At 43.3% G+C, this 243,793-nt stretch overlaps 5 protein-coding genes and 5 long non-coding RNA genes across 21 annotated transcripts; 6 read left to right on the forward strand and 4 right to left on the reverse strand.

Moving 5' to 3' along the window:
- Positions 1-27,195: 27,195 nt before the first annotated feature.
- FOXD1 (forkhead box D1) lies at positions 27,196-42,448 on the reverse strand. Of its 2 annotated transcripts, XM_083703279.1 has the most exons (4): positions 37,877-42,448; positions 35,295-35,596; positions 28,346-28,491; positions 27,196-27,621 (listed from the first exon to the last, which is right to left on the reverse strand). In XM_083703279.1, exon 1 carries the CDS (start codon positions 41,961-41,963, stop codon positions 40,605-40,607), a length of 1,359 nt encoding a protein of 452 aa, XP_083559405.1. In that variant the 5' UTR covers positions 41,964-42,448; the 3' UTR covers positions 27,196-27,621; positions 28,346-28,491; positions 35,295-35,596; positions 37,877-40,604. The 2 variants fall into 2 exon arrangements, with proteins under 2 accessions (XP_083559405.1, XP_083559404.1); XM_083703278.1 differs by having other exon boundaries at positions 27,196-28,491.
- Positions 42,449-50,705: 8,257 nt separating this feature from the next.
- Positions 50,706-58,043, forward strand: BTF3 (basic transcription factor 3). Its single transcript, XM_083703353.1, has 6 exons — positions 50,706-51,769; positions 52,228-52,296; positions 54,764-54,877; positions 55,040-55,241; positions 56,512-56,568; positions 57,749-58,043. The coding sequence occupies exons 2-6, from the start codon at positions 52,228-52,230 to the stop codon at positions 57,793-57,795; spliced, it is 489 nt and encodes a 162-aa protein (XP_083559479.1). The 5' UTR covers positions 50,706-51,769; the 3' UTR covers positions 57,796-58,043.
- Positions 58,044-60,592: 2,549 nt separating this feature from the next.
- ANKRA2 (ankyrin repeat family A member 2) lies at positions 60,593-69,440 on the reverse strand. The gene is made up of 9 exons (XM_083703337.1): positions 69,347-69,440; positions 67,693-68,081; positions 67,164-67,322; positions 66,312-66,377; positions 65,298-65,395; positions 64,320-64,445; positions 64,095-64,161; positions 63,936-64,016; positions 60,593-62,965 (listed from the first exon to the last, which is right to left on the reverse strand). Exons 2-9 carry the CDS (start codon positions 67,982-67,984, stop codon positions 62,910-62,912), a joined length of 945 nt encoding a protein of 314 aa, XP_083559463.1. The 5' UTR covers positions 67,985-68,081; positions 69,347-69,440; the 3' UTR covers positions 60,593-62,909.
- An 11-nt stretch (positions 69,441-69,451) lies between these two features.
- UTP15 (UTP15 small subunit processome component) lies at positions 69,452-84,327 on the forward strand. 3 transcript variants are annotated; one of them, XM_083703240.1, is made up of 14 exons: positions 69,452-69,562; positions 69,786-69,949; positions 71,779-71,957; positions 72,397-72,489; positions 73,470-73,654; positions 74,327-74,505; positions 75,652-75,777; positions 76,518-76,653; positions 77,258-77,342; positions 78,369-78,518; positions 79,095-79,196; positions 80,610-80,743; positions 81,922-81,980; positions 83,470-84,327. In XM_083703240.1, the coding sequence occupies exons 3-14, from the start codon at positions 71,868-71,870 to the stop codon at positions 83,661-83,663; spliced, it is 1,533 nt and encodes a 510-aa protein (XP_083559366.1). In that variant the 5' UTR covers positions 69,452-69,562; positions 69,786-69,949; positions 71,779-71,867; the 3' UTR covers positions 83,664-84,327. The 3 variants fall into 3 exon arrangements, with proteins under 3 accessions (XP_083559366.1, XP_083559367.1, XP_083559368.1); XM_083703241.1 differs by having other exon boundaries at positions 69,552-69,707; XM_083703242.1 differs by lacking the exons at positions 69,452-69,562; positions 69,786-69,949 and adding an exon at positions 70,108-70,162 and having other exon boundaries at positions 71,747-71,957.
- Positions 84,328-89,766: 5,439 nt separating this feature from the next.
- On the forward strand, positions 89,767-222,385 carry ARHGEF28 (Rho guanine nucleotide exchange factor 28). 9 transcript variants are annotated; one of them, XM_083703096.1, is made up of 37 exons: positions 89,767-89,917; positions 103,133-103,176; positions 117,274-117,415; positions 120,171-120,464; positions 132,862-133,045; positions 134,508-134,685; positions 137,924-137,996; positions 144,336-144,388; positions 145,876-145,924; positions 168,703-168,833; positions 169,721-169,944; positions 170,726-170,930; positions 171,328-171,439; positions 172,278-172,320; positions 172,646-172,769; positions 173,890-174,022; positions 175,794-175,849; positions 177,165-177,216; positions 178,612-178,759; positions 178,847-178,968; positions 180,152-180,292; positions 180,711-180,961; positions 182,272-182,394; positions 184,362-184,479; positions 185,142-185,396; positions 186,893-186,969; positions 187,843-188,021; positions 188,873-188,961; positions 189,596-189,778; positions 190,594-190,725; positions 191,669-191,754; positions 192,709-192,747; positions 192,846-192,893; positions 194,929-195,411; positions 196,776-197,076; positions 217,884-217,997; positions 221,104-222,385. In XM_083703096.1, exons 2-37 carry the CDS (start codon positions 103,144-103,146, stop codon positions 221,262-221,264), a joined length of 5,136 nt encoding a protein of 1,711 aa, XP_083559222.1. In that variant the 5' UTR covers positions 89,767-89,917; positions 103,133-103,143; the 3' UTR covers positions 221,265-222,385. The 9 variants fall into 9 exon arrangements, with proteins under 9 accessions (XP_083559222.1, XP_083559219.1, XP_083559220.1 ...); XM_083703093.1 differs by having other exon boundaries at positions 89,819-89,917; positions 177,165-177,228; XM_083703094.1 differs by lacking the exon at positions 89,767-89,917 and adding an exon at positions 97,928-98,008 and having other exon boundaries at positions 177,165-177,228.
- On the reverse strand, positions 94,595-97,267 carry LOC310827256. Its single transcript, XR_014556261.1, has 2 exons — positions 97,204-97,267; positions 94,595-94,728 (listed from the first exon to the last, which is right to left on the reverse strand). It is a non-coding gene; the product is annotated as an uncharacterized lncRNA (long non-coding RNA).
- LOC310827410 lies at positions 148,719-154,915 on the forward strand. The gene is made up of 3 exons (XR_014556358.1): positions 148,719-149,168; positions 149,233-153,967; positions 154,358-154,915. It is a non-coding gene; the product is annotated as an uncharacterized lncRNA (long non-coding RNA).
- Positions 200,703-206,626, forward strand: LOC310827404. Its single transcript, XR_014556351.1, has 2 exons — positions 200,703-204,155; positions 204,571-206,626. It is a non-coding gene; the product is annotated as an uncharacterized lncRNA (long non-coding RNA).
- A 2,568-nt stretch (positions 222,386-224,953) lies between the features above and the next one.
- Positions 224,954-238,625, reverse strand: LOC310827396. The gene is made up of 3 exons (XR_014556343.1): positions 238,541-238,625; positions 227,104-227,264; positions 224,954-225,170 (listed from the first exon to the last, which is right to left on the reverse strand). It is a non-coding gene; the product is annotated as an uncharacterized lncRNA (long non-coding RNA).
- On the forward strand, positions 238,077-243,119 carry LOC310827391. The gene is made up of 2 exons (XR_014556337.1): positions 238,077-238,736; positions 242,916-243,119. It is a non-coding gene; the product is annotated as an uncharacterized lncRNA (long non-coding RNA).
- Positions 243,120-243,793: the final 674 nt, after the last annotated feature.

Here is a 243,793-nt window from a genome sequence, read left to right on the forward strand (position 1 = left end):
CACAGTGCAGTTTTCTCAGGTCAGCCAATGAATTTTCCATTTTAGTAAACAGACTCTCCCCAGTCTTGGGAGAGAGGCGGGTGGAAACCTACTCTATATCTGTTGAAGAGAATGTGACAGATTTTGGTCTGATTCAACAATGCAGTGCCTGCGTTTTGTTCTTCTCCGAGGACGAGGAACTTATGGCCCCATAGAGTTATTGGACTCCAAGCCCATTAGCCTCAGCCAGCATGGTCAATGGTCAGGAATAATGGAAGTTGTAGTCCAATAACAGCTAGAGGGCCACAAGATTCCCCAGCCCTGTTCTGGTGCTCATGATCCAAAGAAATATGCTAAGTTTAGTCAAACTTGGGAATGACCTGTGGGATGATGGTGATGTACATATTTAAATCTTCGAACAGCAGCCTCTATCCCCATGCAAAAGCAGATTGTGAAATGGCAAGCAAGTCCTCCTAGGGCCAAACAAGACACAATGTTTTTCTCATCTTTCTTTTTTAATGGCTCTTGGTTTCTTATTCTATTTAGCAAATAGAAGCCAACACACACACCCCAATTCAGATTGGGAGTACGAAAGGGACATCATTAAAGCTGCACACACCATGGTCCCAATCCACCCCCAGCCGCACAAAGAGCTAAAAAGGTTGGCCTTCAGTTTCAAAAGTCAGCTTGCCATGTGGCAAGGCAGTGGCATCTGTTGTTCTAGAAAAATAATCCCCAAACCCCCTTGAGTGCTTTGGAACAATTTGTGCTGTTCTTAAGACTTTCGTCTGCTAGAGTGTCTATCTTTTATAGTTACTACCAAACAACCCAAAAAAACCACCTTCGAAACAAACGATCAAATCTTAAGAGGCTACAGATGGGAAATACTAATTGCACACATCTGAAATGGCCAGAATGAAACCATCAGTGGCTCTGGGACGACTTGTATCATAATAGGCCTATATTCTTTAGTACAATTCCATGGATGCTACATTGGCATCAACAATTAGAGGACTCCTGCTGTAATAGCTGGTCCCTTCCTCAGCCGCAATCCTATACTCATTGACCTGATGTAAACCCCATTGAAATCTTTAGGAATTACTTTTGAATAAACATCTATACTATAGCATTGAACTGAACACAGGACTCATACCTAACAGGAATCCAAATTTCCTTACTCTGGGTGAAATAATTTGTCCATCTTCCATCTACCTCACAATGTGGTTTGCGCTGACTGGCAGTGCCTTTCTATTGTTTCCTGTAAAAGTCATTCCCATCACCAAAGATAGTTCAGTCAGTAGAGCATGAGACTCTTAATCTCAGGGATACGGGTTCAAGCCCTATGCTGGGCAAAATATTCTTGCATTGTAGGGAGCTGGACTAGATGACTCTTGTGGTCTATGATTCTATTTTTTCCTGCTGTTTGGGGAAGTATTATGGCAGGGATTGAACCTGAAACCTTCTGCATGTGAAGCTGGTTCTCTACTAGTGTGCTATGGTCCCTTCCCTACTTCCCTACTTTCAAGTATGGAAAGCCTGCCTCCCACTTCTGGTGTGTAGGGATGGACTGAAATTACTCCACACTTGCTCATTGACACTCATTCATTTTGATATCTAGTGATATCCACTGGAAGGAAGCAAGTCCTGGGTCTGGTTTAAATTAAGACCAAGCTCAATTTAAGCTCCTCCTAGGCAGCAGTTTAATCCAAGCTCTGAACTGAGGCTGTGTACACACTACAGTATAGTCTTGTAACTCTGTGAGGGGTAAATGACTGTGCTCAGAATTATCTGAGGGAAACAATGTGCTTCAAATGTGTTTCAAAAGTATATACCGTTAAATTACATTTCAAACACATTATTCCCCTCAAAGACTTCTGGGTCCTGTAGTTCACTTCTTGCAGAATTGCAATTCCCAGAAACTGTGAAACAAACTACGGTGCCCATAATTCTTTGAGAGAAAGAATGTGCTTTAAAGGTATCAAGCATATAGTTAATGTTTAGCTAGGCTGCAGCGAATGAGAGATGTGAGGCTTGTGTAGGGAAGTTAATGGCACTTGACAGTCGCACTTGTATATACAAACTCTAATTGCTGTAAATTCCCATTGAGAGCCAGTGTGGTGTTCAGGGCTAAAGGACTGGACTTGAGCCAAAGAGAGCTTGGCTCAAATTCCTCCTCTGTCATCATGAAGCAAATGAGGTGGCCTTGGAGTGGGTGAGTTTGCACTTCCCTTCTCGGCCTAATCGACCTCACAGGGTAACTGGGAGGATAAAATGGCGTCCTCCTCCCCAAGCAGTTTGAGCTCTTTACAGGAAAGGCAGGATCAAGGGTGGTGAAGAAAGATCTGCTTCTCTCCTGGGACTCAAGTACAAAAGATGATGTTTTCTTCCCAGAATGGAATAAACATTATTGCCATCTGTAAAAGTATTACAATGCACTCGAAGTGGGAAACAAAGAAGATAAGCCATAAAACAGCAAGCGCAGTCATATAGGGCTGACAAGTGCCTATGATTCAATTTACCTTTTTTTTTAAAAGAAGATTCCTTCAGGAATTTGTTTGTTATGCACTCCTAGAGATAAGTTTGATTCATGAACTATTTTTAGGAGAGGGTTTTTCCCCTTCTCTTTTTTATGCCTTGACATTTCCAATATGTCAGTCACATTATATATTGCAGTGTGGCATGTGAATTTATAGCAGGTTATTAAAATGTCCATGTAGGATCTCCATCGCAGCTTGCTCCTACATCCTTTTTTTATTACAAGCTGCTTTTTTTAAAAAAAAGAGAGAGAATTTGAAAGATTGTGGCTGTACATTTGATGACCTGCGTATGTTGATCAAGGATGCTACAGGGAGAAGGCCCAGTGCAGGAAATCCCATCTGAACATTCGACTGCTGGTTGGCAGGAGTATGTTAACCTGTCAATCACGTCGCTGACTTTGAATGTGCTCCGTAGTAAAGCTTCTTCTCTGAGGAATCTGGCTTCATAAAAGTGTTGCTGGGCCTTGATGTTCTCAGCAGAGGATAGGAAGGAAAACATGGCTCTGAATAGCTCACATTGATTGCAGCAAATCGAGTGGAGGAGGGCAAGCTGTGTATCCCTGCTCTGAGCCGGTGTGTTACAGAACTGAACATCTATTCATAGCTACTGGACTGGCTCCAAGTCCGGAGCATAAATTTGCTTGTATCATCTTTTGCAGAGAGGAATTGTAGTCCCCAGTGTCTCCCGTTTGATTCGGGAAGACTGTTTATTTGTTTAGGCCTGTAATGATATTATCCACAGGGCTAGAGCCACACAGGGAGGATCAGGAATTCCTGGAGGAGAAACTGTGTGTTTTATTACCCTGACAGCCTTTCGTGACACAAGCCAACAGTGACTTTTGTTTGTTGTTACTCTTGACGGCTGTTGCTCCTTCTCCAGGCAAAATAGAGGGAGATCCTCTAACAGCAAGCAGGCAAAGCAAAATCTGGTCTGGCAGCTTGCAGTCAATAAGTCAGAGAGGACTTCTGCTTTCCCCACTTAACTGTATAGTTTGTTTTATAGCCCAGTGAAGCTGCACAGTGAGGACTTTATAGAGGGTGGATTTTGCCCCCCCCCCAAAAAAGGCCTGGACATTTCCAATGTGGCATGGCATCTCATGTATCCCATGCATGTTTACTCATAAATATGTCCCACACTGTTCAACTGGGATTCCTCTTTCATTAGGTGCATGTAACAAGGCTGGTAAGCTTTTTTCACCCTAAGGGCCGCAATCCGTTCTGGACAACCTTTCAAGGGCCACATGCCAGTGGTGGTTGGGCCAAAGGCAAAAATGTGCTTTGAAGGTGTTTTGTGTAGTACAAAGTTAGCAGCTGCAAACACATGCCAGGCTTTTAAAGCACATTCAAAGCACAGATATACATCATAGCATGATTTCCATTGTAACCGTAGGGACTTTGGGGCAGGGGTGAGGTGGGGAAGAGGCAGCTATTTAATGAAAATCAGACATTTTCTGCTGTGCAATTTATATCTAAACAGCCCTTCAAGGGTCTTTTAACAAGTCTATAAACAGTCCTGGAGTTCCCAAAAACCATTTACAAATAAAGCTTTTCAAGAGCCGTGTCCAATCTGAGCAAAGAATACGGTGCTTTTCTCTCTGCGCGTCTCTCTCTCCCTTTCTTTCTTTTAATAAATATTTAGCTTCAGGGAAGGGTGGGGGGAAAGGCCAAGGGTAACAGAGAGCATCGGTTGTTTAGATTGCCTGGCCCAGGCTGGAACTCCCTCTTCGCAGCTGACCAGTGCTACATATAGGTTAATTTCCACATGGAGCTGTAGAAATTCTATCCCTGGTTTGTGAAGTTTGGGTCAAGCCAAAGCATGTTAATCTGTTTAGCATGTGTGCTTCGTGGAGGAGCCAGACCACCACCAGGCAAGAGAAGCAGCAGCCGCCGCAGCCGCAGTCCTTGGGGGTAGTTAATAAAGAGCTGAAGGGGGAGAGACAGTTTGGAGAAGAAAAAGAGAGAGGCAGAGTTCAGCTTGCGAGGTGGGGTGGCGCAGGGCATGTGTTTAAAGTTTTCAGCCTCTCAGAAAACTGAGAACTCTATAGACTGCTTAGAGCAGCAGCCACATGGCCAAGTGCAGAGGGGATTGGGTTGGAGCAGCCAGAGGGAGAGACTGGAAGAAGGATAGTTGATGGAGCCAACCTGATTGAAGAAGTGTTAGAAACTACTGTTGCCGCAGGAGATGCCCCTGGTGAGTTTAGGCTGGCCTTCGCTAACCTAGCACCCTCCAGGCAACTGAACAGGCTTGGAACTGGTTTTACATGTGTAAAACACACCCTTTATATCCTTTGCCTGTTGGGACTTGCTTTCAGTTGGTGTTCTTGGATCAGGGATGGGGAAGCTGTAGCACTCTGATTTTTGCTGAATTGCAACTCCCATCATCCCTGACCGTGGCCATGCTGGCTGGGGCTGATGGAGTCCAACCACATCTGGTGGGCTACGGCTTCCCTGCTTAAGATTAACAGCCCCCCCCATCCTATGAACATTTCCCTGGAAGAAAGCCTTAAACAATATGGGATTTCATTCTTAGGAAATTTCCATAGGATGCAGCTGCATGTCCCACCAATTTCAGTGAAACTTAACCTTCAAGCAAGAGCATGTCTACAGTATAAACTTAAACCAGTTTCAAGTTTGTTTAAAAATTATCTTGGCTCCTGAACCTGGAAAACTGGGAACTGTAGGGTTTAGAGTTCTCTGATGAAGAATTTCCAGCATGTTCACAAAAAACTAAAATTCCCAGGGTACAGTTTTTCGGAGCAAGAGATGAGTTGTTTATGTGGTTGCCAAACTGGTTTAAAAGTTGAAGTTCAGATGTGCCCTAAATGAGCTGAACAGGGTAAGCTGGAAATCATTTGGTATTGGCTATAAACTTCCAGCTTTCTCCCTCTCCCTCTCCCTCTCCCTCTCCCTCAACCACCCTTTTACTGAGGTAGACACTTAAAGCATTTTAAGCTAATCAAAATATTTGCTGATGAGTATTTATTTTTACAAGGTCTTGCTTTTGGCTTTAGACTTCCCTTCAAACAACATATAGACTGCAGTATTAATTTGTTATAAAACCAAATGTGGTTGAGATTATTCTGCCCTGACTCTGGAGATCAATCACTGGTGAAAATATATCTATTAGGGTAAAATAAGCTGCAAGAAGCACATCTTTCGGCATTTGACAACGTAGCTTGCCATGCGCTGAACACATGTTCCCGAAAGATGTGTAGTCTTTTAAAAACTCTACTTTTCTGTTCCAGAAAAGGTCTGACATTAAATCACTAGAAGCACCAATCCTATATAATTTATTGATTTATAACACTTAGATACCATTGCATATAAGAGCAAATCTCTAAACACTTTATGAAGACTATAATACATAGGAAAATCACAACCAACCAACAGCATCAAATAAAATGGTTGTTTTACATTCCTGTGTACCCCAGAGAGGGCTTGAGGGTGTCTTCATCCGATCTGCATTACCCAATTTGTTTCTGCAAACCCTCCCCCCACCCCGGGCTCTTGTTCAATAAAACAGTTATCTGCACATGTGCAACAGCTGCCTCAAATGTACACACCTCAGCTTGACCACAGCTTGGTGGTAAATTCTGAAGTGCTCATCATGAGCCACCTCAGCTCCCAAGGAGAATCCAGAATACACACAGCTGTGTCCGTCCATCATTACTGTATGCCTGCACACATCTGTCAAAGAGCAGTAGCGCACAGTATACTGTATATCCTATTTATTAGAATTAGGGTGACTGCGATCCTCTGCATAATTTCCTGGGAGTAAACCCCTCTGAAGTGAGTAATGTTTCCTTCTGATTCAACCTACGAAATGTACCTTACCTGCTTCCAAAATATATCAGTAAGCAACAAATTTGCAAAAGAGGTCAATGCCGTATTTATAGCCTTCAGCTATTAGACTCTAAGGTTATCAATGGCCACTGTCAAAGGTACCTCGGGTTACATACGCTTCAGGTTACATATGCTTCAGGTTACAGACTCCGCTAAGCCAGAAATAGTACCTCAGGTCAAGAACTTTGCTTCAGGACGAGAACAGAAATTGTGCCCCATTAGCTAAAGTGGTGCTTCAGGTTAAGAACAGTTTCAGGTTAAGAACCGACCTCCGGAACAAATTAAGTACCATATTTTTTGCTCTATAAGACTTACTTTTTCCCTCCTAAAAAGTAAGTGGAAATGTGTGTGTGTCTTATGGAGCAAATGCAGGCTGCGCAGCTATCCCAGGAGCCAGAACAGCAAGAGGGATTGCTGCTTAACCCGAGTGGTACTTAACCCAAGGTACCACTGTATACCATTTTGTATACTAGTTGTTGGGACTCACAAGCTCCTGCTTGTGGGCTTCCCATAGGCCACTGTGAGAACATGATGCTGGTCTAGATGAACCCTTGGCCAGATACAGCCAGGCTGTATGTTTTTATCCTTTTCTCAGACAAAATATACTCTATATACTATTAATTGCCAAGCGCTCATGACTTAGAACATGTTTTCATCTATTTCCTTTCCCCTTTTGGTCTTGAATACATAAACAAAAAAGGAACTTCTCTGCAAATAGGAAGATCCTGTCTTGTGTTTTTAGCCAAGATAAAAGCCATGGGGGTCAAAAACTGAAGGAGGCAAAAAGAGAGAACAAAATGAATAGTCTGGTGCAAAAAGAAACTCAATAGAGGCATGCCTACTTTTCAGATATCGAAGGTGACAGAATTCTGACTAGTCTATTTCCACTTCAGTAGTTTAGCCCCAAGTGACACAAAACTATATTTTTTCTATATCAAAATGAAGTAGGTAGATGCATACTAAACATCAATGCACAGAAGACAAATATTGTATCAAAATCTGCAGTAACTTTACTGGTTCAGACCTTGTGGTTAAGTCTAAGTCTCATCCTCACTCCTGATTTTGATCAGTGTGGCTGACCACAGACTCCGGCCTTTCTCTCTAGTAGTTTTGTTTGCATAAGGGAAGTGATAGATTGTGCCTATCATGTGCACATCAGTTCTGCTCTGTCAGATCAGCTGGGAACAGACAAAATATCAAGATAGATCTCTATACTACGTATAATTAATGATTTATTTATTTATTAAGAAAACTGTTATGTAGAGGAAAAGGTACAATCTGCATTCCACTGAAATCTATGACAAATCTTTCACCTATTAAAATGGACAAGGTTACACTTTTAGGCCAAATTTCCAGTTATCACAAACATATGCTGACATATCACTTGCAAATAAGGCAACAAGTCTGAAGCATGCTTGTTTTAAATTCAGTGGAATTTACTTCTGATAAAACATATCTGTTTATTTAAAAGATTGATAACCTGCCCTTGATTGGTATCAACAACAAGATGAGGTACTACCAAAAAAACACCGTTTCTTTACTATTAAATTTGTATACCACTCTGTAGATCTCAGTGCAGTTCATAGCATAAAAATACAGGATAAAGACATAAAATATGTAATAAAAACAAGAACAAGACCAAAGCAAACCAATAATCCCCACGCCTGCACCTCCTCCAGTTATAAGAAAGCATCATCAACATCATTAACAACAACAGCAGCAAACATGCAGCTAAAACAGCAACATACATATAAACACAGCAAGGGCTTAAAAAGGTGCTTATTAAGAAACCTAAATGACTGAGCTCCAACATTTGTTTATTTTGAGGGAACTTTCTTTGTGGTCTTAGGAAAGAAACCTTGTAGTATTCACCAGCATTCTGCAACCTTGTACCCCCAGATGTTGTTGGACTCTATCTCCCATCATCCTTAGAGAGCTGGCTGGGGCTGATGGGCATTGTAGTCCAACAACATCTGGAGGGCACCAGAATGGTCAGAGCAATTTTTATGTATGCAACTACGGTGGCAAGGTTATTGATTGCCAAAAATTGGAAAAGCAGCAGCGTCCCAACTAAAAGACTGGTTATCTAAAATGATGGAATACTTCCATATTGCCGAACTAACAGGGAGGATAAGAGGAGATGTGGTACAAAAAGTGAATAAGGAGTGGGCTATCTTTAAGGAATACATCAGAATTTATGTGGGAAAAGTAGAATTTCTGACAGATATTGAGTGAATCCAGAAAATGATTAGAGTGAGAGTAAAGTCAAGATAGAAGAAGAGATTAAAGAAATAATGAAATGCATTTAAGCTAGTTGGAAAAATAAAGTAGTGTAACAAGTCACTTGGTGGGTGTCCGTGTGGGGTAGGAGTGTAGGTATGTTGATATGTATAGTATAGGTATTGTTGTTGTTTAGTCATTTAGTTGTGTCCGACTCTTCGTGACCCCATGGACCAGAGCACGCCAGGCACTCCTGTCTTCCACTGCCTCCCGCAGTTTGCTCAAACTCATGCTGGTAGCTTCAAGAACACTATCCAACTATCTTGTCCTCTGTCGTCCCCTTCTCCTTGTGCCCTCCATCTTTCCCAACATCAGGGTCTTTTCCTGGGAGTCTTCTCTTTTCACGAGGTGGCCAAAGTATCGGAGCCTCAGCTTCAGGATCTGTCCTTCCAGTGAGCACTCAGGTCTGATTTCCTTCAGAATGGAGAGGTTGGATCTTCTTACAGTCCATGGGACTCTCAAGAGTCTCCTCCAACACCATAATTCAAAAGCATCAATTCTTCGGCGATCAGCCTTCTTTATGGTCCAGCTCTCACTTCCATACATCACTACGGGGAAAACCATAGCTTTCACTATACGGACCTTTGTTGGCAAGGTGATGTCTCTGCTTTTTAATAGTATAGGTAGGTATTATATAGAGTAATGTAGGTATGTTTTATGTTATGAAAATAAGGTAGTGTGTTATGTATGTGTATTGTGTAAATGTATATGTATGTGTTTTATATGTTAATAAAAAAAATTAAGAGAAAGGGGAGAAAGGGGGGGGGACATCTGGAGGGCACCAGGTTGGGAAAGACTGCATTAAACCATCAGGCCTAAGATTGTGCTTTGCATAGTTCCATCACAAGACCACTGTGTACACAAAAGAAGAGTGGAAATTGAAACCTCTGTGGAACTTTCTTGGAGGTCCATGCTCAACCCAAAATGCACTTTTCTCATTACAGCTGAGCAAACAATACAGTTGGAAAGCTTGCTGTGGTGAGGCCTGTTCCCCTAACTTCAAAGAAAATATCACTGAAATGAAATATTAACAAGCTCTCATATTTGAGTTTTACAAACAAAGGAGGTCATGATTAGAAGTCCTTATAACTACTCCTGATCCCTCCTTGCAATCAGTGTGTTAAAACCTAGGGCTCAGTCTCCTGGAAGCTTCTCCAGCACAGATTTCCATTTAAATGGAAGGAAACTGATATCCAGAATCACCTCCATGAGCATCTCTTTGCAGAAGATGCCATTTTTGAAAGAGGAAGCTTTTTCTTGACCAGTGCTAGAGGGCATAGCGGCCTGCAAAGATTATATAATCTAAACTGAGGAACCTGGAATCCTCCAGATGAGGCAGCCTCCAGACACCTGTCAGCATGGACAGGGTAGAGGTTGTTATTCAGCAATATCTGGAAAGCTACAGGTTCTGCAAACTCTGGTATAAAAAACTCAAACCATCTTGACAACTTAGCCTTGTCGATGCCAAACCATTACCAATTCCTCTGTGATATCCACTCTCTGCTAAGTCAGCAGACTGATCTACGGACAGGACCATTTCAGGGGTGCCCTCATATTTGTGGAACTACCTCCCAAGGGATATGTGGTTCAGGGCCAGCCCTATTGTTAAGCAGAGTGAGGCAGCTGCCTCGGGTGGCAGAGGCTGTGGGACAGGGAGTAGTGCCCTCTAAACACCAATGCTCTATGTTGTGATGGAGAACAGCATCAGTGTTCAAGTAAAAGTCAGCTTCCATACATGGAATGGAGGGCTAGGAGCTTCTCCTTCCCCACAATCAGCAACATTTCTTGTGCCAGCCCTGGTTTGACTCCATTAGCGGAGCCTTTAAAGTGTGCAACTCTTGGGTCACTTTTAGCTGAAGCGAAGAGCTGGATATTTAACTACGGTATTTAATGGTCTATAGTGCTGTCGGTTTATATAGTTTCAATAGGCTTACATACGGAGTGTTCTGCTGGCTTGTGAAACCTTTTGAACTGCTATTTTAAATTACTGTATTTAATTAAAGCACTGTTTTTGTCATTTTATACATAAGCTGCTTTCTGATGACTTTACCCTTTAAAGGTGGCTTACGCAGCACTTGGAAAGCACTGTGCAAGGGACTCTGACAGGTAAGTAGGACAACCCAGCTGTCAAGCTTCTGACATCATAATGACATCGGCTTATTGACATCCACCATCAAAGTTGGTTCAATAAGGATCTGGCCAGAAAAATGTTCCTCATCCCTGAATGGAGTATCCTCAGCATAAATATTTCATGTTTCAGCATTTGTTGCAGGTCCCCCTTGTTTTGGTAGAAGTCCATTCATAAGTCTGAGCAGCTTCTTTTAGCCACCATTCAGAAGCCCTGGGAACTGAATCAAAGTCCATAGCTCATGAAGGAAATGGGGTAATATATTCCATTTTGAACTGAATACAGAGAGCATACATTTGTTATACAATCTCCCATGAACTTTTTTGACTTTGATTATGCCCAAGATTGATGGGGGAAGGTGACACTTTCCCTGTAAACTCTGGTCACAGAAATTCAAATCCATTTGATGAGCTTTCTCAATGACTTAGTCAAAATGTTTTATCATATGGCCAATAAAACCCCAAATATCCAACACCCACTAGATCACACATATTTTTACACTTAGAAATTGCCCATCCGTAGTGAAAACATTTTCTGATTGGTCTTTGGAATTCATGGGTACAGAGACAGACAATAAAAATTTACAAGCACAGGAGTAACAGAAGCCTGAAATATCCAGAACATGTTCCTTGAACAAATAACATAATCCTTGGCACATGGGAGCACATGGTTTGCTTCAAACATGTTTCACTTTGTCATCGCACTGAGTGCACAATCTCTCTCTTTGGGTGCAAGAGTGATTGATGTCCTTGGAAGAGTTGCTTGCAAGAACGAACGCGCAAGTTGCCAAAGCAAACACATTGGAGAGACGTGTTCAGGAAGGAGAGCCGCACTCTTTGGGCGCAGATCTTGGTTTGGGGAGTTCACACAGAGGTCAGACAGCGAGCTACAGAACAAATACAAACACTCTGCACACTTCATCTAAATAAATTATATGCAAAATTTGGCCTTCAGTAGATGTTAACAGAGCGTTTACCACCCTTCCCTTGTGCCCATGGAGAATGTGGGCAGAATGCCAGCTTTCCCCCAGCTAATGATTTATCACCACTCCTTTTCATGAATGGATTTATTGCGATTAAGAGCTCTTCCATTTTATTCCCCTCAAGCTGTTGCCATTCCAAAACAGATGATGTATCTTCTGATGGAGTTACCCTCTGTCCTCAGGGTTCAGCACTGGCTTGCTGGAGCACATTATCACACGTCCGTTTGACTTTGGCTAGGTTGAGCTGGCCAAAGGAAGCTTTCACCCAGTGTGTTGATCCAAATTCCTTTTTTGAACAAATCAAAGCACCTCTTAGAAGAAATAGGGATCTGAATACGCACCACATCTTTTCAGTGATGGTTTAGGATTGGGTCAACTTAAAAATCATGCCAAACAGAAAAACAGATGACAAGCAAGAAATCAACCTATAGTGATTATGTTGGGATACTTGGGAAATACAAATCATGTGATTTCTCCCACCAACAGATTGATGTAGCACAGAGAATTCAAGCAAAGTTTTACCACAGGTAGGGATTCTGTGGCCCTCCAGTTGGTGCAGGATTCCAGCTCCTATCAGCCCCAACCAGCATGGCCAGTGCTCAGGGATGGTAAGAGTTGTAATTCAACATCTGGAAGGAAACACCTCTGCTTTGCTCCTTCTTTCTTGCGTTCCCCAGAACTCTCCAGCTTGCTATAGAACAGCCGTCCCCAACCTGGTGCCCTTGAGATTCACACAGGATATTAGTGACAAAGCTATCTTAGAACGCTTCTCCCAGATATGGTTTTAGATGTGAGTGGTGTTTATGTTTTAATACTTAGGAAGGACAAAGCATGAAACTTTCCACACCAACAGATTGGCGTAGTGCAGACCATTTATTATTTGCAAGTTTTCCCACCTACTATGGGGAGGGGGACTTGTGGCTCTTCAGATGCTGCTGGACTCACAACATCCTCAGTCGTCATGGTCACTGATCATGGATTGTGTCAACTGGAATCCAGTAGTACCTGGATAGCACTGGTTCCACACACCTCAACTCTAACATTTCTGCCTTTGGAGAGGAAATTGTAAATTTTAGTATTATGAGATGTTGGGAGGCTGGATACCAGCTTAAGAATCTGGGAGACATCCCACACCAATATAGCCTATATGTTTTTTTAAAAAATTTGATCCTGTTTGGCTTTTTATTTTTTCCACATCAAACTGTATTGCAAATAAATATTGATTAAAGGATAAATATAAATTAACACCCTCTGATGGAGATGGATTAAGGATTGCATCTATAAATTAACATTTAAAACTCAGCTCCTGTCACACATGTGTGGGAGAAATATGAGCATAATAAACAGACTGTGAAGCCTTTTAAGCAGAGTCAAAACACTTATGCACTTTTGCAGGTTACTGGAAGCTAAGAGTTAGGTAATTACACATTTTATCCCGGTTTATTTGCAGTCTGTTGCCAACCCTTCTTTGTCCTCATTGCTAAGAATGAGTCACACATTTTAGTAAAAACGGAAAGGTTTACTTACATTTCAATGCAGGCAGCAAATACATCAAAGTTGTATGCAAGTTAGAAAGTACTTATTAGTTACAAAATACAAAATTGGTTTCCAAAATGGAGTCTGGGCTTTGAGAGGAGCCCAGCCATGTATGTCTGCTCACATTCCCGCCAAACATTAGGGAAGTGCCCTTATACATTTGCTTTTATATTGATTCAGGAACTCTATGAGTGTCAGTCCCACATGTGCCTGTCTGGCAATCATGCATTTGTGATTTTGATTGGAAATCCCACATCCTCCCCTGCCCTTGAGTAGTATTTCAGGATTCAGATTACATATATTTAAAGCACAATATATTCTATGAATAGAATGAATAATCTTCTATTTTATTCATTTAGTTATAACATTATATCTGATATACTATAATATATAATATAATATACAATACTAATGTTTCATTTACAGCCTTCTTTGTTTTATATAACCTGTAATCCAAACCAATACCTGAAGAAGAAGAAGCAGGGCTTTTGAGCATGCACAGAGTGCAAGTGCCTCACCACCAAGTCACTTCAGCCAACGCCCAGGCAGAACTGGGGTTAGAGAGGAGAGCTGCCCAGGGCCTGACCCTCCAGCAATTTTTTTAAGAAATCCAGCACAATCCGACAAAACTTCTGTGCCTTTGGAGCACCCCTGTCAGGCAGGTATCCGTCAGGTGCATCTTTACCCCGGCATGGAGTTGCTTTGATGGGGGACCCTTTACTTGCTCCCGTCCCTCTTCTTCCCCATACACCCACCCAGACCGGCAGCTGCTAAGCTTGGGGCAAAGTAACTGAGCCCCCCCCCTCCCTCTCTCTCCGGGAGCAAAGGGGTCAGCAAGAACTATCTGAGTGGAACTGGGCCAAAGGCAGCAACAAGCTGAAACTCTCTCTCTCTTTCGTGCGCCGATCTCCAAAGGCAGGCAGAAGCAAATTGCTCCCCAGCGACCGAAAAGCAGTTCGGCTCAACCCTTCTTCGGATTTTATTCCTCCCCGGGCGAGCTCGAAGAATCCGCCCTTTTATTTATTTTGGTTTGTTTTCAGTGTTTGCCTTGCAATTATTTGAAACAGCAGCGCGGAGGGGAAAGAGACAGGAGGTTATGAGGGTGCTTGGGAAGGGAATGTTCGGCTCGCGGCGCTCCCAGGCCCCGGCATTCTGGCCTGCGCGCCCGCCTCGCCAAACCCAGCAGCAGGAGATCCAGGGACGCGTCGTGCCGCAGAGCCAGAAAAAGGCGAAGCGGCCTTCAGTCCAGTTGAGTTCCTCGGGAGGAACGAGCCTGGAAATCGAAGCCCTGGGCTTTTCTATAGGGCGCGGCACTGGCTCAGTGGTAGGACAGCTGCTTGGCAGGCAGAAGGAGGTTCCGGAGTCAACCCACCTGCCCCAAATTCTGGAGAGCCGCTGACACCATGGAGATGTTGTTGTTTAGTCGTTTAGTCGTGTCCGACTCTTTGTGACCCCATGGACCAGAGCACGCCAGGCACTCCTGTCTTCCACTGCCTCCCGCAGTTTGGTCAAACTCATGCTGGTAGCATCGAGAACACTATCTAACCATCTCATCCTCTGTCGTCCCCTTCTCCTTGTGCCCTCCATCTTTCCCAACATCAGGGTCTTTTCCTGGGAGTCTTCTCTTCTCATGAAGTGGCCAAAGTATTGGAGTCTCAGCTTCAGGATCTGTCCTTCCAGTGAGCACTCAGGGCTGATTTCCTTCAGAATGGAGAGGTTTGATCTTCTTGAAGTCCATGGGACTCTCAACAGTCTCCTCCAGCACCATAATTCAAAAGCATCAATTCTTCGGCGATCAGCCTTCTTTATGGTCCAGCTCTCACTTCCATACATCACTAACCATGTAGATAGTGCTGAGCTAAAAGGATTCTGGATCGGTATTAGGCGGCTCTTTACGTTCCCTCCCTTTCCCCCACTCTCCATTTTTTCCTCGCAACAACCCTGTGAGATAGCTTAAGCCCCGAGGTCGCCCAGCGAACTTCCTGTGAAGATTCGCACCCAGCTCCCCCCCAACCCTTGCCTAGCACACTCTTGATTTGAAGGCGGTGCGTCATTCATTACTTTCCAACTGGTAAAAAATAAAGACTGTTCGTGCAATCCTAGACATCCTGTCAGGTCTATAGTGCGCGCACATTTGTTCGTTTGTTCAATATACCGCCTTTCTCCCAGCACAGGACCCAAGGCGGCTCAAAAAATAAAACGGATGCAACTAAAAACACACAGTGATACAAATATCAGAAAACTATTAAATGAGTAGCCCTAAAAACAGAACTGTTGTGCTCCGTTGAACTTAACAAAACTTATAACTGAGGAAAGACGTATAAAATAGAATTGTGGAATTAGAAGTCAGCTGCTAGGCATGTCTACTTGGAAGTAAATATCACTGACTCGCAGGCAGCGGCGGCCTTGGGTCTGCCAGGATAGATGATCGCGGTATGAGAGCGCGCTAAGTACGTTGTTATTTTACGCATTCCAGGGACAGTCTCCGACATTTGTTTTACTTTCCTTGCTTCATCCCTTGCCTTCCCTCCGAGGAGCTGAAAGTGGCTGCATGGTCCTCCTCCCGCTCCCTTTTTCATCTCACAACAGCCCGGTGAGGAAGGCTCGCCTGCAAGCTTGTGAATGATCCATCATCACGTAGGGAACTTCACAGCGGAGCAGGGATCTGAATCCGGTTCGGCCCCGTCTGACACGCTCACCACCACCCCACAAAGTTCTGGGGCATGTCATTTTATTAGGTGTAGTTGCTGCTCATTTTATTTATACCTTTATCAATCAGCGTTATACCCATTTGCTTTTAACTTTTGACTGTATGGGTATTTTTAACGACCACCTTATCTTGCTTCAGGTAAACCACTTACAGGTGCTTGTCGATTAAGCGGTATATAAATCTTATCAAATAAACCAAACTAAGATTAAGAGCTGCTTTTTTCAGTGCACTTCTATCCAAGCTGGGCAACGCGCAACTCAATCCTATGCCTCCTCGCCCCCCAAGAAACTCCCACTGTTCAACGGGACTTGCTCCCAATTAAACATGAATAGTTTTCAGTCTGTAAATGATGCAGCTTTTCAGCGCCTGATCACAAATATCCTAATAAACAGCTTCCAGCATAGAAGTCACAGGGCCGGTATTGTGTTGTTGTTGTTTTACTTTTGCAGGCTTAAAACGTTGCTTCCTTCTTCTTCGACGTCCAAATAATGTAAACGTGCTAAAACCGATGTTAAGTCATCCTCTACACAGATCCCCTCCTGAAAATCCGAATTTGGACATCCGTTTTATTTTGATGGATGCAGCTCCGCTTGCAAAACAGCACCGGGGGCTTCCTCTTTCCCGGGCCTCCTTACTATTTTTCTCCTTCCTTGGTTGCGATTATCTTTAATTGGCCTTACCTCATCTTCCCCTCCTGGAAGGCATAATAGCTCAGCTCCCTGGAGCTTGCGGAGGGCCTAAGGGCGAGAACTTGCAAGCATTGCTGTTCACGCCTCCCCAGCCCACCTTTGGAGCCCAGACGCGTCTCCCGATGTTATTTTGATGATTTGGATCCCTATTCATTGAAGCATAGAATTGTAGAGTTGGAATGGTTCCCCAAGGGTCATCTAGTCCAACCCCCTGAGATGCGGGAATCTTTTGCCCAACGTGGGGCTCGAACTCACGACGTTGAGATTAAGAGTCTCCTGCTCTGCCGACGGTGCAAGTTCCATCGAAGTCAGTGGGGTTACTTCTGACTTGATACTTAGGGTACTGCGCGGTTAGAGTGCTGTTCAGTAACTGCTAACCGTTTCCCCCTTTTATCCGCCTACATTCTAAATATACAGTGGTACCTCGGGTTAAGTACTTAATTCGTTCCGGAGGTCCGTTCTTAACCTGAAACTGTTCTTAACCTGAAGCACCACTTTAACTAATGGGGCCTCCTGCTGCTGCCGCGCCGCCGGAGCAGGATTTCTGTTCTCATCCTGAAGCAAAGTTCTTAACCTGAAGCACTATTTTTGAGTTAGAGGAGTCCGTAACCTGAAGCGTATGTAACCCGAGGTACCACTGTATAAGGAAAGCCGAGGGTCTCTCTCGTAGTCTTGGGGCCATTCTGTATTAACAGCCACCTCGGGGGCACGAAAACCTGTATTTGGCGGCCCAAACCGACCCCATAAGAAATGGCTATTATCAGCAGTATATCCTTCATACAACGGAGAACCTGTTCATTGAAGTTTTCTCGTTTGCATTTCACCTAACCAGGTATCTACAAAAGCGTCTCCATTTCGTCAAACTTTTTTTAATGCACCCTTTTCCCTAATCAGCGAAATTGCATCCCAAAACATAGAAACGTAGGCAGCTGCCTTATACCGAGTCAGATCAATGATCCATCTAGCTCAATATAGTCTACACGGACTGGCAACAGCTCTCTAGAGAGTCTTTAAACAGGAAGTTTCCCCCGGACTTAATAGAAGCTGTCGATTGATTTAATTTGGGGCCTTCTGCAGGCGGAGCTGGTACTCTGCCACAGAGCTAACGTCCTCCCCTTTGTAAAAAGAAAATGGTGTAGGGTCGCCGGTTACCAGGGGGAAAAACCCTATTCTTGCCTGGGCAGCCCTTAACCTTCCTGAATGGAGAGAGGGTCCATTGATTAAATGAATGGAGTTTAATGCGCACCTGACATTGCAAACTTCTACCCGCTTACTTTAGGGTAAGCCCTTACATTCAGGCGCCCCGAGCTCTTAACGGCGGACATTCGTTGCAATACTGGAGGAAAGAAAGCAGGCGAGCTCCTAGCTGTATTTAATCCTTTTGCTGTTGTGAAATTGAATCATGACCTTAATACAGGAAGATTGAAGTTCCTACTTCTTTACGCGTCCTGGCTGGGGTTGGTTTGTTTGAAGAAAAGCCCAGGGCAAGCTATCCGGGTACACCTTACAGGTGTGATTTAGGAAGAGAAAGTCGGATTTGAGAGACCCTGCGCTTATTCTGTCTGCAGGCATGGACTCTTTGTGTGGTCTAGTTCCCCTCTTGATTGCCTAATAATCAAGCAGCATCAAGAGGTGGTGATCTGCACGTGTGAATGAGCCATCACGGATCTCCAGATACTAAAGACAGCACTGTCATATCGTCTCAAAATCGTCTTCTCCTTTCGTTGGAGAAGACTCACAGATTTAGTTTCCAGCCAGCCAGCGCGCAGGAAGATACGCGTGCACGTGTGAACATTGCTGCGACCTGATTTATGATGAAAGGAGGGGGAACAGCATCACGACTATAAACAGGATACCAATTAAACGTGGCATATTGTTCAGAGAGAGAGAAATCAGCAGAAGTAGGTATTGACTAACAGATGCATTATGTACCAAGGAATAATATTGCATCCGTTCCAGAACCATTTTCCCCTTCCCCGCCCAGCGCAAAGGTAGTATCTGTCTAGTATCGCCGTCATCTGTGAAACTGACATAACCCCTGTCTAGGTTATGCGCCTCCCCTCTTGCGGCATGGAGTGGCTTTTTTAAAGAAAGAAAAAACACTTCCTTGCTAGGGCCTAAAACGGCTCTCCTCGTTAGCTAGACAGAAGTATTAAGAGCCGCGACTGTGAGATCATGTTACACCTACAGTAGTTACGTCTGATTTAAAAGGGGGGAAAAAATTAGAAGAGCTTATGGTTCAAGGAGTTTTGGAAACAGCATGGGCTGACATTTAGTTAATAACATCTTTTGCTTAGGTTCCCTTTTTCTAACCTAACAAGATTAAGAACATTGACCTGATGATATTTCTTTGTACATCTGGCTCTTTTCCACTAAGAGGGATTATAGGAGAACCATAGGAAAGCTTCCCTCCGCCTTGCAAGATGGGAAAGTCTTTGCTTGCTACATCTTTAGAAACAGCCCATGCACAACTAAGCTGAAGATGGGGAGGGCAGGCGGCTGCATCAGGTGCGCCCCCGCTCGCCTCTTCCGAGCGCTCTCTCTTTTTTCCTTCCTTCCTTCCTTCCTTCCTTCCTTCCTTCCTTCCTTCCTTCCTTCCTTCCAAAGGCATAGTCTGTTAGTACCTCTGCCCACGCAGCCCTTCTTTGGGACGGGAAAGAGCTCAAGCCAAGACCGTTTAAAACAGGAATATGCACTTCGTAGGCCGTGAAAACCCATCCTAGGTCCCCTGCAAAACCTCGCGGGTTCGATCGCTCGTATTTCCATAAAAAAGGATGCGGAATGGGAACGATAAATGGTTCGAACCTGGAATATAAGAGGACAACATTTCTTACCTGGGCTTGCTGTTAACCAAAAGGCCCCAAAGCAGTAAATTATTTGGCTTCAGCCCATTTGGCACAGTTCAGCCACTCTGAGATGAAAGTGTAATTGATTTCAATAGGACTGATTGCCAGCTTTTTGCTCAGGACTTGGAAATAACTTATTTGGGTGGAAGTAACTGATTTCTGAGGATGGCCGGATACCTTAATCCTTAACATGGGGCTTGATAGTTAAAAGTAAGAAGTTCCGGAACAGAGTTTGGATCCCCACTGGAATGGATTGGCTAGGCTTTCAGCTAGAGAGAGAGAGAGAGGGAGGGAGGGAGATGGGCAAATATTAGTTCCTTTAGGGGGAGGCCATCTAAACAGGGTTGGACTCGACGATTCGGATGAGGCTGGCTATGAACTGAGATGTTGAGGAAATGGCAGATTAAAAGCAGCTTTATAAACGATCTGGGGGTGGGGGCAGAGTTTCTGTACTTTTACCGCACCCGGCAACAATCTCAAGATTGCCTCCGAATCCCAAGATTGCCTCCGTAACCCAAACGCCGGCTTTGCCGCCTGGAGAAGTAGAACTCCCTCCTGCTCACCCCTCCAAATGTTCCTGGTTAATGTCGAAATAGTAAAGGCGTCGTGGGGGTCGGGCTAGATGATCCTTTGAGTCCCTTCTTCCAGCGCAACAACCCTGCGATTCTAAAAGGAGAAGAGCCCTCTCATCTACCCATAAATCGCTAACCCCGGCTGTGAAAGCTCTGTGACGCGCGAAACACACTTTGCACGTGCTCAGAGGCTCTTTCCTTTTCCACACGGGTTCCGGGGTTGAAGGTTCTTTTCAAAGGAGTGGTCAGAAAGGACCGAGGAGCGTTTCCAAGAGACGCATCTGCGAGCTGCCGAGATGAAAGGGATCCGGTCGCCGCCTCTCTTCCCCCTCGGGCGATGAAGGCCTGCATTCTCTGTCCGCCTTCAGATCTGCCCTGCGAAGGCAAGAAGGCAGGGAGGGGAGGTCCTTCTCTCCCCCCTTCGAGTGATCTCCCCGGGACCCCTAATTAGGGCGGGATCGGGGGCCGCGAAAGTTCCCAAACATTTTAATCGAGCTCTTTTTTCAATGGCGAAGGGATAAATGGTGGCAACTGTTACTCCCCCACTGAAAAGCCGCCCTCCCATGGCGAGTATTCAGGGGGTCCTTTCATAAACCAGAAGCACTTAGTCTGTGGGGCCCGCAGCAGGCCACAGATCTCCTAATTAGTCTAATTAGAAAGGTGGATTGATAGATGGCAAGAGAAGCTAGCGAGATACTCAGGCCTGCCAGCCCGCATTTGCGAGCTGCTTAGTCTCTGTTTAAAAAAGGTCGCGGAGCCTGACACGAAGGCAAAAGGGATTCACCGTGTGGCCGAGGCTGGAGAAGAATGGGTGGATCTGGTGGTGAAAAGCGACCTCCAGCTTTTCTTTGGGGCGAAGGGAAACTTCAAAGAGGCCACCCCTAGCGCGCTGGCTTCAAATTCCCTCCTCCTTCTGAGATGCTCACCGTGGCCTTAGAACCCAGAGGAGACGACCCGGGTCCAATCGCTTTTGCCATGGGACAAGTTAATAGAGAGATAAACCGAGGTCCCTCGTCGAATTCCAATTGCATTGTTTTGTTACTCTCTTATCTGCGCTCCTTTGGAGGAAGGGCTGGACAGAAACGCAATAAATTATCCTCCTCGTCATTTCTTTCTTTCTTTTACTTTAGTTCATCATTATCCGTTGTGATCACATCAGTGCGCTAGTGGAAATAAACTATCCGATTTGTTTAAATTGGGACTGGTTGCCAAAGGATCCTAACTACTTTTGCGGCGGGATCCTGTACATGTCTACTTAGCACTAAGGCTTAGCAGGTTCGGCAAGGCTTACTTCCGAGGAGACGTGAGTAGGATTGCGCTGTTGTTTAGAAACTCCGGGCTTCCATCGACTTTGCTAACAAGCCCAAATTCCGATCCTGTAGGATTCCCCTTTGTTTTGTGTTCAGTGATCCGTACTCCCCGCTAAGTGTGTACAGAAGGCATGTCCACAGTCCGTTTCAGGGGACTAATCCGGGCCGCCGGAAGCTCAACAACTTCAATCCTAAAAAAAAAAAAGGTTAACCACTTTGGTCGACCCTTTGGTCGGCCCTCACGGCCCTTCACTTCATCAAATCTGGCCCTCTTTGAAAAAAGTTTGGACACCACTAGTGTACAGGATTGTTCCACTGATTGATTGGTTGCATTTGTATTCCGCCTTTCTCTCCAAGGAGCTCTAGGTGGCGTACGTGGATCTTTCCTTCCCCATTTAAACTGAGTTTAGGCTGAGAGGCAGTGACTGGCCCAAGGCCACCCAGTGAGCTTCGTGGCAGAGTGGGGATCTGAACCCTGGTTCTCCCAGGTCCTAGTCCAACACTCTAACCACTACACCACACTGCCTTTGCCTGTAGGTGCTTAGTTTGAACGGGGTCATGCCCACAGAACAGAAACCATATTAAGTGGGACTGCATTCAGTGTAAACAGGTATATTGTAAGCGCCTGGAAGGAGGGACGTGTACTGCTGGTTGTGTTATTCCTTCCCTACGGTTAGTGCCATGTGCATGGATCTAGAATCAACAACTAAGATTTAACCGGTTACAGATAGGTAGCCGTGTTGGTCTGCCATAGTCAAAACTAAAAAAATTCCTTCCAGTAGCACCTGAAAGACCAACTAAGTTAGTTCTTGGTATGAGCTTTCGTGTGCATGCACACTTCTTCAGATACCTGAAGGAACTGGAAGGAATTTTTTTTGTTTAGATTTAACCGGTTGGCTTATCGTCCAGCGTGAATTGTTACAATGACCCGCCCTTGGTATTTAGGCGAGCATTATAGTCATATTGAATGCAAAGGGCTTTAATTTCCAAGCAAGGCTGATGTTCAGCAGTTGGTGTAAAATGCTGAAGGTGAAAAATTTAGAAGTATTTATTATATGAAGCAACATAAAGCATAAGCTACATAGCATAAAAATTCTCCCCATCCGCATTACAGGAGCCCTCAGCCCCCCCCCATTAATTAATGATATTAATGAATACATCTATTTGTTCGTTGACAGCAATGCCTCGCAAAATTCGGTTATACATTCGTTTAAACTAATCTTTACAACAGTTCCGTGGGCTATTATTTTATCTTCACTGAAGTGTGTTGCCGTCTGTCTAGCCCTGTGTAAATAGCACTAAGAATGTTTGCAAACTGTCCCACTATTCCGATTCCCCCCTCCTTCATCATATTTCGCGGGGTACCGCTGGACTCGCGCGCGCCTGGACCTTTGGGGGGGAGGTAATGTTGCTTCTTCTTCCATAGCCTCACAAAGCGCAGGAGAATTGCCACGCCCACCCGCCCGGATAAACGCTGCGCGCTGCCAGATGAGACGCCGGGGAGGTCTTGCGCATCCCGCTGGCTGGTGCGTTTCTAGCGGAGGGAGTTGCGGACGGGAGGAAGCGGCGCGGGTGATTTGCGGAATGCTGTGCCTGGGCTATAAATCAGCCAGGAAGGAGGGCGAAGCAGGTGTAAAAACAGAGCGAGAACTGTCTGCTTCCCAGCAAGACTGGCGAGGGAGGGGATCCCTCTTCTGCCTCACCAAATGCCACCCCGAATGTGCAGCAGCAGCAGCAGGCCGCGCCTGGATGGAGGCGGGGACCTCGAGGCGCTATAGGAGGAAGCTTCGCCTCCTTGCCCCTCCCGCGAACATGCCAATGCGCAAACAGAAACAGCATCAAACCCTCCTTCGGGCCCTTGGGGGTTGGCCTGCCAGTGCCTCCACCCAACTCTTCCATCTGCCTTCGCCACCACGCCTCCCACCCTTCACCCGGGGAGATTACGCAATCCGACCGGAGGGAAACCCCCAGCGACCGGCGTCCAATGCCGGCGCACCAGCCCAGCCACGACACACGCGACCTTTTCCTACCTTCTTCGCACGCAAGGCGCTCTCTCGCTCTCTCACTGGCTCTCCCTCCTCCATTTCTGTGGCCAGGATTCCTCCCCACCCCCCGCTTCCTTTTCCCAGGCATTGATCAAAGATTAGGCATAATTTTGCGCACCGCCTGCTTTTCCAACAGCAAGGGAGGAAGAGAAGATCCACAGTCCCGTTAAGTCGAAGGGGTTGGATTTAAGAGGATCATAGGCCGCAACGAGGACTCCATTGGCTTTGATCCTAATGCCTTGACTTACTTACTCTATTTCCCTTCGACTGTTACCGCTGTTTTCTTTACTGATGCCCAGGCCCTAACAGCAGCTGCTTTGAAGTAAACCTAGATAAGACCCTCCCCGCCGCCAGAAACATTCCCAATCAGCCCATTCCTAGTCATCGAAGTCATTCCTAAATACGCGCTGTCCCAACGACTTCCAAGGAAACTCCAAGCGAATGAGAAGCCCAGGATTGTGAGCTTAATTACATCCATAAGCACACGCGCGCCTTATTCCTTATTTATTTCTATTAGATCCATTCCGTTATTTAGAGATAAATAGAGGCTTCTGTTTAATTAAAAAGGTGGTCAAAGCGAGAGATTGGAATTGGGAACGTGCTGTGAGTTAGGCATATTTGGGGCCCTTGTATTCCGTGGAAATCAGCACATATGTTTAGGATGGAATCTAAGGCTCCAGGTGCTCATTTGTATCCAAAGTGCACCCAACAACAGTGTATGCCAGAGGACACCAACCGAAGGCTGCAAGAGCGTGAAGTCCCAGCAGTTCCTCAAAGCCTCCAGCAGGGCTTCAGACTAAGGTCGCTCCCAGCCCCGCCTGGAGATGCCAGAGCAATGCTCTGACCACTGAGCCCATCTTATGTCCTGGATGCCGCTGGCCTCGGCGTGACTTTCGCCCACGTGACAGTGCAAAGGACCCTGGCCTGACGGGGCTTAGGATCCAATCACTTCCAAATAAAAATATCTAGCACACGCTGCTGCAAAGGCACCTATTTGCCTGAGTGAACAGCTGCTTCCTTGCTGTTAGAGCTTACGGTACACCCTTTCCCCGGTGGCTAGCTACTGGGTTTTAAAATTTAGGAGCCAGATGTGCGTATGTCCGTGTTTCGCATTGAAAAATATACCGATTTGTGGTAGCTTATAAACTAAGAACAAGGCGGCCCTGTCTCTTCTGCGTCTGGCTTTCCAAAACCCTCCGCAGTCACCAGCCTCCAGGGTTTCCCTGCGCCGCTGTAGAAGAGAGCGCCGAGCTACAAGCGCCGACGCGAATGAACGGCGTCTGTCCCTTCACCCGAAGAGCGTCTGGGAACACGTGGGGTGGATCGCAGATCTGCCACGCGTCGCAAAAGACCCTCTTTCCTTCCCGCTATCTGTTCTGTAGGCGCCCGGTGTTAGGCAGCTCAAACCGTAATCAAGACTCCAAGAGAAATAGATAGCAGCGGGGGGAGCGAAAGGCGCGTAGCAGGAAACGCGCAAGAAAAACCAAGGAGGTGGAGGTCTGGCCTTATGCAGCCAACCCCTCCCGTGAGTCCTCGTTCCCTTGAGGGCGGCCCAGTTGGGGTTTGATTGCCCAAATTAGGAGCCCTAATCGGCGCAGGTCAGTAGCATGGGGATAATGGACCAAACTCTGCAGAGACTTCCTGTGGCTGGATCTAGTGTTGTATGTAGGTGAAGGTCTGGTGGTGGAGGAGATTGTTCCTTTGGAATTTTTCCTTTGGGGTTATTTATCGGTGTAATAGGGTTTATATTACTGTGTAAGAAAGTATACTGTCTGAGGGGTTGATTTTGTTGCTGTCTGAGGTTTACCTATTCTGTTCAAATAAATATAGTTCCCCTCATATATTGACTACCAAAGATCCTTTAAAGAACCTGCAGAGTTAATTGGCACAACAAAGCGAAGGCTTTAAAAAAATGCATTTCGAAAACAATCAAGGAGGTGGGAACCTGTCAAAAGTCCTCGTCAACTTTCTGGCAAAAGTACCCCACGGGAGACTCGCGGGCCAGAAAGGCAAGAAACGGAAAGCCCGGTTAGATCATTTTCTCAGGACATTGTTTATGGCCTTGGGAAGGATCAATCGTTTCGAAATGTTGCCAGGAGGAGAAAGAGAGAGAGAGAGAGAGAAATGATCCGGAGTGGAATGCGACTAATCCTCTGGATTCCTGTCAACGGTTTCCATAGAAGGAAGCCGATTTTTCAACCCAAAGATCCAGATTTTGTTTGGCCAGGGATTTGTGTGAGCTCCTGAGGCCATGAATTCGTCCTCCTCCGCCTCCGACCCCCACTCCTCAAATAGGAGAACCTGCTGCTCTCTCTGAATACCTGTCTTGGGTGTAAAGCACATGCGTGCCGAGACTGGGTTTGGCTGCAGTCTGTAAAAAGACTCACCCCAGAGCACTCCGGCTGAAGGCAATCGGATTGTTACCCGGGCGCAATGTACACACACACGCTCACAACACACTACCCCCTGCTCTAACACGACTACAAACACTAAATCAGCTTGGCATCTTAGAGCTGTAAGTTTTGGGAGAGACAACCCGGAAGTAATCTAGTCCAACCCCCCTGCTCAGGGCCAGGGAGTCTGTCTGCAACGCTAATCCCACTTACCTGGGAGCAAGCCCCGTTGAAGTCAATAGGAATTCATTCCGAGTAGGCATGGTTAAGATTGCACTGGAAAGCGAAGTTCTGCTGTGATTTACGGTTTTAGAAAATATGCATAGGATCCGACTGGGGTGAAGTTAGTCTGAAAGTAAGTTGGAATCAATGGCATAAGCAAATGTTTCCCCGATGGACTGCCCGCCTTGCTGCTTTTATGAACAGATTCATAAGTGAGGCATGGAGTCTACCCGTAGACATTCGAAGAACAACTGTTTGAAAGTTTACTCCGTGCTAAAAGCTGACTTTTTGGAAGCCAGCTAGGAACATAAAGGAAGCTATAACAAGCCAGCCCGTGCACACACGTTCATCCAGACTCTTTGGGTTTTAAACCGGATCATATATTTTCATCCCAACCCCGACTCGACAAAGAACACAATTTTGGGGCTCTGTCCATTGAAATGAATGCCAGTGGAGAAGAGGATGAAGCGAGTTGTTTCAAGGGAGTTTTACGTTAGAACATTTCCCACTGAATTGGGCTTCTAAAAACCCCTTTCTCCCAAAACTAGTTTTCTTTTACTGATTTTAAACCCTTTATAATTTACTCTAGCATGTTGATTTTTCTTGTAGAGTCTGCCCTATCACTGAAGGCTTAAAGCAACCTGACTTTTCCCCTCTTCCGGCAACCCTGTTGTTTGGTAGACTGAGAGCTCCTGCCCTGAGATGGTCAGAGGAGCATGTATTTTTTTTTTAATAAGATAAAATAAAATAGGGCCTTCTTTGTGGTGGTGCCCACATTTTGAATGTTACGCAGTTCCATTGTTCCTAAGCTGTATTTTTGTACACTGCTTAAATATTAATAGGTTTGGAGATGTGTTTAAATAAATAATACTCCTGGCACCAACCCTGTGTTCTTTAGAGTGCCAGGTTAAAACCATTTTATTTGCCAATATATTTTAGATGATGGTGTTTGTTGAATGTTTTATTATATTGCTGGTTTGTGTTGTGTTGTATAATGTTTTTTTTTTTTAATGTTTCTCCATACCACCCTGAAATTTATTTTTGAGTGGTTTTGCAGTTGTTGGTTTAAAACACTATTTGGTTTATCGTTTCTAAAATGAAGAAATAAAATAAAGGCAGGACCTTTGCATAAATGGGATTTACTTCCGAGTAAACACACATTGAGTTACACAGTTGCAGGTGATTTCCTCAAGTCAACCAAGTAACAATCTCAGAAACCAGACAACTAAAACAAACAAAAAGGTGGGGACACAAGAGAGCATTGCGCAAGAGAATGGATCTCACTGGATAATTCGCAGGAGAACTTCCCTGTGGTTTGTGCCCCTCTTCTGCACCATCCATATAATTTTCATAGAACAGCTTTCGGCAGCCTTTTGCCTTCCAGATGTTTGGGACCTCAACTCCCTTGGCTACCATCACCCGCCATCAGCACAGCTGCCTAAGGTCCAAAATGGACTGCTCAGTCTAGTATCTGCCAGTTCCAGAGTAACAGCGCGATGCCATTCAAATCCAGCCGAGTTCGATGGCGCTTACTCCCGGGTAAATGCATCTAGAATTAAGGGGCTTACTTTTGAACAGGCATGTATAAGATTGCCCTGATAATTCAACCGCGGTTTCCTAGTGTTGGTAAGTCCCACTAAACGCAGGATTTAATTTCTGTGTTCTTGGGTTGTTTCTATGGAAAGGTCTTTACGCCCCCGAAATGCATTATTCATCTCACTACTTTTATATCCTGCTTGACTGTCAGAAAACCTCAAAGCGGTTTACAAAAGATCTTAATCCATCCAGTTCCCGGATCAGATCTTCCATCCTTCCTGTCCTTTGGGAAGGGTTGGTTGGCTGAGCTGGCGCTGGAGAAAAAGCAGTTCAGGCCGTCGTGCTAAACCCAGCCCGGTGACTTAATGGGGGTTGCTGGGGGAGATTTGTTGCTGCGGGGCGAAGAGGAAACGAAGCCGGATGCTGCAGCCTAGAGGTAACAACACCCAGTGGGTTTGGGTCACCAATACCACCGATGCTTAGCTAGCAGACACTCGCCCAGGCAGGTTGGCAAGCAGAGATTCTGCCTCGGTGCGAGAGCTCAGCCGCTTTCCAGCTCCGAACGTTCTTCTGCCGCCAGAGTTCAAGAGCGGGCGATATTTCCCCCGGTTCCTCCGTTGCCATTGGTTAAAGGGGCTTCCTCTAAGAGAGGTGGACCCCACCTTAAGGCAGAAATCAAGGCCAGCTCGCACGTGCAATGCTGATTCTGCGGGTGAATTTAGGAGTCTGATACTTACATAAGTTCCATTTCGTGCAGCGGGAAAGTCGAGGCCCTTGAGTTTGCAGGCTTGGGTTGTGGATTAGTTTGGAAGCAATACTTATGGGATGTTCTTCCGACTTCAACAGGAACCTCGAATCCTAATGTTGATATTTCTTCCTTTGCCTAAATAATAGTTATTTTTTTTGAAAAGCAGAAAAAATAATTCAGTTGCTCGCTTTACTTGGTTTGGCTGATTCCAGAGATTTAAAGCGCTAGTTGTCAGCGTGCGCTTTAAACACTATCTAAGGCGAGTTGGGTATTTTACTAAACAGTTCCCTTAAGGTTGGGAAGCTCCAACAACTTACTCCGTGTGAATATTAATGTCTTTAAAAAACAACAACACACAGTACAATTTCTTGTACTTGTGGGGAGTTATTCCGCAACAACGCAGAGCAGTTAAATTTAAACCCACTGCCAAATCATGCATCGGATTAAGTGGACTGTAGTCCAGACTTCAGAGAACTTTATGCCATTATAAATGTGTGTCCTTAAAGTCCTTAAACACTAAGGATCCACAGGACTCTTCTTTGTTTCAGTTAAACCTGTTGACACAAGTGGAACATTCACCTCATGCATGTGTTTACTCAGAAGTAAATCCCACTCTCTTCCATGTGCACTGGATCGTCGCCTTAATTGGCTGGTGGCTTCACCAGATTAAGCCGGCCCAGCTCCAATATACACATCAACTGAGAAACTAGTGTGTATTTCTGATTTCAATTCAATGATGATGATGATGTATGGTTTTGCCTTAACTGGGTAAGACAAAATGTAATGCATTTATTGGTTACTACTTTGGGCAACTGATATATTGCCCTTCAGCCCTAAGGAATCCCTCTCGTTGAAATCAATGGGATTCTCAGCCCAAACCTATGCCGGGTTACTGGGAAATAAGACCCGCTCAGTTTAGTAGTGGTGCTTATCAACCTACCTACTGGACGCTGGAGTGAAGGACTGTTCCTTTCTGTTTTCATTGCTAAAGACAGAAGCCCCAGGCTTTTCTTTCCCTTCTCTTCTGCCTTGTGGGGGTGCTCGCCGACCTTAGTCATACTCAGAGTAGGGAGACTGGAACCAGTGGACTTTCCATGAGACTTCTTCTCCTGTCTATTCCTCTGGCTGACCTTGCTGGGTTTGTTACCGTTTCAGAGCAGGTTTGCCAAATAATAAAAGTCGGAGGTTTTTTCTTTCTTTTCTTTTTCCCCAAATGCAAACCTAACAGGTCATGGCAGAAGGCAAGACAAGGACTATATAAACAGAAGCAGTTGGCAAGGTACACAAAGCGACCTGGGAGGAAGCAGCTTCGAAGCACTCCATAAAATGAGATTGGCAGATGGCCGGCTTTATTTCTTACTGACTTCTCCTACATCGAGTATCATTCGAGTCCATTGATTTCAGTGGGCCTCCTCTGAGCAGGAGTAACGTCGGCAATCGCCCTGCGTCCGTGTATCAGCCAGATTCACACAACGCAGAAGGTGAACAGAAGGAAGTGAGCTGACGCTGCTTCGATTCTAGACGCCACAACTAAAAGCGGTCGAAGGCTGCCATCGAATGCACGTCGACTCGAGAGTCAAGTTCTGCTGAAGTCAATGGCACACCTCTGGACAAACACGTAAAGAGTTGCCCTGATTCAGAGCAAAGGATGCTTCTTTTTGAGGTTTTTTTAAAAAACCTGCATACAGTTCAATATTGAATGTACTTGACATTATATGCAGATCGCGGGCTACTGGGCGGGGCTTTTGTTTTCTTGTTTGGGTTTAATTATCTACTTGTGTTTCATCTTGTATTTTATTTTGTGAACCGCCCTGAGATTTTTTTTTTTTTTGAAGGGCGGTATATAAATTTTAAGAATAGGAATCCAACCTAATGGAGACGACACTCTTAATTATCCACTGATAATATTAAACCTTCTACTTGGATTTCAACACCTTACTTACGAAGTGGACGGGTGTCTGACTTACTTTACCAAGAAAGAACCCTTGTCACGTGCACATAAAGTCTTTATTTGCTCCCCAGTCTCGTATTAAAACAGAGGAACCGGATCGCACATTCCGATGGAAGACGTTTACTGGTAAGTTTATATACAGACCTTGGAAAGTTTTTCCAACGCACTTTTATCCAGAGGAATGACTGAACAGCGCCAAGGCCGTTCCCCATAGAAATAATTTCCTCTCTAATCATTTCTCTATATTGGGGATCTGAGAAATCTCTCGATCCGGCGAACGGGCCAGATTCAAACTGCACTCCTTGGCAATCTCTCACCTGGGAGCAAGCGAGCAAGGCTTGCTTCAGAGGGCAAGATGCCACCGAAGAACGGCCTGCTGGTTTTTCCAGAGCGGGAAAAAGGCGAGTCTCTCTCCTGAACCCAGACCCGTGTTCTGCGGACCCGTCACGGAGTTTGAATTAAGCGAGGGATGTTTTGATTTCGACTCCTGCCTCGTGGCAGGCTGATTACTCCCGGAGACCCCAAAACGTTTGGAAAGGCCTCGGAGGCAACTCGTGAGGTCTGGTCTTGAAGGCTCCTCCTTCTTCTCAGCCATGTCGTGCCCTTGCCTTTCCTGAAGACCAGAAGGTGCTGCTAAGCAGCCCGTTCATTGGGGCTTCCCTCGAGGCTCTTTCCCATCTGCTCCGCCTGCCCCCACAAAAAAAAATCCTCACAACTCCTGTCCCGGGAGAACCAGTCCCAGCTCCGAGTGGAGCAGCTGGAGCCACAGGAGCTTTTTCGCCAGGAGCCCCTTAACCGTCAGCCCCCGGAGTCCCGTTTAATCTGACTGAAGTAGATTGAACCACAGGGGAGGAATAGCGACACAGGAAGCGGGGGCAAAGTCTCGTTGGTGCCAGAGGAACTTGCGATCCATCATGGAAGCAAAAACAAAAAAACTCCCCTGAAATAAATGGGATGTGTCCTACTCAAAGTAGACCCATTGAACTCGGTGGATATGACCAACGGACCCATTAATACCAATGGGCCTCCTCGGCTGTTACTTGGTTGCATGCAACCCAATTATGCTGCTTTGGAAACTGATATTTCTTACTTATTTATTTGTCCCATTTATACTGCTATACAAATAATGCTTGGGTCGAGACTATCTGAATGACTGTATCTCCTTAAATAAACCTGCCCGGACTTTTGGGGAACCTTTCTTTCTATCCTGCCTCCATTATGGATGCACGTTTGATGAGGCCACGAGAGAGGGCCTTTGTATGGGAGAGGGCATTTTCCTTTCTCTTCTCTCAGACTGTGGAACTCCCTTCCACTGGAGGCTAGGCTGGTTCCTTTTATGCTCTCCCTTTTCCCAACAAATACTTTTTTGTTCAGACAGGCCTGCTAGCTGGGTGCTGTGGCAAGGTGCAGGGAGGGTGTTGTACCTTTTCCCCTTTTGCTGCTAAATGATTGTGTTTAAAAGTGCTTTATTATTATTTTAAAATCATATTGATTGTATGTTTCTAGCTGCAATTCATGCTGCAAGCCTCACCCTCTGATCCTATATTAGGAGAAAGGCAGTATATTAAATACACAAACAAACAAATAAACAAATATACTCCAGGGAGTTCAAGGGCTCACGTCAACCCTATTGCGTCGTTTAGTCTGAGATACTGGCCTAAGATCTAAACAAAAAAATTCCTTCCAGTAGCACCTTAAAGACCAACTAAGTTAGTTCTTGGTATGAGCTTTCGTATGCATGCACACTTCTTAAGCAGGAATTTGAATCGGGGTCTCTGTGTATTAAAATTACGCATAGGATCAGACTGCTTGTAGGTAAAGGATAATGAACCGTACACCTCAGGACATTGTAGGGGAAATATTTGTGACTGGGAACAAACAAGGCGCCCCTTTGAGGAAGGCTAACAACATTCATTTCCGACCCATAAATGATTCTTATTGGGAACAGTACTGTGTCTTTGTCTCATCTGAGGCCTAAAATTAAAAGCCATTAATTTTTAAAATAGTCTTAAAACGCACTGTTTTTTCTTTATGTAGAAATCTCAGATATGACCAATATGATCCGAACGTCATCTTGCCCTCTGCTGAAATCTCAGCGATGCACTGAATGGAGCCTGAATTTGGCTGGGACTATCCAGGGGGAGGAAAGGATCTCGAGGTCGTTTGTGGGCATCTCTCTCCATGTGAAGCAACATTAAAAACGGGGAGTGGTGGCGGTGGGAGACAGAGAGAGAGATTGTTAGGAACGATTCAGGGAGGGGGTTGGATAAAAATCTGCTCGTCTCTGAATGCCTTTTCCTAAGAAGAGAATTCTGAGTACCCCAGGGACACGGGTGGTCCGTAGGGCTAGGGTTCAAAAGGAAGAAGTACTGCAGAGTTATTGTATGGAATTTACTAAAACAAAATGTGGAGATAATCAGGCTTATAAAAAATGTTAGGGTACGTTAATGGCTGATTAGCTATTAACAGCAGTTAACCATAATAGCTAAAGTGTGGGTTAAATGACAGGCAAAATATTTCTGAATGCTGAGTGATCGTGACAACCTATAATAGGCAGGAGGTCTCGAAGACAGGTTACAGACCTGCCTACCAACAGGTAAGGGAAACACCAGTCCCTTACCATTCCACTTCTCCCAACGGGACTTACTCGCAGGTAAAGGGTTTAAGGTTGGGTACTATCCTGAAGCTGAGGCATGCAGTGTTGCGGATTTTACATTTGTGACATGGCTCCTATGCATTCAGAAGGAAATCCCCCTCCCCTTCCCCCTGATGTCATCCTAAAGTTGAAGTCACGAATTGAAAAGTGAGTCCTCTCTGCTTCAAAGGGGCCTGGCACCGCACTCGAAATGTATTTCCACTGGACCCTAAACATATGGTTTGTTTGCTAGAAATGCCTGCAAACTGAAATCTCTTCGGAGCCACAAGACTTGGAAATAAAGCTCGCTGGTTTCTGCCTAACTTCCCAAACGGTGCGATGGGAAGAGCGATGGCAGCCTGCTCTTGCCCCGTCCTTCTGCTCACTCACTATAAAGTTCACCCCCGTCCAAGAATCTTGGGAGCTACGATTTACGGAGCTTCGATTCCCAGAACCCTTAACAAACCACAGTTCCCAGGATTCTTGCGGGGCTGCTTTAAATGTATGGCGCCTATGCAGTCTTTACCCTGGCTTTTGACTCTTGAGATGCATATTTTTAAGGACACCACATTATTGTATTGTTAGTTGTTTGGAACGGTTTCTGCATTGTGTTTTAATTTTTGCAGAAAGGTGGGATGATGATGATGATGATGATGATGATGATGATGATGATTATGGCGGCAACGGGGTCTGTGTCACAGAAGGCAAGGCAAAGGCCTGCCTGGCTCAAAGTCCCGAGGCAAGCCCAGTAAGTTAAGACCCGTGATAGGTGCAAGGCCCGGCCGGTTCTCGGCTGAGGCCAGGGCGCATGTGGACAGTTTTCGACGTCAGAGGCGCTTGCGTGCGAGCCGCGGCTCATCCGCACGCAGGAGCAGCAGCCTGTTTCTGCAGGCGGGTTTTTGTCTTTTCTGAAAGCAGCCTCTGGCTCTGGATCTCCACTTTCACCCGCCCATCAAAATGCCTGCTGGACACTCATCGTCCTCTCCTGCAATTCCCATTCTTTCGAGAGCCTCTGTCTTTGTTTTAGAAGTCCCTTACCAGGAGCCAGGAATAAACGCCAGGCGCAGCTTTCTTAGTACATCTGGTGAATTTCCTCTGGAGGAGAAGCGGGGCGGGGGGAGTTGTTTCAGGGGCTCGCAGAGCTCCAGCAGGGGAAAATCCCAGAGGAAACAGACCCACAAGAAGAGCTGCAGGAGCATCTGTGCGAGAGGCGCATAAGCCGATGGCTGTGAACCACGACACGATTGCAACTGAAAGCCATATAAATAAACCATTTGCAAGTGTGCGGTTTTGCATGCCTTTCTCTGAGTCTCATCAACCGATTCCCCATCCGCTACACGCCGATCTTTACACTTATCGCTCTGCATCTGGCTCTTGTTTATTGCAGCGGTGCAGATCCAACATTAATAGCTATCAGGCCTTGTTTCATTGAGAATAAAACAAAGAGAAGAGACGTTCAGACAGATGTGGACGCATTTCCTCTTCCTTTCTCACGGGCCCGGGATGGGAGTGGGAAGATGCCACTAAAATCCAGGAGACTCGTGTTCAAAGTCAGGGGGAAGGAGCCAAGCCTGATTCGTCTCTACAGTCGCGCATCAGCAAGGAGAGGCTCTAACCACTCACCTTCGCTCATGCGCAGCTGGATTCTATCTAGGCTGCCAGGATGAAAAGCGCCCAGGACCTTGACAATCTCTGGTTCTGTGAGTGCCTCCCTCCTCCGCTCCAAGTCAAAGTGAGGGGAGGTTTAAAAGCAGCTGGCTGTTCCCAGAGAGTGGAGGGAGGGTCACTTTTTCTGCAGGTCAAGCTTCTCGCGAAAGCGCCAACGTGGAGCCCCATCGCACGCTTACTAGAAAAAAAAGCGAGTTTCCAGTTGGCCTTACTTTCGAGTAAATCTGCACAGCGACACTCGCTGCTGCACGGTGCTTTTGAGATCCTAGCGTTTTACACACCAAAGAAAGTCTGTGTTCTGACGGCTTAATACTTTTTTTAAAAAAAATAAAAATCGCAAGGGTGTGTATTTAGGAGATGGTGGAATTTTAGTCTGAGGCCGGCAGACGCAAACGAGGCAGGGAGCACAAACTGAAACCCACCTGCCTACGAAGAAATACTGTAAAAAGTCAAGCCTACGCGCGTTATTTATAGGCTCGCTCGCCGCCGCTTAGCCATATCATAAATACGCGTCTCCAAACTAGAGAGTCGACAGTCAAACTAAGCTAGGTAAAGTGGGATTGAGTTATGGGGACATAAATCCAAACTGGAAGGAACAGATGGTGGCCATGATTGCGTTTTACACCCACCCCACCCCGTTAAATAATGATAACGCCTTTCAGTGAAGGCGACAGGAATACTCACGGGGAACTGACGCAGGAAGGTGTTAACGGCTGGGAAGCGGAAACGGGGCCTCTTCTCTCTCTCTCTCACCGGCGGGGGCTGAAGGAGCCGGGCGCGCTTTCCTAGGCGATCCTCAGGTCGCGGTGGTGGAAGGAAGGAGATCTCCTAGTTCCGCGACGCAGTTTTCTTTTCGTCCCAAGACGGCGACCTTGCCGAGTCCGAGCGAGATCCGGATCCACAGGCGGAAGGCTCCCCTCCGACGTGGATGGAGGAGATAACTGAGAAGCTAGAAGGTGCAGGCCCTTTCCTCGTCCAGAAGGCACCTAAATCCTCATGAGAAGCGGCAAATTTATTAAGCACTAAGGACTCGCAGGCGTGGTGTCGGAAAGAAAGGACAAACCTATCTGTTTACGCCATATTCATAAGAAAGACCGTTTGTCGAAAAATCACCTGCTCGGTTAAGCGAATACACATATTGATAGGGAAAATCAGAACCACCCCGTTTAAGTTAACCAGAAACGTAGGGATTTACCCGTCCTCGGTGCCAAGCACCTGGAATGGACGTCAACTCTAAGGATTTTTGAGGAATTTTCCTTCCAAAACAAGAAGACCTCCCGAATCCACAGTAGGCCAAAGCCTTCCAAAAGAAGTGTGACTTTGATGGTAGCCAAAACTGCACACATCCCAGGCACTTTTAGTCATTCCCTTCTCTCTTCCCAACCCCCGCCATTCCACCTAATGTTTCTCGCTCGCCATAAACCCCGTTTCTGTGGGAGCTCATCTGGCGAATAACGCGGACCTTTTTTTTACAGAGATCCATGGATGTAACAAAAGGGAAGAAGAGCCCGGCACGTTGGGGAGAATTGCGTTTTTAAAAGGTAACTATGAACAATATTTGGGGGCGTCGAGGGAGAAACAGCAGCCTAACCGAACATGAATAAATCACAGATCTATTTAGAAAAAACACACACCCGCATCCATACAAGCGGAGAGAAGCTTTGCTGGTTCAGAGGCGCCGTGTGTGGCATTCGTAAAATGCTTGCCTGCCTACAGAAGGGCTTCATTACGCTCCCAATAGATAACATTTGGTAAAGTCCATCCCCAGATTAAAACGCTACATAATGGCACCGTAAACGAAGTCGTGGCTTTTTGTGTGGTCTTTGTGGGGGGGGGGGGAAGGAAACATTAGCCTTTCCCTAAGACCAGCCATTCCCTCCCAATTCAGCCCCAGTAATTCGCCTTCTCTCCGGCCCGCGGGGGATCTGATGAAGGGCCGGTGGGCGGCGAGAGGAAGGCGGGTGAATGAATCCGCACTTTGTACTTCGGGGAGAAAAAAAGAGGGGGAGGAAGGTGGGCTACAAGGGCGCTTTGACACCGTCCCACCAGCTTGCTTTTTAGGGCCCAAGCCTCTCCACCCGGCTTGATCTCTTTCGCTGCGCCTTCAAAGCGAAAGGGGACCCCGGGGTCCATTTGCATGCCAGTGGGGAGCCCCGTTCAAACGAGGTTGCTCGGAGTCCCATCAAAGGCTGCTCGGCCTTTGTTGCAGCAGCACCTGCTTGGGCAAACAGAGCCAGCCAGCCAGCAGCAGCCACAGCCTAGCTAGGCCCTTCTTGCTGGCTAAACTACCCACCCAGGGCCGCCAGCCAGTAAGCAAGGCAAAAGAGAACGGTGCTGAGAAGCCGAGCGCCCCCCCCCCCCCCGGAGAAAGCCCAGACATAACAAACACGACAATGTTGCGTCGGCCAGTTTGGAACCAGACTAAACACTCGCCTGCCCTCGTTTCCCCCGTACTAGCGATTGCAAAGCAATATTTCCAACTCCGAGCTGCTTGTCAGGTGGAGGCCGCTGTCCAGATTGCACAGCCAATTGCTGATATCAGAAATGCAAGCGAGCGAATTGGGGGGGGGGGGGGGAGAGAGAGCTCCCTCGCCACAAACATTGGAACACGATTTGCCTCTTAAGGAACCCCAGGGGGAAACGCCAGGCACGCACATCCTGAGCATCACTATGAAGTCTCACGCCCTGAACTCAGGAGCGTTTTCCTCCCTCCTCCGCCTCACCAGGGGCAAACTAGGCTTTATTTTACCCGGGTCAAAGACCCACGTGCATTTGCGTACACACACACACACACACACACACACACACACACACACAGAGGTTGGGAGCCTCAGTGGCTAGTCCCCCGTACCTATGGCTCTGGCCTCGCTGTTTTGCTGTTCCTGTTGTTGGTAAACAAAAAATAAATTAAAATAAAATAAAATCACAAGATAACGAACTGGCTTGTGGAAGCCTTTTTTCAGGATTGTGTGTATGTGTGTGGAATCAGATTATTACGGTACTCTGGCTCTTTAGGAAATAATAATATTTAGCCAAAGAAAGGGGTGCCGGGGCTTTTCAATACAGCATCCTAAACAGGAGTTACCCATGACTTGGGGGGGGGGGGGGATCGCATTGATTTCAGTTGGGGACATCCTTGCAGGGAAGCATCTTAAGACCAGAAACTTATTTAGAAGCAAGTGTCAAGGGAGAGGACGGGATGTTTTTACTTCCAAGTCAACGTGTGCAGGAGCGAGGTATTGAATTTTCAGAAATATCACTATCACCTTCTAACTCTGAATCCTCCCGGTGAGTCGTTACAGATGAGGCACCTATATCTGAAGTTTTGCGGGACAGCTCCTTCAGGAGGGTGGTGGAAGTCAGCCGCGTTGAAGTCTGTGCAATTTCACTTCCAGGCGAACGAGCTAAGGGCAGGCAGAAGGGTCCGCTTCCTGTTTTCGCTGGCTGAGCACCTGCCACTTCCGGTATGCCACCACGTTTTTACAGAGATGATATGGAAAGCTTCGTTGAAAATCTGTGGCTGCTGCAAGATTCCAGGCCCTGCGACCTTACCTAGCTGGGAGTATGTCTCAGTGGGTTCAGCGGGATTTACTTCAAAGTAGACATGCGCAGGATTTCTCCTAGCACACGCCTTGTCCAAGTGCCCTTTGCATTCTCCATTGGTTACAATATCCTCACAATGCAAAAAAGAACTTAAATCGCACCACCTATTTGTGCACTTAAAAAAGAAATAAACGTAGAGCGTAAACATTCTTAAAACGACTTCATAAATCACCTATAATGATGTGCAATACTTTCCCAAGTTTTTGTTCTGCAAGGAAATTAGTTGGAGAATGTTGTTTATTTGCTTTCCTGAAAGGAGCACTATATGCTGATCTTGAACAGGCCTCAAAAACTCACCGACTTTTAGCACATTTTTTAAAAAGTTGGATTTCGACAATTACTGCATTAATTCAAAATAATAATTCCAACTCTGCGCTCCTAGAAGGCTAATCCTGTCTTACAATCTTGTAAAATAATAATACTAATATATGCATTCGCAAAATCCTTAAAGGGAAGTACTCCCTTCACCTCAATAAAGTAGTCCTCTCCAGGTTTGGGAAAAGTAGTGTCAGAATCCAAAAAATACTTGCGGGGGGCTATTCTTATTTGCAATGGAACTAAAATGTAGAACCAGGGTATTGAAACCGATCATTATGAACTCCGATTTTTATATATAACGTTTTAATTGTTCAGCATTTTCATAAGTGACAAACCGCCTCATACTTGTCTACCATTCTTTCAAATATTTAAAAGCAAAATGTGTGATACTTATTGTCACCCTAAACTTTAGCATAACTTCTTTTCTCTTTAATGCAATACTTTAATGATGCCCACGTAGCGCGATGACTGCAGTTCTAGTGTGATTACCTTGCAAGGTGGGCACTTATTTGCGACACCGTCATAAAAACCTTAAAACCACAAACAATGACCCCCCCCCCAATTATCTATTGTATTACCCTGGAGCGGGAGGAAACCCATAGCAATTGTGATGCGGTTGCAATGTAAAATACACTTTAGAAGTTCTTAAAAGAATCTACATTTATTTGATTCAAATACAAAAAAGGTGTATTTATAGAAGATTATAGCCTGCAGAAGGCTGAAATTATCCATCACCAAAACAGTTACTTTGTTTTCTTTGGTTAGTCATTGCTCGGGTTTACCCATGTATTTTTAAAATTTATTTGTGAAGGCTTGAAAATCGTATTATCACTGTTTGGAATACCATAGCAGTTCCTAAACCAGGTTCCATGAGTGAGTGAAGTTTAATATGGTCCAGAATTTAAGCTGGTTGGCGTCATGTCTGACTAGCAAGCAAGTCCCCTTCATTCCAGCTGAACTTCCCCAGAGAGAATTTTCAAGATGGCGGCGATCCTGAGTACCTATTTAGAAGCCCAACTGAAAGCAAAGGAAAACTTTCTTCCTACTAAACCCGCATGTTTAGGGTACCAGTCCCACTGAGCAACATGGGGTCCAACGTTAAATGAAGGGGTGGGGTTTTTTTAAGTAAAAGGGGCGCCCTCCAGCATTGCTAGACTGTGGAGGATTCTTCTGAGTTAATTATTTGGTGGAACAACATTTTGCACTCTTTCTTTTCAACCACAGAATTATTAATCTACCCTGGATTTAATTTTTTTAAAAAATCGTATTCCAAGGATCATAATTATAGGTTAGAAGTTCAAAGGGCAAAGCACTAAATAGGTGAAGGTCTAAAGCCAATTGTGGAATTAATTTTGTTGAAAATTTATTGCTTTATTTTCAAAAATGTGTAAAAAAAAAGGTTTTGTTGTTGTTTTTGTTTTACAGTTAGAATGGTACAATAATACTTGGCAGTAATTTTAACAATTTTCCTGGCAAAGAATATGCACAAAGTATAAAAGAAAAGAAAAACTCCACAAGCCTATTATGATACAAAAAACAAACACAGGTTAAAATAAGAACTGATAATCTCGACTTTCTTCTGTGTAAACATGTTAATTTTTTTTTTCATATATAAAAGTACATAAGACAAGTGAACTACAATGAAAGAAGATGGGTAAAGCTTCCTTTTGTCGTCCCCCCCTGACTCCTATTCATCGTTATTTTTTGGGGGGGGGGGAATTGTTGTAGTTTAGCTGTAATTTAATTTAATCCTTGGACCCGGTAATCTCTGCCTTGGAATGATTTATTTAGAACGCGTGTGTTTGTTAAAGGAAAGAATTAAGGGCCACTTCTTTGACATTTAATCTTTCTGCCTATGCAGCATATAGAAATGGCTTTGCATAAATAGGAGGTACCGAAGAGGACCGAGCCAGGTGGGCCGAAAGACAGAACAAACAAACAAACAAAATGTGGCCTAAATAAAAAATAGAAACAAAAAGTTTCTTTGCCTTCTTTAGCCTGCAAAAAAAAAACAGCAAAAACAGCCCCATTGGGTCCTACCTTCGGCAAGACAGTTTTTTGTGTGTTTTGTTTTTAACAATTGGAAATCCTAGCAGTAAAGTTCTCGACGTTGGCCAAGGCTGCCCCTTGCTGCAGAGTCCCCAGCGAGGCGGCGACGGAAGAGGACGGAGGCGGCGGCGAGGCGAGCGCAGGCGACGAGGCCATCAGGGACCTGGCCAGGACCGGCAGGACGGCCGCCTGGGAGGCGCAGCTGCTGGCGGCCAGGGGACTCAAGCCGCCGCCGCCGGCGCCGCCGATGATGCTCTCGATGGAGAAAGGCGACCTGGCCAGCGCCGAGCTGCTCTTGGCGGCCGCCGCCTGCAAGGAGGCCGCGAGAGACGGGCTGAGCTGCGCCGGGTAGCCGAAGCTGGTAGTCCTGGCCAGGTCGGCCGCAGGAGACGCAGCAGCCGGAGGCAGCAGCGCGGGCGGCGCAGCCGGCAGGACGGGCCCGGCGGCCGGAGGAGGGGGAGGCGGCGGCCGCGCCTGGGGCTGGAAGGCGAAGAGAGCCGAGGGAGGCGGGTAAGGCGGCAGCTGCAGGCCGTAGGCGCAGCTATAGGGCCCGTAAGCGAAGGGAGCAGGCGGCGGCGGCGGAGGCGCGGGCGGCGGGTGCTGCTGCTGCCGCGGCGGCGGCGCCTGGTTGGGGTGTTGCTGCGCCGCTTGGAGGAAGGCGGCGGCGGCGGCGGCTGCGGGCTCGAGCCCCCTGAGGAGCAGGTCGGGCGGCTGCAGCAGCGGCTGCCTCTTGAAGCGCTTCCTGCGGCGCAGGAAGGAGCCGTTGTCGAACATGTCGGCCGACTCGGGGTCCAGCGTCCAGTAGTTGCCCTTGCCCGGGTTGCCCGGCTCGCGCGGGATCTTGACGAAGCAGTCGTTGAGCGACAGGTTGTGTCGGATGGAGTTCTGCCACGCGGGGAACTTCTCGCGGTAGTAGGGGAAGCGGGCGCTGATGAACTCGCAGATCTCGCTCAGCGTCAGGCGCTTCTTGGCGCTCTGCAGGATGGCCATGGTGATGAGGGCGATGTACGAGTAAGGCGGCTTCACCAGGCTGTTCTTGGCGCCCGCCGAGACGCCGGCGCCCCCTGAGGCGCCTCGGAAAGAGCCCTGAGGGGAAGAAGAAGAAGAGGAGGAAGACGACGAGGACGACGAGGAGGAAGGCGACCCGGAGCCGGGGGACTCTACTCCTGGCCCGCGCGCCCCGGGCGCCTCAGGCAGCGAGGCGGCCTCCTCGTCCTCCTCCTCCTCCTCGTAAGGCCGGCGGCGGAGGGGCTCGTCGTCGTCGTCCTCGTCGTCCTCGTCGTCCCCCTCCTCGTCGTCGTCGTCCCCCTCGCCCACCACGTCGATGTCTGTCTCCTCAGCCAAGGCAGACGCGGCCTCGGACATCTCCGCGCTCAGAGTCATCGCGGGGCGCAGCCGGGCATGGGAGGAGGGGGCTGCCTGGCACAAGGCTGACGGGGCGGCGAGGGGAGGGCGCCCCGGCTGGGCTCACACGCTTCGCCCCCCGCCGGCCCGCCCGCCCGCCTTCACGCCACGGCCGGAGAAGACAGCGGCGCGAGCGAGGCCGGCGGCGACCAGCCTCTCCAGCTGGGCACCTCCTCGGCGCAGCCCTCTTCCTCGTCGTCCTCCTGAGGAGAAGGCGCTCGCTTGCTGCTGCTGCCGCCGCCGCCGCCGCCGCCGCCTCCCTCAGACATGAATGGGTCCAGGGTGGGAAAGGGAGAGCGACTACTATTGGGGAGGGAGAGCGGCGGGCGAGGCGGGCGGGCGGGGACGGGGTGGGGGGAAGAGGAGGAGGAGGAGCGGGCGGCGCCCGCGAAGTCTTGAGCAAGATCTTGGCAGCGCCCGGGCTGAGGCCGAAAGGGGGCGGCCTTTCCTCTTGCCCGCCCGCCCGGGAGGGGGCCGTCACGTGGTTGGAAACGTCAGAGCCGCCGCTGAGAAAACATTCCAGGAATAAAAAAGAAAAGAGGCGTGCGGGGGGGGGGGGAGAGAGAGAGACTCGGAATTGCGAGCGGGAGAGGAGAGCAAATAAATAAATAAGCGCCCATCTCGCGCCTTGAATAGCCCCATTGTTGAGCTTTAGGGTGGCGGAGGGAGTCGGGAGAAGCAGCCCTTCCATCTCCAGCGGGCTACTGCTTTCCAGTCAGCCTTGATCCCCTCTTTCACCACCCAGCTCCACCTAGACGGACCTTTCTGGCTTGGAAAGGGGGGGTGTCTAATATACAGGTCCTGTATACCTGAAGGAGAGTCTCCACCCCCATTGTTCAGGCCGGACACTGAGATCCAGCGCCGAGGGTCTTCTGGCGGTTCCCTCATTGCGAGAAGTGAGGCTACAGGGAACCAGGCAGAGGGCCTTCTCGGTAGTGGCACCCGCCCTGTGGAACGCCCTCCCTTCAGATGTGAAGAAAAGAAACAGCTATCTTCTCTTTAGAAGACATCTGAAGGCGGCCCTGTTTAGGGAAGTTTTTAATATTTGATGCTGTATTGTTTTTAACAATAGGGACCCACCCAGATTGGCTGGGGAGACTCAGCCAAATGGGCGGGGTATAAATAAATTATTATTATTATTATTATTATTATTATTATTATTATTATTATTATTATTATTATTAAAGCCGCCTTTGGAACGCCAGGACTCCACCGACAATATCCGATCCCCCCCCCCCCAGAAAGAGAAAACGCTCGATCTGACCGAGGTGAGAGAGGTCTCCAGGCTCGCCCTGCGTTACGCAGCTGGCGAGAAGGAGGCAGGCAGGAGGCGGCCCCGCGGAGGTGCTCGTCGTCCCACCCCTGGACCAGACAAGCGGGTTTCCTGATCGTGGGAAGCTGGACGGAGTGCCGCGTTTCTCAGAAGCCTGACTTCCTCCTCCTGCCGAGCTGAGTTTACGCCGGGGAAGAGGGGACTGTCGTCCGCGTCTCCGGTGCGCTGTCAAGGGCTCCAACTACACGCTTGCTGTCGAGGAAAAGGAGGAAGGCGCACGCGAACACACCAGGGGGAAAAGGTTTTAGGTCCAGCAACTAATCGCCGCGGAACTGATTCCTGGGGGGACCACAGCATCCATTTGAAAGGTTGCTCCCAGTCGCCTTAAGTGATCGTGTGCAAATAATTCCAGTGAAATTCGTCAAGAACTTTTCCAAGCTGAGTCCTCCGCGTAGGCAGCCGAATGAGACGATTCTGCGGGGACTTCTGCGCAAGCAACGCTTCCCATTCATTTCTAGGAGGGGACGTGCGCGGGAGAACTTCCCGAGGGCTTGTTGTTCCGAAAGAAACCGCGCTTAAAGGATAACAAATTATTTCCCCGCAGAAACAGACGACGGGGATTCGAAGCTAGAAATGTTCCAAATTGAAGAAAAGAAAATTAAACGGAGAATGTGGGAGATGAATAAGATCCTATTTATGTGAAGCACATGAAAGTATTTGGTTTACACACACACATATTCTATTTTACACCATAGTGAAAGCAAAAGAACGCAATAGAAGGATATCAAAATAAGAGCTCGACACTCTGATCCTAAATGAATTTCCTCAGAAATTCCAATGGAATTAAAGAGAGTCCGCCAGAACAGGTTTGGGAGAGCAGAGAGCGCCTGATATTGTCATTCCTTTTATTCATTTGTTTCCGCGAATTTTTCCTGCCCGGTGAAGAAACCTGATCGTCACCGGTATCCTAAAGTTCAGGATCTAGAACAAACCTCTCGGAAAATCTTATTTATTTCCTTGCATCTTTTACTTCCGACCAGAAGTCTTCAGAAATTATAGCTGCTTCACTGTTCTTAACGCTGCGGTCCATTAAGGGTGATTTAAAATATGGTTTGTTTGGGGGATTTAATGAATAATTTATCACACGAGAGGTGTGTGTGTGTATGTATATATATATATATAGATATACATACATATATATACATATATATATATACACACACACACATACACACACAAAAACATATATATAATTATATATATATAATGGCCAAATGGCCACACGGGATTATTCAGGTTTTCTCAAAAAATAACTAACATATGTAACACGTTTCTTTTAAATCAGAACATTATTTACAATACACTGAATACAATACTACCCGCACAGCACAATCATTTGCCATATATTTTTTTTTGGGGGGGGGGTGATAGTTTCGCATATAAAGAGTTTATCCTGAATAAAAGATAATGATAGGAAACTTTCCCACAGATTCCTACCGCCCCTTATCGTATGACCAAAGGTTCCTGAAGTGAAATGCTGCCCTCGTACCGGGAAGCCTAACTACTTTCTGTAGGAAGAAGATGCACTGAAGCTATTTAGCAAATGAGTGAAAAGACAGAAGTCCCGCTTTTTCGTAAAAGTGTTCCAGGCGGTTTACAACACCATAATTTGGAGCCATCTAGGTGGTGGGATTCCCCCCCTCCCCAAAGTAATGGGCCTAGAAACATGGGACGTTCATGTCCCACTGATTTCACTGCAAATTATGCCTGTAGAACAGCCAGAACTCAGGCTGTCAAAATACAGTTAAGAATTAACAGATGTCACGAAAGTCGGTGGCGAAAGTCCCACATATCTTAACGGAGCGGGGCTTTAACATCAGGTCCTTCTACTCAGGCTTGTTTGACAACTAGTTTTATCACCAAATATTTTAGAATAAAACATCTACTCTCACAAGGAGGCGGGCATGGAGAAATGAACAATTTACTGTATAGCTATTTAGGATGATGAGTAAGAAAGCAAGACGTTTATTTCCCTCTTACACAGCTTTTAAAAAAATAAATCTACCAAGTTGAAAAGTCTTCTACAGTGATGATGATGATGATTTCACTTTTCCGAATGTTTGAGTGTTTAGGTTGGAATTAGGTGACCTGCGAGAAGGCAGACTTAGAAGCATTTAGTTGGAAATGTCTGATATTATGGGATGCTAAGTAATTGCAGAAGGAGATTATACCAAAGTCTTTAAATGCAACCGAAGAATGTACCTAAATTGGGATGCAAGCGGCTGCATATTTGCTTGGTAGTAAGTCGCATTGCACTCAATAGGGCTTACACCCAAACAAGCAAGCGGATCTCAGCTTTGCCTCCTGAGAGTGAAGCCTGAACTTATTCTCATTCACATCGCTGAAACTTTAAAAGGTTCATCTGGAAGTGGAAGATGTCTAAGAGAGCCAGGCAAGCGTAAGTCCCATCATCGTAGCCTCAACCTAAAAGCATTTAATTGGACACGAACCTCACCAATTTCAGCAAAACATCCCTCCAAGTAAGCGTGCTTAGGATCGCAGCCTAAACACCAAAGAAGACGAGCCAAGATTAAAATATTGAGTGATTAGGTGAAACCCACCAAAGGCCCTCAGTCAATCAGACACAGAAATTCAGCCCATTTCCTTTGGAGATCTTACTTTTAGGTCAAGCCTGATCTCACCCCGGGTCGTATTCTGGGGAGGAGAAGGTTGTGTTGCTTTAGCGAAGCTCTCGAGCTCTTAAATGCGGCTGGAGAGCCACTTTTGCCAACCAGGCGCCCGCCAGGAGTTTTGGACTATGGGAGTTGTAGTCCAAAGCATCCGGAGAGCTCCAGGAAAGCTGCTTTGGGGGCTCCCTGTTGTAGCTCATCGATCACATCTGTCTCTCACTCTTCCTCCAAAACCTCGGTGGGGGAGGCGAGGCAAGCACCCAAGGCCACCCCCCCAGGAGAGGGGCGAGCAGAGGGGGATGCGGGAGAGCGGAGAGACGGGGAAAGCCCCGGGGCCCAAAGGAGGGCACTGCCAGGCTCTTCAGAAACTCCCAGCGCAAGGAAGGGAGCAGCGCCGTCATGGCCTTTGGGCTAAATCTTTGCTTGTTTCAGACGGTACCTTGCGAGTGATCTTGCATCCTCCCTCTAGTGGTTGTCTTGCGCAATTACCCGCCTTCCCTCCTAGCGCAGCAAATCTCTTTTTCCCTTATTTTTTTCCGGAGGTCCGACCTAGCAGGTGAAGAGCGCCATCTAGAGGCCACGGGCCCGCAGGGAGCGACGGGCTGCTGCGTGAAACTTGACCGGTCTCTCCTGGGCCAATTGCAAGTCATACATTAAAAAGCGTTGCCATCAAAGGTCCTCACGGCAGATTGCTTTAGACGCCTGTTGAAAACCGTTTTGCTTCTGTCAGCCTATCCAGACGCACGATGGGAGTTAGTCCGGGAGTGTAACCCGAGGGTCTGCCTAGCATATTGGAGTCAGAGTGGCGTGGTGTTTAGAGCGTTGGAACAGGAGATGGTCAGTGCTGCCCTCGGCCAAACACTATAAAAAGGTAAAGGGACCCCTGACCATTAGGTCCAGTCGTGGCTGACTCTGGGGTTGTGGCGCTCATCTCGCTTTATTGGCTGAGCGAGCCGGCGTACAGCTTCCAGATCATGTGGCCAGCATGACTAAGCCGCTTCTGGTGAACCAGAGCAGCACATGGAAATGCCATTTACCTTCCCGCCGAAGCGGTACCTATTTATCTACTTGCACTTTGACGTGCTTTCGAACTGCTAGGTTGGCAGGAGCAGGGACCGAGCAATGGGAGCTCACCCCGTCGCAGGGATTCGAACCGCCGACCTTCTGATTGGCAAGCCCTAGGCTCTGTGGTTTAACCCACAGCACTATATTCATGCATAAACCAGGGGGTAAAACGAGGCTTTATTTCACATGGGTCAAAGACTCAGTTTGGCACCCTCCCACACGCAGGGGGAACCTCTGGAGGCTTCACCCAGGGCAAGAAACCTGGCTACCCCCCCCCAACTACCTTACAAGGTTGTTGTGAGTCCTTGTCTCTTCTTGCTTTTGACTTGCTTCCTACTCCTTCATCCTTAGGTATGTGAGCTACATATTTTATTATTAATAGAGATGCAGAAACAAAGTAGGACATTCCAGAGTTTTCACAAATTTTACAAGCAATTATTTCACAGGAGAGTTATCGAAGCAGAAAAGTTAACTTAATTTCTCTAATTTTTAACCTACTGCATATAAAAATGATACAAACTGACAAAAACAGTATAGCATATTGGGGTTCACTGCTTCTGCAATACTTCATTAAATGTGTTTCAACCCTGTTTTTCTTCTCAAGTATGTTAGGTTTGCCATGAGAGTGTAGTAGTCCCATAAATATCCAACCAGTCCTTCATAGTATGCTGACTCCATTCTTTTTGCATAAAGTATTGCTGTCCATGGGATGTGGGTGGCGCTGTGGTCTAAACCAGTGTTTCCCAACCTTGGGCCTCCAGCTGTTTTTGGACTACAATTCCCATCATCCCTTGCCACTGGTCTTGCTAGTCAGGGATGATGGGAGTTGTAGTTCAAAAACAGCTGGAGGCCCAAGGTTGGGAAACACTGGTCTAAACCACTGAGCCTAGGGCTTGCCAATTGGAAGGTCAGCGGTTCGAATCCCCACGACGGAGTGAGCTCCCATTGTTCGGTCCCAGCTCCTGCCAACCTAGCTGTTTGAAAGCACGTCAAAGTGCAAGTAGATAAATAGGTACCGCTCCGGTGGGAAGGTAAAATGGTGCTTCCGTGTGCTGCTCTGGTTTCGCCAGAAGCGGCTTAAGTCATGCTGGCCACATGACCTGGAAAAACTGTCTGCAGACAAACGTCGGCTTCCTCGGCCAGTAGAGCGAGATGAGCACAGCAACCCCAGAGTTGTTCGTGACTGGACTTAACTGTCAGGGGCCCTTTATCTTTACCTTTTATTGCTGTCCACACCCTAATCGCCTACCAGCAAGAGACTTCAGGAGTTCCAGGGTTTGGTTTCCTCGAACACAAGGTCAATAGAGACTGTGGTGTCTTAAGGATAAATGGTTTTATTTACACATATATACAACCTGAACATAGGGGGGAGGAGCCCCAGCCGATCTTGCTTCCCTATTAACTTTCCTGGGAACCCCCAAAGACAGCCAACCCCAACGATGAACACATGTACAAACTGACATACAATCAAGTTACAAAAACATGTAGAATTTCAAGCACTTCACGCACCCCACCCCATGGATCTACTCCTGAACAGACATGCATAGAATTATGTTGTGAGGCCATTTTATGCAGACCCTGATGGTCCTATGAAGTTTTACTCACAGTGTGGGAAGATGCTCATAGTAAGGAAAAGAAAACAAAGTTTTCAGGTCATAAGATAAAGATAGTCCAAGCAGTTTTAATTGCTTTGTAGGATTAGGGTCAAAGTTCCAACAATGTTTTTCAGATACTCCTAGGAAACCCAAAAGAGGAATAGGATGTAGATATGCACTCCCTTGTTTGCCATCAACATCTGGTAACCAAAGGTGTATTTGATTATCTGTATGGAACATTAATACATAGATGATTCATGTTTGATGCTTGTGTCTGGAAGTCATTCCAAGTCTGAGTGCATTTCACTGAAAGTACTATTTATTTTCCACAGAAATTAGCTTGCAAATAAGCATTTCAGAAACACTTGGTAGATATTGTTACTTGCATCTTATGTTTATATAAGGAAAACAGAAACTCAAATAGGAACTGAGAACTGTTGTACCAGTGTTGGATTGCGTCTCATTAGTACTGTACTTTTTGCATCTGGTGATTCTGGCTAATGTTTTTGTTTGTGAGTTTGTAACTCAGCCACATTCCTGTACATAGCTGTCAACTTACAGATTTGAAAATAAGGGACCAGCAGCCTCGAAAATAAGGGATCAGCAGCCAAAATAAGGGATTTTAGTCAACCAGCTGACATACGAAGTTAAAAGAGACCAGATAATTTTGGAGAGCAGCACTGGTTTTTAGCCCTTCATTTCCAGAGGTTGCTGCTCAAGACACCAGCTGATGAAACACTGCAATTAAATAACTACAAGCAGCAACCACTTATCGCGCAAAACGAAGTCCAAGCTACAAAGATGCTGCTGCAGTTCTGTATCTTTTCTCTCATGCTCCATCTGCAGCTCTCAGTTCCATCAAGCGGGGCGGGAGAAAGGGGGCGGGGAAATAGCACCCGAAGTAAACCCACAGATCAGACCATCTATGCTAGTCTACCACTACAAATCTATGGGAGAAGCGCTTGCGGTCCTTCCTCTGCTTTCCCCCTCTATGGTTAGCCCTTGGAACACCTGCCTGCGCCTCCGCCTCCTCTCTCTGAACTGCTTTCTCTATGGTTGCCCTTGCTCTCCTCTCAAGGCTCCTCAGCAATTCATAGGCCGCGCCAGGCTACCCATCTCATCTGGGTCCTTCAGCAGCGCAGCCGCAGCACAGCCTAGCGGGAGCGGTGGCGACAGGAAGAGGGGAGGCCCCAGGCAGAGACACTCAGTTCAGTGGCCGTGAGGAGGATGGCGGCGGAAGGGCCAGAGGCTCCCGCCAGTCCTGGTGGGGAGGGGCTCCCGGGGACCCAGGATGGTGAGAGGAAGCCAGATGGGGGCGGGCTGGGCAAGCAACACAGTTGTAGCCTCCCTCCTCCCTGGCTGGCAGGGAGGGAGGGAGGGAGGGAGAGGAGCTGCTTCCTTTGAAACCCGGGAAATTTAAGGGATATCATCAATAAGGGACAGCAGCGGGACACGGTGCTGGGATAAGGGAGTTTCCCGCCAAATAAGGGACGGTTGACAGCTATGTTCCTGTACCCTCAAGAGCTGTCACCAGCATGCACAAGAAAGGGGTGGCAGATCCTGGTATGATCTAGCAGACTGCACTACTTCTGGATGTAATGCTGGGGTGCCAGGTGTTACTGCCTCCCCAACTCTCCCTGCAAGGAAAAAAGTGAGTACCAGGGAAGAAGGTTCAGCTTGCTTATTGCTGTGCTTGTTTTCTTCTTGCAGAGAGCTCTTTTTCCATAGGGAAATATTTAAAAAGTGTGCCTATGGACTGAACTTTGATTTTAACTTTAGCTCTAAGAGTTCTGACACTTGCTCTTGATGATGATGCCAACAATCACTTTCATTTATTGCAACTTAGGTCTGTGTGGTGTGAATCAGTCTACCACAGGGATGGAATTCTAACTCAAGGTTGTGATATATGAGACACCAAAGACATTACAACTATCCAAGGCACCTCAGATGCCACAGGACTCAGGTTCAAATCCCCACTAGGCTATGAAGCTGAGTGAGCAATATGGGACCAGTCGTTCTCTCTCAGCCTAGCCTAGCCCACCCTCACAGGATTATTGTGAGGGTTAAATGGGCAGGGCAGGAACCATGTGCAATGCCAGGCCTATTTTTCAAGAAAAAGAGGTGCTGCCAGAACCCTTGTGCTCTTATAATGGGCAATGGTGCCCACCTGAGAGGTGCTGTAACTAAGTTCCAGTGAGTTCTGGCTGAAAAAAATGCCTGTGCAAATGTCTTTTGCTTCCTGGAGGATAAATGAATGTATTAATTCTGGAGCATTCTGAACCCTGCTGTAGTAAAGGCGTTAAATTGTATAGATATATAAAACAGAAAAGTAGACAAAGTTAATTTTGTAAATACTTCAATTGTGCTCTATTAACACAGAAACCTCTCAATAAGAACTAGATGGCCTTCACAATAAATAGGTAGGCAAGGCGACCAGTTTTCCTAATAGTAGTAGTAGTAATTTGTTTATTTATTAAATTTATATGCCACCCTATACCCACAGGTCTCAGGGCCGTTCACAGGATAAAATCACAAAATAAAATCACAAAATACATAATAAAAACCAACCAACCAAGAACAACTCAATCATGCCCCCTGCAAATAATCAGAGGGAAAACAGAATTTAAAACACACATACACAATATTTGTAATGAAACATATAAAAATAAGCACCCATCAGGTATCGTCAAGGAGTCTTTGAAAAGGTAAATTTAACTGTTTTTCAAATCCAAAGATTTTAGCCATTGCTTCCCCCCGCCGCACAATTTAACCATTCATTGAAGCTCTTTGATCCAATCTGTTAACACCACGATATGCCACGACCAGTCGTTGTTTTGCCCCCGGGAGCCACGCGCCACACCGCCCTGCCTGCCTGCTCCCTCCTGGAAGCGGGAGCAGAGAGCGCCAACTAAGCTCGCGCACGCGCGCTAAAGCTCAGACTCCGGAGGACGCGCATCGAACGCTGGGGTTGTTCGTGCGCGAGCGCGTAAGGACGTCTTGCTTTCGTCACGACGGCGCTCCGCCGCCGCCGCCGCCTCCTGTTTTCCCTTCCGGCGGCCATCTTCGTTCTTTTCCGCGTGCGCGCATCAGGCTCCGCGCTTTCCCGGCCGCAGCCCTTCAGCTCCTCGCCCTGCCCAGGTCGGGCCGCTTCCTTCTGAGAAGGTACAAAGGAGGGGACACCTGAAGGAGGTGGGGGAAGGGAGATGGACAGGCCTGGAGGTGGGAGCAGCGGCCCCAGGTGCGCCTGGAAGGAGCTCTCTGAGGCCTTCGAGCCGGGGAGAAGCCGCGGGCCCTGGGTTCTGCGTGCGCCCGTTTCTCTCCAGGCCTCCGGGGGGTGGTGTCTTGGGTCCCCTTTCGGCCTAGCGGCTCCTCTGGCTTGAAGGCCATTCCTCGCGGTGGCGCAGGCTGCCTGCCTCAGCTCAGAAAGTTCCTCACGGCCCGAGCTCGGCCGAGGGTGAGGCGAGGCCTCTCTTCCCTCGCCTGGGCCCAAGAGGGTGAGGAGGCTTCGGGGGCGCCGCCCGCCACGAGAACCGGGCTCATCGGGCCCTCTCCGCCCTCTCCAGCCTCTTTGCTTGGGTGTCGTCCGCCTGATCGCCTCACGTCTCTTCTTCTTCCCTTAGATGAAAGAAACTATCATGAATCAAGAAAAACTAGCTAAGCTGCAAGCTCAAGTGCGCATCGGTGGGAAGGTAAGGTGGCCTCGTTTCATCTTCCCTGCCTCTCCAAAATTCGTGTTTCCTTTCACCTTGGCTGCAGCTGCTGCATTTTACAGTACTTGTACAGGCCTTTTTTATTATTGTCTAGCAACGCTGCATTTATGTTTTTACAGCTTTTCTGTAGCCTGTATTTTGAAGAAGACGATTAGGATTTTGTTGTTGTTTGGAGGGGAAGAGGAGGTTATACCTGAATTTAGGCATATGCAATATATTTTTGCATCCCACCCCAGTCTCCTAGAGATTTCAGGGGTTCCAAGCACTTGCTGAGGGTCTGTGTTTCCTTTTGGAACTGGGGCGCATAGCGGAGACTGGCATCTTTATGATACATGTTTTTTTTTTACACATGTGTACAGACTGACCCTATGATGAAGAGGTTAACAGCATCAGCAACCCAAAGCAGTCATGTTTATCCCATAGCTGCACCTTGGAGTTAAAACAGTCATCAGACATTGCTCTCTGACTCTCTCTCTAGCTAGCTGCTTTTTCCTGTAGGTCACATCTCTGCAAACTCTCAACTCAAGCTTTGCCCTTCTAACTATCTGAGTTGACGGTGGGGCCCCACCCATTTGTTGTCTCACACGGAGCCCCATTTCCTTTGTTCTCTTAATGACACATCGCTCAGGCGCTCGCCTCCACACAGGAAGCTAACCTGGTTTATATTTCAACACTTGCCGTTTCTAGGGTTTAGAGAAGTATCTCACAGGAACTCAGCTACTTCCCTCCACCCCAAACTCATAATGCTGTTCATGAATTAATGTAGAGTAATGGTTAGCATGCAGGACTTGAGCCAGAGAGACATGTATTAAATTTTTACACAGCTATGAAGCTCACTGGGTGCATCTGGGCCACTTACCATTCCTTAGTCTAAACTGTATCGAAGGATGCTTGTAAGGATAACAAAAAGAGATGGAAGAAGCTGTTTTCCCTAGGGAGGGTGGTAATAAGAAATAACAAAATACCTAAATGTTTATTAGTTAGCTAACTTTAAACATAATAGCTCTTCTAATGTACACTTTTAACAATATTATTAATGCCTGAATGAGCACAAAGAATGTAACTGTGTTCAAATATCAATGTTGATAGTTTGGTAAAAGGCTGGCTGATGAAAATGCTTTTACTCATGGTGTAGGGTTGCCGTAGGATTTTGTGTAACAGCAAATTTCCTGTAATTTACAAGGCTGCAGTATGAAACACATGGCTTGAGAGCCAACTCAGACTTGGCTTTCGAGGAAACATGCTTAGGATTCTGCTGTAAAGGTTTAAACTACCTAATGTATATGCAGCCACCAGTTTTTTACCTAATACTTTTGTCAGCTTTTATTATGTACAACTTGCATCAGAAACCTATCTTTAATAAAGGTGGAGCCAGTGGAATTTCAGGTCTGAACATAAGTGCCTTACTGCTGGAACCTATAATTTTCATTATGCTAACTACTTTAAGGTGTCTGTCAATGTAATTGAAGTAAAACAAGCTTAGCCTTTAAAATATAGTACAAGTAATTACTGTTGTGAGGCTTAAAAATGCATCAACCTACAGATCTTGTTGGTTTTGTTCTATTTAAAGTAATTTCTATTTCCTTATGCTTGCACTAACATTTCCAAAATTTTTATTAGCTATAGCAAAGCCATAGTAGTTGAACTGCTAATAATTACTATTTTATTCTTAATAGTTAACCTGTATTTTTTTAGCTAGTAAACACTACAACCTGTCCTGGCAAATATTTATGGGCAACATAACTTTACCTCAGATGTAACTTCTTGAAAATTTCCCTAAAAGTTCCTGAAGATGACTTGTGCTGACATTTGTCTCTTTATCTTCTAATTCTGGACTGTGGTATACGAGATGTATTCTATTGTTAGTAAACAAACAAACCTATAGCGTGTGGCAACAGTTATGCTTAATTCTTTTTTTCTCTGGAGAATGTTTGTGTTCCCCCTCCAGCCAGACATCTGCTCAGATAAATTATTCAAATTAAAGTAAATGGCCAAAAATGCAAAACAAAACTCTAATCTTAATTTGGTGTTGCAGCAAAATCTGTAGAAACAATTCCCTGCTATCTAAGAATTTTTTTTTAAGGTATCTGCCTAGATATACTTGTGCTGCTCGTTTGTGGGATGTTGCTTGCTTGAGAAAATAGTAAGTGACTCTTGAGTGTTTGAAAGCTACTCTGCCTGCTTTCTGGGGGTAGATTCTTGCTTGCCAGAGGCCACCAGACAAATATCTACTTCAGGCCTTGCTTTCATAATTCCTGCGAACAGAAATTAGTTCGTTAGCGGTCACTCACTTCTCTTTAGTAGCCAGTTTGGTATTGTTACCTAGCTTCTGAAATAGACATTTTTATTAAGTTACAGCCAGGAATAGAATAGAGTTGCAGGCCATTTTGCTACTTGGAATTCGTACATTTTGAGAGGACTTAACATTTAGTCTCCTTATTCATAGGGTACTGCCCGTAGAAAGAAGAAGGTGGTTCACAGAACAGCAACAGCAGATGACAAGAAGCTTCAGTTTTCATTAAAGAAACTTGGAGTAAATAACATCTCTGGTATTGAGGAGGTAACTACTTTTTTTGTTTTTATGGTGCTTTTATAAATTCTTTTTTCTGAGAAGTACTGGTTTTAACTCATTTGAGAATATTATCACTGTAGTTTTCATATTAAAGTTCATTGTGATTGCAAAAGTTTGCTTGCTCAAAAAAAAAATTGTGTTGCTTTGCAGGTGAACATGTTTACCAACCAGGGCACTGTCATCCACTTCAACAACCCTAAAGTTCAAGCATCTTTAGCAGCTAACACTTTCACAATCACAGGCCATGCTGAGACAAAGCAGCTGACTGAAATGCTGCCTAGCATCTTAAACCAGCTTGGTGCTGACAGTCTGACCAGCTTGAGGAGACTAGCAGAGGCTCTGCCCAAACAACGTGAGTAGAACTTGGAAGACTCACTCTGAGAATTAAAATTTTTGCACCAACATGGGGCTTGCAGTGTTTGTTTGCTTGCTTTATAATATTCTTTTTGGCTTTGGGTGTCCACAGGAGTGACCTCTCTTAGAGAAGCCACTGAGACAATATCAGCCCATCTAATTTCATTTGATGTGTGTGTGCTGCTGTTGCTGGTGGTTGGGACAGCCAGTTGCTTTTCAGAAACAAGACATGATAACAAGAGTCATAGAATTATAGCCCTGAATTATACTAAGAAGGATATTATTGGTGTAAAAAAGTGTTTCCCAAATTTGGATCTTCAGCTGTTTTTGGACTACAACTCCCATCATCCCTAGCTAGCAGGTGGATAAGGATGACTGGAATTGCCATCCAAAACCAGCTGGAGACTCAAGTTTGGGAAATGCAGTTCTCACAGTGGCTATCTGAAGCTTATGAAATAGAGAACCTGTTCAGATGTTGTCCTTTATATAACCTTCCCCAGAGGATTGTACCATGGAGAGAGAGTGGATCCCTCCTCAACTGAAAGGGATTTATTTTCTAGCATTAGAGGAAATCCCACTTGCTTGGGGTGGGTAGGAAAAAACTGTTTTCTGCCAGTCCCATAGGGAAACACCTGAACAAGTACTGCTTAACCATGGCTAAATTGGCTAATTAGTACCTATATGTGCATGTAGCTAGGACAGGTCATGTTTAAGCAAAATATATTTTCAGCTGTTATATTTAGAAACAAATGGTGCATGGGGTACTCTTCATTCTGTGCTTCAAAGAATCTTAGATTGAAATTGCTATTCTTCAAAAACATTTGATTTGTTACTTCCCTGAATATGAGAATGTGTTCAGAAGCTCCTTCTCTCAAAGGGTTGGATATGGGACTTAATACCTTTTATTGCTTGAAGGAACCTCTTCATGACTGAAGTTTGACTGCTTGTTTCTGCTTTGTCAGACAGCGTTTTGGAGTCCTCTGCTTAGGCTGTATTCTAGCAAACAACACGCAGTTAAAGGCTGTGGACTACTGTGGAAGGGAGTGGTTGATGAGCACGATATTCTAGAGTGGGTACTTAGGGATAAAGCACATGCAGTAGAAGCCAAGATAATTAGAAATAAGTCATGCTGAGTTCAGTGGGACTTACTCCCAAGTAAGTGGGCACAGGGTTGTAATCAGTTACTGTGTTTTGCTGCAAATTTGGCTAGTTTTGGAAAAGACTGGCTTAGAAATGTCTCATTTGTGTCAATCTGCTTGTGATTACAGCTGTGGATGGAAAAGCACCTCTTGCTACTGGTGAGGAAGATGACGATGAAGTTCCAGGTAAAAACAAGTCTTCATTTCTTTTCTTACAAAAGTAATGAGTGTGAGGAATGAACAAGGTAACGAAGAGAAAGTGTTATGGCATTTAGATAGCAACAATAATGAAACAAAATACACCTGTGCAGGAAGAATAGTTAGTTCTCTGGTTCATGCTTAAATCTAGTGCTCTAGGTCTTGATGTGTTTGGTTATGTGTTTTCTTTGGTGCTTACCTTAATGGATTTGGGTAGTTGACTTTTTAGTTTCTGGTACCACACTGCATTTCGAGAGCAGAGCAGAGTTCTGGTCATGGAATGGGGTTTCCTTATTTTCTCATTCTTATTGCAGTGTCTGAAAATCAGAGGGTTGGAACTCCTGGTGCATAGGGGCTGTAGTAAGAAGGGATATTGCTAAAATTGTATGAGTAGAAGTGCCTTTTCACTCACACAGGACACATTTGACTTCTAGTCATTATGTTTGTTCCTAGGATATCTGATGACAGTGAGATACAATAGAAAAACTGAAATAGGCCTGTCTATGGGGCAATGACTTCCAGGTGCTGGCTGTTCAAAAGCAGATCCCAAGAACCTATTTTGTCTTTTAGGCCTGATGTCTGTCAGGTTGAGGAGGATGGCAAGAACATGGTGGTGGTTTACCTGTTGGAGTACATTTTGGCTAAATACAAAAGCACTGTTCCCTCATGCATAGAGAGGAGTGAGGATGAGTGTGCTAGATCTGTCTCATTCTTGCTGTTCCTGTTGGCCCACATGAGTTGAGGTATAACATCTGAAGTATGTAGGCTCCCTATGTGATTTTAGAGATCTGGAAAAATCAGGTTTAAATCACATAGGGAGTCTACATGCATAGAAAGGATCCTTACTACAGAATTGATTCCTATGGCTAATGGAGGTGATTGGGTAGGGGCAGAGTTAGGATCCTCATCTTAGCTCTCCCTCATCATCTGATAAAACACCTGAATAGAGCTTAAGTTTCACTTCTACTTGCTGGATTGCCGAAAATAACTGGAAGGTTACAGATGGGTATAGTTGGGTACTTGTCCAGTGGGCTTTAATGCTTAATGTTCTATGGTAGATAACTTGTTTATAATTCAGCAAACTGGATTTTAGGATGAAAGACTTGGAAATGGCAGTGCTGATTCTTTGCATGTTAAAAGCCTGACTGTTGTTAACTCTCCTTTTCAGATCTTGTGGAGAACTTTGATGAGGCATCAAAGAACGAAGCAAACTGAACTGTCACTTTGAGTAAAACTTGAACATTACATGGAGCTGCTATTTTATATTGTGACTTTTTATTTGTAACATTTTTGTACTGATCTTAAGAAGTCTAAGATCTCTAATTGGAAACTCCTTCAAATTGCAGCTCTCTTCAGTTATTGCTAGTGCACGGAGCATTTAATTATTCATGGCTGGGTTGAAAGTATACAAAATTGAAAAGTACCACATAAAAATGCTAATAAAGACTAAATGTTTAGGCAAATACTTTTAGTAGTATTTTGTACATAGATAAGAATGTATTTATTGAAATTTCTGATGTGAAATGGAACACCTTGGCTTAAACTTAATCAGAAAGTGTTATTAATTTACTGAATAACCATAATATTTCAAGTTCTTCTATCCCCATTCCTGTTTTGCTTTGTATAATTTTCAGTGATGGATACATATGCCAGCATACGTAGTACAAGCAGAGCTCAAAAGTGAAGTATGCTTAATGTCAGAAGGCGGCAAATAAAGGAGAATGGTCCAAATCTAGCCTAGATCAAATACAGGTCACTGGCAGAAACATAACCAGATTGTCAAAGGTAAAAACATTCATAGTTCTGACAGTAGGCTGGCAGATAGTATTCCATTAGTTACAGGCATGAAGACTGGCTTAGAATAGTTAATTGACACAGGACCCTACCTTTCTGATTTACTTTAGGAACTCTCTTATTCATATGACAAGAGTTCCCTGTTTAACCTCTATAATTTGTCCTTATCAGAAGCAACCATAATGTTCAGAGTGCACAAGAAGCTCTGTGTCACAACCAAATAATTCGTTCAGGAGGTTGACTTCTACAGTACACACATGCAGAGAACAATTGTGTAATCTTAGGAAACTTAATTGTGTCACTTTAAAAAACAGGCAACATATTGTTAATTCTCTTAGTGGGAGCCGCATTGCTTTGAGTGTGGAAATAAATAGTAAACTTTATTTGCAGTTTAATGCAAATGCAACTGCCAGTGTCAAATTATATGAACAATTGCCTATTCCATCTCCTCCCCCCCCTTGTTTAAACCGTAAAGGAAGCACCTGAGTGTCAAGTTTGAGCTAAATGTTATCAACAAGGTAGTAGCTGGAAATGAAGGGTGGCTAATCTCTGGCCTCTGGTGCTGTTGGACTCCAGCTTTCATCAGCCTTGGCCAGTGTAGCCAAGTGACTGCTCTTCTTGCAGCAGATGGCTTGTTAAAACAGAAATGGAGTTAGATTCATTGTGCTTTTACTGCAAGGTAGAACTGGAATCTGGTTTTGTGAGCCTCTGGAGAATACTCACTGCTCGTTATAGAAAAAAACATTTAATAATAACTTTTCTCTTGTGTCTGAACTGCAAATGCATACAGTAGGAGCTACTAGTGAGCACCTGTGCCATGCAAGTTAGGTTCCTGTACCTTAGAAATTGATCTTGATTTTTTTCAGCAGAACAAATAAGTTACTGTGGACTAGTAAGCCAGGCTGTGGCACTTGGACAAAAAACAACACCCTGATGCTAAAACCCCTTTATCAGATGGAGTACGGACATTTTGTTTATTCAGCTCCCTTCATTTGAAAGCAATTTACACAAAAGTTGGTATCCAGTTGTGTATAATAGGTAAGGGAGCTTTTTTTTTGGGGGGGGTGTCAATTTTCTCCAGATCCCTAAATCTGCCTCAGTGGATCTCCTAACTTTGGCAACAGATCTAGGCGCTGAGAGCTCTGGGTATAGGGTGGTATATAAATTCAATTAATCATAATGATAATAGGTAGTGATATGTCAAAATTGCTTCTCAACTCTGTTCTGATGGACTTGCACCATGAGATACCAGCCTATGATCCTATCTGTATATTGTCTTAAATAACAGTCATGCAGGGATAAATTGAATGACTTGCATACACCAAAAGGATGAACACATGATGAATATCCCATGGAAAAGCAGTACATGTCAATTATCTTCAACAAGCAAGAGCACATTAAAATGGAAAGGTGAAAATGGTATAACTGCCAGTTAAGTAATATTCTACAAAACCCACCCTGCTGATATTGGCCATGGTTATGCCCAGTATTAAGTGGTTAATTAGTCTGCCTGAGCTGTTTGCTGTCTAGTTCTTCTCAAACCCATACTCCTTGCTCCAGGAGAGAAACAAGCTGTTGCAGCCAAAGCAGTGCTTGTAGTTTTCTTTTCCTCCAAACAAGCCATGAGTTGAAGCTATAGTTTATTCTGACCTCCGCATCATGGCTGGTTGGGGAAAACCAGCATGAGCATGGATTATTCAGACAAGCCTAAACTGCCCCAGGATTTGTTTCCTACTGGAATAAACAAAGAACCCAGTGGGTGGTTCCACTTCAAAGGAATCAGATGTGCATGTTTAAGTGCACTCATATTTCTTCCTTAAAAATAAATTCAGTACTGACTGAGAGCTCCCAAGAACAGCCAGTTACGGCAGGGCTTGCATTTGCCACCAAATGCACTGAATGCAAGCCCTGCTTGCAAAGGAACAATTCAGAGTAAACTCTTAGGGGGATCCCAGTTGCTCCTTTGCAGTTGCAGCTTTACCTGCCCCACAGTTTAAGTCAGATGTAGAGGCAGGAGGATATGATGGGGGGGGGGGAAATGGCCATATAGGCCAAATTGTGACCCCTGGGGTGGTCTCATCTGACCTTTAAGCTATATAAAACATGCATGGGACACCTCCAGCCTAATGTTGCATAAAATGCAACCATTGACAGTTACAGAAGAAAAATCATGTGTTTTTTTCATTTAGCATGCTCAAGAAGAAATCAAGGTAAACAATTTCATTTGAAAACAGTTTATTTGCACTGTATGAAGAACTTGCAACTCTCAAAATAGGTAATAACACCTAAGACACAACTTTACAAGATCAAAACAATAGTTTAGCTGAGCAGCTTGAGCAAAAACTTGGCAGACACATCTAAGACATAGTGCATCTAAGACATCATTTATAGAGGGGTACACTTGCATAGGTCCATGGGGGGGGGGAATGGAGGAATTTAAATAGTCTGCTTTGGCTAATCATATTTTTGAGAATAGGGAACCTATTGCATGTTCAGTATTGCAAAATTACCCCTCAGAGAAAAATGTTTATTTTCATTACTGGAAACATGCATTTTAAACATATGCTAAATGCTTTTAACTTTATAATAAAACATTGTTACTTCTACAGGTTTTTGTTTTTTTTGTTGTTTAACTGAAAAATAATGGTTCCGTGTAATATGCGATAGAGATACGGCAACATGGTAGCAGGCTCGTTTTCATCGGTTGTAACCACAAAAGGATGCCCTGTTCACAATCTGCCTTATACTAAGTCTGAAACACTTTTACTTGGAAATAAATATTTGTTTTAATTATTATTCTAGCTCTTAGGCTTTGAGCACATTGCGCTACCTAACATTCGTTTAAATACATTTACAGTTCACTCTTACACATTTCAACCTTATTTAGGCAAGCGTAGGAGTGGAAAATAGTCCCATTGCTGTTTCAGACAGCTTTTAGGTACACTGGGTGAAATGGGAAGGGTTTATTTACATTTATACAGCATGTCATGGTAATCTGTGCAAAATTCTCAGTAATCACAAGTTCACAGTATTGACCATTTGAACGTCTTGGCTCTTTGGGTATGACAAAGTCCTAATGCAAGACAAGTACCATTTACTTGTCTACATTTTGAGTATAAGCCTTGACCTGTAGCAGAGGATCATGTCAAAGTTTGTGGTTCTCAGCCTTTCAGAAAGGCTGTTAAAAGGTTTATCTTGTTTGTGTGAAGGTACCAGACTACATTCTCCACTCATAGTTTTAAGATCTGCCCCATATGCTCAGAAAACACAGGTGTTTCATGGAATCTAACCATTTCAGAATTAAAGGGACATGATTCAAACCTCTCTCATGTCAAAAAAATATTGGTTCATAGAAACACAGCATATTGGAGAAAAGTACTGAAAATCATTTTTCGCTATTGGCTGATATTTATTTTTAAAATAAAATAAAAACAAAGCAAAACATCCAAACAGGAAATTTACTCACTTATATTCTGAAGTATAACCCCGAAAGAACTTCACTACTTACAGAACAACTTTCAGCTCCAAGTAAACTAGCTAATTGGGGGATTTATTTTCAGATGACTTGGGTGGCAAAGTCAGAAATACAGAGGTAGAGCAGCCTTGTATTTTAAGCATGAGCCAGCACAGAAAAGAAGCACGATACAAATGGGATGAAACTCTTGACCCCCCTCTGCCATTCACCAGCAAACAAGTAACGTATATTGAAGTCCAGTTACATCTGTGGGTTGATATACAAGCTGATTGTAGAGTACAATCAGGAAGAAAGCCTTTCTACCCTCACCTAAGAGTACCTAGCCAGTTCTTAACTGCAAATTTTAATAGATATGCTGCATTCCCTGGCACCAGCCTGACTCATTTCAGTAGCATATGCACTAATGTGCTCCAAGTAGGCTTTTAATAGATTATGAAGAATAAGGAGGTATGTTATTTTATACGATGTTAAATTCTCTCCAATTCTTTTGTCAAACAGAATATTCAATATTGCATGAAATATTTGCAAGTAGGATAGATGATGTTTGACAAAGGTCAGCCAAATACGTGAAATTGAATCATGGTAAATCTTACCAATGAGAGAAGTGTTGCCTGAGCAAAGCCTCAGAAAGTTTTCCTGAATCCAAATGTCAAGCACTCTGCCCAAAAATGTAGCTGAGGAAGTTTCTTACACAACAGTCCCCGTCATGTGATTTTGTACACTGTCATCTTCTGGTATGATAATGCAGCACTGCTGCAAGGGAAAGGCTTGCTGGTGGCAGGCCATGCTCAACACTGCAGCTCTGGTGCTGCTAACTTTTCCATCTGCACAACCAATAACTGCTTAAAACATGCAGGCCAACAGATACTGCCAAAATCCCTGGTTTGGGTGGCAAACTAGGACTGCCTAAAGTAATGAGAGTCTCCCCCACCTGCTGTCCTCCAACAATGGTGGGATCACGGTGCTGATTTTTTAAAAAATCAAGTCTTTTTCATGTTGATCAGTCCTAAAACCCAGTTTTTCTTCACATACAAAGTCTTGTCTCATGACGAAAATGTCATTATTCTTTGATGTTTTGAAGGAGTGTTAATAAGTGTGACTCAATAACCTGTTGAACTGAATCAGGGGGGAAAAAACATGATTAGTGTTCAGCTCTTAAGTGGTGATCTATCCTATTTTGGAGATGTAAATAGGAGAGCTGAAAAAGTGGAAATTGCATAGAGTTTGTAGTAATCCAGAATAGTAATCCGTGTGTGTGTGTGTGTGTGTGTGTGTGTGTGTGTTTGTGTGTGTGTATGAATATGTAAGATTCAAGTTACAGGCCACGTTACAGGGAACCAGGCAGAGGGCCTTCTCGGTAGTGGCGCCCTCCCTGTGGAACGCCCTCCCACCAGATGTCAAAGAGAACAACTACCAGACTTTTAGAAGACCTCTGAAGGCAGCCCTGTTTAGGGAAGCTTTTAATGTTTGATGTATTACAGTATTTTAAATTTTTTTTGGAAGCCACCCAGAGTGGCTGGGGAAGCCCAGCCAGATGGGCGGGGTATAAATAATAAATCATCATCATCATCATTATAAAATGCTTTTGGCCCCATTCACTATTGGTATATCTGATCACTGCCAAAAGCAGCAAATTAAGGAAAGGCAAAAACTTCCATTGGAATGTGGCCTGCAGAACGTTGGCCACATTTCAGTCTGGCCCCTCTGGTTCCTGTTGCTGTTCTGGCATGACCAAGAAGTGGAACTTGGCCCCTTCATACATAAATAGGGGCAAGCTCATTTGTTAGTCCTATCCTGCCCCCACCAAGTTCTAGGTAATAAAAGAAGCAGCTATCAATCTACAGCATAAAGGATAACAGTGAGATGATCAAAGGGGCGGGGGAAGGGAGTGCAATGCATGCACAGCACTAGGCTGTCTTCCCCCAGCTCTGCATCAACTACCACTGATGTAAATGGTGATAAAGAAGGCCTCTCCAGAAGCAACAGTAAAAGCCTGTGCATTTTGTAAACCACCAACAGGTAAAGCGGCTGATACAAAAAAAAGCACCAACCCTTAAAGTAAATTCTAAAGTGCTTGAATACTCACCACTACGATGGCCCAGGGCTACAGCCAGATCCATGGAATTATATCCGGAGTCTGTCTCTATAGTAGGATCAGCACCGTGCTCTAGTTAAAACAACAGGAAACAAATCATTGATTTTCTTACAGCCCTTATTGGCTAATAACTGCCTTCATAATACTTACCTAAGAGTATTTTGACACATTTAACATGGTTCCCATGCACAGCATAGAGCAAAGGTGTACCTCCATTCTGAAAAAGAAATGAAAAGAAACAATAATAATATCAGAATTCATTTGCACAGTTCAGTGACCCAAACAAGCTGTATATGAACAGGGGTCCATATATTCTGGCTTCTTTTAATACCCAAAAGTTAGTAATGTGAATAGTAGCTCCAGTAAAGGGCTTACCCAGTCATACTCATTTACATCAACTCCGCAGTCGAGCAACATCTTGACAATGTCTGTGTATCCTTTACTGCAGGCCAGTGATAGTGCACTCTCTCGCCCTTTTCCAAGGATCTGTGGGTCAGCACCCTGACAGAAAAAGCAGTGGTTTAAAATGTGTTATGGGTTAGATTAACAAAAACCCTGATGAGTAGAACCCCATGTGTCCAATTATATACTGTCCAGATTCTAGGTACTGAAATCACCCTGGACTCAGCTCAGCCATTTACTTCTTTACATGGAGAAGAGGAGATTCCAAAAGTTCCATGGACAATTTGTTCAAATGACCAACTGCCTACACTTCTTTTTCCCTTATGTACAGCCTAAGCATGATTTGTTGCGGCTCGAACTACTGCTTCTTTTCTCTGTACCTGGTAAACAGTTCCATTGCTTATGGACTTGTTCATTCATGCCTTTTGGAAAGAAAGACTGTTACAGTGCCCATGGGCAGGGGCGTAGCTCGCTGCTCCGGCACCCGGAGTGGCGGAGGCGCAGGGGGGCGGCGCGGTATGCACCCCCCTTCCTACGCCCCTGCTCATGGGGTATCAGAACCTAGGATTTGTAGAGGTAGAACAGTTAGCAACATATGTTCAGCCAGGAATTGTAAGTGGAAGAAATGGGTATCATCCTCAGTGGCTAGATAAGAATAAAAAATAGCCCTCAGATTGATTTTTCTTCAGATTTCGTGCATAAATCATGCATTGGTGTTTCTCCTCTGAATCTTTTGTAACATGGCTAAAACATGGTGTTGCCCAGGTCGAGACAGAAAATTACAACCTGGGATTTAAACGATAGCGCAGCATTGTTACCATCTATGTAAGGCTTCACAAGAGGTCTTCAGACAACCTTCAGAGGCTACAAGCGTTGTTCTTGATGGATTTAGAGCACCACAATTGTTGACTATCACTACAAATGCATGGGGGGAAACGTATTTTCACTCACATTTTGAAGCAGAAATTCTACCACTGCTATCTGCCCATGAGCTGCAGCCCACATCAGAGGGGTAAAGCCTTCTTCGTCCGTATGGTTGATTACGTTTTCTATTTAACAAAACATACAGATCAACCATCTCACTCCTGTTGTCTCCATGCAATGCTGGAATAAAGTTATTATGAATATTTTTTTTTGGGGGGGGGTTGGATCTCAACTCACTATGCTGGGATTAAGAGGGATGCAGAAAAGCAGTGAATACTGCCCTCTGCTCCTTTTCAAAGGTCAGTTTCAAGTGAGAGAGACCCTTTCCCAATCTTTTGAGTCTTGCAGGGGAGTGGAATTGGTTGCAAACAAAAATAACAGCTGACTACTAAGCCAAGACACAATTTGTGGATCCCTGCTATGGTGGAAATGCAAAGTAGGCAATGCCATGGAGTGAATACTGTCAGAAGTGGGTGAGAAGGAACAAATGAGTCAGCTTCACTCACTTTTGGAAGCAAATTCTGGATGCCATAGGCCCTAAAAATGAGGACAAGGCTTGCTACAATAAGGGGCCAGGGTAAACACCTCCTACTATCTGAAATATGTACTTTGCCCTGTTACGTAATTCAACGTTAGCCTGTTTGGCCAATGAGCAATAAACGTTGCATAATTCAAAGAACAAATATCACAGGATAGCTTGGATAAGAGTTATAACCAGAGCATCACAGCACTAAAAAAACCAGGTTTGCACTATGATTCTTTTTTTAAAGAAGAGTGACTAGAAAACATAAAACTAGATAGATAGATAGATAGATAGATAGATAGATAGATAGATGATAGATATATTCTGCAGTGCTGATATATAAGTTTTGACCTCATAATCTATGAGGCAAAAAACATTTCAGAACTATTTCCACAGTAAATTCAGAACAGAAATGTATGAAATAAAGCACAAATGTGAATAGGGCCAGTTGCAGGACCCATCCCAACCCAGCAGCTGATCATTTTTTGGCAGAAAAAAAGACCAAAATAAATTCTCACCTTGCTCTATGCGTGTAGCTAAATACAGCATTTCCCCTTGAGCTGCCAGCTGGTGAACGGAAAGAGCTGCAAAAACAGCAGAAATATATCAACTTCTGTGGTGCAATACTGCCATGATTTAGGACTACAATACTGACTGCATGTTGTTAGAGAAAAGTAACACATAGCTGATGATCACATAGCTGACACAACCAAGCAGCCTGCTACTATTTCTGGCACAGAAAGTTACTTTACAATTAATTTACCTTCACAGTCATCCAATAAGGAGGATTGTGTGTAGACCCTGATTTCAAAAGAGGCAAGAATGTGGGACCGGGGTTAGAAAAAAGCAGCTTGCTGAGAATTTCAGCTTTCAATGAGACAGACACAGCCCCTATGGCTACAAGGAGAAGTCTTGAAAGTATATGAGCAATGCCTTACTTGGAATTTCAGAAGTGTACATGAATAAAATTTTCATTGGGTGAGGATAAGGCTTACATGTCTTTCCCCCCAACATGATTAGCATGAAAAATAATGCAGGTTTGCTCAATGTACAAATGATGAACTGGCTTACAATTTCTTGACGTTCATTAGGCAACAGAATATCAAAGACATTATGTGTGGTGCCTTTTGCCTTTCTATTCCAGCATACTAACATGCCTAGCCCTTTTCTATTTTGAAAGAAAGCTTGGCATCCCAGAATGACAAAGTTACTGTTTTCAGTTAAAGAGATCTTACCCCTAATCAATTTAGAGATAAATAAATGACTGGGTGACTGGCTAAGTGAATGCAAATACCAGTTTCTTGTAGTAATCCCAATGGAGGATCCCAAAATGAAAACTTAAATTTACCATTCCACGAAGCATCACTTACAGTTTACAAGCAAAGGGGTTGTAGAAACTTCATTTCCCCTGTGCTTGTTAGTTAATGTGGTTGACTGCTTTATGGGAGAAAAGTGCTTCGTAGTTGATGGGGTGTAGACATGTCTTACTTGAATTCCAGGAGAAGGAGAAGTATGGATATTGCACTCAGCTACATGAAGAAAGCAAGAAAAAAGTAGTGTTCAGAATAGCTTCTTCGAATTTAATTTATTTATAAAAGGATTTATATACCACTATATCATAGAAAATCAAAGTGGTGTACAATAATATTTATATATAATAATAACAACATAAAATCAGAGGCCATCAATTAATCATTATGGAAAAATGTATTCTTATTAGGTGGCATAGAAAAGTTCTCAGCAGGCAGTTAAAGGCTGATCCAGGAGATGCCTGCTGAACAAGAAAAATGTTAGATATTCATATGTGCGTATGCATTCTTTTGCCAATATAGCATTTCCCTGTTTATCCAGCTATCCAACAATAATAGTTAAAGCTAAAGATAAGTTTTAAATCACAACCTTTAAATAATACAGATGCCACTTCAAGGTCAGAGTTCACTTGATCCTGAATGTTTTTGCTGTCTTCTTCATTCAATGATTTGACAAACCGAGAACACACATTCATATCAAACCTATTGGGCAAAATGAATTTCATTCCCATGGCGACACTCTGAGCTGGTCCTTCTTCAACACTGGAATCGAGGTGAGGCTCCACTTTAATATCTGGCATGTGAGACAGGCTATAGCTGCCAGAACAGTCTTCCACAATTAACTGGGCTCCAACATCTAGATTTGTAGATGATTCCATCATTCAAATCTCAGTTATATGATGTGTTTTCTTATGGCTTTTACTTCAGTTTTCTTGAGAATATTAAAATAAAATCTCAACAGCCGAGGGTTACGACCACCTGCAATTGAACATAAAACAGTAATATGCTATTGACTATAATGCCACAAACATATGAAAATGCAATAAAGTCCATCATTCTGAACAGATGTGATTATTTAGTCTGTGTTGAACAGGGGTGGTCCAAGATCCCAAGATCCACTAACCAGAACTTGGTGCAAAAAAATTACTCTTAGAATTAAAGAATTCAGAGTCTAGCAATTTGTTCTGAGTAGCAGAACAAAAGACAGTTTACAACCCTTCAGCAGAAAAGTGCTCTTAATTTTAGTAACATATATTTAAGTGGTGGTGAGTCATCTTGTTGCTGCTACTGTTAAACAACTATGAATCAGAGATCCATGCTGATCTATTGCAAATCACCTACAGATCTAGTAGTAGATGCAGATCTACTTACCACTACCTTCTGTACATAAGAAAATCCCCAAACAGCCACACAAATGTTGATATAAACATTTTTTTGTATTGCATATAAAACTTTAAATCACATTGCCTTCAATTTTTGATTAGGGGGCAATTTGCACCCCCAGTGCTATGCATACTTCTTTTTACCATTGCTACCAAACTGGTGTGGTCGTGCAGGGCCAGAAAAATTTGCTGTGTGGGGACGGGGAGGGCTTGATTAGATCCCCAAACTGGGAGTTCACCACCAACCACTGTTAAAGCTTCATCAACATTATTGTGCATAATTCAGTGATTTTAATGGAATGATTATGGATGCTCCTAGCCTTGGGACAGAAAACTGAAACAAATGCGTGATTGAGTTTGGCAGAGCGCACGCTTTGTATCCAATCCCTGGCAACTCCAGTTAAAAAAGATCTAGTAGCAGGTGCTGAAGAAGATCCCTGCACGGGACTGCGGAGAGAGGCTGCCAGCACGAATGGAACCGGACACGGCAAAAGGCAGCTTTTTATATTCGTGCTTCCTCAGACAGCACAGAGCTTACTTATAGAACATGCTGCTTCAAGGCGGGGCCATCAGTTTCAACTGCTTTCGAAAGAGGGATTGAATAAATCCATGGCTACAGTTACTACGATGCAGGGGCTAGCCTACGTGCAGTATGAGAGAGGCGCTTTTGCTCCTGCGGGCGAGGGCGCTTCAGTCTCGCTCGGATGCTGCCACTGGCCTGGGTGGGAGACGGGATGCTGGTGCAGAGGGGAAGGGCTTTGCGGCTAAGCGGGGATTTGAACCCAGGTCCCTCTAGCCCAAGACTGGCGCTCCAGTCTGCACAACCCCCAGTCTACCCGCTCCTCTTCTCCGCCCTTTTACCTTCCTAGTCTGGCGTCGTTCCTCACTGACATCTTCCACCGCGGCGCTGTTATTGTTGTGTTGGTGCGGCCCATGGCGTCACTTCCGCTTAGACCCGGAAGGAAAAAGTCAAGCAGTCTCGAGGAGTACGCTTTAAGTTCAGGGGGAGGAGGAGGAGACAGATGATTACGTCACCACAAAAAGCTCCTCCCTCCGCTTTCCCGACATAGAGATAAGGTAAGGTGGCAAGCCCTAGGCTCTGTGGTTAGACTGCAGCGCCTCCCGCGTCCCTAAGGGCGGGAAAAGGAAGGCCTAATAAAATTCCGGTTTCAGGATGAATTATAATGATGGCGAGATGATATGAGCTGAATAGGACAGAAATGCGGGCACCGTCAGGCGGCTCTCCTCTTTCCGATAGGAACCCGAAGTTTAGTTGGTGTTATTTTCTTCCTATCTCTAGGACGGGGATCGTGAGCAGCAAACAACGCGCCGTTGTTGGCGGCAGGGGCGGCGCGCTGCTCATGACGTAAGCACCCTATCCGGAAGCTTGAGCGCGGTGATGGCGGCCTCCATAGGCGGCAACGTGACTCTAAAGCGCTGAGGAAGAAATCTTCAAATTCTGAGGTAAGATTAGTCCCTTGGTTGAAAGGCTGGAGGTCTTGTCCCGGAGGAAACACGCGCGTGTGACTTTCCTCTCAGAGGAAAGCCTCTGTGCCATCGCTGCAGAGCGATCGCATTCATCAGACCCCCCCACTCGCCTCTTACGTCTCTCTCACATGTAGGAGAGGCAGGAAATCGGCTGGCGAAGCTGCCCCTCAGTTTCAGGTCCGGAGGTCCGTACTTAACCTGAAACTGTTCTTAACCTGAAGCACCACCTTAGCTAATAGGGCCTCCTGCTGCTGCTGCTGCGCCGCCGGAGCACAATTTCTGTTCTCATCCTGAAGCAAAGTTCTTAACCCGAGGTAATATTTCTGGGTTAGCAGAGTCTGTAACCTGAAGCGTATGTAACCCGAGATACCACTGTATCCTGATATTTAAGTGAATATTGCCTTTGAATGTGGACATTCTGTTGAGCTATTCTGGCTCATTGCTATTGATAGCTTTCTGAACTAGTAACCATCTCCAGCACATAAAGAAGTACAGTCATACCTCGGGGCGAATACGCTTCAGGTTAAGCATGTTCGGGTTGCACTCCGCGGCGACCTGGAAGTAACGGAACGCATTACTTCCGGGTTTCACTGCTCGCGCATGCACAGATGCTGAAAATGACATGTGCGGAAGCGGCGAAACTCGACCTGCAGTCGTGTGTTATGTTCACTTCAGGATGCGAACAGGGCTCCGGAACAGATCCCGTTTGCATCCAGAGGTACCACTGTACTTTTATTTGGTCTATTCTGAACCTCCAATCCAATTTCATCATGTGATAAGCTTCATCTGGTGATCCTAAGACCCTAATATTATGAAAGAGGCAGAAAATGTTCTATTTACTTTCTCCACGCTATGCATAACTTGTGTCATGTGTTTCTTTCTTTCTCTCTCTCTCTGCTCCACCTCACTTACCTTTTTTTCGGGGGGGGGGGAGGAGAAATAACTCCAAAAGCTTCTCTTTTGGCTATGCTGAATTGTAATTATTAAAACTGAAGTCCAGCAATACCTGGAGTATCCCAACACATTGACTATTCCTGGTTTGTGAAGTCAGGAATGTTGTTCTGTCTTGTACATCAAGTTCTTTGTAAGCTGCAGTCCTAAACATGCTTATTAACTATGGTGTTAATAGCTGACATTGACTGAGAGTTTTGTTTGGATTGAGCTAATATTGACTTTGCTTGCACACTTAAGAAACTCAAATGGCAGTGCTCTGAGTTTTTGCTTTTCTGTAGTTTTATCAAAGGGCTGTAGCTTAGTGGTAGAACATGGAAACATAAGGTTATTGATTCAACCTCTTGCATCTTCAGGTAGGGTCTGAAATTCTGAAGAGCTGATACCAGTTACTGTGGACAGTACTTGGCTAGATATGTCAGTGGTCTGACTAAGTATAAGGCAGCTTTCTATACTCCTATGATCATTTACTCCCTAGACTTCATGTCAGTTCAGTTTGTAATTGCTTTGCACAAGATCCTGTCATCCTGGAGAAACTTAAGACAGTTCAGAGTTATTTTGAAACCACTTGTTGCTTTACACGTTCAGGATATATAAGTTTTGTTTTTGAGGCAAAATACTGATATGTACTGAGTTCTGTTAGAAGGGTTTAGACAGCTATTCTAGTCTGTTTTAGATACAGAAAACTGCCAAATATTGAAGCTGTATAATGAGGAACAAAATACTTGTTTTAGATGAGGATTAAAATAGGGTAACAAATAGTATGTGAGTTGCTTTAAAATTTGCAGTACATGTTTGCTTAGTATTATAGATAGATTTCAGTGTTTTGTGTACTCTTGTTCTCCCCTCCTCAGAAGCCTGGTCTACTTTTGCCATATGAAATTTGCAACGCTGGAAGATTATATTTTGCTACTTGAAGAACTTTTACTGTACTTAAGATAAAATGGCTGAGTACAAACCTGTTAAAGTTCAGTCTTTTCCAAAGCTTGGTGAGAAAGTAACAAAGGATACTTCGTACTGGAAGAATTTCAAGGTAATAATACATTGTTTCAATCTCACTAATTTGACTTGGAGATTGAAAGAGAATGCATGGAAACTTTGCATTTGAGTTCTGTACTTCCTTATATTAGAATAATATGTTATATGGTTTTTTTAAATAGATGTTATGACACTAGAGTGCAAAGAAAAAATTAAAACCTTTATAAAACAGCTATAATGAAACAGAGAAACAACTATGCAAGAATCAAGAGTACATGAATTAAATAATCAGATGAAATCCTGTACATGCAATTCCATATGGGAGTTACAGCACTAAAACAAATAAAACCTAGTACATTTTTGTATGGTTTTTAAAAGTTTGTAATCTAATAAATATTTTAACATTTTGATGTTCTTCTCTCTCACTTTTGTAAATATTCTGTTAAAGGAACTGTCTTAAGAACAAAATGTTAATTATGCTAACTTTTTTTTAGGCTCCTATTCAGATAAAGGAGTTTGGTGCAGTGAACAAAATAGACTTTTCTCCAGTTCCTCCATATAACTATGCTGTCACAGCTTCATCAAGGGTAAGGTTTAAAATATAGTCCAGTTTTCACAGCCTCTTCTTGTACTTGTATTATATAGGGCTCTGCTAAGTTAGCTTGCACACTTATTTTGTCTGCTTGTGTTGCAGCTGCGAAAGTAACACCATAGGACTGTGCTGCCTTTATCTGCAAAGGGCCTTTAGTATCCTGTTTGCCTTCATAAAGCCCTGTTGAAATTTTTGTTGTATACAGATAATGATCACCTGATTGTTTGGGGCATCGGGATATGTGCAGTATTTAGAAAATAAACTGAAAATGGATGGAACATATGCTGGAAGGAAAAAAGCATGTCTGGCAAGGAAGAATGGGGGGAAACTTACTACTTAAGCTGCAAAAGTTTATTTATAGATTGTAATTCTTGATGATAATATCATCTCTGTCTGACCTGGTTTGGATATAATGGTAAATTGTGGCTTAGAGCAGGGGTGGAGGACTGGATTTGACTGGTAGACCAGCTTGTTATCTCTCCCCCATCCCTTGCAAGCCAAATTTGACAGGTAGGTGGGACCACATGTTTGTCAATCACCTGACATCACAATGATGATTGCATGATTTGAAATCAAATCAAATGTATAGCCTGGAAATGGTTCACAAGATCCAATAGTCCCCTGAGTGTTGCACTTTTACTTTCTCCCATGTAAGTAACTGGTTACCATTCAGACCAGTGGGGTGGGGGTGGAGAATGAATTTTTCAGGGCTGTCATTGCATTAATGGAAAACCCTGCCCCTTATCACCATCCATTTTTGACACTTCATGCTCAACTTCCATAGAGCCTCTGCGCACAGAGCCTAGAGGCGCCAAATCTCCCCCTCTCCATCCATGAAGGGCCTTGTGCTAACAATAGATGGAATGAATGGCTGAAGTCCAGCGACAATACTGCTATTGGGCAAAAGAGATAGCTTGGTATTTCAGTTGCATCTGTATGTCATGCTCTCCATGTACACATTGCATTTTGTTCTAGATCCACATTTACGGTCGATACTCTCAAGAACCAATCAAAACATTCTCTCGCTTCAAAGATGTAGCATACTGTGCTACGTATCGAGATGATGGGAAGTTGCTGGTTGCTGGCAGTGAAGAGGGCATCATTCGACTCTTTGATACCAGTGGGAGAGCAGCGTTGCGGCAGTTTGATGGCCATACTAAGTAAGAGAGCATATTTTACTTAAAACAGGTCCATTCTGCAAAGATTTGTTTTACACTCTGTAAGATCACTGGGTATTGAAAATGCATTTAATGAGTGCTTTTTGTGTAATCACGATGCATCAAGCTTGTAGCCTGTATTTTGCACTGAATTTTTCTTTGATGACCTTCCTGCCAACTTGAGCTTTGTGTGCCTTTGTCTTGAGAGCAAGGCTTTGTCAGTTATGGTCCTGCTGTTCTGGAATTCTAGTCACCTAAGGAAACTGGCTCATACCTCAGTCCATTCCAGGTGGCTCACTTTAATATGTCTACTTTTCTTTTTCACAAAAGCAGGAAATTTCATTTAGCTTTCTGGTGATTTCGTCACATCAAATCATACATCCAAGGTCATCTCAGCAGAATATTCTCAGGATTCCCAATTCCTGGATTTGCCTTGAAAGCTTTTGTGTCTAGGTCTTCTAGAGATTTGTCAGTAGTAAACTACCTCACAGGCTTGTTGTGAGGATAAAATGGGGAGCAGAGACCCATGTATGCCTCCTTGAACTTGGAGGAAAAGTGGGATATAAATGTAGCCGTCATCACCATAAATAATACTGGAGATTAATGGAAAATTCACGTATGTGACCAAACATTTGCAAAGGACTAATTTGGGGAACTTTGAATCTTTCTTTTTAGAGCAGTACATGTTGTGGGCTTTCTATCCGATAAATTCCGAATAGTATCTGGAGCAGATGATTACACATCAAAGGTGTGGGACATTTCATCCGCATCAGAAATCGTATCCTACAACGAGCACACAGACTATGTGAGATGTGGCTGTACTAGTAAGCTGAATGCTGATCTTTTTGTAACAGGTTGGTGGTTCACTTTCTACTTCTCTGTATCACTGCTGGGCACACTTTCTTTGCAGATATTGCAGCTTTACCATAAAAGAGAGCTGGAGAATCAGGTCTGGAGGCCAAATGCAACCCTTCATGTTGTTCTATTTGGCCCTTGGTTCTCTTTCCCTATGCCCCCCCCCTCCAGACATGATCTGGTTAGGCCACACCCCTCACCAGCCCCATTTCATGCCCTCCTTGAGTGCTTTTGCCTGGCTGGAATATGTCCTTGAACCTTGATAATGGCCATTTGGGAGGACAGAGAGGTGTATATGTGAGACAACTAGCCTGCTCTGCACAAAGGTACATTTATTGCTCTGCCCACTTTTGCCCCTGGCCCCACTGGCACTTGGCTCTTGGGAGGTTGCCCAGAAAAGAATGTGACCTTCATTCTGAAAGAGTTTCCCCATTCCTGCTATAGAAGGCTTGCTTTCCCTATTGCTCTGTAACTGCCATTTGCTTCTCTAATTTAATGCCTTCTTAATATTGTTTTGCTTGTAAATTTTTGTGGCTCTGTTCAGGCAGAATGATTTTCTGATTAAGCTGATTTTTAAATATTTTTTGTATTTGTGTTTCCTTTTCTTCATGCTTGATCTAAGTAGAAGTCATTGCATAAGAAGACATAATTGTAGTTGGCTCATTTAAAAATATTGCAGCCCAGACATGGGTGACGAGAGAGGAGTCACTAAATGGCTTCTTTGGATTAACATCACAAATCAAATAAAAACAACCCACAGGTGTTTGCTGCACTCTTTTTAGTGAGCGATTTATTTTAGACTCTAACAGTAATTTCCGGAATCATGCTTGGGTAAAGAGGTGTGTCCCTTCAGAACAGCTGCTTTCAGTGTGATTTGGTGTGGAGGGGCGAGATGTGAGTTGATCATTGATGTTTTATATTATGCCAGTGGCTCTTTCAATAATACACTGTGCTTTGGGTCTGGGCAGGGTGGAAGTTGCACCTAGAACAACATTCCAATATTCTGTGTATGTTAAAATCTCGGGGTTGCATCCAGCTAAGTCATATGCAGTACAGACTCATTGAAATAGTAGGCTTGTAGTCATGATGTCAGCTGTTACAGCCCTCAAACTCTTCTTTTTCCTTATTTCTGGGATGCCTTCTAGGTTCATATGATCATACTGTGAAAGTGTTTGATACACGGGCAGAAAAAAGCGTCATGACGATAGAACATGGGCAGCCTGTTGAGAGTGTTAATCTCTTTCCTTCCGGAGGTCTTCTTGTGACTGCAGGTATTTTATCAAACGGGCAGTTTCCCTCCCTCCCTCCTTCCAACCATACAGCTTGTTTCTAGTTCTATCTGCAATCTATCTTACTTAGTTCCCTCTTTGTAATTGATAGAGAGTGCAGACCCAGGTGACAAGAGTGTGCTGCTGCAAGGGTCTGTACCATTTGTGGCTGAAGCCCTGTGCTTGCTAGATAGTAGCTTCTAAGTCTTTTTTCAAGGGTATATTGAAATGCTGTTTTCAATCTTGGTTTCCCATCATCTTTTTAAGAAAAAAACATGCAAGGTTGACTTTGGATTGTCAGAGGGAGATATGTGTGTCTTTCCTTTTGCTGCTGTTCATGTAGGTCTCTGTGTGTAATGCAGTCTGTATGGGAGACAATTGCTTCCTACTGTAAAGGGATGTTTTATCTTCTATCAGATTATATGTTCTGGGTGGGCAATATGTGGTCCTCTAGAGATTGCTGTGCTACAGCTCCCACCATCCCTGATCAGTGGCCATGCTAGCTAGGGCTGATGGCAGTTGTAGTTCAGTATCATCTAGAGGGCCACAAGTTCCCCCACCCATCATCCCCAGCTACCAGGACCATTGGTCAGGGATGATGGGGATTGTAGTCCCCCAAACAGCTGGAGAGCCAAGTTTGGGAAACCCTGGCCTAGAGGGAAAATTGTGGCAGTACTCATGCATGCCTCTGAAATGCCTTGTTTATTATTTGTGTACAAATAATCCTTTCTTCTTAAAAAAAGGTGGTCGTTATGTTAAAGTCTGGGACTTCCTTAGAGGAGGACAGTTACTAGTGTCCTTGAGAAATCACCATAAGACTGTAACCTGTTTGTGTCTGAGTAGCTCTGGTCAGAGGCTGCTTTCCGGCTCACTAGACAGGTTTGTATTTTTCACAGTTTCTCTTACTGGCTTTTCTAGAGAGCTTTCTGTGTAGAGGTGTAATTCCATACACAGAGCTGTGTGTTTTCTGTTTTGTCTTGTGACTTGTTAAAGGTGCCTTTATCACCATTAGCTTTCAGAGGGAATTTCAGAAAAATTCCTTTTTACCCAGGAATTTGGTGGAATTCTACTCCTGGCAACCCGAAAATCACTGGATGGAATAATGTTGTTTTTTTTTTAACATGTAACTGTTTTCAGAAAGTTTGTGCTTTGTTTTTGTCTTTAAATTGTGGATCTGTTTGCTGTCCTGGGCTCCCTCGGGAGGAATGGTGAGTTATAAATTCAATAAACAAGCAGACTGCAGAATGTAGAGCTGGATATACAATTTAGTAGCGTTCCAAGATTATTGACTTGCATGCATTCTTACTCTATTTCTGGTTTCCCCCCCCCTTCACTAAAAGATACGACTTGAAAATATGCGTTTATCCACATATTTTTTAAATATGGGGTGTTTTTTTTGCAGCAACTGGATGCAAGTCACATTTTCATGAAATATTTAACCTGTTGAGTACTCTGAAATCTGTATTTTTCCCCCTCTTCGTAGGCATGTGAAGGTTTACAGTACAACTTCCTACAAAGTCGTCCACAGCTTTAACTATGCAGCATCCATTCTCAGTCTTGCCTTGGCAGTAAGTACTAAAATAAACCTTCTGGCAAGCAATGATTACCTGACAGTTTGAAAATTGAGCTTACACACACACTAAGTCACACACTGGCTTCTTCATAGAATTGTAGGATTGGTAGGTACCCCAAGAGGTTTCTTTCAGTTGTGCTTGCAATAATGGTATGGAAGCTATGTGGGATACCCCCCCCCCCGAAAGGGGTCCGTCTGGAATGTATTAAACCAGGTTTTCTTTCAAATAGATACTTTTTTCACCAGGCAGGTGATTACAGGTGAGGTGACAGTACTGCCCAAAGCCATCTTAGATCACCTTAATTGTAAATAGCTACATGAACCATCAAATTTGGCAAGTTAAAGGCTGTTGGCACCAATGCCGATCACTTCAATCCCTCAAGCAGTGGACATCACAATCCTATGCATGCTTATCTTTAAATAAACCCTGTGGAACTTGCTTTCAAATAAACATGCATAAGATTGCATTATTAGACTAGAAGACGTAGCTGGGGCTTAACTTTGCCTGGGTCACAGCTCCATCATACATTTAAAGCTCTCTTGCTCCTCTTAAAGTCGTTCCCACCCCCAAGAATGCTTGGAGCTATAGTTGTTGTTAAGGGAGCTGAGAGATGTTAGGAGGCCCTTAAACAGAGTATAGTACCCCGGATTTTTTGCAGGAGGGAAGCTATGACTTTTAAAATGGAATGAGAGCACCTTAAATATGTGCTGTGGATGTAGCCTAGGCCAGGTAATTAGGGACAGGCTTTAACTTGATTCCATTCTTCCAAGGATGTCTTTTCACAATTGCCCTCTGCTCAGAATGGAATATTAGAAGCCACTTTCCTTATTTTATATACTGCCCTGATACCTAACTGCTGAAGGGCAGCTAAAAAAAAACAATCTCTCAATAAAATAAGTATTACCCGAGGCAATTCTTCTTTGCTGTAAATGGGAAGCTTTAAACTAAAGACAGAGAACTAAAAATGTGTGTCTGGGTTACAGGTTCTGGGTAAGCAAGCCTGTTCCTCTTTCCTTTTAGCCTGAGGATGAATCTCTAGTTGTAGGCATGACAAATGGAATACTGAATGTTAAACACCGGAAGCATGAAGGTGCAAGAGAGCTTCTTCAGCAGAGGAGAAGGCCCGCGTATAGGACCTTTGTGAAAGGAAAGAACTACATGCCGAAGCAGGTATGGAACGAAAGGATGCACAGAGCAAGTCCTGTTTTCTACTAGCAAAAGAGGTGCATTAACAGATCATGTTTTTGAAACTGAGTAACAAAGACTTAAGGGAAAGTTAGTTAGGCTGCAACATTTCATTGACTGATCAGTTGGAGGAACTTAGGAAGCTGCCGTATATTGATTCAGAACGTTCCCTACTTTTAGTGTACAGTGGTACTTCGGGTTACATATGCTTCAGGTAACAGACTCTGCTAACCCAGAAATAGTGCTTCAGGTTAAGATCTTTGCTTCAGGATGAGAACAGAAATCGCGCAGTGGCAGCGGGAGGCCCCATTAGCTAAAGTGGTGCTTCAGGTTAAGAACAGTTTCAGGTTAAGAACGGATCTCCGGAACAAATTAAGTACTTAACCCGAGGTAACACTGTACTGGGTGTAGGGGAAAATAAACTTGACAAGAACAAAATGTATCTGGTTTTGCATTTCTATGGCAGGATAAACTATGCAAACAATACAAAGGTGATATTGAAGTAGGTGGGATGGTGGTTTGTGGGTTTTATCATGGATTGTCTCTCCCTTCGGTTTTTAGGAGGATTTCATTGTCAGTAGGCCTGTCAAAACCTATTTGAAGAAATATGATAAGCTCCTGAGAAGCTTCCAGGTTTCTAAGGCTCTTGATGCTGTACTTGAGGTAAGCTAGTAGGACTTGAGTCACCTTTTAGGTTGGATGATTCTGTTTGTTACACTATTGTACCGTAAAACTCTTTCCAGTGAATCTGCCATAAAATGATCCATAAACAAAGGCCTTCTATTGTTCATAAGGCTGTGTACAACTAAATAATTGTGCAGAATGACTCCCACAAGTACAACAGAACTTGTCCTTCCTCTGCTCTGGGGTCCCTCCAGCTCTGGATCAGATTTGGGGCTACGTGGAGGGAGGAGAGGGAGAGGCTGTTCCATTGTGTTTGCAGTAGTCATCCTGTACAGTCAATAATTTAGTGAGATACAGCCCATAGTTACAGCATGGATGTTACTGCCAACGGTGGGAAATCTCAAGAAAAGGTTGTGTATTTTTGTGGTTGTTGGCATCCGTCTGTCTCAAGAGACAGTGCAGTGTGCCTTCGGGGGTGAAGTCAAACTCTTGTGTCAGAAGCACCAAAGTGACCTCCCCAGGGTGTAAGCCTGTATGGAGGTCCTGGACTGCTCAGGCAAAAAGACGACCCTCTCAGTCTTGCTGGTGTGGTCTAAAGCACAGCGAAGCAATACATTTGGCACCAGCAGGAGTTGTCGGAAGGCGCCACCCAACTGTCTTAGGGACTCCACTCCATTTGTTTAGGGTTTACTCCTGAGCCTTAATGAACTAAAAAAAGACTCAGGTGCCTTTTTATATTTGATGAGCCATGCTTTCTTCTGTTTCATATACCTACTTATACCAGAAAGCAAAACTCACAAGCGCTAGTCTTGGAGTAACTGTAGAGTAGTAGAACTTTCTGTCTGGCCGATTATGGCCCTCTAGACCTCTCCATCTGTCCCTGGGACTCTTCCCAGGCCACATCCTTCACTGGGTCTGCTTTCCTGTGTCCTTGAGTGTATTTGCCTGCTAGAATGTGTCCTGGAACCCTGATTATGCCACACATGCCTGGACAGAGAGAGAAGAATGAGAGTATGTGTAAAACTAATCTATACATGTCAAACTTTTCATTGCTCACCCTACTTTTCTCTCTGGCCTCACCTAGTGCTCATATGTGGCCCTCAGAAAGTTGCCCAGAAAGAAATGCAGCCTCCTTGCTGAAAAACATTCCCCAGCTCTAGTCCAGCCAAAATCTACAGACTCTTATCACCACTGCTGGGCATGGGCTCTATTTGTAGAAATAACATCTTATTTTGGTTGGGAATAGAAGGCAGAGTTGTAGATGTTTCACTTGATAGTCCTTGAGCAGCTCCTTGCTATTAAAGGACTGACAGGAACTGGAGGCTTAGAAGCACAATGAGCTGTCCCGTTAATGAATTTTAGATACATTCTGAATGCATTCCCTTTTCTTTATGGACAAGGCATGATTCAAATTGCTTAAGTTCATGCAATCCCCTTGCTTTGTGCTTCTAGGATTCTGCGAGGAAAAAGCCACCTGAAGTTATAGTCACGGTCTTTCAGGAATTAAACCGCAGAGGAACCTTGAAAAACGCACTCGCAGGGAGAGATGAAAAACAGCTCAGTGTCCTCCTTTCTTTCTTGATAAGGTAATTGCTTTCGTAATTGTGTTTTCTGGGCCAAAAAATTGTGCTACAGATTGAGAGAAATGGCACTGGGCATTCTGCTTTCTAAAGCAAGGCTTTCAGACAGTTCTGCCATGTCAAAGTGGAACAAAGAAAGGTCAGCTTGTGAAGGTTTGGGTGGGATGATCACAGGAACCCAGTCCTGGCAAAGCACTGCTTAGCATCTATGTACACATCTGAACTAGATGCCTACAGCCAGAGAGCCAGCAAGTTAGGTCAGATCGGCACATGCAATTCAGCCCCCCCCCCCCCCCCCGCTTTTAGCTCTCACCTCTCCTCTTCGGATTGCTGCAGAAGGAGCTATGGAGACGTTACTGGGCAACAACTCCCTTTCTCCTTGGTCATTGGCCATCCTAGCCAGGGCTGATGGAAGTTTGAGTCTCTGCAGCATCTGCAGTTCATAGTGTTGGCTACGCCTGCTTTTTAGCAACTTTATAGCCCCATTACTTCCTTTCCCTGCCTGGCACATGGCATGTGTTCCTTCTTTTCAAAAGTCATTGCGTTTGCAAGCTTCTTAAAAAGAAATCCTTTGCCTGAAAGTTGTGGCTCTCTTCTCCTTTTCATGCATCACCTCTGGTTTCATGAAGCCCAACTATCTAGCTGTTTAGAGGTGGAAGTCCTCCATGTACATTAGTACCTCGGGTTAAGAACTTAATTCGTTCTGGAGGTCCGTTCTTAACCTGAAACTGTGCTTAACTTGAAGCACCACTTTAGCTAATGGGACCTCCCGCGCCGCTGCTGTGTGATTTCTGTTTTCATCCTGAAGCAAAGTTCTTAACCCGAAGTTCTATTTCTGGGTTAGCGGAGTCTGTAACCTGAAGCGTCTGTAACCCAAGGTACCACTGTATGTGATTCTTTAATATGGATGTTGGAATGGTATAATCCTTAATTCTTACTTATTCTGAATACCTAGCTCATAGAAGAGAGGTAAATATGATTGGTAGAAGTACCCTCACTTCCTCTCTCGTTAACAGAAATAGGATGGAAGGGAAGGAACTTTGGTAGCCAGCAGTTGTCCTCTATTTCTCACTTGCATCTCACCATCTCCATACAGCACCTTCTCCCTATGACAGAGAACATAGCCTTCAGTGTGTTTCTTCTACAATAGTGAAAATTGCTAACATCTGGCTATTAACTTGCAGACACGTGACTGATGCAAGATTTGCTCCTGTGCTGATAAACATTGCAGAAATGATTATAGGTAAGTACTAATATCTGACAATACTAATAGAATTGATTCATACCCAGGTAACCCAAGACACCCTTTTTCTGTTCACAAAGAAGGATGCCCATGCTATGTATTGGTATGGCCTTTGCTTTGTGTACAAGGCTTTCTTACACTACCATGATAACCAATTTAATAGAAGTTTGTGGTCTGAAGGCGCACGATGTGGGTCGGGATCTGGTTAGTGACTGGATGAGAGATCGTCTGATCGCTGCATGTGCCATCCTGAATTCTACTATAGATGAAAGGAGGAAAAGGCATGGGGTCAGGCAAGGGGCACTGCAGTAGGAAAGAGGAAATTGGCTGAAACTGAGCAGAGACACCTTGTGCAAAGGGCCTGATTTTTATTTCCTTGCTCCCACTGCAGCACCACTTTTCATCCCATGGCATTTCACAGGGGCCCCCGAATCCATAGTTTGTGCATCTTCAGAGGGCCGCAGTGGAGAGGAGGGGATGGCGAAATCCCCTTGCATGAATGTCCTTATGTTGTTGTGCCTCTGGATGCAAACCAATAATTAAACTTAAAGGCCTATGTATATTAAAAGATATTCACCTGGTATGTAAAAAGTGGTTGGCTCTGGGGTCTTCTTTGAGCAGAAGACCAAGGACAGGGTGCTTCAATTGAAAAGATGCTGAGTTCACTTGCCACCCGCCCGATCTCTGGGTGGCTGAGGCACCTTGATGGTCTGATGGAGATCATAGTTACTGGGCAGTTTGCTGTGTGAGAAGCTGACCCTTTTAAAGTCGACACATACAGTTTTGCTTGTGGCTGGATTTAAGCCCTTTCATAGAAAGCCTTCCATGCCACTCATGTCCTTTTTTTGCTTTCCACAGAGACTAGATAATTTATTACGGTCAAAAACCAGCTCACGTAACATAACAATAAAAACAGCATTCATAAAGATAAAAAATACAATTGGAGCAGATTGCAGCAATAGCTCATGAGTTAAAATTGAGATATATACATACACCCGTACAACTGAGATTTGGGCTACCATAAAAAAAATTGACCCTGAGACTAATTGAAAGCTGGTTGTGACTTATGTTGCCAGCTGCTTTGGAAGCTTGAGCAAAGCACTTTTATAAATATATTGATAATAATAAAAGGTTTCCTTCTAAAAAGCAAAATTAATAAAATATCTGCTTATAACAGTTATAAGGGTAACTGTTAATTGAACAATTTTGAAAGCACTTTTAGACCTCATTTTATTTTATTGAAAAGCACTTTCTTTTTTTATAAACAATGACCGTCAGGATGATCATAGCATTTGTATTGCATTTATTAAACTTCTCACTGCCTCTTTCATTTGATGCAAGATGCTAGCCTGCAAAACCTTGCTGTCTTCAATAAAACGATTTTAGACTTTTTAAAGGTGCGGCTGGAAACTCGTTTTAGGCTTATAAGATGTGATAAACCCCATTAAGCAGGGAAGTTCCATTTTAACTTGTATCTCTTCCTTCACAGAAATCTACATGCCTGTGGTTGGACAGTCCTCGGTTATTGACAGGCAATTTCTAAAACTTCAAAATCTCATTGAAAAAGAGATTGATCTCCAAGAAGAATTACTAGAAGTCTTGGGGATGATGGATGCACTGTTTGCTACCATGGCAAGAAAAAAGCCCATGGGACTGGACAAGGACAGTACTGATGGTTTATAGAGGGCACTGGAACAATGTCCATTGCTGGACAACTTCACTTGAGAGTTCATTGCATTTGATTCTTATTTTCACTATACCTTTCCTCCCAAAAAAGTATTGCTTTAAAGCAGGAGAAAAATGGCAGGGTATCTTTTTGAAGGGTACAAATTACTGGTGATTGAAGAACAAAGACCCTTTGGGATTTATCTTTTTTTGCCACAAGGTGTTTTTTTTTTAATCAGAAGCAATTTAACTGTTAAAATATTTCTGCCTATATTGTGTAAAGTTGGACTTTATTTATACAAACCCATTGGGCCCTCAATTATATGGTCACAGACAGATAATTCAGGTATCTTCAGCTTTTTCTCCTTGCTTTCTTGAAGAGACATTTATGGAATACCCAGCTATTCAAATAGAAAGAAATATGGCAGTTTCAGTGAAATTAGATGGCGTCGTTTCCGATTTTAAATTTCTCACATGGAACCATTGGTGGTCAGTAAGGCCTGATTTCACGTTGGAAAACTATATGCGTGTTCTCAGCTTTTCAACAGAATTCATGCTATGTGTGTTAAATATGAAAATGACATCATGTTTAAATAGCATCTGATGCTGCTTATGATGAATATATTTCCCTTTTTAAAAATAACTTAGGATTTTATCCTAAGGATAAAATTTTTAACATCAACACTGACTTTGGCTACATTATTTATTCCAACTGATTAAAACACGTTGAGTATTTGCTAAATACACGGTTGATTTCTCCTCCGCATCACATCATAGGAATAGGAGCAGTCTGTTTTGTACATTGATGCCAGGATTGCCCAATGGTGGCTATGTATGTTGATAATTGCCAAATATGTAAGAAGTTTACATTTGATCTGTACCATGATATTGTGCTTCAAATCAGCAAGTTATAAGTTAAGGTCTGAATATACTCGTTTTACCAAAATAGGAATATCATCGTTATCAGGAAAAAAATGTGTGCCTTTTTAAAGGTGAAAAAATGGGACCACCTCTTGTAACTTTCACACCAACAAGCAGCCTCTTCACTTTTAACATCTTTCAGTGCAAAGAATCCAGATGCTGGAAGCTTAGTAAACTGAAGAGGCTATTTCTGCTTCTGTTCTACGCTGGTGGAGGCACATGATCACTGAATAAGAAGCAGTTACTACCTAGCAAGTTAGTACCGTCATCTCTTTTAGCCAGGGTTCTGGTTTTAGTCTAGTATATTTATGTTAAAAAGGTAATTGTAAAGGACCCCTAGATGGTTAAGTCCAGTTGAATTCGACCATGGGGTTGCAGCACTCATCTCGCTTTCAGGCCGAGGGAGCCAGCGTTTCTCCGCAGACAGCTTTCCTGGTCATGTGGCCAGTGTGACTAAACCGCTTCTGGCGCAACAGAACACCATGATGAATGCCAGAGTGCACTTCCGGGTCATGTTGCCAGGATGACTAAGCTGCTTCTGGCGAACCAGAGCCGTTTATCTTCACTCTGGTATGCTTTCAAACTGCTAAGGACAAAGCCAAGGGAACTCACCCCGTCACATGGATTACAATTGGCTAGCCCAAGAGGCTCAGTGCTTTAGATCACAGTACCACCTGCTGTTAGCAAGTTATATGTTAGCAAACTAAAAGCAAAACATGCTTTTTATATATGGAAGATTTTTTTCATCTGTTGGATGCCTTGAAAAAGACCTTGCTCAAACTAGAACTGCAAGCCACAAGGAAAATCTTCATTTGTATCCTTAAACCGTTTCGGAAGTTCGTTCTTAAACCAAAGCCATTCTTAAACTGAGGCACGCTTTCCCTAATGAGGCCTCCCATCACCAGTGCCCTTCGACCATTCGGATTCCGTTCTTAGACCGAGGTAAAGTTCTCAAACTGGGACACTACTTCTTGTTTTGCAGAGTTCGTAAACTGAATAGTTCGTAAACAGGACTGTTCTTTAACTGAGCTACCACTGTATCTGGATTTTCTCCCTAGAAGGCAGGGCTGATGAGAACTAAATGTGAACCTATACAGCTGTTTAGAAAATCTATGTGATTAGAGCTTCTGGAAGTAGCTCTTGCTGTCCATTGTGCTGTGGTCTATTGCTTATCTGTAGTTTTACTGAAGGGCTGTAACTCAGTGGTATTTTCTTTGCTAATGAAGCTTGTATGTGTTTGCTACCATCCTTGCTTGTGCTGAAGCTACTTCTGCAGAAACAGAACGCTCACAGGTAAGTCTGAAACCTTGCCTTCTGGTGCTAGTAACCTGATATAGTTAACACATAGCCTAATTGCCTGTTTCAAGGTGAGTTATTCTTAGCACAACTATGAGTTGAGGTGGCCTCCAGATGAATCTCGAGTCCTGGGTCACAACAACGTTATATTCTTGTCATAGGAAACCTTCAAACTTCTTCTAAAAATTATGACTTTGCAGTGAAACATGGAGAAAGATCAGGTGACTGGTTTCGTTAGGGGTGGTGTAGTCTCTTCTCTCCCCCCCCCCACTCCATTGTGCAGTAACGCAGAGAGATGGTTGTGAAATACAACCCAAGCAGTTTCAGTGAGAGAAGGAAATCCAAGATGCTTCCAGGGTCACTGGGAAAGCTTGTGTATGGACTCAGCATGCTGGTTGTGAATGCACCAGGACTAGCTGTTCCAGTACTACAGCTTAATGACAGTTACAAAACACACAATCTTAAAGCTTAATATGAGGTTTTCTTGCAGAGAAACGTGTTTAAAAACATGATGTTTTATTTTGCGAAAGTATCATTTTTTTTCTGGAGGCCTGTAAGCTTTCATTGGTGCAATCGTCAGATGTATCCACCACCAAAACTGTAGCTGCTTTCTCAATGGGGGCCAATTTTAGTTGGTGGAATGGAGAGTTAAGAGCGCAATTGCAAGCAGGCCATTTTGGTGAAATGCTGAAACCAGATGGGCGGTGGGTGGGAGCAATGTGATGATAACCTTACTTTCCAACAATCACTAGGGGTCCTTGTTAAAGTCATACATTTATCTCATACTGCTTTCACTGTCTGAAAAGATACCTGTCATGAAGATCCACAATTTGCATAAAGATAATAAACTATAGTGGCCTGGTTTTTTTTTGAACCACAACCGTTACTAATTTTATCTACTACATACGTTTTTAGAGAAAAGTGTAGCCTTTTAAAAATAAAAAAGTTGCATTACTTCAAGAGGCATGTCTGTTTCCAGTAATTTATATAGAGATGCATGATGTCGGTTTCACTACTTTGATTTTCAAAGTCCCAGCTTAGGAATGGGGAAACTTGGACCCTCCAAATATTTTGGGGCCACAGCTCCCAACATTCCTGATCCTTGGCTATGCTAGCTGGGGCTGATGGGAGTTGGAGTTCAGTAACCTCAGAGGGCCACAGGTTCCCCATCCCTGTCCTAACCACACTAATAAGTTGCTTGATTGACCCCCTAAGATACCTAATTGAATAGCCTGCTGGTTGAAAGGGATGCTTATATATCTGATAGGATTCTTTATTAGAGTGCTAAGTCTTTTGTGATAGAAATTCAGTCTTATCCAAATGGCTTCAGAAATGTTTCATAGAAATCAGAAGTATAGATAAACAGGAGTGAGATTTAATAAAGATAAACTGAGATGGAGTAGGAATGAGAAAAGTAAATTAATTGTAAATGGAATGACTAAGAATCATACACTTACTGCTAGTTAAGTTGCTCAAGGCAGGAGATACGCCTATTGAGATTGATGTTTCCCATGCATCACCATCTATGTGACCAGGAATATTTTTATAACTTGCTTCCAGATGAAAAGTTTGACATGGAGTAATACTAATTTATGGTGCAGAACTTCAGTATACAGTGGTACCTCAGGTTAAGAACTTAATTTGTTCTGGAGGTTCATTAACCTGAAACTGTTCTTAACCTCAGTACCACTTTTGCTAATGGGGTCTCCCGCTGCAGCCACACAATTTCTGTTCTCATCCTGAAGCAAAGTTCTTAACCCGAGGTTCTATTTCTGGGTTAGTGGAGTCTGTAACTTGAAGCATCTGTAACCTGAGGTACCACTGTATATTTAAGAATGCTGAACTCTTAACAGTAGACAACATACTGTTTTTGTTTATTTGTAAAGCAAACAGAGTGATATGATAGAGCTATTGTTGCTTCATGTAGTCATTTGTTTGTTAAACCATCATTTGATTAAATGCTATTCACTACTTATTTTTTTGGTAATGCTTCCTAAACTGGCCCAACCTGTTTGATTAGCTGTAACAGTGGCCAAAAGAAATACGGTAAGTGGTTACTTTCAACTGTGGAAAGGGCCTTTGAACACACAAATGGGTATGGGTGGTTCTTTTGTGCTTTAAATAATGTGTGAATACTGGTCATTGACCATAATAAAGAAACTGGTTGATTGGGTCATAATGTGAGAATCCATGTCCATATCAATTATTTGATCATAAATTAAGGGATGTGGGTGGCGCTGTGGGTTAAACCACAGAGCCTAGGACTTGCCGATCAGAAGGTCAGTGGTTTGAATTCCCGCGACGGGGTGAGCTCCCGTTGCTCGGTCCCTGCTCCTGCCAAACTAGCAGTTCGAAAGCACCTCAAAGTGCAAGTAGATAAATAGGTACCACTCCAGAGGGAAGGTAAACGGCATTTCCGTGTGCTGCTCTGGTTCGCCAGAAGTGGCTTAGTCATGCTGGCCACATGACCCAGAAGCTGTACGTTGGCTCCCTCGGCCAATAAAGCGAGATGAGCGCAGCAACCCCAGAGTCGGCCATGACCGGACCTAATGGTCAGGGGTCCCTTTACCTTTACCTTAACTTTGAGTACATAGTGCAGGGAAATTCTCTTTTCTCCATAAATGCTTCCACAGCTGCATCAGTGTCCCTTGTGCATCTTTGTGGCACTGCTCCAGGGCTGCAATTACGTGCTAGCAGCAATGCTATGCAATCCAGTGGAACAATCCTAATATTTTCCAAGTCGTTAGTCCCATGGATGTCTGTAATCAAACCAGGGAAGCCAACTTTATTATGGGATGTCTTACACTTGTATCCCCACTCCCTCTTCCTCCCTGTGCGCATGAACACAGTGGTCTCCCCTTCCCCAGTCATTTAACCTCTACCCTCAATGGTGCGCAAATATTCTTCACAAATAATAGGAACAATCGGGCGACTGCAATAGAATCCTCCAGATTCTCTTTGGACTATTCTTGATCCTCATGAAGTCCAGCCTGGGCTGGCCTTAAGCTAATGCCCTGTATCTCATAAACCATCTGCTGCCCCCAAGGGCGATTCAATGCAAGAATTGGAAGCAAGTTTAAACTGGCAGCAACAAATTTAATCACATTTATATCTCTAGGTGGTGTACACGGTTCCCTTCCCCCCTTGCATCCTCACAACAACCCTGTGAGGGAAGATTAGGCTGAGAGGCAGTGAGCAGCCCAAGATCACCCAGGGTGGATTTGAACTCCGGACTCCCAGTCTGTGGTTAGTCTGACATGCTAACCACTACACTGCCTCTTTCTTGAGCCAAGCCAGCCCTGCTTCCAGAAAATGGCCACAGACTTGCATCTTTCTTATCTAGGTAGGGCTGGATTCCCAGACAGGGAAGAAGGGCTGTGCATGCGGAAGGACCCAGGTTCGAGTCCCAGCATCGCCAGACAGGGCTGGGAGTGGGGGGAAAACACGCCTGTCTGATAATCCTGGCGAGCCACTGCCAGTCGGAGCCGGCATGACGGAGGTATAGGGGTGAATGGGCTGACTCTAGGCGTGGTCCTAATCCACGGGCACTAAGTACTCTTGGCCTGAAAGCTTCTCCCTCCCAAGCCACCATCTTGGCAGCGGAGGCGACTCCACATTTTGCCTCAGCTTGTCCCGACACCTTTCGGGGCTTTTTCGTCGCCCGGGTGCAGCCGTTGCGTGGCGCAGGGCGGCCCGCAAGAGGTCGCTGCCCGGCTCCCGTCAGCTGCCCGGGAGAGTTTTCACACGCGCTCTCGGGAGCCGAGAAGCCCAGCCGCTCCCTGGCCGCTTGGGGCGGCCCTGCCGGCGCTCGCCAGCAACAAGTCGGACGGGGAGGGAGAGAGGGAAGGAAGGATGGGCGGGCAGGCGGCGCCCGGCTCCGCCCCTCGGGAGCCTCCTCGGGAGCAGCAGTAGCTGCAGCAGCAGCCGGCGACGGTGCCGGGCAGGCAGAACCCCTCGAGGGCGCGCCAGTTCGGAGGTGGCGCCGGAGCGCTTCTTCGGCCCCCGGCTGCGCTCCAAGGGCCACTCCGGGACTCCTCTGGGGGAGCCAGCAACAGGTAATGCCCACACCGGGGCTTGGGACTCCGCTTTCTGGCGGGGCTGGGGGAGAAGGGACTTTTCCAAAGTCTGGCTTTCTGCTGTTTTTCTCAGCAGGTGTCTTTCATCTCTCTCTTTCCCATGGCGCCTTTGGCTTTAATAAGTGTGAGATACAGCAATTCAACAGGCGCAGCTTTTTTTTTTTTTTGCTATGCCAAGGCAGTGTTTTGGTACCTCTCCGCCCGCCCTCCCTCCCTTCCCCTCCCTTGGCATAAACTTATCTGCCTTTGCTGACAGTGAGAGGCAGAAATCCAACCGATGTAGCTCCTTGCTGCGGCAAGGCGTGATGGGGGAAAGGCTCACCTCTGGGATATCTGCCTGTCACGTAAAACGGTGGCACAACCTTGCCAGGTCAGTGTGTGGGGTGCCAGGGAGAAAAAAGTCTCTCCTCAAAAAGATTAGCTGAAGTTTTCAGTGCTGTGGTGGCATTTTGTGTTTGCAGCCAAGTTTGCCGGGTGTATATACTCTGAAACAGGGGCGGGCAGACGGTAGATTGGGATCTGCCTGGTGATCTGCTCTAGACTGGGGAGGGTTTCTGATTCCCAGTAACAATTAACAATAGCAACAAGAAAAGCAACTTTCCTCACCTAAATTAGGCTGCTGAAATGAGGAAAGCCAAGCAGGTGTGGATTTGTGTGTGTAAGGACAGTCGGCTCTGTTCAAAACAAGTACTAAAACACCTTTCTAGGCTTAGCATTTGCTCAGAGGTGTTATTTAATTCTGTGTGTCTTTTGCATAGGATTCTGGCTGGTGGCTCCTGGGGTTGAAGTTAAACACAAACAAAGCTCTGAGAAGCCTGAAGTTTGCTCAACTCTTCTCCAAAAGGATTAGCTACTTTACCATTAGGTCTAATGAAATGTTCTGTATAATTTGAAGGCTTGCATGCACACATCTACACAACAGGGTGAATTTCGTTTAGTAAAATAACATATTGCCTTATCTTATTTTGCGGATCCAGGAGAAACTCAACTGCCTCGTCTAGGAATGGGGTGTTTGTGGCCTTTCAGATACTATAGCTGGACTACAACTTCCATAATCCTTGACCACTGGCCAGGCTGGCTGGGTTACAGATCCCCTACCTTTGACCTACTCTAAGCCAGATTAGGCAAGGTGCATGTAATAGTCGTGGTGGTGCTTGGGCCAGTGTTCCTGTGAACACCTACTTTTTCCTTCTGCCTGATTAAGAGTTCTGTGTCAATCAAAGGGATACATAGATGCATATGTCTTTGCAGCACCTATTTTCCAGGTCCAGTACAGCCACATCTGCTAGCTGGTCTCAGTCTTGTACTATATAACCTAGCTTTTCTGACTTGGGACTTGTCTGCACTGGTGCCATATGTAGCATGTCAAACTTGATTTCACAGTGAATTTCATGCATGGCTCACCTGTGGTATCGGCACAATGCAGCTGGCATCTCAAAATGCCTGTGCTAAAAACACTACACCACCTTCCCAAAGAGGTGTTGAACAATTTACAGTGCAACAAGTTGAAATGTAAACAGTTTTTGCAATTGACCAAAATGAACTTGCAGCCCTAAGGAGCCTCCTCTGGTGTCACCTTTGTTGGAGGATCAGGGCCCGGCCATCCCATGCCCTTATCTCCTTGCCTCCCTCCGTCTCTCAAAGGCATATACTGTTAGGCCTCCTTACTTTGGGTGGAGTTCTCACCTGTCAAGTATCTTGCAGTCTAGGTTGCTGGCCAAACTAAGGGTTGTTGTTTCAATTTTTTTATTTTATTTGGCATACTGATTTCCACCTAGAACAATCACCACCCTTTCTGGTTGCTTCTGACCATGGACTCAGAAAGGGTGATACCTGTCAATCTCTAGCACACTCAACATGACCTCAAGCCCAACATGTCAGTCATTCTCCAAACTGGTGTTGCGTGAGAAATAAACGAATTAAATTATTAAAGGAGCTTGCAAGGAGAAGGCTGCTCGTTTCATCTCTGCATGTTTGAGTGGCTGCTTTCTCTCCACCTGATTCCTGTCAGCATTGTGGATAGGCCATTCTGTCCCTTTTGCAGAGCCAGTTGAATCATCCAGTGGCTCTCAGTGCAAAGCCATAGCAGAAGTATCTTCCCCCCCACCAACTGCTCACTGAGGAGGAGGAGGTCTGTTGCATTTCTGTATGAGTGACCAGTGTTCGAAATTAGCCAGGCGCCAGGCGCCTTTTGCACCTGTCTATCAGCCGCAGGCTACTAATTGAAGATGCCTGGGTGCCAGGATGGGTCACCATCTGGAGGTGCATGCCTGAGGATTGTTGGATCTTGGCTGTTTTCACACACTAGCAACACATCCTGTGGAATTCTATTTGTTATATTTCATTTGAACGCTCGGAATGAATTTCAGGCACTGAAATGCTTTTTCTGTGCAGCAAAAGAGGTAGATGTAGACTAATATATATGTGGACTGTCCTTGGATCAAGTGACTTTTCTTCTTTTAAGTTCTCAAAGTTCTTAAGCGAGCTCAAGGTTGTCATCTGAACTAGCCAGATGTTTAACTGAGAATTAATCACAGTCAGCCCATCATTTGAAAAACAATTCTTTAGAGCTGTCTTACCCAAAAAATGACAACTAGACATTCCATTTTGGTGACTGTATCCTTTGTATAAGGAGCCATTTGGCCCATAGCTTATATATCTGAGTTTCTAACACTGCCAGAATGACTGCTCTGTGGTTGCCTCCTGCCAGTCAGCATTTGCTATGGGTTGGGTCATTCTGTTTCAGCTCTGAATTGAATTTTGAATCGTTCAGTTGTACCTGATGTAGAGAAACAGCAGACTAACCTGCCTCCAGGGTAGGCAACCTATTGTATCTCTGTATGAGCCACTGCTTTGAGATTACCATATTCTAGTCAAGAAGCCCCCCCCCCCCCCGGTGCCATGCCCAGAAATGCCGCATACCCAACTCCCTCCATCAACAGCCACCATTGTCAATGGTCAGGCATGATGGGAATTGTAGTCTGGCAGAATCTTGGAGGGCCATAGGTTCCCTACCCCCGATATAAAATAACCACCCACTGTACATGTTGCATTTCTGCAGAGTTTGCACCCATCCGTTGAAGGTGATGCATTCTGTGTCCTGCTGTAGCGACTGAATTCCAGGACATGTGTGCTTGCGGCTTTCCCCTTTCAAGTGTGTGTAAGTTATTAGCAACCACACATGTACAGTTTGAAAAGGGAAATGCTCTTAATTTTATTGACTTTTTCATCAATAAGTTTCCCCCCCTGCGTTTCACTGTAAAATGACGTCAAGGAGGCTAATAATAATTAAAGCATTATGCAGTGCTGTGACGCAGTAAATGCAGTGCTAACAAAGCAAGATAAAGCAGCGAAACCAGCAGATGAAAGCAGCAGATAGAAGTTTCCACTAGTAGCTCTTGTGTACCATGAAAACCTTGGGAGAATTTATAGACATGGGATGTGCCCTGCAGTACTGATGCAAATGTATATGGTTTTTTTATTATTATTATAGAGTTTGCAGTTGGAAAGCATCTTCTATGACTCCTGCAACTATGCAGATGCTAAATGTACAGTGGTACCTCAGGTTACATACGCTTCAGGTTACAGACTCCGCTAACCCAGAAATAGTACCTCGGGTTAAGAACTTTGCTTCAGGATGAGAACAGAAATCATGCACTGGCGGCACGGCGGCAGCAGGAGGCCCCATTAGCTAAAGTGGTGCTTCAGGTTAAGAACCGTTTCAGATTAAGAACGGACCTCCGGAATGAATTAAGTACTTAACCCGAGGTACCACTGTATTGCTTTTCCTTTCCTTTGGGTCACAGGCCCAGAGGGGTGTGTGTCTTGTCATCTGGGCAGTCCAGGACCTCCATAAACACTTCCCAGGAGAGGTCACTTGCTGTTACCCAGGGGTGCCCAAACGTTTTTCAAAGAGGGCCAGATTTGATGAAGTGAACATGCGTGAGGGCCGACCACAGTTACTGAGCTTTTTTTTTTTTTTTTTTTACAGTTTTACCCCAAAGTTGTTGAGCTTTTTAAAGGATTTTACCCCAGGACATATACTGCCACGGGGGCCGGATTGAATCGACTGGCGGGACGAATTGGGCCCACGAAACGGACTTTAGGCATGCCTGCTGTTACCCAAGTATAAAAGCTCACTGTAAGAGGTGGTGCTCAGATGACGCAAATCGAGTAACAGAATAAAGATGCACGCTTCTTTAGGAGTCAGCCACATCAAAATGATTGCATAATGTCTATAGATTTGCTGGTCCATTAATTAAATGCTATGCAAATTCTCTTGGCACACATCCGCTAAGCATTGCTAGTTGGAACGTAGGATTATGTTACAGCACATTAAACTGTAAATGAGAATTATTGCTACTGAACCAACAAGTTCAGTTCCCACAGTTAAAGGGGGAAATGTAAATGAGGAAGCTATCATAGTTAGAGAGTTGTAAAACACAACCCTCAGCCCCCAGTCTACCTGGTGTGCTTTTTCTGTGCTGTTTGGCTTGTTCGCAAGATTTAAATTTCTGGCTTGCTTGTTCCTTTGAGCAGACTAGACTTCCCAGACTGATTTGCTGATTGTTATTTCTAGTATCCAGCGTGCAAAACTGTTTCCTCTTTGAAAGGCTTGTCCCTGCTGCCCCCCCCTCCAGGAGACAGAAATGGGAATAACTTAAGATGCTTTTATGTGTGATGCTTCTGTTGTTGCTGTTAAAAGAAGGGTTGAAGTAGCAGGATTTGAAAAGGAAGCAATGTGCGTAACAAGTGGCTTGGCAGGCTCACACCGAGGATCACTTTTTGACCTAGAAGAAGGAAGTGTGGAAAAAGATAGAGCTTTGAATGGAAACATGAACCCCCTTATAGGAGACGCAGGGAAGGGGGGAAATACGATGCTATGGCGGGGGGGGGGGGAGTCCAGTGAAAGTAGGTAAAGGTAAAGGGACCCCTGACCATTAGGTCCAGTCGTGGCTGACTCTGGGGTTACAGCGCTCATCTCGCTTTATTGGCCGAGGGAGCCGGCGTACAGCTTCCGGGTCATGTGGCCAGCATGACTAAGCCGCTTCTGGCAAACCAGAACAGCACATGGAAACGCCGTTTACCTTCCCGCCAGAGCGGTACCTATTTATTTACTTGCACTTTTGATGTGCTTTTGAACTGCTAGGTGGGCATGAGCAGGGACCGAGCAACGGGAGCTCACCCCGTCGCGGGGATTCAAACCACCGACCTTCTGATCAGCAAGTCCTAGACTCTGTGGTTGAACCCACAGCGCCACCTGCGTCCCTCCAGTGAAAGTGGGCAGTGCTAATACTCTGATCTGTGCATTGCAAAGGATACCTCTATTGCATTAAGAACCACCAGACACCCATATAGATACCACACGAGATGTTCAAAGACCATTTAAATCTCCCATATGAAACCACTCATAGAGTCAGGTCAGCAAAACATTTGCTATATAGACTGCCAGCACAGGGAGTCATTGAAACAACTCCTTCCAGCACACTTGAGACAGCAATGGAGTACGTTAGAATGGTATGTTCAGAATATGAAAGTCAATCCATGCATGTGTTTTGGCATGGATAGAATTGTGGCATTTATTGAATGATCCCAACACATGATGTGGGATAGCCATGATTTCCCAATATTTTTTTAAACTACAAAGCAAGCAGGTGGATGGCCTCAAAGCAGTAGAACTTGGAGAGGTGTTTAGCCCTCACCCCTATGCTATTGTCCCAGTTGATACACCTGCTTGTTCCTCCCCTTCAGTGAGAGTATTAGTAGCCTCAAAATGGGGGGGGGGGGAAAGGTGGAGGAGAAAAGGGTTAACACTGCCCTCCTCACCCGCAGCCATGGTGCAGTTAGGTCATTATAGACTATGGGCTTAATAGACTGGGGTGCTCTTAAGATGGTAACATACATTATTTCACAATGTGGCAAGCCAGCCTTGGTTCATTTGGGGACCCCCCTGTTCTGCTGAGTGAGGGGTTCTGGATTCCTGCGCCTAAGTCTTGCCTTGTTAAGACCACATCTCCAAGTGAGTTTTTACAGGTTCTTGCAGCTGCTTCTAAGCATTGAAAAATAGTTGCCAGGAGTCTAATCACAGGTCATGGGTAGTTTGGTGCTTAGCAGCTTTGTAATTTGGGACAGCTCTTATTACACTTTTCAGGAACTGATCTTTAACTTTAGATCCCCCCCTTTTATTTGTTTTCAACATTGAGGTGATCCCTCAGGTGAACTCTGATGTGTTTTTATTGTGCTTGTGTTGTGTGTTTGTATTGTGTTTTCATTAATGACAATACATGAAACACCTGAAAAGAAAGAAAGGGTAAGATGTGTCTGTTGGCGTGCCTCTGCTGAACTCTTAGCCAACAAAAATGTTCCTGACAGGTTTCCCCCCTGCTAATGTGGCCATGGGAGAATGCCCCAGAACCCTTTCCGCTTTTACATATTGCTAATGCGACTGTCAAGTTCTGATTACAGAATCTTTATTATTAGTGGCAGCCTGTGAGCTTATGAAATGCCACACCCTTGGTTAAGAAGCTATTGCTGATTCACCAATTGGGTGTGGTGGTGGTGGTGAGGAATAGGACTCCTACCTATAGCCAAGCAAATTTGGTCCTAATTCCCAGAAGCAATCCTTTATTTCTAATGTTGAGCAATGCTTTTGTGAACATTTTTGGTTAAAAAGCAAGTTCCCGCCTTCTTCATAAGGTGGAAGTAAATGCTACAAGGGGCATGGGGCTGCCTCCTCCCACTTGTCTAGTACAGTTGACTCCATGCTCTGATGTAATTGCACGGCAGATGGAATTCAGCCTGGGGCTGCCATAGTTGATGGTAAACCCATGCCCTTTGTAATGTTCAGTTACACTCTGTGATGATAAGGGTTGAATGCATGTAGGCAATGCCTGCTGAAAATTCAGAAGGCAGAGGTGCAGTTTGGAGCTCAGTTAAAGGTAAAGGTAAAGGGACCCTGACCATTAGGTCCAGTCGTGGCCGACTCTGGGGTTGCGGCGCTCATCTCGCTTTATTGGCCAAGGGAGCCTGCGTACAGCTTCCGGGTCATGTGGCCAGCATGACTCTGGCGAACCAGAGCAGCGCACGGAAACACCGTTTACCTTCCCGCCGGAGCGGTACCTATTTATCTACTTGCACTTTGACGTGCTTTCGAACTGCTAGGTTGGCAGGAGCAGGGACCGAGCAACAGGAGCTCACCCTGTCACGGGGATTCAAACCGCCAACCTTCTGATCAGCAAGCCTAGTTACTCTTCCATTTTTCTTACCTCTAGAAATTTTTGCAATACAGGTGTTTTATTTTTATATATTTTCAAATGCCATTTTTCTTATGTTCCCCCAGATGGGGATCAATATGTTCCTGCCCCAATATGTTGCCCCAATATGTTCCTGCCAAATGGGCAGGATGTGGAGGGGAGGCCAGACTCCATGTATCCCTCTTCTGAAGTTATTTTGCCATCGCTGGGGTGTTGTGTTTAAATATCTGTTTTCTTTTCCCTTTCAGTTTACGAAGCAGCTGGCAGGTGGCGGCGGGTGTTGTGCAGTTCCAAACAATAGCAGCATAAATGTTTCTTAGGGGGAAGAAGGAAGGATAAATAAAGTTAATCTGTACATGTGATCACTTAGCCAAGTATTCTTCCCTGTTGTGTACTTTGCTTAATCTGATTTCTTTAATGGTGCGCAAACTAAAATAATCTTCTAACTCATTCTTTCCATTAAAAATTGGTCCTCATTTAGTATCTCATCACAATGGGCTTTGTTTGACACTTCCAGGCAAAACGTACCCTTTCTTGGGGCTCTGGCAGTGGGGAACTTTCCTGATATGCAGTGCTTCTAGAAAACTTGAAAATCCTTCATCCTGAGAGCAAGCCCCAAACTGGTTGTCTGCTGAGCAGTTTCTCAGCCCACAGCTGGCCTTAACATAAGTCACCCTGAGCCACTTGTCTCAGGTGGCAGTTTGGTGACAGTTTGCCCTGGTGACAGTGCTTCTGGAATTCCCCTGTTGGCGGCAGCTGCCTCAGTGGGCATCTTGGCAAAACCTTGTGAGACCTGGGGTGGCTTCTCTGTGGTGAGGTAAGTAGCAACCAGCAGTGCTGTGTGGTGTAGAAGTGGCAGGTTCTGCCTTGCCTCAGGTGGCAAAAATGGCTTGATCTGGCCCTGGTCAGGCCTGCCACAACTTAGCTTTAACGGGAAAGGGGCTGCTTTCACCCTAAAAGGCAGGCAATTATGTCAGCTAAATTGCTCCATACAGGCTGTGGTTTCATGGTTTCAAGAAGCCTGAATGGCAATAAAGGATGATGCAGGTGAGAGGGCACCAGAGGTGGGCAACAAGCCTTTCAGCTGTGATTTTATTTATTTTTATTGTGTTTTTTATTTATTACTTTTATACACCGTCCTTCATTTGTAAATCTCAGGGCAGTTCACAACATAACATTACAATATAGAAAACACAAACTTATAAAAATATGAACAAAAGCAAACCAATAATCCCCCTCCCATAGCACATTTAAAAGGACATTGGAGGGCAACCATCCAAAGGCCTGGTTGAAGAGGAATGTTTTTGCCTGGTGCCTTAAGGTGTGTAATGAAGGTGCCAGCCACAACACCCTAGGGAGAGGATTCCACAAATGGGGAGCCACTGCAGAAAAGGCCCATTCTCATGTTGCCTCAGAGAATGATTGACCCCCATTATATCTGCCCTGTCCTTCCCACTTCATCTCTTTCATGAGTTTCTCCATCATATGTTCCACAGGAGGAAATTGTGTGGTTTGAGGGTTCTGTAGCCTGATCTTTTTTCACAGTCTTGGAGCTGTTTCTTTAGAGTATCTTCATTTCATCTCTGAGGCAGCACATGCAATTCCCGCCCCCCCAGCTGCTGTAAATGTCCCCGAAACAACATATAGAACAACACTGCTGTTTTTCTTCAGATGTTAGTAAGATCTTACACAAGAGCAGGAAGCCAAAGAGGATCAATTATGCGTCCTGTTGCACGTCCCTTTCAGGAAATACCATTATTAATGTGTGACTACTGGTGCTTGCTTAAAAGAAATAATGAGCATGTTTTTAAACAATGGTTGCTGTCCTTTTGCGTGGAAGACATAATATGTTCCTGAGAGTGCTTGGTTGTGGGGCTTAATGCTGCTTGAGATGCAGGCGAGTGTAATGTAAGAACAGCTATCACATGTCTGTTCCATTGCCAGGATATGGGTGATAACGAACTCTAGCTATATTCAGAGCAGGCCATTGAAATTAATGGTCCACTAATCCCAGTGGATCTACTCTGAATATCTCAAACATAGGGTGATGTGCAAAGTTGTTGTTGTTCAGGGAAGTTTTTAATATGTGACATTTTAGTGTATTTTTCATCTCTGTTGGAAGCCGCCCAGAGTGGCTGGGGAAACCCAGCCAGATGGGCGGGGTACAAATAATAAATTATTATTATTATTATTATTATTATTATTATTGTTGTTGTTGTTGTTGTTGTTGTTGTGTATGGAATTTGTTTGGGCAAAGCAGCATTGTGGCTGTCAATAATTTTAAAGTGTCCCTGGTTTCATATCTTAAAGAACAGGGTTGGGTCGAATGGCTTAAGGCTGCAGTGCTAAAACCATCTCCTCTGGGAAGGGGCCATGGCTTAGTGGTGGAGTGCATGATGAGAACACAAAAGGCCCAGGGTTCAATCCCTGCCATCTCCAGTTAAAGAGTTCAAGTTAGCAGGTATGGAGAAAGATCCCTGCCTGAAACCATGGAGAGCCAGTGAGAGTCAGCTAGTGTTCAGCTGCTGTATTGGGACCAGGGATGGAAGAATCTGTGTTAATTTCAGTTCTCTCCACTTCTCATCTTTTCCAATCTTAAATTTGGTTCTCTACATTTCTGCAGCAGTCTGAAAATTTTCTTTTTAAAAAATCCTCAACTGTGGTGAAATGGCATTGTATTTCTATTTAAATTATAGTTGTCTTTTTTTAAAATATGCATCTACACCTATAAAGCAGCACATGCAAAATTTATGCAAATATACACCCTCTTTTCTGCTTATTTTTTTTGGTGAGGCACTTCTTTTTTGGGCAATGTTTATAATAGGCTACCATAAGAATAGGGAACCCAGCACTCAATATATCTGGAGGTGATCAAAGCAGAGGCATGGCTCATGCTTGCGTGATATTTAATAGTAGAGCTATACAGAGTAGACCCAATGCACATGATGACAATGTTAGGTTCATTAATGTCAGTGGGTCTACTTTAAGTAGGACTTTACTGAATACCACCGTTTGTTCTTCGACTTTTGAGTTCTGCACAGCATTCGTGGTCTGTTTGCTGCAACTGTGTTAATTGGGCAGCTGCTACTTCTGTTTGCTAGCTTGACAATGCCCTCACGGTAAAAAGAAAGTTTGCTCTGGGCTTCCTCCACCCTGTGTGGAGCTTACTTCTGTGTACATAAGTAATGTAATGTGTGAATCAGTCCTTATTAGCCCTTTGTAGCGTTCTAGCTGGGGCTGATGGCAGTTGTAGTAAAAAAAAAAAAATCTGGAGGGCAACAGTTTAGTGAATACTGCCTTACAGGAACAAGGAATTAGTCATAGAAACAAGGAATCGGTTTTGTTTTGTTGCAGTGGAAACAGCACAGGTAGATTTGCATCCACAAGAGAAGAAATGCTTAAACAATTTCTGACTCATTGATGCCACATGGTACGAAATAATAGACTGTGCAAAACAGAAGCATATTTATTTTGGAAAATGTTCAACTTGACTAACAAATCCATTTCTGAATGAAGGTGACCTCCTTTAGGGCAGACTTTTTGTTTCAGGTCCAATTTTTGTTCCTTTTGGTGAGAGTGTTTTGCTTAGTACATTTATCAGCTAAATGATAAATCATTCCAAATTTTGTTTCCACACCCAACCTGAACTGATTTCAAATAAAATATTTTTGAGGCTGCCCACTGTGGCTGTGATGAGAGAAGGAAGGCAAACTGTTCAACGTCTTATAACTGTTTATATTTTTGCCGAATGGGAAGATTGAGTTACTCAGTTGAAAACTAAGTATTGCAGTCAACAGGTCTACACATCTTGGAAATGCTACTCCTTGCCATTAGGTGAGGAGCTTCAGATTGCTTTCCATTGCTTTCTGAACATTTGCAGCTCAGGAATTACTCATGAGTAAATGCTCAGCTTGTGGGACTCGACAACTTGTAAGTACAGTGGTACCTCTGGTTGCGAACAGGATCTGTTCCGGAGGCCCGTTCGCAACATGAAAAGAATGCAACCCGCAGCGGTGCATCTGCACGTGCGTGAGTTGTGATTTGCCACTTCTGCACATGCGCTTGACGCCATTTTGCCCTTCTGCGCATGCGTGAGCGGTGAAACCTGGAAGTAACCCTTTCTGGTACTTCCAGGTCACAGTGGGACGTAACCTGAAAGAACGTAATATGAAGCGGACGTAACATGAGGTATAACTGTAGCGGTTGTAAGTAGATTAGCTGCTTGAATAGAGTAGCATGGCAGGCTGGGAATCTTAGAATCATAGAATTGTATCACTGGAAGGGACTCCAGGTGTCATCGAGTCCAACTCCTTGCAATGTAGGAATCACAACGGAAGCATCCCTGACAGACGGCCTTGCAACATCTGCTTTAAAACCTCCAATGAAAGAGGTTTTCTGTAAGCTGATCCTGGCAAGCAAGAAACTTGTGGTCTAGTCCAATATCTCTCTTGGGAAAGAGTCTAAAGAAACAGACCCCCTTCCTTGAATGAAATCAATTGTATGGGGATCTGCTTTGCAGATCAACAGGGGGAAAGGACTCTAGGTAGCTTGTTATTTGAAGCAGGAGGTTCCTACTTCAGCCTAACTGTGAGTAGAATTACTTGCAAATAGGGATAAGGGAGAAAAGTGCGCCTACCTAATGTGAACTTTCCAAAACAATATGCGAATCTTTCGAAATTAAATCCTTAGTTGAATTTTGCAATGCAGTTTTCCTGCTGAGTAATGTTTACAAAACTGGATATACTAGATTAGTGTGTGCTCAATATAGGTATGTTACTGAAATTAGCATACAAAACCACATCACATTAGGGTAAATTGTTTTGCAAATATGTGTATATTAGACAAAATTGCACAGAATGGTGGTTATATTAGGAGAAATTAACACTACAATGCTGATGAATTTTCAGGAGGACTTTTAAAAATCACAAACAGATGTGGAAATATGGAGAAAAATGAAGAAGTGGCAGATTCAACCATTCCTACTTGCAAACATCCACCCTGCTTTGCTGTTTGAAGTGTGAAGCTTGCTGGGGGCAGTATAAGAGTTTGTGCAAAATGATGGGTGAGGCAGCAGGGTGAAATGACAGAGTATGTTGCGATAATTGCTGAAGAACTGCCGACTTCTCTCAACTTATTTTAAACTGTAACTTCAGAGTAATAGTTTACTCAAAATATGTTCGCGTAATCTATTAATAAAAACCAAGCACCCCTATCAAAAATATGGTCGATTCCTTTTAAAAAAATGCAACGTAATTTATGTGAATGAACACCAGTGGATAATTATGACAGGTGAAAAATGTATGGCATTATTAACTGAGGAATTTTAAACCGATTGGGCATACTTTTCACCTGTGGTAAAGAAAACAAGAGCAAAACAATAGTGATCCCTGAATTTTTCACCACATTTACTGAAAGTATCCTATTTGCTCAGTTGGTTAGAGCGTGGTGCTGATAATGTCAATGCTGCAGGTACAATCCCCATATGGGACGGCTGCATATTCCTGCATTGCTTTGGGTTGGATTGGATGATCCCTAGTGTCCCTTCCAATGCTACAATTCTATGATTCTAAACTATAGATAACAATATACAGTACAGAGCTGAAATAAGCCAAGGTACAGGTTTATAGTGAATAATCTCATGGAAACTGAAGCAAATATATAAATAGATGCTCTGCAAATGCATTTAAATTTAACCAGTTGTTTTTTAAACTGGTATAACTTTCTCCCTGTAATCCTACTTTTGTACCTGCCATGTTCCCTTGGTTATGGAGAAATGCACAAGGAGGAGTGGCATTTACAGATACTCGGAAATTGCTTGCTTGGAAAGCAATTCAGATGCCATGGTGATAGGCTGAGCGTTGGATTCAGAACAATGCACAGAATAGTGTCAATGCCTTGAATTAAAGTGTGTGATAATTACTTTGGTTTCCTCTATTTGTAGATGCTGCAACGATGGAACTGAGCTGCACTGAAGTACCTCTTTATGTAAGTTCCAATGTGTTAGGCTTCTGCCCTAAAAGGTCCTTTTGTTTTCAGGAAGGTCTTACTGAGAAGCAGTGTGAATGAAGCAGAAATTATGTTCCCTGCTTGACAGAGGCTTTAAGCCACTGAATGCTACTATCTCATTTGAGCTGGTGTAGCAGTAGCACTTTTCATGCATATCGGGGCATGTGTTTCTGAAGTAGCTTTGAAATAGTTTTCACGTTCTGACATAAATATCACGGTACTTTTCTATCCTTTGAGCTGGCAGAATTTGGAATGGATATTCTAACTGTGGCAGGAAAATAGCCTCCCTGGTTTTAGAAGATAAACATTTCCATTATGGTTGTTTTTCTCCTTCTTTCTCCTGTAAAAAAATAGTTCTACATGTCATGCTAGTGACAAGTAAAGGGTATTGTGACTGAGGCTGGCATACAATTGTTAAACGTACAGGCCTTGTTCAGACGTAAGGGGAAACCATGGTTTCTCTGTACAGTATGGTGCAGCCAATGTGGTGACAACCAAATGTTGCTGTACTACAGTTCCCATTAGCCTGATGGGAGTTGGAATCCAACAACATCCAGAAACACCACCATGGAAAGGCTTTAGATTCTGCACTATCATCTCGTTTCTACGAGCCAGTGTGGTGCAGTGGTTAAGAGCGGTAGTCTTGTAATCTGGGGAACTGGGTTCGCATCTCCGCTCCTCCACATGCAGCTGCTGGGTGACCTTGGGCCAGTCACACTTCTTTGAAGTCTCTCAGCCCCACTCACCTCACAGAGTGTTTGTTGTGGGGGAGGAAGGGAAAGGAGAATGTTAGCCGCTTTGAGACTCCTGAAGGGGAGTGAAAGGCGGGATATCAAATCCAAACTCTTCTTCTTCTTCTTCTTCTTCTTCTACTCTTCTTTTAGGTACCAGAAGTGGAAACTGGGAGTTTCTGCTCCCAGTTTAAGCTAAACCCAGTTTCCCATAGTGTTCAAACTCTGGGAACTTGGGTTTGTTGAAACTGTAATTTATTATACAGACCAGGATTGGAAACCATGGTTTTACCATGGTTTGTTCTCACTAACTAGAACAGGGATGGGAAGCCTGTGGTCCTTAGTCCAATTTTATGCACTCCTCAGCTTAATTTCAGGAGGTGACAGAAGGAAGGTGGTGGTGGGAAAGCCAGAATGGATGAAGCGATGGAAAAAGAGGCAGTAAAACCTTTCTAAAGAGTTGTCTGTATTATTATTACACAACTGCTTTTATCCATAGTTTTGGGTTTTAATGCATGTTTTCAGTTTAGTTTGCCAGTGGGGTTTTTTTGTTTTTTGTTTGCTTTCTGTTGGGCTCTTGCTGAGTTAAAGACACCTTACAGTGCAACGCTATGCATCCTTACACAGAAGTAAGTCTGACTGATTCAGTGTGATTTGCTCCTTAGTTAGTTTGCATAGGATTAAGCAGTGGTGTCCACGCAGAGAATATCAGTCACAATTGCCCCACTGATGAAACAGCAAAATGTTGTGCCAAGGCTCGCCCATTGCTGGCTTCTAAAGCAATATATAAACCACTTGGGAGTTCCTTCCATTAGAGAAACTCCTGCCTTATTAGTGTGCCTTTCATGGGATACACAATCAGACCTGTATTTAAATTAGGCACTGAGAGTGGTTCCTTTGTCCGTTCTCATGGAATAGATTTCTGACCTGTTGTGTTTGGTTGAAATTCTATACATTTGGGTTTCTGAAGACTACAAAGTGTCACGATATTTTTCTAAGACAGATGATGAAAATGTTCTTTTACTTGAGTTTCCATCCTTTTTGTAAAGTGGGATAGAATCCACATAACTTCGAAAAAATTGATACTTTCGAACCAGATGCAGACAGGACTTCAGATTTGATTTTTCAGAGGAAGCAGATCATTTCAGTTGAGGCTGATTATTTATGTTGACTTACTGCACCAGGAAGAAATTGACCTAAACATAACTTGTTGTCAGGTGAGTCAATAAAAATATTGTCTTGAAAACTAACAAGATGGAAGTCAAAGGAAAGTTGTTGAGTTCAGTGTTTTAAGTTGAGAACTGTGTTGAATGTGGAGTGCACTTGTTTTGAGTCAACTTCAGCCTTAAACAAACGTCATTTTATGAGGTCTGAAGGAGATTATCTACAATGGACTGGTGTCATAGATTGACAGTGTTTGAGGTGAATAATTAAGACAATAAAATATTTTTATAAAAGCCATTAACTTCATCATGAAAAACTGATGCTTTTTATTTTTATAACTGTCATGCTTATTGAGGTAGTCAAATTCTGATTTTGTTGTTGTCACTATAGAATTAATGTATTTTCCAGAAATCATGTAGTTACAGCGGGCACAATCCACCATGCAGGCAGAGGTTACTGATAGGACTATATCTATACCTACAAACGTTCATGGATATGTGTGTCATGGAAGCAGTGTGATGGGAGAGAGAAGAAACAAGAGTCTAAGGAAGGGATAGCTAACAACCGTTTAGGACTACAACTCTCAGCATTCCTGCCCATTGGTTACACTGGCTGGGGCTGAAAGTAGATGTAGTCCAAAAGAGCTGGAGGACACCAGTCTAAGGTCTGTGCACAAACCCTTCATATCTTTATCCATCCCTCTCCCTGCTTTGGAGAACAATTAATTTGTAAGGCATGGAAAGGGAGGGATATAGAAGGCATGGACTGGTATTCCTTCTAACATCCATTGTGTGGCCTTTATGTGTGTGTGTGTGAGAGAGAGAGAGAGAGAGAGAGAGAGAGAACAACCGGGCTCCATTGGATCCTTCCATCTACAGGCTCTGCAGCCACAGTGCAAGTGGATTATTGAATCAAAGATATAATTAAATGGAGTTGCTTATGCATCACATATCATGCTGTTAATTGTGGCTCAGGAGAGACAGTACTATTTGCCACAATCTAATTAACCCGGAGACACATATAACCATCTCTTTGGTATTGAATTCATCATAGCCTTCCACCTCCCCTTCAAGCTGTGTGGCAAATTGCTTTAGAAACTCCTGGCTGCTTCACATCACTCCCTGATATAGCATGGCGGTGGGCAAAGGAAGAAAGGAAGTTGTGCATTCCCACTGGCCACATGGAAGAATCTGAGTGCATACAACAGGTTTTCCCGATTGTGGTCGCTGTAAATAAATACTGATCTCCTAGGAACAGACGAAGCTGGTCAGACTACTTGTTCATCTAGCTCAGTATAGTTTAGTGCAGGGATAGGGAGCTTGCGGACCTCCACATGTTGTTGGACTTCAGGTTCCATCAGTCTCTGCCAGCATAGTAAATGACCAAGGATGACGGGAGCTGTAATTCAGCCACATTTTGAGGGTCACTGGTTCCCTATTCTGCTTGTTGGCCTTTGGAGCTAAAGCTCTCCTCAGAAGTTGAACTTCATACTGATTCCCTGTTGGAGGAGTGTGTTTTACCCTGGATAAAAGCACACTGAGCCTCTGAGTTTAGGAAAGTAAGAAATCTACATTTATTTACTAGAAAGGCATGCTTGATAGAAAAGTTCCTAGTTGTATCTAACTGAGGTGGAGATTCCTTGAGCTATGCTTTCTCTTGCATCTCAGCAGCAGAGACACACAAAATGTCTCCTCTCCCAAGGTGAGGATGAAGATGGAAGTAGAAAATGAGGTCAGTAAGAGTATCAATTTAGCACCTCATGGAAGGTCAGATAGGACAGTCTAGGAAACTTGGAGGTTTCCTTTTCTCTCTTCTACTCTTTCCCATACAGACACATCAGTGTCCAGTACAAACTGAGTTGTACCCCAGCACTTCCAGTACCACTCTGACTGTCACCAGTGGCCTAGAATCTTGTAGATTACCTGCTGCCACCTCTTTTAGCTGGAGATGCCCATGACTGACCCACTAGCTCTACAATGGAGCTCTGGTCCCTCCCCAAGGTCCTAGTCATTTAAAAGAGTCAATTGGCATAGTAAGACGGATGAGAAACCTAATATAGTTTTTCAAATCTCTTTAAGACAAGAGGAGTACAGTCAGACCTTGGCTCCTGAACGGCTCCGTTTTGGAACGTTTTGGTTCCTGAACGCCGAAACCCCGGAAGTAAATGCTCCGGTTTTCAAACGTTTTTCAGAAGCCAAATGTCCGACTTGGCTTCCTCTGAGTGCAGGAAACTCTTGCAACCAATTGGAAGCCACAATTTGGTTGTCAAACGTTTTGGAAGCCTTCCGGAACTGATTATGTTCGACAACCGAGGTTTGACTATAATGAAAAAGCCTTGGGCCACCTCTGGCCTTTCCACACAGATCAGACATCCCAGTGGGTAAGCACAAGCCCTTTGGCATGCTTGAATCCCAACACCAACCTGCTATTACGTAAAATGCCTGTTATGTAAGAGGACTTGCACTGCATTTAGCAATGTTCACCTTGTTTTAGAAACAGCACCACCCCATTTTAAGCTCTCTAAAACTATTTCTGCAAGGATTTGGATAAAATTTGGCTCAGGGTTGGGGAGGTCATTTGAATGCTGGGCCTTACAGGAGAGGAGCTGGAGGCAGAGAAAGGCTATCAGTGTACAGTGGACGCTTGGGTTGCGAACGTGAGCCATGTGGGAGGCACGTTTGCAACCCGTAGTGTTTGCAACCCACAGCGCCGCATCTGCACACGTGCGGGCCACGATTTGGCACTTCTGCGCATGCGCAAAGCACGATTTAGCGCTTCTGAGCATGTGCGAGCGCCAAAACCCAGAAGTAACCCATTTTGGTACTTCTGGGTTCGGCGCGGTGCACAACCCGAAAACACACCACCTGAAGCATCTGTAACCCGAAGTATTCCACTGAGAGATTTCTGTTATATACTGTAAATAGGGAACTGGCACCGTAGACAGGCCTTAATATGAGTTAAGGCTGATGTAAACACTATAATCACTTACCAGTGACAGATGGATGCCAACACCAACAACCTTCCAGTGTGCTATGTCCAAGACCTGGAATGTATGAGTAATAAAGGAGGGTTCTTAAGGACATGAGATGAGTCTGCTGGATTGCAACCAGGTCCAGCATCCTGTTCACACAATGGCCAACCAGATCCCTGTGGGAAGCCTGCAAGCTGGACATGAGTGTAGCAGCAGCACTCTGTTCACCAGCACTCCTCAGCAGCTGGTATCCAGAGGCATGTTGCATCTGACAGTGAAGGTAGGACTTAGCCATCATGGCTAGAAGCTGTCAGTAGCCCTGTCCCTCCATGAATTTGTCCAAGCCTCATTTAAAGCCATCCAAATTGGTAGGTATCACCACCTCCTGTGAGAGCAAATTGTGTAGTTTAACTGAGTGAAGAAGGATTTTTTAAAATCTGTTCTGAGCCCATGCAAAGTGCTTTTCCTTAACTACTGAGTGACTGCAGCTCAGCCTACACATTTGGAATTAGGAAGGCTTTGTGTTCATCTCACACAAAGTTAGATTTTAATTCTCAAGCTCAGTCATGGGCACTGGCGCACATTTCAGAGAATGCAGTTGGCCTTTTCAGAATAATGTTAAACTTTCATGGAACAAATAAAAGCAGCTCCTGTCCGCTGGGCAGCCATTCTTGCTCAAGTCCTATTGAAATGAATGTGAGTTGTACAAATTCTATTGGCACTCCCAAGAGGTGTGAGTTTTTAGTGTGGACTGGTTAAGCCCTGTATCATTGCTAGCAGCAAGCAGGCTTATCAGGCAGTGGGAAATGTGTGAACTAGTTTTAGAAAGGTTATTTTATCAGATGACAATATGCATTTATTCTACAATGACAAAGGCACACATTTATTTTAGTGAACTATTTCTTGATATGCCTAATCTGTTTTCCTCCCTCCTGTACTTGTACAGGCATTGTGAAGTTCTTTTGATCCCTTTGTACTTGGCAGATAACTTACCTACCTTGTTGGTTTTGGTTGGCAAATTAGAATTGTAACTATATTCTTATCAGAGTATTTGTACAGTTCAGTCATGGAGTTGTCAAACTTCACTTGGACTTTTCATTTGATCTCTCTGTTCTAGTTTACGCAGAGTTCTTTTGTGGTGTGGCAGTTATTACTGCACTATTTTCCCCCTTTTGCTCTTTATGAAGATCCTAACGAACATGTAGAAATACAAATCTTAAATTGCAGAAAACCAACATGTATTGCAATCCATTTATTAGACTCTTCTTATATGCACACAGACTAAGTTTTATAACCAGTTTCAAACCCTAAGGTTTCTCTCTGTCCTCAACTACACATGTTAGGGAGAAATGTGTCTCAAGTGGTCTATAGCTCTCCTTCTTGTCAGCTGGTAAGGAGGGCAGTTAGTAGGCCTGGTCTCTGTTACCTCTCTCTAGTTAGTTCTAGTTACTATAAATTGGCCCACCCTTTTTGGCAAGTGTCACATGTCAATACCAGATTATTACTATATTCAACTGTTCACTATGCTTCATAAGATATATAAGAGCTCAGTGTGTAGTGGTAAGAGTGTCAGACTGTGACCTGGGAGGTAAAGGTAAAGGGACCCCTGACCATTAGGTCCAGTCGTGGCTGACTCTGGGGTTGCGGTGCTCATCTCACTCTATAGGCCGAGAGAGCCGGTGTTTCTCTGTAGACAGCTTCCGGGTCATGTGGCCAGCATGACTAAGCCGCTTCTGGCGAACCAGAGCAGCGCACGGAAACGCCATTTATCTTCCTGCTGGAGCAGTACCCATTTATCTATTTGCACTTTGATGTGCTTTCGAACTGCTAGGTTGGCAGGAGCAGGGACCGAGCAACGGGAGCTCACCCCGTCGTGGGGATTCGAACCGCCGACCTGATCGGCAAGCCCTAGGCTCTGTGGTTTAACCCACAGCGCCACCCACGTTCCCCGTGACCTGGGAGACCAGGGTACAAATATTGAGTCAGACATGAAGCTCACTGGGTGACCTCTTGGGATGTGGGATAGTCATGGTCTCCTGGCCTAACCTACCTCACAGGGTTGTTGTGAAGATAAAAAGGAAGCCATATATGCCATCTTGAGCTCCTTTGAAGAAAGGTGGAGTATAGATGTTATAAATAAATAAATAAAATGGGGACATGCAGCTCTCCATATCTGAATGATAAGTGTACTCTTCCCTATGAAAGTTTGTGCTGAAAGGAATTACAGTAGGTATTAAGTGTCGTGGCAGTTAAAGCATTGAATAGCTTTGCCTTCTCTTTGTGACTCTCTAGGCTTGGCTTGGTAGTGTTTTCTTCATCACCACCCCATTTAGGTCATGGTTGTTTCAATACCTGCTTAGGTTTGCTGTATCATATTTCACTCTATTCATACAAGTAGTCACGTGACTTTCCTTAAACAAAACATCAGCAAATGTTCTAATCTTCCCATGTATTGACACACAATTGTAAATTAGATGCCTTTTGGTTTTAATTCTTCTCTTCGTTTTATTCTTTCTTCTCCGTGATATTTACAGGCTGCACGGTTGCTACTCGATTTGGGTTACTAAACTTCCACTCCTTCCTTCTTTTATTTCACGTCTTTGATGGTTCAGGTTTTTCTATTCTTGCTCATAGCAACCGCTGGGCTTATTAAATTGTTCATTGATAAGTCTACATATGTACCGCATGCACACAACCACAACAGCTAATTATTTTTAAAGTATCACTAAAGGCAATAAAAGCAAACAGTTAAAACCAATTTCAACATGTTTACAAATCAGCTTATGGGCAAAAGGTGTATTTCAGTAACAACGTCATGCTGGCAAAAGGGCTTTGGAGATAGGGCTATCCAGGCACCAGTTAGCACAAAATTCTAGAGCCTGGGAGCAACCACTGAGAAGACCCTTTTCTGGATTCCTGCTATAAGTTGTCAGGACAAACAGAAGAGTCTCCTCCAAGGATCTTAAAACCTGGGCAGGCTCATACGGAAGTATGGTGTCTTTCAGATAGTCTGGTCCTGTTCTGTTTGTTTTCTCCATTTCCTCTCAGGAGCTCACGGTAGTGTTTGTAACCACCTTGCTTTTGTCAATACAACAACCCTGTGAGGAGGGTTAGGCAATGAGATAGTGACTTGCTCAGGGCTGCTCACATTCATGGTTGCGTGTGTATTTGAAGCTGTCTCCTAAGTCCTAGTTCAACACAAATAAGTCTACCATACAGATGTCTTACCATAGCAGTTTAGGTAACTATAGGTAACTCTAAGCTAAAGCCATAGTGTGTGTTTTATTTGCTAATCCTGCATAGCCCTTATTTGAAAGAAATGTCCTTTATTCTATAGCAACAGAGATCCATAGAGAAGACACTGCAGTTCCATAGTAATGTTTGCTAAATTTTGATCTGGCAGAGCACACAGCCCTTGGTTGAGCAAAAGGGGTAGGTATTAGCTTTTAAACGTGTCAGGCAAATATGGCAGTATTGAATACTGAAAGATTTTGCCCGTCTGTTGTTAAGCCTAAAACTTGGAAGGCCACTTTTGTCCCTGGCTGGTTTTGAAATTCCAGGTAATCTGTTTGGCCAAGGCAAACTCTCTGTGTCTTCATCTGGCTAGGCATTGCAAACTTTTTATTCTAGATCTGGGAAGACCTTGCGACAGCAATCTCTGTGACTATGTGATTTTTTTCCAAGCAGGAAGATGTCAATAGGCTTCTTAAGACATATCACTTTCAAAGAGTGTTCTCAATTAAACTCAGCCTTTGAAATTACTTTGCCTGGAGCTCAGATTTAATTATAATTTAATTATAACAGAGGTGTGATGTATCAAGATTTGGCTTGGGACTCTGTTATGATCTCAAAAGTAAAGTTGCATCAGAAATCCAGTGTACACAATTCAGTTCCAATCCAGTCTTTGTAGCCAAGCTGAATGAAAACCAGGTGGACATATACTAAGCAGATGCCAGATGAGGCAGTTGGAGACTTGGTGAAGATAAGATCAAGACAAAGTGTGAAGCTGGAGAAAGCAGGGAGAAAGGGCAAACACTGATCAGACCAAGCAGAAGCAGGAGGAGGGAGAAAGGGCACTCTCTGCCTTATTACTTCCTGCTGCTGCTATTTATTTTTTTTTCCTTTCGGAGCTTCAACATCTCATCATAAGCAAAAGAAAGAAACTGGACCACACAGGGTTTTGCTCTTTGAGACATATGGTCATGGTGGTGTGCTTTACCAGGGAAAGGGCCTTCTTAGTGGTGGTGCCCCAATTGTGGAATGCTTTTCATAGGGATGCTTGTCTGATGCCTACTTCAGTGTGGTTCAGCAGCAGGCAAAACCCTTTTAGTTTTCTCTGGTCTTTTAATTTGATTTGCTCTGTTTTTCCTTGGCTGGAAGGTTTTTATTTAATAATAATAATAATAATAATTTTTATCTATACCCTGCCCTCCCCGGCCAGAGCCGGGCTCAGGGCAGCTAACACCAATAAAATTTCAGTAAAAATATAATAGGGGGGGGGGGAAAACAAAAAGAATAAAAAACCCCAATTTAAAATACAGGTTAAAATGCAATTTAAAATGCAGCCACGTTTTAAAAGTCAAAACCATAAGGGGAGGGAAACATAAGGGTCAGACTGAGTCCAAACCAAAGGCCAGGCGGAACAGCTCTGAGGTCTTGCAGGCCTTGCGGAAAGATGTCAAGTCCCACAGGGCCCTAGTCTCTTGTGACAGAGCGTTCCACCAAGTCGGGGCCAGTACTGAAAAGGCCCTGGCCTTGGTTGAGACCAACCTTGTGACTTGGGACCTCAAAAATGTTGTCATTTGTGGACCTTAAGGTCCTCCACGGGGCATACCAGGAGAGGCGGTCCTGTAGGTACGTGGTGTTCTTATAGATTCTTCTGGTTTTGAAATCTGTAAGCCCCCCTGGGAATTTGGGTAGGCTGTATACTTACTCAGTTAACAACAACAACAACAACAACAACAACAGGGCTGACTATACTGAACCCACTTTTCCTTTCCTTTTAAAGTTTGAACTGGTGGGGTTCCGCACAGTTGAATCTGGGTTTGTAGACCCAGAGAGATCTAAATGGACCCCCCTGAGATGCAACAGAATAATAGAATCATAAAATTGTAGAATTGGAAGGGACTCTGAAGATCATATAGTCCAGAGGTTCCCAAATTTATTTGCCTACTGCTCCCTTTTCAGAAAAAGCTAGCCAAGGTCCCAGGTTCAGTTCCTGGCATTTCCAGTTAAAAGGGTTAGATTAGGTAGCTCTTAATGCCTGAGACCCCCTAAGAGGTGCTGCCAGTCAGAGTGGACAATACTGGGCTAGATTATTGGCCTAGAATAGATAAAATAGTTGTCTCCTGTTTCTTAAAAGCCACTGAGGGTTATTGCCAGGTGAGCCTCCCTGGGTAGAATTTCCTGCAGAAAAGGCACCACAACCAAGAAGGTTCATTACCCACCTGGCTGCCAAGGGCAGAAGGACTGGAAATGGGCAGGTTCCTGTGAGAGAAGGTGCTACTTTGGATGGTTACTTGTAGGAGTCTTTCTTATGGCCCAGAAAAGTCCTGAGGGGAATACAGAACAACCTCAGGAGGTGCAGGTGGTGTTAAAACAGGTATGGCAAGAACAGGGAGTTGAATATGATTTAGATCAGCCTCTCTCAGCCTGCAGCGTTGGTCTGTAGTTCCTTTCATCCCTGAACAATGACCACAATCGCTGGGGCTGATGGGAGTTGTAGTCCAAAAAAATCTGGAGCGCATGAGGTTGGGATGTATCATTGTACATGAAGTAGAGTTACAGTACTCTTACGTAAAGTGGCAGGATGTGCTCTGCTCACCTGTAAGCCTCAAAAGCCTTTTCCTGTGTATAAACACAGATATGAAGGAGATGTAGGGAGAAAGCTGATTCCAGGTGCAAGGGTGTGTCAGACTGACACAAATGGAGTTAGGTGTCACCTCCAGGCCAGGAACACACACACATATCACACACATACATTCTAATTATGAAAGTCTTTTATTACTACTGTTTGGATGCCAGATGCCAGCATTTATGAAATACTTGTAGGAATTTTGATATAAAACTTAATTTTTGTCCTGTTGTTTTATAATTTGCTGCACTTGTGGTTTTTGGGGGGGGGGCGTGTTAATATTTGAAATGATTGTGTGGTGCTTTGGTGTTTATACTGTGAGCACTTACTAGAAAAAGAAAGAACTGCAGTTGAGTTATGTATGCCAGTTAACCATGTACCACTGTGGGATGACATTTGGGAGATGTATTGCCTAAATTTATTAGTGAGGTGCCCAGGGTTGACTCTAGGTTTGAGGAAGCATTGGGCAAAGTGCCCTGTAGCGTTCAGAGTGGCACTACTTGTTTATTTTAAAAACTTACATACTGCTTTTCGTTTATGAATCTCAAAGTGATTCAGAATATACATATAGCCCTTTAAAAACAAAAAACATCCAGATAGTCATGCTCATGATGTAGAATTTCAGCAACTGTAGTAGCCAGAACCCAAAAAGAAAAGTGTATCAACAGTCAAGAAAGGTGTAAACAGAAAATAGTAACTATGGTTTACCATGGCGTGTGATTGTATCCAATGGCTCTGAATTAGCTTTGCTTGTGTTTGATGATGCTGTTACATAGACAAATCTACTGTAATTAGCTGCCTGATAGCTCTCTTACTAGAAAGTTGAAAAAAGCTGTTTTCCAAACAAAAATAATGCCAAAGCTGTAGCCATTTGGCTTGCAAAGAAACAGCAAACTGGTGTGGGAAAGCTAAACACACACGTGCGCACACTCATACAGAATATTTTGAATTTCCATGGTGAAAAAGCACTTCTCCACAGATTAACATCCAGGTACAGTGTGCATGAAGAATCACTCTAGTTATGCGTATCTGAGATACGTACTAGGAAAGGCTTACATTATTTGTATCCTCTGCACTACTTTACAGTCATCATTTCCTGAGTTGAGTCTGATTCATTATACATTAGTGCACTTGTATCCTATTTCCTAATCATACACAGATAGAAAATAAGATTGCATGACCAAGTTTGGATAAAAATTGCAGTTATAACTGAGTGTTGCCTTGGTGTGGCACTTTCCACCATGTTATTGATGACTTTACCCAATGGCCTCAGGCCCAAACTACAGATTGCAAGGAATCTGTGGCTGCTGCTCACCTGTATTTTTTCAGCAAACGTTTAAAGGTGGCAAGATGTGACATCTTTACAGTTGTTTTTTTTGCTTCAATTTATTTGATATGTTTCATGGAAGAGGCCTGGAAACCCTGGATGCAATGATGTGATGTGGTGCATTTTTAACCAGATGTTATCAGGAGACCTGAGGAGATGGTTTGGGCTTCATGGATGTTCAAAACACAATTATGTAGTACTAATACACATCCAACGTGATAAATTCTAATTAATGGTGGAAATGGATCCTTCCAAGCTTACTATTCTCCCCAAATGGAGGGATCTACCAAGATTGTTTCTTCCAGCAGCTGGCAGTGCAGCCCAAAATTTGCTATCACCTAGCAGAGGCTAATCTGATTAAGTCTACCCAACTCCCCCAACTCTCCCCATGTTAAGACTGCTTTAGCATCATGCCAACTTTTGCTCTTTCCCTTCCTCTCCCTCATTTTGCTCAACATTCTCCTTGATAGTTTGTGACTGTGGGTTAAACCACAGAGCCTAGGACTTGCCGATCAGAAGGTCAGCGGTTTGAATCCCCGCGACGGAGCTCCCGTTGTTCGGTCCCTGCTCCTGCCAACCTAGCAGTTCGAAAGCACGTCAAAGTGCAAGTAGATAAATAGGTACCGCTCCAATGGGAAGGTAAACGCCGTTTCTGTGCGCTGCTCTGGTTCGCCAGAAGCGGCTTAGTCATGCTGGCCACATGACCCGGAAGCTGTACGCCGGCTCCCTCGGCCAATAAACCGAGATGAGCATCGCAACCCCAGAGTCGGCCACGACTGGACCTAATGGTCAGGGGTCCCTTTACCTTTACCTTTAGAAGAGATTTCACTATAGATTTGGGGTGTATCACAAGATGGATCTATTTCTTATGCCTCAGGCATGATGCCACAATAGCAATACCAGTGCATTCAGTTCATTGTGTTGCTGTAGCATCTTGTTGGATTGAGATGCAAGCTAGTGTTTTGCCTTAAGTTTCTCATGCGCGCTCTTTTCTGGTTCATTGACCTACAGTGCACATGGGCAACCTGCAACCCTCTAGATGTTGCCACTCCAACTCCCACCAGCCTTAGCCGGCTTGGCTAATGGTCAGGGAGGGTGGGCATTGTGCCCCAAGAACAATGGAAGAGCCACAAATTCCCCTTCTCTTACCTAGGAGAACTGTCTTGGGATGGATGTGCTAAAATGTTATTTTTAACAGTGAACGCCTTGTCAACTCTTTATGCAGTTTGTTTTCCTGACCAAGCTGCTTCAGTCACTTCAGGACAATTCTGTCTGAGGTTTATTAAAAGTAACTGTAGCAACCAGGAACTTTTTGTGAAGCAAGCAGTTCTTCCCTTAAGCCTTAAGGAAACACAGTTCCATCTGAATTTCCTCCCTAAAATATACCAGATGTTTTGCTGTTGTATTCTGACTTCTTTTTTAAAATAAATCTTTTTACTGTGCTTTATTGTTGATGCATGAAGGGCTTGTCTTGACTTGTTAATTTCAGTTGCTTAGAAGATGTGTGGGTTGATCTCTGTTAGAACTAGCATAAATTTAGAAGTGTTAATATAAAAGCAGTGAACACAAATTTTATCAACAAAATGTTTAGGATTTAATCAAATCATTTGGAATAAATCTAATATGTTTTATATATAAATGTATATGCTGAAGCTATTATACTAGGTGAGCCAACATATGGTTTTTACTTGTTTATATGTGTTTAACAGTGGCAGGAATTGGTTTGAACTGAATTAAAATTGTTTACTTGTGAGGGGGCATAATCTATCTGAAATCCCATTTATTTCAATAGGAAAGATTTATGCAAGTGTTTTGAGTTTTCCGATTATATCAGTGGAAGTTCAAAGTAGATTATTGCCGCCTCACACATGTTACCTTTTCTTTGAACTGATAGGTTATTTATTTATGTATTTACTTAAATATTTATAGACCACACTTTTCATAAGAATAATTTTCATGATGTAGGTTTTAAAGAAAGGCAGACCTATACTCTATGATACAGCTCAACAAAGTTGCATTCCTTTTCTAGGGACAGAGCACTATATATGGAACATTTGACAAAAATCTCCCAGAGGATGCTGAATTCTACTTTGTTTACAGTGGCTCAATCCAGAGACATGTGGTTTTAGCCAAGCACGTTACTGATAAGTCCCTCGAATCTATTGTTCCAGGTGAGTCTTGCAGTTACACTACACATTCTGACTGTCTTCTCGGTGTTTTTATTCTTGCAAGGGATAGCCAGTGAATTCTGATGTTTTTATGTTTATCGTGACAGAAGCCTTAAGGCAGTGAGGGAGCTGCCACAAAAAGAGGTGCTGTGGCTTCTCCTCACATAGCAAAGCCACTGTGGCAAACTCCACTTCACTCAGTTTGTGTATGGCAAACAGGCAAATCTGGTTGCTGTTGTTATTAATAATACTGATAATAAGTATTGCTTCTAGTATATGATTTATTACTATGAATACTGATCTTATCATCCCTCCAAGGGAATGCATGGCTCATCTCTGTATCCTCACAACAACTCAGAGGTAGGCTTTGAGTGTGATACGTGTTGCTTAGGATATAATAGCTCTGCAGAACTGCCACAAATAATGTTTTTGGCTTCAGTTGTCCTCTCTTGTACTTCTGGCTGAAGCAATCATAGGAAAGGCTCCTCTGCCCTCACTTGCCTCATGCAATGATGGTGAGCTGAGAAGCAGGCAGAGTTCTGATCTGGATGGCTAGACAGCCTCCTATTGCCTGGAGCAGGTTGGCTTGCTCTTCAGCAATTGCTGCTGCTGAGCAAAGAAGAGGAAGGTGCTTTTGTTTTTATGTGAAGCATCCTCATCGCTACTGCAACTTTTTGTGTTCTCTGCGTGCTTCTTGGTTACACACTCACACCCAGTGCTTTTTTACTTTAAAAAAAAATGTTTAGTGGTACTCTCATTTTCCTATTCATATTGAAATACTGCTCCTCAATGAGGCCAAACTTAGATTCACAAAATGTTTAGGGGTATGCGTACTCCTGTATCCCCCCCAGAAAAAAAGCACTGCTCACACCTGTAGGAAGACATATTTCTATAGCCTGCTTTAATCCATCAAATCAAAATACCTGGCAGAATTCTCTTAATCATGGCTTAGTATGCGTTGATTTCAAAGGGGGGAAAAAACTGTTCCAAGGCAACTGAAGTTTCTTTTTACAGGTAGGTAGCCGTGTTGGTCTGCCGTAGTTGAAACATTTTTTTTTAAAAAAACATTCCTTCCAGTAGAACCTTAGAGACCAACTAAGTTTGTTATTGGTATGAGCTTTCATGTGCATGTATCTGAAGAAGTGTGCATGCGCACGAAAGCTCATACCAATAACAAACTTGGTTGGTCTCTGAGGCTCCCTTGGCCAATAAAGCAAGATGAGTGCCGCAACCCCAGAGTCGGTCACGACTGGACCTAATGGTCAGGGGTCCTTTACCTTTAAGGTGCTACTGGAAGGAATTTTTATTTTGTTTTGTTTTGAAGTTTCTTGCTCTTTACTTATTTTCCATCATGCAAACTGTCGTGTGAGTAGCATGCATTTTGCAAACTCAGTTAATGGGTTTACAAATCTTATAAAATCTTTGCTGCTTCTGTTAATCATTGGGAGAAAAGAAAGCATTGAGGACCCAATTCCTGAAACCACTGAAAAATCTGTTCCGCTTGCTCTCTCCACTGCCTCTCATTGCCCTAAGCATTGGCTGCATACTCTAAAGCATATTGTTATAGTCTTAAAGGATAGAAACTTGATTTATTCATTTCTTGTGTTTTTTTAAAAAATGAAAAGATGGGACTTTGTGCTGAGTACAAAGTCTTGTGCTTGCTCAGCATGAAAACAAAATTATAGAATGAATGAGCAAGGAGCCCTTCATGAACCTTGCAGCAGTGAGCCCTCTGTATCTGGGTCCCAGTAAAAAAATATCCAGAAAACGTCCCTTTTCCAGCTAGCTAGAAATGTTAGAAACTGGGTGGGGAGGAGAGACAAAAACCTTATGAACAAAATAAAAATAAATAAAAATACTGACTTCACTTTTAAGCACTGTTCGAGAACAACAAAGAGTCTCTGTTCTCATTGAAGGCTAAGACAAAAGAAACAAAACAAAACAAAACTGGATATGGGGGAAGCCACTTCCACAGAAGGGACATTATAATTTCTTGTTCCACCTCTGACTGGAGAATGGACTAACCCAGGGATGTCCTTCTGGGTGTTGTGGATCCCAGTTCCCATCAGCCCCAGCCAGCAAGGCCAAAGATGAGGGGAGTTGTATTCCAGCACTAGTTGGTGGGCTACAAGTCTCCTGTCCCTGGGCTAATGCTTTCCTGTATGATGTTCTGCCCTGGGACCTCGTTTTCAAGGATTCTGCAACTTCTGCAGCTGTCTGGTTATAGACCCAGGAAAGGGAGGATGTTAAGGAATTGCGGCTTGCAGGAGAGATCCCTGTCACACTAGTAAAAGCTTGCCATTTGGGGAGACTCTGGAACCTTTGTCACCTCAGCTGTAGCTGCCTTGTTTGACTTGAGCAGTCCACCCCCCCCCCATTGGCCTTCTGGTCCATGAAGAGGTTGTAAGTGGGCCCTCTCTACCACCCATTATTCTCTCTATTGGCCTAGAGGGAAACTAGAACAATGAGGTCCTTGGGGATCTAGGTCTCTGAGCTGCTTGTTGTTGTTTTTTGTATGGCTGAGGTCATGTCCTGAGTATGGGAAGAGCCTCCTTTTCAGGAAGGACATCAGACTTGCTGGCCCTGCTTTCAACCAGAGGATGGGTCAAAACTTTCTTGCCTGTTCTCCTGCTTAGAAGTTCATGATAAGTCTAACTTTCCATTATTTAAGACAGTGTGTAGGAATGAATCTGTTTGTCTATCTCCTGAAACCATTGAGTGTTTAATGGCTAATATTTCTTGTACTTTTTTTTCCCAGCTCATGGAGAACAGGAAAATGTTTCTGTCTCTGCGGTCATGTACACAAAAGAAGGCATACTTGTGACTCTGGGCTTTGCGTCTGTCACTTTCAAACGGGACACAGCTTATGAGTTAGCATGTTTTCTGATGAACCAAGCTGATTGCCTCACTCCCTCCAGTCACCAGACACTTCTCAGCAGGTTTGGTTTAATGGAGGAGGATTTTCAGTCCCTGGATCATGATGTCATGCTAGCTATGGCTCATGGAGATTTTCCACCTGCTTGGAGCACTGTTGGGAATAGTTCTGGAGAGGGTAAGTGTTTCTCTCTCTTTCTCCAACTTTGTGCCTGTTTCTCTATAATACGTGCCATATCTCAGGGGTTCAGCACCTGCTTTGTGTGAGTAGGTCCCATGCTCAATCTCTGGCATAGCCAGAGGGTTGAGTTTCCTGGTGATTCCCTCTGGGATCCCTGGAGAGCTGCTGCCAGTGTTGATAATACTGAGCTAAATGGGTCCATGGTCTGGCTTGATATAAGGCAGCTTCCTGAGTTTCTTATGTCAGAGTCATACTTTTTCATATGGCTACATCCTCAAACAATAAGAACTTCAGGGACAGCCACTACAGGGTTTTGTTTTGTTTGAAGGTCAGATAGTTGGAGATGCTAATTTGCAGTTCCAATCAGCCCTAGCAAGCATGGCCCATGGCCAGGGAGGATAAGAGTTCAGCAGCATCTGGAAGGTCAAAGGTTTCCCACACCTGCCCTGAGCTGCCAGCTACTTACCAAACACAGTTTTCTGCTTTGCTGGTTGCATTCTGTAACACCCAATTTGTTATTTCTCTAACCCCCCCCCCAAAAAAAGCTGGTCATGTGGGATGTGTCATAGCCCATGTACACAGCCTACATTTAGAGCAACGCTCTCCCCTCTGATTCCTGGGAACGGTGGCATGTTAAGGGTGTTGGGAATTGTAGCTCAGTGAAAGGTAAACTACATTACTCAGGTTTCTTGGGCAAAGAGGATGTGCTTTAAATGTGTGATGTGTGTGCATCATAGCAGCTAATCAGAAATGTTCATCAAAGAAACATCTTCTAGCTAATGAGGAACTATCTTCAGCTAACACTGGAGAGGTTGGCTGATCATAGCGGCGGGGTAGCTGTTTCCTTGTGGTTGGACAAATGACATATAATTCCTCTCCCATACCAGCATTGCTGAAGTGTGAATTGGTAACATTTAGAAATGAAATTGAAGACTATAAACTGACTGTCTTTTATGTTTCTGCTACTATGTGAATATTATCATTCAGATAAGGAAATTTAGTTGTGTATTACAAAGCCTTTATAATTACTACTGTAATTTAGTCTCTCTCCTTTTTAAAAAAAGCAACAACCACCCTTTGTTTCCTTAGTGGATTTTATTCGGTTTATGAATAATGCTTGTCAACAACTGATGAAAACTTTGAGCTTCCAAACAGAATGAAGATGTTGGTAATAAAATGTCTCCACCTTGATTCCAAGCAGTTGAAGTGTTTTTATTCAAAAATTGTGATTACACAAACAAAAGGAGACCTTTATTGTCTTTGAAAAAGCCAAGGGAATGTTGTAGTACAGGAATTTTGGCTAGCTAGCAGCTTATTTACTACAACACTACCCCCAAAGATCTTCCGCACTGGTTGTTTTAACCTTATTGGATATGATTCACATTGAATCATGTTACAACAAAGGCATGGAATGTAATTAAAGGCTTATACTTATGTAAATAAGTTTGGGGTTATATTTTTGTTTGCTTTAGAGGAAGTAGAATTTAAAACATTTTAAGTGTGTTTCTTTTTTCTTTTTTTTGAGTTACGCTTCTAACAGGCAACATCTAACAGAACATGGGTGGACTCAAAGTGAGATTAATCTATGGAAGTGGGTTTCTGAAGTTTCCAGCTCTCTATGCTGCCCCAAAAGTCGCTTTCAGATTTGAGGACTATCTGGAGTGACACCTGATGCAGTTTGAGTAGCTGTGGATGGAAAAAGAGAAGCACAAGTTTTTGTGAGTTTGTGACAGCACTCGGGTGCTCACAGGAGTCTTTGGATCCTGTGCCTTTTGTAATAAACATGAGGTCAAGTTTGTCTGGTTCCAGGTTAAATGGGATGTTTCTGCCTAGGTAGACCACTCAATTCTGTTGAAATTGCTATATGGAGCATAGTTACGCAAGTTTCACTAAACCCTTATTGGGTGTGATGTGACTAGTTACGAATGGCACAGTTTTCCCCCTACCCCCTGCCTTGCCACGGCATGTTGCAACACTCACTTTTCAATTGGTTTTTAAATCATTTGGAAGTGGTGTGTTCCTTGTGCTGTATAATATTGTGGTGAGAGATGAAACTGACAAGGCTCCCAAGGAAAGTCTGGGTAAGCCCTTTGTCAATTTTGCTTCAGCAGAGGCTCTCTGGCAGAAGCCTTAAGGCAAAATCTAGGTGGTGATATGAGTCAAACCCTTTCCTTGCCGTGGCATGCCACCACAGGAGTGCTCTTGGCATCTGCCAAACACCACCAGTGCCAAATCTGCTCTTCCTAGTCCCCAGCCTGTAAAATGGGTCCTTATCCATGAATCCTTTTATCTTGCCTTTCTCTCCCCCCCTCTCCATTTGCTGAATACCAGTTGCGTGGCAAGTTCCTCCCCCAAGTGAAATGAAGACTCAGACACATTTGTTTAGGGTTAAATGGGCATAAAAGGCCACAACTTTATTGATTACGGAATTGAAGGTATTGGCCTTAGGCATTGGCTTCTATCGACTACCCGGCATGGTGACCGGGAAGGGTTGAACACAAACCGCGGGAGTCCTGTTGAAGTACGCCAACTAGGATCCCATGGGTGTCACCGCTCGGGGGCGTGCCGGAGGCCCTACCTCTCCAGGCTTCGGACAAGGCCACGCCCCCCTGGAGTCCTCTACCGGACTACCCCTTCTCCTTGGGGGAAGGTGATGGCGCTCCCTTCCCCCCTCCTTTTTGTTCCTGTAAATTGCCCCATGCCAATGCCTAACCGCCAATACCGCGAAAGTTGTGACGATTGCTACGAGGTAGGCGAAAAAACCAAAAGGCAGGAAATGCGCCAATTTGGAAAAATTCCTACCAGGCCCCTTGCGGCGACCAACCGGAGTCCATAGCAAGGTCAGATCTAGCTAAACCTAAGGGTGGGTGGGATGGGAAAACCGCTCAGCTGCTGGGCGAGGGGAAAAGAGGGCGGTCCCTGGGCGTGCCTGGCCTTAAATAGCCCCCAGGCCACGCCCCCCGGCCCGCCGATTGGCGGGCTGGGTGGCAGGCACGCACAGGGATTCCCCAACTCTCGCGGGGGCAAGGGAAGCCCCCGCGAATGTGGGAGGTCCTGCCCGCAACACCCTCTCCTCTGCAGGCTCGGAAAGGGCTTTGCTGGAAGCCACAGGAGGGGAGAGAGTGTTATTGTGCTCAGGTTTTGCTTACAGGCTTCCTTCCTACAGGCATCTGGCTGTCCACTGTGAGAATAGGATGCTGGGCTAGTTGGGCCACTGGTCTGATCCTGCAGGCTCTGCTTATGTCCTTATGGAGGCGGCCGGCTTTTTCTGTTGCACAAATCTAGTACAAGGGACTGGGAAAGGGACAGGCAGAGCTCTCCTGCATAACCACACGCAGCAAAACTGCTCTATTCCTAATCTAGGCACACGGCTGGATTATAGGCCCTGAAGTATCTGTATTTGTGGGGATTTGTGGGCCTGTCAAGTGGGGAAAGAGAAAAGTGATTGGTGGGGCATGCTTTGACTCCTTGTGTGCGGGAAAGCCCTTAAGGTTTTCAATGGAAGCTCTGTAAAACTAGACTGGCATGTTTTTCATGAAAAGCAGTGTTGGTGGAGTTTTTCCCCCTGTGTGAGTGGGAGTGTTCAAAGATTAGGTCAACTAATAAGCCTGCAAGCCTACAGGGGGAAAAACCCAAACCCCTCCAGGCCTGTCTTTCTGGCCCTTGAGCCTGTCCCCAGGCCACATGCCTCACGAGCATCCTCAAGTTCTTTTGCCTGGCTAGGGTATTTTGTGATAATGCCTCTTTCCTACCATGGTGATTCCCGATAGGCATGTGAAAGTATGTGTGTTGTTGTTTAGTTGTTTAGTCATGTCCGACTCTTCGTGACCCCATGGTCACACACCAGGCACTCCTGTCTTCCACTTCCTCCCGCAGTTTGGTCAAACTCATGCTGGTAGCTTCAAAAACACTGTCCAACCATCTCGTCCTCTGTCGTCCCCTTCTCTTTGTGCCCTCCATCTTTCCCAACATCAGGGTCTTTTCCAGGGAGTCTTCTCTTCTTATGAGGTGGCCAAAGTATTGGAGCCTCAGCTTCACGATCTGTGCTTCCAGTGAGCACTCAGGGCTGATTTCCTTAAGAATGAAGAGGTTTGATCTTCTTGCAGTCCATGGGACTCTCAAGTGTTTCCTCCAACACCATAATTCAAAAGTATCAAGTCTTCGGCGATCAGCCTTCTTTACGGTCCAGCTCTTACTTCCATACATCACGACTGGGAAAACCATAGCTTTAACTATACGGACCTTTGTCGGCAAGGTGTTGTCTCTGCTTTTTAAGATGCTGTCTAGGTTTGTCATGTGTATGTGTATGTGTATATGTAGGTTTGTCAAAGTATGTGTAGCAACCTCTGAAAAAGTAAGCATCACTTGTGTTCCTTCACTCAATTTTGCCTCTTGATCCATGCATCATTGGCATCTATTCTCCTTCCCCCCAAAAAAGGTTAACTCACTATTGGGTTCAAAAAGGTTCCTCACCCCTGGGGCACTTATTGAAGTCCATAATATTTTTTGAAGCTTACTGAACCAAGAGGTTCTGCCTCCTTCTGTATATGCTGTGCCTCTGTTGTGGAAAGTCATTTGAAGCCAATATTTTTATGTACAGTGGCATGGTAGACTACAATGGACTCTGGGTGTGTGTTTGTCTTTGTTTCAGGCACCATGCCAGCAAAATAGCAACAGGTTCCCTTGAAAGGAGAGCATGGCGTCCCTTTTACCCTCCGAGTCCTGCTCAGGGCCAGGCAATCCTGTCATGGAGACAGTGAAGATACTGCTTGGTTTTATTTTGGTCATGGGACATTGAATAGGATTAAAATGGGACACCTATTGATGGCCAGGCCAGAAAAGTTACGGTGTCATGGTTGGATGGACCTAGCGAGTAGGACACACCCCTGCCCTTCTATGAAATGCACACCCATTGTTTTGTTAAACAATGCAAAGTAGCAGTAATAATACAACCATGACTTTTGTTCCTGCTGAGTTCTCCATCCAAAGTACAAAGGAAATAGTTGGGCACTGGTTCCTAGTCTGTTTCCAGGCCCAATTTAAAGTATTAGCTATAACCTTTTAAATCCTCACTGTTTATAGGAAGAGGCCATTTGTTATTCATTGTAAGGAATGTTTGCCGCAGAGAGTAGATGCAAATAGAAGGTGAGCATATTAGATTGTGTGATTTCTTTTCCTCAGTTATGAATGCTGCATGGAATCACAGAGTTGTAGACTTGGAAGGGACCCAAGATGACTTGGGGGTCATCTAGACCAACACTTGCAATGTAGAAATCTTTTGCCCAACGTGGGGCTTGAATCCATGACTCTGAGTCCCAGGCTCTGCTGATGGAGCTATCTGAGTATGATAAGGGTAAAAATTTAATAAAAGCGTTAAAAGGTATTAGAAGGCTGGGTTTTTTAAAATAAAAATAATAGAAAACACTGCTTAATTTTTCCTCATGTTTAGAAAATGCCTTACTCATTTCAGAAGTTGATAAATGTAGCAAACTATTTCTGCTTTAAGAAAAGTGGCTGTCTGAACTTGTCATTGGAGTCCCATGGAGAGACTGTGGTCACACGGTGGTATCTGTGGTTGTGGTGTTTTGTGGTTGTAGTAGAGGAGGCAAAATGTCTGGGGCTTGGCTGGGCAACCTTTTGACCTCCAGATGTTTCTGCAGCTCTCATCAGCCCAATGTGGGATGTGTAGTTCAGCAACATCTGGAGGGCCAAAGGTTCCCCACATCTGTTCTTGTAGCATATAAGTGTTCTTCATTAGGCCCCACACTCTTAAGCACAAGTAATCTTACTTAATCGTCATACTTTAGTAACTTTGCTGCAAAGTAGTTATTGCAGACTGTAGCAATGTCAGCTGGCTCTACATTAAGATTATTTGGGTGGCTGCAACTGCTTGCTAATCAAGTAGATATGCATTTGCTGTTTCCTCTATCCTAGGATGTTGATTCATGCTTGATAGGAATTTATAATATTTCAAAATTAGATTTTTGCTGAGTTTTAATGCATGCTAAAATTAATTATAGACTCTAACTAAAAATGTAAGTAGGAAATGCTGCCTCTTATTTAATTTTCTGCCAGAAATTCGATTGACTTCCTGTTTTTCACTAATGCAGCATAATGATTTCTTCTTAAAGCACGCCGCCGGCAAATCATTGCCGAGTGTGTTTATCGTTGGGTTCTGTGGGGCTCTTCCAGTTTCTCCATATCATTGCATACCCATTCTGTTGTAGTTTAATTGTTCTAATGTAATAACAACAAGTTTTTAGTCCAAGTTTTGAAATCTGGCTTACTTCCACCATGTTTCGTTAAATAAGAAACCAGATGCTGCAGCTTCTATGCACACAATGCCCGCTGACATCAGTGAATGGTGGAGGAATCTCCTTATGTGCTGTCTCTGTTGCCTGTCTTTTTATTTCTCTCCCCTGCAAAATCCCTGACCTCCAGCTGCACTCTTCTCCCCTTTCTGCTAAGCACTAGCCCACGTTCTCTAGCATATGAATAGATGGGTCATTTCTGGTCTGTGTCAGATTTGAATATGTTCATCCATTTGTTCTTGTTTCAGCACCAAGCTGTTATTTTAAAGAAGGTCATAAGCGTCGTCCCCCCATATGCATTATTTGTATGCATTTTATCCTAAAATACATGTTTGGGTACATTTTTTGAGCAGAGAACTGTATTGCAACATTAGAACAATGCGTGTGAAAAATAATAGAGTAACTACAATTTCTGGTCCACCACTCCCAGTTACAGTTTAGAGGTATAATGCAGGACTGTGAAGTGCAAAATAGGAAATGAGAGTGGCAGAAATAGTAGTAAATGCGATTTGCAGTTGCTGTGGATTATTCAGACATGAGCCAACCAAGCCAGGCACATCAGTGGAAATCTTCCCAGGGTTAAAGCACTCTTATAAGAATTCTTGGGATGGGGGATTAAGAGCAGACTGAGGATGGCCTCAGGTATATATGTGACATACCAGTCTGCCAGATCTGCTGTTTTGTGGTTAGCTGCCTGGGTTTGTATGATCTAGGAAGACCACATACATGGCAGTTGCATCCTTCATGACTCAGAGGCAACAAATGATGCTGGTGGCCAATTTAGATTCAGGTCCGTGGAAGGAGCCTGACTAAGAGTGTCTGCTAAGTTCATAGCTATGAGATCTGAGTGCCAACTTCTGTTGTTCATCGTGGATTAGTACTAAATTAATGGCTCCAACTTGACAAGGCTGTTGACATGTTTTCTTAGGTTTAATTACTAGCTGCTCAAAAGTAATTATTTTGGCACAAATACTTTGATGTTCTAATCAGCATTACTTCTGCACTCAGAAAGTGGAAAAAAAGAATGTGAGTTGGCTCAAGTAAATAGAGGGTGTGAGGAAGCATGGATAATATATACTCTACGTCGTCTCCTTCGTGTAAATAAAGGCTTTCATCTTGCAAATGTTTATCTTTATAAAAGGCCATGCTGCTTATGGTGGATTGTTCTCCCCCTGCCCTTGTTCTTGGCAAACGTGTCATCCTAAACAGGGGTGGCCAGCTGTTTTTCTGTCAAAGGCATATATCTGCTATAATCTCATCAGGGTTATATGCTGGTAGTGAGTAGAGCCAGAGCCAATGATGGGTAGAACCCGGTGTGCGATGAATTAACTAATCTGGAACATAGGCTGCCCTCCTCCAATTTTCAACATGGCTACCTCAGCTCAGAATCCTCAGTTTTAGGCAGGTTTATCCAGGTCTACCTGGATAGCTCAATTGGTTAGAGCATGGTGCTGATAATGCCAAGGTTGCAGGTTTGGTTTCCATATGGGACAGCTGCAGGGGGTTGGACCAGATGATCCTCAGGGTCCCTTCCAACTTTACAATTCTATGACTCTATGATTTTTCAAAAGTAAGTTCCATTGGGCTTGATGGAAATACTCTCAAATAAGTATACAGACGATCTTTTTCATATGACAGGCCCAGGGCCGACCCAGGATGCTTTGCTGTTGTAGGCAAAATGCCCCGATGACCCCCCCTGCTTCCCTGGCACCCCCCAGCAGATCCTGGTCCCTCACTCCCTGTCCTCATCATCAAACCCTCACTGCTTCCAGCCATGTCACTGCGACTGTACCCTGACCTGTGCCTATGCTGCTGCCACAATTCAATAGCAGCAGCACCACCACCAGCAGCAGCAAGGGTATAGCAGTGAGTGCAGTGAAGCTGTGTTGGTGGCATGGGTGGGGCTGGCAACAGCACATTGGCGGGTGTGTGGAGGAGGTCAGATCTGCAAATGGCTCTATCTTGCCTAATGCATGGGCTGCCCCTGGGCAGACCAGTGCAGTTGTTATCCTAGGAATGAATTCCTTTCTGACTTCAGTGTGCTATGCATGTGTAGGGAGAAATTCCCTCTTTCCCCTAGCCATACTGACAGGAAAAAGGGTTTTATTTTTATTTTCTCTCTCTAAGAAAACACTACTCACAATTTCTTTGAAACAGTTTTAAAAGCCAAGATAAATGGGGGATAATTGACCCAGAAGGGAGGAAGCGGTGTAATGGAAGAATGGGGCAGCTTCAGGAGGTTTGTGCAGGGCCCGTAAAAGGAGACTGGTCATTAGGTTGCCCACGTAGGTCCCTCAACCTCTCACACCAGATGCTCTTCTGCTATTTTGACTACGAACATAAACCTTTCAAAATAAAAGGACTTAGTGCTGGCATGCAAACTTATAGCCTGTTCTCATAGCAAACCATTCAGACGACCTGTTTGCTGTGAGCAATGAGGAAAGGCAGCCAACTACAAACAGCACCGTCTCAGTAGCAGGTTGGGTGCCTGTAGAATCTGTGGGTTAAATAATGTCCAGATTAAAAATGTGTTATTGGATGGGTACAGCCTGTCAACACAGTCTGAAGGAAAGATTTAAGCCTGGAACAACTGGGAGCTGTCGGCCTGCTGTGATGTCTTGTCTTCCCTCCAAGACACATCCAGAGTTTTCAGCTTCCTTCCTGGAAATGAATGAGCTACAATCATCCAGGGAAATCTTAGTCACTTCTGTCAGGAGAAATATTTGTTTGGTTTTCAATTGTGTTGAGCAGGGGAAAGGATTCAGGTGCAAGAAAGAATAGAAAGATTTGTGTAATGGGTTAAACAGACTGGTTTTAGAGCTGATATTATCACTTGAATTGTATATTTTGGCTACAGGCTTGAGAAATGATGCAAAGCAATGTCTAGCTACTCAAGTCTTGCCTGGCTGCACATTGCCTTGCAGTGTCTCCAGCCCTCTATAATAAGAAGTGGCTGGCTTTATTTTCCCAAGGAACTGTTTGATGAGAAACAGTGCTTTGAAATGGGGAACCCTCCAGCTTTCCAAAATGGTTATTTATGTTTTTACTTTTTTACTTTTTCTCACCGCCAGCTCCGAACCGCTGCCTTGTTTTGTTGTAACTTTTCACTGAATCTCTTATGGTTTTGATGAAAATGTACTTTGCAGGTGCCTGGAAACTTATTGATCAAGGGGAGCTGGGCTGCTATACTTCCGTCCTGAAATTTGCAATAGTTTCTAGGTCAGTACTTCCCAATTGGTGGTCCGTGGACCCCAAGGGGGTAACCCAGGGCGTCTGTGGCACCATTCACTTAACAAACACTACCACAGAGATATCAAAATTTTCAAAAGTAGCAGTTCACTGGCTTGGCTTTTGAAAAACAGGGGGTTTGCAGTACTTAGGTAATTGGGAACCACTGCTCTAGCTAGCTTAAAGTCACCCTGAAAGGAACAGTCTGACCAAAGGCCTTTCAAGACACGAGTCTGTAAACCAACCGTGTGTTCCCCAGGTTTCCTGAGTGGGGGATATGGCGATGAAACCAGGTGTAAACTGTGATACCTTGTTGGTACTGCAGAATACATGGCTGGAATGGGCGTAATATAGAAATGAATACAGGCATACCTTGGAGAAATTGCGGGTATGCCTGTAATGTAAAACAATTAATTTGTGTTATGTTAACTTTCTGGATGTTCTTTTAGATATGCAGTTTTCTTTCATAAAAGTTGAGTAGGTTCTGTTTGGTTGGAAAACCAGGTTTGATTGATGATTTGTATTATGTCCATGGAATACACATGAAAAGACCCATATGCTAGACTTAACCTTATTTGACTGCAGCTTTTATCTGGCTTGCTTTACAATGGCATAATACAATATAGTTGAAAAGGCAGTGGCACAGTGCCAAAGAGAGAGTGTTGAACGGTGTGCATAGATAAGAATAAAAATTGTCCTTTCATTTCCCATGTATTGTGTTTGTAACGTCACTGTTACTGTTAATATTAATATTAGCACATGCCTGTTACACTGGTTACAAGGTCAGCTTGCAAAACCTCCTTATTTTTCATAGAAGCTTTGATTACTAAGCTATATAATTGGGAGGGAAACACATGTACGGTTTCACTATTGATACCTATATTTTCTTATAATAACTGAGGAACTGCCCCATAACATATCTGGGAGACATGGAAATTTAAATATTGCTGTACCTAGGAAAGCACAGAACATATCTGTAGTCAAAATTAAACAATGGAATATGTTCCATTGCACCTTACTTTTGAGATTGTTGTTATGTTTGCAGTATTAACCACCTCAATCCTGCAAAGCTAATACATGAATCGGCAATGACCAATGGTAACTGTTTCATGTCTAAGTTGATACCATGCACTTCTGCCAGGAAAGACTGATAATGGGGTGCTTAACTCAAAGGGGTGGCTTTGCGGTTGGTTTTCCCCATTTTGAAGTTATTCTGCATTCTAAATCCACAAAGACCTATCCCATTAGCCTGTTCCTGGCTTCAGTGTGGGAGCTTGGGGTGAAGTTCGGCATCTAGCCCTAGTGGAATTTCATTGCTCTGACACAAGTCTATTGTGTGAGCCTCTATGCTTCCCATTCAGCTTCCTGGGCCTCAGGCCATGCTTGCAAGTGGAAGGCTAAAAGGACACAGGCAGACAGAGCAGAATGAAAAGAAGCATATGGTCCACTATTCGTTTTACACCACCAGTTGGGCAACCCTGATTTAGCATTGTAAACAGTGCAGAAGCCTCATGAATGCAAGAGCCAAGAAAGATGCAAGAACGGAACCTTAGAGACTGAGGAAGGGCTCGTTGGACGAGTTAAAGTGTCAGATTACTTACATGCATAACAAGGACAGCCCACCAAACTAATTTGGTTAAAGGCTGGGATAGGAGGCATTAGGGAAAACAGCACCGAGTTGCCAGCTAATGTTGACATGGGTGTTTTTATTTTAATAAATAAGTGGCCCCTTTGTTCTGTATAAAGAGCAAACAATGAATATAATGAACTCTTATGAAGAGGAAAAAGGAAGCATTCTCAACAAATACAGTATAAATTATAACCGACCCTAGTTAAAGATCTCATCCTAGAGTTATTGTGGCCCCATACACCCACTGAAGTGAGTGGGAATCTTGGAAGAATGAAGAATGGGCACAATTGCATGCTTGCCTGTGATCTTATGCTCCACCCCACCCCTCTCACTGGCCATTATTAACTTATTTTCTCTTAGGCTTTTTTTAACAGTATGATGTAATGTGCATACCTAACTCTGCAAATGTGATTTGAGGTGGTGCAGAGCAACTTTTTTTTCCTGCCTCAGGTGTGCTGATTAGGATGCAGCATCTTCCTGATTTATGTACCTGTGGCAAAAACCTCTAGGTGGTATCCAGTTGTGTCCCTCTGTTCACAGAAGGCTCTTTAGTCCTGGGGAGGTTTCTGTGAATGGAAGTAAGATAAGCCATTTTTTTTTAGGATGGGGATGAAGCGTCCACTGCACCCTCCCAAAATCTACTCTGGTAGCTTGGGAAACTCCACAGAACACTTGGGATGGAGCTACAGCAGAAAGGGGTGATTGTGAAAATCACATTCCTCATCCTTCTGTCCATTGATGTCTCTGTTGGAGGAAAGAGTCTTCTATGGTTGTGTAGACACAACTGGATACAAATCTTTGTAAAGTTGCCATTCAGGTGCTGCAAAGTGTACAAGCTCTCTCATAGGGATTATTCTCTGAGTTTGGAAAGTAATGTTTAAATTTAATGTATTTGCAACTGCAGTTTCAGTACAGGAAACCCACTGTTTTTGTGCATTTACCTGTAACTTACCTGCATTCAGGTTTACACGCTTGGCAATTTAAAAAAACAACAACTGGAAAGGGGATGAAAATGCGGTGGCTGTACTCAATGATGTTCTCAAGTGTCCCAGCGAAATAGGAATACAACAGAGCATGGAGATTCTGTATATGTGGAATTTTATTTTTATAACTACTCTGAGTCTTAGTAGATGCTTGTTGTTCGATTGAAACATGCATATGATCAATAACAACAAACAAACCTGAGTTGATTTCTTATGCATTCATGTGCATTTTTTAATTTTAGAATCTAAATGCAAAGAAACACTTCTTCATCTCGCAGTGAGACTGGGGTTGGTTAAACTTTCCCAGTTCCTGTTATGCCAGCCAGGTGGGACAGTTGCAATCACTCTACCTAATGAAGACGGGTTCACACCTTTGGACTTGGCTTTACAGAATGGGCACTTGAGGCTTGTTGAGCTGATTTCCAGGTAAGTGGTATGCCATCATGTGAGTTTTTAATGCTATGGACCAGATTTAATAGCTTCTATCATGTGTATGCTTCTTTCATGTTCAACCAATACCTTGGATTGGATACTACATAATATGAAATAAGTATAAAAAATGAGAAGGAGGGAGATCCCATCCTATTCACATTAGGAAACAGGGCAGACAAAGGGGGCGTCAAAGGAGAGGCAGATGAGGTTAATTTTAGGTTAATCCCCTAGCAAATGTGCTTGATTTGCACTTAATTTATTTTCACATGTTCCTACAGGAAATTTAGAGTTTTTATGGACACTTTTTCACCATGATACGTGGATAAATGGATTGGATTTTTAAATTTCATTATCAGCTCTTAGCATCTGATGAAGTAGACCAGGCATAGGCAAACTCCAGCCCTCCAGATGTTTGGGACTACAATTCCCATCATCCCTGACCACTGGTCCTGTTAGCTAGGGATGATGGGAATTGTAGTCCCAAACACCTGGAGGGCCAGAGTTTGCCTATGCCTGAAGTAGACTCTAGTCTATAAATGGTTATGCCGATTTGACATTTCTTAGCCTTTAAGGTGCTATTAAGACCCTTTCATTTTATTGCAGCAGATTAGCATGATGTTTGCTAGCCTGTCTCACAATCTCACCCTACTGACTACTCAGTTATTACGCAGCTCTTTTTGTCACTTTATGTTGCCTCCTTCCATTTCTATCCAGTCCTCTCAGCTGTTCACAAAAGACATTGGGACAGAATAGTTTTTAGGCTCCACGCAATGTATTGCTGCTGATTTGGTCTGCCACATATTTGTCTCTGTGCATTGGTAAATCGTCACATGACACTGTTAGGAAATATATACAAAACACACACATACAAAAACAAGAAAAGTAATTAGTTGCTCCCCCCCCACACTCTTTCAACAACATTGCTCTTTTATTTCTGGCTTTGCACAGTACACAGTTTGTACGAGTCATTATCCATACTTTTATTTGCATGAGAAAATGACTTAATTCTGTTATCACACATGTTGTTATGAAAGTCTCACTTGTTTGGAACATTCAAACAATGCTGTATTCCCTCGAGACTCTCTGTTGTGCACTGCAATATGCTAATAAGCCTCCTGGCTGCCAGTTCAGCTTGATTGCTGTAAATGGCAATGTTCATGTGAAAGTGAGCTGCGTCTTCTCACAAATAATAGAGAAAACCAGGCGTCAAACCTCCTATTATTTTATTCTGTTAGGGTAAAGGTCAGTTTGTGGGTTCATGGGGAAAGGTTTCCTGGAAAAACAGGGCTCGCTGTGGTTCCTTCATGCTATTTTTGGCCTGAGATTTTTTTGCCATGAATAGGTTAGGCACTGAAAAGGTGGAAGCCACGGAGAGTGAGGAGTTTCGTGCCTTTTGCATTACATGCTTCCTGAGCTTTGCACTCTTCTTGTAATCTACTGAATGCGTTGTTTTCAGGAGGCAGCCCAGCTACCCATCTGAGATTTCTAAAGTGGAGCTTGGTGAGACTGCTCTACAATTTGCTCATTCATCAGGAACTCTGACACTGACACTTAACCGCACGTCGGACCATTTGCTAGAGTCTGATGTTCAGCTCTTCAGGAAATATTTATGGGATAGAGCTTTTCTGCACAAGGTAAGTGCCAAAACAGCAGTACAGAGAAGTGTGTTTTTATTTTCGTAGAATTTTTAAAGATTTGTTTATTCACATATGGTAGTTGAATTGCTCTTCCTTAGGTAATGGAGTGGTAGCAATGAGCTCCTGTGATTTTTTTGCACAGAGTGCTGCAGGGAACTAGGCAAAGAGACAGATTCCTTGCTGGTTTCTTCTTTGACCCAGAGACAACAGCGGTGGAGACTTCCATACCAGCTGTTATGTTAGACTTCCTAAAAATTCGTTGACTTTTTTGGCCTTAAACTGCCAGTAGCACTTATTGCAGAGGGAAGAAAGAGCATAATGCTGTTTGTCAGTCTCCACTCCTTCTCCATGCAAACCTGGGGAGAGGGAAAGCAATAACAAGCAAGCATTTCTTAGCTTGTTACATGGATGCTCATTGAGAGGCTTTTGCGACACATCCTAGGCAAGTAAACAAATGGTAATTCACAAGACTGTAGCCCAGTGCTTGCTTAACTTTGCAACATTTTAATTGTCATATACAGTACATTAAAAACAATTGGCCTCTGTGATTTCTTGGGTTGTTGTTTTTTTGCGGCTGTTCAGAAAATTGTATCCTAAAATGATTGCAATGTATCCTCAAATCAGAATACTGTAGATGAGATTTCTGTTGTAGTCAGGTACAGTGACTTAACTGTGTGTTCTCCCTTCCTCTTGTCCCTTAGATGAGGGGAAACCCTGTTTGTTGACTTGGGTCATGAGATGTGTTAACTAGCTAAGTTACAAACATGTATGTGTGGAGCCTGAATTCAATGGCCAGGGTTCAAAAGATCACTCATGATTAATCTATTGCATAAAAGCCATAGAAAATTAATTCCCAGAGAAGTAGGTGATACTTAGGTATAAATCCTATTGATTCCAGTTGAGAGCCTGATTTTCCCTGGACTACCATATCTATCTACACTTGCACAGATCTTTCCAATTGGAACAGAAATGAAAAGCAATAAACATTTCATAATAAACAGTTCAATGAAAATAGGCTAGATGCAGAATTTTTCTTGGGTACTGTGGTAAATATTGAAACAGCTATTGACAGAGAGTATAATTGCAGCATAGCTGAAAATGTTGCTAATGGAAGGCTGAGAAGTTGGTATGCAAATTAAATAAAGCACTCTTGCCCCTCATGTAGGTAAAGTACTTTGTGTAGCATGCATATTTTAAGAAAAAGAGCTACACTATGCCTAAGCCAGCAATATGACTTCTACAATACAGTTCAAGAAAATTAGTAGGAAATGTCTGACTGAGTCCATAGTACAAAGAATAAACAGGATGTCCTGGGCAGACAAGCAGCAAAGGCTGCTCAGAATTTGGAAGAGAGAGATGGTAAATAAACACTCATTTGGCTGCCTAAGTTTAAGAGTGCCCCTGAGAAAAAGCTGGCAGGAGAATCGGGTGAAAATGGTTTTGGGATAGAATAGGCAAAGAGGATAGGACATGAATGGGGAAATTGTAGCTCTCCAGATCTTGCTGGAATACAGTTCTAATCATCCTTGAATATTGGCCATATCAGAGATATTTGGAGAACAATGCCATGTAATATTGATTGATTGATTGATTGATTGTATGTGTTACCTCCTCTTCATTGCCATAGGCAATCTCAGAGGGAGGAGTGTACCAGATCCAAGCGATCTGAATCTACCCTGACTTCCAGCAAAGTACTTGTCTCAAGCAAAGCACATTTTTAGCATTCCCAAATTAAGTTTCTCCCATCTTCCCAAACATTACCATTTTTAAAAATAAGAGTAATGTGATGAGTGGCCCGGACATCCCCTGAACTATGCCAAATGAGGCCTCCTTTTAAGTAAGCAAGATCTGGGGCAACACACTTTCTCCTTTTTGCTCCTCGGAGTGAAGATGCCTGGAAAGGCTTCAAAGAGAGAGAGGCTGTTTTCAGGGCTTTATATGTAACTATGGGTGGCTGCTTCCCTCGGTTTTGAATAGAGCGCCAGTTGTGCTTTCATCCTTTTTCCTCCTCAGCTTGTATATAAACAGATTTACACAGAAATCCTGATGAAGAGTCCAGTCTTTCCAGCCAAAAGGCAAAGCTGCTTTCCAAAGGCATTAACTTTCCTTCACTCAAGGATGGAGAGACCAATGGCCTTTTGCTGGCTAATGGACAAGGGCCAATACTGCTATTGTACAAACTTCTTAACTGATTAAACTCATATCCATTCCTATGATATGAATGGGTTAATTAATTTGTGGGGCTCCTGGGGAAACCATAGAGAACTAACAAAATTTGCAGCATCCTTGTAAAATTACTTACTTGCATTCTTTGGGGGGGGGGATGTTTTAAGATACTTATTTATTTATATATTTAAATTTGAAGTATATCAAAATAGGAGCTGGAATCATATTGGCACAGCTTGTCCTTTTAACTATTGCAGTCTGGCTATCATTACCTGCAGTTCTCATAACATGACATTTGGCCACAGGTGAATGGCTATAGCTCAGTGTCAGAGGATCTGCTTTTCATGCAGAAGGTTCCAGGTTCAGTTCCTGGCATCTTCCAGTAGGGCTAGGAAGGATTTCCTGTCTGGAGCCCTGGAGATGCACTGCCAATCACTGTAGTCAATACTAGTTGGACTGTCAGTCTGACTCTGTAAAAGGCAGCTTCCTGTGTGAGTTCTTTTTGCTCTTAACTTCAGTGAGGTTACTGTATCCTGGGCCTTCAGACCATGGCCATGACCTTCTGGAGCATGTTAAAAGTATTATTCTCTGAGTTTGCCTTGCGTATGTGATATTGGAGATACAGTGGTACCTCAGGTTACATACGCTTCAGGTTACATACGCTTCAGGTTACAGACCCCGCTAACCCAAAAATAGTAGCTCGGGTAAAGAACTTTGCTTCAGGATGAGAACAGAAATCGTGCTCCGGCGGCGTGGCAGCAGCGGGAGGCCCCATTAGCTAAAGTGGTGCTTCAGGTTAAGAACAGTTTCAGGTTAAGAACGGACCTCCGGAACGAATTAAGTACTTAACCTGAGGTACCACTGTAGTTTGTTTTATCTAAAATTTATATAGTATGCATACACACAATATATTTTGTTTTGTTTTGTTTCCTGTGCTTTTAAGATTTTATGGTATCTTACTGACATTTTGTTGTTATCCATCCTGAGGTCTTCGGATTAAAGGTGGGATGTGCACCTCTAAATAAATAAATAAACAAGATGGTTATTTGTTTTTTATTTTATTTTAAAGAATCTTCCTCCAAAGCAAGCTGAGACCTTGAAAAGAGTGCAGATGCCTTGCAATTCTACAGCTTCTGAAGAAGGTACGGGTTTTCTGTCCTTACTGTGGCATTTTCGCAAATTAGGTGTGTAAAATACATTGAAATAATTTTTGTTTCATGTGCAGCCAGAAAACTGCTCAGTACATAGGCAATGTGGGGTGAAAGCAATCTCATGAGTAAATGTCAAGGTGCTTGCTGTTGAGCTGAATAGCCTTTAATAATTTGACTGCAGGATGGTTACAAGGAAGCAAGGAGAACAGCGTTATAAAGCACTTTATTTATAGAAAAGATTTAAAAAGTCATTAAAATATACATTCTATTGAGAAAATTAATTTTCCTGAAGCTGACCAGGTCTTGAACGCTGTGATATAACTGATAAGATTTGTTAACTATGACCCAGTCCCAGTAGAGGGGACCAACATACACTAATAGGTGTCTGAGCACAGATCATCCTAGTATATGAGAAAAAAAAAAGCTGTGGGACAGAGAGCAGGAGGAGAATCTCTGGCAGTTTAGCTTGGATTGGCTGCTCTCTTCTCAAACCAAAAATTGCATTTCTCATGCTGCATTTGTGGAATTGAATCTCATGTATGCATGGAGAGAGAATTTCACACACATACGTTCTTCCCCTTTCCCCTGATAGGGAAGGGGTGAGGGGTTTTGATGCGCCTTAGTGATTCATATATTTATTTATTAATTAATTAAAATACTTGTATACACCACAATTTCATAAAAACCACCAAAGCAGTTTGCAACAATATATATTTATTAATTTTTTTTAATACAAATGCAAAAATAATAAACAATATAACATGTATCATAACATAGTTTCATAGCTTCTTTGGACTCCCTCACGTCTCCCGCTCCCACTTCCATCATTGTCAATTCTTGCCTGCAATTTATCATCTTGTTTACAATCTTATGTCACATTCATTTAACTCTAATCTGTTAATTCTCCAATAAGTTTATAATTTTTCCTCATCTTACTTGTCATCTTAATTCCCTCTAGTTTAGTGGTGCACAATTATTTATGATCTAGCATCCTTCTTAACATTCAACCAAATTACAATATTTTTGTAAATAAATCTTAAATTTCTTCCAGTCTTCTTCAACCTTTTCCTCTCCCAGGTCTCGGATTCTGCCGGTCATCTCAGCCAGTTCCATATAGTCTATCAGTTGCATCTGCCATTCTTCCAGTGTGGGTAGATCTTGAGTTTTCCAATGCTTAGCGATGAGTATCCTTGCTGCCGTTGTTGCATACAGGAAAAAAGTTCTGTCCTTCTTTATCACCCTCTGGCCGACAATACCCAGGAGGAAGGCCTCTGGTTTCTTAGGGAAGGTATACTTAAATACCTTTTTCAACTCATTATATATCATTTCCCAGAAAGCCTTCACTCTAGGGCACGTCCACCAGAGGTGAAAGAAAGTTCCTTCATTTCCTTTACATTTCCAGCATTTGTTATCAGACAAATGGTATATTTTGGCAAGTTTAACTGGGGTCATGTACCATCTATATATCATTTTCATTACATTTTCCTTCAAAGCATTACATGCAGTGAAGTTCAACCCAGTGGTCCACAACCTTTCCCAGTCCTCAAACATGATATTATACCCAATATCCTGTGCCCACTTTATCATAGCCGATTTAACCATTTCATCTTGTGTGTTCCATTTTAACAGCAAGTTATACATTCTTGAAAGTACCTTAGTCTTAGGTTCTAACAGTTCTGTTTCCAATTTCGATTTCTCCACCTGGAACCCTAACTTTTTGTCATTTTTAAAGACTTCTTTAATCTGAGCGTAGTGTAACCAGTCTCGCACTTTATCCTTCATTTTCTCCAAACTCTGCAATTTCCAGTTGTCTCCATCTTTTTCTAGTATTTCCCAATATTTTGGCCATTTGGCCTCCATATTGGGTCTTTTTCGGGCCTTAGCTTCCAGAGGTGAAAGCCACCTTGGAGTTTTGTTTTCCAATAAGTCTTTATATTTTGTCCAGACAATATGGTTCTTAAAGGTCTTATTGATCTTAACCTTGTCATACCATAAGTATGCATGCCAACCAAAAGCATTGTTAAAGCCTTCCAGATCCAGTACATCAGTGTCTTCGAGAAGTAGCCAATCTTTTAGCCAGCAGAAAGCTGCGGCCTCATAGTACAACTTTAGGTTTGCAACAATATATAAACCCACACAGTGCTTTCTTGTGGTAAAAATAAAAATGAGGTGCCGGTACTTGTACGTTATTAAAAGTGTTGTAGGTGCCGGCACAAAATGGCTGCCATGGGCAGCAAAGGAAGAGGTGCTGGTACTCTGTGCTAGGGAGAACTGTCATAAAAAAATTGCCCCCATACATATATACATAACTGTTAAGTTGTGGGTGAACATATCAGACGACACAGCAATTCTTCAAACAGCTCTTGTTTATTCAGAGGCCAGAACAGAACTGAGCTGAAGGGCTCAGTCAGCTTGCTTATATAGAGCTCCAGTACCACGTTACTGTAGCAACTTTCTAAAACTATCCAATCACTGAACGTCACTTTCAATCCTTCACTTGCATAACTATCTACAGTATCCCCCTGCTGGCCCAGGGTGAGAACTTCAGTACATAACAATAACAGTAAAAACCACAGAAAAAGCGACCACAGAATATGAGCCTGTTGGCAAAGAAAAGTTTTTGGCAAATGTTTAAAGGTGATGGTAGAAGATGCCCATTGAACTAAAAGCTTGGTTTCATGTTGATGTCAAATGAAGCTCACCAACTTGAGGGACAACCAGGGACACTCAAACAGAGCTGGGATATAAGGGACAGATTTTTGGATAAGGCAAATGGGCTCTGCTCTACACAGAAATCTGTAGATGTTATACCCTTGAATGAAGTGTGACGGTAGTTAGGATCTAAATATTTTGGCTCCGTATACTAGCTATCTGTAAATTCTTCAAAAATGCCAGAAGAGGGCAGAATTCCACTGATGCTATTTCAGTGTAATATATATATATATATATATATATGTAGGACTTTTCCAGGGAGCTTTGATAACGAAGTTTTTGCCTCTCTAATTTTGAGGGCATATTTGTAATTTCGTGGGATTCATTCCTATTACTTCAAAACTCGATTTTCACAAAGCAGGACTGATTCCATCAAGATTCTGGGTGTTTGCTGCATTGTCATACATCAGAGGTTTTGTAGACTGATACCAACAAAATATTATAATGTAGAAACCAAGAGGGGAAAATAATTCATAGCTATTCATTTTTCATCCTTTGCATAGGAATCTTCTTCACTTTACATTCTTTTAATGCAGCAGGAAAAAATTATAGGACATATAAAGATCAGCCTGCGGATACACACAACACATGTTACTCAGAAGCACTGAGGCCTCACAGTGGGACTTACCGTATTTTTCGCCCTATAGGACGCACTTTTTCCCTTCCCAAAATGAAGGGGAATGTGTGTGCGTCCTATGGGGCGAATGCAGGCTTTCGCTGAAGCCTGGAGAGCGAGAGGGGTTGGTGCGCACCAACCCCTCTCGCTCTCCAGGCTTTGCGGACCTCTCCGCAAGCAGCGGGAGCCCGGTGCTGGGCTCCCGCTGCTTGCGGAGAGTTGCCTGCATGCTGAAGCCTGCCTGCGCTGAGCTCAGTGCGTCCAGGCTTTGCGCACCTCTCAGTAAGCAGTGGGAGCCAGCGCTGGGCTCCCACGGCTTGCAGAGAGCTGCCTGTTTGGGGGCTGGGGCCGGGGGAAGCTTGGGCTTCCCCCACCCCAGCCCCGTGCCTGGGGAAAAAATAATTTCCCCCCTTTATTCCCCCCCCAAAAAAACCTAGGTGCGCCTTATGGGACGGTGCACCCTATAGGGCGAAAAATACGGTAAATTTACTTGGGTTAAATGTCTATAGAAGGGCAGCCTTAGATGTTCTAACTAGAGATGGTCCTTCATTTGGTTTCATAAAGGAACTCTTTATGAGATGTGAAGCATTATTGCAGAGAGTCTGTCTAAGTTGTAAAGGAGGCTTGCCTGATGCCTTCGTTGCATATCTTTAGGCACCAGGTGAATATGTTTCTCTTTATCCAGGCCTTTGACTGATTAACATTCTATGGCCTTTTAAATATGTTGGGGGGGGGTGTTGTTGTTTTGTTTTTGTTTTGTTATGTATTTTGTGTTCTCATTTTGTATTATGTTGTGAACCACCCTGTGATATTCAGATGAAAGATGGTATACAAATTTCAATGACGATGACAACAACATTGCAGGGGTGGGGAACCTGTATGGTCAATGGTTAGTGATTGTGGGACCACAATCATCACCAGCAACATCTGGAAGGCTTCAAGGTCACCATTTCTGTGTTGTTTCTTTCTTAGAAAACGACACAGAAGTAATATGCTTAGCAATTTTCCCCCTTTATTATGAGAGTGAATCTCCCATAACTCAATCACATCCAAAATGAGTGAGGTTGAAACTCCAGTCATACACTTTTAATTAACAAAACACTGTTTGCTAAATGAGTCCTTTAAGGGAGAGGAAATCTACGACAAATAGCAATTTGGTTTAGAAATTAGTCCTCAGGAAAGTATTTAAAAGAACTTAGTAAACCATCTCTGCGCATTAAAGTTTAGCATTTTCTTTTTTGTCTGCAAGCACTCTTTATCTCATTTTATCCACTGTTTGTGGCACTTGTATATTACTGTGTCAGACTCTTGCAGTCCCCCCCCCCCCCGTCTAGTTGGTGGATATAAAAGAAAAAGAATAAAAAGCTTGTTAACGCTCAGAAGCATTTCAGCATTGCCCTCTGTTGCACTTCCAGCAATTTGTCACTAGCAATTCATTTCGGTGCTTTTCTTGCATCCTGCCTTAGTCTGCCCCCTTCAGGCTTCTGGAGGTGGGAGAGCTAAACTGAATCTGTCAGTGTTTAGGACGGAAGCCTGAACATAGAATAAGATAACAAGTGTTCTGTCCACAAGATATGGATGGCAGAGCATTCTGCATGCTAGCTGGGTGTTTCTACATTGTAGAATATGATTGATAGATGTAAATCTTCCTGTAGCAGGAGATTGCTAAGTGACTGCGGTGCCTTGAGTTCTTGGACACTATAAAAGGGTCTAGTCTTTAGAAATGATGCTATTGGCTGTTGGCTCTGATAAAAAGACATTGTAGGGAAAAACTGAATACACTGTCATGAATATTTAATTTTGTTGCAAAAACGTAGGCCAGGAAGTTGATGTAAAATGAAGCAGTGTTGAGAATGGAGGTAGTATTCCTCTGAAAGAAAGGTATGAGTGCTTTGTTACTGTGGATCAAACAAGGGCTGAAAAATCATACACAGACACAAAAGCACTAAAATGATCACCTGTTGTTATAAAGCAGCACATTTCAGATATTTTTTAGAGCAGCTTTACAGGCAGAACTCCCCCCTCTTCTCCAGGTCTTTGAATTCCCAGCATTTTTCCTTGGATATTGCATAGGAAGTTGCAAAGAATCAGTATGATTCACTTGGGCTTCCTCCCCCTGCCTGCTTTTATATAATATCTGAAAGTGTTGCTAAGAGTATTTTTTTTTAATGATAGATTTCCATCCCATGAAACAAGAGAAGTATAATAAAAAACGACTAAAAGAAAAAATATTTGTTTGTTTAATAAAATGTATATACCACTTGATTGTAAATAGTGGTTTACAAAAAACCCCACCAAACATTAAACAAGGTATCAGCGAAGTTTATTCATTTATTTTAAAAAAACTCCATTTATTTTACCTACTCACATAGGTTGTAGGGTGAACAGGAGATTACACAAAATGTGCTTAGGCACAGAATATTCATGTCTCTCTTTCATAATGCTGGCACTGTCTGTGGCTGGAGGAAAATGAATTAAATATGGATTTGGTGCAGTATGTCCTTGCTTCAGAGTTTTGAAAAGGAGCCAGGAAACAAAATAATACTGTAGTCACAATTGTTCCCTGTAGTCAAAGGGAAAGAGTTAGCTTTTAAAATGCATGAAATTGCCTTCCCTTCCCCCCCCCCCTTCAATAATAAAATCAGGATCCCATGTGTATTATAAAATGCCTGTGGCAGTCTGTGCAGTTTGACAAGTACATATTAATCCATAAGGCTAGTTTAGGGTTCAGCATGTATTTTCACAGCACGCCCCTTTAAAGGAAAAAAGAGAGCTTGTTTACAATCAGCCCATTAAAACAGCACAACAGCTTGTTGAAGAAATGTCTAGTATTTCAATCACAGGCATGCTACTTTGGGAGCCGTGCTTATATCGTAAAAGAACATTGTTAGGTCTATGTATATCCTTCTATTTCTCACTTTCATTGTGTTTGGGGGGTGGAATCAACTTCCGCAATTGGCAACCACCAAATCCTAATGGAAGAACGGATTCTCTTTAAACAGATCCCATGGACTTTGTTTCTGAAGAGCCAGCTTTCAAAAATGAAGATTCAACGGTACAGTTCTATTATCATTTTATGAATAGCTAAATCCACGGAGGTTCTTCTACAGCACCTTCCAGGATTGAAAATGAAGTTGGCTTATGCCTTCCAAACAGCAGTTCTTTCTATTCTTCTTCCAAGAGAAATATCTAAGCTGCCTGAGTAATTTCAACATTCAGCCAGACAGTATGGTTTGCTATGGGGGAAGAAGTAATTTTATTTTTATTTTTTGCCTGGGATACAAAGCTACGATAATTGTGACCAGTCATATTTTAGTTGGGCATATATGCTGCAGGAATAGCCTCTGAGAACTAGGGGCTTTTATGACTGCAGCTCTGTTCTGCAGAGACTTCTATTTATCTTGTTGTGACATAAAGTCGATGGCAATAATTTACTATGTCCAAAATCAAACGTGCTGTCTTACTGATGATGAATGCAGTTAACTCTGCTTTGTGGGAGAACTAATGAAACACAACCATCTTATTCCATGCGTCTTAGAATACGTGTCTCTGTGGAGCTGCTTTGTATTTAGTTGGATCCCCCTCAATGGCACTCCTTTGTCTTGAAGCTCAACATATTTCCCTGTTACCTGTGATCCTTTTTCTGCTGGTGATTGCATTGCAAACAACATGTTTTGTCACTCAGCTCTAGTCCTTTATTTTCTGTAAGAGTGCCTTGCCTTCAGTGGTGGCTGGTGGGGCAGAAGGCAGGGAGCCCAGATGGTAGATTGAGCCAGAACCAATGGCAGGTTGAGCCAATTAATTCTAGTTCCATCTTCCATCCTCTTCCTTGCTGAGATCTACAAGGGCAACACTGTAATAAAGGAAGGCAAGCAGGCAGGGACTGGCTTAGGGGAGACTGGTTGGTGAGGCAGCACCAGACTTGCCCTATTGGACTAGCCTTCACAGCTTGCATTTATGGTCATTTGATGGTTGGCCCTAGTTAACCAGAACAGATATCTCCAGCAGGCCTAACTATGGGCTGGATTCTGGCCAATGTGTTTGCATCTGACATGGGAGTGAGTGGTTCATAGGAGAGCTCCCATGTCTTTAAATAACACTGGGGAATGAATTAGACTATACAGGGAGCAGATGGCTCTGATGTTCTGTGGTCTGCTTTGATTTTGTTTTCTTTTTGAAAGTAAATTATAGGTTGTTCGCCTAAAAGCTTTGGGATGTGTTTTTTCTTTATCTGATGCTTATAAAAGAAAAGAGCTGGTCAGTGTCAAACCTCCCCCCCAGTGACAGCCCCCTGCATTATTTGAAATAAAAAAATCCCAGTGGCCCAGAATAATGGTTGAAGCCCTGATTTTTGATGTTTGGGAAAATTAGGAGCTTACTAAGACAGACGATCGTCTTTTATTCTTTGTGGGTGGTTTTGCATGACATTAAAAAACAACAACAATGAGTGTTTTTGAAATACAGTGAGTGTTTTTTGAAAAACACATTGCATTCTGAAATTTTCCAAGCTGGAACAAAATCTATTTCCCATTTGTTTTGTAGTTTTACAAAGATCATGTGATTCAGCCAAGTGAAAATGAAGATGATTTAGGTAAGGAACAGCTGTGTTTTTTCAGCCCCCCTCCAATGCCTTATAATCTTCTGGTTATCACTCTCTCTGGTGACAAGGAGTTGCAGGTTTGGAGATGCACTACAGAGACCTGTCTCCCTTCTCTGTCTCTCTCCCACTTTTTTCAGCTGCCTTTAAAGGACCAGTACCTTGCTGTATGTTTCTGGGCTGACCACCAGGGGGAAGGTGTTGTGTCTCCGGGACTCTTCATGTTCCGACTTCCAGCCTCCATTGTTTTCTTTCCTGGTTCAAAGTGGAGGCCGGCTCTGTCCTCAGCTCTGCTTGCAAGACAGAAATCATACGGGAAATAAGGTGCTCGAACAGAGCATGAGCTGAATGCCTCCTTATGGATGCTAATTAGTAGTTCTGTGCAATCTCACATTTAAGCATGTAAGATTAGACCATTTTTTTTTTGTTTAAGCTATTTTCAGTCACAAGAGACCAGTGTGGTATTAAGCAACATATTAATGGCTCATTTCAAATATTAACATAAATGCTCGTTTACATATTTTTCCGTTTTGAGAGATCAGATTCATTGAAGGTATAATATATTTGCAAATTTGTGTCTCCTTCTGAGGCGGATTGGGAAGGTTTCTCTGCCTGCAGAAGCCTTGCCTGCTGGGGTTGCATGGCAATGGCAGCAAGGGTGGGTGGGGGCATCTGTGGGTACACTGCTCCTCAGGATTCTACCACCTAAGGCGGATGCTTCAGTCCACCTCATGGGCAGGCCGGCCATGGTAAGGCCTGACACAGAGGGGAAGAGTTGTTTCCTAACTCCTCTCCATTCCTGGACTCATCTGGTGCAAGCAGCACAGAAGGCAGTCTGTAGAAGTTCTTAAAAGTAACTGAGCTGTTGCAAAGGAGTAGGGCATGGTGATGGTTTATTTGTAATGGAAAATATGCCGCACATCTTTTAAACTGAGTTGTTCCTTAATAAAAGATGAATGCTGCAGTATTATCACACCAAATAGCTTGACGTTTTTTAAAAAACAATATTGTTTTGGGTTTCTTTCTTTCTTTGGGCATTGTTATATAAATAAGCATAATTGTTTTGGCAAGCAAAGAGCACAGCGGGCGACAGGACTGGGGGGGGGGGAATGGAAAGATGACAATAATCAGGGGAAAGGAATGAGAAAAATGAGAGATAATGGCATCAGGGGAATGTCCAGGGAGAAAGGAACAAGAGAAATAAATAAACTAGGGAGGGATAGGACAAAGTATCTGTGTCTATGTCATAAAATTAATATTACAAATCAAGTTATTATAAATTGTAAAGCAGATAAGGCTCTCCTCTTCTTCTGCGTTACTGTCTCACTTAACAGAACATCTTTTGATTAGAAGGAATTAGAAAGAATATTAGGAATTGAAGGCATCTTTTGAAAAGCTTGTCAAGATCTCTTCCATTGGATTAACAGTCTGCTGTTATGACCTTCCGTCGCAGACAACAGCAAGACTTTTCTGCCAAAAGGAAACTCTTTATACAAGGAGGGCACTATTCATTTATACAAATGCAAGAAGCCCCTTTTGTTTTACTTCAGGTCCTTTATTTTAAGGGTTGTTTTCCTCCTATGTAGGGATCTGGAATAAGACACAATTTTTCAAAAAATGGCCTCAGGCAGCAAAAGACCTTGAGCTAGCTCTCCAAAACGGAGACGCTCTCATGATCTCTGTTTGTTGCAGCGACATCACTGCCTGTAGTCTGTTGCCACATTGTTATGCCATTACACAATGCAGGAAGTTATGTTCTGTAAAGAATCAAGTTATAAATGTACAATTGTCTTAGTGACATATCTTTGCTTTTGCTCATATATGGAAAGTTGTAGCTCAATGGTAGAAAAGTCTGCTTTGCACACAGAAGGCCCTAGATTCAATCCCTGGTGTCTCCAGGCATGACTGGAAACGTCCCCCCTTCTGAAACCCTGAAGAGCCACTGCCAATCAGTGTAGATCAGAGGGGAGCAACATCCAGCCTATGGGCCAACCTTGACTCGCCAGGGAGTCAAAATAGGTCTGTGGGGCCATTTTTTCCAAACCGCTCCCACTTGCCCATCCGTTGATGTCACCTGTGACACCGGCTGATGTGTAGGAGGATAAAGTTAATTCCTGCATCAGCTGTACACCCCCTTTTCTCACCAAGGAACAGGCATGCGCAGCCAAGGCAGCAAGATTACACTCCCGTGCATCAGTGGAGGAGCAGGGCTTAAACCTTGCTCAGTTCAGCAGGATTCCATGCAAACCCCTTCATGATTGTTGCAAATCCATAACTACAGAATAAGAAGGTATCTTGTGTCGGGCCTTTTTCGTGAGGGCTCTGTAGAGACTGAGGGAAAAGAGAAGACATGTGAATATTGCAAAGTGTGAATATTGCTCTTAATTGATGTATTAGGAAACTTTCTTCCATTGTATTTTTTAACCTATAACGTATAGGTGAGATTTTTCTGTTCTGTGGGTCCATTATACATTGAATTGCATTGATCTCTTCATCAGAATTGCTTCCTGCCATGAATAGATCTGTGTAGGGTAGGCCATGTTGCTCTGTGTTGACTACTCTTCCTTGCACATATGTGGCTCTTTGATCGTAACCACTGAGCCTCTTGGGCTTGCCAATCGGAAAGTTGGTGGTTCGAATCCCTGCAACGGGGTGAGCGCCCGTTGCTCTGTCCCAGCTCCTGCCAACCCAGCAGTTCAAAAGCACGTCAAAGTGCAAGCAGATAAATAATTACTGCTGCAGCAGAAAGGTAAACGGCATTTCTGTGCACTTTGGTTTCCGTCACTGTGTTCCGTTGCACCAGAAGCTGTTTAGTCATACTGGCCACATGACTTGGAAAGCTGTCTGTGGACAAACACCAGCTCTCTTGGCCTGAAGCGAGATGAGTGCCACAACCCCATAGTCACCTTTGACTGGACTTAACTGTCCAGGAGCCCTTTACTTTACCGTTCTTCCTTGCAGCAACTCTTCAGTATCTTTCACACCAGCTGCATCTTAGAAATGGCAAGGCTTGATCCGGGGACCTCTGCATGCAAAGTTCATGCTTTGCCACTGAGCTATGGCCAGTGCTTCTTTGGTGTGTGCTTTCTGAAGCCCAGATTACATGTGAGGTGAGATGATGATACATTGAACTGCATCCATTTAGAACTGAGATAGCCAGTGAGGTGCCCTGCAGATGTCTCAGACTACAACTCCCATCCACCCCGGCCAGGATAGCCGATGGCCAATAGCGTTGCATGTGGAGGGCACCATGTTTTCTACCCCTGGTGATAGATTGTGGGTAGGGAATTTTGCTAACACAGTGGCTGAGCAAGAACTCTTTCCCCCGTTGAACTAGTTTAGCTTGCAGAGAGTTGGGTAGCATTCACAAATGGACAACCTCACAATGGCATTTCTGCAGTATTGGAAAATAGGAAGTTGCCTTATATTGAGTAAGAATATTGATCTACTGTGCAGATGGCTGTGGTATCAGACAGGAGCCTTTCCCAGCCAGGGAATGACCATGGGACATTCTGCATGCAAGTCATATGCTCTGTACCACTGAGCTATGGCCCTTTCCTAGGAAGATCTAGAGGTCAGAGTTTGGATAGTGGCTTGAATTACTACTAACTTTTATCTAAGTGCTTGAGACTCGGTGTCGTGGAAGATTGCACAGTTGGTTATACGTAACAGTATAATAAGAGCAATATGTTTTTAAAAGAAAAAATGACTGCCCTCTCCCGCCCCATCCTAAGGCTGAGGATGTATGCACAATACCTATTTTCAAAGTTGCAAAAGCTTGTTTTAACTGGAAAAACATTCATTTTCCATTTTTTTTAAAAAATAAAATGTGTTAATTGAAGTATCTGGGGGAGCGCACAGTTTTAGATAATAGCAGCCTGGCGTACAGAGTTACATTGTTCAAATGACCTGGCAGCTGATGTTTTTTATTTTGCTGAGCTCCCTGGCTTGTATTACCGAGGAGGTGAGAGATTCTGCCGACCACAGCTTGCACTCCAGAAGATAAAAAGCACCGAGGCCAAATTTTTGGCATGCTTCATGGTGTGACCAGGGTAGCAGCAGAAAATGTAAAGGATTGTGTCTTTTGAGTTTTTTGGTTTCCTCAGTAATTCTAGTTTAATCGCTCAGCACTCTGAGCTATTCAACAGAATGGTCTGTTGCACTTTGTGAACCTCTGGGGTGGCAATGAAATTTGTGTAAACTCATGGTTTCAGTACTATATTGTATTTTCTTACCTTTATTTCCTACCCGTGATACAAAAAACTAAATCTGCTTCCCTCCTCTTCGAGTAAATCAGTTAATCCGTTTTAAAATGTTATGGGTTTCCCTGTCCCCACTCCACACTCCTGTGTCATCCTTACACAAATGAAATACTTGCTTACTTCTCATTTGGTTTGGAAGAGAGTTTTAGGCTGCAGCTCTAACCATGAGCTACTCAGAAATGGGTTACACTGAATTCTGTGAGGCATACTGCCAGGTAACTGGAGTTAAAACTGCAAACTTAGATAGCTGTGCCTCAGTCCAGATAGTGTGGAAAGTTGTTTTGTAGAACAAGACTGGGAACAGATGGCTGAAAAGGGGCTCAGAACAGGCCATTTCCATGGTTTCCTTTAGGGTATAGGGCAGAGCTAGCAAGCCAAGAGGAATCTTCATGTGCGTGGCTTATCTTAATGCAGTGAGCTTGCAATTGGCAAGCAGCAGAGCAAAATAGGCTTGTTGAACACAGGCTCCTGCTCTGCCTGTGCCAAGAGTCTTTCTGTAGCACATTTAGTTCAATGTATGTTGACACCCCCCTCCCCACATAGAGATGTTGACACCTGCATTGGTGCCATTCTGATTTCATCTTTTGCCTCTCTTACACACTGGTCCTGTTTCAGAGTTATTAATGGAATCGGCTCTGGAGCTTCCAAGTCCTGACGTGCTTATATTTTCAAAACAATGAAAACTGTTTTAAAATCCAGAATGTTACAGTGGAGTTTGTGAATCTTATGCTGTACTATATATAAAATAATCAATATGGGGAGTTGGGTTGCAAGAAAGCAAGTTTTGGATTGCAGAGAGACATGAGAAAATGCTCTCTTTTATTGTTTGAAAATTTATGGTTATGCTAGCGTAAACAGAGCTTAAAGAAATTATTTCCAAGAAAAATATTAAGTGGGCACTTTATGTTCTCTCTTTTCTTGGCTTCCTTCAAACCTCAACACTGAAGAAAAGAGAGGTGAGTAAATGATGAAGAAACTGTAGCCATGCACAGTTTGGGTTCCCAGAACTTTACTAAAAACAACTTCAGGAGTGCTGCATAAAGAATCCTTTTAGTCAGATAATTCAGTCCACTTCTTTGCCAGGCTTTCATTCCCTCTCTCCTTCCATCACATATGTGAAAATACCCCGAATGAGAATGTATGGCAAATAGATAATCCATAGTTCTGATGATATCGTAAAAAAATGGAAATTAGCCTCCTTCCCTCTCAGTCATTCCTTCCTGTCAAGTTCGTAGTTTAGCACTGACCAGGGTTTGCTGCTAGGATTAGTGCTTGCCCTCTAAACCAGAATTGTAATCCAGGCTTTGAAATGGGCTTCTAGTTCTAACTTAAGGACAAATGTTAACCATGGTTTGCAGCAAACTCTGGTTAGCACTAAGCTGCAAACTGAAGGTGGAGGCGCATTTTGAGAGAGGAATCGAAGCTCATTTCAAAACCTTGACTTGGAGGGTCATCTGAACAGAGCCAATACCTTTATTGTATATAGTAGCTGAGGTGTTTCTGTTCATGTTCCCTATCTTTTCTACTTGTTCATATTGTGTTTACCTTTGACTTACTGACTTGTATTAAATATACAAAAAATATTCTTTTTAATTGACCTTAACATTTTGAGCTGCAATATTCAAGAGAGCTGGCTGTGGCGGCAAAAAGGCCCACCCACCTAAAAAAACACTCCATTGGGGGGGGGGAGAGACTCCCTTGGCCCCTATAGAGCTGGCGCCTATGCAAGGAGGCCAGGACCAGCTAAAACAGCTGAATTAGCTTCATGAGTGGGACCAACTTGATCCTACATTTTTCACCTCCTTCTGGAAGCAGATGTTGAATTAGGGTCTAGGATGTTGAATTGGGGTCTAGGGAAATGTTGGAAGCAGTTTTCCTCTTGTTGGAAATAGCAAAATGCTCAAAATGAGGCTAAAGCTGAAACTACAGGGAACTGGTCTGAACTAGAGACTGGATCGCTTATGCAACTGTGCCCTTAATTCATGCTGAGAATATTATGTAACTGCAGTGGAATATGCCAAGGCTTGTTCGCAGGATGTCTAGTTAATCTTGAGTTTGTTGAATAGAATCAGAGAGTGACAATAATTGACACAGACCTGAAAATCATCTAGTCCACTCTGAAACTCTGCCCCAAGGCACGATCCTCAATGCTGCACATTTAACAACATTGTGCACTTAGTTTCCACAGATTTACTGATTTAATATTTAATGCTGTAACCTACCTTCTCACCCTGCCTTCTCAAGGTGTTGTTCAGTAATGGTGCAGCTTATTTTGATAATGCAACCAGCAAGAGAGTGGTGGAAGCAAGGTGCTCTGTGTTAAAAAAAAATATCCTGCCCGGAACAAGAAATTATTTGAGCACAGTATTTATTAACTTGGACCAGAGTGTTCTTGCCATGATTCCTTTAAAGTAGGAGTGGGGGACCTCCAGCCCACAGGCCACACTTGGCTCGCCAGTTCTCCATTTGGCCCATGAGACCATCTTCAGGAAGCCAGGCTTATTTGTCCTACACCACAAGTCAGCTGATGGGTGGTTGGAGCATGCCTTGCGGAAGGAGGGGAATCCAGAGCACAGCGCTGAGAGGGAGAGGTGAAGTCCTACCCCCCCCCCAGGCCCTCAGAGCACACCTAACATCACTACAAGTAGGAATGAACCTTGCTGAGAAAACCATGCTGATTGGGACACACAGAATTTATAAAATTCTGTGATTAATAATGGGAACAGTTAACTCCCATCATTTCATTATTAACATCGGCTCTATGCTCCATTTAAGTAGGAAAAGGACTGAATATGATATGTGAGGGCGGGGTGATATATGCTTATGGATTTAGTTATAGAAGGTAGACGTAATTATATGATGTAAAATGTAGCATGGATGAATTGCTCCCTGCCATCCCTCCCCAAGTATTTACAAATTGCAAGTCAAGTTCAGGAAACTATAAATAAATATTGACCTGGCTAGAAGATCTGAGTAGCTCCTATTACTTCCCTTTGCAAGTAAAGAATATTTTGATGGAGATTGTGTTTACAGGCAAAAAGACAAAAGAGGAAGGGATTGGCAAGTGGTGGTTTTGAACTTGCAGTGGATGTACTTTGGTGAAACTGGGCCAAAGAGTAGACAACTTTTACAAATAGCTGTGTCAATGGTTGTATGCTCTTTCTGGGATCAGTTAGATTGTGTCGGCTAGAGGTGTACTCAAACGAGTGCATATTTTATACAGTACACGTATCATAGACTTAGAGCAAGGCTGAGTTTATATTACAGGAACATTGTTAGAAAGATCAAAGACATAGTGGGGCACAGTATGCAATTAAAACTCTCCAGCAAATCTCTTTGGTTACCTGAAGCCCTATGTTCTGAAAATACATAAAACTCTGAGCAAGTTGCTGATAACAGCACGTATTCTTTTAGCAGTGTATGGGGGGAAGGAGGAAAGTTTTACCTACAATAGAAGAATACTTGTACGGAGTCTGGCAAGCTATGTTAATGAATAAGCTGACCTTTCGGCAAAGCATCCATGGGAAGGAACAAAACCGACGGGATACTCGGTTGATCAGTGGAGACCATTTACTATATACTGCTAGAACCAAATAGTCCCAATGCCAACAAAAATGTTGGAGATGTATTGTCAGTAGGGTACTATTTTTGGTAACAAGGTTTTTTTGTTTTGATACATTGTATCTGTTGTTTTGCAATATTTCCTAAAAAAAAATATGTTTCAATAAAAGATTCATTCTTCCCTGAAGGGAGCAAGGTAGATTATTATTATTATGTTGTTGTTGTTGTTGTTGTTGTTTAGTCGTTTAGTCGTGTCCGACTGTTCATGACCCCATGGACCAGAGCACGCCAGGCACTCCTGTCTTCCACTGCCTCCCACAGTTTGGTCAAACTCATGCTGGTAGCTTCGAAGACACTATCCAACCATCTCGTCCTCTGTTGTTCCCTTCTCCTTGTGCCCTCCATCTTTCCCAACATCAGGGTCTTTTCCAGGGAGTCTTCTCTTCTCATGAGGTGGCCAAAGTATTGGAGCCTCAGCTTCACGATCTGTCCTTCCAGTGAGCACTCAGGGCTGATTTCTTGCAGTCCATGGGACTCTCAAGAGTCTCCTCCAGCACCATAATTATTATAGGATTATTAGATTATTGTTATAAAATTATTATAGGATTGGTCAAATTGATGGAGTATAAGGCTACTGCCATTATGGCTGTGCTTTGCCTCCACTGTCAGGTGGCTCAGAGAATGGCCTGAAGGTGCATTTAGTGAACCTGTGAAAAACAAGCAGAGTGAACTGAGACAATTAAAACTAAAAAAAATAAAATCAATTTTATGTAATAATAACCATTTTTAACACAGATTTTAATTCCTGGTGCCGCCTTCCAAACCATCTTTTTAACTGTATCTCAATTATTTGATACCAGCGAGTGTTTCACTGATCTGTTAACAATATGCAAGTTGGGGAATCCTTTGATCCATTATGGCCCCTGCATATCTTGGTGGTTGTAAAAATAATTGATGTGGGGTAGAGGAATGTTAACAAGTTCATATGCCACCTTCTTTTCTGAATCGATCCCCCTATGCACATTCTCCTCCCTGTTAGGCAGAACACAAAAATGCACACAATGTGAGCTGACTTTCCATGGACTTTGGTTAAAAACAATAACAAGCAGTGGACTTGTTAGTTTTGTTTCTGCTTTTGTGTTTCCACATTCAAACCATAAAACCCCCCAAAACAAAACATGCAGTTTGTGTAGCGTTAACGATGGGGGAGGGGTAATGAGTTTCTGCTGAATACTAATTGCTGATGAGTTGTTCAGGGAGACTGCGGTAAGAATGGGAGACTTGTTGTAAATTAGTCACTAGCTCTATTGTAGACTGCTGGGAGGGCAGGCCAGTTCTGTAAAGGTGCCAACCTTACCAAAATCTTTCGGGTTCACTGTCAAACAGAGAGTTACTGTGAACAGAAAGCAATCGTTTCCACGGCATGCATTTTTAGAAAAAGATTGTCTCAGGTGGGTCCTCTGTCCTTGTAACTATGCCCCCTCTTTAAATTTAGGAAGGATAAGAATTCCATCATTTAGCTGCTGCTTCACCCACAAATGTCTCTGATCCACCAATGCTATAAATTCCAAAGGGAAATTGTTATGTGTGTGGCAGGAACAGAAGCCAGGGAAAACTGTAGCTTTCACAGACTGACTGTAGATTTTGCCTTTGGACTTCCTTGATTCTATATAAACCTCAAGGCTTAAAATAATTTTACATACTGCAAACCAAATACAGGTTAACATTTTAATATAAAGAAAAGCTTCTGTCTTTTGTTATCTATTTGAGAGAGAGAGTCCGAGAGAGAGTTCGCCTTCTCTCGCAACTCAGATTATTCTTCATTTACATTTGGAAAATGAAAAGGTGAGTTAATGATTCATTGGCACACAGTGACCTTTCCTATAACTGCAGTCCAGGATGCAGTAGCCCCACTGCAGGCTGTACAGATTTTGACTTGGCTGTGTCTGCCTTAATATTTGCCTACATACTTGATGCTTGCAGAGAACAGACCCTAGCTGCCTCTCTCTCTTTCTTGGTTTAGTGGGCAATTTGATCCTTCCTTCTTGGGTCTTTTTATTTTCTGTCACTTGACTTGCTGCTCAACACAACAGCAGCAGCAGCACTCTCTAAAGAGGTGTTTGCTTAGCCAAAAGAAAAGTAAAAAATGGACTCGGATTCTGATGCACCTTTTAATTACTCTTGGCCATCCTTACCTAAAATGAGAATTAGAAAACGGATATCCAGACCAAAAGGTAGACAAAAACTTCTTTACTTATTAATTTACTTATCGTTTAACTCTTCTTGCTGGTTCATTTTGCTGTTAGTCACATGCAGGTGGGTATAAAGAGTTTAGCATTTTTCCTTTTCAAAAAAGGCTTTGAGAGATTGTCTGTGTCCCAGATACAAATTGGTTTGAAGAACAAAATACCTCTATCCTTATGAATTTATGGATGCTCTTTGCTTCATTTTTCAGCAAGTAAATGAATTGGTCTTCTGCTAGTTCTTTAGCTTCTGATATTTCTGCTATGCATGCACTCTGATCATAAACATATTTATTTGGAAGGAACTTTCCACAGTTTCAGTGGAACTTATTTTAAAGTAAGCAGTTTTGAACAAAGAAAGCAAAAACAAAACATATGCCAGAAGTCTTAGGAAAGGATGTTCCATACAGATACAATTTGTGGAAAGTTTTCTATATGTGACTTTTTGTTTTAACTATTTGTTGTGTTGCATACAGGGTTTGCTAAAAAGAGAGCTCACCTAATTTTCAGAATACCTAATACATGAAACAATCAATGTATTCTCTCTTTCTGTCTTTCTGGTGGCTGCTTTCTCTACTTGGAAATTTGGGTTCTAGATTGTTGTAATTCTCAAGTATTTTGCATAGAAATAACGACAATTTTATAGGAAGATGTATTTTTGAAAGCTGATAGATACCAAAATACCAAAAGCCTACTTTACTGTGATAGAATGAGAAGATAGAAATGAAGAGTACAAACTCTTGGGGATTTTTTAAAAAGTAAGAATAAGAAGAAAGCAACCCTACACACCCATGCATAAATATGTTGTGTAAATATGTTTGTTGCAGTGAATAAACTTTGAATGTTGACCTTCACATGTGAATGTTAGCATAGATTAAAAAGACACTGACAAAAGCATAATGTTATTTTAGTTAGATGCTGCAGCTTCTGTGTCCATCAGAAATATGAAGGCTCTACCGGCCAAACTAGGTATGACCTTGATTGATCAAGAGATCCAGAGCTGGATTTCCCAAGCATTTTGCAAGGGCAAATGCAGCTGTCTGTGTGAGAGAGATTTGAACTGGGCCATGGTGGCAGGTTTTATCTCCTGGCTACCCAACCCATACGCCATTCATCCCATTATGGGAAACTAACAAGTACCAATATATCAACTCTGAATGTGGATATGGAAAATAATGGGAAGATGCAACATGCACTGTGGCTGCTGCTGGGGTGGGGAAAACCCCTCAAAAGATCCATTTTTAGACCTCCTGTTGTCACACATCTAGTTTATCCATATGGAGCGAGTAGAGATGGAGAGAGTTTTCAGAAAATTATCTGCCATATAGGAGTACAAGCAAGCTTTTTTAATGTAAAAGCATGAGTTTCCATATGAGCAGAAAGGCACTCTTTAAGCTGCTGATTTCTGCCAACTCTTTATTCGTAAACACCATATTAAGTACCATTCTGGAGGTTCCTACCCTGAATAGCAGTTTGGGGGTTTGTATATATGTTTGTTTTGCAGTGGGACGTAACAATGGGCTAAAGTAGAAGTGAACAAAGCCTCTTCTTCAACTGCATGTCTGCTGGCAGTTCTTGGGATCCAACCCATAAATTCTGTAGCTTGTGTGTGCCTCACCTTGGCTTAGCCACAGCATACCCCAATTAATAGATATAGTGGTACCTCGCAAGACGAATGCCTCGCAAGACGAAAAACGCGCAAGACGAAAGAGTTTTCCGTTTTTTGAGTCGTTCCGCAAGACGAATTTCCCTATGGGCTTGCTTCGCAAGACGAAACGTCTTGCGAGTTCTTGCGAGTTTGTTTCCTTTTTCTTAAAGCCGCTAAGCCGTTAATAGCCGTTAATAGCCGCTAAGCCGTTAATAACCGCTAAGCCGCTAATAGCCGCTAAGCCGCTAATAGCCGTGCTTCGCAAGACGAAAAAAAAACGCAAGATGAAGAGACTTGTGGAACGGATTAATTTCGTCTTGCGAGGCACCACTGTACACAAAGCAGCAGATAATCTTGGCTGTATAGATGGTCAGCTCACACTCACTTGTAAGGAGGTGGGGCTGCAAAAATAGTTTAGCCAGGTTGTGTGCGGGATGTATAAGGCAAGAGACCTGGAAAGAAAGAGGTTTGCATTTGGACAGAGAGCAAAAAAAGCAGCATGAAGTAACATTGGAGGTGTCTGGCTGAAGCACATGGGGTTTGCCTGTTGCTCTGAAATTGAATCTGGTATTAGGGGATATATATTTTTTTGCAAATTTCTTTAGTGAGGGGGTCCTCAAAGTACAATTTTGGGTTTGAGGAATTCAAATCTGTGATTATTTTTGTGATTAGAAAACATCCAGCTTGGTAAATCTACGTTTGACTAAAAAGCATATCAACTGTTGTTGGAGGAAAAAAAATTACCTTATGAAAATGTCAGGCAGTGCTATAAAAAATTTAAGATTCTCTGCATAAAACATATCCCACTAAACATATAGCATTACCTTGTAATAATAAAACATCAATGCCATCAGTTAATAAGAAATTTAAACAAGACGTTTAATTAAGTCTTGCTTTAATTCATTCTTGGACAGCAGCTGCCGACTTGCTTCTTGGCCTCTGATGTAGCCTTCATGTTTCTCATGTCTGCTGCCTCTGTGACTTGTTTCACACACACCTCTATAGACTGAGCATGACAGGGTTGCCACTGAACTTGCATGGCTCATCAATGAACTTCTTTCCTTCTAGTATAGTAAGTTTACATGCCAAAGGAAATTCATAAAGCTCATCAGATCAGTCTGTCAGCTGTAACAGGGATGAAGTACTGGGGTTGATGGAAGGTGTCTTTTTTGGATGTACGGAAAGATATCCCAGTGTGTCATCATCTCCATCAACAATGTTTTGGATACCAGCTCTCCTCTCTTCACTGTTATCTTAAGACAGTAGTGTCTGGATTATCATTTTGTTGAATGGATAGTTGGTAAAACAGCATCCATTACAGCCTTCTTTTGGAGCCTAATTTGCCACAGTTTAAACAAGATGTGGCTTGAGCCGTCTGCCCAATAGTGTTTTACTTTGATGTTGAACCAGCAGGGGTAGTTCATTAAGGGTTTTGCGTTTAAGGCCGTGTTTCAAAACCCATATGTTTGCTGCTGTGAACCACCTTGAATAGCTTACTGGGCCATTTTCCTGTCCTTATGGCCTGTGTGATATGATACCTATACACTTGATCAGCACAGAGATACTTTAAAACATTGTCACCCAGTGAAGTAAGATTTCCGAAGGGTTTTAGGAGAGAAGAAGGAGTGAAGTCCTATTGCACAAGTGGAAATCCTTCCACTGATGGAATGTGGTAATTGAATTTACTATGAGGTTGGAAAATAGCTGAAAAGCATGTGGAGGGTCTGGCAGAGAGGGCAGTGAATGATGGCATGGCGAGGTTGGGTCAGGCTGGTGAAGTACCCTTCAGGACCTCAAGGCACTTGGCTGGGGGCTCCACCTCTTCAACTGCCAGACGCAGGTGTGCAAGCAAGCGAAGATCAGCCTAACCCTAATTGGATGTCAGTGCCTATTAATAACTCACCTTTGGTTTTGGCATTTTCAGACTGATTTCCCTCTTCTACCGTGTTCCTCTACTCATCTTCCCTCATGTGTCCTGTGCTTGAGCTTGGAAGCCTCAGGAGCCAGTGTGGTGTAGTGGTTAGGAGCGGTAGTCTCATAATCTGGGGAACCGGGTTCGCGTCTCCGCTCCTCCACATGCAGCTGCTGGGTGACCTTGGGCCAGTCACACTTCTTTGAAGTCTCTCAGCCCCACTCACCTCAAAGATACAGATAGGTAGCCGTGTTGGTCTGCCATAGTCAAAACAAACAAAATTCCTTCCAGTAGCACCTTAAAGACCAACTAAGTTAGTTCTTGGTATGAGCTTTCGCGTGCATGTATCTGAAGAAGTGTGCATGAACACGAAAGCTCATACCAAGAACTAACTTAGTTGGTCTTTAAGGTGCTACTGGAAGGAATTTTTTTTGTTTCACCTCAAAGAGTGTTTGTTGTGGGGGAGGAAGGGAAAGGAGAATGTTAGCTGCTTTGAGACTCCTTGGGGTAGTGATAAAGCAGAATATCAAATCCAAACTACTACTCTTCTTCTTCTTCTTCTTCTTCTTCTTCTTCTTCTTCTTCTTCTTCTTCAGCTGCTGGGGTGACCTTGGGCTAGTCACACTTCTTTGAAGTCTCTCAGCCCCACTCACCTCCAGAGTGTTTGTTGTGGGGGAGAAAGGGAAAGGAGAACATTAGCCGCTTTGAGACTCCTTCGGGTAGTGATAAAGCGGGATATCAAATCCAAACTCCTCCTCCTCCTCCTCCTCTTCTTCTTCTTCTTCTTCTTCTTCTTCTTCTTCTTCTTCTTCTGGATAGGGCCTGTGTATTATTTTGAGTTATGCCCAGCACTTCATTAATTTTGGCACTCTAGAAATAATAACAGTTCTCTTAAAAAGCAAAATGGTATCTGTAAGGCTGTCCTAGAGCTTCTTATGGTTTGGGAAATAGGGAATGTGAAATAAAATATCTCATTCCCTCAAGCCCCCTGCCCCCCTAACACACTTAGAGTTCATCCTTAATCCTTTCCTGTTTGCTTCTGGCTTGGGATATCAGTCTAGAATGGGTGGACTTGTGTCTTCCACATGTTTAGAGTAATGGAGAGAATTTGAGTGAATCTCTCTTTCTGGAAAGCAATTCTGCTGTCTTTTTGGAGACACTGAACTAATTTATATTTATGTTTATTTATAGCCAGTCTTTCTGTGACAAACGCAAGGTGGATTGCGATAAAAATATAAGTCAAAACAAAATGAAAAACAAAATTAATAACAACAACAAAAGAATGCTGGAATATGTTGTCTTGGAACAGCATAATAAAAACCATATATCAACAGTAGCAAATGAAAAATGTATCAAAGGCTCAACTAAAAATACCCACTGGGATAAAATGTTCTTAAGAACCTGTTTAAATGCTGGCAGAGAAGGAAGCCTGGTGAGTTTCTCTTGAAGGGCTATTGCATCGTTTCGGTGCCACAACTGAAAGGCCCTCTTGCTTGAACCCACAAGTGACATATCTGCTGCCAAAGGGACAATCAGAGGGCCTCAGTAACCAAGTGCAGATCTCTAGCAGGCTCATATGGGAGGAAGTGATTCTTGAGTTAACCTTGCTCCTTGGCTGTTTGGGATTTTAAAGGTCAGAGCCAGCATCTTGGTTTGATCCCAGAAACAAATTGGAAGTCAATTTGATTCCTCTTAAAATCAACCTAAGCAGGCTGACCTGTGAACCCCAAATCTGACCGCCACTTTCAGAACCAACTGACATTTCTGAACTGCGCCGTCCTTGAGGACACTCCCACATTATAGTAAACTGATGTCAGCTGGAGCTGCCCTGTCCAGAGGGAAAAAGCCATCACCAGGCCCAAACTCAAACAGCTAATACTTTCTTTGAAACACGTAAAAGCGCTCAATCTGCTTTTGTTTTGTAAACCACTTAGGGCTGTTGTTTTGTTACTATATGAGTCATATGACAGTTACTGTACAACGTTCCGCATATAATAGCCTACCCAAACGAGATAGTTTTTGTCAACAACTTGCATTCAGCCAGCAGATCCAGAGAGCACCATTTTGGGGAAGAGTGGTACATAAGAACTCTATCTGGCAGTCTCAGAGTGCTTGAGAATGTTCAAAGCGTTTCACATGCAATATGTCAGTTGTTGCTGCCCATGTGTAGAAGGAATAATAGCTGAACATTGCAGGAATAAAAACAGTGAATAATATTATGTCACACCCATTCTCTGATGGTTTGGGGCTTTCTGTAGCCATGGAAGCAGAAACAGAGGTAGACCAATTTTGAACATAAGACTTTTAAATCTAGTATGGATCTAGCTGGTTCTATGCCTGGTCCAAGCTCATACATTTTATCCAGTGTGCTTAATATTTAGGATTTCTCCCTTTTTTTGGTTTCATAGCTTTCATTATTTCAAGTTATATATTAACCCGTGTTCAGTGTACTGAAAGCAATTCTGGGAAGCTATTTGAAAACTATTTGCTGTTTCCTCCAAGTGGGAATTAGTCATATTTCTTCTTGACTTCTGATTTGCTCACATTTTTATTCATTACTGAGTTGTTAATATATGTGGCATTTTAAAACTTTTAAAAATGGGCACAAAGATTCATTTATTTATGATTCCATTTTTTAATCACATAAAATATCTTGAAATGATTTCAAAGTATTTCTGTGAAATGAGTCAGCTCAGGGCCGGATTTAGGTTTGATGAGGCCCTAAGCTATTGAAGGTAATGGGGCCTTTATATAGCATGTGGGGCCCATTACTTACGGTACATCATAGGAGCATACACAACACAAAGCACTGTTGCTGTATGTAGGTTTTATTTTATTTGTTATTTATCTTATATTTTGGAAATGTACATCCAGTTGTTTTTTCCCCTTTAATTTTCTTGGGGGCCACCCAAGAGAGTGGGGCCCTAAGCTATAACTTGCTTAGTTTATACATAAATCCAGCACTGAGTCAGGCTGGCTGCTCCCGCCTTTTGGTGTTCTGTAGCTAATGAGTGAAGTCAGAGCTGTGAATTATGAATGTGCTGTTTGGACACCAGGCAATAGGAATCTGTGTGATCCTAAGGAGCTGCCACTTCCCATTCTTCTTTGGTGTACTTTTCCTGCTTCTGATTCATTTACTAGCCAATGGAATCTCTGCAGTTTGTCTTCCTTTTCCGCTAGCAATGTGGAAGCATCTTTCCTGGGTTCATCGGACATCAGCTACTCCCTAGTAGTTATTTTCTGCTAATACCACTTACACAGTAGCTGTGGGCAGATGTTAAAGAATCCCCCATGGCAAATGCAAAATATGAAAACTGCAAAGAGGCATAGAATCATAGTTCTGTTTCTTCATTAAAATATTTATGTCCCACCTTTCAGCCTTGAGTGGCTCACAGCATCACTTAAAACAAATATACACCAGGAGCCAGATGTTAAAATCACAAAAGGCAGCTGGGGCGAGAGGGAGGGACCAAGCCAAAGATGCAGTGGTAAAATGACAATAAGACAACAAAGTGAGGGAAAGCCTTGGTGCCACAACTGTGAAGGCCTTGTCCTGCATCCTCCAGTGATAATTGGATGCAAGGCAAGGTCTCTGAAGAATATTGCAGTAGGTGAGGATGCTTGTGAGGAAGAAGACAGTCTTTCAGATATTCTGGTACCAATGCACATAGGGCAGGCCTGGCCAAACCTGGCCCTCCAGCTGTTTTGTGACTACAGTTTCCATCATCCCTGACCACCACAGGTCCTGTTAGCTAGGGATGATGGGAGCTGTAGTCCCAAAACAGCTGGAGGGCCAAGTTTGGCCATCCCTGGGCATGCACATACCTATACCTGTACATAGCACAGGTAATATATATATATATTCTGAAAATATTTATCTCTATTATTAGAGCATGCAGATCAACCACAATAGTTGATCTCCCTTCTCTTTATGTTGTATGTTTTCATACAAATGCGCAGGGGGGGCATATATGTATGTAGCACAGGGTGCACAACCTAAAGTTACAGCTACAGGGTTCCTTTCTGCCTCACATTAACCTCTTAAGAATGCCTTGTTGGATAAGTCCATGGTCCATCTAGTCCAGCATTTCAGCTGCAAGCAACCAGGGAGTCTTGCTTAAAATGCCTGCTATATTTGTTCTGTTTTCATGATTGCAGATTTTTGTGTTAGTAAGCGGAGTTAGACATCTGAGTTGGTTTCGCCTTCAATCTGGACCTTTCTATTGATTTCATTGGAATGTAGATAAAGTACAGTCTGTGAGTCACGATTTTGCCGGAGTCATGCTGAAAGGAATTTGTGGAACTGTAGGAATGTGATTTATAACCTGTATGTTTGATGTTGCTTTGTCATTTTTTTAAACTGCGTTGTGTCTTTTGGTAGAAATAAATAACTGATGGAGTCAATATATAATTAAGTGTGCTGTCTTGTGAGTTTGGTGAAGTCTTGAAATACCTTTCTAGTTACAATATTAGTCTTAAGTTATTTATGCGCATTGGAAACTTGTGAGCCATTCTTTGCAAAAGAATTCCTGGTGTATTAGAAAGTGTAAGGAATCTTCTTATAGACACACAGCTGCCAAACTCTACTGGAACTGCCAGTGATTTTAGCTTTGAAGAGATACCAACAAAAAGCATAGGTTTCTTATGATGTATTCAGTTACAGTGAATTACTCCTTTATTAAAAGATGCTTGCAACTTGATTCTCAGAGAGCTCTCTTGGCCCTTTGCATTTCAAGGATGTTTATAGTGATCCAGGTCACGGTGAGCCAAAGCAAGTTCATTACGGAAATCTTTCAACTAAAAACTGGGAAGGGTGTGTGTGAAAGGGCCCTCTGAAACTAGGAGTGAGCAGTTTATGTTGAATACATTGGCTCATCACAAGGCTAAGAGCCAGAAGTAAAGGAAAAGTCATGTTAACAAAGGTGAAGATTAACTATTGGTGATGTCCTAAATAATGAGTCAATACAAGCAGAATTTAGTTTTGTGGTTCGAGGACCCGACCACCGCGACGTGAAAGGAAGACACAGGGACACGTGATATAAGGTTAATGGGCTAGAAAAGGCCACAACTTTATTGATTACAGCAATGAAAAGGTATTGGCTTAGGCATTGGATCGCGAAACAAGTGGGTTTATTCACCAGGGGTTCATCACCTGTTGATGCTAATCCAACTATAGGCTCACCCCTGCTGTCACCGAGGGTCGTGCCATGGCCTCCCGCCAAGCAGGCATCGGACAGAATACACGACTGCCAGATTCCTTTAACGGAATACCCCTAAACATTGAAGGCATAGGCGATGGCCACACCTAGCACTTCGACACACCACAGCACATTATTCCAATGCCTAACCTACCCACCAATACCACAAAAGTTGTGACGATTGCTACGAGGTAGGCGAAAAAACCAAAAAGCCTAATGCCAAATGGAAAAACTCCTACCAGGCCCCCCGTGCAACTGGGGCGACCAACCTAAGGTCCATAGCAAGGCCAATGACCTAAGCCCTAACTCAATGGGAGTGGAGGGTGGGTGACTCGCACAGGACGACGAAGAGAAATGAGGCCGGGGAGAGGCTGACACTGCAGCATCAAGGCTGCTGGACACGCCCCCCACGGCACCTGGTTGGACGGCCACCGGGGGGGGGGGGGCGTGAGCGCCAGCCAGGTGAGCTGGAAGCTAGGGGCGGTGTTCGGGCTCCCGCCCACAACCACTCCCCTCTCTTTCAGGGAGGAGAGTCTTTACTGCCTAGCTGCTGGTGGGCATAAACCCACATCTTTATGTTATAGAATATCATGTTCCTCCCAATCTAGGCTCCGTCTACGTGATGGCTAAATTTGATATTCTCCAAAATACACACATATAGCAAGCAGCTATTGGAAAATTAATAGTAGGATAGTAACCTGGTGAAACCTGACCTCTTTTTCAATAACCTATGAAATGTATCCTAACGATAATATTTTCCATATGCCATCTTAAGACAGGCAGACTTTCCATCCTGCTTAGCCCACTTTTCTTTCTTTCTGCTGAATATCCAACATGAGGGAGACTTATTTGGAACTCAAAAACCTGCTCACTTTGTGACCTCTTAGTCTCCAGCTCCCATTATCCCTGATGATTAGCCATGCTGACTGGGACTGATGGGAGCTGGGAGTACAGCAATACCTGGAGGTCCACAGATTCCCCACACCTGCTTTAGCTGGTTCTAAAAAAGGCATCACCTCCCATTACTCTTGATATCTATGCTGTGTCCAGACTTCTTTGTCTTTGGGAGTAGCCCTGTGTGTTAACAGGCTGGCCAACCTTTTGTACTTAACCAATAGTAGTCCCCAAATCTAATGGGTCAGAAACAGAGTGGGAAACAGACAACCATTAAATACCAACTGATAATTTCCTGTGGTGAGCACCCAAACAGGTAGAAAGACAGGGGTCTATATAATCCACTCACAGGGTGTATGATTTTACTACTCAGCTGTATCTAACCAGAAGTCCAGAGGAGCAGTGGAAATTTTAGCACGTGGGCAGGCAGCACAGACTTGCAACAGGGAAGAGCACTTGCAATGTCTCACATTTGAGGTTGTAACATGGTGTTTGCAATTACTTCATTAATAACATAGTATTTAGTCTTGCTTATGATGTCATTTTGTGGGATGAGGCATAGCAAATGCCATTTAAAGCTAACTGTGCTTTACGTATTCCTGGACAACTCAAATGTGTACAAGTCTGTAGCATGTTGTGTGATACAAGCTAGAGGAAGGGAGGCCTGTGGCTTTGGCATTTTAATAGCTTTTAAAAAATTAATAATTACACTTGAAGTCATTTCTGGAAGGAGAACTATGCAAAACCTTCACTCCCAGCATTTCACAGTTAGCTCAGATCTTAATTTATTGGAATACATAGTACATGATCACTTATTAACTCTATTATGTGGGTACTCTCAGGGAAAGGTTGATGTTGTCTCTATATCTGGTTAGTTTCATGCTGGTTTTATCCAGATTTGCTTATGTCAACAAGATAAAGACTTGTGTTTGCTGCTATTACATTATTTGATAGTGTTAATGTGTCAGTTTGTATTTTTGTTTGTTTACCATCTTAGGCTTCTAGATTGGCCACATAAAAAATCTTTAAAAAATAACGAAATCAGATATCAAAATGGAGTTTGATAGAATGTTTCTTTCTGTAGTTTAAAACAGGCCATCATTGTGAAAGCTTTTTTTGGAAAATGGGGGAATTGAGGCTCTTAGGTGCAGCTTGGGCTCCTCTTCAATATTTTCTAAATGCAGACCAGATATTGTTGATGTAAGTTCCATAGGTTGCATTTAGAACATTTCATGGGCTGGAACCAGAGAAAACCACAAGTTGTCTCCACCCAGTTTTGGGGGATCCCCCTCAGCCCCCTGAACCACAGCATTCAGGAGGTCCTCCTGATTCTCAGAGGAGCTGAAGAGAAGGGGGCAGGGAAGTAAATTCCTGATCCAAAGAAAGATGTCCTTTTGTTACAGAGCCTAATTAAGATGGAGGCTTGCTGTTTATTTGTGTTGATTGCATCCTGAATGAACTGTGAAAGAAAATGTCTTTGGTAGGGGAGGAATTGAGGTTATCAGGAGCTGCTGCTACATATTTTACCTCCTTTTCCTTTTTCTGTGTAATTTTTTTTAAAACCACATTCACTTTCCATCTCCTCTCTGAAATACTTATAGGGGGAAAAAAGCAGGTGAGGCAATGGTGGTATTTTTGTATCCTCTTATCACACCATGACATAGTCAGGAAGGTTTTGTGTGTGATGCAAAGAGCTGGAACAGCCAAGATCAAGGAGGCACAAAAGCTTGGCTAGATTACAAAGCAGGATCCTGGAAGCATTCTTCCTTCCAACAAAGTGTTTTCTTTTGCACATGCAAGGGAAAGCAGGAGACCAGGATCTATAGTTCTTTTGGAAGATGCCTAGTGGGGAGGAAACTGGCAGGCTGTTGCTCAGATTCCTTGGTCCTACTCCATTCATTTAGTTGGCAAATTGTCACATGAACAAAAAAGAAAAACCTGGTAAACCCAAACACTCTCTGCTTGGCACACCTACAATTTGAAGGACACATACTGAGATTGTGTGTGCAGAGCCAGTGTGGTGTAATGATTAGGGGGTTGGACTAGGACCTGGGAGACCAGGGCTCAGATCCTTACAGCAACTGGAGGTCCACACATACTCCATGTGTGCCCTAGTTACTTCCAAGCTAGGTTGCTGGAATTTTGTCTATATGGGGCTGCCTTGAAGGACAGGCTGGACACTCTAGTTAGTCCAAAATGCAGCCACCAGATCTGGGACCTGAACACCAGCTCACACCAACCCGAATTTACAGGATCATCATTGATTGGCTATTCCAGGGGTAGTCATCCTTTCTATACCTACTGCCCACTAATGTATCTTTCTTGATGGTAAAATTTCCATACCTCCCACCAGTGCTCGATGGAAGGACGATTCACCTTGTGCCGTAGAACCCCCTACTGCCCTCCTAGAATCCTGAAACGGCCACTAGTGGGCGGTAGGGACCAGGTTGACAACCTGGGCTATTCATTTCCGGGCTCAATTTAAAGTGCTTGTTTTAACCCTTAAGGCTCAGATAACTTTGGACCTGCTGCAACATGAGCTGCCCCTCAGTTAAGTTGACCCAGTTTCCTAAAGTGAACCATCATTGTTTCCTAACCATCATTGACTCTGTTTCCTAAAGTGAAATTAGACAGGTAGATTCAAATTCACAATTATGGATTACCCTCCCACTGGAAATCTATCAGGCACATTTTCACTTAGCTGCTGAAGGTCATGCTTTTAGCAATGATGAATATTTTGTCTTGTTTATCTTGTTTCATTGAATATTCGTTTAACTCTTGTAAGCTGTACTGTTTACTTCTTAATAATAAAACAAGGTTGTATTATTTATTGCTGGCTGCCCTGTGCTCCCACTGGGAGGAGGTGTGTGATATAACTATGTGGAAATAAAATACTAAGTAAATAAACAGACAGAAGTGATATTATTGTGAAATGGCTTTATGTTTTCTTTAATTCTCATAATGAAACCAGCCCCACTTTACTCTGAATGACTATACAGGAAATAAATTGTTTGTATTTATGATTCTATGAGTCTATTATATGGTTTATTCCAGTTCAACAACATTCCCCATTTGAGGCTTATCGGAAAACCTCAAATCCCTCCACCTTCTTTGCCGCAGCCAGACTTTCTGCGATGCTGAATGGAAGTGAAGAGGTCTATGCAAACCGCATGGTGGTGGATCAGGTAAGTCTGACAGACATGGACTCTGCTGACTTCTTGTAAAATGGGCACACTAACATCCAGACCCAGGAGCTGGAGGAACTCCACAATTGCCTTTGCCGTCTTTCTTTCTTTCTTTCTTTCTTTCTTTCTTTCTTTCTTTCTTTCTTTCTTTCTTTCTTTCTTTCTCTCTTTCCCTCTTTCTCTCTTTCTCTTTCTTTCTTTCTTTCTTTCTTTTTCTTTCTTTCTTTCTTTCTTTCTTTCTTTCTTTCTTTCTTTTTGTATTTCAGTTTTCTAGGGGTGTGTGAAATTAACAGTCTGATCTTAGTTGTGGTTCTAAAAAACCCCCAAATTTAACGATGAAGATGATTATTAACAAAACTAGCTTTCCTTTTCTCTGCATTACTGGGGTTTATATTCCATTTTTTTTCTGCTTCTGTTGGTTACAGATGATATTTAATAGCATCTTAATGTCTGCTCATCCGATTACTGTATTTTGGGGGAAATGAATAGGTTTTTCTCATGCTTATTAAACATAAGTATAACAAAATAAGAAACCTACAGGGAGATCATTCTTCAAATGGCCTCTGTTTAGCTGCTCTCCGTCTCCCCCCAAATAACAGACTTCTAGCAATAATTAAAATGACAGGAAAATGCACTGCAAAGGGTGGAATAATGGTTGCTTGATACAAGGCCATGTAACCTCCCCACAAACAAATCAGGATAAATGTTCAATAAACAGTTAATCTGGAAGCAATCCTAGAACACATCCTAGGTTGTGTTTCTCTAGCCAGTTTTGTATTTGGAATGTGAGGACCTCATACTAGTCTTTACAGACTGGATTCAACTTCATTTCATTTTGTTTTGCAGCTTTTGAATATCACCTAACTTGTTTGGATTTCTTGCTTTAGATGGAAGACATGGGCGTCAAGTACATGAAGGTAGACCAGTCTGCTCCTGAAATGTACAGAGACCGCGCAAACTCAAATGAAGATCCAGAAGCATCAGCAAATAGCGGGGACAGCAGAAACTCCTCCCCCATCATTCAGCCTCATTTGGACGCAGCAGGTCCCAAGAAGACACATGCATTTAGCAATCAACGGAATCAACGCTATTCCATCATTAAAAAAAGGAGGTGTGGATTTAATTTTAGCAGTGTTGTTTCGAAAAGAACCCCCCCATACAAACATGTCTTGCTCAAAAAACAGAGAGAAAAATGAATGTCAAAAAATTGTCTCCTGAGGAAATAAAAAGATAGCCATAGGCTGCAGTGCTAACTATGTTGACTCAGAAATGAATTCCACTGAATGCAAATGGGGCTATGATTCCAACCTAAGGCTCTCTGCAAGCCCCCCTTTCCAATCCAATCCAATCTAATCCATAGTCTTCTCTTGGATTTGTGAAATGTTGCCCTTCATTCTTGTATTTTTCTGAACCTTGGTTTTCTGGATGGAAATCAGCTCATTGTCAGGACTGCACAGCGCCACACATGGCTCTCTGCAATCATTGACTACCAGCTAATCATCATTGCTCCCAGAGAGCCCTTCATGGTACTTTAATAAAGGGTTGCCCCCTCATGGTTTGATTTCAAACCCTGTGAGATAAATTGGATCACCTGACAGATAGGTGCCCCTCCTGTCGAATATGGCCTACAGCGGATATGGGGGAGATAAAAATCTGATGCACTTCAACTTCATATCCATATCCCCACTCCTGGCTTAGCACATGCCTCTAATTTCTTAGATATTTGAGCCATGCAGAAGTCTTTGGAAGGTGGCTGGGATACTGATCATAGACAGTGTCTGTAACACCCTCTGCTTAATGTTGAATAGCCAGCTTAAGTTGCATTTGTAATTTGCGGTTCTCTCTCTCTCTCTCTCTCTCTCTCTCTCTCTCTCTCTTCTCTGTATGCTTAGTTCTAGTCTTGATGACTTGGATGTAGACAATGGAGATGAAAGAATTTCTAACCGATCCCATAACTGCTACCCTTCAATGTCCTTCAACTCTTCTGCAGCCTTGGCCAATAGGGATGGGTTAGGTTCTTCAGAGACAACAACAGAACTGGATTTTAACATGAGCAGGGCTGAATCCCTTCCTTTGTCCAGCAATCTGCAGTCAAAGGTATTTGCTTGTTTTCCTACAAAGTTAGTAACTCATCTTTTCTATTTCCAGTTAGCCAAATCAATTACAATAAGGCGGGGTACCATTTTTCTTTAAACTCATTATTAAATATGGGGTTGGCTGCAACCTTTAATTGATGTGAGATCGTATTTCCCAAAATTTGCCACGCCATCTTTTCAGCAATAGACAAGTCTAGAGGAAAGGAATTGCACATAAATACCTTTACCTACAGTGGCCATAAATGAAATAATTGGATTGAGCATTCATCTAGCTTAGCAAATGTTTATTTGAAAAGCATCAACACCTACCTAGCAGTTAGAAAAAGGATGAGGAAATCTGGACTTATGCTGTTGTTGTTGTTGAAGATCAGTTCTCTAAAACATTGGGTGTTTTTTAGGAATCGTTACTGTCTGGAATTCGGTCTCGTTCATATTCCTATACGTCACCCAAAGTCTTATTAGGGAAATCACAATGTGCACGGGACTTCATAGTAGCTGATGCAAATGATGGTAAGCATTAGCCCTGTTTTCACTTGTCATGTTCCTCCTCCCCTCTTCCCTGCAGAAGGATGAAGTTGGTGTCCTTTATTCAGCCCAAGTCTAAACTTCCTTTAGATCTTCAGGAATGCAGGTGCACTTGCTTAAAACTTGGGGTGATTAGAAAAACCCAGGTGTTTAATACAGTCAGGAGAAAGGCTCCTTCTGAGTGACTGTTCAGCCCTCTGTATCTGGACCCTGAGCCCCTCCCTAGCCCCTCCCCTCCCCCTAAGCCCATGCCTGTCACTGGGCCTCCTTTGCACCCTCCTTGAGTGTTCTTGCTTGGCTAGAAAGTAGCCTTGAACTCTGCTTCTTGCTTGCCTGTGTGGAGGAGACAGAGGGATGTGTGTGTGTGTGTGTGTGTGTGTGTGTGTGTGTGTGTGTGTTGAAACAAGTTTATTTGCTGAACACACTGAACAGCGAATCTGGCTCTGCCCAAAGATTGGCATGCAGCCCTCCCGGAAGGTTGCCTACAAGCAATGTGAAAAAACCTTGAATCTGCAATAGCTGAGGCAAAATAGATGCAGGTGTACCTCGTCCCGTTCCCCATCATGTGCTGGTTTTTCTTTCTCCTCCCAAGCAAATTCTGTCAGCCAAAATAAGTCACATTTATTTATTTATTTCACAAAGTTTATATACCAAATGAGTGCATAAATTACTGTTGATATTGACTTCCAGAGAAAGAGAATGAATATTTGATAGATCTACCCCCCCCCCACACTTTTTGCTTTTAAATATTCGGCCATGTTAGCCTGCAGTAATTGAGTGAATATTGTGATATAGCTGCTTTAAACGTATTATTGTTTTGTAGAACAACGTGCATTCAGCTTGCCTGAACAGTCAAGAGAGAAAAGGTATGGACTTTTTAAGGGCATATTTAAGAATAAATAGTTATCTGGTTATTAGCAATAGCCATCAACCAACTGCAACTGTTTTACTTTACAACTAGATTTATTACATCATTAAACCACCCCAGTGCCAACCTGATTAGTATTTGTTGGTGATAGCTATGTAAAGTACCACACCTCATTTATGTAAAATTATGGTTCTGAATTCAGTTTTAGGAAATATATTTGTTCTCTTCTTGTCTCCAATAGCACAGTCACAGTGTATTAATTAGTTACCTGATTTCAAGAAATCATGCATAGCATAATGAAAGATTTCCTGGTGTATTTTTAGGATTCCAGAAGAAGAGTGGGAAAAGTATATAATACCTACAAAATCAGAATCTGAAAAATATAAAGTCAGCCGTACTTTTAGCTTTCTGATGAATAGAATGGCCAGTACACGAAATAAATCCAAGGTAATTCAATATGATGTGTGCTAGATGACAGGTTTTTAAAATATATATATATCTTAAGAATGCGGAATAGATTTTGAAATGAGAACGGCTTCTAAATGTTTGCAGATGTAACCCTGTAAACACGTATTTTCCCTGGGAAATGAGACATTTCTGCATTTGATGCAGAGGGTTGCCTTGCGTGGTTTTTATTATGTTAGTAACATTAAAAATAGCGTTCCCCACCTGCAATCTGAAGCCATGCCATCTTCTTCACTAACTCAAGACTCTACCCTCTTATTCGGCTACATGTCTCATTTCTGCCTTAAGTGAAGATAAAGAGAGAAAAGGACAGGGTTTGATACAAGTCGCAACAATAATAGGACTATTTGTACAGCTGCACAAAACATCCCTCCCCTTTTCACTTATTTTTTTTTGGCGTGAAAGTAGCACTTTGGGGAAAAGTATTTTCTGCCATCTCCCAGTCATGGAAATGCTTATTGCCCCCACCCCCAGCCTGTTCACTGCCAGCTTAAATTGCTTTGGTCCCATTGTTCTTATAATTATTGTGTTTTCTCTGAATCTTCCTATTTTTGGGGATAATCCCATGGGGGATCCTAGCCAATCAGGTATTACATAGTAAATAGGATGACATCACAGTTCTACACAGGCAAATTTGTCTAATGAGTTGGCATTTCTGGAAGTAAATGAAGGAGCCTTCAGCAAGCATCACTGTAACTATAATGGGTGTTTAGTCAAGGTTTAGAAGGAGCGAGACCTGAAAAAACCCATAAACCAGGAGGGGTGCAAAGAATGTCTGTTAAATGGAAGCATGCATTTGGAACGTTGTGTTCGGAATGTACTGCCTTTATGCACCTCGTCCGACTGAATGATGACAAGAGATCTGCATTTGTTGAATTGTTGTTCTTGTTGATGCTTTCTTGTGCAAAATTAACAAAATGAATGCATATAAAAGATAGAAGACTGGGGAGATTTTATAAGATGCAGCTAATCTCTCCACTTCTAAAGAACAAGGCAGTAAGTGACATGGGAAAGATAAAACTGCTGCTGGGTTTAATAATACTGGAACATCTCAAAAGCTAATGAACTTTAAATTCTTTTGTTTTTCATTCGGCTTATCAAGGCCAAAAATAAGGACGCCAAAGAGAAGGAGAAGCTTAACAGGCACCAATTTATTTCTGGAACTTTTGGTGGGGTGATGCCATGCTTCTCATGTGAGAAAGCCCTTTTGGGGAAAGAGGCATTGCAGTGTTTATGTAAGTACCTACGTTTTATGCTGAAGACATTTGACACCCACAGATTCCCCCATATTCCATAACTCTGATTGAAAATAGCCTTAATCATATCACAGGGTTCTTATACCTCACAGTAGCACTTACAGATTGCATCAACATCCCTAGAATCATAAGGTAAAGGTAAAGGTAAAGGTACCCCTGCCCGTACGGGCCAGTCTTGACAGACTCTGGGGTTGTGCGCCCATCTCACTTAAGAGGCCGGGGGCCAGCGCTGTCCGGAGACACTTCTGGGTCACGTGGCCAGCGTGACAAAGCTGCATCTGGCGAGCCAGCGCAGCACACGGAACGCCGTTTACCTTCCCGCTGGTAAGCGGTCCCTATTTATCTACTTGCACCCGGGGGTGCTTTCGAACTGCTAGGTTGGCAGGCGCTGGGACCGAGCAGCGGGAGCGCACCCCGCCGCGGGGATTCGAACCGCCGACCTTTCGATCGGCAAGCCCTAGGCGCTGAGGCTTTTACCCACAGCGCCACCAAATCGTGTTGCTAGACTGATGATAAGGCTTCCATCAACAGAACGAGAAGGGAAACAATTTTCGGAGATTCTCCCCCTGCAGCCTTCCCAATCTGTTCCAGAGGTTTAGGCCCCGCCGCAAAATATGTTCGAGGTGTTTTAAAGTGGTTGCAGGGGAGGAGGAATTGATGAAGAATGCTTCCTCCCTGTTCCATGGATGGAAGCCTTGCTGCCAGCAACACCATCAGACACAACCCCACATAATCATACAATAGGGAGGGACCTCAAAAGTTATCTAGTCCAGTTGTATTCATGAGAGGTGCCACCCAGCCTCTGTTTAAGAATCTCTAACAAATGATAGCCTTGAATACCTTGCAAGGGAGCTTGGAATGTTCTCCCTAGCAGGGCCTGCCTGGTGGTGGCATTAATATCCTTTTGGTTGAGACTTACCTCTTCTGCCAGCATTTGATGGACCTTTATAGAATCTGGTGTGCTAGCTAGCCTGGTCCAAATACTGGTGACGCTTTACTGCTGTTATGAATGTATTTTTTGATATTATTGTTTCTTGTTAATTTACTGATGACTGTTACTGTTTTTTTAATCTTTTGTACATTTTATATTAGTTTGTGAGTCACCTAGAGTGGTAGGTCAAGTTAATAATAATGCTCCCGTGTTGTGCTCAGAAATGAACCACTGTTTCCATATGTGATCGGTACAAACATGAATTTAAAGAGAAGGTCTGCTGCCATCCCATCTAGTTGGGACCCATGGGATAAAACGCACATGATGGCCTGAAGATCAAGAAACATATTTTTCAAGGAATGTGTGGCTTCTCTCCTCCCCATGTCTCCCGGGTAACATTTAGTTAAAGAAAATGAGGGGTGTGAATGTAAGATACTCAGTGCTTCCTCACTTCTGTTCCACTTCATTGGCTAATGTTTGCATGAGGCAGGGAAGCACTGTGTGTGGTGACATTCCAACATGTATCTGCTTAAACTAAGTGTTACTGGGGAGAAGCGGGAAAGAGAGTCTCTTCTACGCAGTGGGTGCTGCTTTGGCCTTGTCCGCAAAATGCTATTTCAGTATAAGATGGAATATGTGTTGCACCTTTAGCTCAAGCAGCTGCCTTTTTGCTGGCCCCTTTCGTAGAAAGCTACCAGTCATCACAGCAGGGGAACAGATTGTGTCCTGGATTAGATTATTTAGAAATAAACCTTTTAATGTTGGGGTGATAAGTCATAGACTTTACATTTTGAGAGATTTTTTATTTCTTTCTTGTAGATTGCAATGCACTTGTGCATAAAAATTGTAGAGAAAGTGCTCCTGGGTGTCCAAAAGTAAGTTTTGAAAGGGTTTGGAGATATCACTGCTTGTTGTTTGATTGCCTTATATAAATTCCCTCCTCGCTGTGTTTTTCTGTACGCTTGTGTCATTTTGCTTCATGTAATCCATAGGGTGATGAAGCTTAGAGAGTCGTGTCTCAAAATGACATTTCATATGTTACTTCAAAATAGATAAACAACTAACGAAGGAATAATTTATTTGAAAATGCCATATTCATCAGTAGAAAAACCAAGGCGTTCTTGGGGTAATAGAAAATGTCTAAAAATAGTGGGACAACTTAAATTTAACATTTTCCTATAGCCTCTTGTTTCTACTTATTTGGCAGAAACTTGTTGAGCTTGTTTAGGCACTGAAGGCTGTGTAATTTCACGAGGTCTGTTTCAACTCCCCTCGCCTTTCCCTGCCTTTCCTCACACAGATCTGTGCTTCCTATATTACTATCTGTTGTTGTTGTTGTTGTTAGATCTTGGGAAGAGGTGTGGATTAAAGTGGTTGAGATAGGGCTGATTCTTATGATCATTTTAGAACCTTGCTATATGTGACTTTTCTGGTCACAATAAATGGGAAACTGAGGAAGAAGAAGGTTGCAGCTGAAGCCCACTGATTGGGAACTGAGGTCCAAGTGGAGCATTTGAAATGTAGCTTCATCTGCTCTATTTTTCATCTCTGGTAACAAATAACAAGAGTGGCTATTTATCAAAGATAAGCCCTCATAGTATGTACAGCTTCCCTTCATCTATGAAATCCAGCGGCTGAATCCAATGTCATCAAGTAGTACCAAGGGGAATAGCGCCTCCTGGTGTGCACCAACGAGGATGCAATAGCAAGATTTCCACTCAACATTACTGACCCCCAGCATTAATTTTTCCAGTTCCCCACCCACCCCAGACCTAAGCTTCCCCTTCCCGCTTACCTCTGAACACTTGCCACACAGATACAAGCATAATTGCATTGAGAACAAATGCATATATTAAGGATTTATTTTAATTATCTGAAATTGCTATGGCAACATGTCATGGTATTAAGACATTCTGACAGAATACCATGGGTGAGATTGTGAGTTGTGGGGAGAAGGGACTCTATTCACTTTAATGGGCACCCAACTGCAACACTCTGGAATTTAACAAGAAAAATTTCATGGGTATGTATGTTGAGGTTTGAGTCTATGCCAGCAATTGGCATACTTACTATAGGGAAAGCACAGAATGTGAAGTGGCAGAATGTGGTGAGGGGCAGCCCTAAAGCCTAGGAGTGTTAAATGATGTCTTCAAATTTTCATACTATTAAGAAAGCATTCTTCTTTACCAGAAATCCCAAGAAAGGTGCCATATTAAGAACAGGATGCAAGCTGTCCAGACAAGTAAGCACTCTAGTAAGAAAGCTAAGAGATGTAAATCCATATTTTTTTCCATTTGTCAGTTCACCTGTCAGTTAAAATTGTTGAATACTAGCAAAATAAGCTTAAAACGATACAACTGAGCTTCTACACAATTTGTCCTTGCATACGACTTTATCCTGAATACTTGTGAAGATGCACTCAATGGCTGCATTCAACCAATATGCTCAACCATGGTTTAGAGAATTGGGTATAGGCCTTGGGCTTGTGGGCTCTTTCCTCCTTCTCCCCTTGTACAAGCCCCTTCATGAATCACTTCTTGGTTTCATCAAGCCATTGTTTACTTACGAACTAGAATAAAATTTTAAATGCAGACATTATCTGAGGAAAACAGATATTGGTTTATTTGAGCATGCGCTAACGTCAGGATGAACCATTCAAAAGTTTTGAGCTTTGTTGAAACTGCTAGAAATATTAGCCTGACTGAATTAAAACTGTGTGAAATTCTATTTTAAAAAGTATCAGACTATGAAATATGAATAATGGAGGTTATATGGTGTCTAAGAACATAATTCACTTAGTATCATAGCTATGAGAAGTAATTTAACTTCATCCTCTGGTGCAATTCACCCTTTCAAAATTCTAAATCCTACAACAATATTATCAAAAGTGTATTTTAATCTGCAAAATATTTTTACTGAGATCATCATTAATTAGATAGGCAAGGATCCAAAGATTCGTTTAGATTCTTCCAGGGATGCTTCAACATGTTCCTTGTGCAGTAGCCCTCCATGATACTTTGGATATGTTGTAGTGGATTGCAACTCAAAATTATTACAGTGGTACCTTGGTCGCCAAACTTACTCTGTCCCGGGAGTCCATTCAACCGTTCAAAAACCAAGACATGGCTTCTGATTGGCTGCAGGAGCTTCCTGCACTCAGTCGGAAGCTGCAGAAGCTGCATTGGAACAAGCTGCATTGGAACAAAAAATGTTTGCAAATCAGAACACTTATTTCCGGGTTTGCGGCGTTTGGGAGCCCATTTGTTCGGGAGCCAAGCTGTTTGACAACCAAGGTACCACTGTATTATTATTATTTAAATCAGCTGAGTGAAATATAAGAGCTCTTGGTATCATAGCCATAGTTTGCCATTGGGAGATAGAAAACTGCTTTATAATAAATCAGATCATTAGTCCAGTTAGCTCAGTATTGTCTACACTGACTGGTAGCAGCTCTCCAAAGTTTTGGATAGTGGTCCCTCCCAGCCTTATGTGGAAATGCTGGGAGTTGATTCTGGAACCTCTTAAGTGCAAGTCATGTGCTCACCCTCTAAGCTGCAGCTTTCCCCAAAGACACAGATACAGAGCACTTTGTTAAACTTGTCCAATATCTGAAATACCTGAAACTTTGACCTTCCAGATCCATCATTCAGAGATGTTCCACAGCCAACAATGTCCTCAATGCACCCTTCTACCTCAACACCCATTGGATTATCTACTGTAAAAAAAGATGTATTGCAGCCATCAAACCCCTTATCCAAAAGTGTTCCAGGTACCAGTTTTGAAAGGTAAAATGGCACTCTCTGATGTCTTGCAGTAAACATGATGCTTATCTAAATGAGTCACTACACCTGTACGGTTTTGCTTTACCCTAGGAAATCCATGTCACCTTTGGAATCAGATACCGATACCAGTAGCTGGAGATCTCGGTCTCACTCTGAAGAGCTGTTGCAATCAATAGGGACCGCTTCGTCAGTTGACTCTTTTATAATTGAAGGTATATGGGGAACTCAGTGTGATACTATTGACATGTGTAAATGTGTAATATATTAACAAGAAGTGTTTATAAAATAGTACCACTTGTAATGACGAATAAGTAAACATCTGTTCCCATTTCCATTTCCATTATTCCTAATTCTGCAGCAAGGATCACAAGAGCATTGCAAGCTTTATAGTTCTTGCTTGCAAGGACCAGCTCCCTTTTCATCTCAGCATCATGCTTTTAAAAATACATATCTATCTCTTTTCTAGTGGTTTTCTTGCCTATATGGATTTATTTATTTATGCACCACCTCCTATGAAACACCTCAAAGTGTTTTAACACTAAAAACAATTTAACATATTTATGTATGCCTACCTGCTAACATTCTTTCCTGGACATAAAAATGATAAAACACCATAAAAATTCAGTTTCCAGCATAATTCTTCTTCCAGCAGAGAGAAATGCAAAAGCATATAAACTATGGTTCAGAACAATAAGATCACGGATTTCTTAAGAAGACCTGGTAAAACTAAAAAGTCTTTGTGCTGAAATAATCATAGGGAAAGCGTTATGTGAGCCTCTCTAGGGATGAATTCTCTCATCGGAGGCCCCTCTACCAGCAGCCAACACACTTGGTGCATGTGTTTGTGTGGCACACCCGCAGCGGGGTCTCTGAACAGGATCTCATTACAGTGGTCCCTTGGTTTACAAACTTAATCCATTCCGGAAGTCCGTTCTTAAACCAAAGCATTTTTAAACCAAGGCTTGCTTTCCTATAGCAGGGGGGGACTCAATTTACAAATGGGACACACTCAACATGAAGCGGAACATGTTCTGCTTCCATGGCAAAGTTCACAAACCAAAACACCTACTTCCAGGTTTGCAGCATTCTTAATCCAAGTTGTTCATAAACTAAGCTGTTCTTAAACCAAGGTACCACTGTATTTGAGTCCGTTTATACGGAAGAAGGCCTGAGATGCAGAATCACACATTTTCAGCCCTATCTGTGACTTCCCGATTCGCGTCATGTGCTCATGCAACCTCATAACTGAGGTCCATCAGTGTTGCTTGTGTGCACCAAAAAAATCAACCCTACATCTGATTTATGTTATTATCTAATCACTGCCTGAGTTCCACCTTCGCATGCTCATATTTATGTGGCTGGTATATTAAATACTGTTTACTTTGATATCTACAGACGACGTTGATGCCTCACTGTGGAGCGACCTCAGCACCGATGCATTAGAATTTGAGGCAGAATCCTGGAGTCTTGTTGTCGACCCTTCATTTTGCAATAAGCAGGAAAAGGACATTATCAAACGGCAAGATGTGATTTTTGGTCAGTATTCTAAAATTTAGTCTAATGTTCTGTATAACTAGATACAGATGATGAGGTAAACCATGCCGGAACTGCTGGTGAGCACAAAAATAAGGAACCCGCTGTATGAAATAGAAAAAAACACACCAGGGGAAACCAAAAGCGCAGCTTCTGATTGGCTTCAGGAAGCTCCTGCAGCCAATTGGAAGCCACGGAAGCACCATCGGACATTCAGCTTCCAAAAATAGTTTGCAAACTGGAACAGTCATGTTTGGGAGCCAAAATGTCCAAGAACTAAGCTGTTCGAAAACCAAGGTACGACTGTATAGTGTCCTTGTATGCTGGCCTTAACCCCCATTTTTTTAAATATGGGACTGTTAGTTTATTGGAAGTCAGTTTTGATTTATTTAATTGTGCATTTTCTTTTTCTTCACTGCAGAGCTGATGCAGACAGAAGTACATCACATCCATACCCTATTCATTATGTCTAAAATATTCAGAAAAGGAATGAAAGAAGAATTGCAGCTGGATCACAGCACTGTGGACAAAATATTCCCCTGTTTAGATGAACTGCTAGAACTTCACCAGCAGTTCTTCTGCAGTATGAAGGAGAGACGACAGGAATCATGTGAGGAGGGCAGTGATAGAAATTTTGTAATTAGCAGAATTGGAGACATCCTTGTGCAGCAGGTAAGGCACTGAACTGAATAATTTTATTCATTTTTACTCTTATTAACTTTACTGTGCTCAGTGGGATGGAGGAGAAATTTAATTCAATATTAGTAATCTGCAAGGTTTACAACTTGAATATCTAACTAGGAATGGGAGGAGAATTTTGATCCAGTCTGTGAAGTGAACCTCTGTAATTTGCACTTTGCAAAACAAAATGTCAACCGAAACAGCCATATTTCAAAATTCTCACTTCTCCAAATTTTGCAATGCCTTTCTCCTGCCCGGTAATGTGTACCAAAATGCACATACCAGTGTACACAATAAATGCATGTATTAGTGAAAATAACGTACTGTTGCACGCCACTCCCAGAGGTTCCAGGGTTTGGTTTCCTTCGAATGGGGGAGAGCAGAGACTGTGGTGTATTTCTGATATATGATTTATGTACACATATATACAACCTGACCCCCAAGATGGAGAGGCTCACAGCACTAACACCTCAGAAGGTCTTGTGTCTTCCTTGGTCACAGCCTTGGATTCAGACAGAAGTCAAGCATGGCTCTGTCTCCCTGGCTTCTCCCTTCTTCTAGCCCAGCTCTTAGCTCATGAAACTCTGTGATTTCTGCCTTTCTCACTACAAGCCAGGTGAGGGAAGGGGCCCACCCTTTTGCCCTCTGGCACAGAGCAACTTCCTTTGTTAGACCATACTTAGGTGGTACCTATGGTGACAACTATGACCTTTATATCACAAAAAAACCTGCCTAGCTAATTCAGCAATGGAATCCTCATTAGATTTTAACCCCAGGAATTACAAGGGAGTCCGGTATCATCCAGACTAACCCCTTGAAAACACACACACACACACACACGAGGGGAAATTGGTTGCAAAAATGTGAATATTATTCAAAACAGCGTACAAAATGCTGATGAATTTTCATGACAATTTTGGGGGGTGGGATGGGATTTTATTGCTTACGTTAATAATGCAGAACATAATCAGTCTTCACTTCTGGCCTATAAATGGCTTTACTTATTTCCTCATATAGTGAATTAGTCTTTGTTAAAAATAATCCTTTGGATACCTTTGGCCACAATTAAATATTTGAGGGGGGGCCCTACATATTAGTCTTATTACTTACGTGAAAACTCTCCACTGAATACCAGTACATAAATTGTAGTCAGACGTGTAGACTTTATTTGATTCCCACTGCCTTCAGAGGTTAGCCATTAATCTGACTGATGTGTGTGGCTTTGTATGGCTTAGTAACATTTTCAGTGTAAGGCATTTGATGTTCCATGAGTACTATTTTTAATTGCTGCCTTTTATCAGTTTTCAGAAGAGAATGCAAACAAAATGAAGATGATATATGGGGAATTTTGTAGTCATCAGAAAGAAGCAGTGAGCCTTTTCAAAGAACTGCAACAGAATAAAAAGTTTCAGAACTTCATCAAAGTAAGTTGGCAATAGCAGGTGAGTTAGAATCATAAAACTGTAGAGATGAAAGGGACCCCGAAGGTTGCCTAGTCCAACCCCCTGCAATCCAGGAATCTCAGCTACTTCTGTAGAAAAAATGCTGGAATGAATGAAACCTTAATAGTAACATGCCTGAACAAAACTGGTGTAGCACAGAGGCTCGAGTCTGAGCTGCAAATCTGGAAGTCGCTGGTTAGAACTTTGTGTGCCTTGAATTCACTAGTAGCCCTAAGCAAGTCATTCTCTTTCATCCTCAATCTCCCCCTCCTCAGGCTGTATGATGAGAGATAATGATCATGGGGATACTGGATCATGTATGTGAAGCACTTTGAACACTTGAAAGTCCTATGCAAATTATTATTATTATTCATTAATTATTATATAATTAATTTTTCTTTAACAGAGGTTTCTTTTAAAGAACTGAATATATTACCTTGTGCAGGCACAAAATTAATCGGCATAGGTCATTTATGTTGTTGAGCTAAATTCTATTCTAAAAACAGGCCCATAGCTGTAAGTGAGGTTTTAACAAATGTAAAATTTAACAAATTGTGTGTAAAATCAGTTTAGTAAAGCTTACAATGAATTTCAACTTACAGTGGTGCCTCGCAAGACGAAAAGAATCCGTTCCGCGATTCTCTTCGTCTAGCGGTTTTTTCGTCTTGCGAAGCAAGCCCATTGACAACTTAGCGGATTAGCGCTATTAGCGGTCTAGTGGCTTTTAGCGATCAGCTGAGAGGCGGCTTATCAGTGGAACAGCTGATAAGCGGCTTAGCGGCTTAGGAAAGGGGGGGGAGCGAAAAAACCCCGTGGGAACTCGCAAGATTTTTTCGTCTTGCGAAGCAACCCCATAGGGAAATTCGTTTAGCGAAGCGCCTCCAAAACGGAAAACCCTTTCGTCTAGCGGGTTTTCCGTCTTGCGAGGCGTTCGTCTTGCGGGGCACCACTGTACTATCAAAATACAGTATCAGATTTGGGGAAAACCCCCCTTGCCAAAGAAATCCACATAGTTTCTTACAAAACTTAACAACAAATTCAAATACAACAAAGTCAACGTATTTAATATTACAATAAAATCTAAATTTAATAACAAATGCAAATCAAGATTAGCAACACAAAGCAAGGAAGCTAACCCGACCCCCTTAGTGCTGAATTTTGCTGTATTCTGATGACCCACAGAAGCCTAGCTTGGATATAGTTCTGAGATCTTCAGGGCTAGGTCTTTTCACTAGGCTCAGAAGGAGCAAAAGAGATATGTTGGACACCACCAACGATAGTTAGTTGTCCTCTTCAGCATCCCAGGTATTCCAGCCACTAGTGCTGGTCTTCTTTCGTTTGGATTATTTTTATTTCAAAACCACCACAATAACCTTTCAAACTAAAGTAATAATTCACACTAGTTAATCCGTTGAAGACCTTGTTTTCTATTGACCAGGTTGATGATGCAAACCCTAAAACTAAGATAAGTAAAAATTACCTTAATCTGGCAGGAGAGATTCACAATGTAAAAAAAGGGGGGGGGGAGAAAGTATCACAGGTAGGAATGCTTATTTACATAAGTGTTATAGTTGCATTCCAGAAAGCATCTCCCCCCCCCTGGATGTTGTTGGACTCTACGCCCATCAGCCTCGGCCAGCATGGCCTATGGTCAAGGATGATGGGTGTTGTATTACAATGCCAGATGGGAAGCAACGGATTAGGGATGGCTGCTCTAATGATTCACTGACTTGGGGAACTTATCATATCCTTCAGAACAATTCAGTTATATAGTTAGTTATCTTATTGACTGCATCATACAAATGTTGTAGCTAGATAAAGAGAATAATATGAATTTTCATTGGATTTAATCAGAAAAAGAGGACCCTGTTAAACATAGGCTAAACATAACCTGCGTATCAAATACATCAAACAAGGGATGTATTTCAAAATTCTATCTGTTTTTAAAGCTACGGAACAGTAATCTTTTGGCTCGACGTAGAGGAATCCCAGAATGTATTCTGCTTGTTACTCAAAGAATCACAAAGTACCCAGTTCTAGTGGAGAGAATATTGCAGTATTCCAAAGGTAAGCCATAATTTTAATTCACATGCCATCAGAAATTCTCAAGGTTTGCTCTGTTGAATAACACTAGGGGCACCAGAGATTTTTCCCTAGTTTCTCACATTGTGAACAGGAAAATATCCACCTAAAGTAAACAACAGATGGATCAGAATTTCACGTCCCCCTTCCATTCCCCCTTGACAAACCCATTTTGTCAAGGTGTTTTGTTCGTCCCCCTTGACGAACCCATTTCGTCAAGGTGTTTTTTTCTTGAATGAAAGCAGTGGCAAGAACTGGCCTGGCCATTATATCTTCGTCACATTGATTATTACTGGGACCCAGAAGGGCAGAAGCCATATTTTCAGTAATACAAAGCAAGCATATGTTGCATGGAAAAGGAATGCAGATATTAATTCTGGAACAGTTATTATCATTATATGTGCTTTCGTCTCAAACCACATACATGAAAAGCCTCAGAACCACATATTTAATTAGAATTTTTTAGGGTGGAATTCATAGGCCATGAACTATGTACAGAAATAAATTGAAAAACATGCGCTTGGGCATCTCTTGTGAAAATCCACTCCAGTTATTTAAGGAGAAATGGTTTCCCTTCTTTGCTTATACAGAGTGTGTGTGTATATATTCTTATATTAGTGTATATATATTTGTTTGCTTTTCTATAGAAGGAACTGAAGAACACCAAGACTTATGTAAAGCCCTTTGCCTGATCAAGGATATGATTGCAGCAGTTGATTTGCAAGTCAATGAATATGAGAAAAAACAGAAATTGATGGAGATTCTCAGTAAGATTGAAAACAAAACATATACCAAGCTGAAAAATGGCCATGTTTTCAGGAAGCAGGATCTGATCAAGAAAGAGAGGACACTTCTGCACGAAGGTTTAGTCTATTGGAAAACGGCTACGGGACGCTTCAAAGGTCCTTGCAGTTTTAAGTTCCTTGCATGCTTTTGAAGAATTGTGTATTGTTATCTCTCTTTGGCTTCTAAACAAGAGACATGGGTTTCTGACACAGTGGCATAAAAAACTATTCTGTAGGGAAAGGTGTCTCATATTTAGGCACTGATCCATATACATGATGGAAAAGAGAACACAGTCTTCTGGTTTGCCTTTACAGATTTGAAACACTGAGTATTAAACAGATACACCATTTTCTTACATTAAATTTTCCCCCAAAGTTAAGATTATTCGATTATTTATCTCTTTCCACAAAAATAAGGAATGAGAACAAAAGTAATTCTGGTTGTAACATATTTTACATCAGTGGCCTGCTTTCTAACGTGATTCTTAAACCACAGTTTTGAAGAGCTTTAAACCTCCTCAAAACTGGGGGTTTAAATGTATTTATTTTTTCACATATTTATATCCTGTATTTTAGAGTAAAGCCTTCACAAGGCAGCTCACAGGAGTTAATAAATGCAATATGTCAAACAATATAGCATTATAAAAAATGAAGTCAAAGCCATCAATGGAAGGCAGGGCAAATTAAATATATATGTTTTAAATCCACTTAAAAGCCACCAGTAAGCAGGCATTTCCTTTGGAATCCGTGCAAAGGGAATTCCCGAGTTGTGGGGCCATCACTGAAAAGCCCCTCTCCATGGTGCCCACTAATCTCATGGTTCCTAGTGGTGGGCCAGAGATCAAGGCACTCTGAGATTGATTTCAGGGCAGGCAGTCCTTCTAGTAAACGTGGCCAGACCAGGCTAGTGGGATATTTGGGTTGAGGTCCACCAGCCTGAGCCAGGTCTAGCAGTGGCAAAGACAAGGCAGAAGTACATAAAAGTATGAAGTAACTGGATGTTTCTGAGCCTACTATATGTGCAGCCTAGAAATATGTGATCAGTACTTGAACCAAGCTCACAAATTATCTCCACACAAATATATGTACTCCCAAGCTATTTGCAGGATGGGGAGAGAAGGCTATTTATTTGTTGCTGCTGTTGGACAATTGAGTCAGAAACCCTTCTACTATAGGTGATCTACTACAAATCTCCTAGCAATCTTCTAGTAGATAATGATTTACCTTCTTCCCAGCCTTGTTTTAAGCAATCTGGTCCCAAACCATTCATGCGCAATTTACTTATTTAAAGTAAAGTTTCTGCCGAGGCCTTTGCTGGGGAGGGCAGGGGAGAATTTCCTTGAATGGTGAAGACCTTGGTAAATATTGTTTTATCTTGAGCCTAGTGCTGGAAAATCAATTGTAAGGCAAGCATTCTGTTTGTTTCCCAAGATAAAAGAAGAAATGTTTTAAAGGCATTTTTAGAATTTTAATTTAGTCTTAGTGATTTAGATATAGGTACCTTTCAGACATTTTTATTTATGTATTTTAATTGTGTTTGCTTCCATTTTTTTATTTGTTATGATGAAGTAAGAAATTAATTTGTGATACTTATTTCCTTTCTTTTTTGAAAGATATATTAGCCCTCCTTCTAAATGACGTGATGTTGTTTCTACAAGAAAAAGATCAAAAATATATTTTTGCGGCTGTTGTAAGTATGATTATCTAAAAATGTTAATTGCACTTTTGTATTATATCATGTAACAATGCCTGTATCCAGACTTCTTCGTTTGGTACCTGCCTGTTAGTTATATCTGGGTTTCTTTTTGGTATCTGGTCTAATCATAAAACCTTTTATCAAGGTTTATTTATTTCAAACATTTATATGCTGCTGTGTGGTTTAACAAAATCCCAAGTATGCTGTGAATAAATACTTTTTTTACACAAGGGTTAAATACTTTATTTATAATATGTGAACATCATAAACACTGGGCATGATCCAGCCAAAGTTATGTATTTTAAAGCCCAGTGCATTTAAATAAAGAGTACCCTAAGTATCTCACCCCAGAAGTCTTGGAACATGGTCATTATTATCCATTCAGTAATAAAACAGAGTTTTTAGTATGCAAGAGACATTTTACCAGTGCATACAGTGATTTTATTCTGCAACACAGGTCACATTAAAGGAAAATGCAATGCACATTCAGTAACATGAAAGACCATGTGCTTTCCCGAATAAAGCGAGTTATACTAGTCCTGATTGATACTGGTATCTGCAAAAACCTGCAGTGCATTTCAAACATAATTGTTCTCCCAAAGTTTCCATGATTAAAAATTGCTCTGACATTCTACTGACAACACACCCTTTTACTGTGGCCTTTGACACCTGAAATGTGCGTTTTCAGGGCCTGCCCTATTCCTGTGACTTTAATCTGTTTTAAATTCTTAATTTTAGATGTTTGTAACCTGCCCTGAGACCTGCTGTTGTGGGGTTGGTCGTGGTAGTAGTAGTAGTAGTAGTAGTAATAGTAATGATGTTGATGACGATAGTAATAATAAATACTTCGTGGTTCCTTCTGTGTAGGACCAGAAACCTGCAGTTATAGCCCTCCAGAAACTTATTGTCAGAGAAGTAGCCAATGAGGAGAGAGGGATGTTCCTGATTAGTGCCTCATCTACTGGGCCTGAGATGTATGAAATTCATACCAGTTCCAAAGAGGAACGCAGTCATTGGATGAGGCAGGTTCAAGAGGCAGTGGAAAGGTACAGGCAGACCCTTTCTGCATTGCCTTTTTTACATTTATTTATTTCTTTACTTGAGTGTAAATCATGCCTAGAAATGCTGGTTCAGATTTGATTTTGGTTTGGCAGATTTTCTTTTATCGATGTGGTTTTCTTAAGGAGACATATACAGGTAGTATGGGAGATCATTAAACTGTAGTTACTAGTGATAGAAAATACATAGCTGTTGCAATCCTGAGCATGCTTAAGAGCCAGTAAATTCCACTGAATACAGTAGAACTTACTTCCAAGTAAACATTCATAGGATTGTCCTGCAAACTTATTTGCTTCATATTGTGCTCTGTTCAAAAAATAAATAAATGAATCCGTTGTCACATTTCACTTCACTTCACTTTTAATTTATATACAGTGGTACCTTGGGTTAAGTACTTAATTCGTTCCAGAGGTCCGTTCTTAACCTGAAGCACCACTTTAGCTAATGGGGCCTCCTGCTGCCGCCGCACCGCCGGAGCACGATTTAGCAGAGTCTGTAAGCTGAAGCGTATGTAATCTGAAGCGTATGTAACCCAAGGTACCACTGTACTGCCTTTCTATATTACTATACACAAGGTGGTTCACAGCAACAAAATAATCTGATCAAATACATTTTCTCTGAGGTTATTCTTCTAAACATGTCAAGACCAGGAATAGCCATTGTGGAATGACACAAATTGAGATTTTGCATATACTCTTAAGTGCAAAATAGTGTTTTGCTTCTTGTGCTGCATGTGTGTCTGCACATACACACCTCTATTTTATACATTAATTGCTTGAGAGGGAAAGAGAGAGAGAGAGAGTGTTGGCTGTATTCTCTTTGTTTACATTTCATCCAGTTGTCCAGAGGAAGAAGGAAAAATGAGCGAATCTGATGATGACCGAAGAATAGCTGAAGCCAGAGCAGCCAAAATTCAAAAATGTCAAGGTATGATATTTGCCCTAGTTCTCTTGAAATAAAATGGCTTTTTTTAAAAAAAAATACTTGGTGTAAAGAAGACCCATCTACCTTGAGGGCCTCCGACATTCACACCTGTGTCTGCCGCCACCCCTCAGTTCACCCTGACTTCTGAGTAATAGGAGCTGCCAATGGTTGTGGGGCAACTTTCAGCATTCCAGCAGTGGGGAACCTCTGGCTTGTGGGCAATTGACAACCTAGACCCTTTAGTCTACCTTCACGGGACTCTTTCACAAGCCCCTATCGCCACATGGGAGCCATTTCTTCATGGTAAGGTACCACATGACAACTAGGTGAGGTTGCACCACTGAGAAATGGCTGTGGCTCTGTGGGAAGGTATTCTGACGTAGATGTACAATCACTCTGGCAACAACCATGCCTCTTTAGTGTTCTGGGCTTAGCATACTAGCGTGATGCAGCTGTTGAAAAGCAACGTTATAATGATAATTTGCTGAAGTAGACAAAAAATTGGAACAGTCAGAAATCGGTTTCATGTTACAGAAGCCAGATGGGGTCCCCTCTCCCAATAGTGATTCAGCATACAGAGTAGTAAGCAATAACGATGGTGGTTGTTGGCCTAATGCATGGATTTGTATCTTGGCAGTAATTTTGAGTAACCAGGACCAACAGATCTGTAGCTACTTAGAAGATAAGCTGAATATCTATGCAAAGCTTGGAGACATGAGTGGCTTTGAAGATGTCCATGTAGAACCACACCTGCTGATAAAACCTGACTCTGGAGAAACACCTCAAGTGGCCTCACTCCTGGCAGCTGCTCTCAAGGAAGGTAAGGCTTCATCCATGGGCATCCCGCTCTTCCCTATGGGCATGTCCTCTCCTTTGTCGCTTTTCACACTTTTCCACATGTCTCTTGCAAAATTACCACATTCAGTGACTACTGTGCAGTTGGTCACTATTGTACCACAGCTCCTATTAAGCTGTGGCTCAAAGTACCAGTTATGTGAATCCAAACCTGGGGAGCCAGCATCAAAGTGCAAAAAAGATCTCTCTCTCTCTCTCTCTCTCTCTCTCTCTCTCTCTCTCTCTCTCTCCATGACCCTTTCTTAATATGCACCTCTTGAAAGTATGGGAGAAAGACCTGATACACCTCTGGTGTTCTAGACCCAGGCTTTAAAAGATGGTTGGCTAAACTGTGGCCATCCAGATGTTATCAAACTACAGTTCCTGACATCCGTAACCATTCACCATGCTGGCTTGGACTGATGGGAGTTGTAGTCCAACAACATCTGGAGAGCAGCAGTTGTTTTAGATAAAAGGTTCAGGAGAACAGCCTTCTTGCTAAATCTGTCACATCATCAAATTTCTACAGTGAGTTTTCTGATTCATTACTAAGTTTGTTCAAATTTTAAAAAAACATCATGCTTATAAGCTGCTCATTAGAAAGTCGATACACCAATAAAGGTTAAGGAATGCAATGTAAAAATAACTTTAAATGATTCCAGTAGTCACTCATAGTTGTTTCACATGGAGAAGAAGAAATAGTTCATAATTGATATAAGGGAAACATGCATTCACCAGCATTAATTAGGGGGGATACCCTAAATTATTGACTGAAAGCCTAAACTTACTTTCTTTCTACAGCGGAAAACCTCCATGCGGCTGTAAGATTATCACAGATGAATGAAACAGACCTCTCAACAGAAGAGAGTACTGAAGAATCGAGCATGACAGAACATCTTGGTGAAGCTGAAGACTGCGAATCTTTCACTGATTGTTAGTAAGCACTAATACCTTTTAATTGTCCCAGTGCTAAATTTACCATGCTTATTTATTTAATCCTTTTCAAAATGTAATGCAAAACAGGATCAGCAAAGAAAAGTGCTTCATATTCTGTATACTTACTTGGGGCCAGTTCATCCAATAAGATGAACTCCACATAGGAGCCATTTGTGGAAATACATTTTCAGGAATGTCCTGTAAATCACTGGCAAATTTATATTGCTTTTAAAGTATTTTCTCTTGTTCTGTGTTGCAACTTCACTAAATAATCTGATGTGTAGTGTGCGACTTTCTGTTTTGCTTGAGAGACATTACTCATATTAGATATTTAAAACCATCCCTTTAAAATGTGAATGGCATTTTATTTTAATACCTTCTATTAACATTTATTTTTTAAAGGACAGATATTCTGATGAATGTTACAGTTTACAGGATGGGGCCAGTTCCGCCAGTTCTATATTGTGGGCTGCAGCTGTCCTAGTAATGTCTGCTAGGCCTCTAAACACTTGATGTGCTAGTCTCCAATTCAAGCACAAGCTCCCATGATTTATAGAGAGTGGTGCTGTAGGAGTCATGAATGTGTTTACAATCCTACATACAAACTACAAGCACACTTTGATAAATCAGGTGCACAACCAATATTAGGTACGGATGCCTCAGTAGTCTGCATAGTTCTTTGCCCTGTCCTCCACCCTTGAAAAACAAAAGTAAAATTATGCAAAAACAAACATAAAGATGCAGGTATCACAACTGGGATATTAGAACTTAAGGAAATGAATTGGAGAAGTGGAACAAAAAAGGAAAAAAGGAGAAAAAGGAGGAAGATAGAACAGTGCAGGAGAAGAACTAGGAATAATTTATGCTGAATGGTTACATGTGTTATACACTTAATTTTGTACATCTGACTCCTGTCTTTTCCTGATGGTTTAATCATTAGATACAGAATTGAAGGGGGATAGAGAGCCTTGTGATTCAGATATCAATGATGCAAACAGCTTCACAGAAGCTCACATGCTGGATCAGGTAGGCTACTTGGTGAACATTCTGTCAGAGCCATGCACACGGTGTTTCTGTTCAGGAATATCAAGGTGCCAAATCTGATACACGCAGTGCCCAGTCCTTTCCGCCTGGTTATCACCTTCTACCCTAGAGGTGGCAAAGCATTTCCAGCCCAATGGCCACACTCCCTCCCCTCCAGGCAAATTCCAGGGGTCACATGCCAGCGGCGTGCGGAGCCAGGGTCAAAAGTGGGAAGAGCAATACGTGTTTGCACATGAGGCTATTCTTTTCCATATTCGCCCATTCCTTTCCATGCTCTGTCAAGGCAGCCAAGAAGCCTTGCCACAGTTCCAGGTTAGTTCAGCCAGGCAAATATATGCACGGAGGGTGTGAAACAGGGCTGATGGGGGCGGCGGCAGGGGGCAGCTTGGAAAGCTTGTGACCTGGGGGAATCCTGAGGGCCAGATAGAGCAGCCTGGAGGGCCTGAGTCCCCCCCCCATACTATACCCCTATTGCCACCTTCTCCCATAGCTGTCAACTTTCGATTTGAAAATAAGGGATCAGCAGCCTCACCTTTCCTGGGGACAGTCTACGGGATATCTAACAATCCAGGATAGCAGCAGGAAGCAGCAGGAAATGGCGCTGGAATAAGGGAATTTCCCGCAAAAAAGGGAAGGTTGACAGCTATGCCTTCTCAAGACCCCCTACTTCACCTTGCCACAGTACTTTCATCGCCTGAGCAATTTAAATAAGCAACCACCTTAAACAATCCTTAAATCCACTTACTTCTTTTGTACCAAGAATGCATGATTAATTTTGTAGCACAACATTTCTAGCACACTCCATTGCTTTAAAAAAACACCCCACAACCCCCTGACATTTGCAAAATGCAAGTATTTAGACATTGTAAGAGACTTACCAGAAGGTGGCAGTCTAGGTCTACTACAAAAAAAGCTAACCTCATTGTATGTTTGTAGGAAGGAGGCAAGCATTTTGCTGCTTCTGCGCAAACTGAGGTGAGTTGCTTCCATTACAAAATCTACTAGTATTGTTTGCCTTGGAACTTACTGTATTTTGTAAACAACAATGACAAACATTTCTTTTCTTTCTTTAGATTGTACAGACTATCCAGAATTTAACCCGCCTCTTGTACAGCATCCAGGTATTGACGAAATTGTGTGTTTGTTGCCCACAACTGCTATCTTTTTTTTGAGAATTAGAATGAAACAAATATTTTGGCAGAAATCTGTCTGTTTATAACACCACCTTCACTGGTCCTGGAAAGTATGGGCCTGATCCCGTCCTCGCTGTGCAGGGCCCAGGAAATGGAGGTACAGAGCTGTACAATGGCCCCTTGCTAGTTGCAGCAGGCAGGGGAAAGAGTAGCTCATGCACGGGCTACTGCCGGATGTCCTGCTGGCCGGAGCAGAGGGCATCCCATTGCCATTCCGTTTCTCCCCTTGCTTCTGCTTTGGGGAGTAGTGTGACCAGATGCAAGAGGACACCTGTATCTTTTAAGAGTTGTGCGGAAAAGAGAATTGCAGCAGGAGCAGTTTGCAAAGTGAGCTGCACTTGCTGAAATCCCCTCTTCCACACAGCTATTAAAGGTGCAAGAGGCCTCAGGGCCGGCCCAACTGTGAGGCAAATTGGGATGATTTTCCAGACCCAGAGATGCTTCACGTCGGCAACAGCCTTCTCTGCCACCCACGCAAGGTTTCTACTGGGCTATCCTCCACTTTGCCTCCACCCTTCTAGAAAAAAAATGTCAAGTTATTTTCGTTTCATTTCAACTTGGGTACTAATTTAAAGTTACTTGTATGCCTCCTTCCGGCAACTCCTGCAGCTGAACTAGAGCCAAACATATTGTTCTGCTTTCTTGTGGACCACTGAGAGGGGAGTCTTTGTCATCTGGGCAGTCCAGGGCCTCCATACACACTATACAAGCTTGCACCCCAGGGAGCTCACGTTGGTGCTGTCAATGCAGCAGTTTGACTTCAGCCCCTGGAGGCGCACTCCATTGTCCCTCAAGACAGACAGATGCCAGCCAATTGAAGTCACCACTTCCACCACACTTCTCAGTGTCTGTCTTTACTCTTACATAAATCCGCGTCTAACACAGGAGTGGCTGGTGAACAGGGGGAACCACAGCACACCTGTACACTACCAGAAGCAGCATCACTGGCATGTATGGGGTGTGTGTGCAAGGTGATTGGGAGGTTGGTGCTATGTGTACACACTGGCAGAAGCCTGGTTTGGCCCTGTGGATGTGTCTGCACAATGCTGACCTCCCTGCCACCTCACCTCACCTTCCCTCTCCTCTCCAGTTAAGCAGCCGTGACACCACAGCTGGGAGGCCAGGCACATGGAAGTTCCCCTGCCTTCCTCCCACACCTGAGCTAGCAGGGCATGTATCCATTTGATAGTTATATCATTGTTCCTGCTCCCCTTGGAAGAGGCACACATACTCAGAGGCTGATTCTTTCTCCAAGCTTTAATGTTCAAATTAGTACAATACATTTGCAAATCAAAGGCATAGCAGGCAATAAACATCTCTATACACAACGACATAGCAGGTGAGATGGCTTCTCAGGTGAAGACGCTGATCCAGCAACGATATGCCCGGTGTAGCCCTGTTGTAAAGGAACGAGGCGGGCACAATTTAGCCAGAAAGCGGTTCTGTTTCTTAGCAAGCAAGCTGCCTCGCTTGAAATCTGGACCATCTGTTCACACCTCTTGATGTCTGGGGGATGCAGGTGATGGGAGAGGTGTCCCTGCCTCCTGAGAGGTGGAGGGGTCAAGCACAACATCCTTCTTTGGACAGACGGGGATAGACTCTGCGTCTGACTCCAAAGGTGGGGAAGGTGGAGCAGGAGGCACAGTGGGAGCTTCAGAGCCAGACCCTAACAGCTGCGCAGAGGGATGTAGGGCCTCGGTGACTGATGGAGTGTGAGAACAGGTTGAGGGAAATTCACCCCCATTTGGATCCTCCCCAGAATTGACAGTATCAAGTGCCCCTGGATCAGGCAGTGACCTCCCAAGCCCTCTGGAGTCTTTCCTAGGGTCCACCCCCCAGCTGTGGTCAACCCATGATGTTAATTGCACCTGTCCACTGGGAGTAAGGTTTTAAATGATGTCCCTTCCATTTGCACCTTGAAGTCTAATGGAAACTGATGCTATGTTTGTCTTTTGGGGAAAAGGCAGCCGTAACCATCCAGGACAGCCACATTGAGCTCCATAAGCTGCTCCTGCAGGAACACGAAAGGTCCAGCTGGAGTCCCAGCTTCCGTAGCACCTCCCTCCCAGAGCAAGAAAAGCACCGGAACTTCAAACCCAAAGAGGAACTCGCGAATATCCAGAAGCTGCAGCACCAGTTCCAGCAAGAGCAGCAGCGCTGGCACCGCGAGTGTGAGCAGCGGCAGCAAGAACACGAGGCGAGAGAGACCTGCTTGCTGGAGAAGGAGAAAGAGTGCCTGAACCGAGAGGAGCTGCTTTGCAAAAACCAGGGAGAGCTGGACGTCCAGCTGCAGGATTACCAGCAGAACTTGGAGAGGCTCAGGGAGAGCCAGAGGATGGTGGGGAAGGAGAGGGACACAGTCAGGCTGCAGCAGAAGATCTTGCGCCACTGGAAGCACAGCCGCCAGAGCAGCCTGCCTGCAGTGATCTCCCCAGGGAACAATGAGGTATGCAGCATCTTCTCCAGAAGAACATTACTTGGCTATCTAGCACTTTTTCTACTTGCCTGGTGCACATTAGCTTAGGGATCATCACCAAAGCCCTTTGAGGGAGGACAGTTTCATTGCCCCTGCGTTGCAGAGGGGACACTGAGGCTGAGAGAGAGCCATGTGCCTCTGAACCAACCTAGCGAGTTCATGGCTGAGGTGAGATGAGAACAGGGACTTCTCCTCTCTCAGCTCATTCTCTCCACTACTGCATTTGCCCCACTTACTGTATCTTGTTTAGGGCAGCCTTGACCAACCCGGTGTCCTCCTGATATTTTTGGACCCAAATGCAGGCTGAGGCTGATGGATATTGTTGTCCAAAACATCTGGGGGGCACCAGGATGGTGAAGGCTAGTTTATGTCGTGAACCACCCTGTGAAATTTAGTAAATAAATAAAATAGTGAAACAGGAAATCACAAAAGGATATTGGTTGAGATGACTGATTCGAGGCCAAGGCTGTTTTTGCAGTATCCCTACATCTATGCAAGTATGAGTAGTACCATTCTGATAGGCCTCACTGTTTAGAGAAGAGAGGGTGATGGGGAGTGTGGTGATCACACAGGGTCCCCGGACGTTTCACTGTCTATTGATCCCTGTGCCACCACTTTATTTCTTGCTGCCACCACCCAGGCCCTAACTGGTACCATACTGAGTCCAGTCAGGGTTAAATTGGAACATAAACTTCTGTTAATTTATTGCAGTTTAACAAGCGTGTGGTTTCATAAACTGTATCGGTCAATTACAATCATGGGGTGCCTATCCAGACCTATAACGTCCGCTACCTGCTCTCACTCACTAAACCACCTCTCAGATATTTACTTGTCTTCCTAGCCCCTAACTGTTCCTGACTCAGCTTATTTTGCTACACTGACTCAACCTACCCACAGACTCTATCCCAATTCACTTCCACTCCAACCAACCACCCAACTCCCAACGAACTGCCCCCTTCGCCTCTCCCAGAGCTGGTTTTATAGTCCCTCTGACTCCACCCCCCTGGGTTCTGATTGGGTAACCTGTTTAACTATTTCACCTCCAGCACTCTCATATGTTAACATCACAGGGAGCAGCCAGAGAACAATCCTAAACACGTCAATGCAGAAGGAGGCTTCCCATGGACATAGGTTATATTTTCTCTTGCATCATGTAAACTTTGCTTCTCTTTATTCTCTTCCTGGAAGCAGATGGATGACTGGTTTTTCTTCCGAACCTTTGCTCTTAGGGGAAGCCGGTTGATGATACCAAGGTGTGAAAAAGGGATGTATTGTCAGAGGATAGGATAGAGCTTTGAGTTGCTTAGATTTCCCTTTTTATTTTATTTGCACAGATCATGGGGCACAACCAGTCGGACTGTTTTTGTGGTGAGAATTCGGTCTTCCTAAATGAAGCCATAGTACAGATGTCATTAAACCGACTCAACAGATCGAACTCATCTCTAGTTTATCAGGACAGTATGCGTGGCGTGAACCTGCCAAATTCAGATTTAACAAGGACTCCTGAAAACCAGGTCAAGCTCAACATGGACATTTCTTCCCAGCAAGCATTCATGGGTGATCCCTCAAAATCCAGTAGACTCTGCCATCATACTCTCTCCTTCAGCGCAGGTCACACGGATGCTTGTAACAATTGTAAGTGATCATTTAATTTGCTATATCTGGTGAGTGACATTAGACAAAAAGCCGTATTCCAAATGTTCTGTGGTCTTGCGCAGACTGGAAAATCCTGAGACTTCCTACTTAACCTACTTACGTCGAGCTTCTGCCTATTATGGCTGCTGAGAGAAGCATGAACTCAGGACTCCTTTCACCCAAAGTGAGAGATATACTAAGGACCAGCACTTGAAGGTCCTTGTAGGGCAATGCTTGGCCCCTGGATTCAGAGGGTGGGTGGGGTGGGTGTAGCAATGTAATTTAATAGCAGGCTGCTTTGAGGTGTGAGGTTGTAGCTGTGTGTAGGGCAGTGTTTCACATGAACTTCAAACTCCCATCAAATTTAAGAAGTATCTGGTTGCTGTTAAAAGGGAGAAAACTGTTCGATATGCATAAGAAGAATTCAGATTGTGACTGTGGAGTGCTTAAAGAAAAGTAAATTAGTTGTTGACTTCATGGCAAATTGTTGTTTTTGGTACAGAAACTTTATGAAGGGCCTTGGGGCAAGTTTCTACAACTGCAAAGTGGAATACTAGATATTACACGCTTTGCTGAAAAGGCATGTCAGTCAACTTAAGAGCAGGACAGAAAATGAGTGAAAGGAGATTACATTCATGCTAGGCTAATCATTGTCTTCTCTTGTGCAGATAAATTAACAACCAATTTGGATAATTAGAAGAAGGAAGGAAACGAAAGCTTATATCAATGTGTCTTGAAAACAGAATAAGTTCTATTCAATTGACATGTCTGGCTGGATGCTCAGTGCAGTAACCAGATATTTAGCCAAGACATGGGCAGAAAATGAATCACATGCATAGTTAAAAACATAATGGAAATTGGTACTTTCAGATTGTCAAATGAACAACTTTAATATTTATCGGTATTCAGCATTTTGCTATGGTGTTTGAACTGAAAGCTTGAGAGAGAGAGTTTATTGTGAAGTATGGGTTTTAGAAATGCTTTATGGAAATATTTAAGTAGTATAAATTAGATTTTCAGAATTACATAAACACAGTGTTGCAATGCCTAAGGAGTTCTCCATGTGTTGGTCGTGCAGCTTTCTGAAGCTGAGTTGAGGTCTGCAGTGCTGAAAGGGGATGGAAGCTATTTAAATAGGGCTACCCTTAACAGAGGGATGCGGGTGGCGCTGTAGGTTAAACCACAGAGCCTAGGACTTGCTGATCAGAAGGTTGGTGGTTGGAATCCCTGTGACGGGATGAGTTCCCATTGCTTGGTCCCTGGCTCCTGCCAACCTAGCAGTTCGAAAGCACGTCAAAGTGCAAGTAGATAAATAGGTACTGCGGGAAGGTAAACGGCGTTTTCATGCGCTGCTCTGGTTCGCCAGAAGCGGCTTAGTCATGCTGGCCACATGACCCAGAAGCTGTACGCCGGCTCCCTCGGCCAATAAAGTGAGATGAGCACTGCAACCCCAGAGTCAGCCATGACTGGACCTAATGGTCAGGGGTCCCTTTACTTTACCTTTACCCTTAACAGAATAATTCATACAGAATTCATACATTTTGTTTCGTAAAACTGAATAAGGCAATTTAGGCTGAAAGAGAGCTCTCTCTCCATGTAGGCATCTTTTCAAAGAGGGCCTCCAATTCCTTGTAAAGGTAAAGGTAAAGGTACCCCTGCCCGTACGGGCCAGTCTTGACAGACTCTGGGGTTGTGCGCCCATCTCACTTAAGAGGCCAGGGGCCAGCGCTGTCCGGAGACACTTCCGGGTCACGTGGCCAGCGTGACATCGCTGCTCTGGCGAGCCAGAGCCGCACACGGAAACGCCGTTTACCTTCCCACTGGTAAGCGGTCCCTATTTATCTACTTGCACCCGGAGGTGCTTTCGAACTGCTAGGTTGGCAGGCGCTGGGACCGAGCAGCGGGAGAGCACCCCGCCGCAGGGATTCGAACCGCCGACCTTTCGATCGGCAAGTCCTAGACGCTGAGGCTTTAACCCACAGCGCCACCTGCGTCCCCCAATTCCTTGTAGACTTCCTTTAAAAAATGTATGCTACTAAATCCATGTATAGCAGCGTATCCCATGTATCCCAGTATCCCGTGACATGCTCTTTCATTTCTGGGATTGTGCAATGTGTCCTCTGCTGCATTTTTCCTGTTTCTTCCAGTGCTGTTGCCCTAGAACAACAAGAAATGGGGGAAAGGATTCTGGGATGCGCTTTCAAACCAGGGAAATGGACTTGCAAGACAAGGTTGTGCCAGTCCCAGCCCAGAAACCTTGCAAGCCATAGGATGGTGGTTATGCCAGCAGTTCTGTGGTTGGGGTGGCATGTAGCTGCTGTGGTAAAGCAAAACTGTACAAGTCAGTTGTGTATTGCTGCACAGCTAATGTTAACATGATCCCACCTTTTCTAGCCAATGTGGTGCAGCTTAAAGTAGCTTTCCTCAACCCACGTACTCTCCAGATATTTTGGACTACATTAACCCAGACCATTTGCCATGCTTTCTGGGGCTTATGCATATTTTAGTCCAAAACATCTAGAGTTGTACCCAACAAAGTTGTCCCCATTAGCACCAGGATATCTGCCTACACAATGGCGCATCCTCTCGTCTCCTTGCACCCCGTAATCTGTTCTGGGGGTACTCAGAGCCGATTGGGGAATATATGAAGACAGCAGGCAGAATTTCTTGCACTGACAGGACAACATTGTTTTATGCAGCCCCTGGCGGTATGTCTTTCTGTCTATGCATTTAATTGAACAGTACAAAAATTTGCAGGTAAAGGTGCTGTCTAAGGAGCAGGTGTTCATGCTGCCCATACACAGATAGAGCACTCTGGAAGTATCTCTGTATTATTTATTGGTGATGGTAAATCTGAGACACGTCTCAGACCTCAGAATACAATGTTTCATGTCCAGCTGTAATAAAGCATCAATCGCAGGATTTTTAATGGAAACGAATTGGGGGAAACATCTCTTGGGGAATAACATCCCTGTTTGTTTAAGACAGATGGCAAATTGAATTAAGTCATATGTCATTTCAGTCCCAATGTGCAGAAACATTATAGTCACATACACTGGGAATATTTCAACCAGCAAAACTATTTCTATAGGGTGTTAATTTGTAGTGGATCCTGCTTTTCATGCTAATCCTCACTGAAAATCCTTCCTTTAGTCATTCAGGTTAGCCTCAGTGGATGAAGCAATATTATGCAGCTTTTATCATTATGGTACTGAACGACATGTTAGCTGCGTAGACTTGGCTTATGTAAATAGAGGATTTCCTGTGCAATTTTTACCTTCCATTTTCTAAAGACTTTTAAAACATTATTTTTTTTTTAAAAAAAAGAACTAAGAAAGAAAGTTAAACTAGTATCTTGTTTCTCTTGGAGGGAAAGGGGCTGAATGATCATATTGTGGTTTTTGAAATGCTTTCTGGCCTCTTTACCATAGCAGCCCATTAGGTGTTTGCAGAATGTATGATTTATTGATGTGGTATGAACTATTAACTTTTTTTAAAAAAACAGCACAATGAGACAAAGCTGCCTCAAGTGCATTTGCAACAGCAGTTTCAATGATGTCAGTATTTCAGAGGGAATCATTAATTGCCCTTTAGGCTGAAGAAACAAAGGTAACCCTATATTTTAATGTATTACAACCATGTACATTTGTTAAGATCACATATAGAAGAGCCATGTGGGCGCACATAGAAATTATTCATTTTCCCTCAGATTTTCTTACATTGCAGATTTTAGTCTACATATTTTAAAAATCACCCAGAAAAATAAGAATCATGTGAACTTAACTTATCCCTTCCTTTCACACTTCTGGGTTTTATTAAATTACGGGTGAATCGATTGGCATGCTTGATATATCTGGTTGTATTATAACCTTCAACAAAAATAACACAACGAAGATGAAGGATTTTATTCTGTGATCATTTCAGAACTGTTCTTTGTCACAGAACTAATAAAACTAGGCTGTGGCATGATCTACTTAATCAGCTGTGTTTTGTGGAAGGTTCACAGCACAGGAAAATAGGCATTCATAGTTCTAGAGAATTTACTAAAGAATGCCCCCCCCCTTTAAAATTCCTAGGTTAACTTTCTGTCTATGTTTTCCAGTTCACAATACACAGCAAATTCTCTAATCTTGATGACTAGTTCCTACTCTATGTAATGTAAATTGAGAGTACAGTGGTACCTTGGTTTATGAACTTGATCCGTCCCGGAAGTCTGTTCTTAACCAAAGCGTTCTTAAACCAAGGTGCGCTTTCCCATAGAAAGTAATGCAAAATGGATTAATCTGTTCCAGAATTTTAAAAAGAACCCCTAAAATAGCAATTTAACATGAATTTTGCCAACGAGACCATTGATCCATAAAATGAAAGCAATAATCAATGTACTGTACTATAAAATAAATAAAACAGTATTGTAGATGATAAAAATGATTTTTTCCCCTTACCTGCACTGATGATAGTCATTGTTTGGATGGGGTGCTTTTATCCATTTCCGCAGTCACACAGTCAATCAATCAATCAATCAATCAATCAGTAGCTGAATTGGGATCCACACAGATTCCTCCCCCAATGCGGAAAATGCTCCTTAGAGCATGTGCCTCCCGCAGCAGCATGGGGGGAGGAGTTGCGCACCCGCAAACCAGCTGGCTTGTGGGTACGCAGCTTCCCTCCCGCAGCAGCTGTGGGAAACGCCGTGATGACCCCCTTCTCTGCTGCCGGACAATGAAAGTGTGGCACTCAAAACAGAAGTGCACCCCAGAAATGAACAGAGTATATTTGGATTCAAAAAAACGTTCGCTAACCAGAACACCTTCCTCCAGTTTTGAAGTGTTCATGTTCCAAATAGTTCGTGAACTAGGTTGTTTGTAGACCGAGGTACCACTGTAGATACATCAGGGTAGATATGAAAGTTCTTTGGCATTGCATCTGTGTGGTAGACCATCACTTAAATTTCCAAACGCATATGTGCAAAATAGCCCTTATTGGACAGTGCCATAGGTAAAGCTGTACTTTTTTGGTAATATGAAAGTTACATAACTCAAGGGTGTGATTACCATTATTTATTCGGTTTTTAAGGTTAAACTTGCTGCACTCTTTTGAATATTACGGACAGACAATCCCCAGTGTCCTGTGTTGCTGGGCAATTGCTCCACTTATTTCATCTTTCCTGAGTCCCTTATACAAAGTGTCGGTCGGCACTGAGGTCTCTAGGCCAATGCTAAATAATGAATACCTTCTGAGCCTACAGAATATGCCTGCTAGGTTTCATTGATAATGCCAGTGAAAGTTATCGCAGCTTACCAAAGTGGCTCTGAATATTCCCAGCGCTGGGATTTCAATTGCTGTTTTTCTTGCGTGTAAACTCAAAATAGAAATTGAGTGGTATTCGTATGTAGGTGGTTGGCTCTGGGCCTTGGTGACCAATTGCCTGAGAACCTCGATTACATAACTGTTGAAAACAACGGGGGAATATTGAGCGATTTTTTTTTGGCCATGTCTTCAATAAAATTTGATAAGGACTCAGTTTGCCGGTTGGCCTGTTCTAGATCTTTCTGGATCTGCTTTAACCACCCGATTGCCATTTTGTCTTTTAGTTAATTGTTTTAAACATAAAAAGCTTCACGATCAGTGAAAATAAGACTCATCTTATGGGAAAGCTAGAGAGAATGCCAGAAGCAAGCTGTAAAAATGCAAATTGTTGGGATAGAAAGATACGGTGGAAACTGGTTTCTCAGATATTACACCTTTTAATGGGAGTAGCATCCATAGGTTTCTTTTAATAGTTTATCAAAGTTTTATGCGCACTTCATAATGCACTTTAGAACTTGGAACAGATATACGGTGAATAAATAATTCATCCTAATGGCTGGGGAAACCCTTTGTGGACTATGAAATTTTAGAAAATAGCAAGTAGGCACAATATAATAATAAAACCATGATACTTAGTCACAAAATGTACTTAGCTCATTTTTTAAAAAATGCCGTTCAGTTTCAATTATTTATGTTAGTATTTTAGGATATTCCAGGAAATGTCCTATTGTTTTCAGTATACAATAAGGAACTTGGGTGCAATCCTGTTGACTTCAGTGCATTTTACTATTTCGCTGGAGTCCTGAACAACCTTATTTTATGACAGCCACACTGACCTCAACCATAGGGTTGAGGGTTCCCATAATTAAAGTTAGAACATTTCTTTTTATTGTCCCTTATGAGAAAGTTGTACTATTACTGACATTTGGGGTATGTATGTGTGTCTTAACATTTATGAGTTACTTCCATACTTGGAGAAACCCAACATAATTTTTCACTAAAATAATAAAATCCATATAAAAACATAAAAAACAGGAGCAGCACAAACAAACGTGCCATAAAAAATGGTACAAAATACCATCACTAAAAATGGCTGGCTACAAAAAGACGCAGTGTTAAACAGCCAGCCATTCAATAAGTAGTGAAAACAGTAGTGAAAAATTAGCATTCGTAAAACCTGGACCAATATCAGCAGCAACCATATCGCAACCTTGACCTGAAATCTTCCCTGGGTAGCTCCTGACCTGATGATCTCTTGCTTGTGAGCCTCCTGCTGGCCTTTGACTGTGCTGGAGTAATTGGAGACTCATGGAGATACTGGAATAAGGGGGTTTTGGTGCAAGCCAGCAATTCTGCATTTGCACAAACTTTGGGTTCTATCAAATATTAGTTCTGCAAAGAGTATTGAAATTGGCTTCATTAATTTTAGTGGGTCTACTTTGAGTAGAACTTAGAGGTAATCCAGTGTGTTTAAATCCTTTTAAACACGTAACTATTGGACTCAAATCCATAGGGAATGCAGGGTTTCTGATTGTGGGGAGATTTCTAGATGGCCTTGGCCAAATGCCCCCTTCAGGTGTTCCAGCTCAGTGCCAGGAAGGTAGTGGTAGAGTAGACAGGGATGTTGTTGGGTCATGGCATGTGTCTTCTCATGGCCCCTGCTTGTTTTAGGATTTCCTCTTCAATATAATGATGGAAGGCTAGAGGGCTTATGTATATTGTTGGGAGAAACTATGATCTAAGGGTTGTTTGTTACCATGGCAGAGATTTAGGTTCTACTTCTTGTTGTTGTTTAGTCATTTAGTCGTGTCCGACTCTTCGTGACCCCATGGACCAGAGCACGCCAGGCACTCCTGTCTTCCACTGCCTCCCGATGTTTGGTCAAACTCATGTTGGTAGCTTCGAGAACACTGTCCAACCATCTTGTCCTCTGTCGTCCCCTTCTCCTTGTGCCTTCCATCTTTCCCAACATCAGGGTCTTTTCCAGGGAGTCTCCTCTTCTCATGAGGTGGCCAAAGTATTGGAGCCTCAGCTTCAGGATCTGTCCTTCCAGTGAGCACTCAGGGCTGATTTCCTTCAGAATGGATAGGTTTGATCTTCTTGCGGTCCATGGGACTCTCAAGAGTCTCCTCTAGCACCATAATTCAAAAGCATCAATTCTTCGGCGATCAGCCTTCAGGCGATCAGGTTCTACTACTGGGAAATAAAACCCAATCCTTTTCAGCTGCCCCAATTCCAGGCATGGGCAGCTCTGCCATAAGTTGGGATGCTGAGATACAGGGCAGCGTGAACAACGTCTGTGGCTGCAGAGTTAGTCAACAGTTGTGATTTCAGATCAGGGGGTCAAGTTCTCTCGTCTTTATTTTTTCTGCCTTAATGCACAGACTCAGAAAAGCTTATGTGCTGGGTATTGTGATCAGCAGGGCATCCCATGGCATGGAAAGCCATCCCCGCACCCTGTGATAAATGTATAGAGATGCATTTAAAGATTCCACAGTTCCTTCCTTTATTATTGCTGTTATCCCTTATTGAAGCCCAGCTGTGTTTAATGAGCTGGAAATGAAGCAAGCCAATAAAACATGTGTTCATTGTTAGAAGAATAGCAATTGGACCATGTGCATGCGTGTGATTGCACAGCCAAAACTTCAAAGCTTAATATAAAGGCAGTTTAATGGAGGGGGTCATACTTAATGAATTTTGGGAAGTAGGAAAAAGCCAGCTGGTGGGCAGTGTCCCATATGAAGGTGAGGCCAAAGGTGAGTCACGTCACAGCAGAGCAGGGTTTCAAGGAACACTTAAATTGCTCTTGCTGGTGTTCATTGTGCGGATGAAACACACATTTTCTTTAAAAACCTATTTCCAAATTCCCCGAAGAGCCGTTTGTAATCTACGCATTGCGGAAAGATTGGTTTGGGCCTAGGCTCTGGTAAATTTCTCTTTAACAATTGCTATGGGGTTTAATTGCAGGTCACCTCCAAATGGTAGTGGCATCAAAATCCACAGCAAGCATTGTGTGGGAAACAGTGAACTTCAAACATTACAGACTTACACAATGGATTTTTTTCTTTCTTTTCAAGGATCTTCTCTAGATCCTATAGAAAATATTCAACATTTGCATGTGGAATGCTGTCCAAATTCCATGCTCTCTAATCATCAAGTCATTCCTCACTGTGCTATGACTGTCCACAGCAATGCCCTTCCATTCCAAGAACATATAATTTATTTTCATTCATTTTTGTTTGATTAATGCACTCCTTTTTCTAGCACACACATGCACCTCTCCTCTCTCCCCCATTGCAACTAGCCTGCCATAGCTGTCCTGCAAGTAGTGGCAAAAAAGCAAAGGTGAAAACATATTTATCATTCCAACATGCTTTGGACCTTACTGGCCCCTTTTCAGGACAATTCAGGAAATAAAGATTTGACATTTAGATGTGCTGCCTTTTCTTTTCTCACGCTACCTTAGGACGGCCTTGCCCCCAAAGCTTTTAGCTTGTCTTTCTAATCCCTTTTCTGGGATTCCCATTTTTTAGCTGCATTTTGTTCTAGCTGCAGCGAGGCTCCCACCTGCCTCGCTTGCTTTTGTACGATTGTTAAGTTACTGAACCAGGATGGGGGCTGTTGTCATGGTAACGGCAAGAGGCAAGTTGCTTCCAATGCTCCGCAGAAATAATGGTCCCTACACAGCCTTAGGGCCAAACGGTACATTGCGGGAGACATGGAAGGACTTGAAAATTGTGCACCTGTTTTGCACTTTCTCCCCTGTAATGTGTGGTTTCCCTCCCCCTCCTCCCCGGCTCTTGCCCGTGATGTGATATCTTCACGCTGTGCATTTCCCAGGCCCTGCGCAACATCATTAGCTGCTGTTGCTGCCAGAGGGCTTGACAGCGTAATGGGTAAGCAAAGCCACATTTGTTAGGTAAAGAGAGTAGAACGTGACACAGGGAGGCTGTCACCTTGGGATTGCACACGGATTACATGTATGTATGTTGAATGCACATAAGGAGAATGCGATGGTGCCCCTGTTCCGATCAGCACAACCTCCACAACTGAGAACTCTGCCAAAAGGCAAATTCCTTGATCATGCTTACTGTATGGACGTCTGTTGCCCTTACGCAAATTATGCTGAATGCATTTCGGCTGGGAGCAGGGCCAGTAGATCAGTGCTGCTTCCCCAGCACATATGCATGTTTGCAGTGCAGTGTGACATATGTGCATGACCAGTGCTGTTTTTCTAGAAAAAGAGGTGCCGGAGCTCAGCATGAACGCCTCCCTTGTTCTCTTAGAATGGCAAGGGTGTCCACCTGAAAGGTGCTGGAACTGAGTTCTGGCTGAAAAACACACACACTGTGCGTGACCCTAGTGTCTACTCCAATGTGCTGTTTGGCTGTTAGGTATAATAAGAGTTCCTAATGCAATATGGCCAGCAGAGGGAGAAAAGCGTTCTGTCACTCACACGAGGCTAGAAGCTGACTGTGGAGGAGATGAAATGGGAGATGGGTTTTCAGGAATGCAGTGGGAATGGCAAGAGTGGGATGCATTATTACTCACTTATTAACAATTTCTCATAAAAAAGAGCTTCATCTCCATATGAGAAGCCACAGCTTGAAATAAAAAACCACTATCCAGCAATGTTCAGTTGCGTGGTTAAAATAACAAGTTAACAGAGATTTGAAACCACATCAAAAGCCAGTATTCCTTTATAAACAGTGATATTTTAATAGTTTCTTTTAAAAACCAAAAACATTCCATCTGTTTAGCAGTGAAAGATTAAAAAGGCTGATCATTGCCAGGCTTACAGCCAGTGGGACCCCATTTATTTTTGTGCCAGCTAAAGACTTGGTCCAGAGACCTAGTTTTCTAAATAAATGGGAAGTAAAAAAGAAAGCAGCCATGATGCTTTTTTACCCAAAAGCATGCAATAAAGCAGGGTCAAGCTTGTCAGTCTGTGAATTACATGTGGGCTATATCACTAAAGGCTACAGGTGGGGAGGGATCACTGAATGTGATCAGAGACTGAATGTGTCTCTGTAGCAATTCAATTCCATGCACATAGAAAACTAGTATTTTATTCATTTATCAGAGATTTCTACGCTGCCCTTCACTAAAAATGGTTGCAGGGCAGTTTACAAAAGTAAGATAATATGAAATATAATGCATTATAAGCAAAATGTTTAAATAATTCTAATCATAGAATCATCGAGTTGTTGAGTTGGAAGGGACCCTGAGGATCATCTAGTCCAACCCCCTTCAATACAGGAATATGCAGCTGTCCTACACAGGGATCAAACCTGAAACCTTGCCGTTATCAGCACCAAGCTGCAGAAACATTATTAGCAGCATTAGTAAAAATGACGTATCTGACTACACGCCCTAGTTAGGGCCAGGTGCACCTTGTTAAGAAGGCCATTCCACAGATGCAGAGCCACCACCAAAAAGGCTCATCCACATGACCCCACACTATGCATCTCATTAAATACAGTGACTGCCAATAGAGTTTCCTCCACTGATCTTTAATGCACAGGCAGGTTGACTCAGAGGAAGGCATTATCTCAGATACTTTGAACCCAAGCTAGTTTTTGTGTGAAGGGGCATTCAGTCATGTGATCCCAGTGGAACAGATCCGGCAGAAGTCTTTCACCTCAGTGAGCACTAGACCCAAACAGTGCTGCATAAGGAGGGGCAAATCTTAACAATTCCATACGTGTTTTTGCAAGCAATTCCCCCTAATATAAATACATCTGTGTCTGTTATTTTCACCACAAATAGCTGCATTTTTACACACACTTTCCCCTAATTATGTACCCTTTGTACATTTCTTTGATGGGAGGAACTGCATTGTAAAATTAGAAGTGTAAATATTGAAAGATAGTTATGATTCAGTTCCAGCATAGTTTCAGGAAGTGAAAATCAGGTATTTTAATTGGTGGTGGAGAGGAATGAACCATATTTCTCCCTCATCTCTAGTGGTGCCATTAGGTAATTTTAGAATGGGGATCTTCTGGGGAACTCTATGGATGGCAATGTACTTCACAATGTGCTTAGCCAGCCCTGCTGCATTTGGAGACCCCCTTGCTCATTTTGATGAATGAACCATGGATTTATTTCCTGAACTGTTGCCCTGATTGACAGCACTACTGTGTCCAAGTAAGAGAAGAAATCTCTTCTTGCATGTTCCAGGGTGACGGAGCCCCTGGGAGGATGTCGGCATCTGACCATGCATCCAGCTGAAGGCAAGAACCTATGTGCCATTTGGAACCTTGATTTTATCAAGAGTTTCCACTAATGCCTACAGAGTATTCACATACACACCTGTATGCATGTGGAGTCCATTCTTACCTCTGGCTGATCATGATAAGGTTTGGTGGAGTCACTGGGCATGTTCCTCTTCCCATTCCACATTCTCAGTCAACCTGGGTTTTACAAGGGAGAAAATGGCATATACAGTGGTACCTCGGGTTACATACGCTTCAGGTTACAGACTCCGCTAATCCAGAAATAGTGCTTCAGGTTAAGAACATTGCTTCAGGATAAGAACAGAAATTGTGCTCTGGCGGCCCGGCGGCCCCATTAGCTATAGTGCTTCAGGTTAAGAACAGTTTAGGGTTAAGTACGGACCTCCAGAACGAATTAAGTACCGTACTTAACCCAAGGTACCACTGCACCGTGCCCCCATGTATAAGACGCCTCCTGTTTTGGGGGGCCCAGATTTAAGAAAATGGGGGGATGTATCCATGCATAAGACGCCCCCTAATTTTTGACATTATTTTTTAGGGAAAAAAGCTAGTCTTATACTTGGAAAAATACGGTAATTGTTAATGTGTAGTTAGTGACAAGGCCCCTCACCATGAATGGTTAACATTAGGAAGTAAAAATAAGGCTTGTGCAAATCACGGTACCAGTGACATGTGGGAAGAGCCATATGTACAGTGGAGATGTTTATTTTCTTCTCTGCACAGATACCCTCTTCCCTTTCTTAGTACAGTTTTGGAAGGTGCTATTTAAACTCTCCCAAGTTTCAAATACAGTTTCTGATAAGTTGGGTGGGGGAAAAACATAAAGTTGATGCTGTCAACTTATGGCTGCCTGGTGGTAGTAATGCCTGGATGGTATTGAAGTAAGCGACAGCTGAAACATTTTAAGCTTTTTGCAACTCCTCCTGTCGAGCTGATGGGTGTGCTGTTGAGCTAGAAGGAGATCTCAGCCATCTCAAAATCATAATGAGCTGCTGGATAGAGGAAGACAAATTAAGAGTGAAATCTAAAAGTAAATTGAGAAATATTAAAACATGCACACATATAAGCTTCAGATGGACTTAAGCAACCCAACATGCCCCTATCATTAACTGTCATATTCTTAGTTTTATGACATTTATATCCTTACCTTCCTTGGAGTGTTCAGGGAGGTTATACACTCTTTCACCAGCAGCAACCACCTTATAGGGGATGCTCATCATCCTCCCAGATGCACCTCTCGGACTGAATGCACAGCCACCAAGGCCAGTGCAGCTTTTGAGGGGTGTTCCTCCAGCATCCTATGCAATGTCACAGTGGATCCTGGGATGCACAACTCAGTTTGTGTATACTGCAGTGCTATCCCAGGACCTTTTGCTGCCCAGATGCACTTTAGAAAAGCTTCCTATACCATTCAGCCACCAATTTTTGCCTTCTTCCCTCCTAAGGCTTCAACCATGCCCACATTTACCTGGTAGTATTCTCTGGAAAAATAATCTCTCAAAGGACCTGTTGATGGCATTTTTCCATTGTACTGTTGATAGTGTATTAACTTATGGTCTGTGTGTGTGGTTTGGGAGCTGCACGGTCAGGGAAAAAAGCCAATGCTGTCCAGGGTTGTAATGACTGCGTAGAGAATAATTGGGTGCACTCTTCCCACCTTGCATCAAATCTATGCTTCCAGGTGTCACAAGAAAGCTGCAGAGATAGTGCAGGATAGTGCGCACCCCAGAAATGACCTCTTCCAGCTTCTGCCTTCTGGAAGAAGGTACAGGGTTATAAAGACTAGGACTAGCCACCTGAGTAACAGTTTCTATCCAAATGCGATTTTGGCTTTAAACGCAGTGTAAGGTAGTCTCTATGGGAGTATATTGTATTTAATTATGGGGTATCAGAGTTTCTAGGGGGCTAACCAGGCTGGGATAGCTGGGATAGCAGGCTTGTTGGGTTTTTGAATGCCTGATGTAGATTTTTTCAATTTCGTTGTTCTGTATGGGACAATGACAATAAAGATTATTGTATTGTAGTAAGTCCCATTGAACTCAGTGGGACTTACTTCTGAGCAGACCTACATAGGATCACTCTGCGCGCGCGCGCGCGCACGCACACACACACACACACACACCCTCTTAACCTGCTTGAAGTGGGAAGAACCACTAGGTTAGAACAGGGAAGTAAGGAAGGAGAAGGGGGGAAATATAAGTTATCTTAAAATTAATAAAGAAAATTTGACTACAAGATTCTGGCACCTTTCTGTACAAATCTTGGCATTAGTGTAAGCATTAGCTTGCTGGGCTGAGCCCATAACATGAACATGAGGGTTTTCCCAACCTTCATAGGCTATACTAAAATACAGAACTGGAAAGAATTGCTTTCAGCTTTGTATAGCTCTTTCTGTTAGGCTGTTGGGGGCACTGTTGAGCTAGATGAGATGTGACAATTTCCATTTCTATAATGCAACAAGATAATAAGGTAGTCTACAGCAGATTGAGGAAAAATTAAAATCCAATCTAAATGTAACTTTGGAAACGATGAAATAAAACCACAAGCAGTTTTGCAACTAGTTAGATGAGCAGAGGGAAGATGGCATTAACAGCTAGTTTTTTTTTAAAAAAAGGGCAAGGTAGCCTTTTCTGACTTTAATTCCTGTTGTAGCAAGATTTGGCACGGGGGTGGGGTGGGGGTGGGATCTATTGTTCATTCCTAACAGACGATGTAAGCAAAGTGCATGCAATCCTAACGATATTTACTCAGGACAAAGACCCATGTAGTTCAATGAGATTTTACTCCTTAGTAAGTGTGCTTAGGGTTGCAGCCTAAAGCTAGCAAGCATTTTGTTCCTACTGAAAAAAAATATCTCCGCTATTGTACTCAAGGTTTATAACAGTCCTTTAAAAAACCAACCAACCAACCAACCAACCAACCAACCAACCAACCAGTGAATGCATAGGGGAAGATTGCTTGGCCTATCATAGTCCCATATGTAGGCTGTGACCACTGTACCCAGACATATCCCTGATTAATTTCACAGTTCTTCCTTAGCCATGTTCAAGCGTTTGCCTGAACATGCAAAACACAAAGCTGCTAGCATGAGGAACAGGGACACATATACAAGCCCAGCCCACAACATCCTTGAGCGCATTAGCACCTCTTCAGACCTTTGTGAAATTAGCGTGAAAGCATGAAAAGGGTGTTTAACAAGCATGTTCCACTGAACACACTTGGAAACTCTCTCCATGATCAGAAACCCCAATAAGCCAAGGTTCCCACACGCAAATGAATTTCTAAGTGGGTTTGAACAATTTGCACTAATAACACACAGATATCAAGAGCAGCTGTTGATTCCAGGGAAGTTATGGGCAAGGCTTATATATGCACACCCCTGCCCATGTGAACTGAACAGGGCTACCGTCTCTGTGCCATCTCACATATAGAGCCTTGCACACATAGACCACATCTCAGCACAGGAGTAAACAATGTAGTGTCGTCCTGGTTTCATTGCACTACAGCTCCCATACTTCCTGGCTATTGGTCATGCTAGTTCATGCTGATGAGAGCTGTAGTCTGGAAAAGCATCTGGAAGACACAAATTGGTTATTCTTCTAGAACTTCTGACAGGAATGAAGGCCCCCCTCCTTCTTCTTTAAGGTCATGATGGACTAGAACACAAGAATGGCTTTTTCTTTAGAGCCAATCCCACTAGATTGGAGGTAGCAGAAGGTTATGAATGTCATTACATGAGCGGTAGCCAATGTGGTGTCCTCAAGGACTACATCTCCTATCAGACCCAGCCAGTATGGCCAATAGCTGGGGGGGGGGGGACTTGTAGCCCAACAACACCTGGAAGGTCTTGACTACTACTGCGTTATATCACAACAAAGATGTTTATGAATTCTTGCTGGGAAGGTGCTTTGAGGATTTTCTAATGCAAGTGGCAACATGTCTTGGGCCGACCTTCTGTCTGTCGATGCTGCATGTGAAATAGCTGTACTTTTATAATCACAAACCACTAATTGCAGGCCACATGGTTATTGGAACTATATACTAACCCGATAACAAAGTTACAGCGTTTCATCAGCCTTTGAAAGGAAAGCATTTTCCTAGGAAACATAGTCAAGAGGTGTGGGTGTCTCTCTCCCCCCTTTCCTGCTTTTAAGCCTCAAATGAAGAAGAAAAAGAAAATCGTTACCAATGTCATCCTTTTCCTACCCACCCCTTCTCCTCAGAGGTAGCATTATGTTTCTACAAAGTGGGATTGTGAGGCGTGCCTGATGCCAATGTTTCCAGATGAGATGATGAGGTGTGCACTATTCTGAGCAATATTTCTGGAGCTCAGAATTAACACAGACAATGGGTGCCACCCACTAAGGCCTGATTTAAATGCCTTGATCAAATCCCCTTGATCACAGAGATTGGAACAGCTTGGAAACGGAGTAGTGATTTTCCGTGTTCTGTCCTGAGGTTATGCAATGATGTCCCGAAAGAACAATATCTAGAAACCCTCCCCTTTGAACGTTAAAAAAAGGGAGATCATTTTGTTTTTTGTTTTTTTTGTTTTTTTAAGGAAAGCTTTTGCTGCTAGTTGTGCTAATTCTCATTGATTTTAACAACTGGGTTTTTCTCTTGCTTCTTGATATGAGAGTGGTATTTTACTGGGAGTTTTGTGAATTGTATAGTCTTAAGTTTGTACTAAGCTTATGAAGAGGCGGGGGGGGGGGGAGTTGATGAAAGGCTACCTGTAAAACTGTTTTAACATTTTGAAGAAAATGACACAAATGTTTCTCTTTATTTCAAGTTTGGGAAATAATGGAAATTTTAAAAAGGGATGTAAAAGAAGAATAGTAAGAACATTTAAACAATTACAGTGGAAATATGGGAGTAACAAGACTAATAATGCATGTTGTACACAATAGGGAGTAATATTAAAATTTAAAAACCAACTGAGAATGCTTTTTATAAAATATTTGATAATGTAAGAAGAATAGAAAATTGCTTTCATTTTAAAAATACCTGGTCCTATGAAACTCACTTAAGTATAGCTAAACTTTGTCACTAAAATTTCCCAAATCTTATCATACTATCCCTGAATAGTTTTTCCCAATTATTAACTCTTCCAAACAATTCTAAAAGGATAGTGAGACAAGACTTAATATATTCAGAAGCCACATTCACCATTGGGGGGGGGCAGAAAACGTTCTTCCTCATGCTTGATAATCGTATTTTGCACAATGCTTTCCACCAATTTATAGGTATAAAATGGAAATCCAATTATCTTCAGACTTTTTTGGGGGGGGGGCAAAGCTACCATAAATGAAACATATGAACTGATTGTTATGACACTTCGTCCAGGAAAATCGCAGGCACTATTTACAAATATTGGTGCTGCTACGCTGTGGCTGCTCCCCAAGGCATTTTCATAATGTACAAAACTTCTGGCCTGCGTGGCTGAGGCAGATTGCATTGTTACGAGCCATGCCTGCAACACGAGTGACAATGGGTTGTAAAAGTTGGCCCTTAGAAAGAGAGAGAGAGAGAGCTCTGCTGCAGAGCCAGGAAAACCCTGGACTTGGAGGCTTTCGTAGCTCATAAATATAAAGATACGGAATAAGTTGAGCACTGCCCACACCTGAGCTGCTGATTTGTTGCTCCCAGTTAGTGCTTGTCGAACTATCTGTTTTCATTGTGGCATTTAACAGCCTGCTGTGCGACCAGCTGCTGCTGCCTGGATCGGACCCAGAGCCTTGTAGCACGTCCAAGCTGACTGCGGAAAGCATGGTGACAGCAGGCCTTCCTGCTACACTTTCAGGCTGACGGTGTCGTCTGGGTGACACATTGTGCTTTTTTTGTGTGAGGCAGGCAGTGCAAAGTTGTACTTGCTCACTCAAACGGCAGCCAAGGGTTTGATGCTTAGAGCTTGTCTGGTGCTTTTGTTCCTCAGTCTCCTTGAAATGCTCTCGACTTTCTCCCTTGGGTGCCTTCTGTGTGATGCTTTTACTGGAAAAGCCGCAGCTATGTGGTAGAGTGTTTTTTTTTGGGGGGAGGGGTAGAACATGTCACTCAATTGTGGAACAGCTGCTTTGCATGTAGAAGGAGCCAGGTTCAGTCCATGGCACCTCCAGTGAAGCAAAAGGAGCAAGTGATGCGAACAGCTTCTATCCAAGCCCCTAGAGAGACATTTCCAGACAGATAACACTGGGCTAGACAAATAGGCCCCATCCGCGCTATAGATTTAAAGCAGTATTGATTGATTGATTGATTGATTGATTGAATTCATATATTGCCCTATACCCGGAGGTCTCAGGGCAGTCCACATAAAAAGCAATAACCCAATAATAATGCCCCCCAAGAGCCACATTTTAATTGGTATGGGATGTTGATTAGGTCAACTAAAGGCCTGGTTAAAAAGGAACGTTCTTGCCTGCCGCCTAAAGGTGTACAATGAAGGCGGCAGGTGAACGTCCCTGGGGAGAGCATTCCACTTAAACAGGCAGGGCTTCCCCGAAAGAATCCCATTGTTGAGGGTGCTGAGAGTTAACCACTCTGAGAATTGTAGCCCTGCGTGGGGAATAGGAGTCTCCCTAACAACTCTAGGCACCCTTAGCAAACGACAGTTCCCAGGATTCTTTGGAAGGGAAGTCATGACTGTTGAAAGTGGTGTGAAACAGCCTTAGTTGTATAGTGAAGATCGAGCCATAGTCCGGGCTGGTATCGTCCTATGCCCTTTGCATGTATTAAGTTCTAGCAGAAACAGGATACTCCCCACTTCCACAGGAAACGGCCTTATAGCAGCTCAGACCACTAGTCCATCTAGCCCTATACTGTCTACACTGGCTGGCAGCGGCTACCAGGGTTTGAGACAGGGAACACTCCCAGCCCTTCCTGGAGTGGCTGGGGATCGAACCAGGGACCTTCTGCACGCAGAGTGGATGAACACTGAGCTATAGCCCTTCTTCTTAAATGGTGTTTGGGTGGTAGAACGCAGAAATATTTTTGCCCAAGGAGCTGATTCTAATCTGGGACTAGCTTCGTTGGTCTTGCCCGACATCAAAGTGACTGGTGACACCTTCATATTTCAATCCGCGCATTTTAAAACAACAATCCATAATATGAAAATTCTGAATGCTGCCAGGACCTCATTCAGATCATGTTATCCAGAGAGGTGTTACCATGGCAACCCCTAGGAAAGATACAATACAGGCCTCGCTGGATCCGTTTTCTTCTGATGTGCATTCAACCTGTTTGCAGAAGGTACACAGGTTGTGCTGCTTATCAGTTCATCAGGTATCGCTGGGAAAGTGCACTGTTGTCTGGGACACTACCGTATCCCGGGAGGTTGCTGAATGTTTACTTCAAAGCGTGCAAAACAAAGGGTGTGAGGTCTTTTTTTGCATTTAGATGCTGCAGGCCGTAATGGAGTCTAGGTTTTTCACTGGAATTCCCAAGAGAAGCATGAACGCTCAAAGGAAAAGCACCTGCGCAGACTTTGTTCAGGCGCTAACCCTTCGGAGGCCCCTGGTATTGAGAACACAAGATAAGGCACACTGTAGCACAGCGCCTTTCCCAGGTGCTGAGGTTTTCCCAAGAGGACTTTGCAGTCAGGACCAGGGATATAATTTTTTAGGACTAGCGGGAAGAAAGCGCTAGCAAATGCAGACAGCATCCTCCCAGGGAAAATATATTACATCTGGAAAGATACACAGGCAGATTTCCAATAGGTCTTTGAAGCAGGTTTTAAGTGCCATTAAATGCAAACACAGTATGCACCTAAAAAACTAGTGTGCATAGGATTTCTGCTTTGCAATTTTATGAATCTGAGTATCCAGCTATAGTGCAATAGGACACTGCTGTGTGTTGTGACAATCCCTTGGTGTGGTCCATCAACTTTAGCATTATCTACTCTGACTGGCAGCAGCTATCCAAATTCTGGAACATATCTGCTGCTTTCAATAGAGTTTCTTCCTCACTGGAACCTTTTCAGCACCACTGAGGCATTACTTTCCCATAATTATCTGGAAGTGGGATCAGTTACTTTGCTGACCTCAGGTGTGGTAGGTTGAGGATGCTGTTCTATCACTAGCGTTCAAATACGAATCATAGAACAATCATAGACTTGTACAGTTGGAAGGGACTCCGGTCATCTAGTCCAACCCCCTGCAATGCAGGAATATTTTGCCCAACGTGGGGCTGGAACCCACAACCCTGAGATTAAAAGTCCTGTGCTCTGCTGACTGATCTATCCCAGCAATTCATCTCATTAGAAACTGCAGCCACCCCTTCTCCACCAACAATTGGGTGGGCAGGGTGCCCACAGGGCTACTGCCTCTTGGTGTTCTGCTGTCTAAGGCAGCTGCCTCAGCTTGCCTTAAGGGAGGGCCAGCCCTGCTCTGGTCAAGTTCTATATGTGGGAAGGTGGAGGGGGGTGTCGCCAATTTGTCCTTTGCCCCAAGCAGCAAAATAACTTGGGCCAGCACATAAACATTTGCCACTACTGGTCCACCATTCAGTTGAGCCTTGTGTGAAAAAAGTTCACCCTAAATCTCTTACTTGCCCCATATATTGATTCATGGTGTACTCTGATGAGCGGTGGTTGGGGGAGACCTGGCTTCCTTATTTTTTCTCCTGGCTCCCTGCATTAATATTTTGAGAACCCCGGAGGTACACATGACATAGCTAAGATTGGAAAAACAGGAGGGGAGCTTGTGGATTCCACTAAACCCACAGTTTCTCCATAGGTTGGGTACTAGATTCACTATTGTTCACCCATTTATTGTTGCTTTTCCAGATTAATACTGGGACACCTTTCTTTAAAAGTAGGTAACATCTTTTTAAATTACAGGCAGTCTTCCAAAATGATGATAGTGTTAAGTTCTGCAATAACTATATATTTTTTCAGTTAGATTACAGGCCAGACTTCATAGATATAACACCCTGGTTCTTTTGCCATATGAACCTGAAAAACTTAGGATGGTACTGTAGTTATTCCAAGGACAGTGTCTATAGGTTTGCTCTCAATGATTTGGGGAGAACAAACAACTTTGTTTCCCGAGATATTTGAACTTTAAGTCGTAAGAGTGTTTCTTAATTGATAAGTGCAATTAATGTCCACAAATCTTTCTCTCATTCCCTTGGATTAAGAAATAGCTGTGAATGCAGTAAAACAATGCTATAATGACACCATTGTTGGAATTTCTCTTACTTTTCTGCCCTTTTGAAATCACGGTCAAGGAAAATGTTGGTCAATTAAAACAGCATTGCTTTGTTTCACAGGCAGTTGCACAGAAGCCGTGAACAGCAGGATGAACTCGGCCAGTGAAGATTTTGTTAGGAATCCAGGAATGAATTCAGAACTATCACTAAAAAGCCAAATACCCAAATATCAAGGTGAGGTGTGAAACTCCAGGCAACTTGCATCTGAACCTCATTTGAGGAATGCACACACACAATTCACAATTGCTGTTGTAAGAAGCCAGAACATACCTCTTAAGTTGTATTGTGACTGGCAGACTCTTGGACATTGTAGGCAGTGGCTTCTGGTCCTTTTCTCTAAGGACGCATGGCAAGGAATTTTTTGTCTTATGCTTCTGTCAGTCCAGCCCAGCCCAAAGAGTCCCATTTGTCCATATTACTTGCATTTATTTTCCCTTTGCAAATAGCATGGCAAACCACCCACACTGCCCTAAGGTTAGATCACTGGGTCCTAGCTCATTTTGGGGGATGAGAAATCATTAAGTAATATTCTAAGAGGGAACTTTCCTACAGAGCATTGCTAGGTAAACAGCTTATCTTCCAGTAAAATTTCTGGGCTGTTTCTAGGCTGTGCTGCTACAGATTGCACAACGGGGATCCAGCGTTTAAACTTCCCCTCATATAAAATAGTCCCTGTGTATAGGAAAGTATTATGGCAGGAAGAAGGGTTCTAGCTTAGCCTTCTGCTTTTCTATGTGCAGGGTTTTTCCGTTACAAAAGGAAGCAATTCCTCTGTCTGAACTCCAGAGTGGTATAGTCTGGGTACAACAGCAAACTTTTAGGAGGGATATTTTTGGAACTTTTCAGAAACCCAACAAAGCTGAGCAACGTAGCCAAATGATTCCTAAATCCTTCGATCTGATTTTATTATTCATTTATAGTGTTCCTTTTAAAAAGCATGTGTTTTTTGACCTTTTCTGATTATTTTCTTCACTCATTCTAGCATTACGACAGGGTTTCTTAAATCCAGGCCAAGAACGGCCCTGAGTAACACTATACCTGTTACTTGATCTGGCAGTCCTGGCAATTGAAGCGGTTTAGTGACATGATCTATTGCAGTTTCTATGGCTTGTTTTAATATATGTTGCGGCTTTATTTTGTATTTAGGCTCTCACATTGTGCTGTACTACACTTCGTGCCTGAATTCTTCTTGATTTCAGTGAGAAATATTCAGTTCACTGGCTAACCAAAAAGATTTTAACTCTTAGGAAAGATTAACTTATGTGCTTTGCTCTCATATTTAAATAAAAAGGCTTAACCATGGCTAGAATTTAGTCCTAATTTTGAAAAAAAAGGTATATACATTTTAAAACCTACTCTCAGGTTGCACTTATGTGATGGGTACTTGTGACTTTTTGTACACTGGTAACCAAAAAAGAGAGAGAACCATTGTATGGGGGGAAATGTATATCGCTTCCTTAATCATAAAAATGCTTCCAACTAATGCAATCATTAGTTAATTATATAGGTGATACAGAAAGACTGCCACCACATTATGGTGATGTTGAGGACCAGATTATAGCATGCACATTCAGTGGCGTAGCATGGGGGGTGCAGGGGGGGCCCGCCGCACCGGGCGCAACATCTGGGGGTTAGGGTTAGGGCGCGCAAATCCACGGGTTAGGGGGCGCAAATTACTTGCCTTGCCCCGGGTGCTGACAACCCACGCTACGCCACTGTGCACATTGCTATACCCTGCAACCCTCTAGATGTCGGTTATCATCGGTCTCAGCCACCATGACCAGGGATGATGTTCAGCAACCTGCCCTGGACTATGAGTAGAGAGAGAATCCTGACAAAGACTTTCCCAGGGAAAGTGTTCACCCCTGTCATATTTTCTTCCCACCCTTTTTGGTGCACCGCCTTTCACAGCTCCTTCCTCCAAAAGCGTTGCACCCAGCAGAGTGTCAGAAAGACTCCAGGACTTCTGCCTTTATGCCCTCCATAGTTCTCCCTGGGAAGTGTTGCCATAACAGTGGTTCTCCACTTGAAGTGGCCCAAGGATGACAAGCTTAGTAAAAGCAAGTTTGGGCAGCATTCAGCGTTTGCAGTTCTGTGTTTGGAAGGGGACCAATATCTGAATCCCTTGGTGACTTGTTGCTGAAGGCTTCCATTGAAGAGTATTGGGAGGCTGCCACATGACCCAGTTGTAGCGCACCACCTATTTTCTCGCTCCCCTGGCACCTGCTGTATTATCTTTCAGGTGCCAGATTATGCTGCTTTTATTCTCTCAAGCATGTTAATGGTTTGCATTGTAAGGACTGGAAAGACCATATAATTTTGAACTGTGGAAGTGAAGCTTTTGTGCTGCCATTCTAATGGGAATTTAATGGTGATGCCTACTGATTGGATTTTGTTGTTGCAATCTGCCTTGAGATTAAATATTAGGAGAGGCAGTATACAAATGCCTTAAATGACTAGGTAAGCAATATGAAATGGCCACTGTTAGAACACAACTCTGGGGTGCATCCAATGCTATCCACAGGGAAACCCTCACTTCCTCCCTGCAGCCCCCTGTAATGCCAAAAATCTGTTCCAGAGGGTTGGAGGAGAGGAGAGGAAAAAGGTAAAGGTAAAGGTACCCCTGCCCGTACGGGCCAGTCTTGACAGACTCTGGGGTTGTGCGCCCATCTCACTTAAGAGGCCAGGGGCCAGCGCTGTCCGGAGACACTTCCGGGTCACGTGGCCAGCGTGACAAAGCTGCATCTGGCGAGCCAGAGCCGCACACGGAAACGCCGTTTACCTTCCCGCTGGTAAGCGGTCCCTATTTATCTACTTGCACCCGGAGGTGCTTTCGAACTGCTAGGTTGGCAGGCGCTGGGACCGAGTAGCGGGAGCACACTCCGCCGCAGGGATTCGAACCGCCGACCTTTCGATCGGCAAGTCCTAGGCACTGAGGCTTTAACCCACAGCGCCACCTGCGTCCCTTATGAGGAGAGGAAAGGGGAAGTCAAATTGTGCAAACAGAATGTTGCTCACTCAGCACTGGATGCAACAATCTGTGCTTGTTTGCTGCAGGTAGTGTAGGCGCAATGGTGGCCTTGAAAGGAGAAACTGGTGTTGTGGAAAGGAATAGTCAAAGGTCTTCCCAGGAAGGTTACTGTAGTCATCATTTTATTTTTTACCAAAAAAGTATTGGTATATGACAAATCCAGGCCTCTCTCTCTCTATGGGTCCTTTGCTAGGGGCATGTGGTAAGTGGAGCTACAGCTTTTAACTTGTCTGTGTTTTTGTGTTCTAGACATGAATGCATTGCAGAGCCGGTGCCCAAGACCACACAGTTCAAGTCTTCTCACTATCCAGCCTCAACACCCATCAGATGTTCTGCTGCACAGTCTACCTGGTGATAGGGGACAAGATTCAGAAAATGGAGACACGGAAGAAAATATTGTTTATCTCTAAAACCTTTCCTTGTTTACTACCAGTAGCACTTTAGGATGGCTTTTCTCATTGTTCATAGTTGGTCTTTGTCCAAATTACTTTGAAGATATCTTATTTATTGTAAAAAAGCAAAGTTTTCCAGATTCATAGGATGCATATTAAGTTATTTTTTAAAAAATGTGTCTAATATTTATCTTGTGACACACATATTACATCAGAAATGCTCTACAAGCAACATCAAACATTGTTGGACTAAAATCTGCAATGACTTGTGTATGTGATGTGAACACCACAATTAGACCTTGGGTGGAAACATTTCTGTTCCCAGGTTAAGACTGCACAGTCTTTGTGAAAGTAGTGGTGTGTGCAATAGGAACATTTGAGATTTCATAATGCAACTCAGTGACTTTAAAAACAGTAGATGCATCATAGTAGACCATTCTTACCCACATGGGTGTCTGTCATGGGTTCACCACCATATCAGCCTTTGTCTCTAGATGGGGAAGCATACCTGAAATATTTCTCAGGTGACTTTCTGGATCTCCTTGGTCTCACTATGGCCTCCTTAAATGATGCATTACCACTATCGAAGATCTTTTGCCAAATTAACACTTTCCTTTCACAGTGAACAATTTAGTGGCCCAGCATTGTCTCAAGATTTTATTGTAAAAGTGAGGGGCTTCAGGAAACAGATCCACATCTGCAAGCTAGATTCTTGGTGGTTTCAGATTACTCCTTGGCAGATGTCTATATCAGAGACCTAAGTCTCACCTAGCATGTATATAACTTTCTTTTCAAAGCCTTCGAGGTCAGTTTTGTGGTGTATTGCTTTATAACTTGTTCTTGGCTACATCAAGTGCCCCCCTTTTTATCAAAACACTGAGATTCATCACATAGACATTTCTATCCCTGTGGAACGGAGAGGAGGATAGTGAGAAATATGTAAAGTCCTCCCCCCTCCCCGCCTAACCCACATCCACTGCTTTTACACACACACACATGGACTACAAATCAGTGTGCTTCTTTCAGGACAGAGCTTTGATAACATTATAGAGTAATGAATGAAGGTGTTTTTTTCCCTGTGCATTTTTCATACATAATTGTATACTTTTTTGAACTTAATAAATATTCTATATCTCCAAGATAGCTCTTCATAATTCCTAGCGTTCAGAAAATGTGTTACTTTGGCCCATTGCTGTTTCCACTATTACAATCACTACAATGATCTGACCCATGTTTTGAAGCATATGATAGTTCTTGTTCAGCAGAGGGGAAGGACCTTGCTCAGTGCAGATGCTCTCACACTCTTCCTGCATGTGAGTTTCCAGGGGCCAGAGCAAATCAGTGCTAGTGATTGGAGGGAGTTATATGCAGGCTGCTGTTGGTTTCAGTCTCCCCTTAGGTTGATAGTGACAGTCAGTAGGTACTTGACGTCTACTCACTCCTACCTCTTAGCAGTTGCTACTAGGGAACTCTCTTTGGCCATATCTGTGTTAGTGCAAATAGTCACAACGGCTGTTATAATAAATTTGGGGTGGCTGCCACTGCACAACACAACCAAGCAACATCAGTTTCCATGCACTGAAAGGCAACATTACTGGAACTTACTGATGGTATCAGTACAGTGTTTCTTTTCTACATAATTTCTGATTAAAGATGTAAAGCCTGCCCTGCAACCTCTCCTCCTACACTATACTGTGACTGACAGATTTTGAAGTCAGTGGCTGTTTTTGGATGTAATGCTAAAGCATGGTTTAGCACTGTGTGGATGAACTTCAATTAATTCCTTCTTCCCTTTATTATTAATAATAAAAGAATGATAATAATAAAAAATTAAATTTATATACTGCCCTATACTCACAGGCCTCAGGGCAGTTCACAGGATAAAATCACGATATAAAAACACAATACATAAAATAAAAACAAGAACCATGCAGTACCCCCCAAACACATTTTAGAGGGGCATTGAATGTCAGTCAACCGAAGGCCTCTTATCCTCTTCATGTTGCTTCCCTCCTTTCTCCTCCTTTGCTTGGTGTGAGTATTTACCCTGGGTTTAGTTTCGATTTTAAATAACCTTGGTTGAGCATTATGTTCAAACCAGAGATCCTGGTTTCAAGTCAAGCTATGGGTTATGAAATTAGCTTCTTAAACTAACCAGAGTTTATTTCAAACCAGGATCTCTGGTTTGAACATAGTGCTCAACCATCGCTATATAAAAGCAAACGAAAACCCAGCAGAGAAGGGATAGGGACAGTGCGTGAAGCTGAAGCATCATTTGAGCTCATTGAAGCCTGTCCACATAACATGGTTTAGTTTTATGTTTGAACTAAGCCAACGTTGCTATCTTTCGGATCATGCGGTTATAGTAAACTCTTATTTAACTGTACTTTCAAGGATCTTCAGACTTTGTACATAAAACATTATCTACGTCATTCACCCATATTCCTGGTAAAAATAAATCTTGACAGAATAAAGGAGATTCTGTATTAGGAATGCATTGGCTGGGGGTGGGGAGGAGGAAAGATTTAAAATGTAAACCAATAAGCTAGGCAGTCCTTAAACCAACATGCATCCTGTAACTCTATCCATCATTTAGACACTTTTAATGTTTAGTTGAATTAAACATGAGCTTTTGGAAAACATTAAGGATTCAGTAACTCAGGATAAGAGTTGCACTTCTTGCACTTCCCCTCTCCCAGAACTGCTGCTGCTGCCTTAGAAAATACCCCCATCATATGGTCAATATATACTCATGCAATCCCTCTCTGGATAGGTTGGCATGTGCACTTGCACAGGGTTAAGGGCATAGGGAAAGACTGTCGAAGCAAAAATGTCTTGCAACTGCTTCCAGAAAGTGCAGATTGTGGGCGTCTGTTATATCTTAAGAGGGCCGCTATTCCACAGAACAAGGGCAGCCACACTAAAAGCCCTGTTCTGAGTTACCATGGAGCAGGCTTCTGAGATCTTTGGAACTTGCAGGAGAAACTCTCCTACTGACCACAGCAATCTACTGGGTGTACAAGGGATAAGGTAGTCACGTAAGTAAGCTGGTCCTGAGCTGTACAGGGACTGATATCTTAGGTACCAACACATTGAACTTCACCTGGCAGTGGCATAGCGTGGGTTGTCAGCACCCGGGGCAAGGCAAGTAATTTGTGCCCCCTAACCCGCGGATTTGCGCCCCTAACCCTTGGATTTGCACCCCCTAACCCTAACCCCCAGATGTTGTGCTCGGTGCGGCCGGCCCCCCCTGCACCCCCCACGCTACACCACTGTTGCCTGGTAGCAAATGGGCAGCAAGTATAAATCCTGCAAGTAAGGAGCGACATACTAGTGGTAGTTTCCCCCCACAACCAATGTAGCCACTATGTTCTGTACCAGCTGCAGCCTCTGGGCAAACGCAAGGGGAGCCCCACATAGCATGCATTGCAGTAATCTAAACATGAGCCTACCTTGAATCCTTGCTGCCTGACCCCGGACACGTTTTTTAAGACCCAGAAAGCTGACCCACATTTTTTCTTTAAATCACTTGCTGCTGTCTGTCATGTGCAAAATCCTTTCCAAGCAAAATTGAGAGAAGCTCTCTCTTGGTATTTCACTCGGATGGAGGAGGAGTGTGTGAGAGTAGCAATTTGACAAAGCAACTGCAAAAAAAGGTATTCATGCAATCATTTACTGGGGGCAAGGGAAGAAGACAAGAGCAGAGGTCAAACGGTAAATCCACATCAGTGTGGATTTTTAATTTTTGACCCAAAAGAAAATGTGTCTTTTCATGAGACTCAAATAGGTTTCAGGGAATGGCTTCTTGTTAACCTTCATCGAGTTTTCTGGGATTCCAGAGAGAATCAACTGCTTCCTGTATTTTTTTAAATAAAGAATCCAAGTCTGTTCCTTGCTGCAGTTGCTTCACAATATGCCATCCTCCTATCAAAGGAAGCAGCAGTACACAATCAGCTATGGGGTAATATTACAGTAATTACCAGGCTGATGCTCGGGTCCCTGAAGGACAAATTAATGACCTTTTCCATCTGGAATGCTCATCCTGTCTCCAGCTGGAGCCCCCAGTGTATTATCTTAATGTGTTTCAATTAATTTGTCCGTTGTAATTACCCACCTGTAAAAGCACGATGGAATAGCCAGAGGCCCTGACTTCGGCTACTTTTACATATCACAAAATTAGCCTCCAGCCCCATTTACTGATAAAGTTATTCAAATATATAGGAACAGGTATTAAAAGTGGACTATATTGCACAGTTCCTCTAAGTTGGTTAGAGCAGTGTTTCCCAACCTTGGGCCTCCAGCTGTTTTTGGACTACAACTCCCATCATCCCTAGCTAGCAAGACCAGTGGTCAGGGATGATGGGAATTGTAGTTCAAAAACAGCTGGAGGCCCAAGGTTGGGAAACACTGGGTTAGAGCATGGTGCTGATAATGCCAAGGTTGCAGCTTCAGACCCCGTATGGGGCAGCTGCATATTCCTGCATTGCACAGAGATGATCCTAAGAGCCTGAGCCACCTATGCACAAATTATCACCACTAACGATAAAATAAATAAATAAAAAAAATCCAGGACATTTGCTTTAAAATGTAAAATCCGCCCCCCCGTATGGGGGTGTAAGGTAAAGGTAAAGGTACCCCTGCCCGTACGGGCCAGTCTTGACAGACTCTGGGGTTGTGCGCCCATCTCACTTAAGAGGCCAGGGGCCAGCGCTGTCCGGAGACACTTCCGGGTCACGTGGCCAGAGTGACAAAGCTGCATCTGGCGAGCCAGAGCTGCACACGGAAACGCCGTTTACCTTCCCGCTGGTAAGCGGTCCCTATTTATCTACTTGCACCCAGAGGTGCTTTCGAACTGCTAGGTTGGCAGGCGCTGGGACCGAGCAGCGGGAGCGCACCCCGCCGCAGGGATTCGAACCGCCGACCTTTCAATCGGCAAGTCCTAGGCGCTGAGGCTTTAACCCACAGCGCCACCTGTGTTCCAGGTGTAGGACCCCCCAAAAAGGACATGTCCAGGAATTCCCGGATGTATGGCAACCCCAATTAATTTGTCCGTTAATTGAATTAATTTGTCCGTTAATTAATTGAAGGAGGTGTAGGACCCCCCAAAAAGGACATGTCCAGGAATTCCCAGATGTATGGCAACCCCATTTAGACCCAACTCCCATCAGCCCCAGCCAGCATAGCCAATGATGAGGAATAATGGTAGTAGTAGTCTCTTAACATCTAGAGAAAATCATGTTGGCTAGCTTGGGTTCCCCTTCATGGATCACTGCCTTGCCGTGGTGAAGGGGCTTGAATAACTCAGAGAAGCTATGAACTATGCCGAGCAGGGCATCCAAGATAGACAGGTCATAGTGGAGAGTTTTGACCAAATGTGATCCACCTGGAGGAGGAACCGGCAAGCCACTCCAGTATCCCTGCCAAAAAAAAGGACAGATCCTGAAGCTGAGGCTCCAATACTTTGGCCACCTCATGAGAAGAGAAGACTCCCTGGAAAAGACCCTGATGTTGGGAAAGATGGAGGGCACAAGGAGAAGGGGACGACAGAGGACGAGATGGTTGGACAGTGTTCTCAAAGCGACCAGCATGAGTTTGACCAAACTGCGGGAGGCAGTGGAAGACAGGAGTGCCTGGTGTGCTCTGGTCCATGGGGTCATGAAGAGTCGGACACAACTAAACGACTAAACAACAATAACAACAAAGCTGTGGGTTAGGCTACAAGTCTTATCCTGTAGAGACTTAGGTTTGATTCCTGCTTGGCCATAAATGGAGAATTATTGCCCAACAATATTTGGGGTACCCAGTATTGGACTGGATGCAGGGCCGGCCAACACATGAGACAATGTGAAGTGATCACCTCAGGCAGCAGGATCCACAGGAGCAGAAGATCCTGATGTAGATCTTGATTTCCCCCTTCTTCTTGATGTAGATCTTCACTCACCCTTTCTTCATTGGCAGGAAGGGGGGCACAATTTTGTGGTTCACCCCAGTTGCCAAACTATCTTGGGCAGGCCCTGGCTAGATGGATAAACAGAAAGTATGTCAGATGAATCTCCTGAGGTAAAAGAAAGTTTTCCCCAAACCACCCCATCCCCCCAGTCATTTAGAATGACTGGCTATCTTAACTTTTTTAGCATGGCTTTTTTCCTAGCCTGTCTCCCGAATTCACAAAATGCCTTAGCTCAAAATTTATCAGAACAGCTGTTTTGTGTCCTATATGTCCTTTACAGTTTCTTACTGAAATGCTGGCAAATTTTCATGGTTCATTACAAGCCTTTGAAAATGACAGCATGCAAACACTCTGCTGCATTCCCCCTCCCTGAAAAGTTCATTCATATGCAGCCTGTGCACAAAATTATCTCCAACAGATGTAAAAGAAGTAGAGCCCCAAATGTCCTGTTATTCATTTGGAACTTGAAATATTTAAAGTGGCTGAAATTACAAAAAAAAAAATCAAAAAAATCTTGCCATCGCAAAATCTCAATCAAATGTCATTTTATTTCCAGTTTCTGGTTTCCATAATTCTGGTTCCCATGCAATTACAGATACATGCAGAAAAGCAACATTGATGGTCTCAAAGTCCCAGAGACCTTAGCATTTTGAAAAATTCAGATGTAAATCCAAATGTTGTATCTTGGGACCATTTTGGACTAATTCTCATAATCTAAAACTCACATGAACAGGCTATCTCAGTAACATCCAATTAAGGTGTTGAATTCATTTTTTTTACTTCTTTTTCAAACACATCAAGCCCAAGTGAGAACATTTGAGTGGGGGATGTAACTGGCAGCAGACTGTAGGCCTATTCTAATCAAATGCTACAATCTGGCATTGTACCTTCTGGACGTAGACTCAGAAAGATAATTTGTCTCTGTAGTGAAGAGAAGGGATGGCAAGGAAAGATGGGCAAAAGTAGGAGTTCTCATTCCTCTATCTTATTTTACTTGTGAATGGGAGGGAATGCATGAATTATGGGAAATGCTTCTAAAAGATCTTGGGTTGGTCATCATCTTGAATGGCTTTAAAAAGGGATTACTATATATACTCGAGTATAAGCCGACTTTTTCAGCACATTTTTTATGCTGAAAAAGCCCCCCTCGGCTTATACTCAAGTGAGGGTCCTTTTGGGCTGCTCCTTCCTCCTCCTCCATCTTTGCCGATGTTAGCGGCGGAGGAATGAGCAGCCTGAAAGCAGCCTCCGCTGCTGCCGCCACCAGCCGCTGCCTCTCAGCAGCACCCTAGGTAGGTAGGGGGATGGGAGGGGATGGGGGGAGAGAGGAGCCCCCTCTGCCATGTGCGCATGTGTGCGCGCACACACACACTGGCCCACCAGGAGGTTTGTGGTGTGGTGAACCAGCTTATACGGTAGATTAATTCTTGTAGGATATGACTCTCAATGGCTACTAGCCACATAGACTCTGTTTTGCCTCCACTGTTGGAGGAAATATGCCTCTGAAAACCAGTTGCTAGGAATCCCAAGTGGGGAAATTGCTGTACATTTGGGTGCTGCTTGCAGGCTTCCCATTGGCCCCTGCGACATCAGGATGCAGGAATAGTTGGGTCTTCTGATCCACCAGGGCTCTTCTGACGTTCTTATGAAACTGACTAATGTCCATATTTGGAGTTGAGAAGGAATTATTGCTTGGATCAGATTGACAAATGACTTTGCTGTTAAGTCTTGTTTTTCCTATGCTATAATGCATGGTTTGACTTACTGGAAATTTCCCTCATTCTGATTTCATTACACTTTCCAGAATGACTTTTTTATATAGATAGGTGAGAAATGAGGCATTGCATAAGCTTGGTTGCTCAAGTGGTGCCCATCCCCGAGTGGTCCCCCCCCCATGTGTCCTGGCTCCTGTCCCAAATGCTACAAGAGAGACTCTTACCTGAGAGTAAGTAAGAAAGTTTCATTCAAGGCTTGCTATGGTACAGGTATAAACCAGAGAGTTTAAGAACAACATCTGAGGCCAGGCAAAAGCTGTGAAGATGTTTCAAAGGGTCACACCCCTCTCACCAGTTTTTAAAGGTGAGAAATGGCACAATCACTTGCAAGACTCTTTCTTCCGAGGAGACTGGTGCACTTGTGGTGCGCTGGTCTGTTGCCAGTGCTGGAGGCCCCAACAAGTTCTTGGTGATGGAACAGAGGTCAGCCCCTCTGACTCCTTCCCTTCCACCTGGTCAGCCTCCTCTCCTGTCTGGTCCATGCCCTGCCCCATCGCTATGGAAGCTCTCCACTCCACGGATGAGGCAGGAAAGGGAGCCAGCAGGACTCCCTCAAAGGCAAAGGGGTAGGGGGGCCATCTTCCCTCTTGGGCTGCTCTGTATTGATGGTCCACTCTGTACCCTCTTCCTTGTCTTCCTCATCTGACAGGAACTGCCACACCAGCCTTGAGCCAGTTGGGATCAGGAGGCTCATGACACAATGTGGCCACTGGTGCTCTCCTCATCCCTTCCCATTTCTCATCTTGACTCATACAGAAGGCAGGGTTGGCTGGAGGGGATCTGGAAACCACATGCTACGGTTGTTTAGAACTTGGGAGAAATAGTAGCACTAGCTTTTCCTGGCACTAAGAACATGGTGCCGGGCACTAGTTCAGAGATAAGAAGTTGCTGCTTGTCTTACAGTGGTAGCACTGTACAGGGGAATTGTACAAAAAAGCAGGGTACAGTGGTACCTCAGGTTACATACGCTTCAGGTTACAGACTCCGCTAACCCAGAAATAGTACCTCGGGTTAAGAACTTTGCTTCAGGATGAGAACAGAAATCGTGCTCCGGCGGTGTGCTCTGATGGTGTTTCCTGCTTGGCAGGGGGTTGGACTCGATGGCCCTTGTGGTCTCTTCCAACTCTATGATTCTATGGTGCAGCAGCAGCAGGAGGAGGCCCCATTAGCTAAAGTGGCGCTTCAGGTTAAGAACAGTTTCAGGTTAAAAACAGACCTCCGGAATGAATTAAGTACTTAACCCGAGGTACCACTGTATATACTAGTTGCAGAGCCAACACCACATCCCAAATACCCAAGTGCTCAGAGTGGGCCTTGTTTCCAGGCTAAGCCATAGTAACTGATGTTCCCCATCATGAAGATTTATAGAGGAACACAAGACCATCTGTTAGAGATGGCTATGAATGCAGGCATCTCCTCCCCTGCAGAAGTCACATTGCACCAGGAGGATTATTATCACCTTTTTATTAAAGCAGCAGAATCAAGGGCATTTTCCAAGGTCAAAAAAAACCAAGCAAACCCTAGTGCATAAAGATATTGGAACAATATGTTTTGCTGCTACATTGCACTACTAACTTTCACCTTAAGTCGAGACGTATTCAAAGGATTCACTCGGCATTCCCATTTTTAAACTGCATTAGGTAGATTTTTTCTGCCATGCAAAATAAAGCTTCCTTGTTAATTTCAAAGGGGGAGGGAGAAAAAAGAATGAAAGCAAAGAAAATAAAATGTAGTATAGTATTAACAGCATGTAAGTTGCTTAATCTTCAAAGCTAGCTTTACCTTGAAATTTCCATAATCCATTCAGTAAATATGGTTTTGCATACTTCAAAAGAAAAAATAATAATTAGATTATCCTACAGCTGAGATTAACAGAATTTGTACATACCTTTGGAGTAGCAATTTTGTCTTAGTACAATAGGAGTATAACGTTCTTTTCAAGTTCAGGGACACGGTGTACTTGTTCAGTGAAAATAATTAAATATCGAGCAGAAGAGAGACATTATTTATTCAATGCAAGCAAGTTCCAGATTTGCAAAGACTATGCACTTTCCATTCTGATATTCCCTATCAAGATAATCAGTGTCCTATTGTACTTATTAGAGCACAAGACTGAAATCTTTAGGTGTGATCTTTAAGCTCACAGAAGGTTTGCATTGATTAGTCTTCATTGTACAGAGTGACACAATATACCGTACTTCTGTCCTACTAGTTACTTATTGGCAGATTTCCAGGCACACTGATTTGAGATTAATGAGAGAGAGAGAGAGAGAGAGAGAGAGAGAGAAAGTATCTAGTGCCTGTCCACTGTCCACTGAAAAATTAATATTGTCTTTTTAGAAATCTCAGTTGGCACAGCATCCTTATGACAACATCATCCATGAGTGCAGGGGTTCTCAAACTGTGGTCCACACATCACCATTGGCTGGCAAGTTTCACGTGTCTAAATATATGACTGAAAGCCATACAGCATCTAGCACAGTAAATTAACAATCACTACAACAGGCAGAAAAATCATTAAGTGGTCTGCCAAGACCCGCAACAATTTTCAAGAGGAAAGAAGTTTGGGAACCAGTGGAGTTCTCTGCCCAGGACACCTGTGTTCTTCATGATATGGATAGGACACACCTACCTGGGCTCTACATTATTTACCAGAGGCATTTTGGAGGATGAGGGGGAAGCATCCCTCAAGTTGCTTTTTGGGAAACTCATTTCTTATATAAATAAGCCTCATGCAGGTGGGATGTTTCTCAGCAAGATATATTGCATCCGTCTGCAAGTGACATAATAAGGTAGCCAGGACCTATGCAGGGCTATACCAGAACCACATTCTTCTACAGATACATATGTGTTCACAAGCGCACAGATACAATCACTCTTTACTACTTTGCATAGGAAACCTGTCAGAATTAAGTAGCTGCAGAGCTGGGGAACCTGAGAAATTCTGCCAGTCTGCATTTTGAAGCAAACCAACCTGACCAAAGCCTTCTGCCTAATGTATGGATCAGAATGTCCTCTGCAAGTGTATGAATGCATAAATACTTATGCATAAATACTTACTAGTGCCCAAGGAGTATGTAGGGGTAGCCAATGCTGTCTTTCTTTGGACAATGTCCCTGTGAGGACAGGTTGTCATAATATCCTGTCACTCTCAGAATCCCATCTTTGAAAACATGCAGCAGCAGCAGTGCCAGCAGGTGGGTTTTCTAGCTGCTAAGAGTGATCTCTTCCTTTTTTTAAAAAAAGAAAAGAACTGTACAATTTAAAGGCAGCCCTAAGACTGCCACATAACAATGTAGGCTTTGCTAATTTTAAATATGAATTTCAGTGCATTTTTTTTTAAGTGAATGCAAATGGAAACAGGTTAGGTACAAAGTATGTACAAAAAATGACAGTGGAAATGGAGCAATCCCTCCCTCTCTAGTTAAGAGGAAGTGTTGTAGCAATTGCACGATCAGCCCTATAGTCTCATTTTGTTAATTGACATAAATTATGCAAAGCAGGTAGATTTGCATAAGCATTAAGTTGTATTGTTTGCATAATAGGATTCCCCTTTCTCTAGGAAAGCTTCTGTGTCTGCACAGTGCTAGGGACAAGAAGATAATGATGAGATAATGACACTAAATGTTCTCAGTGAAGAAATGAAACTGTCAGATAACAAGACCTTCCCAGATTCTTTTTGCAAAACAAGAGCTCTAAAACCAGCAGAATGTATGCTTTTATTCGACAATTTTCTGGTGGTGCAATATGCAAGCATTACAGTAGCTTCATTTTATGGAATGTGCACATTAGTTATCTTCAGTTTTCTGCTTCTTTAAATCCCTAAATTCAAAAAGTCTATTTCAACTGAACTCTGTGATCCCCTTTTCCTTCAAAACTATGAGGCTGATACAAAGTGAGGTATCACTTTCTGATTCATAAATCACAAGAAACAAAAGGTTATATGAGATACAGTCCTTACAGTTCTATGCATTGCTGAATTGCTATAATTCAGGCACACTTTTGAAAATGATGATACATTTTTGAAAATGAAGATGATGTTTCATTTGCTCCCAGGAATATTCCTTGGACATCAAGAAAAGGTGGCAAATTTTAAATATAAGGTGCCTTTAAAGAGAGTGTGCCTGCTTTTATGTTCTCAAGCATGAATGCCGTTCTGCATGACAATAAGGCAATATATGAAATAAGGTCACCTATATAAAGGGATCCTTCTGTTACCATCAACCCTGCCATTATGGAGCTAATACAGAAATATTTCAGTAATGACTGTAATTTGAATAAATATGTAGTGCAAGGCTTTCTATTGAACATTCTGAGTCAGCATAGTCTGTTAAGCATCGTTGCTATGGTGACGGTGTGGAGGTTGAATTAATTAAGGCCCTAACAGATGCTGTGAACTATGTAGTATCATTTGTGCTTTCTACTTGTAATTAGTATATATGTGTTACACACACACTCAGAAGCGTGTGAGGTGGAAACCTGACATCATTCATGCACTTGCAAATACAATGAGCAGCAATTGCAAAAAGTCATTTATTCTCTCTCTCTCTCTCTCTCTCTCTCTCTCTCTCTCTCTCTCTCTCTCACACACACACACACACACACACACACCCTCAAGAGAAATGTGGCCAAAATGCTGAGTTCCAAACAAGGCTTCCATATGAGCTGAAAGAAAAATCAAGTTCTTTCTGCATTTCTCCTCACTTGAAATCAAAATTTTGGGGATTCAAATCAAATAAACAAGTGAATTTTGATCATCATAGTGAGCCCTCAATCTTTCTGATTCTTTGTTTTTGTATTTTGGACATAAAGACACACAGAGAAAATTCCTGTCTTTCCCCCCGCATAATGTCTATAGCCACCAGTTCCACTGGTAAGTGATAGTGGATGATCCTGGATGAAGTGGTGATGGATGAAGTGGTACTGGATTTTAGGGAGGAGAAGCAAGATTTCTTAGCAAGGTAAAAGACTGGCTGTTAAATATATCCACAAAAAAATTGCAAAAAGGCAGCATATTTACTTAAGAGCATTTGCTGTAGCTATTTTTCCATAACTCATCATATTGACAGCAATGCTACTATAGCAATTTCAGTGATACTTATCGGCACAGCAGTCCCCCCGGCCCTTTAAAAGGAAAGCCTTTGGCACTGACTCCCAGTACCTAGGCCCATGAAGCTGCTTATAACAATGATCATTCATTGTCCCTATTTGTTCACAATAAGGAAAGGTATTCATGAGGAATAATCATCCGTGGTCTGATTGGGTTCTATCACAGACCAGTTCTAGGCATGGTTAGATATTTGTGGAGTTGAAAAATGCATGCAATACCATTTTGCATGTGTGGTTTAGTATCCACATGTGGATATGAATGCATTGGATTGGAGCAATTAAATCCATGGCTAGAGTTTGTTTGTTTTAGATTTATATACTGCCCTTCATCAATACGTCTTAGAGTTGTTCTCAAGATAAAATCTGGGACAAAATCCCTCCTGCACAAAGAAGCTATCTTAGGCAACTACAGGTGGGCTTTGCATTTTGTAACATTGAGGGCCATGGTGTGATAATTCCTCAGATGCCACCACAGGAAGTATCAGAAGATGACATTTAAAACCTACTCTTGCAAGGAAATCCCTTGGGATCAGCTCCCATTTGGCATTCAGCAGCCCCATGCTGACTTTGGAAACTGTTCCCATGAAACACATGAAAACATTTTTGTCAACAAGGATGTCAATATAGCACTGCACTAAGACAATCTTGTGAACTAGATTGTATTTGGGCAGGGACCAGCCATAAGCAACATCAGTCCCCATCTTGCTAAAAAGTGCTTGAGAAGGTTTTGATCCCAGCTGCTGTTTTAAATGAAGAGGCTTCAGATTCATGCTGACTAGAGTCACTAGCTAAGCAGTATGTTAGAAAGAAAAGTAGGAAGAAATAATTGGTGCAGCTGGTGAAAAACCACACCAGCACCCTCTATTTCTTTCAGGTTCGAGAAGTAAATTTGCCCAGCCAGCAAAAATCTGTTTGGGGAGTTTGGCTCCCACTACAACACCTTAAAGTAGACATGGTGATAAGAACAGGAGTATCACCCCAAGGTTCTCTGCCTCAGGAGCTGCTTCGTGGTGCTGCCTCCCACTTTTGTTTCAGTCATGAACAAGTCTTTTGAAGTCCCTTATCTACAAGCGGCAACCATTCTAAACTGGCCATGCCATATTGTCAACAATATGGAGTTGGAGTCCGCCTGCCGCCTCTCCCATAATTTCCCTTCTATTTCCCTTCATAGAGGGCCCTTGTGATGTGAACAAGAGGAAGATCTCAATGCCAAAGTCAGAATGACAGTGTGTATGTGTGTTTTCCCCAGGAGCAAAGCCCCCTGTGTTTAGCACAGGATAAAGACCTGAGTGATCCAAACATAGCAGCACTGACATAGACAAGATTATAAGGTCAGCAGAAAGATTTCTACAGTTGAGCTTCACAGAAAGTCTGTTATTCATTAAGCAGACAATTGGATTTATTGGTTTTCAAGGGCTCCCCCCTCCTTTGGGTGATGTGTGCCTGATATGAAAGTGGGCTCTTTTTGTGCAGATTTAGAAAGAGCAGGACAATTCTGTTGAGGTCTATCACATATCCCAATCCAAAGCTCTGTAGCCAAGAACTGGTGGTTGGATGTAAGATCAGCATTTCTGTCTATAATCTTTGAGAATTCTTGGAGAAGAAGTGAGGTCCCTACGGACTGTAGGTGGGCAAATGCTGTCCCCATCTTCAAAAAAATGATCAAGTGTTTGGAAACCAGTCTTATGAGGAACGGTTGAGGGCAGAGGCGTAGCTGGGATGGGCGGGCAGGGCGCACTGGATGCCACACCATGGGAGCGGCACTTACTGTGGGGCTCACAATGTGCCCGAGCCACATGTCTCTCCTGGGAGTAATGCGGTGGCTTGGGCGCCTGCATGCTCTGCGCTGAGGGGAGGCGGCAGGCGGACTCCATGGAGGCTCTGCACAGCTTGCCACGCCCTGTGGGCAGCTTGCTCCACCCCCATGGGTGGCTTGCCCCTCTTCCGGGCACCCGAGTGGCTAGCTACACCACTGGTTGAGGGAGTTGGTTATGTTAAGCCTGGGAAAGAAGAGACAGAGAGAAGATGTGATAGCCATCTTCAAATATCTAAAGGGCTGTCACATGGAAGATGAGCAAGCTTGCTTTCTCCTGCTCTGGAGGGTAGGACTTGAACCAATGGATTGGTTCAAGAAAGGAGATTTTTTCCTGTCAGTAAGAGCTGTTCAACAGTGAAACAGACTCCCTCAGGAGGTTGTAGGCTCTCCTTTATTAGAAGTTTTTAAGCAGAGGTTGGATGGCCACCTGTCCTGGTTGCTTCAGTTGAGATTCCTACCATGCAGGGCGTTGGACTCAGTGACCCTCAGGGTTTCTTCCAATTCTACAGTCCTATGATTCTATGGTTCTGCAAATCCTCCCAAAGATTCCTGGTACATTAAACTTCAACTTCAATTCAATTCAATTCATGAATGTTGAAGCACCAGCTTCCTCTATGTACACCCACCAGAGTTCCTAGATTCATACTGTATTTTAGAGAGATGTAGGTATGGACAAACTGACCTATTTTCTCTCCTTCTTAGTTTCACATACACTCAATCCCACCCCATTCCCATTTTGCTGCTGATTCTTTTTATGTATAAAATGTATTTAAACCTTTTGTATGCATATTATATTATCACTATATTATTCAGTATTTTCTTTGTTGAAAATGCACAATTTGGAATGCTTTTCAGTGTTTTCCCCTAAAATACACATTTTTGCATGCATTTTCCCATGTTTTTGTGAGCAATGGAAAATTGAGAGGATTGTGCATTCCGATATACACCTTTGTTCGAATTCACATGCAAGTCTGTCACAGCAAATTAGGTGACTTTGAATCAAACAACATTTTCCTCCATTCCTAAACTGGGATATATAAAACAAAAATGATAAAAGGTTTAAGTCATCATCAAATACAGGTTTAGGTCCACTGATTTCAGGGAGTTTAAACATGTCCTGTTTTGTGCTGGACTGTGGCCTTAACCATTTTAGTAATTTCTGTTTAGGGGACTCCAACCAGCTTTGGCCAAAGAGGATTAATCATCTCAATGACGACTTGGAGGATTAGGTAGAAACGAATGGACAAAATTAGCTGTTCTTTGGAGTTGACACAGCGGGGAAGCGCATAATGGGGGCAAAGTAAGAATCCTACCCAACTCCAAGCTCATAAACTGTAGAATATTGTAGTGTCTTTTATTCTTATCTTGTTTCCATAGAATGACTCAATCCCAGCCCCCCTTCAGTGAAATTGAATCCCAAGCATTTGCTGCCCACCTAATAATCATAGTGTTGAAAAAAAAGTTATGAAATGGAATTATCTGCAGCTTAGAAATCTGTCTCCATGCTCTGCGTGGCTTTGTGGTGAAAGGCGATCTGCTTTCGTTCAGCTGGTAAGAAATGGCCGTTGAACAATGCAATGAAAGCAGAAGCATGCCTCCTGCTCATGTGCCTGTTTGCCTTACATCTCCCCATGTTACGAATTCTGCTTGCATTTTCTACCCCTTCCTTAATATTCAAGGATTATCTTGGCTCCTCTCATGGGACAGCTTCCTTGGGGTTATGGAATAATTAGAAGAGATTATGGTCTGCTTTTTGAGCGAGGCAAGATTGATTTCTATTTTTCTTCTAGCTAATGAGAAGTTTGCTTGTTCTCATTTGATTTGAATAACTATTCTCCTCCAAGGCTCCTCACTGAACCAAGATAAAAAAGTACAATCTGCCACAAAAAGAGGAATTGCAAGCAAGGGCGATAATACAAGACAGAAGTAGGGTGGGGGACTCCAAATGCTTTTGTTAAAGCCTAGCCATAAATGTTTTTGTGGGTTTTTGGCAGCTTTTTGAGTTATTGACTGGGCTGGGGACTGAAGACTGGTTCACACACGCTTGCTCCTCACTGGGCAGCTGTGTGGCATCGCTGGAAACTGCAAGTGTCAATGGCTCATCACAGATTAAGCTCCATAGAATTTACACAGCGTCTTATACAAAATGTTTTTCAACATAGTCCAATAATTCCCCTGTAAGCAGTGAAGTGATGGCCGTATATTTGTGAAGCGGCCTTCACAAATCAAGGGTGGGACACCTGCAGAGCTGTGTTTGCATCAAAATCGTTACGCTCGAACCCACTCAATCGCATCCCATTCTGTATTCATTCCACAAAGTACATACTATAAGCACAGCACAATGCACCAATTGTTGATCCTGCACAACTCCTGTTTGTTTTGATGGGGTCTGTAACAGGAGAAATGCTCAGTGAAAGGCACTTGTTTTCAGTACGCAGAAGTTCTTTCCCCCTCCGATTGTTACCTCAATTGCAGAGGCATTAACCTCAAAGGTCTTATTTTAAATTTGGGAAGAGAAGAATGAACCTGAGTTTACTTAGCATTCATGCCCTGCCTCTCTTTACAACCCACTTTCCTGAAAAATACCCTTCTATGTCCTGTACAGAAGAGTTGGAAGATCTCAAATAACTCATACAAGACTTACCCACTTCCATATGGGGCAACACCTCATAACTACCAAGTCAGCTGCCAATTTATCCTGGAGAAAATAGCCTCCAGACCACAAATATGGGAATCCGTTAGACCCTGGAAGAGAATGAAACACATCTCATTGACACCATGGCTCTTTGGCAGAAGCAGTCCACCCTGACTGATGCACCATCTCTGGCCATCCAAATAAGGTCAGTAGATATTATTTGTAGTGAGGCACCATTGATCTCGAAGGGACGCAGGTGGCGCTGTGGGTTAAAGCCTCAGCGCCTAGGACTTGCCGATTGAAAGGTCGGCGGTTCGAATCCCTGCGGCGGGGTGCGCTCCCGCTGCTCGGTCCCAGCGCCTGCCAACCTAGCAGTTCGAAAGCACCCCCGGGTGCAAGTAGATAAATAGGGACCGCTTACCAGCGGGAAGGTAAACGGCGTTTCCGTGTGCAGCTCTGGCTCGCCAGAGCAGCGATGTCACGCTGGCCACGTGACCCGGATGTGTCTCCGGACAGCGCTGGCCCCTGGCCTCTTGAGTGAGATGGGCGCACAACCCCAGAGTCTGTCAAGACTGGCCCGTACGGGCAGGGGTACCTTTACCTTTACCTTTTACCATTGATCTCTGGTTCTCCATTTGTCTTGTGGACAAGTCACTTTGTCCCCTCAATCCACAACCAACAAGATAGGTTCTGTTTGACAGTGACACAGAGAGTTGTAGTGATAATTAAAACTGAGGCAGTTTCCTCACTCCTGAAGAAACCACCATGAGGTGACACTTACTATAAGTGGGTGATGGCAGCAGAGAAAGGGGAAATGGGACCCCCCCCCCGGGCTACTAGGCTACATGACATTGTGGCCCTGGAGAAGGGGCCATCCTATTGTTATACCACATCTGCTCCCTTCAAATACCCAGTGTAAGTTCTTTAAATGAATTTAAATGCAGCGGTTCTCATCCCCTGTCAGCTAGTACAAAATGTTTTCAGTTTGTGAACTGGAAGGATTCCACTCATTTTTCTGAACAAATATTTTTTGCTTCTTAACTACATTACAGCAAATCACCATTGAAGAGGGCTTTCCAAATATTGCACAAAAGATTGTATCATCAGGTGTCCCTTAAAGCAGTGGTTCCCCAACTTTACCCCATCAATGACCACTTGAAAATTGCTGAGAGTCTTGGCAGACCACTTAATGATTTTCCTGCCTCTTGTAGCAATTGTAATCTGCATTCTCACTGCTTCTTTTATTTGCTATGTATTGCAATCTGAAATTCACAGAGCTGAAATTGCAGTCAATGCAGTACAACAAAAGAAGTAAAAAGCAATAAAATGCAATTAAAAGTTAGTGTGAATTTGGAAAGCAGTAGATGTGCCCTCTTCCACCTTCAACCGCAAATTCACAGACATGCAACACGCCACCTAAATAAAGCTCACAGACTGTTAGCAGTCTGTGGACCATGGTTTGGGAACCCCAATTTTAAAGATTTCTCAAGCCACATGGAAGCTATGTGTTAACACCCACTTACATATAGATGGCCTGTACAGTGGAGTGTGACAAACTGGGTGGAATAAGCACATAACCAGATGGGACTTCTTATTTTCCCCTCATCAAACAGGATAGCATCTAGTGAGAGGATGTACTGTATTTTTCGCCCCATAGGGCGCACCGGCTCATAGGGCGCACCTAGTTTTTTTCGGGGGGAAATAAAAAAAAAATATTCCCCCCCCCCAGGCCCGAGCTTCCCCCAACCCCAGCCCCCAGAACAGGCTGCTATCCGCAAGCCTAGGGAGCCATGCAGGAACTCCCGTGGGCTCCCCAGGCTTGTGGATAGCTTCCTGAAGCCTGCATTCGTCCCATAGGACGCACACGCATTTCCCCTTCATTTTTGGAGGGGAAAAAGTGCATCCTATAGGGCAAAAAATACAGTAATTTTTAGTAAAAAGGGCTAAGCAGCCCCTTTACCACTAGTCTTCCACTCTAACAAACCATGGGGGGTTGTTTTCAAGCACCCAATACAAAGGCTAGGAAGACCTGCTGGCATCTATAGGACAGAACAAAGGCTGAGATTGTTAAAAAGGAGGGAGTTGTGACGATTTAGTCCGGAGTGGACCACAGCACTGGAGTCATTGACTTTGGATGCTTGGGAGAAGCTTGTAGTGTATTTAGTGGTTTGCAGTTGTAAATTTTCTTTCTTGCATTTATATGGTTAAACTTTTTGAAGCCTAAACACAAGCAGTTCAATAAAAGAGAATAATAAGGGAGTGGGGGAAATCCATTAGGATTCCCCCCCATACATACATATTTTCCAGCGAGAGAGAAAATTATCCCACTGGAGTAAGTGCTGTTGAATATGGAAATATTTCTTAAAACCTTCATGGATCAAAAATGTATGTGCTATTTATAATAAGCGTCACATTTCTCTTCCCTCAGAAAACAGTTCAATCATACTGGGAAAGTGAAAATGGGTAGCTAAACTGGTAAACATACGGATATATACTGACAAAGACTTAAAAGGCAATTCCAAATGTAGCTGGTATTTTAAAGACAAAGAGGTGTGAACTGTTTGTGTGTGTGTGTATTCTCAAAGCACTGAAGGTTATAACCATATTGAAAAGTAATGAACACTCTGAAAGAATGGTAGCAACAGATAACAGTTCCAGGGAAATTAGAATAACAAATGCCTCCATTCTCCGTATGAGAATCATGATGATATGCTGGGGTTGCGGATCAGGCACAGCTTTGTATTTCCCTATCTTCTTTTCTCATTAATGGTGACAGTTTGTTTCAGGATTGTTAAAATAAAGAGCAAAGGCTGGGAAGGCATTTCTTGCATCTGTCACTTCTAAAGAAGACTTCCCCGTTCATTTCATTTGGCATTTTAAATGTCACCGGTGCTTCAGACATTTCTGGTGTCAGGATGTAGGAGGCCTGTCCTGCTGACAGCCTCCCCCATAGCTTACCTCAATATATTCAGCAAAGAAATGCAAATGATTGTGTTTCTGCTGAGAAGGAGGGTAGAGAAGCTCTGCCAAGCGCCTCTTTTTATTCAGCTTCAAGAAGATTATAAAATGTAGGGCACTAGGTTTGCTGATACACTTATTTAGTTGCACTGTGTATATTCTTTTGATCATTCACACGAAACATCCACATTTTGTGGGATATGCAATGAGGCACAAGGAACTTTTCTGTCTCTGCACAACATTGTTCAGGAGCAGCCCAAAGAACATGAGAGCCCTGGACAGCAGCTGAAATCTGCACTTGAGTGGCAAGACCAAATAAGAGTAGACCCACTGAAATGAACAGACATTCATTTCAATGTGTATACTCTGAGTAAGACCTCATTGAATACCATCCCATGTATCTTCTCATGGTGTCCATGATGCCTTTCTCCACCCTATACAATTTCTCCTTCTTATTCTTCCCTTCTCACCCACCTCTTTCCTGTGCTGAGTAACAATGCTTTTCTCCCAGGCCTACCAAACCCTCCTTTGACACCATGATACTTTCTGCCCCCTAAGTAGCCCTGAAGTTCCCACACGGCCCCTTTCTCCTGACATTATCTTTTTTTTGCTCTGAGGATCCACCCTGCCTTCCTCTCAATATTTCCTTCCAAACCTGGAGATATTTAGGAAGAGCTTTCTGTGGTTGCCTAGCAACCATATCATGTCAACCCGAACCAAGCTCTGGGGAGATCCAGCTAATCTGTATGCTTAAGATGGCAGCCAATTTTCCTGCATGAATTGCCCATCAAGCAGAAGCAGCACGACAACAATGGCTCTCAACAGTTGACTTGCCCTGACTATTGAGGGAAGATGAAGCCCTTTCTTCCCATTTGCTGGACACACCACAAAGCATCTCTTTATAAAGCTTTCTATCCACAAGTGTGTAAAGTTACATTTCTTCACAAAGATTCATTCTGGGGGTGGGGGAAAATCTAGACAGTTAACAATGTAGTTTGAGCTAGAAAAGCATATTGTTCCTTTAAAAATAAATCACAAAGGTACAGTAAGGCCAGATCCAACTTCGTTACATTGGTGGAAGTGACAAAGCCTGATAGGTCAGGCATCAACCATTGAAACAGCAATGGTTTCCTCCATCTCCTCCCCACACCCCTTTCCAGTTTCCAATTACCTTCCAGAAACCCATCTGGTAGAAATGAAACAATAAATTTGTATACAGTCTTGTCATTTTCCTCATTCAGCCATTTCCAGGATCTGTCTCAGCAGAACAGAGCCTGGGGAATTTATTTCAGACTGCTCCATGGAAAAAAAGGGAGGAAGGAGGTGAAGAATTAATGACAATTGTTTCTGTTTGGCCAAGACTTGGCTCTGTTGCCTTTGAACTGTGTCTGAAAACCAATACCTTTCTTCTTTATTTTCCCCTTAGGACTGTCATTTGGTCTGCTTTCAGGTGCTTAATGAGAAACAAGCCTCTGTCGACAGAGTTTAAGGGCCATGATTAAGTGGCTGGTTGACTGGCCACTGGGTGCCTATTGGGGAAGCGAAGGGCTGCTTGTCTAACGCTGTACCTCCTCAGTGCCATGAGACTGTTCCCTGATGCCGCAAAATAAAAGTGACATTCCTCACCCCACCCAGTTCCTGTTTTCTTCTCATTTGCACAACACTTTTAACTTTTGTACCTGGGAAAGAAGCCTCGCTTTATCAACTCCATGCTAAGCTTGACACTTAAGATGTTGTAAAGGGGAAGCCAGTGGCAGCCATTTTCTGGGAGTGATCACTCCCATACCTGATCCCGTCCATAGATGCCCATGTGTTGTCAATGACTTATTAAAGCATGTTTATCATTCTCTCTAAAATGGCACTCTGCTAAGCTAACACTGACTTGAAGTCTCTGGCTCAGCTCACCTGCTTGGGTGATGTGTTCTGCATGCACTTTGAATTCTTGCCTTGTGCTCATGATGCGGTTCTTTGGGTTGCCATATTTCAAGAAGTGAAAGTCCAGACACAAAGAAATTTTTAGAAAATCCCTCAAGTTGTTGAGCTTTCTTTAGAAAAATGCCAAAGTTGTTGAACTTCTTCTGGGGGGAAAAACACACCATGATTTTTCCAGGACTAACCATTGCTTTTTGGAAATTCCCCCCACATGTCACTTCCACAACTTCCCACGTTTTCCTCCAAGGAACTCAAGGTGGTGTACATGGTTCTCCTCCTCATTTAATTCCCACAACAACTCTCTGTGAGGTAGGTTAGTCTTAGAGTCAATGACTGGCCCAATATCACCCAGTGAGCTTTGCAGCCAAGTAG

The sequence above is a fragment of the Podarcis gaigeae genome (genome assembly GCF_964106915.1).
Source record: "Podarcis gaigeae genome assembly, chromosome: 11".
NCBI lineage: Eukaryota > Metazoa > Chordata > Lepidosauria > Squamata > Lacertidae > Podarcis > Podarcis gaigeae.

Excerpts from the sequence above, each read along its gene's own strand:
- FOXD1 (XM_083703279.1), bottom strand. The coding sequence starts at position 41,963 with ATGACTCTGAGCGCGGAGATGTCCGAGGCCGCGTCTGCCTTGGCTGAG.
- BTF3 (XM_083703353.1), top strand. The coding sequence starts at position 52,228 with ATGAAAGAAACTATCATGAATCAAGAAAAACTAGCTAAGCTGCAAGCT. Across the intron at positions 52,297-54,763 it reads AAGTGCGCATCGGTGGGAAG|GGTACTGCCCGTAGAAAGAA; the intron begins GTAAGGTGGCCT and ends CCTTATTCATAG. Across the intron at positions 55,242-56,511 it reads AGAGGCTCTGCCCAAACAAC|CTGTGGATGGAAAAGCACCT; the intron begins GTGAGTAGAACT and ends TTGTGATTACAG.
- ANKRA2 (XM_083703337.1), bottom strand. The coding sequence starts at position 67,984 with ATGATGGAATCATCTACAAATCTAGATGTTGGAGCCCAGTTAATTGTG. Across the intron at positions 67,323-67,692 it reads GGCATCTGTATTATTTAAAG|CTGAGTGCAATATCCATACT; the intron begins GTTGTGATTTAA and ends TTCTTCATGTAG. Across the intron at positions 65,396-66,311 it reads AGCTACACGCATAGAGCAAG|AAAACGTAATCAACCATACG; the intron begins GTGAGAATTTAT and ends TTTGTTAAATAG.
- UTP15 (XM_083703240.1), top strand. The coding sequence starts at position 71,868 with ATGGCTGAGTACAAACCTGTTAAAGTTCAGTCTTTTCCAAAGCTTGGT. Across the intron at positions 71,958-72,396 it reads CGTACTGGAAGAATTTCAAG|GCTCCTATTCAGATAAAGGA; the intron begins GTAATAATACAT and ends ACTTTTTTTTAG. Across the intron at positions 79,197-80,609 it reads CTCTTGATGCTGTACTTGAG|GATTCTGCGAGGAAAAAGCC; the intron begins GTAAGCTAGTAG and ends TTGTGCTTCTAG.
- ARHGEF28 (XM_083703091.1), top strand. The coding sequence starts at position 98,217 with ATGGCAATAAAGGATGATGCAG. Across the intron at positions 170,931-171,327 it reads CCAGCAATCTGCAGTCAAAG|GAATCGTTACTGTCTGGAAT; the intron begins GTATTTGCTTGT and ends GGTGTTTTTTAG. Across the intron at positions 191,755-192,708 it reads AAGCTCACATGCTGGATCAG|GAAGGAGGCAAGCATTTTGC; the intron begins GTAGGCTACTTG and ends GTATGTTTGTAG.